This window comes from Rhinatrema bivittatum, chromosome 5, assembly GCF_901001135.1.
Source record: "Rhinatrema bivittatum chromosome 5, aRhiBiv1.1, whole genome shotgun sequence".
Lineage (NCBI taxonomy): Eukaryota > Metazoa > Chordata > Amphibia > Gymnophiona > Rhinatrematidae > Rhinatrema > Rhinatrema bivittatum.
The window spans coordinates 261,760,498-262,048,855 of NC_042619.1; the positions used below are offsets into that span (position 1 = coordinate 261,760,498).

General features: G+C 45.4%; 2 protein-coding genes across 10 annotated transcripts in view; one reads left to right on the plus strand and one right to left on the minus strand.

Annotated features, from left to right (window-relative positions):
* Positions 1–22,432: 22,432 nt before the first annotated feature.
* DDHD2 (DDHD domain containing 2) lies at positions 22,433–164,026 on the plus strand. Of its 6 annotated transcripts, XR_003857057.1 has the most exons (19): positions 22,862–23,280; positions 23,839–24,025; positions 26,097–26,275; positions 26,733–26,822; positions 56,913–57,033; positions 68,584–68,673; positions 69,375–69,516; positions 70,230–70,438; positions 85,944–86,014; positions 93,021–93,137; positions 100,077–100,169; positions 101,437–101,565; positions 102,323–102,478; positions 131,870–131,972; positions 145,686–145,850; positions 153,715–153,877; positions 161,331–161,424; positions 162,192–162,300; positions 163,262–164,026. XR_003857057.1 is itself a non-coding variant. In XM_029603926.1 (18 exons), the coding sequence occupies exons 1-17, from the start codon at positions 22,459–22,461 to the stop codon at positions 161,404–161,406; spliced, it is 2,145 nt and encodes a 714-aa protein (XP_029459786.1). In that variant the 5' UTR covers positions 22,433–22,458; the 3' UTR covers positions 161,407–161,424; positions 162,192–163,212. The 6 variants fall into 6 exon arrangements, 5 of the variants coding, with proteins under 5 accessions (XP_029459786.1, XP_029459789.1, XP_029459787.1 ...); XM_029603926.1 differs by lacking the exons at positions 22,862–23,280; positions 163,262–164,026 and adding an exon at positions 22,433–22,512 and having other exon boundaries at positions 162,192–163,212; XM_029603927.1 differs by lacking the exon at positions 163,262–164,026 and having other exon boundaries at positions 22,851–23,280; positions 70,314–70,438; positions 162,192–163,212.
* A 51,476-nt stretch (positions 164,027–215,502) lies between these two features.
* The window catches only part of NSD3 (nuclear receptor binding SET domain protein 3), a 502,906-nt gene continuing 430,050 nt past the window's right edge, over positions 215,503–288,358 (minus strand). For all 4 annotated transcript variants that reach the window (XM_029603933.1, XM_029603930.1, XM_029603931.1 and 1 more), the window contains 8 exons: positions 274,186–274,388; positions 271,982–272,094; positions 271,311–271,580; positions 264,760–264,876; positions 262,535–262,676; positions 242,578–242,684; positions 240,743–240,947; positions 215,503–216,940 (listed from right to left, as the gene is read on the minus strand). In XM_029603933.1, the coding sequence (XP_029459793.1) occupies positions 216,699–216,940; positions 240,743–240,947; positions 242,578–242,684; positions 262,535–262,676; positions 264,760–264,876; positions 271,311–271,580; positions 271,982–272,094; positions 274,186–274,388 (1,399 nt within the window). In that variant the 3' untranslated portion in view covers positions 215,503–216,698. The remainder of the gene's footprint in view (positions 216,941–240,742; positions 240,948–242,577; positions 242,685–262,534; positions 262,677–264,759; positions 264,877–271,310; positions 271,581–271,981; positions 272,095–274,185; positions 274,389–288,358) is intronic.

Here is a 288,358-nt window from a genome sequence, read left to right on the forward strand (position 1 = left end):
GCAAGAGAGAGGGCTCTGTATGAGGGGATGTGTGTGTGTGTGTGCGAGAGAGTGAGGGAACCTGTATGAGGGTGTGTGTATGTGTACTAGAGAGAGGGAGCATGTGTGTGAGAGAGGGAGGGACAGAGGGAGCCTGTGTGCGGGGCAGTACTGTGAATGGGGTCAAACTCTGGGACTGGCGATAGAGTGGAAGGGGTTGAGCCTAGAGGTGGAGGGGAGCGATACTGGCAGGTGGAGGAGTTGGGGCCTGAGAGGGCAAAGTGGCCAGGGGAGTAGGGAGAGCGAGTGGAAGGGACACTCTTACAGTGAATTTCTAGGGAAATTCTGCTCAGAATATTTAACATTCTGCATCTTTAAGTCATAACTTTTTTCTGTAATAATTTAAAATGTAATTACTTAAAGACTGTCATGTAAATTGTGTTATTTTGACCAATATAAAGTTTGCAGAATTATGCATAATTTTAAATTTTTTTGCACAGAATTCCCCCAGGAGTAAACAGTGGAACATATAGATAATAACTTTAAAATAAACTAAAATATTACCTAACCAAGAACTCTAAACCCTATGCTTATGCAGGACTCGCTGCCGAGGAGATTTCTTATATTATTAATATTTTTTCTTTGTCATCATCAAGTCACACCATGCAAGATGCTCAGGGAAGGGGACAGTTGCACCATCCTGTTTCTACCTTTATTTTCATTATTTCACCACATGCCCAGGCCAGCCAGATCCTGGCCTGAGTTATTTATTGTTTTATGTTGTATTTATGTACTTGGGGGGGGGGCTGTTCAAAATAATTGTATTAACATTTATACCCACCACCAGCCCAGGTGCCCCCTATCTAATGGCAATGGGACTTCCCCATTTTTTGTCTTCCGTTTTGGCTGGTGAGCTGCCACAACACGAGAGACCAGTAACCATGTTACTATGGCCTGATGCCCCCTCCCCTTTCTAGGATTCCATTCAACTTCAGTAGCTACCTGAATATCTACACTGAAAATGTCCAAACCTGTGTCTGTCAAGTGGACCCCATCCTGCCTAAATAAGCCTTTCGGTTATGTTGTTATTTCTGCATTCTGTATTTTGCACACCACCCAGTTCTCTCACATACTTGCCTACATCTCTGTTCACTTTTTTCCTGACGTTTATCCCTTTTTTTGCTCTTGGCTCCTTTCCACACTAATCTAGGGGTGATATGGGATCATCTGATTATCACACCCTGCCATTGCGCTCTAATCAGCGTCATGTCTCTTTTTATTGCTACTCTCAAATTAATTCCCTTTTTGTGACACTAAATTGTTACCCCCAAAGTGTATGACGATTATATCAGGCTTAGGGTGGTCCCTGGCTTTCTGCTATAGCCAGTAAATCAGCCGGGCCCATTTCATTCCCCTCTGCCCTATCCATTTTACGATTGCCTTTTCCCAAGGTTTGCCCAAGGTTTCTACAACTGATCTCGTTGCCGCTCTTTTTCTGGCCCAGGGTACAAATGGGGATGGAGGGTAAGCAGATACAGCAAATTGGATGATGGAAATCAGACTGAGCCAAAGGTTATGTGAAAGATGAAAATATGTTATTTCGTATTATCATGTCAGGACAAAGAACAGCGGCTGAAAATGGTATGGATTGTGGGTTATTAATTTTTATACTTTTGCACATCAGACAGGCCTTTACAAAAAAAACAAAAATAAACCTCCAAAAAAAAAAAAAAAGCCATTTACAAATAATCTGTGGACTGCAATTTCCACAGAATTCTTCTCTTTTTATTTTTAATATACCCCATAATTAGGTCATTTAAAACTGGTCCCATCCTCTTCTTCGCCAGCACCAGGAAATCTAGAAAGTGAGCCTCAGACGAACACATTATCTATATAAAAGCCTGTCTGATGTGCAAAAGTGTACACACCGTATACCTTTTATTGTTTTACCATTTTTTTTTCTCAATTCACTTCTTCCTGAATGTTTCGTAGTTCTAGCTGCTGATAAGTACTGGACTTTGGCCAGATTTTTGCTCTCTGCCCATCAGCTTTCCTGCACACAGTTTTCTCTTAAACTTATATTTTCTTTGCTTTCACCTTCTTAGGCTAGAAACATTTATTGTTTGAATGTGCTCTCCCTTGAAATTTTCCACAGATGAATGTAATGACATGCCTCTGCTTAAAGGCCATGGGAAATATCCTCGCTAATAGTCACCAGTTACTTTCCCTGATGAAATTGCTTGCATCATGCACCAAATATCAAGCCCTACTACTTAAGACTCTTTCAACTCCTCCACTCCTTGCAAGATCCTAGCCACAGCGATGACGTGGCCAACCAAACACACCCTTCTGGAAGAGGAGACAGTACTGTGACTACAGAAAAAGAAAAGGCAGTGGTGAGGAAAGCAGCACTGTGTATTGTGCTGCTGTGCGTTTTGTTTTTGTCTTGCGTGCAGTTATTCCAAGGAGTTGGGGTGGTGTTTATTGAACTAACGATATTACATTATCATATTCTGTTTGGAGAGCGTCATGAACATTGTAGCAACGGGCTTTCTCCAAAAAATTTATTCTACAAATAATAGAATAATTTTCAGGTTATAGTTTGTCTTACTCTAGATGTCAGTACTAAACTTTTTCCCTAACAAAAGTTGATGTGTCCTTTTTCCTTTCCTTTTAGTCCATTGCTTTGGAATATTATCTTCTCCATCAGTGCACTTTTAACCTCATCTCCCAGCTTAACCCTCCTACTCAAACGCACTTTATCAAAGACAGAATTTCTATTATTAAATACTTATCTAAATGACTCTGCTCTTCCTTCTTTACTCTGTGCCTGACTGTGACACAACCCATCTTCTCATTCACTCACCTGAAAATACTGATCCCATTTTCCCATTTTGTCCTTCTTTTGGTGCCTTACATTTCACATTCGCATAAACTAATTTAAGCATATTCTTTTAACATCTCTGAAATGTTTTAAGTAACATCACACATTATTTAAAATAATAGCATAATCATTGATCACATAAAATTATGTGCATTCATACGCATTCCTTTATGTATTGAAAGGTAATTTGATTTTAAGTGTTTTGGTAAGCTGAGGAACCAGGCCATTGAAGCCTTTACTTGTTACTGTTGCGCCCGTCAGTCGCAGACGACTGCGCCCTCTATTGCTCACCTTTTTTCTGCCTGATTCAGTTCCTTTTGAGAAGATAGCTGCCTCTGTTTCTCCACGCCGACCCCTCCGGCGTCCCCAGTCCGGCATGGGCGATTGCGTTCGCCATCTTTCTCCCGGAATCACCTAGGGCACGCACGCGCAGCCCCGTCCTTTACGTGCGTCATGGCAGGAACCTCGGGGGCGTCCCCACTGCATGACATCACAAGCTCTGGCATTTATTCTCCATTCACAATTCCAAATACGTGTTAGCAAGTAATCCTTCACGCTGATCTCTCTACGGTACCAGATGTTCCTGCTCTGTGTACTCTCGCTCCAGGACGACTTAGGTACCCCATTACACGGGGGCATTGCCTCGTTCCTCTACACCCAATTTAGAGAGCAGCTCTGTATCTGCATCCAAGTGACATCCAGCTCAATTAGGGGTAGCGACCGCTGTAACAAGCAGGCCACCCCCTTGCCCCATACTCTTACCCACCCCTGTTTTTATTTTTTTGTTTTTGTTTTTTTTTGGAAATAGCAGCCCTCCATCCTTCCGCTCCGTGAAGGTGGAACACCAACTACTGGCCACTGGCATCCCGCTCCGTGAATGCCTCTGTGGCTACTGCCGCTCCGTGCAGTGTTTGAATGCCGCTGTGGCTACTGCCGCTCCATGCAGTGTTTGAATGCCGCTGTGGCTACTGCTGCTCCGTGCAGTGTTTGAATGCCTCCACTTTATTCACGCCCTCTAGACTTGATGGATCCACAGTGTTTATCCCACGTCCCTTTGAAGTCGTTCACAGTTTTAGACTTCACCACTTCCTCCGGAAGGGCATTCCAGGCATCCACCACCCTTTCCGTGAAGAAATACTTCCTGACATTGGTTCTTAGTCTTCCTCCCTGGAGCCTCAGCTCGTGACCTCTGGATTTACCCAAGGGAAGTCTTGCCTCACAAATCTCCTACATTTTTTTGAAGGGTGAATAAACATGTGGACAAAGGTGAACCGGTAGATGTGGTGTGTTTGGATTTTCAGAAGGCGTTCGACAAAGTCCTACATGAGAGGCTTCTAAGAAAACTAAAAAGTCATGGGATAGGAGGCGATGTCCTTTCGTGGATTGCAAGTTGGTTAAAAGACAGAAAACAGAGAGTAGGATTAAATGGTCAGTTTTCACAGTGGAAAAAGATAAACAGTGGAGTGCCTCAGGGATCTGTACTTGGACCAGTGATTTTTAATATATTTATAAATGAGATGGAAAGGGGTACGATGAGTGAGGTGATCAAATTTGCAGATGATACAAAATTATGCAGAGTAGTTAAATCTCAAGTGAATTGTGATGAATTGCAGGAGGACCTTGCAAGACTGGAAGATTGGACTTCCAAATGGCAGATTAAATTTAATGTGGACAAGTGCAAAGTTATGCATGTAGGGAAAAATAACCCTTTGTTATGTTCAGGCTTGTGGACCCTTGGCCGGCGAGAGGATGGTATACCTTTCGGGGGGTCCGTAGGTTCTCTCGTCAGGTGGCAAGGCAGAACAGGAGGCAGGACCAGCTGACTCTTGGCACTGGAGACTGAGGCAAAAAGGAGACGATGAAGAGACGAGATAGGGCGCTGTGTCTTCACCACTGGTGGTCTGCGGTCCCCCCAGGAGGAGCCCGTAGGGACCCGACCGCTGGGACTTAGGTGGACCTAGGGAGGTCAGAGCAACGGTGCAAAGGCCAGCTGGAGCTTTGCCCTGGAAGCCCGCGGTCCCCCCAGGAGGAGCCCTTAGGGACCTGGGCCGCTGGGACTTAGGTGGGCCCTTGGAGACAGAGTCTTGAAGGAGTCCTAGGTCGAGTGCCAGAGGGTCATCGCTTACCAGTCCAAAGTCGTACACCAGAGAATCACCGCTTGCCAATCCAAAGTCAGGAACCAGAGAATCACCATAAGCCAATCCAAAGTCAGGAACCAGAGAATCACCATAAGCCAATCCAAAGTCAGGAACCAGAGAATCACCGTAAGCCAATCCGAAGTCAGGAACCAGAGAATCACCGAAACCAAGCCGAAGTCAGGAACCAGGAACACCAAGACGGAACAGGAACCGGAGTCCAAGTGCAGGGAACTCACCGAAGCAAGCAGACTAGACAGCGAGGAAGGACGTTGCCAAGTCAAGGAATGAGCAGAGGAAGCCTTCCTTTATACTTCCCTTGCTCAGGCTGATTAGACACAGGTGCAGCTGGTTAAAGGGATCAGGTCCCTTTAAGCCTCGGAAGGGGGCATGGCCTCGCCCCTAAAGATGGCGGCGGCCATCTTGGATTTTCTTCGGGGGAAACACTGCAGGACGCCGCAAGGGAGGAGCAGGGACGGCTCCTCCTGCGGCGGTCGGCATGGGGAACCCGTGCCAGAATGAGGACCTAGTGTCGGGGTCCTCCCCCGGGATTCCCATGGCGGGTCGCCGTCGCGGGTGCGGTAAGGGGTCCGCGGCTGTGGCTCCCATGGCCACGGAGCACAACACCCTTGCTGTAGTGAAACAATGTTATGTTCTATCTTAGGAGTTACCACCCAGGAAAGAGATCTAGGCATCATAGTGGATAATACATTGAAATCAGCCCAGTGTGCTGTGGTGATCAATCCAGTTCTCCAGTCACCCCATCAAAGAAATAAATTAAATTCCTGTCAGACAAATCTACTTGATTTCTTTGATTGGGTGACTAGAGAACTGGATCAGGGAAGAGCGCTCGATGTAATTTACTTGGATTTTAGTAAAACTTTTGATACTGTCCCACACAGAAGACTCATCAACAAAATGAGAAGCTTGGGAGTCAGCTCCATGGTGTTGGCGTGGATTACAAACTGGTTGATAGAAGAAGGTAAATGGAACCTACTCTGAAGAGTGAATGGTGTTATGTGGAGTGCCACAGGGATCGGTGTTGGGACAGATTCTGTTCAACCTCTTTGTGAGCGACATTGCGGAAGGGATAAAAGGTAAAGTTTGTCTATTTTTTGGATGATACTAAGATCTACAACAGAGTGGACACTCCGGAAGGAGTACAGAGAATGAGATGGGATTTAAGGAAGCTGGAAGAGTGGTCGAAGATATGGCAGCTGGGATTCAATGCCAAGAAATGCAGAGTAATGCATCTGGGGTGTGGTAATCTGAAAGAACTATATGTGTTGGGGGGTGAAGGGCTGATGTGCACGGAGCAGGAGAGAGACCTTGGGGTGATAGTGTCTAACAACCTGAAGTAAACGAAGCAGTGTGACACGGCGATAGCCAAAGCCAAAAGAATGCTGGGCTGCATAGAGAGAGGAATATCTAGTAAGAAAAGGGAAGTGATAATCCCCTTGTACAGGTCCTTGGTGAGGCCTCACCTGGACTACTGTGTTCAGTTCTGGAGACCATATCTCAAAGGAGACAGAGACAGGATGGAGGCGGTCCAGAGAAGGGCGACCAAAATCGTGGGTGATCTCCATTGAATGACTTAATAGGAGAGGTTGAAGAACCTGAATATGTATACCCTGGAGGAGAGGAGGAGCAGGGGTGATATGATACAGACCTTCAGATACTTGAAAGGTTTTAATAATCCATGGTCATCAATAAACCTTTTCCATTGGAAACATTTAGTAGAACTAGGGGTCACGATTTGAAACTCCAGGGAGGAAGACTTAGAACCAATATCAGGAAATATTTCTTCACTGAGAGGGTGGTGGATGCCTGGAATGCCCTTCCGGAGGAAGTGGTGAAGACTAAAACTGTGAAGGATTTCAAAGGGGCATGAGATAAACACTGGATCCCTAAAAGGCTAGAAGATGGGAATAAATAAAAAAGCTTAACCGGCACGGAGCAGCAGTTACTACCCTTAAGAGAAACATAGGGGTAACTTGCATGAAGTGGCAGTTGCTACCCTTAAGAGAAACATGGAGGTAACCTGCATGGAGCAGCAGTTACTACCTTGGGAAGCTTGCTGGGCAGACTAGATGGACCATTTTGGTCTTTTTCTGCCATCATTACTAGGGATGTGAATCGGGCTTCGGACGATTGAAAATATCGTATGATATTTTCAAAATCGTCAGAAATCGGGGGCTCCCCCAAAACGATAGGAAAACCCCACGAAATTGTTTGTGGGGGTTCTCTTATCGTTTTGGGGGAGGGCGGGAAAAACGGCACACAAAAATAACCCCTAAACCCACCCCGACCCTTTAAAACTAATCCCTTAGTTACATGGAGGGAGCACTGGATGGCCGGCGCCATCTTTAAAAATGGTGCGGGCGATCCAGTGCTCCTACCTTGTGACAGGGGCTGGCCAATGGCACGGCTACCCTGTCACATGGTAAGGGCAAAGGCCATCGGCGCCATTTTTATTAGTGGCAGCCGACGGCCCGAGAGCGGGAGATCGCTCCTGGGACCCCCACTGGACACCAGGTACCTGTAAAAAGTTTTTGGGGAGTCGGGAGGGTGGGGGAAGCTAAGAGATTAGTTTTAAAGGGTCGAGGTGGGTTTTTTGTTTATCGGCTCGGGCGCAGCCGATAAAACCGCGATCGGGCCGGACGAAAAAAACACCACGATGTGAATTGGAACCGGAATCAGAACCGATTCCGGTTCCGATTCACATCTCTAATCATTACTATGTTACTATGTTAATAAGCAAACAATGTTAGGAATTATTAGGAAGGGAATGGAAAATAAAATGGAGGATGTCATAATGCTTCTGTATCACTCCATGATGAGTCCGCATCTTGAATACTGTGTGCAATTCTGGTCATCGCATCTCAAAAGTATATAGCTGCACTGGAGAAAGTGCAAAGTGTTGGATTCGTGGACCCTTGGACTGATCAGAACCAGAGGGTGAGCCGCTGAGCGAGGTGACAGCGGATGTCCCGATCGGAAGGCGGCAAGGACAGAGTTGTGGGTGGCTGGAGGACGATCCTGGGAAGCCCTATGCGACCAAGGGCCGAGGCAAGGAAGGATGAAACGGTGGAGCTGGTACAATGGTGAGAAGATCTTCGCCCTGGAAGCCGACCCTCCCCCGAGAGGAGCTCGTAGGAGTTCGGCCGCTGGGACTTAGGAGATTCACCCTGGAAGCCGGCGTCCCCCCAGGAGGAGCCCGTAGGGACCCGGCCGCTGGGACTTAGGAGAGCCCGCGGGGGCTGAGTCAGACGGAGTCCAAGGTCGTTGCTCACCAGTCCAGAGACGTGTACCAGAGAATCGTTGCTTGCCAGTCCGGGATCAGAAGCCAAAGGATCGCCGTAAGCCAAACCGGGGTCTGAAACCAGGGAGTCGTCGTAAGCCAGTCCGGGGTCAAGAGCCAGAGGAATCACCGTAAGCCGCACTGGGGTCAGAAGCCAAGAATCGTCGAAAGCCAGTCCAGAGTCAGGAGCCGAGAATCACCGTAAGCCAGTCCAGTATCAGGAACCACAGGAAATCAGAAGGGTGCAGGAACGCAGCAACTGGAGACAGGGTAAACCTGGGAACCTCGTTGCAAGGCGATATCTTGGTCAAGCTGCAGGGTTTAAATACCCTGCAGCGTCTGATGTCATCCGGAGGCGTCCCCTAGCTTTTCCCGCGCTGGCCCCTTTAATCCTGGCCTAAGACGTGCGCGCGCGTCTAGGGGGCGGGGCCAGCCGCTGAGGGACGCCGGCTGCTGCGTCGCAGCGAAGAGGACACGGCAGGAGGGACTGCAGGCCCGGGCGAGGTAGAGGGACGCCGAGCCCGCAGCGGCCGAGGTCCCCGGAGGTCCGGGGAACGCGGGCCCAACGCGGAACCCCGAAGGAGTGAGTAGCGATTCCGGGGCCGACCAGGAATCGCAACACAAAGAAGGGCAACCAAAATGATAAGAGGCATGGAACGGCTGTCCTATGAGGGAAGGCTAAAGAAGTCAGGGCTGTTCAATTTGGAGAAGAGACGACTGAGGGGGGATATGATAGAATCATGAAAGGACTTGACAAGCTAATTTAAAACGGTTATTTACTCTCTCAGATAATAGGACCAGGGGTTAGCAAGTAGCTCATTTAAAACAAATCAAAGAAAATTCTTTTTCACTCAGCGCATAGTTAAGCTCTGGAATTAATTGCCAGAGGATGTGGTTACAGCAGATAGTGTAACTGGGTTTAAAAAAAGTTTGGATAAGTTCCTTGAGGATAAATCCATAAACCGCTATTACGGTAATCAATAATCAATAGTAGCTTGTGATTTATTTATTTATTTTATTTTATTAGTTTTTTTATACCGTTGTTGGTGCATACCTTCACACCGGTTAACAATGTTTCTTAAAATAGTAAGAACATAAAATACATAAAAAGGAATAAAAAGTACATAATGCATAAAAAGGAATAAAAAGTACATAAATGTCATTAAAAAAACAAGAAAAGCAATCATAAAAATACTAATACATAAATAAATTAAAAAAGGTGCTTAAATCTAAAACTAAAATTATAAAAAAGAACTAAACTAAAATGATGCTTCAAACTAGCTACTGCTTGAAAGGCTTGAACAAATAAACAGGTTTTCAAAGCTTTCTTAAACTCTTTTAAGTTACCCTGAAGCCTTAATTCAACAGCAAGTACCCAAACATTAGATTGGCCACTGTTGAAAACAGGGCTTGATGGACCCTTGATCTGACTCAGTATGGCATTTCTTGTGTTCTTGTGTGCCACTTGTAAAGTCTAGGAGTCTTTTGGATGAGATAAACCGTGTCTCCAATATTTAAAAAAGGCTCCAGGGGTGATCTGGGTAACTATAGACCAGTGAGCCTGACTTCAGTGCCGGGAAAAATAGTGGAAACTATTCTCAAGATGAAAATCGTAGAGCATATAGAAAGACATGGTTTAATGGAACACAGTCAACATGGATTTACCCAAAGGAAGTCTTGCCTAACAAATCTGCTTCATTTTTTGAAGGGGTTAATAAACATGTGGATAAAGGTGAACCAGTAGATGTAGTGTATTTGGATTTTCAGAAGGCGTTTGACAAAGTCCCTCATGAGAGGCTTCTACGAAAACTAAAAAGTCATGGGATAGGAGGTGATGTCCTTTCGTGGATTACAAACAGGTTAAAAGACAGGAAACAGAGAGTAGGATTAAATGGTCAATTTTCTCAGTGGAAAAGGGTAAACAGTGGAGTGCCTCAGGGATCTGTACTTGGACCGGTGCTTTTCAATATATAAATGATTTGGAAAGGAATGCGACGAGTGAGGTTATTAAATTTGCAGATGAATCAAAATTATTCAGAGTAGTTAAATCACAAGCGGTCTGTGATACATTACAGGAGGATCTTGCAAGACTGGAAGATTGGGCATCCAAATGGCAGATGAAATTTAATGTGGACAAGTGCAAGGTGTTGCATATAGGGAATAATAACCCTTGCTGTAGTTACACAATGTTAGGTTCCATATTAGGAGCTACCACCCAGGAAAAAGATCTAGGCATCATAGTGGATAATACTTTAAAATTGTCAGCTCAGTGTGCTGCAGCAGTCAAAAAAGCAAACAGAATGTTAGGAATTATTAGGAAGGGAATGGTTAATAAAATGGAAAATGTAATAATGCCTCTCTATCGCTCCATGGTGAGACTGCACCTTGAATACTGTGTACAATTCTGGTCGCCGCATCTCAAAAAAGATATAGTTACGATGGAGAAGGTACAGAGAAGGGCAACCAAAATGATAAAGGGGATGGAACAGCTCCTCTATGAGGAAAGGCCCAAGAGGTTAGGGCTGTTCAGCTTGGAGAAGAGACGGCTGAGGGGGGATATGATAGAGGTCTTTAAGATCATGAAAGGTCTTGAACGAGTAGATGTGACTCGGTTATTTACACTTTCAAATAATAGAAGGACTAGGGGGCATTTCATGAAGTTAGCAAGTAGCACATTTAAGACTAATCGGAGAAAATTATTTTTCACTCAACGCACAATAAAGCTCTGGAATTTGTTGCCAGCGGATGTGGTTAGTTCAGTTAGAGTAGCTGGGTTCAAAAAAGGTTTGGATAAGTTCTTGGAGAAGAAGTCCATTTACGGCTATTAATCAAGTTTACTTAGGGAATAGCCACTGCTATTAATTGCATCAGTAGCATGGGATCTTCTTAGTGTTTGGGTAATTGCCAGGTTCTTGTGGTCTGGTTTGGCCTCTGTTGGAAACAGGATGCTGGGCTTGATGGACCCTTGTCTGACCCAGCATGGCAATTTCTTACATTCTTATGTTCTTATATCCATCTTCCTTTGAAAGAAACCATAAAGAGGAGGTTCTCCCACATCCTCATCTGCCCTTCCTGAAGGATCTCATGAACTGGGACTGCTACAATTACCTTAGAAGGCTCCACAAACTGGAGGATGTCCAGCATCTTGGTTCTGGACTCTTTCTCTGTCTATAATGTAAAAGGAATGGCTTCTGCCATTTTTCTCACAAAACCTGTGAAGGAGATGTTCTCAGGAGGAGACTTCCTTCTCACTGGTAGAGGAGCGAGGTTGGAGGGGAGACCCATAGACACCTCCTCTTCAGAGGATATTGAAAGTCAAACTCATTCTGGTCATCCATGAGTACTCTCTCAGTGCTCTGTTCTCGGCCAATGGGTCTTTGACTGGTGCAGTTAGCTGTTTTTGCCGGGAACCCGAGGAACTTTGGCATCTCAGGCAAGCTTCCTCTCCCAAGAAGCTGGAGATCAGCCATGGGCTGGCCATCACCAACCCCGATGCCCTTCTGGGCATTGTGTCAGATCAAGCAATGGCACTAGTGTCGGCGCCGATGCATCACCAACAAGTACCCTTTGGGATTTGAGCAGAGGCTCGAGGGTTAACGGTGCCAGACTCAGTGTCCTTGATGCCCCAACACTGCAGCACTTTCTCCAAGGCCTGCTGTATCTTTTTAGCCAATTCCTCCTCAAAGATTGCAGAAGCCAACACTGACTGGAAGGAAGGAGGAATGACCAAATCCTCTTCAGAACCAAGAGGTGGATTGGTGGTAGACACCAGGACCAGTGGAGACTTTCACAAGTCCCTGGAAAAGGGAGCATGATCTCTCCTTATAGCTGGACCAGTTAGGGAGGGTTCTTGGTGAGCACTGGATTGTCCCTACTCCCAGCATTGCACATTGATGGAGATCGATGCAGATGCTTCTTAGGCTGCCCTCTATGTTCAGCAAGACATTTTCTCAACGGCAGAGTTGAAGATGTGGAAACCAATGCCTTTTTTGAGCAAGAAAATTAGATGATGGCCTGTTTCCAGATTCTCTATTGTCCAGCAGCATCAGGGGAACTGAGAATCCCCCTGATGCTGATGATATTCCTTCTATCAGTGCAGATCCAAGGTCCCTCAATGTCAGTGATTCCAGTGCCAATCATTACTAATGTTGCAGTACTCTGAAATATCATGCCAATAAAATTTTATGCAATTCACCAAATGGTCTTCCAAACAATCCCCCAAAGCTTTGATTTTTCCACACGTTAAGAAATTTCCATGTGAACTGTTTCCAAGCATTTCAACAAGAGTATTCAGCCCGATGTAATTTTACAGTCCCCAGAAGAAACCTCCGTACATCATTAGTAATGATTTTTTAATTTAGAGATATGATATTTTCTATTAGATGTTGGAAATATGGTAAAAAGAATGTTTTATTTAGATATTATTGTATATTTTCAATAATATGTGGTGTGTGTGTGAATTTTGGTATGGATGTGGGTGCTTGGTTTTTAGGATTGTTGGTGTTTAAAATGCATCATGTTATATATATGTACCAGTGTTAAAAATGTATGATTAAGAGAAATAAAAACTTTGATTATAATAGTTATTTTAGTAGGGTTTAATGATTAATGTATTATATATATTTAAAGTTAAATTACCAAAAACACTTTCCTAAATCAAAGAAGGTAAAATAAAAAATAATGGCTTCCAAAAATGTTATCTCCTTAGTTATTATTACGCCCATCGGTCGCAGATGGCTGCGACCACTAATGCTCACCTCTTTTTGTTCTGCCCTATCATTTCCTGGAAGAGTGGCGGCCTCCGCCAACCACCGCCGACCAGCCTAGCGTTCCCCGGATGGCATGGGCGCTGCGACCGCCATCTTGAATCAGGAGTTACTTAGGCGCACGTGCATGGGCCACCTATGTACACTTCATGGCGGGAACCTCGGGGGCGTCCCTTCCGGATGATGTCATCTATCTGCTGTACTTAAGCTGACTGGCCCTACACTCCAACGAGTTAGCAAGGAGTTCCCTCGTTGCTGAATTCCGCTCCGTTCTTGGACTTCCTGTTCCAGATTCTTCACTTGGCGTGAGATGCTCCGGGTACCCGCTCCTCAGGGGCCCTTCTCGTCTCTGGCTATCCGCTCCTAGGAGGGCCTTCTGCCTTGGACTGCTTTGATCCTGCTCCCCGGGATCTCTCCTGGAATTGTCCACTGTGAGTACCTTTCTGCTACAAACATCTTCTATGCCTAAACCTCCTTGTTGGATCCTCTTCGGTGTACCCCGTACCTCGGGCCACTGCCGCTTCATCCCAAGTAAGAGCCGCTCTGGTATACCCTGCGCTGCAGGTCTTACCCTACCATCACTACAGGATCCTCCGGGGGTTCCTGCACCTCAGACTACTATCTCTACAACACCACTGAGACACCTCTTCGGCATATCCTGCTCTGCGGGCCGACTACCAGATCTACACATCTGAGCTTCAGCGTCACTACAGTGAGACTTCCTGGCGTACCCCATTCTGCGGGCCACTACCAGATCTTCTCTTCGGAGGTATCATCACTGGGATATTCCCCTCTACTCTGAACTGTACTTCTGCACCTCCTACTCTGCGGGCTGTGCCTTTCTTCTTTCTTAATAAAGACTCTGTTCCACAGCTGTGTCTGATACCACTGAGATCACGCCTACCGGCGGTGAGGCTCACAGGGCTCCTCCCTGTGGGCGGAGATACTCTCACCTCGGCCCAGGGTTCACATCCTTACAAAGTTATAACAGTTATATGTAACTGGCCTGTGCTCTTAATACTGGGCTGCTTCTTATATCCACAGATGTGAACAAACAAAAGCAAGACCGATGCCTTGGAAAGAGAATTTATTAAATAGAATAACGCCCGACTCCGTTTGAGTTTCCCTTTTCGGCTGCATCAGGGGTTTATAATTACATACTCTACAAATGTGACACCATTCATATTTGTATAAAGGTGTTAAGTATTGGCTGTTTATAATGATTACAATGTTAATTTGACAAACACCAAAAACCGTTTCCTGTTGATTAATCAAGATTCTTTGTCAAAAACAGCACAACTTAATTCCCAACCAATGGGCCGATACAGTAAAAGTCGTGGGAGAGCGGACGAACACCCGCTATCCCGGCGCGCGCACAGGCCACTCTCCTGTGTGCGTGATTCACTAAATTAATTAATTTAAATTAGGACCCCGCGGTAAAAAGAGGCGCTAGAGAAACTAGTGCGTCCCTAGCGCCTCTTTTTGGACAGGAGCGGCAGCTGTCAGCGAGTTTGACAGCCGACGCTCAATTTTGCCGGCGTCGGTTCTCGAGCCCGCTGACAGCCATGGGTTCTGAAACTGGACGCTGGCTTAATATCGCCATGATATTAAGTCGGAGGGTGCACAGAAAAGCAGTTTTTACTGCTTTTCTGTGCACTTCCCCGGTGCCAGCAGAAATTAACGCCTACCTCTGGGTAGGCGCTAATTTCTTAAAGTAAAATGTGCGGCTTGGCTGCACATTTTACTTACTGTATCGCGCAGGAATACCTAATAGGGCCATCAACATGCATTTGTATGTTGCGGACGCTATTAGGTTCGGGGGGGGGGGGGGTTGGACGCGCGTTTTCAACGTGCTATTACCCCTTACTGAATAAGGGGTAAAGCTAGCGCGTCGAAAACGAGTGTCCAATCGCGGGTTAACAGTGCACTCCGTCAGAGCGCACTGTACTGTATTGGCCTGCAAGTGGGGTGACAGATTTTATAGAGTATGCAATTATAAGCCCCTGATGCAGCCGAAAAGACAAAACTCGTCCGGATTCAGGCATTATTGTATTTAATAAATTCTCTTTCCAAGGCATCGGTCTTGCTTTTGTTTTTTCACATCTGTGACTACCCTAGACCGACTTCCGTTTTGTTTTTTGGCTGCTTCTTGTATCTAAAGGTTGTGGCATGGTGTGTGGAGAGGGGAGAAGTGTGGGCCTGGCAGAAGCTGTCACATTTCATCCAGCTTCAAAACAAAATGCTCCCTTTGGCTGAATCCTTGCCTCTGTTTGAGCTGGATCCCCTGTTCCCCTAAAGCATAAGTTTCTTAAGCCAGTTCTGGAGTAATCCCTGCACCCCCACCCTCCTCCTTCCATCCATTCTGGTTTTCATCATAATCACAATGAATACACATGATATTGGTTTGCATGAAATGAAGGCACTGCAGGCAAACCTTTCTAATGTGTATTCATTGTGGGTGTCCTATAAACCAGACTAGCTATGGGCTCTTCTAGGACTGGGTTGGGTACCATAGACTTAAATAAAAGATGGAGCTTCTCTGTGCTGTGCATTGCTTCAGAAACACAGGCGATAAGCAGTAATACTCACACTGGATCAATTCAAATTTTTACCTGGGTTATTTCATTTTTAGATTCTTAAAGCAGCTCCCTACAATTCCCGTGAACCGATAGAAGTTTCTATGTTACCTCACACTTTACTGGCTCTGATGGGTTTGTACTGGCTGTGATGTCACGCATGGCATGACATGAATATAGAACCAATATGATACTCTTTCATGGGCCAGGGAGCTTATACATTTTGTCTCTATGGAAAGAATTGCTTAGTACATCTGTCTCCATGAGAAGAATTCTGTGATGATCTCCAAGGGACATGAATAATTCCCAAAGCTTGTCTTCTAACAAAAGGCTATCGCACTACCCAACTACTTTGTTAGTTTACTTTTAACAGATTTTATTTTTGTCATTCTAGCTTGATGCTCCCTTTCTATCTCCAAAAAAAAATAGCTTGGCAGTAATTGATACTAGGCATGATGACATGCATAGTTTTGAAAAAGAGGATTTGATACCACAGGTACCACTTTGGTTTCATGACAAGTAAAGGGTTGACTCAGGAGCAATTTAATAATAAGCCAAGCTATCCATTTTGTAACTTCCTGCCCTCCAATTTACTGCTGGGAGGCTCCAGCTATATTTTGCTAGTGAGAGTTGATGAGTGTCACTAGAGTGGTGGGAAGGAGCTCGGGTAATTCGCCAGCAGTTAATTCATTCACCTCCTGACCTGTCCCACACTACGGTGAATTATAGCCCATTACAATGAAAACTCATGCCCGTGTATCACAGACAGGGCTACCCTAGGGGTGTGTGACTTGTGCTTTTGCAGAGGGGGCCACTATGCTGAAAGGGCTCCACCACACTTAAGGGTGCCAGCTTGCAAGTTTGGATAGGAGCCCCACTCACCCACCCTGCAAGTCCGGCTCCCGCACACAGAGCCACTCAATCTAGGAGAAAGGATGGCAGAAAAATCCTTGATGTCCATCTACACACTATTTTACCCTTTGGTTTTGATTTCGTGTTACAGAAAGTTTATGGCTGCATGTCTGCTAGTCAATACACAGCGGACTCCAATGAAAGAATTGTTCATCTGGCATTATAATTTGCAGTCCTACAACATCTTTCATCCAAACAATATACCAAAGACATTTACAACTATAATATTTTTCGAGGCATACAGACACCCACTTCTGGGGCGAAGCCATTACTAGTTTTAGTGCTGGAGCTGCAAGGCACCTTCCAAAGAAAAGAACTGGTGAGAGATTCTTGTGGATAATCAGTTGTAGCTGAGTACAGTAAGGCTTAGGGAAAGAGACTGCCCACAGTTGGATGGAAGTCTGTGGGAGAACAGGATGTGACTTTAAATCCCAGGAGTGAGTCTTACCCTGTGTTCCCTGCTCTAATCACTAGATACCCATCCTACTGGTCCCATTAGTCACATGACTCAGTACTATAAGACAATATTTGTTTTAAAATACTTCATACAACATTCAAATACTTATTCTTTCTCCATGTAGATGCAGTATATAAGAAAGTACAGACAGCACTTCATATATTTCCAAATAAAAACTGAGTTGTTCGGATTATTCAAGAATACAAGAATAAAACTGATTCATGATTACAAGACAGGGCAGTAAAACTATTTTATGAGTTCTTCATTTATGAGGGTGGTACTGGGTGTCTTCAGCAACTGATAACATCACATGGTAGGGTCAAAGCAGAAATTACTCAATGCTTTGACCTTTGTCCCTTATTTTTCACTAGATTAGGCGTTGGCAGATTTATATGTAGTCCCACTGTTGATGTTTCTGTCATTGGCTCACAAGAATGAGCTGAAAATTGACACATGTAGGGGCTCTCCTTTTTCCTGTTAAGTGCTCCAAACTGGTTCCTCAAACTAACTGGCCCTGCACATAAAGCCTTCATCCTTTCCAATCCAATTACACAATGCAGAGCAGATTATTCTGGGAATCCAGAGCAGACAGCTTTTGCTATTGTCAGCTGCCAGACCCTGAAAGATTAAAGTTGAAAGATTTGCAAACCAGACATTAACTGGTCATGTGACATGGGGTCGTGGAGTCTTAAGTTTTCTCAAGAGAGCTACATAAGAACGGCTAAAATGAGTCAGACCAATGGTTTATCTAGCTCAGCATTCTGTCTTCAGCAATGAACCCAGATGAAAACCAAAGGTCATCTATGTGCTCCATATAGATTTATAAAAGTTTGAAGCCACTTGGCTTCCACCTAGCTGATGGAGGCTCCTGCTTTAGCCAGGCATCACAGCAACAATGCTCTTATCTCCCAAAAATAGTCTAGGTCAAGCTCATTTGTAAGCAATAGTCAAAATGGAGTGTACTTTAAATCAGTTTGTTATATAGCTAGGCATAAAGCACACTCTGAATTTCTTCAGGTTCAGAGGAATCCTTTAACTGCCCATACTGGAGTATGTCTGCGGATCAGACCCACGACTGCCGCCCTTACCTTCCTCACTGAGCCCGTCCGGAGGTGTCCTGACACGGGGAAGGCCCTGAGGCAACATGCGGCAAGTTGCCGTGCTCAGCTGTGCTTCCGATGCTGATCCTTGTGAGCAGCACCATCCCTAGCATGCATGTGCAACATTTCTGAGAATTTAAAAGGACCGTGGCGGGAAAACCTCTGTGGCCCCTGTTGATGACATCATCCAGGCTACCCTATTTAAGGGCAGCCCTCTGTGTGCCAGACGTCTTGGCAATAGGTCCATTACCATTGAGTAGAGCAAGTTGCTTCAGAGTCTGTTCCTGTGGTCCCGCATCTGTTCCTGTGTTCCAGCGTTCCTGTATTCCTGGTCCTTATCTTGGCAGTCCCTGATGTTTGTTTCTGAGTCGCTGGTCTTCACCTTCATCTTTGTCCTGTGGTCAGTCTTCAGTTCTTTGGTGTCTTCTATGTCTCCTGCCCACCTGTGCTATTCCATGCCTTTCTGCCTGCCTTCCTGTCCTATCTTTCCTCAAGACAGATCTCTGGTTTTGACTTTGGCTTGCTTGTCTCGACTATGCCCAAACTCTGCCTGCTATGGACCACAGCTGACCTATGACTAAGCCTGAACTCCACCTGCCACTGACCACAGCCTGTTTAACGACCACACCTGAACTCAGCCCTCCTCGACCTCTGCTTGACACATGACCTTGTCTGAACATTGCCTGCCTTGACCACAGCCTGTCTCCAACTATGCCAGAACCTAGCCTACCCCAGATCCTGGTCTGTGACTCGAGTGTCTCCACAGACTTCCACTTCATCAACAGAGGCCCGCCCCTAAGCCCTGCTGGGCCCGGCACCTCAGGGCTCAATCTAAGGGGAACAAGGACTGGTATGGGTGAAGCTCCAGTTGGGCCTCTGCTACAGCCAGCTCCGCCAGCCGACGGTGGGGATATGCAGGACTCCTCCCTACAGGTTGCGCCAGCTCCACTTCGGTCCAAGGATCCATGTCCGCAACAGTTACACTTCACGCACACAGAAATCCAGTTCTTGAAAACCATCAACAGGTTTGGTTTTCAATGTCATCAAAATATACAAATGGAACATAGAAACATGACAGCAAAAAAAAAAGACCATACATCCTATTTACTCTGCCCATCCACGCAACTGCTCGACTCTACAGTCCTTACCATAGGCCTTGGCCAAATACATGCAAATATCTCATGAATATTCATTGTAGATAGCCTGAAAAAAACAGACCTGTTGCAGATGCTCAGTGACCAGATTTGAAAATCACTGTTATATATAAACAACACATTAAAAAGTTAACTATTTAAAAAAACAGAACATAAATTTGTGCAAGAGACTATTCATGATAGCTAAAACAGAAAGAAATAAGAGAATCTTTTTTTTTTAAAGTCCCAGTGATGAATCTCTGGAATAGTCTCTGGATTTAATCCAACCATCTTCCACAGAGGTATTCGATAGCCAATAATAATACTACAGAAATAAGTAAAGACACAAACCAACAAATTGTGAATACCACCTTGGGCAGGTTTCACTGAAAAGGCAGTTAAGAAATCAACAAGTTAAATAAAAAAGGGGCCATGGAAAACTGTGAAATGTAGAATCCTTTATTTTGGGGCATTTTATTACCCGTTCAGGTGCTGTGTTATTATCAAACATTGTCAAAGATGCCCTGAAATTTTTCTTCCAAAAAACCCCCCAAGCCCTAAACCAAATCAAAATAAGATGCTGAATCATAAAACCAGGGATGAACAATGTCTTGAGGGTCAAAAAGTGGCCTCATAAAGGGCATAGCACAACCCTCCCTTGATTTATGACATGGATCTTTCACCGGTTTGTCAGCAGTGCAGTCCCAGTTCTGCAGCTGATCAACTGATGTGTGGGTGTGGACTTTCTTCTGTGTACAGGCTGCTTGCTGCACACCAGTGGGACGCTCACCACTTCAGCTGGCTAGGGAGGACTGTTATGGGCATTTGTCAAGGATTGGAAAAGGCCGACTCCTGAGCGAGGTAAGCTGCTTTTTCCAATCTTCTCCAGCATATGTTGTGTGCCAGGATACATAGTGCTCTCTAGGGTTGCCAACTGGCTCCAGATTTTCAGGACACATTGATCCAGTCCTGGGTTTACCCTACAGTATGCATGAACTTACTTTTCTTAGTAGGCGGTGTACCGCTGGGGCATGAGAGGGCGCCATTTTCAAAATGTGAAAAAAAAAGAAACGACAGCAGTCACAGAGCACTCGCTACGTTTGGAGAGAAAGAGAGAACTATAAGAGGGTGACCATAACTCTATATATCTACCACTGTCAGAATGCACATTCAGGTCAGGGTGATGGGGGGGGGGGGGGGCGGTGTTACGTTGGCCTGCCTAGGGCACTAAAGGACCCTTGCACCAGCCCTGAATGCTCTCCAACTTAAACTGGACATAGCTGACAACATCTCTAGCTTCGCTCTAGGGCCAGGATTAATCCCTAGTCCAGTAACAGGAGCCAGCCCTGCCTGCAGACTTTTCATCTAGCAGCGGAGGCACCTCAAATCTTAGAACGCCCACGGGTGAGCTCTCTACTGTTTGGCAGAGGAGCCTTACCTGGGACTGAGTGATGCATTCATTGTATCTATTTCGAAGTCCTCAGTTATGCTTTTAGTGAGCATTTTACTTTTTTCTAAGGACAAGCTTTAGCTTCGGGAAAATCTCCATGTCAGCCCCCCCCCCCCCCCCCAATCCATCTTGGTACACAAAAGCTGTCAAGTATCAAATGAAACATTTTACAGCTCAGGTGTTTTCAAATTCTTTAAGTACTGCCTCCCCCCCCCCCCCCAAAAAAAAAAACCCCAAGCTTTTCTCCTGAGTTTCTGGGAGCATTGTTGATCAGGTTACAAATGATCTCACGTTTTGTTCCTGCTATGTGGGCACTGGTGATTCTCTTGCTAAGATCAGAATTTGAAGATATCTGAGCAGCAAAATGTTTCATTTGATACCTGATGGCTGACACTACTGTATGCACTGCTAGCATATCATTTGGTGTACAGGGTTGAGTTGGAGAGGGGGTTGATTTGGAGATTTTCCCGAGGCTAATGCATAAAGCTTGTCCTTAGAAAAAGGTAAAATGCTCACTAAAGGCATCACTGGGGAACCTAGGAATAGATACAATGAATGCATCAGTCTATTCCAGGTGAGGCTTCTCTGCCAAACAGAGATCACACGTGGATGGTCTAAGATTGAAGGTGCCTGCCTGGCCAGATGAAAACGAAGGCAGGGCTGACTACTGCTAGAGATGTTTTCAGCTATGTCCAGTTTAAATTGGAGAGTATTTATTCCTATCGTTTCATGCCCTGTTCACAAGAAAAGACTTTTGAGAAGGGTTGCCAACTTTTCCACAGACTGGACATTCAAAGACTGAGGGGAAGGAGCCCCTCCCCCTCATTTGTATACATTTGCATAAAATAAAATCAAGAAATATAAATCATAAGAATAAAACCATACTAATAAAAAGGATAACTATTTCAACACAGCTGATGAATAGAATATACAATTGGTAAATTTAAAAAAATGTTTTTAAACAGCAATAACATAGTTCAAAACAGCATACATATCAATTAACACCCAATAATTAAAACTAATGATTAAAAATCCCCCATTCTCCTTAACTGGGAACTAGATTCCAGTGATCCTGAAATTATCATGGATAGACAGTGTGCATGGACTTCTTTCTCATACACACTGTAAAACAGGGGTCTCCAAACTCAGCCATCAAGAGCCTCAACCCAGTCAGGTTTTTAGGATTGCTACAATGCATAGGCATGAAATCTGCATGTACCTCTCCCATTGTATGATACAGATCTCATGCCGATTCATTGTAGAAAACCTAAAAACCTGATTGGGTTGCAGTTCTTGAGGATCAAGTTTGGAGACCTCTACACTATAGCACTCATTCATTCTCACACACATGATTAATTAGGACTAGATTAAAGGATGGGAATACACACATACTTACTGAGACTCACATACACATATACATATATGCTGACTCACACACATGCATGTAGACTGACAGGCTGGGGAGGGATGACTTGCTCCAGATGGAGAGGGTGAGGGATAGGTTGCATTCCGAGTGGGGTTTAGAATTTCTCTAGTGTGCATGCCTTTAAATTGCAACCTGGGGAGAGAGAGATGGGGGGAGGGGCATGTGTGTTGCTTGAGATGGGGAATTTTTCTGGAATAACTGGGTTGTGGTACTGGCCCTTGGCAAAATGAGGTGGCAAAGTAAATGCTACGAGTAGGGAGGTGTAGGGCATAAAGGCGACCAGAGAGAGGCTGAGAAGGGAGGAGTGGAAAGAGGAACCAGGGAAGGCAATCATCCAGAATGCAACATGCCAGGCCCGGGGTGGTACCATCAATGTGCCTCATTGGGGCAAAGGTAAGGGGATGGTGGAAATAGTTGGAGAGAAAGGGCTGAAAGGTGAAGAGGGGGAAGGGTGAGAGTGTGAGTTTTGCTAGAAGGGGGAAATGGCAGGCGGCAAGGTGAGTAGGGGTTTGAGGGAAAAAGACAAGGAGGGGTCTAGAGCAAGAGGCAGTGAGGATAGGCGGAAATAAAAGAGGGTGGGGAGAGAGGAGAAGGCTGGGGAAGAATCCCTCTCCCCACCTGCCAACAGCTTATTCCTCCTTTAGTAAAACCCTCTGCTCCTATAAGGTGCTACTCGACTCCTGTCATTTTTGCTTTAAAAGCGTTAACCTATGGCTGGTAGAAGGTAGAGGGGCATTAAAGATCTGTACAAGCCCAAACCAAAGAAATATTGCGATGGTTTTATTCAATTTGGATATGAAGATCAGCAAACAAGCTACAGGCGAGATTTTTTATTCATTTAACAATACATTGATGCCGAGCTGTTCCGCTCCAGTCCTCTGATCTAACCAGCTCATCTCTTCCCCCCTTGACGTCTACATTTCCGAGTGCACGTACACAAGGCAGGCGCCGCCGCAGAGTTCAGGCATAATGAGTGCGCCTAACTCCACCTAACGCTGAACGCTGCCGAGATAAACTCCGCCTCCTCACGTGACCCTCCTCCGGCCCGTGATGCAGTCTGCCGAAATCGCCCCCGGGCGGAAGGAGGTCTCGCGAGGCTTCGCATTCCTAAATCTGTACGCGGTAAACAGATGGTATCGTCGGGGCGAGCGTATTGTAGAGGTACAGTGAGGTATGGACTTGTCATCTTGTATGCGCGACTGAGCCGTGTTGGGGCAATACAGAGCTACGAGCCTCCCCTTTCCCCAATTCCTCCCTGTCACTCAGTTGTGCCGTGCAGGCTTCCCTGGGATGTTGAACGCTGTGGGGTACTCCCTCTCCCCCACCAGCTCTCTTGGTTCATTGAGTCATGCTGCGGGTGGTATAATGAGATATAATACTACCCCCCCCCCCCCCCCCATGGAGGGAATGTCACTGAAGCCGACTGGCCGCAGATTGTGGTTTTTTTGTGAGCTCCTCATTAGGGGTCACAGAAGCCAAGGTCCGCCTCCTACCCCACTGTAGCATGGTACTGAAGGGGGGAGGGTGACTCACTCTAGGTCATGCGCCTCACTCCAGTCCTGCCCGTGTCCCATTGGGCTGAAATGCGGCTCTGGGCTCCCTTCAGAGGTTGGGATGTGGCAGCTGGAGAAGCAGTAAAAAGATCGCAGCCCGTTGCTATTTCCTAATTCTTTGTGCAGATTTCTGGATTTATTTGACCTTTTTGTTTTGTGGCTTTAGGTAGCTGCGATGTCTGCAGTAGTAAAGCAGAACCAATTCCCAGAAGCAGGTTCATGCAGCTCGTTGGAAGCGTTGGATACAGAACATGTCTATGAGCCAGTGGCAGCGCACTGGTTTTACTGCAAGGATTCCTGGGCTCCTTTCAGTAAAGAGGATTCCCAGAAGCTGGAGGCTGCATTGGCCTCAGGTAAATGGAAAGTTTGTGCTATCGCTGGAATACTTTTAACAGGGCCTTAAGTAGGGGTGGGTGAGAGGGGCAGCCCCCTGGCATGCAAAACCTGAGGAGAGAGAGAATGAATGAACTGAAAGCAGAGGCCAGATTAGATGACAGAATCAAAGTGGAGAGAGAAGGGAATGGGATAGCTGCCTTATGCACTAAAATGCTTACTTATGTCTTTGTGATCTGATAACTTGCTTAGGGGCTGATAAAATAACTATGCTAAACTGAGTTCACTTTTTTGTGTGTGTAACTTTACCCATGATTTAATAATGATTTTGGTGCATGATCAATGTGTTCACAAATTAACACATCTCCATTCAAATCCCATGTTAATGAATGCATTAGCTGATACTCCCCAAAGTAGGGAGCTGTGTTAAAGCCTTGAAGGTACAAATTATGATTTTTATTTTTAAACACTGGCATTGTAACTCCTGGGTCAGTAGTGCAGTAAATCTAATTCACATTTCTGGGCTAGTATTTAGTCTGTGGTGCTGTATTAGCATGGTCCTGAACTTAGGTCTCCTGGGTCCAGTGTGGACCAATGTGTCCGGAACCAGCCTGGCACAGCACTATAGACTAACACTAGCTCCAGAAATGTGAACTAACTTCAGAGTTAGAGATGTAATAAAAATTACATTTTTAAGCATAAAGAACTAGGCTAAACACTGGGGTACCTGAAGTCAAACATCCTCTGTCTTAGGACCCCCACCCTACAGGTGTCCCTTATTCTTAATTTTCTGGCTTATCCTGTCTTTCATGCTGTCTGTTTAAAAATGGCAGGGGTTCAGCTGAAGTCATTTTATATCTGTCTAGTGCACTTTTTCAATTTTATGTACACAAATCGTTGTATGTGTGCTACTCAATGTAAAAAGGTGTGCAAGGCTGACCGCACATTTTTACTTGCTTGTGCAAAACCTAGGAGATTGGATGGGCCATATGGTTCTTATCTGCTGTCATGTTCTGTGCATTTTATATTTGCACACGTTATTGTGCTAACATGCTTCCCCACCCACCCCCCCATACATTTGCATACTATTAGCTTAGTACATTGGGGAAAAATGCAAAAGCAAAGAAAACATGATAAACTTTAGTTTACACTTTTTATTCACATTATACTACACAAGCTACTTAGTCTTATTTGCTTTGTAACAAGCCTGAATATCCTTCTGCTTTCCAGTAGGCCCAGAACTGGCCATAGCCATGGTGGTTCCTATTCAGCTGGGAGGGGAAATTCCCCTTGGAATGCTGGGGCAGTATCCTATGCAGTTGCACTGGTTGCTTGGCCCTAAGGCCAGCCCGGACTGTGCCCTGTGTGACCTCCCTGATGTGAAGCATTTTTTGTTAAAGAAAGAAACCAATAACAAAGGTAGCAAACTGATGCACTATATATTTACAAGTATTGTATTCAGAATCAGGTGTTAAAACATCTGCTTTGTGTTAAAAAAAAAAAAATATATATTTTGTGCAGTTTTTGCTCACTGCCTGAAAACATTACTCCATTTTTGGTGTCATATGCATCAGGTTTACCTTAAAAACTGTTGGTCTTGGAATTTATACCTCCTTTGTATTTCTGTTATATCTTAATGTTTTCTTGTGGCTGTTGTAATCTGATTATGGTGGATCTTATCCTCACAGAAGATGTAAGGATTAATGTCACTTTACTGTACAGCATTCAGTCTACCTGCAAGAAGAAACAGTCCTTAATGGGATAAATTAATTGGATAATAATCCTGCTTACCTGATCTCTGAAGTGCCAGAAGGCAGTTTTCCCTGTGCAAATGTTCTAGACCCTTTTCTGCATAATTATTTTCCATTTCAGAACATAAAAGGAAAATGACCACGTTCTTAAACATTAGGGTAATTAATGTTTGTCATAACAGCTTAATTGCTGGTGAGCGTATGCACATTACAGATGATGACAAAAAAGACTGGAGAACGGGGGGGGGGGGGGGAGGTATACATGAACTTCAGGTCTTGTAACTGCCACAGCATCTCTCATGCTAGCCTTTGTTTCAGCAGTAATAATTCTCTCTTGCAGAGGACGATCCAGTTATTGCTACTGACGGGGGCCGTTATGACGTGCTGCTGGGACAGAGGATGCGTTATGCCGTATATTGGGATGAGCAAGTCTCAGAAGTGAGACGCTGCACCTGGTTCTACAAGGGAGAGGACAATAAATATGTTCCTTACTCTGAGGATTTCAGTATGGTGTTAGAGGTGAGGTAGTACCTGTGAATGCAGTGTTAAGTTCTAACCCCTTCTGTGAAGCCTGCCCTGGACCAAGTCCCTTTAATTCTTCTTGTGCTCAGATGTAAGCTCTCTGGGACAGGGACTCTAAATGTATTTATTTATTTATTTATCTTGCACACTTCTGTTTGAAACATTTTATGTATAATTTTGTCAATATTCATGCTTTGTTGTTCTAGCCATTTAAAATGTCCAAAAACTATTCAGGAACAATGGCAATTAAACTGCTTCAAAACAGGCATGTATTCTGTACAGTACTCTATCCCAGTGTTTTTCAGTCCAGTCCTCAGGATACACCTAACCAGGTTTTCAGGATATCAACATAGACTTGCATGAGAGAGATTTGCATGCTCTGCCTCCATTGTATGCAAATCCATCTCAGGCATGGCCTTTACTTAATGTTTCAGCCTGTCCCCTTTTCTTGCAGGAGGCTTATATGTTGGCTGTTATGCAAGATGAGTGGAAAAAGAAGCTGGAATCTCCTTCTAGGGATCTGATTGTATTACACAACCCAAAGGTAAAAATACTTCTACAGATGTACCTGAAGACTGGAGGGTGGCTAATGTAACCCCAATATTTAAAAAGGACTCCAGGGGTGATCTGGGAAACTACAGACTGGCTAGCCTTACTTCAGTGCCAGGAAAAATAGTGGAAAGTGTTCTAAATATCAAAATCACAGAACATATAGAAAGACATGGTTTAATGGAACAAAGTCAGCATGGCTTTACCCAAGGCAAGTCTTGCCTCACAAATCTGCTTCACTTTTTTGAAGGAATTAATAAACATGTAGATAAAGGTGAACCGGTAGATGTAGTATATTTGGATTTTTGGAAGGCGTTTGACAAAGTTCCTCATGAGAGGCTTCTAGGAAAAGTAAAAAGTCATGGGATAGGTGGCGATGTCCTTTCGTGGATTACAAACCTGGTTAAAAGATAGGAAACAGAGTAGGATTAAATGGACAATTTTCTCAGTGGGAGGGAGTGGGCAGTAGAGTGCCTCAGAGATCTGAATTGGGACCCTTACTTTTCAATATATTTATAAATGATCTGGAAAGAAATACGAGTGAGGTAATCAAATTTGCAGATGATACAAAATTGTTCAGAGTAGTTAAATCACAAGCAGATTGTAATAAATTGCAGGAAGACCTTGTGAGTCTGGAAAATTGGGCATCCAAATGGCAGATGAAATTTAATGTGGATAAGTGCAAGGTGATGCATATAGGGAAAAGTAACCTATGCTATAGTTACAGAATGTTAGGTTCCATATTAGGTGCTACCACCCAAGAAAGAGATCTAGGTGTCAGTGGATAACACATTGAAATAGTCGGTTCAGTGTGCTGCGGCAGTCAAAAAAGCAAACAGAATGTTGGGAATTATTAGAAAGGGAATGGTGAATAAAACGGAAAATGTCATAATGCCTCTGTATTGCTCCATGGTGAGAACGCACCTTGAATACTGTGTACAATTCTGGTCGCCTCATCTCAAAAAAATATAGTTGCGATGGAGAAGGGCGACCAGAATGATAAAGAGAATGGAACAGCTCCCATATGAGGAAAGACAAGAGGTTAGGACTTTTCAGCTTGGAGAAGAGACTGCTGAGGGGGGGATATGATAGAGGTGTTTAAAATCATGGGAGGTCTAGAACGGGTTAATGTGAATCAGTTATTTACTCTTTCGGATAATAGACTAGGGGCACTTCTTGAAGTTAGCATGTGGCACATTTTAAAACTAATCAGAGAAAGTTCTTTTTCACTCAATGCACAATTAAACTCTGGAATTTGTTGTCAGAAGATGTGGTTAGTATAGCTGGTTTAAAAGGAATTGGATAAGTTCTTGGATGAGAAGTCCATTACATGCTATTAATTAAGTTGACTTAGAGAATAGCCACTGCTATTATTAGCAAGAGTAGCATGGGATAGGCTTAGTTTTTGGGTACTTGCCAGATTCTTATGGCCTGGATTGGCCACTGTTGGAAACAGGATGCTGGGCTTGATGGCCCCTTGGTCTGACTCAGTATGGCATGTTCTTATGGCAGGACTGCACAGGTGAAAGCAGAGTTGCTTATCTGTAAAAGGTGTTTTCTGAGGACAACAGGATGTTAGTCCTCACACATGGGTGACATCATCAAATGGAACCTAGACATGGAAACCTTATGTCAAAGTTTCTAGAACTTTGACTTGGCACACTGAACGAGCCCAGTATTCCTTATACCATGCATCCATGCAGGGTCCTTCTCTGGTCTTATAACATAGAATTATATATAATGAAAAATTAGGAGAAACCCAACTCCATGAGTTGGTGAGTAGGTTTCCTGAGGATTAACATCCTGCTTGGAGAACACCACCTGTTACAGGTAGAAACTCTGCTTTCTTCAAGGACAAGCAGGATGGTAGCCCTCACACATGGGTGAATTTCTAGCTACAGACTGCTCTCCATCACAAAAGAGGACCAAGACACCCAACCAGGAGCCAACGGGCACAACAATAATAGAGGTGAGGAGACAGCCTGAACACAAACAACGGGCTCTAGGCATGGAGAGTTGGGGTCTACACCTCAAACAGATTCCGAAGGACAGATTGGCTGAACCTACTATTGCATCGGTCATCCCTATCCAGACCAATAGTGAGATGTGAATATGTGGAGAGAACTCCACATCACAGCCTTGCAGATCTTCTCCATGGGAACTGATAGCAAGTGGGCCACCAATGCTGCCATGGCCCTGACAGAATGAGCCTTGACATGACCTCCATGATGCAGTCCCGCCTAGGCATAACAGAGATGCAGTCTACTAGCCAATTGGATAGTGTCTGTTTGTTTGGCAATGGCAATGCCCAACCTATTACTATCAAAAGAAATAAAAAATTGGGTGGACTGTCTATGGGCTTCTGTTCACTCCAGATACAAGGCTAGGGCTCGCTTGTAGTCCAAACTTTGCAGTGCTTGTTCACCTTGGTGCGAATGGGGCCTGGGAAAGAATGTTGGCAGGTTGATGGACTGTTTAAGATGGAAGTCCATCACCACCTACGCAGGAGCTTTAGTTGCATACGCAAGAGTACCTTGTCATGAGAAAACTAAGTGTATGGTGGATAAATCACTAAGGCCTGGAGTTCGCTGAACCTGTGCATGAGGTGACACCACCAAAAATATGACCTTCCAGCTCAGGTACTTTGGTCACAGATGCGCAGCAGCTAAAAAGGAGCTTTCATCAGCTGAGCTAACACCACGTTGAGGTCCTAAGACACAGCAGGAGTTCTTAGGGGAGGCTTTAATTGAAGCAGGTTCTGCATAAAATGTACAACTGTAGGCTGTACAGAGATGGGCGTACCATCTACACCATGCTGGCATGCGCCAGTTGCACAGAGATGAACTCTTAATGAAGTTGGATTTTAAACCGGCTTCCTATAAGTGTAGAAGGTAATCAAGTAGTTTTTTTATGCATGGGTAGAACAGATCTAGGGCCTTCTGCTCACACCACATGGAAAAATTCCTCCACTTCAGTCCATAGGGCTTTCTAGAAGCCACCAGGACCTGAGACACATCCTCTGAGAGAGTGAGTGATTTCAGAATTAACCTCTGAGCATCCAGGTTGTGAGCGACAGGGCCTGGAGATTGGGATGTCGTAAGCTGCCTTGTTCTTGTGTGATGAGATCTGGGGAAGCCCCCAGCTGATTGATCTCCAGATAGACACTCCCGTAAGAGTGGAAACCAGATCTGTCATGGCCAATGAGGGACTATGAGGATCACAGTCCCCTTGTCCTCACGAAGCTTCAAGACAGCCTTTTCCACTAAGGGAATCAGAGGATACTCATACAGAAGATCCTTGCCCCAATGACGGGCAAGGGCATCTGAGGCTGGTATGCTGTCTTGACATGTATAGGGAGCAGAATTGAGTCACCTTCCTGTTGTAAGGGGACATGAATAGATCTCTGTCCGTGCTCCCCCAGAGGCAGAATATTCAATTCGCCACCACCTGGTCTAGGGACCACTTGGGTCTGAAGGCACAACTCAGTCTGTTTACTACCACGTTCTCCATCCCGACCAGGTACATGGCCCTGAGCACCACCCTGTAGGACAGGGCCCATGACCAGATCTGGACTGCTTCCTGATAAAGGAGGTACGATCCCGTGCCTCCCTGCTTGTTGACATACTACATAGCTACGTGGTTATCGGTTTGGATCAGGACAGCTTTGTTAGAAGCCGATCTCTGAAAGCCCACAGCGCGTACTTGATCGCCCGAAGCTCCAGGAAGTTGAATTGACAACAGCTTTCCTGAGCAGACCAGAGACCCTGGGTGCTGAGCCCATCTACATGAGCTCCCTAGCCCAGGGTGGATGCATCCATGCTTAGGGCAGTTTAGGTAGGAGGACTTTGAAAAGAGATCCCCTGTTCCAGATTTGAAAGTATCCGCCACCAGGACAACGAGTCCCGGAGAGACTGGGTGACTTGGATGCAGTTCTTGAGGTTCTGTGTGGCCTGGTGCCACTGCTACCTCAGGTTTCATTGGGTTCTGCGCATATGTAATCATGCCAAGGGAGTACATGGATGGTTGAGGCCATATGGCCCAACAGCCTAAACATGTACCAGGCTGTCACCTGCTGGCTCTATTGAATTTCTGCCACGATGGTTATAAAAGCGGCTTCCCTTTGACAAGGCAGGAAGGCCTTGGCTTAAGCCGTTTCTAGCGAGGCTCCTTTTGAAGTCCAATTGAGGTGATAGGCTGAGATGGGACTTCGGGTAGATGGTCAAGGGCAAGGACCTGTTGGCCCCTGCCTGAGATGTGTTCTTCCAGCCAATTTCTAGATAGGGGAAAAGTGTACCTCCAGCCTGTGGAGGTGTGTCGCCACCAGGGCCAGGCATTTTGTGAAGACTCCATGGGGTTGATGTTAGCCTGACTGGCAACACCTGTTCCCTGTACGTACCCAGATCAGTTCAGACAGTGGGTTATGTCCCCCCTTCCAGCAGATGGAGTCGGAGCAAAAACTGTAAGGACGGCCCTTAATAGGTTGGAGCGCCCTCTGCATCCCTTTAGTATTTCTCTGACTCCAGCAGATGAAGTTGGCATCTGTGGTTCCCCAGTCATCTTTGATAGAATTTTCTACTATCTTCTTTCTTTGGATGGATCAATTTAAAAAAAAGAGGATCAGTGAAAGATCTTTGCCTTTTTGGTACTTAGTATTCAATTTTCATGAAACTTGCAGACAGAACTTTTGGTAGTGTCAGAATTGATAATTTTATCTGTTTGTTCACTTGTGGGGTAAGTTCTGTCATTTCTTTCTCATAGGAGTCCTCTTAACTAACTGCTGTCTGGGGGTGCACGTTGTTGGTCCAACCTCTTTCCTCCTCCCCCCCCCCCCCCCCCTTACGACAGGCTGCCCTGAGACACAGTTTTCCTCAGGGTAGTTTTCACAGAGAAGTGCCATTCCTCTGTTTGTATGTACTTTTTCACAGCATGGACGTTGTTTTACCTTGCAAGTAAAGTTTTACTGCTGACAGCCTCCGGGGAGTGATTTCTGTGCCGGCTCTGTTTTCTCCCCGATGCTGCGTCCGACGCAATGTTGTGCCTTTGGAGGACCCGGATCTCGGCTCTCCTGAGACGGCCTATGTGCGAGGTGCCTCCCTGGTGGGGAGGTTCCCTCAAGGCCAGCGGGGACGTTCTGTGGGAATGGCGGCCATCTTAGATTCTGAATTGCCTGCTCCGATGCAGCCAGATTCGGCTGCAGATTTCGGTTCTTTCCCCTCACCGCCGATTCTCACTCCTGCTTTCCTCCCCGATGCAGATTTGCCCTCGGGGCAATTTTCTGCTGTTCCTCCCACTGCTCCTCCTCCTGAGCCTTTTTCTACAGAGTTTATCCAGTTACTACATAATGCTTACTTAGCAAAGCAGCAGCAGGACCCAGCCTCAGCCAGCCCCCCCCCCCCCCCCCCCCCAAGGTGATCAGGCTTGATGAGACTGGGAACTCCATGGCGCGCTCTCAAGGGCTAGGAGTCTCTCAGGGGTCAGGTCCAGGAGTCCCAGCAGCAGGGGTTCCCCAGGGGAGCCCTACACCAGGGGTTCCGCAAGGCTCCTCCTGTGACCGGGTGGTTGCCCAAACCCTCACGCCGCCTCCTCGGGATCCTACTATCGATCCAGACCTGGATGACCCCACACCATTTGTGCAAATGGAAGGGGAGGATCCCCGGGTCTTGCACGCTTTCAGAGGGATGAATTGGATCCTCTTATCCCCCGCCGAATTGGATATTGAGGCCCCACAAGATGCGGCAGAGTCCACTAGTCGCCCACCAGCGAAGACCTTTCCCTTCCATCCCATGGTCCTCCAGTTTTTGTCCAGGGAGTGGGATGCTCCGGAAGCTTCTCTGAGGGTTAGCAGAGCGATGGATAAGTTATATCCGCTCCCTGAAGAATCCTTGGATTTTCTCAAGGTCCCCAAAGTTGATGTGTTGGTGTCGGCAGTTACGAAGAGAACTACCATTCCAGTCACTGGGGGCACTGCTCTGCGGGACATGCAGGACCGTAAACGTGAAGTCTACTTGAAGAGAGTCTTTGAGGTTTCAGCTTTGGGCATCAGAGCAGCGGTCTGTAGCTCTCGCATGCAAAGAGCAGGTCTTAGATGGGTACATCAGCTGCTCAGTACCCAAGAGCTACCTCCAGAGGAGGCGCAGCAGGCGGAACACTTGGAAGCAGTAATAGCTTATGGAGCTGATGCTCTGTATGACCTCCTCCGTGTGCTGGCCAGATCCATGGTTTCTGCAGTCTCTGATAGATGCCTGCTCTGGCTCAGCAACTGGTCGGCGGATTCTTCTTCCAAGTCTCAACTGGGCTCCTTACCTTTCAAAGGAAAGTTACTATTTGGCGAGGAGTTGGACCAGCTCATCAAGTCTCTGGGGGAGAATAAGGTACACAAGTTACCCGAAGATCATCCTCGGAGCTCCAGGACATTCAGCTCTACTCGTACCCGTTTTTGGGGCCAGCGTCGTTTTCGTCAGTAAGGACCAGTTTCACAAAGGCCATCCTCCTCCAGGTCGCAGTCCTGGTCCCATTCCTTTCGGGGCCAAAGACCAAACAGGGGCAACTCCTCTCAAGGGGCATCCTCCAAATCCTCCCACTGAAGTATTGCCAGCCCACTGTTCAACCCCCAGGATAGGGGGACGGCTGGCCCTCTACCAAGAGGAGTGGGTCAAAATTACCTCGGGCCAATGGGTCCTGGATATTCTACAACACAGCTATGCTTTAGAATTTGCTTGGCCCCTAAGAGACAGGTTTGTCTTCTCCCCGTGTGGACCAGTGAAGAAACAATGCATAGTTCGCCAGACGCTTGATCGTCTCCTGAATTTCGGGGCCATTCTCCTGGTGCCCTTGGTGGAACAAGGGTTAGGCCATTATTCCATCTACTTCGTAGTCCCCAAAAAGGAAGGGTCCTTTCGTCCAATCCTCGATCTCAAAATGGTCAACAGGGCCCTCAAAATTCCATATTTCAGGATGGAAACATTCCGCTCTATTTATTTTAGCAGCAGTACACCAAGGGGAGTTTTTAGGCTTCCGTCAAATCCAAGGAAGCTATCTCCACATCCCTATACTGCAAGACCATCAGCGCTTCCTTCGCTTCAAGATCTCTGCCAGCATTTTCAATTTCAGACCCTGCCCTTCGGGCTGGTGACCATGCAACGCACATTCACCAAGGTGATGGTTGTCGTAATGGTGGCACTATGGAAGGAGGGGATCCTAGTGCACCCCTACCTGGACGACTGGCTTGTCTGAGCGAAGTCCAGGGATCTGTGCCAGCGAGCAGTCTACAGAGTTCTACATTTTCTCCGCTCTCTTGGATGGGTCGTCAATCTTGCCAAGAGTAGTCTTACTCCCTCGCAGACCGTCGACTTCCTAGGATAACACTTCAATACCACGCTGGGCAAAGTCTTCCTTCGGGACCGGGCGCAATCTCTACTCACTCATGTGCAGTGCTTCAGCTGTCTTCCGCTTCCCACGGCATGGGACTACCTCCAAGTGCTGGGCTCTATGGCTTCAACTATAGATTTAGTTCCTTGGGCCTTTGCACATATGCGTCCTCTACAGAGTGCGTTACTCTCTTGCTGGAAGGCAGTGTCCAGGAGTTTCAAGCACCCCTCCCGCTGCCGAACTCAGCCAGGGAGAGTTTGCTCTGGTGGCTCAGTCTGGATCACTCGTTGAGGGGAATGGACTTAGAGGTCCCACAGTGGGTGATCGTCACCATGGATGCCAGCCTCTCGGCTGGGGGGCGGTGTGCAAGATGCAGTCGACTCAAGGTCAATGGACGTCCTTGCAGGTGTCATGACCAATCAGTCGTCCGGAGACCAGAGTGGTGCGTCTCGCGTTGAAGCGATTCCTCCCCCTAGTTGAGGGGCGAGTGGTGCAAATACTCTCGGACAACGCGACGACAGTAGTGTACGTCAACCGCCAAGGAGGAACAAGGAGCCGTCATGTATCCCGGGAGATGGGCAAGTTGATGGCGTGGCAGAGCTCCACCTCTCCAGGCTAGTGGCATCCCACATAGCTGGAGTGGACAATATTCAAGCAGACTTCCTAAGCCATCAACGCTTAGACCCAGGGGAGTGGGAATTGTTCGAAGATGCGGTGAAGCTTCTCTTCTGCCGATGGGGGACCCTCCATCTTGACCTAATGGCCATTTAACAGAATGCAAAAGCTCCACGCTTCTTCAGTTGCAGAAGAGAGCATGGCGCGGAAGGAGTGAATGCTCTGGTCCTCCTGTTGCTGCGGAACCTGCTACTCTACGTGTTCCCCCCCCCCCCCCCCCCCTCAGCCCCTGGTGGGAAAGGTACTTTGGAGAATAGAAATCCACCAAGGGCCAGTAATCCTCATGGCACCGGAATGGCCCCAAAGGCCATGGTTTGCGCACTTGGTCAACATGGCAGTGGAAGGTCCTTTTTATCTGGGACATCTGCCGAACCTCCTACGTCAGGGGCCGGTATTTTTCGACTGGGCAGATCGCTTCTGTCTTGCAGCCTGGCTTTTGAAAGGGGCAGGCTGAGAAGACGAGGTTATCCAGAGGATATTATTTCCACCCTCCTCAAGGTCAGGAAATCGTCTATGTCCATCGCATATGTCTGCGTCTGGAAAGTATTTGAGGCCTGGTGTGACTCCATGCATATTTCTCCACGTCATGCTTCGTCAAGCCAACGTTCTTTCCTTCTTACAATGAAGTCTCGAGAGAGGTTTGGCCTACAATTCCCTGAGAGTTCAGGTGGCGGCCCTTGGTTCCCTCATGCATCACCTGGAAGGAGCTTCTCTTTCTTCTCATCCTGATATAGTATGGTTTTTGCATGGAGCAAAGCACATAAAACCACCAGTTCACAGTTTTGTGTCCATCTTGGAGCCTAAATTTGGTCCTCAGGAGCCTGAGCCACCCACCTTTCGAGCCACTGGCAAGAGCTACCCTCAAGGATCTCACTCTCAAGACTGTTTTCTTGGTGTCTATCTGTTCGACTCGAAGGATCTCAGAAATCCAAGCTTTGTCGTGTGGAGAGTCCTACCTCTGTTTCACAGACTCTGTATCCTTGACCACGGTACCATCATTTCTGCCTAAGGTGGTCTCCGCTTTTCATTTGAATCAGTCGGTGAAGCTTCCATCTTTTCTGGCTGAAGAGTCCAGCGAACTTCGGCTCGATGTCAAGTGCATCCTCATTTGATATTTGGAGGTTACTAATGATTTCCGTTTATCGGACCACCTCTTTGTACTCTGGAGCGGTCCCAACAGAGGAAACAAGGCTTATAAAACCACTATTGCTCCTTGGCTAAAGGAAGCAATCTCTTCAGCGTACATTGGGGCTGGTCGCTCACCTTCAGAGGGCATCAAAGCTCATTTGCTTCATGGTCAAGTAGCTTCCTGGGCAGAAAGCCAGGCTGTCTCTCCACAGGAGATCTGCAGAGCAGCTACCTGGAAATCGCTGCACACGTTTGCAGGGCACTATTGTCTGAATGTCCAACCACTGGTGTTTGGCTCTTTTGGTGCACAAGTCATTCGAGCTGGTCTATCTGAGGCCCACTCTACGTAGGAAGCTTTGGTACATCCCACTGTCTGGATTGATCTGGGTACATACAGGGAAAAGAAAATTATTCCTTACCTGCTAATTTTCATTCCTGTAGTACCACGGATCAGTCCAGATACCCTCCCTAAGGATTTATAGGATAGGGATTATTCTCAGCTCGACTGCTTAATTCACTTGTGATGTTTTTGTGACTGACTAATGGTTCATTTTTGCAAGTTTTACACATTTACGGTTCAAAGTTCGATGTTTCGTGATCCATCCAATGTTGTTTTTACTTGCTTTGATATTCTTTATACTGAAGGGACACAGAGGGCGCTCCAACCTATTAGGGGCTAGCCTTACAGTTTTTGCTCTGACTCCATCTGCTAGAAGGGAGACATAACCCACTGTCTGGACTAATCTGTGGTACTACAGGAACAAAAATTAGCAGGTAAGGAATAATTTTCTTGTACTGGAAGTGCTGTTTTCCCACCACAAATCGGAGATAATTCCTGTGAGTGGCGAAGACCTCAATGTGAGTTTGTGTCCTCTGGATCAAGGAGGCATAGCCAATCCCCCCCCCCCCCTTTTTTTTTTTTTTTTTTTTTTTACAAAAGGGGGATTTATTTATTTGTTTTTTTTTTTTTGTTTAAACATTTTATATACCATCGTTCCATGTAAAGATCACAACAATTCACAAAAATAAATCATAGCTATAAATCAGTCAATAATGATGGGTGACAGAGGTAGTATTCATAAACAGGCATTTACATCTAGCAAATGAAATGTTCCAATACATATTAAATAAAGATCTAGGACATAAGGCGTGAAGTACAGAAAATAAAATAACAAATCACATATTAGTACGTTGTACTGAACTTCTTACAATCTCTCGTTAACTTTGTTCCTCATAGATCAATTACTATCGCTTGTCCTTCTTGTTAATGTAGATCTCTACATTCTGATGTTTTTAAGTTGTGTTAATGCATTTTTGAATAGCCATGTTCTTAGCTTGCATTTAAATCTTTCTATCTGGTATCAAATGTAACATCTCAGGTAGGGAATTCCAAAGTTTTGGACCCGCTGTGGAAAACACATGATCTCTTACATAAGTCAGGTGTGTGCTCCATAATGTGGGGAGCAAGGTGCCCTCTTGAAAACCATCTCAATTTTCTTTTTTTTTTTTTTTTTTAGAAATTTGTTCAAGGCTCTTAGGTCTAGGATGGGATGTCTTGTTCTCTTTGGAATCAGGAAGTACCTGGAGTAGAATCTCTGTCCTCTTTGCCCTGGTGGGACAGCCTCGACCGATCTAGCCATTAAGATGGAGGAGAGCTCCACTAGCAGTACCTCCTGTTGCACTACTGGCCCCCAAAATGGGCTCAGAGGGCTATTTGTCGAGCCCACCCAATAGATTCAATTGGTACCCTTGATGGATGATGGAAAGAACTGGTCCGAAGTTATACTGGACCACTGGTTTGCAAAGAACCACAGCCTGCCCCCGATGGGAGGGTTCAACGTCCCGGGTATGCGGAACTGGCCTATGCACCCTACGACCCAGTCAAAACCCATCCCTGGAGTTGACTGAGGCGCTAGCTGAGGCTTTGGGGCTCTCTGCTGCCTGGAATGGCTGCAGGAGCCCTGATGGGTTTGATGGGAACAAGGGGGCGGACGCTAGTACTTTGGCGAAAGACTTCCTCTCTCCCATTCTCATTGACCACCTAGAAGAGGAGGATAGGTCAGGAGTGCTGGCAGAGAGTTGTTGGAGGATTTCATGGTAGTCCCAGATCTGGGTCACCATGTCCCTCGCCTTATCTCAGAAAAGATTCTCCCCAGTGCCCGGCACGTCAGCGAGTCTTTCCTGTATCTCCAGTTGGAATTCCGAGCCCATAGCTGTGCCATTCTGTGGGTGCAGATTCTTGCTGCAGAGAACCTTGATACTAATCTTGAAAACATCGTAGGTCGCTTGGACTTAGTGTTTTTACACCCCAGGCCCTTATACACCAGTGACATGAAGGTGTCCTGCTGTTCAGACAGCTGCTCGACGGCCACCTTCACCTGCTTCCAGATGTCCTACAAGTACTGGCTCATGTAGAGCTGATAGGAAGCAATGTGGGTAATGAGCATGGCCCCGTGAAACACTTTCCTCCCAAGAGTGACCATTGCTCTGTAGTCCTTCCCCAGGGGTGCTAAGGAATGGGTCAGAGAACACTTGGTCGAATCCACTCTCAAGAGAGCCATCACAGACTGGTGAGGAAGCTATCTACCTTGTCCAGCAGCTTTCTGGACAAGGTAGACCCTGTCAGCCTTCTTGTTAATGGAAGGCACTGTGAGTGGGGGGGGGGGGGTGGTGTTCCCATATCTTCTGAAGCAGCTCCTGAAGAATCTCATGTACTGGGACTGCCACAATCTTCTTAAGAGGCTCCATGAACTGGAGGATCTCAAGCATTTTGTGCCTGGCATCCTCCGTCAGTAACTGAAATGGGATGGCTTCTGCCATTACCCTCACAAATCCTGTGAAGATTAAGTCCCAAGGCACAAACATCCTTCGCTTTTCTAGAGGAGAAGGGTCTGAGGGGAAACAGAGCCCCCTGAGGAGGACTCCGAGGTATCATTCTCCCTGGGGTCATAGGGACCCTTATCTCTGTAAGGCATAGGGGGTGGGGCCCTGGGCACTCGGCCTTCATTCAGCTGGATGGGGGCTACAGATCTCAGCATCTGTTAGCCTAGGTGGAGCCTCCTCCTTGGAGGAACCGGCAACGACTACCATATCGATAGAAGGAAGAATCTGTGCCCCACCAGGCACGGACACCAGCTGGGCCAGTAATGCACTGATGAGCACATTGAGCTTCTCCAGCAGTGGTTCCAGATTGGATGGTATCAGCTGTGGTGCCGTCGGTGCCACAGGACCAGTGCCGTGCAGCATCTATTCCACCGCTAGCTGGACTCTCTGCTCCAGCTCTTTTTCGACCATTGCTGATGCCCACACCGACTGGGAGAAAGGAGGGGTGACCAGATCCTTTTCAGACCCATGAGGCAGATGGGTGACTGGAATCAGGGCCAGTGGAGGCCATCGCGGACCCCCAGCATCGATGGAAGACTGATGGTCCTTGCTGCGGGGTCACTATTGGGGCATTGCGGCATGAGCCAGTGCATCCCTGTGCCTGGCACCATATATCGATGGAGACCAGTCACGATGTTTGTTTGGCTTCTCTTGATGCTCAGCCCAGTCCTTCCCTGGTGCTGAGGCTTATTAATAAGGAACCTGACAGCTTCGGTCTGGAGGAGATCTATGGTGGTTGGTCTCCAGCACCCCGTCCACTGATGGTCTTGCCGATATTGATGGCGCGGCTACAAGGTCCAGCGATGCCAATGGCTCGATCTTCTTTGGGCCAAAGAGTTGCTCCATCTTGTCAAGCCGAAGACGACATCCTTTCTAGGTCATTTGTGCATTGATCCTGGATGTCATGTGATGCCCCCAGACAAAGGACACATATCTCAAGGAGGTCTGTAATGGACATGTTCCTCGGGCACTGGGTGCATCTCTGAAAACTGGATGGGGCCATGATAGGGCAAAATAAAAGGGCCGCAAAATCATAATCAATGGTAGGTGGGCACCGAAGCACCGCCACCATGGGGGAATCGATAGCAAAAGGAAACTTACCAGAAGCGTCGAAAACCCTGACTAGGAACACTACAGAGAAGCACTGAGAGGGACCCGGCGTCAAACACCACGAAGAAAAAAACCCATGGAAAGTGAGAAAGTTTTCCAAAAAGCCAAAGTTGGCTCGCTTACAGCTCTGCGGAAAAAGAAAGATTGGAGAGGGCCCCCATGTGGATGCGTGGTATAGGGCATGCTGGGCATGCTTTGTGGGCCAAGTCAAATGTCTAGAAACTTTAACATAAGTTTTATGGGTTGGGGCTCCATCTAATGATGTCACCCATGTGTGAGAACTACCATCCTGCTTGTCCTCTGAGAAAGGGGTTGACATATGGAGGGGCTCCTTGTGTTAATGTTAGTCTGTCCAAAGAACTGATGGGACCAGAATTGGGTACAGCATCTGTTGCATTTAATCCAGGGTTTGTCCTTTTAGATGTGAAAAGCAATGGTTTGTGACTACTTCAGATATGCTTTGATCACAACACTCCTCATACCTTCACTGGATGAGGTATGGCCTGTTAACTCTCACTCCACTCTTTTCCCTTTTGCACAAAACTTCTTGAATATGCTGTTCTTCTTTGCAGTCTCAATGTTTTTTTTTATCTCATACTATTCTAGACTTTATTTTTAAAATATATTACCCACACACCTCCAATAGCAGGGGGTGGTGGGGGAGACCAAGCAAACAAGCATAATAGTGAAAACATAAACAATAATTAATGAAATAGTGTCATCTGAATCACACAATATATGCTATGATTGCTACGATAGGGCCTAGGTGCAGATTACTAGTTACTACTGGAAACATTAAGGATGTAGCTCAAACGATTCCTTGAACAGAGAGGTTTTCAGAGGTGGGTTTTTTTTTTTTTTTAATGCCTTTATCATGGTCAAGCTACGTATATACAGGCAGTGTGTTCCAATGTAATGGACCTGCAATGGAAAAGGCTTTCACCTTCTACATTCCACAGAAACTGCTCTTCTCAAAGTCTCCAGTGATCTCCTTATAGTCAAGATCATGGGCCTTTAATCAGACCTTCTTCTCCTTAACGTATCCCCCTGCTTTTGCCACCGCTGGTCACCATCTTCTTCTTGACTCATTGTACTCAATTGGATTTCAGAACTCTGCTCTACCTTGGGTTTTTAACTTAATCTTTCTCCACCACTATTCTGGTGTGCCTCAAGGCTCTGCCCTGAGCCACCTTCTCTCTACACTTTTTTGTTTTCTTTGTGCTCTGATATTGATAACTCCCATATCTAAATCTGTACACCAGAATCAAATCCCAAATTGTCTGCTGTCACTGCCAGGATGTTCCAATGCCACCTTTAATCACAACAAGTTCTGTCTTGGTTATGTTTTCCCCCACCCCTTCCCTTTTTTCTGTCTCTGTGGATAGTACTCTCCTCCCTACCAGTTCCCTCTGCCTGTAACTATGGGGTCATCTTTGCCTCTCTCTCCTTTTCTACACACATCCAAACAGCTGCTAAAAGATGCTCTCTTCGTCCTGCCAGACCAGTGGACCTATGGGATTCTCTCTCTTAACAGCAGTTGGGGTAGAGTGTCCCCCATCTCTGTCTCCAGCAGATGGTGAGGCATCATGGAAGGGTGCTGGTCCAGCAGGAGAGAAGGGGCTCCAGGGCAACAGCCTTCCCTAAGGTTTGATTTCCCTGGGATCCAGGGCCAAATGAAGAACACCTGCAGAATGACAGCCTTTGTAGGACTGTTCTTCCCTCCCCAGGGCAGCCAGTCATTTAGGTCTTCTGGCATTCCCCTGCAGAGCCATGAGTATAAAAAAAAAATAAGAGAAACAACCCAGTCCAAAGCGCATACACTTTTCTCTGATGGAGAAAGGCAGGACCTTTTTACAGTTTGAAGTCGGACGCATACCAAGCGTTGCTGGCTCCTTCTGCAGCATCTTCAATGGTGAGAAGCAGACTGTGGAGGAGGAGGGAGGCGAGGCCAGCAGTACCGATCAGCGCACCATGACTAGTGCGTCCTTACTGGCATTGGAGCAGGTGTCATGATGCTTATGGCACTCCTCTGCGCTGTCAGAGGTGGGGACAGGCCTGGAAAAAAACAGCAACGGAGGTCAGCTTCCCCACAGCAGCAGCAGGAGGAGATGAAATTTTCCACCGACTTCATTTTGGCAATGTATCATGCATATTTCCAGATAAAGGGCAGGCAAGGAGTTACAGGCCTTCCCCCGGGAGAGTCTGTGAAAGCCCAGATCTCATGGGAAGGGTAGAAACCTGGTAATGAGGCTTCAGCAGGGGTGGAGGAGGAAGAGGCCTCATTCCAGGAAGAAGTCGTGTGGCAGGAGGAAAGGGAGTTGAAGGATTCAGCTGTTTAGACCGGAGGCACTGGGGTCAGATCTCTAGAATTTTACATGTACTAAGCCTGAAGGAGGAGCAAGCCAAGGATCCCAGAATGAAGGGAAACCCTATCCTTAAAGGGATAAAGCAGCCAGCCAGGGCTTTCCCATTCCAGTCAGTGATCCAGGATATATTAACTGCAGAGTAGGAGGACCCAGAGTCTAGGTTCAGGAGCTGTAAGACAATGCAGAAGCATTAACTGGTGGAACAATAAGACAGGGACAGGTTTTTGAACTTCCCTAAAGTTAAATGCATATCAGCAGTAGCCAAGAAGACCACAATCCCAGTTCAGGGTGGAGCAGCTTTAAAAGATCCCCCAGGATAGGAGGGTAGAAACTGTCTCCTTAAGAAAAGTCTTTCAGCTTTCATTACTAGCATTGCAGGCAGCGATTTTCTGGGGGTATGTGGCAAGAGGGTCCTGGGAGGTTATCTGGGCCCAGCAAGACTCCCAGGTGCCAGAGGGAGCAGACTTCTTGAGAAGTATGGCAGATTTTAGCCTGGTTGAGTCAGAAGCAGTCTTTGTGGCAGACACCACGTGTGACCTCATAAGGGTTTTAGCTAAGCAAGTTGCAACAAAGGCAGTGGGAAGGTGTTCCCTGTACATACCCAGATCAGTCCAGTCTCCTGGGTTTTGCCTCCTTTCCAGCAGATGGAGACACAGAAAGTTTTGAAGGCACTTCCTCTTACCCGGTGTGCCACCTGCATCTCCTCAGTATTTCTCTGTCTCTAGCAGATAGAGGTGGTGCAAAACCTGAAGTTCTGTACCTGAATAGACTAGGTTAAAAAAGAAAAATTATTTATTTCAGGATTAGTTTTTTACATTATCATCTTCCCTCCCAGGGGGTTGGCAGGTTATGGTGGGACCCCCCCCCCCCCCCCGGTAGTAGGGTTCAGACGAGCAGGAGTTGGGGACCCCAAAATTGCTCATTTGGAAGCACCAGGGGTGATAGCTGGTGTACCCTGTACATACCCGGATCAGATCAGTCCAGACAGTGGGTTGAGCCTCCTGTCCAGCAGATGGAGACAGAGAAAAACTGAAAGGGTATCCTATATCAGGGCAGAGCCCACTCTGTGTCCCTTCAGTATTTCTCTGTCTCCAGCAGATTCAGACAGTTGAACCTGTGGTTCCCTAGATTTGTCTCCTTTTCTGCTCCTTGGGGATTTTTCTTCTTTTCTTCCCTCAGGGTTCATTCTGGATCAAGCAAGTATTATTAATTCCAATTTATAAAAAAAAAAAAAAAAAAGGTAAAGTTACAAAGGGAGACTAGCTTGTCTCCTAGCTCTTACTGGATCCCAGGGGGGACTTATCGCCTTGAATGATCAGCCTGGGACCCACTTTCCCGGTGACTTCTAGCTTGGCTGCATGGGGTGATACTGGTGGTCCAGTCACTCCCCCCTTCTCTGCCTAGTCTGCACCCGTTGAGGTAATATATATATATATATATATATATATATATATATATATATATATATATATATATATATATATATATATATATATATATGTGTGTGTGTGTGTATAACCGGGGAAGGAGCGAAGCAGGGTTCATCCCCTTGCTTCAGCTCGTGGTCAGCCAGGCACTGCAGTTTCTTTTTGCGGCTCCAGCGTGGTGCGCCCCCCCCCCCCACGGAGTCAGGCCGCGTTCTTCTGCCTGTCTTGCCTGCGGGGAGCCTGCCTTGCGGCTCTCCCGCGACGGGCTTTGCTCTGTATGCCTCCCTGGAGGGGAGGGTCCCTCCAGGACAGTGACTAATTCTCCAGCTTGGGGTTGGGCTGCGAGACGTGCTCCCAGGCTGGTTCCCGTGCGAAAAACCGCGGGAACAGCCATTTTGTCTCCAGAGCTGCCTACTCGCACAAGCCCTGTTGATATGCCGGAGCCAATTTTCAACCTTTTGCCACCTGATCTCAGCCCTGTGGATTCCCCGGGTCCAGTTTCTGGCACCCCCCACCCCCCCGCGCGGTTCTTCCCCTCCCACCTTGCCTGGTAAGGTTCAGCATAGTTTTTCTCCTGAATTTGTTTTATTTCATGTCCTTTCTGGCTAGTCTGGAGGAAGAGAGTGGTCCCTCGGGTGGACGCAGGCCAGGGTCCTAGGGCTCCAGACTCACAGGCCTCTACTAGGGTCAGGACCGTACCGGGCATTCCGGATCCCCCAGACCCCCCTCAGCCGTCTCCTATGCGGGATGCGGATCCTGATTCACATCCCGATCCGGCACGAACACCAAAAGTTCTTCTGCTTCAACATTCTGGACAGCCACTATCTGTTTCGGGCACTTCCGTTCGTCCTAGCCACCGCACCCTGCACATTTACTAAGGTAATGGTGGTAGTGGCAGCCTTCCTCTGGTGGGAGGGAGTCCTAGTCCATCCGTACCTGGACGACTGGCTCATTCGGGCAAAGTCGGAGGACCTGTGCGTGATGGCGGTCAACCAAGTATTTTCGGTCCTCTCCTCACTCGGGTGGTGGATAGTCCAACTTCTCCAAGAGCTGCCTCAAGCCCTCCTAGGATCTCTAATTCCTGGGAGCCCTCTTCAACGCCTGTGTGGGCAAAGTGTTGTTACCCAAGGCTTGGGTGCTCAAGCTCATGGATAAAGTGCAATATCTGATATCCCTCTCGGTCCCCATGGCTTGGGTCTATCTCCAGGTTCTGGGCTCCATGGCTTCAACTATAGATTTGGTTCCTTGGGCTTTTGCGCATATGCGTCCATTACAGAAAGCTTTGCTGTCCTGCTGGAAGCCGGTCTCGGATGAGTTTCAAATGCCCCTGCCGCTCTCCGATGCTACCATAGCTGACATACAGTGGTGGCTCTCTCTCGCCCACCTACTGAAGGGGATACCGCTGGAAACTCCTCGATGGATCATTGTAACGACGGACGCCAGCCTCTCCAGCTGGGGAGTGATGTGTCAGACTCAGTCTATGCAGGGATGCTGGTCCCCAGTTCAATCCCACTGGCACATCAATCGTCTGGAGGCTCGGGTGGTCCGTCTGGCACTCAAGGTCTTTCTACCTCTGATCCGTCGCCAGGTGCCCTGGAAGCCAGCAAGTTGCTAGCCTGAGTGGAACGTCACCTGGATCGATTGGCAGCCTCCCACATAGTAGGGAAGGAGAATGTTCAAGCCGACTTCCTCAGCCGGCAGCGTCTAGACCCCGGAGAGTGGGAGCTGTTTGGGGCAATGGATCTTATTGTGCGCAGGTGGGGAGTCCTTCACTTAGACCTGATGGCCACTCTGAACAACGCAAAGGCTTCCCAGTTCTTCAGCCACAGAAGGGAGCACTTCTCCGAAGGGGTAGATGCCCTGGTTGTTCCTTGGCCCCACGACATTCTCCTGTACGTGTTCCCACCTTGGCCTCTGGTGGGAAAGGTTCTCATCATAGGGGGCCTATCATTCTTGTAGCACCGGAGTGGCCTCGAAGGCCGTGGTTCACGGATCTGGTGAACCTTGCGACGGACGATCCTCTTCGTCTTGGGCACCTCCCAAATCTGCTCTGTCAGAGTCCAGTATTTTTCGATCAGGCAGATCACTTTTGTCTAGCAGCCTGGTTTTGAGCGGTGGCGTCTGAGGAGGAAGGGCTATAAGGAAGAAGTTATATCTACTCTGTTGTGGGCCCGTAAGCCCTCCACCTCCCTTGCTTATGTCCGGGTCTGGAGAGTGTTCGAGAAGGTCTGTGATGAGTCAGGAGTACCGGCACGCAAGGCTTCGGTATCCCAGGTCCTCTCTTTCTTTCCTACAGAATGGCCTTTCCAAGGGTTTGTCTTTCAATTCTTTGAGAGTGCAGGTTTCGGCCCTCAGGTCTCTCTTAGGTACTATCGAGGGTTATGCGATGGCAGCCCACCTGGATGTCATTCGATTCCTCAAAGGGGCCAAGCACTTAAATCCGCCTGTACGGGCTACTTGTCCTTCCTGGGTCTTAACTTGGTGCTTCGAGTCCTCTGTAAGGTGCCCTTTGAACCTCTCCGGCGGGCTACGCTTAAGGATTTAACAAGACAGTGTTTCTCGTTTCTATTTGCTCCGTAAGGAGGGTGTCCGAGATCCAGGCATTATCTTGTAGGAAGCCTTTTCTTCGCTTTTCTGATTCAGGTGTCTTCCTCAAGACGGTCCCATCTTTTTTTACCAAAGGTCGTGTCTTCCTTCCATGTCAATCAGTCGGTGGAACTCCCTGCTTTTTCCGCTGAGGATGTTGCTAGCACCTCTGGTGGTGACCTACGGTGCTTTGACGTAAAGAGAGTACTACTGCAATATTTACAGGTCACAAATGGTTTTAGAGTCTCTGATCATCTTTGTCTTATGGAGTGGCCCAAATAAGGGAAACAAGGCTTCTAAAGCTACAATTGCTCGTTGGCTACAAGAGGCGATTGCGTGGGCATATATCTGTCAGGGTCAGTCGGTCCTGCAGGGCTTGAAGGCTCATTCTTTGCGTTCACAGGCTACATCTTGGGCGGAGAATCAGTCTGTGTCTCCTCCAAGAAATTTGCAGAGCAGCTACTTGGAAGTCTGTGCATACCTTTGCTCGTCATTACCACCTTGATGTCCAGGCGGCAGTGTTTGGCTCCTTCGGTAGGCAAGTGCTTCGAGCAGAACTGTCTCGGTCCCAACCTATTTAGGGAAGCTTTGGTATATCCCACTGTCTGTACTGATCCGGGTACGTACAGGGAAAAGAAAACTGGTTCATACCTGCTAATTTTCGTTCCTGTAGTACCATGGATCAGTCCAGACTCCCGCCCTTTCTACATCTGGTCATGTTTTTCCGCTCAAAGGTTTCTTTTCACAGAATCCTGGATTGGCTACTTCCTACCTGAACTACAAGGCACCAGAGGTACTCATTATATTGTTTTTCCATGTAAGAGCCACTACTTACCTGTTGAACCTATCTGTTCCAATTGACTGTTAAACTTTATTACTTGCTTTATCTTATTCTGGTTCATCTTTCAATAGTTCTTTGTCTGCTTTGATAACGTTTATACTGAAGGGACGCAGGGTGGGCTCTGTCCTGATGTAGGATACCCTTTCAGTTTTTCTCTGTCTCCATCTGCTGGACAGGAGGCTCAACCCACTGTCTGGACTGATCCATGGTACTACAGGAACGAAAATTAGCAGGTGAGAACCAATCTTCCTGTCTGGCTCCCTCCCCCTCAGTGAGGACCTGAGAAAGCTGCTGCCATCCTTCTGCAGGGAAGTAGACTTATATTGTGTTAAAGTTAAAAAAAAAAAAAAAGCAAGAGCAGTGAAAGAGTGAGCGTTTCGTGCAGTTATCTTTCTCTCCCAGTCTCTGGTAGCAGTGGCGTCAGGCACACGACACTGTCATTTCGGCTTCTTGTCCCACAGAGATACTCTTCAGACTCTGCCATACCGACTGGGAAGCCTTGTGCAGTATGTGGAGAGCGCTTGGCACGGCTCTCCAAAGGAAGGTTGCTGCTCCCTGGAGAGGAGGGCTCATCGTGGTCTGCCATGCCGACATTTCTGAAGCAGCGTGGTCCTGGCAGAATGCCAGGTGCTCAGAGTGCTGAGGCTAACCCATTCCCACTGAGCGCGGGAATGGCGATCATTTTGAAAACTTTTCGCGTGGCTGAGCAGAGAGGGGGAGGGGATCTCCCACCAGTGCTGTTGCCATCAGAGCTCAGCCCCCCAGGAGGTCTGGGAGGACATAGAGAGGGGATTTGAAGAGGATTCTGGTCCCCTGGAGGGGGACTAAGAAGCCCCAATCCATTTTTTCGCCAGAATTTGTCCTTTTGCTGCATAAAGCTTTTCTGGCCAGCAAAGGCAAAAGGCGTCGCTCTCCTGGTCGCAGGTCCCTATAGGGACTGCCCTATATTTTTCGATCAAACACATCACTTTTGCCTAGCCGCTTGGCTTTTGAAAGGAGGTGATTGAGGCAGGAAGGCTATCCGGAGGAGGTTATTTCTATTCCTGTTAAGGGCTCGTAAAACCTCCTACTTCCTTGGCGTATGTCAGTGTCTGGAGAGTTTTTGAATCTTGGTGTAGAGAACAGGAACTTAATCCTCACTGAGCATCCATTGCAGAGATTTTGACTTTTTTTTTTTACAGAGAGGTCTGGTGATAGGTTTAGTTCTCTGAGGGTGCAGGTGTCTGCCTTGGGCTGCTTGTGGGGCAAGTCTCACGGTTCATCTCTGGCGGTGCATCTGGATGTAGTGTGACTTCCCCCCCCCCCCCCCCTCTGAGGAGTGAAGCACTTCGCGCGCCCCCCCCTTACGCCAGGTCTGTCTTTCCCGGAGTCTTAACTTGGTCCTCGGGCATGTGTGAAGCACTGTTTTGAGCCTTTTAAGAGGGCCACCATAAAAGATTTGATTTTGAAGGTGGTTTTTCTGGTTGTAATTTGTTCAGCCGGAAGAGTGTCTGAACTTCAAGCGCTGTCATGTGGGGAACCCTTTTTGATGATTTCGGATTCCGAGATCTCTCGGAGGTTGGTTCTGTCCTTTCTGCCAAAAGGAGTTTGTGTTCCACTTAAGTTAGTCAGTGGAACTCCCAGCCTTTACACACACACAGTGTCATGCGCCTCATGCGAAGGAATTGAGACATCTAGAATAACTTTGTTGTGGTATCTTGAGGTCACCAATAGTTTCAGGGTTAGAGACCACCTTTTTGTAATATGGGGTGGTACAAAAAAAAGGAGTAAAAAAGCATCAAAGGCCACGATAGCGCGTTGGTTGAAAGAGGCCATTGGTTCCGCATATATCTGTCGCAGTCACCCGGTACTGGTGGGTTTAAGGGCGCCTTCTATGCATTCGCAGGTAGCATCCTGGGCTGAATGCCAGCTAGTTTCACTGCAAGAGATTTGTAGAGCAGCTACTTGGAAGTCTTTGCATAACTTTGCATGGCACTACCGATTGGACATCCAGGCTCCAGACATCAGCAGCTTTGCTAGAGGTGCTCTAAGAGCAGGGCTCTCACAGTCCCACCCCCATTTTAGGGAAGCTTTGGTACATCCTGGGAATCTAGACTGATCGTACGTACAGGGTAAGGAAAATTGATTCTTACCTGCAAATTTTCGTTCCTGTAGTACCATAGATCAATCCAGACGCCTGTCCGCTGGGGGTTCAGGAGCCTGGAGAGTCTGCTCGATCTGATTCCTTATTTGCAAATTTTTCTGAAGATTGGCACAGGTTTTGTTTTCGATTTTTTTTTCCTTGTCCTCTGCTTGTTCTGGAGGGGAATAGTGGAATTGATTGGTTACAAGTTTTTTTGATTGTTTTTTTTTTTCTGCTTGGTTACTGAGGAGATGCAGGTAGCACACCGTGTTAAGAGGCGGTGCCTTCGAAACTTTCTCCGTCTCCATCTGCTGGAAGGGAGGCAAAACCCAGGAGTCTGAATTGATCTGTGGTACTACACGAATGAAAATTAGCAGGTAAGAAACAATTTTCCTCTTGCTATGGTTTAAAAATTTGGGCAGCAAGCTTGGCCTCTTAATATCAAACTGGGGAAGCTACCCTTTAAAGGAAAGCTATTATTTTGCGAGGAATTAGAAAAATTAGTGAAGGGCCTGGGGGGAACTAAAGCCCAGAGGTTACCAGATGAGAAACCCAGAATGTTTCCCAGAGGAGGACCATGGAGATAGTGGCCAAGAGACTATAGACAGCCCAGGTCTGCTAGAGGGCCAGGGAGCTGCACATCTGGGTCTCAGTGGAGAGTACAGCCTTTTCCGGGGGCGGGGGGACAGGCGATTTACAAGGGAAGATAGTGCCCGAAGCCATTTCAGGGCAAGGCTAGTCAATGTCATGGGCTGGGCCCACATTTCTCTACCTACGGTAGAGAGCAGGTTACAGGAATTTTATCATCAGTGGGCCAAAGTTATGAAAGACCAGTGAATTTTAGATATCATCCAAGGAGGTTACTAGCCAGAGTTGGTTTCCCATAAAGTAATCCTTTATTGCCTCACCATGCAAGGCAAATAGAGCGGCAGTGAAGCAAATATTGGACATGTTAATCCATTTATGGGCAACAACAACACTGTTGTTGTTGTTGCCCATAAATGGATTGTTGTTGTTGCCCTATTAAAACTGTAATAACCCCTCATCCCTCCAGTTCTTTCAGTTGACACATTACATCTCCCCTTATTTAAGTTGCTCCCAAGTTATCTCCTCCATTGTTCTATGTAAGACAACTTTTGTTACTGTCTGTTTTTTGGTTGTAATGTAAACCGGATTGATAATTTACTCTGTTATTTGAACTTCGGTATAAAAAAAGTTATAAATAAAATAAATAAATAAATAACACTGGTATTTGAGGAAGAGAACAAGAATATTCTCCATATACTTTGTAGTTCTGAAGAAGGAAGGAAGCTACAGGTCAGTTGTAAACCTCAAAGGAAAAAACAGAGCTTTCGTTATCCTGCATTTCTGGATGGAGTTGCTGGAGGTGGTGAAGGTGGCAGTTTAGAAAGGAGTATTTCTTTCATTACTAGACCTGGCAGAAGCATACCTTCATATTCTTATCAAGAGAGAATTTCAATGCTACTTGAGATTTGTAATCACAGAGGAGCACTTCCAGTTCAGGTCTCTGCCTTTTGGGTTAGCAACAGTGCCTGGGACCTTCACAAAGGTTATGGACACTGTTGGTAGTTGTGGCAGCCTTCCTGCACAAGGTGGGGATCAAGGTACACCCATATCTAGATGACGGCTGATAAGAGCAGTCTTAGTCCAATGGGGTTACCTGGCAACTGAAAGAATTGTACAGGTCCTAGAAGGTTTAGGATGAGTGGTGCAAAGAGCAAGATGCACCCGACTCAGTCGCTTATCTGCTTAGGAGTACACTTCAATACAAAAAGAGGAAGAGTATATCTTGCTGAGAACAGGATAAGGAAGATCCAAGAACAGAGAGAGGCCCTGTTGGAGTTGTATACCCCTTTGCCTGTAGTTGGGCTCAGTGGCTGCACCGATCGGAATAGTATCTTGGGCATGAGACTGCTGCAGGCTTTATTACTAGAGAAATGGTCCCTGCAAAGTCAGGAATACAGCAGGAGGGTCCTGTTGAGATACCATGTCAAAAGGAGTTACATTGGTAGCTGACCTCGAGCTATTTGCCAGAGGAACTAGTCTGTAGGCACCATCATGGACAATAGTGACAATGGATGCGCATTGGCAGGGACAGATAGCACAGGGAATTTGATCTTAGCAGGAAACGGCATACTCCATAAATCAGTTGGAATTAAGGGCTGTCAGACTAACACTGAACCACTTTCGGACATAACTGCATGGCAAAGCAGTGCAGGTGCACTCGGACAATGCCACAGCAGTGGCGTACATAAATAAGGAAGGAGAAATGAACAGCAAAGCCTTGGCAAAGGAGACAACCCTAGTAATGGCAATAGCTGAGGTGGAGTTCAGTCCATATAGCAGGAAAAGACATGTAGGTAGACTTTTTCAGACATCCAGGGGAATGGGAGCTAGTGGAAGAAGTATTCCGCTTAGTGGTAAGGTCCTGGGTGGGGGGGGGGGGGTTCCCCAGTGGGACCTGATGGCAACAAGAAGAAATGCCAAGGCCGTGACTTTCTTCAGTCGCAGGAAGGAATTAGACTCCAGGGGCATAGATGTGTTTGCACAGCAGTGGCCAGAAGATAAGTTGCAGTACGTGTTCCCACGCTCGCCAATGTTAGGCAAGTGATCAGAAGAATATCATGACACCCAGGCTTAGTGATTTTAGTAGCCCCAGACTGGTATACAGACCTCGTAAGAAGGAAGGTGGTGGTCCCAGCACAACTCAGGCAGTGAGCAGTGGTCATGGGGAACCCACGCAAGTTCTCACTTATGACCTGGCTATTTAAGAGAAGATTAATGCAAGTAATTGTGATGCTGCTAAGGCCAGAAAGAGAACCACATCACTAATATATGGGCAAATCCAAAACCCTGGTATACGGCTGACCTAAAACGCTTGAAAAACGATCTCAGACAAAAGGAAAGAGCCTGGCGTAAAGACCCATCGCCCCATAAGACATCCTCATTCAAATCAGCTTTGCATTACTGCAGAACCTCCACCCTCAATGCCAAACGCGACTTCTACGCCAAGAAAATTCACGATTACATATACAACCCTAAAGCCCTCTTCTCCTATGTCACTGAACTTACAAAGTCAGCCCCGCCAGTCATCCCTGACAAAGAGGCAGGCAGCAAATGCGAAGAACTGGTACTATACTTTCATAACAAAATAGCAAACATCCTTCTCAGATTTACCCCAAACTCTCAACCCCTTTCCCTAGGCCCATGCCTATCTACTGCTTCCCTCAACTCCCTTGACCTCACATCCTCCATCAAAATAGCCTCAATCCTCAAAAAGATCAGGCCAGCCACTCGCCCCTCTGACACTGTCCCCACCAAAGCTCTCCTTACTATACCTGACACCATAGCCAAACCTTTGGCTGACAACTGCTCCCTATCCTCTGGCATAGTCCCTGACTCCCTCAAGCATGCTGCAGTCAAACCCTTGCTAAAAAAAAACCCCTTCCTTAGACCCGAAAGACTCAGCCAACTTTCGTCCCATTTCCAATCTCCCCTTCATATCAAAGATTATGGAAAAAGTAGTCAACACCCAACTAACTGGCTATCTGGAAGAGAACAAGATCTTGCACCCCTCTCAATTCGGCTTCCGTAAGCACCTCAACACAGAAACTCTCCTATCCCTCACCGACTTCCTTCTCAGAGGCATGGACCAAGGATGTTGCTACATACTAGCCCTCTTGGACATCTCCGCTGCCTTTGACACTATAAGCCATAAGCTCCTCCTCACCCGCCTTGCCTACATTGGCCTCTCTGGCACTACTCTCCTTTGGTTCACCTCATATCTCACCAATAGAAAATTCTCAGTTAAAATAGGCAACTCTGAATCCGCCTACTACGCTCTCTCCCAAGGAGTCCCCTGGGCTCCTCCCTCTCCTCCATCCTTTTCAGCTTATACTTTACCCCCTCTGCCAACTCCTGTCTGACCTCGGCCTAAAATTCTTTCTATACGCTGACTATGTGCAAATCATCATACCCATCCAGGATATTTTGATAAAAACTGGATCTCTGGAAAAATTGTCTTGAATCCATCAATGCTCTCCTCTCTGGCCTTCACTTAGCTTTAAACACATCCAAAACAGAACTGCTCCTCATTTCACAACACTCGCCCCCGAAACCTGCCATCGCAAATGATCCCGCCTATGACATTTTCATTAGGCAGCCCTGTGCACGAAACCTCGGGGTTCAGATTGATATGTTTTTTATAGATTCAGTTGTTGGTCAATCTAATCCTTAAGGAAGGTTTCTTCAAACTCAACGTCATGAAAAAACTAAAACCCTTACTTCATGCCTGTGATTTTCGCACCGTCATTCAAGCCACCCTTTCAGCAAAAATGGACTATTGCAATGCCCTCTTCCTAGGCCTCCCCTACTCATCAATAAAACCCCTCCAAATGCTGCAGAATGCAGAGCGAGAACTATTTCTAACGCCCGTAAATATGACCATATCACGCCCTTCCTCAAAAACTTGCACTGGCTCCCGATCCCCTCTCGCATTTTATATAAAACCCTAACACTGATCCACAAAGCCATACACACAACTCAAACTGGCTCGTCGAGCCATTCTGCCCCATATAATCCAACAAATCCACCAGAGCCTCCAATAATGGTACCCTCCATGTGCCCTCACTATAAAAGGCACACCTTACCACTTCAAGGGACTGAGCCCTCTCTATCGCCGGTCCCACACTCTGGAATTCTCTACCCCCCAACCCCCGGCTCGAGCCTGCACCTCTAAATTTTGAGCCAACTTAAAAACCTGGCTTTTCAAACAAGTCTCTCAGCAATAATATTCCCCCCCCCCCCCCCCCCCCCCCCCCCCCCCCCTGGCTACCACTCCCTGAACCCTCTGTACAAAGTTCTGTTTCACATATGTTATCCTTTTATGTTAACTGTTACTGGCACTCAGTTGTTCTCGAATAGCCTCACTCTTATCTCTTAGTTCCTATATGTTCCCGCTCCATTACCCTGTCTTTCCACTCTTTTGTTTGTTGTAAACAGATATGATGTCCCCACTAATATCGGTATAGAAAAATTAATAAATAAAATAAATACATTTGGAAGGTGTTTGAAGGTTGGTGGGAATGAGAAAGCTTAGCTCTGAGAAAGGTGGAAGTACTGGAGATCCTGCAGTTCCTACAGGAGGGCTTATACAAGGACTTGGTAGTAAATACACTAAGAGTCCAAGTTGCAGCAATATCGTACTTTTAACTGAAACCTCAGAGGCAAGTCTGTGGCAGCCCACCCAGACGTGGTACGTTTCCTAAGGGGAGAAAAGTAGGTTCTTGCAATCTGAACCTATTCCTGAGGATCCTAGCCAGGCCACCATTTGAACCACTCGGAGAAAGTTCCCTGAAGGACCTGACACTCAAAACAGTGACACTTGTAGCAGTGGGCTCAGCAAGAAAGATATCAGAGTTGCAGGCTCTGGCATGCAGAGACCATACTTGTCTTTTTTCCAAGGAAAAGGTGACAGGCCAGTCCTGGCTTTCATACTGAAGGTTATGCCGTAATTTCATATTAACCAGGCCGTTACATTGCCAGGGTTTAGGAAGGCAGTATGTGTAGGGAAACTGAGACCTGAGATTCTTGATGTTCACAGTGCCCTTCTAAGATAGGTGGAAGTGACCAATGAATTCAGAAGGGCAGACAGATTGTTTTTGCTGTTCTCGGGTCAGAAGAAGGGAGAGGCAGCAGCCAAGGCAAAGAAATAATTGTGACTTTGAAAATTTACTTTAAAGGCACACTGGTTTGCAGTAAACATACTGTCTGGAACAATCTGTGTAAATGTCATTTGTAATCCATACAAATCTACTGACTTTTTAGGGGGTTGAATACTTTTGCAAGCCACTGTATATATGGCAGTCAGACGCGCCCGCAGGACAGTAAGCAGGAAAGGGGAGCTCTGTGAAGTGCGAATGGGAGGGGTGGCTCTCCTTTTCTTTTCTGATGCCAGCAGACAACCTTTTGGTTGGGTAACTTTTTCACCTAGGTGCCGGAGGCAAATAGGCGCTCCTTCTAGACAGGGGGAAGGAATTCAGGACAAGGAGCCAGAAGGAAGTGTACCCTGGGGAAGGAAGCCAAAGAGAGGCTATAAGAGAAAATAGGTTCTTGCCTTTAAGCTATATTGTAAGATTTGTATTGGAAATTAAAAAAAAAAAAAAAAAAAGAATGAAAGGAAGAATATCCACATACAGTGAAGAAGCAAGGTTTGGTAAGACTACTGATGGTCTACCTGCTGGGCAAGCCTATATACAGCTGACTTCACAAGAAGAAGTCATGCACTCTGCCCCATCTGCTGGTAGGAAGGAGAATCTCATAGATCTACTGGTCTGTCAGTTCTTAAGCAGGCCGATACAGAAAAATGTGGGAGAGCGGGCGAGCGCACAGGCCAGTGTCCTGGGCGCGCGATCCAGTAAATAGAAATGCTAATTAGGGCCCATGGTAAAAGGAGGCGCTAGGGACACTAGCGCGTCCCTAGCGCCTCCTTTTTGACAGGAGCGGCGGCTGTCAGCGGGTTTGACAGCCGACGCTCAATTTTGCCGGCGTCTGTTCTCGAGCCCGCTGACAGCCACGGGTTCGGAAACCAGACGCTGGCAAAATTGAGCGTCCGGTTTTCAACCCGCGAGCCGTGGGCTGATTTTAAATGTATTTACTTTTTTAAATTATTTTTTACTTTTGGGACCTTCGACAATATCGCCATGATATTAAGTCAGAGGGTGTACAGATAATCAGTTTTTACTGCTTATGGATTGGGGTGATGCTGGTGTGCTAGGCATGGAGGGAAGAGAGGAGAAAGCTGGGCAGGGGGGAGAGAGTGAATGTAGTGGGTGAAGGAAAATATTGAGGGGAGATGTTGTGCCAGTGGCAGTATCGCCAAAGAAGCTAGAAATATGCTGGAGCTGCCACATGTAGTCAAGTCTGGGGATTTACCTAGGGCACCTAATAGCCTTGCACTGGCCCTGATATAGCACCTTTTCTCAGGTTGCTACATTGGCTCCTTATCTGTTTCCATATAGTTTCTCTTGCTCAGCTACAAACACATTCACTTTCAGTTCCTCATATCTTCTCTTCGGTCTTCCTACACCTTTCCCTGTGGATGCTGTTCATCAAGCAAGTCTCTTATCTGTGCTCTTCACCACCATTACTGTGATTTGCACCTTCCTGCGCCAAATGCCTGGAATAAACTTCGTGAGTCGGTGTGTCATGCTCCCTCTGGCCATATTCAAATCTAATCTAAAAAAACAAAACACATTTTTTGATTACTACTTTTAGGTCTTAACCACTTCTTTATAATAAATACATTTCACTGTAGAATCTTATTATTGTGTGTCTTGACCTGATTATAAGCTCTATGGCACAGAGATTGTCTCTTAGGCGGATCTGTATAGCATGGCATATATCTAGTAGTGCTTTATAAATGATTAGTAGTAAGAGTGTGTTTATTTGGGACATAAAAGCATTCCAGAGTATTTTATCTGTTTGATGGACACTTTAAACTTCAGGTGTCAAGATGTGCTAAGGGTTGCTGCAACATCATATTTGTGTCTTACTCTAGCTAATGGTGCACTACCAGGCAGCTTCTGTATCTGATGAATGGGACACACCACCTACAGAGCAAGGTCGTCCAAGGACTGTGAAACGAGGGGTGGAGAGCATCTCTGTGACCATTCCTCCTGGTAATTCTGTACCCTGTTTATACATCACAGCTGCTGGGGAGGGTGTTAGCCAAACTAAAGCACAGGGTTTTATGTAATGTGTGGCTGTGTATTTATTTCCTTATGCCTGATACCACATGGCCTGTGATGATAAAATTTGTGTGTCTGTGTGTATCATCCTCTGCGCTCCTGTTGCAGTTGTTCCCTGTACGTACCCAGATCAGTCCAGACCGTGGTTTGAGCCTCCTGTTCAGCAGGTGGAGACAGACCAAATCTGTGAGGGTATCCTATATTAGGACAGAGCCTACCCTACCTACACCCCTTCAGTATTCGTCTGTCTCCAGCAGGTGCAGGCAGCTGAACCTTCGGTTCCCCTTCGGTTCCCCTTCTTCTTCCCTTAGTTTTCCTGAGGGGATTTACTTTACTTTTGGTCTGGATCAAGCAAGTATTAAATTCTGGGTTCAAAAAAGGTTTGGATAAGTTCTTGGAGGAGAAGTCCATTAACTGCTATTAATCAAGTTGACTTAGGGAATAGCCACTGCTATTAATTGCATCAGTAGCATGGGATCTTCTTAGTGTTTGGGTAATTGCCAGGTTCTTGTGGCCTGGTTTGGCCTCTGTTGGAAATAGGATGCTGGTCTTGATGGACCCTTGGTCTGACCCAGCTTGACAATTTCTTATGTTCTTATGATTTGATGGAGGCCTACTTACACATCCTGATTCGCTGCAATCACCAGCGGTATCTTTGGTTCGAGATACTGGGCCAACATTTTCAGTTTCGAGCCCTCCCCTTCGGTCTTGCCACGGCACAGCACACTTTCACCATGGTAATGATGGTGGTAGTGGCGGCCACCCTGCGTCGAGGCGGAGTCCTAGTCCATCATTATCTGGACGATTGGCTCATCTGGGCCAAATCAAAGTCTCTTTGCCAGCTGGCGGTCAGCAAGGTCCTGTCATATCTGACCTCTCTGGGGTGGGTCATCAACTTTCTCAAAAGCAAGCTTCAACCCTCCCAGACATTGGAATTCCTGGGGGCGCGATTCGACACTCGAGTAGGCAGGGTGTTTCTTCCGGAGGACCAGTCGCTCAAACTCAGGGGCCAAATGCGCAATTTTCTCTCTTGCCCTGCCAATGGCCAGAGAATATCTCCAGGTTCTGGGGTCCATGGCCTCCACTATAGATCTGGTTCCCTGGGCTTTTGCGCATATGCATCCGTTACAGAAAGCCTTGCTATCCCGCTGGAAACCGGTATCAGAACAGTTTCAGATGCCCCTGCTGCTCTCCGAGTCTACTGTCGCAGAACTGCAGTGGTGGCTATCACCTGTCCATCTTCAGAAGGGGATGGCCCTTCTGACACCGCAGTGGATCGTGGTAACAACGGATGCCAGCCTCTCCAGCTGGGGAGCTGTATGCCAGACCCAGTCTGCTCAGGAGTATTGATCTCCAACCCAATCTCGCTGGCACATCAATCGACTGGAAGCTCGAGTGGTCCGACTGGCTCTCAAGGCCTTCCTTCCCCTACTCCTCCACAAGGTGGTGTGGGTCCTGTCAGACAATTCCACCACTGTAGCCTACATCAATCGACAAGGGGGCACCAGGAGTCGCCTAGTCGCTCTGGAAGCCAGCAGGATCTTCGCATGGGCGGAACGTCACCTAGAGCGCTTAGCGGCATCCCATATTGTGGGGAAGGAGAACGTTCAAGCGGATTTCTTCAGTCGCCAGAGGTTAATCCCAGGTGAATGGGAATTGTCAGATGCAGCGATGAACCTGATCATCCGCAGGTAGGGTCCTCCTCACTTGGATCTGATGGCCACCATGACCAATGCAAAAGCTCCTCGGTTCTTCAGCCGCAGATGGGAACATTGCACGGAAGGGGTGGATGCCCTGGTTCTTCCCTGGCCCCCGCGACATTCCCTCCCTGGCCGTTTAGTGGGCAAAGTACTCCAAAGAATCGAGCTTCATCGCGGGCCTGTCATTCTAGTGGCTCCAGAATGGCCTCACAGACCGTGGTTTGCGGACCTCGTGAATCTAGCCACAGACGGTCATCTTTCCCATCTTCTTCAGCAGGATCCCGTATTTTTCGATCAGGCGGATTTCTTCTGTCTAGCGGCCTGGCTTTTGAATGGCGGAGATTGAGAAAGAAGGGATATAAGGAAGAAGTTATATCCACTCTGTTGCGGGTCCGCATATGGAAGATTTTTGAAAATGCGTGTGTCTCCTCGGGTATCTCAGCTCGTAAGGCTCCGGTTTCCCAGGTCCTTTCTTTCCTCCAGAATGGTCTCGCCAAGGGGTTGTCGTTCAGTTCCTTGCGAGTGCAAGTCTCCGCTCTTGGTTCTCCGGGTTCTCTGCGAAGCTTCTTTTGAATCTTTAAGGAGGGCTACGCTTAAGGATTTGACTCTCAAAACCATCTTTTTGGTGTCCATTTGTTCAGCCAGAAGAATCTCAGAGCTCCAAGCATTGTCGTGCAGAGAGCCTTTTCTACGGTTCTCTGATTCAGGGGTATCCCTTAAGACTGTACCCTCTTTCTTGCCAAAGGTCGTGTCTTCTTTTCATGTCAATCAGTCCATGGAACTTCCGGCTTTTTCTTCGTCAGAAGTAGCAAATACAGTTGGGGGTGATCTGCGGCGCCTCGATGTGAAACAGGTCTTGCTGCGTTACCTTCAGGTTACAAATGTTCTGGGTTTCTGACCACTTGTTTGTTTTGTGGAGTGGGCCAAATAAAGGTAATAAGGCTTCCAAGGCCACTATTGCGCATTGGCTAAAGGAGGCCATTGCATCGGCTTACATCTGTAAGGGTCGGCCCGTACCGGAAGGCTTAAAAGCTCATTCCTTACGGTCTGAGGCTACTTCTTGGGTGGAGAGTCAATTGGTCTCTTGGCAGGAAATATGTAGGGCAGCTACTTGGAAATCCCTGCATACTTTTGCTCGTCATTACCGTCTGGATATACAGGCTCCAGTTTTTGGCTCTTTCGGGTGGCAGGTTCTTTGAGCAGAACTGTCTCGGTCCCACCCTGTTTAGGGAAGCTTTGGTATATCCCACGGTCTGGACTGATCCGGATACGTACAGGGAAAGGAAAATTGGTTCTTAACTTCTAATTTTCGTTCCTGTAGTACCTCTGATCAGTCGAGACACCCGCCCATACTAGATCTGCTACGTCCGCTCGAATGTTCTGTCTTTTTTTTTTCTACAGGTTTTTTCAATTATCTGATTCGTTGTCTACTATTACTAAAGGCACCGGAAGCATCTACCAGATGAAAATAAAATTGTATGCAAGAGTGTTTTTATTCATACAGAATCCTTTCAATTGTTCACTTGTTCAGTTTGTTAGTTTTTTCTTATTGCTTGCTTGATCTTTGGGAAGTTATATCTGCTTTGAAGGTACTTTATACTGGTGTAGGGTAGGCTCTGTCCTGATATAGGATACCCTCATAGTTTTGCTCTGTCTCCACCTGCTGGACAGGAGGCTCAACCCACGGTCTGGACTGATCCGTGGTACTACAGGAACGAAAATTAGCAGGTAAGAACCAATTTTCCTTTGTCACCTCCAATAGCTCCTCTATGACATTACTTGTCCAGTATGCTGCTGTATCACTGATGAAGAATTGAACCGCATGGGAGTGACAGTGTTTCTGATTATTCTGTGTGTTAGAGAAATGAAACCAGGAAATGTACCAGGGATTCTGAGGAATGGAAATTCCCTAAAACATATGAAGGTTTATATTCAGATACAGTCCGGATAGCAAAGTTAGCCAGTTGAATATACCTCCAAAGTTAGCCAGGTAAGTTTAATAGTGCAGCCATACTTTTGAACGTAGGCGGCTAACTTTAGGACAGCTCTTTGACTCGATCAGACTTAGCCGGCTAAGTCCACCAGATAACTGAATATTGGAGTTAGTCAGTTAACGTAACTGGCTAGCTCAACTCCTTCCAGTTATGCCTTTGGACTGCCCCTAACTTATCTGGCTAAATCCTAGCCTCCTAACTTATTAGCTGGCTAGAATGTAGCCTGTTAAAGGCTGAATATAGCCGGGTATACCATTGTAGATGGATAACTATTATGTTATCTGTCTAAATTGCTTTTGAATATGGACCTCATGGTTTCTACCTCTCTGATTTAAATACTGGAGTTAATAAAAGTACTGAAACGTCTTGTGTGTCTGCTCTATGCTGATGAACATTCAGTCTCTTGTGTTAAACATGACAGATCATTGTGCATTGAAGGATACATACTCCTTCAGGACTTCTCTGTCATACATTAAAAAAAAAAAAAAAAAGAATTCCTCTGCACTCAGGCAGGCCAATCCAAACCAGTGGGTTATGCACTCTCTAACAGCAGAGAGAGACATAGGCAATTCACAAATACTAATAAATGTAAATGTACTAACACAAATGGCCTAGGCGATGAACAGAATAACAGTGTATATTAAGTTGCTTTTTGGGTATCTCTGCTGTTGTGTTCAAGATTTAAAAACAAAAAAAAATAATTACAGCTTTTTTTATCTGTTAGACTCTATCTCTTATTTAGATTTAGTGTCAATAACAATCTCTGTTTAGATAAGAATATTGGGGCATAAAGAGCTGGGTAAACAAATTAAAACAAAGGACTTCTAGAAGGGGTCTGGTTGTACCTAGCTTGACCAAGGGTTAACTGTTTAACTTCCACCTACCCCTAGGTTTGTTTTTCTAATATAGTCTGGCTAAATTCATAATTGGCAACAAGATAAATTAGTAAATTAGTATTTCCATAAGTGTTAGCCATCAAATAAATTACCAAAATGAGGACAATCCAATGTAACTATTGTGGAGCCTTTATTCTGAGGGAAATCATCTGGAAACGTAGGGCTTGCCCCATTTGTTCAGAACTCTCTTCCTTTGAAAAGGAGCTGGCTGAAGTTAAAGCTGAATTAGCTTCATTGAAGAAAGTTTCACCCACTTTACAATATTCAGGAATTAATTTCCCATTACCAAAAAAAAAAAACCAAAAGTCAAGGAAAAAGATTTACAGTGGGCTCAGGTAGGATAAGACCTGTGACCCACAGGCACCCGTTCTTGACAGCTGTTCAGCTCACAAGTCTACCCCCCCCCCCACTCACACAGGGCCCGAAGGAACTCAATAAACAGGAATACAGTGGGCTCTGGTAGAATTAGACCTGTGATGCAGAGACATACACTGCATCAAGTGTAACAAGCACAAAAAGCCTTCTCTGTATTTCTCAAGTTCTTGAGAAAAAGATTAAAGTGTTAACTGAAAAGGAAGAAGAAACCTAATGCATACAGAAATTCCAGATCAATAACCAAAGGAAAAAGCTCATTGTGCTGAATGAATCTGTCATCAGAGGCACTAATCCTTTCCTTTGCACAAATGGAAAGGGAGAAGTGGATAACAAAACTCAACTAAAGAGGTCACAAAAGGAGTCCAGGAACAGCAGTAACCTGAACAAGGAAAGCTGGAAAGCTATGAGCACAAATGCTTGTAGTTTTGGGCAATAAAATCCCAGATCTGCAAGCCGTAATGGTGGAGGGGGACGTGGACGTTGTTGCTGTCACAGAGACATGGTTCATGCAATCTCATGATTGGGATACGGCAATACCGGGCTATAACTTGTTAAAGGACAGAGAGGATAGGAAAGGGGGAGGAGTGGCTCTTTATATCAGAAACAATATTCAAGCATCTGAGCTGCAAGGAAGATGGGGCATCCATTTTTATTGGAGTGGTCTACAGGCCTCCAAACCAAAAGGAAGAGCTTGACAGAGATCTGGTTGAAGACATCCAAAAGAAGGGAGAAGTGGTGATCGTTGGAGACTTTAATTTGCCGGATGTAGACTGGAGAATCCCATCTGCAGAATCTAACAGAGAAATAGTGGGTGCCCTGCAAGGAGCTTTGCTCAAACAAATGGTAATGGAACCCACGAGAGAGGGACCTATACTAGATTTAATGCTCACTAATGGAGATAATGTCTCTGTCCAGGTGGGCGCCCACCTCAGCACCAGTGATCATCAAACGGTATGGTTTAATATCACAAAAAGGATATGGAGAAGAAGCACACGGACCCAAGTTTTGCAGTTCAAAAACACAGACTTTGATGAAATGGGGAAATACCTGGAGGAAAAACTAGTAGGCTTGGAGAACGAGAGAGAAGTGGAGCAACAGTGGACCAAACTTAAAGGAACACTTACCATGGCAACTAATCTATATGTTAGGTTTCATTCTTTTGCTTTTCTATCTGGTTCTCAAAGGAGGTGGCTGACAAAATAAAGGTTAAAAGAACAGCGTTCAAGAAATATAAAGGATCTCAAAGGGAGGAACACAAAGAAGAATATCTGGTGGAACTGAAGGAGACAAAGTAATCAAGACGGCAAAAAGTCAAGCGGAAGAAAGGATTGCCAAAGAGGTAAAGAGAGGTGACAAAACATTTTTCAGATACATCAGTGAAAGGAGAAAAGTTCAAAGTGGTATAGTGAAATTGAAAGGTGAAAAGGATCAATGTGTGGAGAGAGACAAAGAAATGGCAGAAATATTAAACGAATACTTCAGTTCTGTGTTCACTAAAGAGGACCCCGAAGAAGAAACGTCGCTAGTTAACAAGAAATTGGAGGGAAATGGAGTAGATGAAACTCCATTTACAGTAGAGAATGTATGGAAAGATCTGGGGAAACTGAAAGTTGACAAAGCCATGGGGCCTGATGAGGTTCATCCCAGGATACTGAGGGAGCTCAGAGATGTGCTGGCGGGTCCGCTGTGTGACCTGTTCAATAGATCCCTAGAAATGGGAGTGGTGCCGAGTGATTGGAGAAGAGCAGTTGTGGTCCCGCTTCACAAGAGTGGGAACAGAGAAGAGGGTGGTAACTACAGACCGGTTAGCCTCACCCCTGTGTTGGGAAAAGTAATGGAGTTGCTGTTGAAAGAAAGAATAGTGAACTATCTACAGTCATGAGAATTGCTGGACCAGAGGCAGCATGGATTCACCAGGGGAAGATCCTGTCAGACAAATCTGACTTTTTCGACTGGGTAACCAAGGAATTGAATCGAGGAAGAGCGCTCGATGTCATCTACTTGGACTTCAGCAAAGCTTTCGACACGGTCCCACATAGGAGACTAGTGAATAAAATGAGGAACTTAGAAGTGAGTGCCAAGGTGGTGGCCTGGATTACAAACTGGTTGACAGACAGAAGACAATGTGTAGTGGTGAATGGAACTTGCTCTGAAGAGAGAGCTGTGTTGAGCGGAGTGCCGCAGGGATCGGTGTTGGGACCGGTCCTGTTCAATATCTTTGTGAGCGACATTGCGGGTGACACTAAGATCTGCAACAGAGTGGACACGCCGGAAAGAGTGGAGAGAATGAGACTGGATTTAAGGAAACTGGAAGAGTGGTCGAAGATATGGCAGCTGAAATTCAACGCCAAGAAGTGCAGAGTCATGCATATGGGGTGTGGAAATCTGAAAGAACTGTATTCGATGGGGGGAGAAGGGCTGATGTGCATGAGCAGGAGAGAGACCTGGGGGTGATAGTGTCTAATGATCTGAAGTCGGCGAAACAGTGTGACAAGGCGATAGTTAAAGCCAGAACAATGCTGGGCTGCATGGAGAGAGGAATATCGGGTAAGAAAAGGCATGTGATTATCTCCTAATACAGCTCCTTGGTGAGGCCTCACCTGGAGTACTGTGTGTTCTGGAGACCGTATCTCCGTAGGGACAGAGACCGGATGGAGGCGGTACAGAGAAGGGTGACCAAAAAGGTGGAGGGTCTTCATCAAATGACTTATGAGGGGAGATTGAAGAATCTAAATACACCCTGGAGGAAAGGAGGAGCAGAGGTGAGATGATACAGACTTTCAGATACTTGAAAGGTTTTAATGATCCAAAGACAACGACAAACCTTTTCTGTTGCAAACAAATCAGCAGAACCAGGGGTCACAATTTAAAACTCCAGGGAGGAAGACTCAGAACCAATATCAGAAAGTATTTCTTCACAGAGAAGGGTGGTGGATGCCTGGAACGCCCTTCCTGAGGAAGTGGTGAAGACCAAAACTGTGAAGGATTTCAAAGAGGCGTGGGATAAACACTGTGGATCCATAAAGTCTAGAGGATGTGAATGAAGTGAAGAAGCATGGGGGCAGCTTACGGAAATGATGGCTACTACCTGGAGATTAATATCCTAATTCAATAAACATACACACGGTTAATGCGACTCCAACATTGCTCTATGCTTCAACGGCAAGAGGAAATGTGGGAAAAAAAAAGGATTTGCATCCACAAAAAAGCAGGGGAGTAGCTTGCTTGATACAGCGGTTACTACCCCAAACCAAATAAGCCTGATACTTCACTTTCAGTAATATCCAGCATAGTTCTCTGCTTCAATGGCAGGGGGAATGTTGAAAAGATGATTTATATTCGGACAACAACCAACAAGGACTGAGTTGCACAGGCTGGATAAACATGTGTGGGAGTAGCTTGCTATGACGGCGGTTACTACCACTAACCAATTAGCTAGATACTTCACTTAGATGCTGCTCCAGCACTGCTAACTACATTGATGGCGGGGGTGGAAGGGAAATAGATCGATGGCGGGGGTGGAAGGGAAATAGAACCAAAAAGTCACTTACAAGGGACAAGAGTAACAGATAATATGGAGGGGAGAGGGGGGAGTGAAAGCTTGCTGGGCAGACTGGATGGACCGTTTGATCTTCTTCTGCTGTCATTTCTATGTTTCTATACATAGTAATAAGCAAACACCAAAGCATACAGACTTAAAATGACTATTGAACATAAAATTTGGCTCAAATAATTAAAAGTAAATACTTTTATTTTATCTTAAATTTTAACACATCCCAGCCTAAAATAACAAATAAAAATAGAGCAGCCACGTTGGACGTTCTCTCCTGGGCGAGGGTGCACGTTGCTTTCCTGGTGGAATCCGCAGTCATAGGAGCACACAGGGAGACTCCACTTTCCATTGCAGGTGAGCATCCAGTTACGGTGGTGGTTACAAGCAGACCATCTCAGGAAGGGGGTTTCCTTGGAGACACCAGACTGGTTAGTGCTCATGACAGAAATGTGCCTTCTGGGTTGGGTAGCGCAAAGGCACTGGAGTGCTGAGTAGTGGAGTGGAGTGGAGTGGACCATCAGTCAGAAGTGCATGCAATTTGTCTGGCATCCTTGCGGTTCACCGAGCAGCTGGAAACTCAAGCCATAATTGTGGCCTATATCCATTATCAAGGCAGAACCAGAAACCAATAGGTGTCGGTGGAGGTAGATATGCTCATGGTGTGAGCAAAGCAATATCTCCAGGACATATTCACCTCTCACATTTCCATGAAGGACAATGTACGGGCTGACTTCCTCAGCAGGCAGGATTTGTACCCAGGAAAGTGGGAGTTGGCAGACGAAGCCTTTCAACTGATAGTGGTGAGCTGGGGTCTCCCGTATCTGGATTTGCTGGCAACCTTGGCAACATGAAGGTACTATGGTTCTTCAGTTGTAGAAGGTATCAGAGAGCACTAGAAATCAATGCTGTCGTTCAGATCTGGCCGCGAAATGGGGTATTGTATGCCTTCCCGCCATGGCTGATCATAGGCAGGGTCATTCACAAAATTATAAGTCGGACCAAAACTGTACTTCTGGTGGCTCTGGATATTCCCGGAGGCCATGGCATGCTGATTTTCAGAGACTACTGGTGGACAGTCCTCTCAGACTACCACTCAGTAGGTGGGTCCTACTTTTCGGCCACTGAGTGGTCTCTCTTTAAAGCTGCTAATCTTGAACGGGGTTTTTTGTTTTTTGTTGTTGTTGTTGATCTATTGCATCAGGTGCCCATACTGCAGGATGATCCTGGTCGGTTTTGTCTTTGAGAGGGCTCTGTTTTTGAAGCATGGTTATTCTTCTGCAGTGATTTCCACTTTGCTCCAAGCCAGGAAATATTCTACATCTCTAGCCTGTGTTAGAGTTTGGAGAGTTTTTGAGAGCTGGTGTGAGGAGCGAGGTTCTCATCCTCTCAAAGTTGAAATTCCACTGTTTGGAATTTTTATAGTAAGGGTTGGCCCTTGACACTCTGAAGGTTCAGGTAGCAGCTCTTGCTTGTTATAAGGGGCGTGGCAGTGGTGGAACATTGTCTTACCATTCATGTGTGCAGGTTTTTGAAGGGAGTTAAGTATCTATGTCCTCCCTTGTGGCTACCTGTGCCTCTTTGGGACCTGAATCTGGTCTTGAGTTTTTTGGTGGGTCCTACTTTTCGGCCACTGAGTGGTCTCTCTTTAAAGCTGCTCATCTTGAATGGGGTTTTTTTTTTTGTTGCAATCTGTTCAGCATGCCGAAGCTGCAAGCTCTTGCTGTGAGCTATTTCTACGAATGACTCCAGTGTTGATACAACTAAGGACAGTACTTTCCTTTTTGCTGAAAGTGGTTTTGGAGTTTCATTTGAATCAGACTATTTTCTTGCCCACACTGGATAGTGATAGAGATAAACATGATTATCGTATGTTTGCATGCCTTGGATGTCAAGCGGCAACTGATACATTACTTGGCGATTACTAAATCTTTCAGAAAATCTGATCAACTGTTTGTGCTCCATGGTGGAAGTACACAAGGTGAACTGGTGACACTGGCAATTATAGCCCCTTAGGCAGCTGTGATGACTTCCTTTACCTATGTGGTTGCCAATGTCCCATTGCCTAGACAGATTAGGGGACATCCCACTAGGGCTCAGGTGATTATAGTGGGTGGAGCTTCAGTTATTGACTCCTGTTGAGATTTGGCAAGTAGCAACATGGTCCTCCTGACACACTTTCTCTAAACATGATCACTTGGATGTTTGGGCCCAGGAAGACGCAGCCTTCGTATGTGTGGTGTTGACAGGACCACAGGCAGCCTCCTGCCCCTTTTGGGCGTAGCTTTGGTACATCCACTGGTGTGGACTGGCCTACCTGAGTGCAGAGGAAAGAGAAACTGCTACTTACCTGATTTCCTTTCCTCTAAAGAAGGCAGACCAGTCCACAACCTGCCCTGGGTTGCCTACTTGCTTTTAGTTTGTCTCTTATAAGCAGACGACGAAGAGTGTTGTTTCAGTTAATTTGTTTGAAGGGATTGGTAAGTGACATAACCAGCCCTTAAGATTAGTGTATGTTAATTGTTTTGGCTGAGCTCAGTGTTCCCAATTGGTTGGAAGCATGAGTGACTGCTGTTAAGTCACAATCAAGTATAATCAGTTTGTCCACAGTTTGGCTTTTCCAGAAAATACTGGCGTGCTGATGTCAGGGCAGGATTATCTGTCTGTGACGTCAGCGAGTCAGCTTTACTCCATCTGCTGGTAGGAGTGTGTATAACCCACTGGTGTGGATTGCCCTGCCTTAATTTCCTTTCCTCTATCAGGTAAGAAGCAGTTTCTCGATTCCCAAGCAGGGTTTCAGATCCAAATCTGATGTGCTTGATTGACAGTTTTAGGTAGTGAAGGGGGGTCTATTCTTTTTGCATTTGGGGTAAACTCTGACTTCCTCTTTGATTATGGCACCATTTGTATGGGGTAAAACTGTTTTGTTTTGTTTTTTTGTCCTTGCTGCTTTTTTATTTTTTAAGGGGAGCCTTTGAAAATCGATCATTTGGTGTTTATGATTCATGGAATTGGGCCGGTCTGTGACCTCTGGCTCCGGAGCATCGTTCAGTGCGGTGAGTATTGGAATGCAGCTGAAGTAGAGCTCAGGGTGGTGAGGTGCTCCCTGCAGATCTCTTGGGCAAGCTTTTTATCACGGAGGCATGGGGATGTAATGGTAAGAGCATTGGAGTAGGAGTTGGGAGGATCTCTGGGTTCAAGATTCCCCTCTACCACTGACTCTTGTGACCTTTGAGTGAATCATTTTCTTTCTCCTCTGTCTCCTTGGAATTAAGGTATTCATCTAAATTTGGCTTTCCTGGTCAACAGGTTCCAAAAAAGTGTCTGCAGGTCACATTCTGCTATAAAACTGGATTCTTTGATGGCTGTAATACCTTTCACTGGACCAACCTGAGAATTCTCTAAAGTTCTGTAGCACCTGAGCTTCTAAACCCACATAGGCCTCCTTTTCCAGGTGACAGAATATTCTCCCAATATCCTTACCCATTCAACCTGGGATTGTACTACTGCTAAGCAAGTAAAAGGGGAACAAACACAAACTGAATTTTGGAATTGGTGTTAATTGTTTAACTGTTCCATTCTGTTCCATTCCTGACAGCTGTTTGTAGCCCATGAAAAGACTGGAGACATTGTAAGTAGTCTCCTAGCAGCCACACATGAATTAGTACATTATCGCTTACTTCTGAGAACATAGCTGCGGACTATGGTAGGATCTGAGTTCTGGGTCTTGATGCTGAGCTGAAAATTCTCTTTCCAGTGAACGATTTTCGTGACATTTCCCTGAGCCTGCTCCACACTCACTTCAAGAAAGCCCTGGAACAAGACAAGATTGGCCGAGTGGAGTTTCTGCCCGTGAATTGGTACAGCGCTTTGCACGCAGATGCGACGGGCGTAGACAAGTATGTTACTGTTTGCTTCCATTGGGGAAAATGGACGAAAGAAAGTGGTCCCTTTTTAAGGGCATGATCTCCTTTTGAAGAGTAATATACTTCAGTGTCAGAGACATGCTTTAAGTGGAGCGTATTTGGGGAGAAGGAAAATCTTTCAGCTGCATATTCTTGTGGGCTGCAGCGATGGTTTAAAGAGGCATTTCTCAGCATATTTAGCCACAAAATTAATCAGAACTGAAATCTAAAAATGTTGGCAATGGGTGACTAGAACTAACTCAGATATTTACTCCTTTCTAGAAAGACAAGCCTATAGAACATTTCCTTCTGGCTCTATGATGGTGCTTCATCTAGATCCCTAACCCGACTTCTGCTCTTTAGGGTCATAGTAAATCTGATTGCTCAGGAAGGTCACTCTGTCCAGCATGATCTGCCCACTCATCTGTATATCAGTAGAGCTGTTTACAGGAGCAGGATAGTACATAATCTTACTTCTTGTAGGATTAACCTGGGCTGTGTGACTATATTTTGAAAAAAAAAAAATACAGACATGGGAAATGTTATGTTTGCAGAGATGTACTTAAAAGTCAATACTCTTCGAAACAAAAAAAACCCCTCACTTTTAAGAATTGCTAATTTGCCTTTGTAGGACTCAGTTTGGGAATCTTCACATATGCATAAATGTGTTTTTGTGTTTATTTTCTAAAAATTTCTCTATGATTTAGTGACATACAGCGAATCACATTGCCAAGTATCTGCCGCCTGCGCCATTTCACCAATGAGACGCTGTTGGATCTCTTCTTCTATAGCAGCCCCACTTACTGTCAGACCATCGTGGATACCGTGGCGAGAGAAATGAGCCGATTATACAGGCTCTTCCTGCATAGGAATCCAGACTATCGAGGGGCCGTTTCTGTAACAGGTCATAGTTTAGGTGAGGGACCAGCCCTGCATATCACATCTGAGCACGAACATCCTTTATGACCTCTTATATAACCAGATAACTTGAATCTTATAAACCTCCAAGGGAGCAACTTTCAAACTGTTTGTAGACTTCTTTACCATCAGACTTTATTCCTGTTTTAAAAGGAGAAAAAGTTCCCTTTTGAAAATTTGACTCAGAAAAAGTATGTGCACAGATTTTCATCTGCTATTTCAGGGCTCCTCAAACGTTTTTCAAGAGAAGAACACAAGAAGAAGGGGGGGACAGGAAGGGAGAGATCCTCCACAGAGTTTTCTGAGCTACAGGGTGCAAGGAGAGCGAGGGAGAGAGCCCTTAGAGCTGTTTGCTGAGAGAGGGTGTAATTCTTTTTTTTTTTTGGGGGGGTGGGGAGACACACATGTCTGCCCCTTTCAGTGATTTTTCTTTAAATCTGGGGAAGGTGGGAAGCGGGGACAGAATTCCCAAGGGTGTAAGGGTGTGGTAAATAGCAACAGTAATCATATGTCTAGATTTCTTTAATCTAGACATATGATTACTGTCATAGGACAAGATTACTGTCTTCAATCCCGCCACACTCTCAGTAATCTTGTCCTCTGCCTCCCCCTTCCTCGATATCTATCTGTTCACCTAGGAAAATAGATGGATGGGATGGCAAGGTGGAATATTTGTGCATGCTGCACTCTTGCTGCCTCTCACCCTGCTCCCCGCATGCAATCTTGCTCCCTTTCTACTTCCTTATTTTCTCTGTTATCTATTTTCTCCTCCTCTCAATCCCCTCTGTTTTTGTTTATTTTAAAGGAGTTATTACCTGCACCCTCCGATGTTTGGGGTGGGTTACAAATAGTACAATCATAATCAAACTATAAAAAATAAAAAAAACATAATTAAAACAAAGCCACGGGCCTGGGTGTTAAAGCCTGGCTGAAATAAGGATAAGAGGGTAGAATGGAAATGGAAAAATAGGATTAAGGGTTTATGGTTCACATAGGTCTTTAAGTGCTAGCTTGAATAGATGGCACTTTAAGGCCTCTTTGAACTCCTTAATATTAGATAAAGATCTTAAGGATAAAGGAATAGAGTTCCATATAATTGGACCTGTGATTGGAAAAAGCCTGTTCACGGGTCAATGCGAGCTTGGTGGCTCTAGGAGAGGGAATTTGTAGAAGGAATTGATTTTTGGATCTGAGATTACGCGAGGGAAAACAGAAGTGTAGGGTGGCTGAGAACCATAGACTTTTACTGTTGTGTATGAGACGATGTAATGTGGACAGTGTTTTATATAGAATTCTCCAGGGTATAGGTAACCAGTGCAGAGTAAACTGGGTCGGTGTGATATATTCATGTAGTGTTTTTTGTTTTTGTTTTCTTTTTGCTAATTATTAAACAAGCAGCTGCGTTTTGTACTAATTGGAGGGGTCTGATGGTCGATTGGGTGGACTAATATAAAGAGCTACAATAATCAATTCCTGTGAGTGTTAGTGATTGGAGAACAGTTCTAAAAGCGATTTGGTTTGAGTAAATGCTTGATACATTTGAGAAGACGCAACTTGTAGAAAGAGGCAATCATGGTATAAGCAAAACAACCTCCTCTTGAGATGCTAATCCAGGGGGAGATACCTTGCGGTACTTGGGTTATAATAATAAGTATTGCAGCACTCTGCGTCTTCATAGTCTGCTTCCTGCTCCGCAGCTTCAAAGAGATGGTGGTACATTTGGGAGTTCCCAGACCTCTAGCCGTACCTGGTTTTCCTTGGCAGTACCATCGGTGCCTTCGTCTGTGCCCTGCATCATTCTCCACAGCACCCATAAATTCCTTATGGCTTTGTTGCAGCCTCTCTTCCTGTCTTTGGCCCAAGTGGCTCTATGTGCACAAGCAGGACTAATGCCAGTGTATGGTTCTGAGGAATGTATCTTTGAAGGATACTAATGAAACAGGAGAGTTATGGCATCCCAGCAGAGAGGTTCCAATAAAAGCAAAATCACCTGAGCTAAAGAATTCCAAATTAATCCAGATCAGTTGAAGAAAAGGTTGTTAATACAAACAAAAGATGCTCTTTGAAATGTCTGTGTGCCAATGCCAGAAGTCTAAGACGTAAGATGGGAGAGTTAGAATGTATAGCAGTGAATGATGAGAGAGATATAATTGGCATCTCAGAGACCTGGTAGAAGGAGGATAACCAATGGGACAGTGCTATATCAGGGTATCAATTATACCGTGATGATAGGGAGGATCAGCTTCTTGGGGGGTGTAGCACTTTGTCCTGGAGGGTATAGAGTGCAACAGGACAAAGACCATACAAAAAAACTAAATGCCCAGTAGAATCTATATGGGTAGAAATTCCATGCGTGTTGGGTAAGAGTATACTCCTCTCACTATACTATCATCCACCTGGCCAAAATGATCAGATAGATGATGAAATGCCAAGAGAAATCAGGGAAGTTAACCAATTTGGCAATGCAGTAATAGTGAGAGATTTCAATTAGCCCAATATTGACTGGGTAAATGTAACATCAGGACATGCTAGAGACAAATTCCTAGATGGAATAAACGACTGCTTCATGAAGCAGTTGGTTCAGGAACCAATGAGAGAGGGAGCTATTTTAGATTTAATTCTTAGTGGAATGCAGGATTTGGTGAGAGAGATAACTGTTGTGTGGCCACTTGGCAATAGTGATAATAACTTGATCAAATTTTTTTAAAAATTTTTTATTTATCAGTTTTTTACATTGCAAATTGGAAACATAAACTTTTTAAAAATTTGATCATCATTCTTTACAATATCTCACATGACTAGTTATTAAATTTAGCTAAACATAGAATTTGTTCAATTTGTATTTCAAAGCAAATAAGGAAAAACAGCCTGTTGGGGACAAGCGAAAATTTCAAAGGAGATAGAAGGATAAAAAACGTAACCATCACAATACGGCAGTTACATAGATTTTATTCCGGTACATTATGTATTTAAAGGCCTCTCCCCATTATGAGGACCTGGGAAAGAGGTGGTAGGTTGCTTTGCTTCAATAAACTGTCGTAATTTATCAGACTGAAAAAATATATAGGTCTCTTCACCCCTTTTTAATATACTTTTGCAAGGATTTTGTAGGATAAATGAGAAACCTAATGCAATTACTTTTTGCCTCATGGAAAAAAATTATTTTCTCCTAATCTGGGTAACTTGTGCCAGATCAGGATAAATCTTTAAAGGCTGACCATAAAAGGTTACTGGAAAATTTCTGAAATAAGCTCTCATCACATTATTGATGTCTTGGGTGGTAATGAAAGAAACCAACAAAGTGTTTCTTTCCAATACATCTGTACTAGAATCTTCCAGAAAACTAGTTAAGTTTACGGGGATAGTTGCAGGAATAGTTCCTACAGCCGAAGCTCTTTTATTCAAAAAGTAACAAGTATTCACAGAGAGAAAATTATCTGAAGGAAAAGCAAGTACTTCGGTAAGGACCTTTTTCAGAGTGGTATAAACAATTTCCCCTGCAACCTTTGGAAAATTCAAAATCCTTATATTAAGATGTTTGTTATTATTTTCCATTGCCTCCAAGCGTCTTAAACAGGCAAACTGATCTTTAACTATAACCCCATTAAGAGCTTGATTAGATTTAATCATATTCTCAGCTTCACCAACCCTATTTTCAATAATATCTGTCCGTTCTTGTATGTCCACAATTTTTTGTTGGAAATTTGGGCGACAGTCCAATTTATTTTCAAGCCTGTTTAGAGAGGCTCCAAACTCTGCCACCAAGTCCTAGATTGCCTCCAGGGTTACCACCTCCAGCCTGACTGGTAACTGTGCGGACTCACCCCGAATGCTTGGTGTCGTCTGTTCCTGGTTATTCTGCAGAGGGACCTCAGATCTTTCTCTCCTCTGTAGGTCTCCCGATGTAATATCACTCCTTCCTCCTTCGTCGAGGTTAGTTTCTTCCCAGTGTTTAAGGAGTTCTCCACAACAAGCACCGCGCTCAAAACAACCCCCTCCTGCCCAGTACCATTTGCCACGTCATCAGCAAGCGACTGAGAGGCATCTCTGCTGGGGTCCCGCTGAGCCGGAGGCTGGCGCAGGTCAGGGCTTAGGGACGTCTCCTCCAAGGGAGTCCCCGCTCTCCTTTGCGGGGACTCCCAGCGGTTTCACAGACTCCCTGTTGATCTGGTTGGGACAAAAAATGCTCGATATCCAGCTGCATCAGGGGAGGTAAGGTATCTGTAGGGTAGATTCTTACCTTCCCTTTCCTCTTTGCCAACATAGCGAAAACAATGTTCCAAGAAGAAAAACTCAGCAGCTCGAGCGTTCCGTGTACCTTCTATGCCGCCATCTTGTCCCCCCTTTTCTGCCTCTACATGATCAAATTTAAACTGACTGGAAGGAGGACAATATGAAAATCTACAGCTCTAGAACTAAATTTTCAAAAGGGAAACTTTGATAAAATGAGGAATATAGTTAGAAAAAACTGAAAGGTGCAGCTGCAAAGGTTAAAAGTACACAACAGGCGTGGACATTGTATTTTTAAACAATCATAGAAGCGCAATCCAGATGTATTCCATGCATTAAGAAAGGTGGGAGGAAGGCAAAATGATTATTGGCATGGTTAAAAGGTGAGGTGAAAGAGGCTATTTTAGCCAAAAGAAATCCTTCAAAAATTGGAAGAAGGATCCATCTGAAGAAAATAGGAAAAAGCATAAGCATTATCAAGTTAAATGTAAAACATTGATAAGGCAGGCTAAGAGAGACTTTGAAATGAAGTTTGCTGTAGAGGCAAAATCTCATAATAAAAACTTTAAAAAATATATCCGAAGCAAGAAACCTGTGAGGGTGTCTGTTGGACTGTTAGATGACCAAGGGGTTAAAGGGGCTCTTAGGGAAGATAAGGCCACTGCAGAAAGACTAAATTAATTCTTTGCTTCTGTGTTTACTAATGAGGATGTTGGGGAGATACCTGTTCCAGAGATGGTTTTCAAGGGTGAATATTCAGATGATCTGAACCAAATCACTGTGAACCTGGAAGATGTAGTAGGCCAGATTGACAAGCTAAAAAGTAGCAAATCACCTGGACCGGATGGTATATACCCCAAGGTTCTGAAGGAACTAAAAAATGAAATTTCAGATCTATTAGTTAAAAATTGTAACCTATCATTAAAATCATCCATTGTACCTGAAGTGACCAATGTAATTCCAATATTTAAAAAAAGCTCCAGGGGCAATCCAGGAAACCATAGACCAGTGAGCCTGACTTCAGTGCTGGGAAAAATAGTGGAAACTATTCTAAAGATCAAAATCACAGAGCATATAGAAAGACATGGTTTACTGGAACACAGCATGGATTTACCCAAGGCAAGTCTTGCCTCACAAATATGCTTCATTTTTTTTTTGAAGAGGTTAATAAACATGTGGATAAAAGTGAGCCAGTAGATGTAGTGTATTTGGATTTTCAAAAGGTGTTTGACAAAGTCCCACAAGAGATACTTCTAAGGAAACTAAAATGTCATGGGTTAGGAGGCGGTGTCCTTTCGTGGATTACAAACTGGTTGAAAGACAGGAAACAGAGTAGGATTAAATGGTCAAGTTTCTCAGTAGAAAAGGATAAACAGTGGAGTGCCTCAGGGATCTGTACTGGGACCCGTGCTTTTCAATATATTTATAAATGATCTGGAACGGAATACGATGAGTGAGGTAATCAAATTTGCAGATGATACAAAATTATTCAGAGTAGTTAAATCACAAGCGGATTGTGATAAATTGCAGGAGGACCTTGCAAGACTGGAAGATTGGGCATCCAAATGGCAGATGAAATTTAATGTGGACAAATGCAAGGTGATGCATATAGGAAAAAATAACCCTTGCTGTAGTTACACGATGTTAGGTTCCATATTAGGAGCTACCACCTAGGAAAAAGATCTAGGCATCATAGTGGATAATACTTTAAAATCGTCAGCTCAGTGAGCTGCAGCAGTCAAAAAAGCAAACAGAATGTTAGGAATTATTAGGAAGGGAATGGTGAATAAAATGGAAAATATCATTTCCCTGTACGTACCCGGATCAATCCAGACCATGGGTTGAGCCTCCTGTCCAGCAGATGGAGACAGACCAAAACTGAAAGGGTATCCTATATGAGAACAGAGCCTTCCCTGTAGCCCTTCAGTATTTGTCTGTCTCCAGCAGGTGGAACAGCTCACCCTGTGGTTCCCTTTTTGTCTTATTCTTTGTCCCTTTTGGGAATTTTTCTGCCTTTGCTTCTAATGCTGTTTGGATCAAGCAAGTATTTATTCTTTATTGGGGGGAAAAAAAAAAAAAAAAGTTTGCTTGAACTCTGTGGATCTCCTTCACAGGAGACAGTCCCTGTCTCCTTACTCTTGCGGGGCCCTTTTTTATATAGCCTTGGCTCCCTATTCCCGGTGGTCCTCTGCTGCAGGGGTGGAAATTGGTGGTACCAGTCACTCCCCCTGTTCAGCCTCTCTCTCTCTCCCTCCATACTAGTCTCCCTTCACTGGGATGACCTGTTTCTGAGGCTGCCTGCAGGGACGTCTTTCTCCCTGTTTTGTTAACTTTTTTTTTTTTTTTGTCTTTCCTTACTTGAGAAGTACTGCAGCCTTTGAGAGAGTTTAGAAGCGTGCAGAGTTCAGTCTCTGCCTCCACTCCTTCAGCCCCGGTAGCCCAGCTGATTTTAATTGCTGCTCCTCCTCCACATCGGGGCCATGCCGCGATCCCCACTGTGTTTTGGCTTGCGGGGATTCCTCTCTTCGTCTCTCTTGGGAGGGACTTTGTTCTTGCTGTTTGCCGGGGGGGGGGGGGGGGGGGGGGGAGGTTCCTCAGCATACCAGATGCCCTCAGGCACCCGAACCAGGCCTACTAAGCACTTGGCTGCGCCATTCCCGGGCCGTCAAACTGCGGGAACGGCGGCCATTTTAGGTTTTTCGGCGACTTCTTTTTCAGAGCAACCTGAGCCACAGGACCCGATTTTTTTTTTTTTTTTTTTTTTTTTTTTTTTTTTTTGGAGCCCCGCTCACTCGCCTGAGGCAGGTCTTGATTCCCCCCCCCCCCAGGTGCCAGACCCCATTTTTAAGCTGAATTTGTTCTTTTATTGCACAAATCCTATTTGGCAAGTTTGCAAGAAGAATCTGACCCCCTCCCTGGTCCCCCCTCCCCCCCGGCTAAGGTTCCTAGGCTTCCTGTTCCTCCCTCCCCAGCGGCTCCGGATGGGCAGGGATCGATTTGGGTTTGAGTGGTCCTGGGGGCCCCCTCCCCGGATCCTCCCACTCCTCTGCCTGCCCAGGAGCCGGATCAGGACCCGGATTCTGTTAATGCCTCTCCCCCTCTGGAGGGGGAAGACCCCCGGATCCTCTGTCTCTTCCGAAGGGAGGAATTGGAACCTCTTATCCCCTTCATCTCTCAAGAATTGGGGATTGAGTGTCCTCCAGTGGACGAGTTTTCGGCGATGATGCCAGCTTCCTCTGATCCGGTTCTGGTGGGCCTCAGGGCTCTGCCGTGCTCTTTTCCCTTCCAGCCTATGCACAAACTAATGCTCCTCAGGGAATGGCAGGCCCCCAAGTCGGGTCTTCGGGTCGGGAGAGCCATGGAAAAGCTTTATCCTCTCCCGGAGGAGTGTTTAGATTTATTGAAAATGCCTAAGGTGGACTCTTCTGTGACGGTGGTCAGTAAGCACACCACCATCCCGGTGGTGGGGGCCACGGCCTTGAAGGATGTCCAAGATCGCAAGCTGGAATTCCATCTCAAGTGCATTTTTGAAATCCTGGCCTTTGGTGTTCGAGCGTCGATCTGCAGCAGTCTCATGCAGCAGGCAAGCCTTAGATGGGTCCAACAATTACTCAGCACCCAAGACCTCCCGTCTGCAGAGGCAGAGCAGGCTGAAAGGTTGGATGGCGCTATAGCTTATGGGGCGGATGCCCTCTACGACTTGTTTAGGGTGCAGGCGAAGGCGATGGCTTCGGCAGTTTCGGCCAGATGACTTCTCTGGCTCCGATACTGGGTGGCTGATTCGTCTTCCAAGGCATAGCTGGGAACTCTTCCTTTCAAAGGTAAGTTGCTTTTTGGCAAGGACCTGTGCAGCTTATTAAATCCTTGGGGGAAAACAAGGTTCATAAGTTGCCTGAGGACCGCCCAAAACAAGCAAGATCTTTCTTCCTACTCGTACCCATTTCCGGGGTTAACGAAGATATCACCCGAGAGCAAGGGGTGCCTTCTCTAGGGGAAATTCCTCCAGGTTCCAGTCCTGGCCTCAGTACTTTCGAGGCCGTTGGGCCTTCCGAGATGCTACTCCCCATTGTCCCGCACCCAAGCCCGCCTCCCAATGAGAATCCGCCGGCCCATCCCTCCGTTCCCAACTTAGGTGGTCGTCTGCCCCTGTTCGTGGAGGAATGGGCCAAAATTATGTCGGACCAGTGGGTCCTCGGAACAATCGAAAGAGGCTACGCCTTAGAATTTTCTCGCGACATTCCGGACCTGTACATAGTCTCTCCGTGCGGCCACCAAAAGAGGGCCGCTGTGACACACTCTCATCAGACTCCAGAGACTGGGGGCGATCCTCCCGGTGGCGGAACACGGCGCTGACCAGTATTCTATCTACTTCGTGGTCCCAAAGAAGGACGACTCCTTTCGTCCCATCTTGGATCTCAAGAGGGTCAACCGTGCCCTCAAAGTGCCCCATTTCCGAATGGAAACCCTGCGGGCGGTGATGGCAGCGGTCCATCCTGGAGAATTTCTGGCTTCACTCGACCTGAAGGAAGCCTACCTGCACATACCGATCCGTGCCGAACATCGGAGGTATCTCAGGTTCCACATCTTGGGCCAACACTTTCAGTTTCGGGCCCTGCTCTTCGGCCTCGCCACGGCTCCACACATGTTTACCAAGATGATGGTGGTGGTGGCGGCAGCCCTCTGGAAGGACGGGGTGCTGGTCCACCTGTACTTGGATGATTGGTTGGTCCGAGCCAAGTCTGAGACCCTATGCAGTCAAGCGGTGGACCGTGTCCTTGCTCTTCTCTCGTCCCTGGGATGGATCTTCAAGTTTTCCAAGAGCAATCTCTGACCGATCCAGGTCTTGGAATTCCTGGGGGCTCTCTTCGATACCCGCGTCAGCAAGGTCTTTCTGCCGGACTCGAGAGCGTTCAAGCTGATGGATCAGGTTCAGAGCTTCTTTTCCATGCCTCTCCCCATGGTGTGGGATCATGGCTTCCACGATCGACTTGGTCCCCTGGGCATTTGCGCATATGCGTCCCTTACAGAGAGCTTTGCTGTCCCATTGGCAGCCTGTTTCGGAACAGTTTCAGACACTGCTCCCGCTCTCAGACTCTACCATCAGCGACTTACAATGCTGGCTATCGCACAAGCACCTTCTTTGTGGAATGTCCCTTCGGACGCCAGTCTCTCCGGTTGGGGAGTGGTTTGCCAGTCTCAGGCCTCGCAGGGATACTGGTCCTCGGCCCAATCTCGCTGGCACATCAACCGCCTGGACACTTGTGTGGTTCCTCTGGCACTCAAGGCTTTTCTCCCAATGCTTCGACGATGTCCAGGTGCTCTCGGACAACTCTACCACTGTGGCATATATCAATCGCCAGGGGGGCACCAGGAGTCGCCTGGTGGCCCTCGAAGCAAGTCAGCTCCTCGCATGGGCAGAGCGACACCTGGAGTGCCTCGCGGCCTCTCACATCGCGGGCAATGAGAATGTTCAAGCCGACTTTTTGAGTCGTCAGCGTTTGGATCCCAGCGAGTGGGTGTTGTCCTCTGGCGCCATGGCCCTGATCATCAGCAGGTGGGGTCCTCCGCACCTGGATTTGATGGCAACCATGAACAACGCCAAAGCTCCCAGGTTTTTCAGCTGCTGGAGGGAACACTGCTTGGAAGGGGTAGATGCTCTAGTCCTTCCTTGGCCGCATGATGTCCTTCTGTATGTGTTTCCTCCTTGGCCCCTCATAGGGAAAGTGCTCAGATGGATAGAGCTTCACAGAGATCTGGTCATTCTCGTAGCTCCCGAGTGGCCTCACAGACCGTGGTTCGCGATCTAGTCAACCTCGCGTCGGACGGTCCTCTTCGTCTTGGCCATTTTCCATGCCTCCTCCGACAAGGTCCCGTATTTTTTGACTAGGTGGCTCGCTTTTGTCTTGTGGCATGACTTTTGAACGGCGGAGGCTGAGGCGGAGGGGATATGCTGAGGACGTCATCTCCACTATTTTGCGGGCTCGCAAAACTTCTACTTCCCTCGCCTATGTCCAGGTTTGGAAGGTTTTCGAGCTTGTCTGCGAGGAAGCGGGTGTTATGGCACTTTTGGCTCCAGTCTCGCTAGTCCTCTCGTTCCTCCAGTGTGGTCTCTCTAAGGGTCTCTCCTTCAGCTCGCTCCGTGTACAGGTGTCTGCCCGCTGTTCTCTCTTGGGAAGCCTTGAAGGCTACATGGTTGTGTCTCATCCGGATGTTGTCCGTTTTCTCAAAGGGGTCAAACATTTGAAGCCGCCGTTGCGTCCCACTTGTCCCTAGTGGAGTCTGAATCTGGTCCTCCGGGCTCTCTGTCAGGCTCCCTTTGAGCCCCTTCGCTGTTCTACCCTCAAGGATTTGACACTTAAGACGGTGTTTTTGGTCTCTATTTGCTCCGCCAGACGGGTGTCTGAGATCCAAGCGTTGTCTTATCGTGAACCCTTCTTACGTTTCTCGGACTCCGGGGTCTCTCTTAAGACAGTCCCGTCGTTCTTACCGAAGATTGTGTCTTCCTTTCATGTTAATCAGTTGGTGGAGCTTCCCGCGTTCTCTCCTGCGGACGTTGCAAGCCCTGGCGGGGATGATCTACGCCGTCTGGATGTGAAACACGTTTTCATGCGTTATCTTGAGGTAACTAATGACTTTCGAGTGTCGGACCATCCTTTTGTCTTATGGAGTGGCCCCAACCGGGGCAAACAGGCCTCTAAGACTACAATATCTCACTGGTTAAAAGAGGCTATCTCGTCTGCTTACATCTGTCAGGGACGTCCGGTCCTGGAGGGCCTTAAGCCCATTCCTTGCGCGCTCAGGCTGCTTCTTGGGTGGAGAGCCAGTCTGTCTATCTGCAGGAGATATGCAGGGCAGCTACTTGGAAGTCTCTGCATACTTTTGCTCGACATTACCACCTTGATGTTCAGGTGCCAGTTTTTGGTTCCATTGGGCGTCAGGTGTTTTGAGCGGGGCTGTCAAGGTCCCACCCTGTTTAGGGAAGCTTTGATATATCCCATGGTCTGGACTGTTCCGAGTATGTACAGGGAAAGGAAAATTAGTTCTTACCTGTTAATTTTTGTACCTGTAGTACCACGGATCAGTCCAGACGCCCTTCCCTTTCCTGTCTTTTTGTCCGCTCAAAGCTCCTTACACCATTCCTCACATGCTGTATTCTACCTGATTCTTTTCTTTTCTATGTGTTCTTTAATAAGAGGCACCGGAAGCATCTATGTGATGATTGTGGGCATTCATGCAAGAATGTCCATACACAGAGTTCATTCACTGTTTTTACTTGTTCAATGTTTTCAGAGTTCTCTTGTTGATTTCTCAAGTTCTGTTGCTTGCTTGTTTCCATGGTGTTTATCTTCATGCTTTCTCTGCTTTGACAATGGTTATACTGAAGAGCTACAAGGTAGGCTCTGTCCTCATATAGGATACCCTTTCAGTTTTGGTCTGTCTCCATCTGCTGGACAGGAGGCTCAACCCATGGTCTGGACTGATCCATGGTACTACAGGAACGAAAATTAACAGGTAAGAACTAATTTTCCTAAGGCCTCTATCGCTCCATGGTGAGACCACACCTTAAGTACTGTGTACAATTCTGGTCACCGCATCTCAAAAAAGATATAGTTGCAATGGAGAAGGTACAGAGAAGGGTAACCAAAATGATAAAGGGGATGGAACAGCTCCCCTATGAGGAGAGGCTAAAGAGGTTAGGGCTGTTCAGCTTGGAGAAGAGATGGCTGAGGGGGGATATGATAGAGGTCTTTAAAATCATGAGAGGTCTAGAGCAGCTAAATGTGAATCTGTTATTTACTCTTTCGGCTAATAGAAGGACTAGGGGGCACTCCATGAAGTTAGCAAGTAGCACATTTAAAACTGATCGGAGAAAATTCTTTCACTCAACTCATAATTAAGCTCTGGAATTAGTTTCCAGACATGTGGTTAGTGCAGTTAGTGTAGCTGGGTTTAAAAATGGTTTGGAGAAGTCCATTAACTGCTATTAATCAAGTTGTCTTAGAGAATAGCCACTGCTATTACTGGCATCAGAAGCATGGGATCTACTTGGTGTTTGGGTACTTGCAAGGTTCTTGTGGCCTGGATTGGCCATTGTTGGAAACAGGATGCTGGGCTTGATGGATCCTTGGTCTGACCCAGTATGGCAATTTCTTATGTTCTTATGATCCATGCCACTCTGATATGCTACTTGCATTTGTGACCAAGTATCTGAGCTGGTGGTAGTGGTAGAATGCATTTCCTTTGCGCTGGATCAAGCGCCTTCTGCTTTTGATGCTGGGGGGCCAGGTGAAATTAAATCCCAGGATGCATCTGGTCCTTGGGCCATAGTTTAGAGCCCTCTGTGCTATTTGTTTATGTACTTTTTTTTTTTCTGTAAAAATGTGTGCATGCTTTTGACACTTCAAAAATATGCATGCAGGTGCTAACTTATTCCTAGCCCCTCTGTTCTGGGTCAGGCAGACATCCGAGTTTACCATCCAGGCAGCTAAACTTTCTTTCCAATCAGTCCTCAAGACAAAGATTCTTTAAGTTTGAAATTATTTATTGTACAGGTAAATTCTACTTACAATTGTTGCATTTCAAACGTGAGCTTCTAGGCAAAGATCTTTGGTAACTGGAGACAGGGTAGCAGGAGGGAGAAGGAGGTCTCTTGTGTTGTAGGAGTTGGTTTATGGTAGAGGGAGGAAGCATGAAGGATATGAGGCTGATTTAGTCTTTAGAAGAAGGCAGTAAGAAAGAAGGTAAAAAAACCCGATCATTTCACAGGGTTTACACAACACTGCTGGCTCAGAAGCAAGCATGGGCAAGACTGAGCTCTCCAGAGCTGCTAAAGGAAACTCCTCCACAAGCTGGGGGCAGGGAGGCAAGGTCCAATGGCAGTGAGCCTAAGAACCATGTGACACAGGGTGAGCATGAAGGGCAGTCCCTTGAGCCTATAAGGCACCTAGGAAGACTCAAGTTAGATTGAGGGGCATTCAAGCTCTTTCGATAGTGAGAGAAAGTGGAGGGGGAGGGAACTTCTCTTAAGGGCAAAGACTCCTCTTAAAGGCAAAGGCTCACAGACTTTTATCATGGGTTACGAATAATGTTTCAGTATCAAGAATCCTCAGAAGGGAGGACTGCACTAAACACAGTTAAACTACAGTATATACAGATCTGCTGGGGATAGAACACCTCCCCTGGGAATATGTCTCCTATTTGCAGGTAATGTTATATGTATTGAGGCAGTACTTGTGTAACTTTACACACATCTGGGTGAGCAATTTTTAAAAACCTCATTTTCACAATTAAAACACTGATTTATGCACAGAAATGGCTTTGAAAATTGCCCTCCCTGTCTGTTTCTGGCCTATTGCTAAAGAAATGCTCCTCTCTCAATTCAGAGGAAAAATCTGGAGTGCATACATTGGAAGGGGTTCGAAATTTAAAGCAGTTTGTCCAGCTAAATTGTGGACGTAGCCAGATATAAACCACAAGATTTAAAATCCAGTTGGCCTGAGCATCCCAGCTGTCTTTTATCTGGCTAAAAAGGTAGCTAGGTAAGGCAGGGGCTTTCTGGGATGGAGCATATGTAGCCAGCTACATTGCGCAGTGCCGCTTAATATCCCATATAAGTTTATCTGGCTAACTGCTGAAAACTGACCCCTAGTGACGTGGAACAGTTTTTAAAGCCATTCATGGGTGCTAATTGGCTGTTTGAAAATTGGATAAAAGTTTGTGCTTTTGTTCTACAGCTTGAGTATTTTTAGCTGCATTTCAAGGAGGTGTTCCTGGGGTATGCTTTAGGTCAAGGAGGAAAATAACATTTTATGGAAAACTGCAATTTCCATACAAGCATTTGCCAGGGTTCGCAGGCATTTTGTAGCTGGCGCAGGTTTGAATGTGAAAGGACATGTATATTTTTAATTTAAGCACTGCTGCAAGGTGGTCCACGGATAAGAGCTACCCTTGGAGTTGTTCCTAAAGTGAATAGTTTGACAGTTGGCCCCTATTTATTTGAATGAATAGGTAAATCAGCATCAGGGCATGTCCTGTAAAAACACAATTTGTTCAATGTATCCTTTAAGGTTGGTAATCTGTTTTTCTTCTATAATGTGTACAGAATTTTTAAAAATATTTCTAGCTACATACCCCCGACGAGGTTATTCATTTTCTAATCATATTTTAAAATACATTTTAATTTTGAAAATAATAAGCTGCATTTGCAGGCCCCATTAGTCCCTTGGAAATAAATAACTCTTGTCTCATAATGATATCTGTGGTGTGAATAAAAGCATTATACCTCCTTTTCCATTTGGAGATGGGATTGAAACTTGGAGTTGTTTGTTCAGCTCGGGGAAAGATTTGTTTGTGGGGTTGAAAACTTGATTTTTTTTCTTCCTTTTGCTGCTGTGCTCTCCTTTATTATAAATATACAATATGGTGTCCTGGTCTGTTCCTTTACTGGTTTTGTCATTTTAGTGATATTTCAGAAGGGCTGTCTAGAAAGGTTTGCCCTTTTGAAGATGATATCAAAATCTGCAATAGAGTAGACACCTTGAAGCTGTGGAAAACATGAGGAGGGATTTGGTGAAGTTTGAGGAATGGTCTAGAGTCTGGTGGCTAACAAATACAGGATCATGCATTTGGATTGCAAAACCCCAAGGGAGCAATACATTATAGGGAGTGATTTTAAAAAATGGCCAAACAGATAAGCAAAAACCAGAAGGCCAAACAGATGGCAAAAGCCAGAAGGATGCTTTGGGTGCATAGGATCAGCAGAAAAAAGGTGATATTGTCTCAGTATAAGCCTCTAGTGACTCCTCATTTGGAGTACTCTGTCCAGTTCTGGAGATCACACCTTCAAAAGGATGTAAACTGAAAATTCTGTCCAGAAGGCAGCTACTAAAATGGTCAATGGTTTTCATCATAAAGCAATGGGGACAGACTTAAAGACCTAAATATGTATGTATACTGGAGGACAAGAGGGAAAGGGAACATATGATAGAAACATTTTAAATAATGCCAAGGAATAAAAACGTAGGAGGTGAGTCCTTCAATGGAAAGGAGGCTACAGAATGAGGGGTCATGGGATGAAGGTGAAAGGGTGGTGGATATATGCAACAGACCCCTCCCCTGTCTGTGGAGGTGCTAGAGACTAGAACTGTGTAAGAATTCAAGAAAACTTGATTATAAGCACAGAGGATCTCTGAGGGAGAGGAAGGGATGATAAAGCTGATGTGGATGGGCTGGGTGGTCTTTTTATCTGCTGCCCTGTTCTGTGTTTCCAACAGGATCTCTCATTCTGTTTGATCTCCTGACTAACCAGCAAGAACCAATGAAGAGCAGTGATGCTCCAAAAATGGTAATTTGTTCAGATGCTAATTATATCCCTGGTTTGGTTACCTAGAAGTCTGCTTACTTTGCACAACAGCATTAACAAAGATAAGGGATTTTCAAGCTGAACTTTAGGAACAGGTTTCCATACTTTCATTGCAGCCTGGTATTTGTCTAAACATAGAAAGTGATAAGTTCCATGGAAAACACCTTCCAAGCTAATTGTAGCCAACTGTCAAGAGATTTATCCTGTAACTTCAGTGCAGAAGTACTCTTTTTGTCTAGACACAAGTAGATATACCTTTTTAAAAGAGTATACCTTTCCTTTAAAGAAGAACACGTGGCATAGCCAATCTTAACAAAATTGTTTTTCCCTGTACGTACCCGGATCAGTCCAGACTCCTGGGTTTTGCCCCCCCCCCCCCCCCCCCCAGCAGATGGAGACAGAAGTTTACAAACCAAAACTCCGCCTTATCTAGGCTGGTGCCACCTACAATCTGGCAGTATTCTTCTGTCTCCTAGCAGGTGGAGGGGGTGCAAAACCTACAGTCTGAGCTGAGATCTAAGCTTTAGGTGGTAGTTAGTTGAAAAAAAAAAAAAAGATAGAGATAGTGATTCAGGGTGGTCTTAAGGACCGCAGAAGCTTGCCTGCTGGTCCAGGATTACGCCTCCCAGGGGGTTGCGAGGTCCTGAGGGGACCATCCCCCCTGGTGCCAGAGGCCCATATGTTGGCGATCTAGCTGTACTGGGGGTGACACCAGGGTGCCTGGCTCACTCCCCCCAGTTGGACTTGAACCTGAAGTGACCGGTAACGTGGGGGGAAAAAAAACATGGAAATTAAGGTTGTGTTTTACATATCCTATTGCTACTCTTGGGGTCCCTTTCTTCCGGTGGGGGGAGGCCAGGCTCCCTATCGTTCGCGGAAAGTTTTATTGTGTGGTTTTTTTTTTTCCTTTTTTTTTTTTTTTTTTTCCCCTCCCTCGCCGAGGCAGGACATGCCGCAGCATTCAGCCTGTCGGGCCTTCGGGTCCGCGCAGGCGCGACTGTCCAGAGACAGTCTTTGCTCCTCCTGTGTCTCAGGGGGAGAGGGAGGGTCTTCGGCCCTGATCGGGACGCAGGACGGTAAGGCTTTGCGCGCCGGGTCCTCCGGGGACAAGTCGGCAGCGGTCTGGTCTCGCAGCCGCCATTGTGAGTCGTCCTAGCGCGATTTCGGCGGGAACGGCAGCCATTTTTGCGCCTCGGGGAGCCGAGGCGCCCGCGATTCCGGCGGATTGGGGGGAGGACAACCCTCCTCCACGGTTATCCCCCCAGCACGAGGTCCCAGGGAGGGCCGATCTCCGAGGCTGGGGGATAGCAGCATATCGGAGGGGGATGATGACGGGGCATCCTCTGATTCTTCGTTTGGTTCGAAGTTTTTTTTATTGATGCACAAGGCCTTTAAGGCCCGTAGGCTGGCCAGAAAAGGCCCGTGGATAATCCCGCTCCGGACACTAGACATGGGAAGCGGGCAAAGGCCATTCCAGGTACAGGGGGCCCGGACAGGGTCCAGCCTCTCCGGCCCCAGACAGCCAGGGGAGATCCGGATACCTCCACGGATACCGATGAGCCAGACCTCCCGTCCCAGCCCCCGAGGGGGGTTGATGGGGACGGAGATCAGGGGACCGCGGGTACCCGAGGTTCCCAGACGGAAGGGGATGACCCGAAGGTCATCCGGCTATTCCGGAAGGACGAGTTGGGGCCTCTTATCCCTGAAATTCTGGGGGAATTAGGGATTCAGGTGCCTCAGGAAGAGTCATGTCTCGGTGCGATGGACCCGGTCGTCTTAGGACCGGGGTCCTCCTTCCGCTTTTCCCTTACATTTTTCTGCCTCCGATTTGCTTTTTAAGGAGTGGGACACTCCTGACTTGGGTCTGAAGGTGGCAAAGGCCATGGATAAACTATATCCCTTACCAGAGGAGGCCTTGGAAATGTTGCGCATGCCAAAGCTAGATTCCGCAGTGGCTGCGGTCACGAAAAAGACCACCATCCCGGTGACCGGGGGTACTGTGCTGAAGGATTTACAGGATAGGAAGCTGGAAATACAGCTTAAGAGGATTTTTGAAGTCTCGGCTTTAGGAATTCGGGTGGCTATTTGCAGTAATTTTTCATTACGGGCTGGCCTTCGCTGGGCACAACAATTGTTGGCTAACGAATCTCTCTCGCCTGAGGAGGCTCGCCAAGCAGGGCGCTTGGAGGCAGTGATTGCATATAGTGCAGAAGCCTTTTATGATTTACTGCGCACATCGGCCAGAACTATGGTGTCCGCGGTATCCGCAAGGCGTCTATTGTGGCTCCGTCATTGGTCGGCGGATGTGACATCTAAGGCCCGGTTGGGTTCATTGCCCTTTAAGGGCAAGCTCTTGTTTGGCAAAGAATTAGAGGATCTGATTGAGTCTTTAGGTGAGAATAAGGTGCATCGGTTACCAGAGGACAGACCGAGGACCAGGGGGGTTCCGGCTTCTCGCTCTAGTTTTCGCGGTGGTCGTGGGCCTCGGGTCTCTCGGGGTTTGGTTTCCTCTTTTCGCCACGGTGCAAGTCGACAACAGTCTTATTCGCAGTCCTTTCGTGGGCACCGTTTCGGTCGTCCGGGAACCAGTCAGAATGTGCAGGGAGGCAAACCTACACAATGATGTGCGGACGGTCCATTCCTCCGTACCGAGAGTCAGGGCCAGATTAGATCGGTTTTTCAAGGAATGGACCAGAATCATGTCAGATCAATGGGCTCTGGATGTGATAAGACAGGGTTTCGCGTTAGATTTTTTTTTGCCGGCCACGCTAGTGTTTCCTAGTATCGCCCTGCGGGTTTTCAGACAAATGCCGTGCAGTGCATGCAACTCTGGGTCGTCTCCGAGATCTAGGAGCGATTGTCCCAGTACCGGCCGACGAGCTGCGCCGGGGCTGTTACTCCATTTACTTCGTGGTACCGAAGAAGGAAGGAACCTTTCGGCCTATCCTCGACCTGAAAAGGGTCAACAGATGTCTGCGGATTCCTCGGTTTCGCATGGAGATCTTGCGATCAGTAATCGCGTCAGTAAGAAAGGGGGAGTTCTTAGCCTCTTTGGACCTCACAGAGGCGTATCTGCACATCGGTATTCGGAAAGAGCACCAGCAGTTTCTCCGGTTCGCAGTGCTGGGGCAACATTTTCAGTTTCAGGCACTCCCATTCGGACTCGCGACTGCGCCTCGCACCTTTACCAAGATTATGGTGGTAGTGGCGGCGCAGCTCCGCAGGGAAGGTCTGCTGGTTCACCCGTATTTGTACGATTGGCTGATTCGCGCCAAGTCGGAAGCACTCTGTCGAACGGCATTTCAGAGGGTGCTTTGGTTATTGCACACCTTGGGGTGGATAGTCAATGTCACCAAGAGTCGTCTAGTTCCCTCTCAGTCGCTGGAGTTTTTGAGAGCCTTGTTAGACACCCGTCGGGGAACGGTGTCCTTAACTCAGGAGCGAATGGTCAAGTTGCAGGGGCAAATTCGAAGATTGTTATCCAAGCCGGTACCAATCGTCTGGGACTATTTACAAGTGTTGGGGTCCATGACCTCCACGCTGGAATTGGTCCCCTGGGCCTTCGCTCATATGCGGCCTTTACAGTCAGAGTTGCTTTCCCGGTGGAACCCGGTATCGGAAGAATTTCGTCTACCGTTGCCACTGACCCAGGCAGCCTGGGACTGCATGGATTGGTGGTTGTCTCCGAACAACTTGAGGCGCGGAGTGTCCCTGGAGATTCCAGCCTGGACGGTAATCACGACGGATGCCAGCCTGTATGGCTGGGGAGCAGTCTGTCTACGGAAGCCTGTGCAGGGTCAGTGGTCCCCGAGGGAGGCGTCTTGGTCCATCAATCGACTGGAGACCAGAGCGGGTCCGGCTGGCTTTGCAAGAGTTCCTCCCAATGATTTGTGGTCAGGCCGTTAGAGTACTTTTGGACAACGCGGCCACGATGGCTTACATCAATCGACAACGGGGAACCAAGAGCCAAGCCGTTGCGACCGAAGCCCGGCTATTGATAGCATGGGCAGAGAAGCATCCGAACAGCATAGCGGCCTCTCACATTGCCGGGGTGGAGAATATTCATGCGGATTTTCTCATTCGCAATTGAAAATCCACCTATCAACTCATTTGTGCACGGTGGGGAAATCCCGTGGTCGACTTGATGGCAACCTTCAAGAATGCGAAGCTCCTCGGTTCTTCGCTCGACGCCGGGAGACGCGGCAGAGGGAGTAGATGCTCTTGTGCTGCCGTGGCCGACAGATGTGTTACTCTGTGTTCCCTCCATGGCCACTCATAGGCAGGGTGTTGCGGCGGATCGAGGTATACCCGGTGGAAGTGGTCATAGTCGCTCCGGAGTGGCCAAGGCGCCCGTGGTTCACGGATCTGCTGAATCTAGCGGTGGAGGAACCCATTCGCTTCCCGTATGTGCCGGATCTCCTGCATCAAGGTCCTGTTTGTTTCGTCCAGGTCGATCGCTTTTGTCTAGCGGCATGGCTTTTGAGAGGCAAAGATTGAAGTCCAAGGGATATTCGGATACGGTGGTAACTACTCTTCTATGTTCCCGAAAAGCCCCTACATCGTTGTCTTATGTGCGGGTCTGGAAGGTGTTCGAATCATGGTGCCTCACTTGGGACGTGTTTCCTACTCGAGTGGCCGTGTCTGATATCCTACTTTTCCTACAGGACGGTTTGACTAAGGGACTTTCGTGTAGTTTGTTGCAGGTGCAGGTAGCGGCACTGGGTTCCTTGCGCGGTCAGATTCAAGGGGCGTCGGCGGCTCATCCGGATGTGGTGCACTTCCTTAGGGGGGCGAAGCATTTACGGCCTCTGGTTCGACAGCCCTGTCCGTCTTGGAATTTGAATATAGTCCTTAAGGCGTTGTGTGGCGCTCCTTTTGAGCCTATTCGGGGAGTCACCTTAAAAGATCTAACTCTGAAGGTGGTGTTTCTGGTGGCTATTGTCTCGGCACGAAGGATTTCTGAGTTGCAGGCGTTGTCGTGCCGGGAGCTCTTCTTGCATATTTCCGAGTCGGGAGTGTTGTTGCGTACAGTTTCATCCTTTCTACCCAAGGTGGTTTCTTCTTTTCGTGTGAATCAGACGGTCGAGCTGCCGTCGTTTTTGCAGCTAGACAGTTCGGATCCATTGTCTAGGGATCTCCGTAAGTTGGATGTGCGGCGAACGTTGCTGCGCTACTTGGAGGTGACCAATGCATTTCGGGTCTCTGACCATCTCTTCGTTCTCTGGAGTGGTCCTAGACGGGGCAATGTGGCTTCTAAGACTACCATTGCTCGTTGGTTGAAAGAGACCATTAGTTCGGCGTATATGGTCCAGGGTCGGTCTCTACCGTTGGGTCTTCGGGCTCATTCTACTCGTTCGCAGGCCACGTCCTGGGCAGAATGTCACCGTATTTCTACGGAGGAGATTTGTAGGGCAGCTACCTGGAAATCGTTGCATACGTTTGCCAGGCACTATCGTCTGGATGTCAAGGCTCCAGGACCAACGGGATTTGGGGAAGGAGTGCTCAGAGTGGGCCTCTCCGGATCCCATCCCAAGTAAGATGAGCTCTGGTACATCCCAGGAGTCTGGACTGATCCGGGTATGTACAGGGAAAAGAAAATTAGGTCTTACCTTTTGATAATTTTCGTTCCTGTAGTACCACGGATCATTCCAGAGTCCTGCCCGGAGGTATTGCTGATGCCGAGAGAGATAGTACGGTATGTGTTTGGGCATTTTCAGTCAGAATGTGTTGCTGTCTTTATCCGTTATCGGTGACACGGGTTCTGTTCCCAGTTGGGGGGTTGTGAACCAGTATCGATGTTGTTGTTGTTTATTTATTTATTTATTATTTTTATATACCGACATTTGATCTCAATTGAGATATCACACCGGTTTACATCCAGGTACTGTAGGTATTTCTCTATCCCCAGAGGGCTTACAATCTAAGTTTTTGTACCTGAGGCAATGGAGGGTAAAGTGACTTGCCCAAGGTCACAAGGAGTGATAGCAGGACTCGAACCCTGGTCTTCTGGTTCATAGTCCACTGCTCTAACCACTAGGCTATTCCTCCTCCTTAGTTATATAGTTAGTTGGAGATGATTGAATTATTCTGCTTTCACATTAAGTAATACTGCCAGACTGTAGGTGGCACCAGCCTAGATATAGGCAGAGTTTTGGTTTGTAAACTTCTGTCTCCATCTGCTAGAGGGGGGGGGGGGGGGGCAAAACCCAGGAGTCTGGACTGATCCGTGGTACAACAGGAACGAAAACTATCAAAGGTAAGACCTAATTTTCTTTTAGTCCATAGGATAAAATAAAATCCATACATTATGTATCCAGGATGTTGCATCCTTCCAGTACATCAGGGGTGGCCAACTCTGGTCCTCAAGAACCACAAATGGATGTAGTTTTCAGGATACCCACAATGAACATACGAGAGAGAATTGCATGCACTGCCTTCAGTGTTTGCAAATCAGTCTCATGTACAGTATATTCACTGTGAATGTCTTGAAAACCAGACCCAGCTATGGCTCTTGAGGACCAGGATTGGGTCACCCCTGCAATACATTATCAATGAGCAACTCCACTACATATGTTAAAGACCTCACCCTTTCAAACCCCCTCCAGCACGCACCAGATGATCTTAACCCTTTTTCTGGAATCTAACTGGTATAAAATTCCAGTGGTATGTAATTTTGTATCCATTTCCTTATGTTATACATATAGAATTTTCATGACAGGTTTTTTTGGGTTTTTTTTATTATTTGGTCCCAATCCTTCTCTGATATTTTTCTAGCCAGTGTCATTTATCCCTTGCTTGTTTGAACTTCATAGATTTCCCTTCCTCCTTCATTGCTTGATACAGTTTTGAAATAAGGTGATGTGGCATGAGGGGATTATCTTTTTTTAAAACCACAGAGGCAGTGTGAAGCACCATGTGAAAATGTGTGGGTGCAGCGGGGACACAAGTGAAAGAGAGACCTTGTTTTTCTTTTTTCATGTGTTCTTAGGACCTGAACAAAGATGCCGGGGGAGATGCTGAGACTCTGCAGGATATCCTTCAGAAGCTGGAGCTCTCAGAATACTGCATAGCCTTTGAGAAGGAAAAGATTGATAAGGAAGCACTGGTAAAAAAAAAAAAAAAAAACCCAAACAAAAAAACCACCTACTCCCCATTGTCTGTGCAGAAACCTCCCTTTCAGGCCGATACAGTACAGTGCGCTCAGGTGGAGCGCACTGTTAACCGGCATTTGGACACGCGTTTGACCTGCTAGCTTTACTCCTTATTCAGTAAGAGGTAATAGCGCGTCGAAAACGCGCGTCCAACCCCCCCCCCCCGAGACTAATAGCGCCCGCAACATGCAAATGCATGTTGATGGCCCTATTAGTCATTCCCGCGCGATACAGTAAGTAAAATGTGCAGCCAAGCCGCACATTTTACTTTAAGAAATTAGCGCCTACCCAAAGGTAGGCATTAATTTCTGCTGGTGCCGGGGAAGTGCACAGAAAAGCAGTAAAAACTGCTTTTCTGTGCAACCTCTGACTTAATATCATGGTGATATTAAGTCGGAGGCCCCAAAAGTTAAAAAAAAAAAAAATTAAAATGGGCTCGAGGGTTGAAAACCGGATGCTCAATTTTTCCAGCGTCCGGATTCCGAACCCGTGGCTGTCAGCGGGTTTGAGAACCGACGCTGTTAAAATTGAGTGTCTGCTGTCAAACTCGCTGACAGCCGCCGCTTCTGTCAAAAAAGAGGCGCTAGGGACGTGCTATTGTCCGTAGCGCCTCTTTTTACCATGGGCCCTAATTTAAATAAATTAAGTTACTGAATCGTGCGCACAGGAGAGTGGCCTGTGCACATGCTGGGAGAGCGGGTGCTCACCCGCTCTCTCGCGTGGTTTACTGTATCGGCCCGTTTATGTGTTAAGTGCACTCTCTACTTCCTACCTTTTTTCTCGCGCACACATTCTTTACATCAGGGTCCACCTTCTTCTTGGCTATACAGTGAATCATATGGAAAAATAATTGTGGTAATGGATATTTTTTTATTGTATGGAAGAAAGGAGCATCTCTGATCTGCGAAAAAGGGCTATGTATATAGGCACTGTGAATGCTGATCTTTTCAAAAACTGTTTCAAAACTTTCAATAAACTTCAACAAAAGTAAAAATATAAAATTGGATTTACTTAGAGTTCCTGTCCATACCCAGATCAGTCCAGGCAAGTGTGTTTTGCATCCCTACCAGCAGATGGAGGCAGAGAACAAAACTTTGAGGCACTGCTATATAACCAAGAGTGCCACCTGCACTCCTCAGTAATTCTCTGTCTCCAGCAGATGGTAGAGGTGCAAACCTGCAGTCTGACAAAAAGAAAAAGAAATTGTTAGAAGTTTCTAAGACTCCCTGAAGTGTTAGGCTCCTTCGTGGACCATCCCTCAGGTGGAGCAGGGCGACCGGGGAGTTGGAAACCCCTGGCTGGTGTTTGTCCTCATCTGGCCAGAGCTCCTGATAGCCAGGGGACTGGCTCCCTCAGGGTCTCTGATGTCTCCCGAGTCTTCGCTGGCCTGTCAGGGAAGTATCCTGTTTGCCTTTTAAGCTGTTTAAAAAAATTTAAAAAAAAAGAGAGAGAGCACTCCTTTTAAAATTTTTTTTTATTGCAGTGCCTAAAAGGAACAGTCTGAGGCAGTGAGTGCACCTGGGACAGTGGGAGCTGTCTGTGCTTTTGGGGGGGGGGGGGGAAGGTTGAGGGAGTTTTCCCTGGGGGTTTGAGGAAGGGAGCGGCCAAGGTGGTTGGGAGCCATGAGTGTGGCTTAAATTTGCTTTGTGCACCATTCGGACCAGCCCTGTCACCGGGCTCCATTGTCTGAACAGACTGCCCTCGTGCCTTTTTTCCCCGTGCACTGCTCAGGCTGACTTCCTTTGATTTTGCAGCTTGTGGTGTTGCAGCCGTGTGTGTGGCCTGTGGTGCAGCATACCGAGTGCATAATAGTGCCAAAGCCACGTGTGACAGCCTGCGGGGTCTGGTCTGCCTAGCTCAGCAGTAGATCCCTGTGCTATGGGTTCAAGGCAGGAGATGAAGGAGAAGAGGGCCCTTCGTTCATTGGGGCTCATGGCTATTGTCCTGGGAGGGCCTCGGGGGCCAGCCATACCTGTGTGGGGGATCACGGGCAGGTGCCTGTGACCACCAGAGACTCCGGAGATTCCCCTCCCCCTCTGTGGGGCAGGAGGGTCAGGATGGGGAAGGGGATTCGGATGGCAGCCTTCCGGATCAAAGGGTGGAGGATCCCGAAGATTTCTCACTTGAGTTCATTCTGCTCCTCCATAAGGCCTTCCTGGTGAGGAAGGGGGTGAGGGGTCGAGCATCCGAAGGTGAGACCCTCCCTGTTGTGCTTCCAAGAGTTCTAAGGTGGTCTCTGCTAGTGGGTCCGGGAATCTGCAACAACGCCTGGGTTTGAGTCGAGCAGGTTCGTTGACTAATCCCAGGGATGGGGAAGACTCTGATGGTATGCTGGAGGATCCTTTGGATTTGCAGACACAACCCCCGAATGTGGACCCGGATATGAATAAGGATGATCCAGACCCGGATGAGTTTCCTGTGTCAGAAGGGGATGACCCTTCTGACACAGGGTGGTCTGCTTGTTTAAGAAGGAGGAATTGCATCCCCTTATTCCGCAGGTGTTGCAGGAATTGGGGGTTAAGTTGGCTCAGGAGGAGTCTGATAATGAGGGCATAAATCCTGTCCTGGATGGGCTGCAGGGTCTGCCTAGTGCTTTTCCCTTACCTAAGAAGATTCGCAAGTTGGTGAACTGGGAGAAGGACTTTCCAGATGCGGTTCTAAAGGTCCGTAGGGCCATGGCTAAACTGTACCCCTGATGGAGGAAACCTTGGAGCTCCTGCGGGTGCCAAAGGTGGATGCAGCGGTGTTGGCGATGACCAAGAAGACTACATTCCCAGTGGTGGGGGCTGCTGCCCTGAAGGATATTCATGACCACAAGTTGGAGATTGTTAAAGCGGATGTTTGAAGTTTCCGCTTTGAGTCTCCGAGCCGTGATTTGTGGCAGCAAGATGCAGAGGGCTTGTTTGTGCTGGGTGCAGAAGACACGAGAGCAAGTCTCATCAGGGGATGTCTGTTCTCTGCAGTCAGCGTGCTTGGAGGCTGGAATGGCTTATGTCGTAGATGCGCTTTGACTTGGAACACACTTCAGCCAGGAGCATGGTCTCGGCAGTAGTGGCTCGCAGACTTTTGTGGTTGCAAAATTGGTTGGTGGACATGTCCAAGGCACAGTTGTGTAATCTTCCCTTTAAGGGGAAACTCTATTTTTGGGGAGGATTTGGATCAGCTGATGAAGACTTTAGAAGAGTCCAAAGGGAACAGGTTGCCTGAGGATAGGAAAACCTGCAAGAAGATGTTTCTGCGTCTGTCCCAGTTTTGGGAATTACATGGGTTCTGGTTAGGCTAGCCCTTCTCGGGTGTGGGAGCAAAGCAGTCTGTGGGACGGCAGCAGTCCTTTCAAGGCACCCACAGATCTTCCAGGGATGGTGCAGGCCAAGGGGCTGGTGGTGGAAAGTAATCGCAATGAAGCCAGCATCACCCATTCCTCTGTAGAAGCAGTAGGGGGCAGATTGTCCAGCTTTTACGAGGAGTGGGCCAATATTACCTCTGACTGCTGGGTTTTAGAGGTGGTATGCGGCGGTTATGCACTAGAATGTTCTTGCCCTATCAGGGGAGCCTTTTTGGAGTCTCATTTCACATCTCGAAGCAAGCGAGAGGTGGTGTGGGGGATTCTGAGGAGGCTGTTAAGCTTAAACATGATCATTCCCGTCCCGAGGGAGGAGCAGGGATGGGGAAGGTTCTCCATGTATTTTGTAGTTCCCAAGAAGGAAGGAATGTTTCGGCCCATTCTCAACTTGCAGAAGAGGTCCACGTTTTTGGTTGGAGATAAGAACAATAATTGCGGTGGTCGGTAGAGGGGAGTTCTTGGCGTTGTTGGACCTAATGGAGGCATAGCTCCATATTCCCATTTGATGGGACCATCAGAAGTTTCTTCGGTTCATGGTGTTTGAGTAACACTTCCAGTTTTGTGCTCTTTCCTTCGGCCTGGCCATGGTGCCTTGAACCTTCACGAAGATGGTGATGGTAGTGGCAGCAGCCCTTTGAAGAGAAAGGGTGTTGGTTCATTTGTATCTGGACAATTGGCTTATTCGTGCGAAGACTGAGGAAGAGTGCTTGAGGTCTCTCCAGCGGGTCATAGGCACCTTGCAGTCACTGGGTTGGGTGATAAATGTGGTGAAGAGTCACCTAGTCCGTCTCAGTCTTTTGAATATCTGGTGGTGACAAAGTTACAGGCACAGGTGACACATCTGCTTCGCCTGTTGGTGTTAACAGTCTGGGACTACTTACAGGTTCTGGGGTCCAAGGCTTCCACATTTGATTTGGTACCATGGGCCTTCACGCACATGAAACTGTTGCAGAACATGTTCTTGTCCAGGTCTGAGTATCATCTGCCTCCACCTCTTCTACAAGAGTCCAGATCCAGTCTGTCGTGATGGCTGTTGCGTCACAACCTGGAAAAGGGAGTGGATCTGGAGACCCCAGACTGGGTGGTGGTGGTGACCATGGACGCCAGTCTCAAAGGTTGGGGAGCAGTGTGCCTGGGGGGGTCTGTCCAAGGGCTTTGGTCAGTGGAGGAGAGGGCCTGGTCCATCAATCACCTGGAAATAAAGAAGGTTCGTCAAGCACTTGGAGGCCTTCTTCCTTCCCTGGATCAGAGGCAGGATGGTTCGGATATTCTCAGACAATGTGACGACAGTGGCATACATCAACCGACAAGGAGGGATGAAGAGTCATGTGGTGGCCTGGAAGCTCGGGAGTTTGTTTGGGTGGAGCTGCATCTCAAGTGAATAGCGGAGTCTCATGTTGTGGGCGTGGACAATGTACAGGCAGATTTCCTCAGCAGCAGCAGTTGGATCCGGGGGAATGGGAGTTGTCCTCGGAAGCCTGGGATCACATCTGGAGTGCATAAGTTGGAAGGGGTTCGAAATTTAAAGCAGTTTGTCCAGCTAAATTGTGGGGCGTCTCCCAGTTGGATCTTATGGTGATGTGGGCCAACGCAAAGACTGTGAGACTTTTCAGTCGCAGAAGAGAGTTTGGCGCGGTAGGACTGGATATTCTAGTGTATTGTTGGTTGATGGGGACCCTGTTGTATGTGTTTCCCCTGTGGCCACTCGTCAGGTGAGTTCTGTTGTGCATAGTCACATCGGGGTCGGTGGTGCCAGAGTGGTCATGTTGCCCGTGGTTCACAGATCTCGTGAATCTTGCAGTAGAGGGACCCCTCAGGTTGGCCCATCTGCCCTGCTTGCTGTGACAGGAGACCATATTTTCGGATCGGGAGGATCACTTTTGTTTTGTGGCTTGGCTTTTGAGAGGTGGCAGTTGCATCTGTGTCTGAAAGCTATTCAAAACAGGTGTTTCTACCCTTCTCCAGGCTCGGAGACCCTCTTCCTCTATAGTGTATGTCAGGGTCTGGAAGGTCTTTGAGTTATGGTGCCTGCAGCACTGAATGGATCCCCTATCTGTGGGCGTTCCCCAGCTTTTAGCCTTTTTGCAGGAGGATTTTGTCTAAAGGCTTGGCCTATAACTTTCTCCACATGCAGGTATCCACCTTGGGTTCCCTTGGGCAAAGATGCTGGGAAGGTTGTTGGCCTCTCATCCTGATGTGGTTCGACTCCTGAAAGGGGTAAAGCATTTGCGGCCACTGGTTCGGAAGTTGTGTCCAAGTTGGAGCCTCAGTTTGGTTCTGCGAGTACTCTGTGATTTGCCCTTTGAGATTTTGGGAAGGGTGATGTTGAAGGACCTGACATTAGACAGTGTTTCTGGTGGCCATTTGTTCTGCCAGAAGGATTTCTGAGCTGCAGGCTCTGTTGGGCAGGGATCCTTTTCTGCATATTTCTAATGACGGGTCATGTTGCGAAAGGTCCCCTCTTTCTTGCCAAAGGTGATGTCCTTTCTTCATGTTAATCAGATGGTGGATCTTCTGGCCTTTCCAGAGTAGTCTAAGGATTCTCGAGAGAGAGAGAGCTGCATCTTTTGGATGTATGACTGATTCTGTTGTGCTATCTGGAGGTCAATAATTTGTTTCGGTGCTGAGATCATCTTTTTGTGGTGTTCGGTGGCCACGATTGCACGTTGGCTGAAGGAGGCCGTTTGCTTTGCTTATATTTTGTAAAGGTTGCAAGATTCCAGTAGGGCTTAAAGCACATACTGCAAGAGCGCAGGCAGCCTCTTGAGCAGAATGTTAGTTGTTATCTCCCCAGGAGATTTGTAGAGTGACAGTGTGGCCTTCGCTTCATTCTTTCCCCAGATATTACCATTTGGACGTGTGAGTGCAGGAGGACGCGTCCTTTAGTGAGAATGTGTTGCGTGTGGGTCTTTCAGGTTCCCGCCCAGTTTAGAAGTGCTTGCGTACATCCCACTTGTTTGGACTGATCTGGGTATGAACAGGAAAGGAAAATAGGTTCTTGCCTGCTAATTTTCATTCCTGTAATATACCACAGATCAGTCCAGAGACCCACCCTTTCGCTGCTGAAAGACTTTTTTCCTGATAATTGATGTAATATATTCTGAAGAGTGTTTTTTTGTACATATGTTTTTTGGGTTTCTGGAGGTGACAGAGGATCCAGTGCAGGGGATTTCAGCCTTGCTTTACCTGTTCGCCCTGGAGATGGTTTTAGGTTCTAATCTCTGGCTTGGGTACAGGTCAATACTGATGGGACTGCAGTTGGCACTCTCTGTTATTATAGCAGTGCCTCAGTTTTGTTCTCTGCCTTCATCTGCTGTTAGGGATGCAAAACCCACTTGTCTGGACTGATCTGTGGTATTACAGGAACAAAAATTAGCAGATAGGAACCAATTTTCCTGTGGCAGCTAAGAGCAGAAAGTAATGTATTCCTTTGTCGCTGCACCACCTGTGCTAGCCTTTTTTTTTTTTTTTTAATTGTAGAGGAATTTGATGTCTGTGTCTGTATTATATACAGTAACTTCTTTCCCTCCCTCCCACTCACCCAATCAAGGTTCTTTGTACAGAAAATGATCTGAAAGAATTGGGAATCCCTATGGGACCAAGAAAGAAAATATTGAGCTTCTTGAAGACGCAGAGAAGGCAGGTAACACATGGCAGGAGACTCGTAACTTTCCTATCACATGGTTAGCGGAAAACATTAATGAGCGCCCATGCAGCTGAAGGTTGTGCAATTAATTCCCTGGCATTACTTATTACTGTTATCAGTGCTTGATGTGAGAGACTAGAAAACACAGTACAGGCCCCCTCTCCCTAGGTATCGTCTAGTGCATTTCCAATATTTTAAAATATTTTTATGCATATGTGCTGTTTCTCGCTTGGAGTCTTGTTGATGAATAAGCAAGTAATAAATGGTAACTCTCAATGCATAAGTGAACATTTTAAGACCTAAAAACATCTGAATCTCCTCCTTGTTTCTTCCCCTATCTTAAACTCCTGTTTTACTTATCAGAAGGGAAGGAGCTTCTGAGTGCAGATTTTATTCTTGTAGAGGTAATTTTCAAAGCAATTTATGTGGGTAAAGTTTTACCTGTTTGAACACGCCCAGCCTCCATGTGGTTTCTAGCCATATTGGGAGAAGGTGTTCTGGGTTGGGGGGTGGGTGGGGGGGAAGTAGATTGCATTTTCAGATCTATGTGTGTACTTTGCTTTTCGTGTGGGTAGAATTTTCCTGGAAAACACAAGTTTCAAAGTGAGAGTTCTTGCAGGCAGTCTGAATGTTTTGATCTGGTGTTCCCAAGAATTATATGGCTTCAATAGGTATTAGAATAATGACAAGAAATGATTTTATTGTTGCTAAGTACATAGGACCAGATAGCTAATGGTAGCACAATGGAAGCATCTGTACCAAGTGTGTTTTAAGTAAAAACTTACCTATCTGGGCATGGCCTACAGTGTGGGTGCCAGCAGGAGACAAAGGGTGAGACAGACACATCCATATCTTTTGATAAAAGAAAAAATTAATCCATCCAAACAGTAAAACCTTCTTGGACTATCCCTGAGTTTATCCTGAGGATGGCAGAAATCCCTGCATATCAAATGTCATTTTATATTAAGTGGCTCCTTGAAGGGAGAGTTGACATGGTGAGCTGGCATCAGGTGTTATACCAGTCAGCTGCCCAGTAGCATGTGGAGGGCAGGGGCTGCGCGGTTACTGATGCTGTTGTACCCTGGGAGAGGGGGTGATTGTTGCTGCTAGCGCAGAAGCAGCTCTGTCTTAGAGGGGGTAGAAAATGTGAAAATCCTTTCAGACTCCCAAAAGGCAGCTTGAGTTACTCATGGGACCTGTACTCATCCCTCAGACGCTGCGCAGCCTCTGTTAGTCACCTGATCTTTCTGTTCTCTTCCCACAGGCCGGTGGCAATGTGACCCAGCCAGCCCCCAGAGGAGATGGCTTGAGCGAACCCTTCCAGCTGCCTGTTGCTGGCCCCGGCGCATGCAGTGCAGAGGACTCTGAGCATTTTGATATCCGAATTGGACAGGTGATGAGAAACACTGCAGTGACAAACCCTAAAATAACTTCTGTTGTGCAGCTAGATACAACATCCTCTCATACAGAGCTGAAACTCAGATATATGGAAAGATGAGTTCAAAAGAATGATTTTGATAAACATATCTGTTACTACAAAAATAAGGAAAATGAAATGCCTTTAGAAAGAGGTGACGTATTATTCAGTGACATTGCCAGCAATTCAGGACTGAGGTCCACCTCCGTTTTCTGTCAGTGAGAAGCATACCTGCAACTCACAGCTGTCCTATGTTTTTTTTTGTTTTTTTTTGTTTGTTTTTTTTTTTTAAAGGAAGAGAGAAACATTTTAACATGGATTTCATTTTTATAGTTTATTAAAAAAAAAAAAAAAACAAAACCCCTTTTATGTAGCTACTAGCAAGCCAAGAAGTGATGAAAGGGAAAAATACAGGTAAAAGAGGAAGAGAAAAAGAGTAGTACTGCTTACAGAAGAATTCATATTAAACCAACAGATATAAAGCAAGGCAGCATTAAAGGTGGTGATATTTAGAACTCCTTTAAATCTCTTCCATTTACATGAGCCACACAGATTTGTAACTGTGCTCCTTAGACACTTTTTCCTCTCACTTCGGTTTGGGAAGGCACAGTGTCCCCAAACTTTGCTGCACAAATTGAAGGGAATGTGTGCTACTGCTATTGCCATGATGAAATAGTGGCTGAGCATCTTTGCCCCAGGTCCTATTTTGTTCTTTTTATTTTGGTATTGCCAGGTCCCCATCACCTACCCACAGCTGACCTTCAAGCCACTAATCTTCTTTGCCTGGGGTTCTCCCATCGGGATGTTCCTCACTGTCCGAGGTCTGAAGAAGATTGACCCGAGCTACAGATTCCCCACATGTGGACGTTTCCTCAATATCTACCACCCAGTACGTGAGAATGATGCTAAGGGGGAGTGCTGGGAGCATGAAATTTCACACCCCTCTCACCTGCTAGATATCATGTGGGCAGGCTAAAAGGGAGCTGGTCCGATGACCTCAGTGACCATGCTTGACTCCTGTGCAGGAGGCCCAGATTTTATTCCTAGGTCTGGCCCTCTATAATACAGGCCAGCTGGGGCTGGAGCTGCCTCAGGGTTGTTCAGAGTGAGGTTTCTCCAACACAGAGAGATTCTACTTTCCTAGCATATAGCCAGATGGACTCAGGACCAATGGGTTTATGCTCCCCTGCCAGCAGATGGAGACTGAGTCAGGTTTCAAAGCTGACATAAGAACATAAGAAATTGCCATACTGGGTCAGACCAAGGGTCCATCAAGCCCAGCATCCTGTTTCCAACAGTGGCCAATCCAGGCCATAAGAACCTGGCAAGTACCCAAAAACTAAGTCTATTCCATGATACTATTGCTAGTAATAGCAGCGGCTATTTTAAGAACATAAGAACATGCCATACTGGGTCAGACCAAGGGTCCATCAAGCCCAGCATCCTGTTTCCAACAGTGACCAATCCAGGCCACAAGAACCTGGCAAGTACCCAAAATCCAAGTCTATTCCATGTTACCATTGCTAATGGCAGTGGCTATTCTCTAAGTGAACTTAATAGCAGGTAATGGACTTCTCCTCCAAGAACTTATCCAATCCTTTTTTAAACACAGTTATACTAACTGCACTAACCACATCCTCTGGCAACAAATTCCAGAGTTTAATTGTGTGTTGAGTAAAAAAGAACTTTCTCCGATTAGTTTTAAATGTACCCCATGCTAACTTCATGGAGTGCCCCCTAGTCTATTATCCGAAAGAGTAAATAACCGATTCACATCTACCCGTTCTAGACCTCTCATGATTTTAAACATCTCTATCATATCCCCCCTCAGCCGTCTCTTCTCCAAGCTGAAAAGTCCTAACCTCTTTAGTCTTTCCTCATAGGAGAGCTGTTCCATTCTCCTTATCATTTTGGTAGCCCTTCACTGTACTTTCTCCATCGCAATTATATCTTTTTTTGAGATGCGGCGACCAGAATTGCACACAGTATTCAAGGTGCGGTCTCACCATGGAGCGATACAGAGGCAGCATGATATTTTCCGTTTTATTCACCATTCCCTTTCTAATAATTCCCAACATTCTGTTTGCTTTTTTGACTGCCGCAGCACACTGAACTGACGATTTCAATGTGTTATCCACTATAATGCCCATATCTCTTTCTTGGGTTGTAGCACCTAGTATGGAACCCAACATTGTGTAATTATAGCATGGGTTATTTTTCCCCTATATGCATCACCTTGCACTTATCCACATTAAATTTCATCTGCCATTTGGATGCCCAATTTTCCAGTCTCACAAGGTCTTCCTGCAATTTATCACAATCTGCTTGTGATTTAACTACACTGAACAATTTTGTGTCATCTGCAAATTTGATTATCTCACTCGTATTTCTTTCCAGATCATTTATAAATATATTGAAAAGTAAGGGTCCCAATACAGATCCCTGAGGCACCCCACTGTCTACTCCCTTCCACTGAGAAAATTGTCCATTTAATCCTACTCTCTTGTTTCCTGTCTTTTAGCCAGTTTGAAATCCACGAAAGGACATCGCCACCTATCCCATGACTTTTTACTTTGCCTAGAAGCCTCTCATGAGGAACTTTGTCAAACGCCTTCCGAAAGTCCAAGTATACTACATCTACCGGTTCACCTTTATCCACATGTTTATTAACTCCTTCAAAGTGAAGCAGATTTGTGAGGCAAGACTTGCCTTGGGTAAAGCCATGCTGACTTTGTTCCATTAAACCATGCCTTTCTATATGTTCTGTGATTTTGATGTTTAGAACACTTTCCACTATTTTTCCTGGCACTGAAGTCAGGCTAACTGGCCTGTAGTTTCCCGGATCGCCCCTGGAGCCCTTTTTAAATATTGGGGTTACATTTGCTATCCTCCAGTCTTCAGGTACAATGGATGATTTTAATGATATTGCCCTTATATAGGTCCCTGGTGAGATGTCATCTAGAATACTCTGTACAATTCTGGAGACAGCATACTCAAAAGGATATTAAACAGTAGGTGGCTACCAAAATGATCAGTGGTCTTCATTCTAAAGCACATGAGGATAGACTTAAAGATCTAAACATGTATATCCTAGAGGAAAAGTGATATTGTGAGACATTTAAATATCTCAAAGGTTTCCATGCACAGGAAGCTAGCCTCTTTCACCAGAAAGGAAGCTCTAAAACAAGAGGTAATGAGATGGAAGGTGAAAAGAGGTAGACTCTGGATTAACTTTAGGAAATATTTCTTTACAGAGAGAGTAGTGGATGCATGGCATGGCCTCCCAGTGGGAGGTAGAGGAAACAAAAATATTATCTGAATAAATGGGATAATTACAGGGGATTTCTGAGTGAGTGATGGGAATTGCAAGGGCTACATAAATTGAACAGATGGGCAGACTAGATGTGCCATATTGTCCCTTTCTGCCATCATGTTTCTAGATTGAACCCCTGTCCCTGGAAATGAGAAATAATTTACCCAGAACTCTGACCCCTTTAAACCCCCCACTTCTTGCAGGGTGTCCCATTCTGTGACCACATTTCAGGGCATCTTTGGAGATCTCCTTATTTCCTGAAGGATGGGGTCTCCCTCTGTCAGATCTTTCAGGCTGGAGTCTGATATTCTTAGATCATTTGATATGCTAGTGATAAGGGCAGAGAGCTGCTCCTTCTGGAATAGCAAGATTACTGGTGACTCCTTCCCTTCTAATTAATAGCAGGTAAAGGACTTCTCCTCCAAGAACTTATCCAATCCTTTTTTAAACACAGCTATACTAACTGCACTAACCACATCCTCTGGCAACAAATTCCAGAGTTTGTGCATTGCGTGAAAAAGAACTTTCTCCGATTAGTTTTAAATGTGCCACATGCTAACTTCATGGAGTGCCCCCTAGTCTTTCTATTATCCAAAAGAGTAAATAACTGATTCACATTAACCCTTTCTAGTCCTCTTATGATTTTAAACACCTCTATCATATCCCCCCTCTCTTCTTCAATCTGAAAAGTCCTAACCTCTTTAGTCTTTCCTCATATGGGAGCTCTTCCATTCTCTTTATCATTTTGGTCGCCCTTCTCCATCTCAATTATAACTTTTTTGAGATGTGGCGACCAGAATTGTACACAGTATTCAAGGTGCGGTCTCACCATGGAGTGATACAGAGGCATTATGACATTTTCCGTTTTATTCACCATTCCCTTTCTAATAATTCCCAACATTCTGTTTGCTTTTTTGACTGCCGCAGCACACTGAACCGACGATTTCAATGTGTTATCCACTATGACACCTAGATCTCTTTCTTGGGTGGTAGCACCTAATATGGACCCTAACATTGTGTAACTATAGCATGGGTTATTTTTCCCTAACTGCATCACCTTGCACTTATCCACATTAAATTTCATCTGCCATTTTGATGCCCAATTTTCCAGTCTCAGAAGGTCTTACTGCAATTTATCACAGTCTGCTTGTGATTTAACTACTCTGAACAATTTTGTATCATCTGCAAATTTGATTACCTCACTTGTCGTATTTCTTTCCAGATCATTTTTACATCACCCTAGATATACCCCTGCAGTGACCTCAGCCCTCCATCTTCAGCAGATGCAAACATGCTTTCCCTTTGGGGATCACTGTACTTTTTGGAAGAAGAAATTCTACTTTTAAATTGGAGAAAAGATTGAGCCTCACTCTCCTGCTGTGATACCTAAAGGTCCCTCACCCAGTTGAGAATTCCTGAAGTGATTTCCAAGATCCCTCAGAGGTGTGCCTTGTTCTGGTAGCCAGTTCCTGGCATGGACTTTCCTGCTGAAGCAGCTGAAAGGCAGTGGGTGCAGGAAGCCAAGGGCGGTGATGATGGCCAAAGCCCTCTCCCCCCGCAGCCGGAGACAGTCTCTGTACTCAGCCAGTAAGAGAAGAGGATTTCCTCCCAAATCAGAGACGGAAGAGTTTTGGTAAGACTTCCTCTGGTCCCCTTGTTCGGCATGCCGTATTGATGTCGTTCCCGATCCCATTTGGGTAGGGGGAAGTGGTTTTCCGAGCAGGTTGAGTGCTTCCCCCCCCCACCCCCCTCCCCAGTGAGCTACGCCCCGCTTTAGCCTTCGTTGGCACACAGAGTCGTAGGCCACAGCAGCACCATCTTGCGCACGTTTTTGTGCCTGTATTCCCCACCATAGAGCCTTGGTATGCGCTCTATGGTGCACGTGCTGTGTGCATAACACGTGCAAGTACATATGCACACAACTTATTAGGCGCAGACTACAAGTAAAGCCAGGCACATGGGCTGTGTATGTGGCCCGCGTAAGCGCCCTAAATCTGTGCGCAAAAAATTTTAAGTATGAGCTGTCTGAACACACAGTTACTGTTGCCAATGGTTGCAGCAGCAAAGAAACATAAGCGCCTTTCTCTTTGTGCTGCTTGTCATAATAGAGCTGCACAGTCTGATCTGGATTCTTGCTTATGTCAGCACTGTGAGGAAGCCCAGGGAAAGTTGGCCTCCCTGGACTTTGCTAAGCGTGGCTCTTCCCATTCAGAGGATGGGTCAGCCACAGCGTTAACCGGAAGTACCCTGGATCTGAGTAAACCATGGAACTGGGTTATCCATGGGAGAGGGAAATTTAGCAGCACCTACCTCAGTACCTCCTGGACTAGGCATGGACCCAGCCGCCTTCTCTTGGGTGGAATTCTTTCAAGGCTTTCAAGCCTTTGTATAGGCGCAATCTGCTACCTCACTTGCCCCTGTCCAGATGGAACCTCAGCTGGTAAACTCTCCCTTTCCCAGTCCTATCGGCAGACCTCGAGACATGCCTCAACTCACCAAGGGTATCCCTGGCAGGGATCCAGACAGCACAGACGAAGAAGAGAATCCAGATTCCTTGGAAAATAGGGAAATCCCCCTGGTTTAGAACCGCATCAGACCATATTACAGTTTTTCCATAGAGATGAATTGCCGGCCCTAGTTTCCCAGACCCTGAAGACGCTGGGAGTTTCTGGGGCAGACTCTATGATGGAACCAAAGAAGAATCCCATTCTGATTTCCCTACAGAAAGCCTCTTGCTAATTTCCAGTACTGGGAATGGGACCTGGAATGGGTGCCCCAGAAGCAAGTTTTAAAGGTGGACGAGCATTAGAAGCTCTATACCCACTGGATCCGGCAGCGAGAGACGTTTGTTTTTCCCTAAAATAGATGCGCTGGTCTGTGCTGTCTCTAAGCGAACAACTATCCCAGTGGAGGGAGGAGCGGCCTCAAAGGATGCGCACGATAGGTGGATGGAGTCCATCCTTAAACAGGTCTTTGATGCAATAGCATTGACTTTACAGATTGCTTCTTCTTGTGGCCTGGTAGCTGGAGGTGGAAGACTTGGGGGCAAATTCCAGAGTGGTTATGGAACTTGCCGCTGCCTTTTTAGCTGATGTGGGCTCAGATTAGTCTGTACCTCAGCCAGAGGGAGAGGTCTCAGTGGTGGAGGCCAGAAGACAGCTATGGCTGAGGAATTGGTCAGCAGATGCATCCTCCAATGTAGATCTCGCAAAGATGCCCTTTAAAGGATATCTCCTCTTCGGAAGTGAATTGGAAAAGCTGGCCAGTAAATGGGGCGAATATCCAGTACTCTGGCTACCAGAAGATGAGCGAACAATTACAGTGCCCCTCGCCCATGAGGGGTCGATCCAGGGGCTCCCAACGCTTTCGCCCCTACAGAAACTCTGTCTTTTGGGAGGTCTCAGTCCTTTTGGAATCGGCATCCCAAGAGAGGGTCAGGCTCAGATTCAGGTTCATCCCGAACCCCCCAATGAAGGTTTTTCTAACCTACCTTTGTAAGGAGGAGATACGGGGGTCGACAGTCCCACTTCTACCAACGGTGTATCAATGTCACTTCGGACAAATGGCTGCTGGAGGTCATATGAGAAGGATATGTGCTAGAATTTCGCAGCACTCATTGGACATATTCATGATATCTCCTTGCCACTCCAGCAAAGAAGCAGGCAGTGGAGACTACCCTGTTAAGGATCCTCAGGATGAAAGCTATAATCCTAGTACATGTGCCCCAGGAAAATACAGGGGCCTTAGTCTATCTATTTCATCGTACCCAAGAAGGAAGGTTCCTTTTGCCCCATCCTAGACCTCAAGAGCGTCAGCCATCATCTACAAATTATTAATTTCCACATAGAAACCCTTTGCTCCATGATAATGGCCGTACAGCCAGAGTTCTTAACCTCCCTGGACCTATCGGAGGCCTATCTACCTATTCCAATCCGGCAGGAACATCATTTCCTATGCTTTGTGGTACTGGGTCACTAGTATCTGTTCCGGACACTACCCTTTTTTTCTGACCACCGCCCCTAGAACATTTCCCAAGATTACAGCAGTCATAGTGGCAGTGTTGAGGAAAGAGGGAATCCTGGTGCACATGTACTTGAATGACTGGTTGATCCGGGCAAAGTCTGTGGAAGACCTTGCTTCAGGAACTTGGTTGGGTCATAAACCTGGACAAAAGCAGTTTCAAACCCTCCCAGTCCTTGGAATATCTGGGAGTCTGGTTCGACACCAAGCAGGGCAAGGTCTTCCTACCAACCATATGGATAAGGAAGTTGATATCCCAAGTGCGTTTGTTGATGAACACTATATGCTCAACGATGTGGAGCTATTTTAAGTCCTTGGTTTGATGATTGCAACCCTGGAAGTAGTGCCGTGAGCGAGGGCACACATGCGACTACTTCAGTGCTCCCTGCTGTCATGTTGGAACCCACTGTCTCAAGACTACTCAATTCGCCTCCATTTACTGATGGAAGTATGCTCTCTGCTCCAGTGGTGACTGCAGGAAGCTCATCTGGGCAGTGGTGTACCACTTCCTCTCCGAACTGGCTGGTCCTCACAACAGATGTGAGGCTCCGGGGCTGGGGAGCTCACTGTCAGGAACTGACGGCCCAGGGGCATTGGATCAAGGAAGAAGCCCTGTGGAACATAAACAGCCTGGAAGCTCGGGCAGTCAGATTGGCGCGTCTACAATTCAGCCACATACTCCAGAGTCAAGCACTCCGTGTAATGTCGGACAATGCAATAACGGTAGCCTATATCAACCGCCAGGGTGGAACCAAAAGCCAGCAAGTATCAGAGGAGTTAGTTCAGTTAGTATAGCTGTGTTTAAAAAAGGATTGGATAAGTTCTTGGCGGAGAAGTCCATTACCTGCTATTAAGTTGACTTAGAAAATAGCCACTGCTATTACTAGTAACGATAACATGAAATAGTTTTTGGGTACTTGCCAGGTTCTTATGGCCTGGATTGGCCACTGTTGGAAACAGGATGCTGGGCTTGATGGACCCTTGGTCTGACCCAGTCTGGCATGTTCTTAATGGGCGGAAATATATCTACAGATGATCTCAGCCTTCCACATCACATGAAAAGACGTCAGAGCAGACTTTCTAAGCAGGGAGAGTCTGGATCCAGGAAAGTGTGCGTTGTTGGCCAAAGCCTTTCAGCTGGTGGTAGATTTCTGGGGTTTCCCCAGTTCTTCAGTTGCAGAAGAGATCACTTGACCATGGGGCTAGACGCTCTTGTTCAGACCTGGCCAGAAGAGGAGTTGCTATATGCCTTCCCTCCATGGCCTCTCCTGGGCAGGTTTTTTTTGTTTTGTTTTTGTTTTTTTTTGTAGAATCGAGCACAACAGGGGATTAATCATACTAGTAGCTCCAGATTGGCCCAGTTGTCCGTGGTATGCAGACCTGCGGAGACTCCTGGTGGAGACTCCTCCTGTGCCTCCCACCGCACAGAGACCTGCTACAGCAGGGACTGGTCCTTCACAAGGATCTGACTCTCTTCTGTCTTATGGTCTGGGCCTTGAGAGGCCTATCGGCAAGGATATTCAGTGGCACTAATTGCCATCTTACTCCGCGTGCAGAACTTCTCTACATCCCTAGTGTATGTGTGGGTCTGGAGAGTATTTGAGGCCTGGTGCGAAGAACGCAGTGTTTCCCTTCAGATGGTCAAAATCCCACTAATTCTGGAATTTTGCAGGACGGCTTGAATAAAGGTTTGACCTTTAACTTCTTGAAGGTCCAAGCAGCGGCTCTCTCCTGTTTCAGGGACGAGGTGAACGGAATCCGCCTATCAGCTCACCCGGACATGGCCCATTTTCTGAAAGGGGTGAAGCAACTCCGGCCACCCCTATGGTGGCTGGTTTCCTTGTGGAATCTTAATCTAGAATTGGCATTTTTGGCAGAGCCCTCCTGTCTGCCACTGCGCAATCTTTCCTTGTGTTTATTAACCCTGAAAACAGTGTTCCTGGTGGCTATATGCTTGGCACATCACATCTCTGAACTACAGGCATTGTCGTGTCTGGAACCGTTCCTCCGGAAGACTTCAAGAGCCTTTCAGCTTTGTACCGTTCCATCCTTCTTGCCCAATTTAGCTTCAGAGTTTAATTTGAATCAGTCCATTTCGTTGCCATCCCTAGATAAGCACAAGGACGCGGAAGAATAACGCCGCTTCTGCCATTTGAATGTCAGTAGGCTTTTGATGCGGTATCTGGAAGTTTCAGAACTGATCCGTAAGACGGACTGCCTGTTTGTCCTTCATGGCAGAAGGAAGCAGGGTGAACCAGCATTGCGGGCTACCATAGCTCGCTGGATTAAGGAGATGGTCATAGGAGCTTATGTGGAGGCAGGAAAGCAATTACCCCTTCAGGTTAAAGCTTATTCCACTAGGGCTAGGCAGTCTCATGGGCAGAAGCTAGACTGCTGTCTCTGTCAACATCTGCTGAGCGGCGATGTAGTCCTCCTTGCACACCTTCTCCAGGCTCTATCGCCTGAACGTGAAGGCCCGGGAGTACTTAACCTTTGTAAGGGCATTGTTGACCGGACGGCGGGCAGCCTCCTGCCCCGATCAGGAGCAGCTTTTGTACATCCCATGGTCCTGAGTCCACCTGGCTACACACTAGGAAATGGAAAAATTACTTACCTGATAATTTCATTTTCCTTAGTGTAGACAGATTGACTCAGCATCCCGCCCATGGCTGCCCAAGAACAATGCCAAGTATTCACCCGTGGCGTGAATATCTATTCCAAGAGATTATGGGTAAGCCGTTATCCAGTCCCTAGATCAGGGCATCTGTAATCTTACTGGGGTTCAATGTTTGGTTGAGTGCAGTTAGTTATCCGTTTTCTAATCAAGTTTTTTTTCGATAGTATGTCCACAGTTAGCGGCGGATTCCCCAGGACGACCAGCCCGGGTATTCGCTGCCCAGGCCAGCCCAGGACACATCACGTGGTCTGCCGAGCGCGGCTCTGTCACGGCCACGCACGGCAGACCATGTGACTGGAGCGACCAGCCCTGTCCACAGTGGCTTTTGAAGAGAATACTGAAGGGCTGAGGTCATTGCAGGGGTGTATCTAGAGTGTTGTCAGCTTTGAAACCTGACTCCATATCGATCTGTTGGCAATGGAGCATAACCCATTGGTCCTGAGTCCATCTATCTACATTAAGGAAAATAAAATTATCAGGTAAGTCTTTTCTCCATTGTCCTCAAAATTATAGGCCCATTTCACTATTAAATGTGGACTGTAAAATCTCTGCTAAAGTATTAGCATATAGGGTGGCAGGGTTAATGAGGACAATAATGCATAGCAGTTGATCAGATTTTATCAAGGGATGTCATTCAACATATAATGCACTACTTTTGCCATATAAAGCAGAAAAAAGTGGCAGAACTTATTATCCAAGACAACTGTAGGAATGTGAAAAATCCTACCAAATACTTAATTATCCAGCTTCTTTAAAGCATTTCCTTTCACAGGCTAACCAATTACAAATTTAGATTCTTGGGAAAGGTAATGTTTTGAAGAAGCTTCAGTGTATCACAATGAACAATCACTGTACACCTTGATTAATTGGGGGGGGGGGGGGGGGGGGGTTGTATTTTTGACTAATTATGCACAATGTGTGAATATTCATACTGGGTCATATGAAGTTGTTTTCCTTCTTTTCATCACTCATGTTGGGGTAATTAAGTATACGGTAGGGTTTTTCACATTCATATAGTTCCAATTGCTGCCTGCTTGGTGGATGTTGAGAGAGCTCTTGACAGGGTGGAGTGAAGCTTTCTGTTTTAGACTTTGAAGCAGGTTAAAATTGGTGATCACAGACTGGACCATTTTGGACTTTATCTGCTGACATTTACTATGTTACTATGGGGCCGATGCAATAAATGTGCGTAGAAAGCGGGCGCTGAACAGTCGGTGCCCGCTTTCTTAACGTGCCCTAGGCGCCCCCAAGGGGGGGTGCCATGCAATATTTAAATTAGGGGGTCATGTTAGCAAGGAGGTGCTAGGGGTCGTTTGTGCGCCCTTAGTCCATCAGTATTTCTCTGTCTCCAGCAGATGGTGGAGGTGCAAAATCCTACAGTCTGTAGATTAAAAAAAAAAAGTCTGGATAGTTTAGGGACATATGATTAGTTTCCTTTCAAAAAAAAAATAATTGAATCCTCAAGAGCGGACAGCAGTTGCTGGAGCCTCCCAGGAAGTTGGCAGGTCCTGAGGGGACCATCCTCCCTGGTATCAGAGGCTGTTGGTGGCAGAGGTCGAGGCTCTGAGGACCAGTTCTACCCTTAGTGCTAGGGGTTGAAACCAGGGAATTTGGCTCAATCACCCCAGGAAGCAGGACCCACTGTGACAGGTTTGAAAAAACAAACAGAGTCTTTTGTCATTAGTAGTGGTTTTAACCACTACTAATGACAAAAGACTTCCGATTAGTACTACAAGCATTACATTTTTTGAGCACTGACTACTGTAATGCCCTTCTCCTAGGATTGGTCCAAAAAAGCAAACCGGGAACCGGTCCAATATTACAGTAGCAACCAAGAAAAAAGAACCGGTGAACACCAAGGATTCTTAATTCTTTATTCAGCACTAAGCATCAGAAAAGCCCTACTCAGGCCGAGTTTCGCTCAAAAGAGCTGCTTCAGGGGCTAATAAAAACACATATGAAAACATGTATAAACAAATAAATACATGTAAATACATTGAACATTTCAGACATAAAGCCATGTATACCAACATATAATAAATAATAAAATGATAAATAAAAAATGATAAAAACATACAGAAATGTCAAAATATACTTAACACAAAAGACAACTATCATTCAGCTGAAACATTAAAATGTATGGTTTAAAATATGGAAATGTGTGAATAAATCATATTGATAGTATGGGGATGAATTAAAATTAGACAGTGTGCATCTAAAAATGTAAATAAATACCTATAGCATGAGATGCCAAGGCAGCCTGCATCCAGCAAGTCAGCTTCACTGTATGTACTAAAAATAAAAAAAAAAAAACCCATCAATATTGCTGGAAAACTATATTAAATGTTCCTAGGCAATCTGAATAATCTAAAAAAAAAACAACAAAAAGGGACTTAGGAAAAGATCCCAAAATCTTGTAGGCAGAGCAGACTTGAAATGCCAAAAGTACACTTACCATCATTAAAAGCACTTAAATCTCATCTTAAGTGTTAAAAATAGCCAAAAGATGCAGGACAAAAACACGCAGCAGCAGTCTATCAATGCCAAACAGGAAATGTCTCTCGCAACTCACTACAGACATTTGAAAACCAAAAAATGAAAACACAGATATTGAAACCAGGAGAGTCATGAAAAACATATTTTGACAATTGAACAATTAACCATATCGTGCCGGTAAATTGTAAAGGGCACTGGTTATCGAAAATAAAAAGACTAAAAAAACCGGAAAAGACCAAAGGTAACACATAATTGATGGCAAAGACAAAAGGTACAAATTATATTGAGAAGGCACCAAAACCACCCAAACAAACTACAATGCCAGTCAGTGCTGTAAAAATCAGACTTAGCAGCTCTGAAATCTCTTTATTACAAAGCTCAAACAGTGCCAGCACTAGCGAAACCTGATAACCCCGCAGCGATTAGTGCAGCGCCAAACCGGAAGTGACTCAACTCACTACCGGCATTTTAATGCCGTTTTTGGCGCCAAAAAATGTGTATTTTAAAGATTAGAATTCAAAATGAAATAGATGAAGTCATAACTTTATGATTTAGAGGGCATGTTTTCATAATTTATGAGTTCAGAAAATATAACGCATACTGAGGAAATACAAGTAAAGTGAAAAAACCACATAAAATAAAAAATTGTGATTTCAGAAAACGGTAATTATATAGGAAGGCACTGATAAAAAAAACAAACCTCTGATTATTAAAAAAGATAATTGAAAATATTTAATACATGGGCAGTCGACTAGTGCTGAAAAGCATGAGGAGCGGTCTAAAAACCAAAACTGACTAAAAGAAGAAAGGGGGCACATAAAGCAAATAGATGTATCTAGATATAATAAAACAGCTCCTAAACCAAATGGAATTAGTTATTAATATAGAGAAAACAGAATTCCTACATCTAGAACGAAAAAACATCACAATCATTCAAAACCCAATCACAATCAATAACAACCAAAAAATACAACTAGCTGGGAAAGTACGAAACCTTGGAGTGATTATAGATACAGAACTAAGTATGAAACAACATATATCTCTAAAAGTAAGGGAAGGTTACGCCAAACATATGACTCTCAGAAGACTTAAACCACTACTAACGAGAAAAGACTTCCGATTAGTACTACAAGCATTAATTTTTTCGAGCACTGACTACTGTAATGCCCTTCTCCTAGGATTACCCTACACCACGATAATACCACTACAGGTATAACAAAACACAGCTGCAAGAATTCTAACTGGTAAAAGTAAAAGAGACCATATCACCGAAACCCTAATTGAACTACACTGGCTACCCATTGAACGAAGAATTCAATACAAGACTCTATGCACCATTCATAAATTAATAACGACGAAAAGGCAGAATGGCTGAACACAGCCCTTCGCATACATGTCCCTAATAGACATTTGAGATCAGCAAAGCCCTACTAACTGTTCCCTCAGTAAAAACAGCCAGACTAACTCAAGTAAGGGATAGGGCCCTATCCCAAGAAGGACCTATAATATGGAGCACCATGCCTTTAGAAATCAGAATGCAAAAAGACATCTAAACATTCGAAAAAGTTTAAAAACATGGCTATTTAAGTAAGCATACCACAAAGAGAATGGAGAGTAGAAACCAGGGAAATGTAGGATGTAGTCAGAAGAACTCCCACACACACACATCAGCTTACTCGAATTGTGTGTATGTATTTTATTTTATTTTTATTAGATTGCAACAACAGAGGACGAGATTTAAGTATTAATTTATCTTATAGCTGATATGATAGGATTGCAAACTGGCTAAAAGACAGGAAACAGAGAGTAGGATTAAATGGACAATTTTCTCAGTGGAAGGGAGTGGACAGTGGAGTGCCTCCGGGATCTGTATTGGGACCCTTACTTTTCAATATATTTATAAATGATCTGGAAAGAAATATGATGAGTGAGATAATCAAATTTGCAGATGACACAAAATTGTTCAGAGTAGTTAAATCACAAGAAGATTGTGATAAATTGCAGGAAGACCTTGTGAGACTGGAAAATTGGGCATCCAAATGGCAGATGAAATTTAATGTGGATAAGTGCAAGGTGATGCATATAGGGAAAAATAACCCATGCTATAATTACACAATGTTGGGTTCCATATTAGGTGCTACAACCCAAGAAAGAGATCTAGGTGTCATAGTGGATAACACATTGAAATTGTCGGTTCAGTGTGCTGCGGCAGTCAAAAAAGCAAACAGAATGTTGGGAATTATTAGAAAGGGAATGGTGAATAAAATGGAAAATGTCATAATGCCTCTGTATCACTCCATGGTGAGACCGCACCTTGAATACTATGTACAATTCTGGTCACCGCATCTCAAAAAAGATATAATTGCGATGGAGAAGGTACAGAGAAGGGCTACCAAAATAAGGGGAATGGAACAACTTCCCTACGAGGAAAGACTAAAGAGGATAGGACTTTTCAGCTTGGAGAAGAGACGACTGAGGGGGGATATGATAGAGGTGTTTAAAATCTTGAGTATTCTAGAACGGGTAGATGTGAATTGGTTATTTACTCTTTCGGATAGTAGAAAGACTAGGGGGCAGTCCATGAAGTTAGCATGGGGCACATTTAAAACTAATCGGAGAAAGTTCTTTTTACTCAACGCACAATTAAACTCTGGAATTTGTTGCCAGAGGATGTGGTAAGTGCAGTTAGTATAGCTGTGTTTAAAAAAGGATTGGATAAGTTCTTGGAGGAGAAGTCCATTACCTGCTATTAAGTTCACTTAGAGAATAGCCACTGCCATTAGCAATGGTAACATGGAATAGACTTAGTTTTTGGGTACTTGCCAGGTTCTTATGGCCTGGATTGGCCACTGTTGGAAACAGGATGCTGGGCTTGATGGACCCTTGGTCTGACCCAGTATGGCATTTTCTTATAGTTAAAAGTAGACATGACTTATCACAACCACTAAGTAATATTTAATATGAAACTGTTACAGTATTTGATGGCATCTGTTTAGTTAATATAATTTAACACATTTAAGCAACATGAAATTATGTGCCTTATTGTGAACCGTTGTGATGGCAGCTAGCTTAACGATGGTATAGAAAAGATTTTAAATAAAATAAACAGAGGCCAATCACGTTTGTCTAATGGCATGGCTTTTGAGAGCCAATGTCTAAAGAACAAAGGCTATTCAGATGCAGTGGTGGCTACCCTTTAGCGGTCTAGGAAAACCTCTACTTCTCTGGCGTATGTCGGGGTGTGGCGGATTTTTGAGTCTTGGTGTGTGGAACACAAGGTGAACCCTACTCGGGCGTTGGTGTCTGATATATTGTCCTTCTTGCAGGCTGGCCTAGCTAAAGGCTTATCATGTAGCTCTTTAGGGGTACAGGTAGCGGCCCTCTGTTTCTATGGTAAAAATGCGGGGTGTGCCATTAGCCGCGCATCTGGACGTGGCGCGGTTTCTCTGAGGGGGCGAAACACTTACATCCTCCAGTCAGGAATCCTTGTCCTTCGTGGAGCTTAAATTTGGTTCTCAAAGCTCTGTGCGACGCCATTTGAACCTCTGAAGAGGGCGACGCTCAAAGATCGTACGTTAAAGGTGAGTTATCTCGTGGCTATTTCCTTAGCTCGCCGGGTGTCTGAGCTTCAGGCGTTATTCTGCAGGGAGCCCTTTTTAAGGATAACGGATGCGGGAGTTTCCTTGCGAACGGTTCCTTCTTTTCATTTGAATCAGTCTGTATTGAACCGTTCTGATCCCCAGTCTAGAGATCTGAGGAAGCTTGATGTATGTCGGGTGCTGTTGCGTTATCTGGTGGGTACAAATAGCTTCCGTATGTCGGACCATCTTTTTGCGCTGTGGAGTGGCCCCAAAAGAGGGCATAAGACATCTAGAGCAATGATTGCTCGTTGGTTGAAAGAAGCTATTGGTTCAGCGTACCTGCTTCATGGCCGGCCGCTTCTGGTTGGTCTTCGAGTGCATTCTACCCGTTCACAGGCAGCTTCGTGGGCAGTGTGTCATCAAACATCTTAGCAAGAGATTTGTAGGGCGACCACTTGGAAGTCTTTGCACAACTTTGCTAGACATTACCGATTGGATATTCAGGCCCCAGGTTCGGGGGGGGGGGGGTTGGTTAAGGTGTGGAGCACACCTTAACCAAGGGCTTCAACGGCAGGGGAGCAAGACTGATACTTCACTTTCAATGCATAGCCAGCATGGCTCTCTGCTTCAATGGCAGGGGGGAATGTAGAAAGGTGGATCTATATACAGGCAACAACCAACAAGGACTGAATTACATAGTCTGGGTAAACAGATAAGCATGGGTGTAGCTTGCTTATTGCAGTGGTTAATACCCCTAACTAATTAAGCTATTTCACTTAGATGCAGTTCCAACACTGCTCTCTACATTAATGGTGGGGATGGAAAGGAAATAGAACCAAATAGGTTACTAAGGGCCAAGAGTAACAGAAGTATGAGGGGAAAAGTGCAAAAGCTTGCTGGGCAGATTGGATGGGCCATTTGGTCTTCTTCTGCCATCATTTCTATGTTTCTGTATATGTGTGATTCAAGCAGGACTCTCAGGTTCCCACCCCGTGTACTGGACCTCTGGTACATCCCAGGAATCTGGACTCATCTGGGTACGTACAAGGAAAGGAAAATTGGTTCTTACTTGCTAATTTTCGTTCCTGTAGTACCACGGATCAGTCCAGAGTCCCGCCCATTTCAGTATGAGATAACGGGGAGTCCACTCGTTCAGTACTTCTTTATCTTTCTGCAGACTATTTTAAAAGTTCTCAAAGTGTTCAAAGTTTTCAAAATTTCACGGGTTCTGCTCCTTCTGGGTGTTAGTAACCATGTAGCGTGTGCGAATTAAGGTAGTTATTATTATTTATGGTGGTTTTAAAAATGTTCTGCTTGGATACAGTGTAATACTGACGGATTATAGGTGGCACCTGAGGATATAGGGCAGAGTCAGTCAAAACCTATCTGTCTTCATCTCCTGGAGGGGAGGCAAAACTCAGGAGTCTGGACTGATCCGTGGTACTACAGGAACGAAAATTAGCAGGTAAGAACAAATTTTCTTTTTCCTCCTACTAATACCTGCTTTTCTGTACTTGTTTTAAATGCACTCAGGCAGGCATTAATAGCTGATTGCTAAATGTGCGTCTGAGACACACTTTTTTTTTTGCATCAGAGTAAATGCCTAATAGCCTCATTCACATGCGTTTGCATGTGATGAGCGCTATTAGGTTCACTCCGCGTTGAATAGGCGCTAATCCCCTTATTGCATTAAGGGATTGATTAGCGCTTATTCAACCCACGTCCGACTGCAGGTTACACAGTGCGCTTGGTCCCCATGTTTGTTTTATGTTACTGTGTTTTACAGATACAGTTAAAATGTTATACACCTATTTGGGAGCATGACTGTGTGTTAACAATTTGTCAACCATGTTCGAACTTGTTAGGGAACACAGCAAGGGTGCCCATGATCTCCACAGCTCTGATTATAGTTCTGGAATCCTTGGCATGTGCCCTCGATAAGCAAAGGAATTACAGGGTATAAAAGTCAGGAATTGTGAAAGTATAGTGTCACTTTATGTCAACAACAGCAGTGGACCAATCTAAAAGGAGCAATCACCAAGGCAACTGCTCTATACGTTAGAAAAGCAAAAGAAAATTGAAACCTATCTGGTTCTCAAAGGAGGTGGCTGACAAAATTAAAGCTAAAAGAACAGCATTCAAGATATATAAAAGATCCCAAAGGGAGGAACACAAAGAAGAATATCTGATTCAACTGAGGGAGACAAAGAAATTAATCAAGTTGGCAAAAAGTCAAGCGGAAGAGAGGATTGCCAAGGAGATAAAAAATGGAGACAAAACATTTTTCAGATACATCAGCGAAAAGAGAAAGATCCAAAGTGGTATAGTGAAATTGAAAGGTGGTAATGATCAATGTGTAGAGGGAGACGAAGAAATGGCAGAAATATTAAACGAATACTTCAGCTCTGTGTTCACTAAAGAAGACCCTGGAGAAGGACCATCTCTACACAACAAAAAACTGGTGGGAAGTGGAATAGATGAAAATCCTTTTACAGTAGAAAATGTGTGGGAAGAGCTAAAGAACCTGAAAGTGGACAAAGCCATGGGGCCTGATGGGATTCATCCAAGGATATTGAGGGAGCTCAGAGATGTTCTGGCAGCTCCGCTGTGTGACCTGTTCAATAGATCCCTAGAAACGGGAGTGGTGCCGAGTGATTGGAGAAGAGCGGTGGTGGTCCCGCTTCACAAGAGTGGGAACAGGGAGGAGGCTGGCAACTACAGACCGGTCAGCCTCACTTCGGTGGTGGGAAAAGTAATGGAGTCACTGCTGAAAGAGAGAATAGTGAACTATCTACAGTCCGGAGAATTGATGGACCAGAGGCAACATGGATTCACCAGGGGAAGATCCTGTCAGACAAATCTGATTGACTTTTTTGACTGGGTAACCAAGGAATTGGATCGAGGAAGAGCGCTCGATATCATATACTTGGATTTCAGCAAAGCTTTTGACACGGTTCCGCACAGGAGACTGGTGAATAAAACGAGAAGCTTGGGAGTGAGTGCTGAGGTGGTGACCTGGATTGCAAATTGGTTGACGGACAGAAGACAATGTGTGATGGTAAATGGAACCTTCTCTGAAGAGAGAGCGGGTTTAAGTGGTGTACCGCAAGGATCGGTGTTGGGACCGGTCCTGTTCAATATCTTTGTGAGCGACATTGCGGACGGGATAGAAGGCAAGGTTTGTCTTTTCGCGGATGACACTAAGATCTGCAACAGAGTGGACACGCCGGAAGGAGTGGAGAGAATGAGACGGGATCTAAGGAAACTGGAAGAGTGGTCGAAGATATGGCAGCTGAGATTCAATGCCAAGAAGTGCAAAGTCATGCATATGGGGAGTGGAAACCCGAATGAACTGTATTCGATGGGGGGGGGGAAAGGCTGATGTGCACGGAGCAGGAGAGGGACCTTGGGGTGATAGTGTCTAATGATATGAAGTCTGCGAAACAATGCGACAAGGCTATAGCAAAAGCCAGAAGAATGCTGGGCTGCATAGAGAGAGGAATATCGAGTAAGAAAAGGGAAGTGATTATTCCCTTGTACAGGTCCTTGGTGAGGCCTCACCTGGAGTACTGTGCTCAGTTCTGGAGACCGTATCTACAAAAAGACAAAGACAAGATGGAAGCGGTACAGAGAAGGGCGACCAGGAAGGTGGAGGATCTTCATCGGATGACGTACGAGGAGAGATTGAAGAATCTAAATATGTACACCCTGGAGGAAAGGAGGAGCAGAGGCGATATGATACAGACTTTCAGATACTTGAAAGGTTTTAATGATCCAAAGACAACGACAAACCTTTTCCGTAGGAAAAAAATCAGCAGAACCAGGGGTCACGATTTGAAGCTCCAGGGAGGAAGATTCAGAACCAATGTTAGGAAGTATTTCTTCACGGAGAGGGTGGTGGATGCCTGGAATGCCCTTCCGGAGGATGTGGTGAAGACCAGAACTGTGAAGGACTTCAAAGGGGCGTGGGATAAACACTGTGGATCCATAAAGTCAAGAGGCCGCCAATGAAGAGTGGGTGACTCACCAGAATGATGGCTACTGCCTGGAGACAATACCCTTATTCAATAAACATACACATGCTTACTGTGACTCCAACATCGTTCTAGCTTCAACAGCAAGAGGAAATGTGAAATAAAGGATCTGCACTCACAAAGGGGGGAGTAGCTGGCTTGTTACGGCGGCTACTACCCCAAACCAAATAAGCCTGTTACTTCTATTTCTATGCATATACAGCATAGTTCTCTGCTTCAACGGCAGGGGAGAAGAAAAAACTGATACTTCACGCATATCCAGCATAGCTCCCTGCTTCAACGGCAGGGGAGAAGAAAAAAGGGTTCACACTCACAAAGCGGGGAGTAGCTGGCTTGTTACGGCGGTTACTACCCCAAACCAAATGTGCCTGATACTTCACTTTCGATGCATATCCAGCATGGCTCTCTGCTTCAACAGCATGGGAGAAGAATAAACTGATACCTCAAGCATATCCAGCATAGCTCCCTGCTTCAACGGCAGGGGAGAAGATAAACAACCAATAAGGGCTGTATAACATAGTCTGAGTAGAACAAATAAGCATGGGTGTAGCTTGCTTATTGCGGCGGTTACTACCCCTACTACCCCTAACTTATCAGCTAGATATTCACTTGGATGCAGCTCCATCACTGCTTTCTACATTAATGGTGGGGGTGGAAAGGAAATAGAACCAAGAGCTAAGAGAAACAGATAAGTATGAGAGAAAAAAGTGTGTGAAGCTTGCTGGGCAGACTGGATGGGCCATTTGGTCTTCTTCTGCCGTCATTTCTATGTTTCTATGTTTCTATGTTTCAACTTGGTAACCATTAGATCTGTGTTCATTTGTTTTTTTTCAAATGACATCTACTTTGTGGCTTAAAGCCTCTGCTTGATGCTAGTGATTTTCGCTCAGTTGTTGAGGCCCTGATTCTACCTTCAATTGATTATTGCAGTGTGTTTACTTGGGTCTTCCAGCTGTTGCTTTGAAACCTCTTCAGTCTAGCAGCCGCATTTTGTAAAAGTTGATCTCTGGTACACGCATGCGTGAGCACATCTCACCAGTTCTTTTTGATGTGCATTGGCTTCCCCTTCAGTGGAAAATGAAGTATAAGGTGTCTGTGATGGGTTAATGCCTTGTTGAAGGTTTATATTCCAACTCCTAATATAAGATGTCAGAATAGAGGTCTGCTTGAAGTCCCATCCCATAAACAAGCACGGCTTCATGAGACAAGGGAGAGAGAGCCCTCTCCGTTGCTGCTCCACGGTTCTGGAATTCCTTACCTGTGGAGCTTAGGCTTGAGACAGACACTAAGACCTTCAGAGCAGGACTCAAGACTTACCTGTTTAATTTGGCTTATGCCTGATCTGGGTGCTCCTTATGAAAATTTTAGAGCTGGTAGAATGAACAATTTTATTGTATGTTTTTATTTATGCTGTTTTTTTTTTTTGTGGTTGTAATTATGTATGTGTTTTTATTGTACATCGCCTAGAGTCTTGCACAGCTGGCAATTAAGAAATTTTAATAAACAGAGATCGAGATTTAATAAACAGAGATCGAGATTTGGCAATACTCAAATGTATTAGATTATAAAGTCAGTTGATTTCTGGAGTCATTTTGTTCAGTTTTCCATTTTAGTGGTCCCCAGAGGGTATTCCAATACCTTTTATGCTGATTATAGATGACACGATGTCTACCAATAGGAAAAAGATTGAGGGCAAAGTTCAAAAATTGACTTCCAGAGAGTTTCCACTTTCTATTTCATGATGGGGGAGAATAGAAATAATAAAAGTTTATATTACTGAGATTCTCATGCTCTCTCAGTATGCTTCCAATTCTCTTTCCAGTCACTTTTTATAAATATTTGGGTGATTTCCCCCCCCCCCCCCCAACAGTTTTTATGGGAAGGTAAAATGGTGAGAATTGTGCTGGACAAATTTGAAATTGCCAAAGGACAAGGAAGGAATGAATTTTTCCAGTTTATTAGATTATCATCAGGTTTATATTTTGCACCAGGGATGTTTTTGGCTGATTTGAGGAGGAGGAACCGACAGACCTAGGTGGTTATTGTTAGAAGGTAAAACTGCCTAGTCAGCTGAGATCATCCAGTAATGGGTTTGACTGTGTATTTTGGGGGGGTTTTCATGCTTTGGAGAAAGCTATCAAAATTAAGTGGAATAATACCTGAGTAATGCCATTATAGTTTAAATCCATTATTAAACCCACAACAGTTGTGGCATGATGAACAAACACACTAATATGAAAGCAATCCAACAGGTATAAATTGCAAAGGTCCATGTAAAACAAACCAGAAAAAAAATGTAAACAGGAAAAGTTCAAGAATTCCAAAATGCCAAATCTTTTTTTTTTTTTTTTTTTTGTAGTACATATATTGCATTAAACATAGCATTAAGTACATAAAAATTATGGTAACACATGATGAAAGTTTCAGATATTGTAACAAACCTGCTAATGGCAACAATTAGAGTAAATATAGAACTAGTACAGCAAGCCCCAAATGCTGAAAATACGATAAGTCCAGAAATTAATGCTATGTACAATTTGAGTATAGTGCTTTAACATCTAAATATGTACAATTTTTCCATATAGTAGTTTGTATAGAATTCCCCATCCCCCTCCCTTCTGCTCCATACACACAAACAGTTAAAAGAAAGAATGTAATATAATTTTAGAAATTAAAATATAGTCTACAACATCCTCAGTCTCTGCATTCCTTGTGTTTAGCTGATGCTAATGATAATAATAATAATCTGGTATGTCCATATTGTACTGAATAGAAGCCATAATCCAAGGGTGAACTCTATGTCCCGAGAAAGGAATCTTCCTGGGCTTGTAACCACATGATCATAGGCTCCTAAGTAATCTTAAATGCCTTCATAGTGTCATGTTTCACTGCCGTGAGGCGAGCCATTCAAAAATGACTATGTAAACTATGAAGAACTACTGCCAGAGAGGGAAGATCAGGTGACTTCCAAGCCCTGGCTAGTTCCCCTCTAGCTGCCAGAAAAACCTGGGTGCAGAACTTATTTGCTTGTTTGGTGGGTCCTTCCAAAGGTACATTAAGACACATTTAGGGTCTATATCACCTATTCCCGTAATCACACTGGCTAACCAGTCATAAACTCCTTTCCAAAACAAAGCCGCCTTTGGGCACTGCCACCACACATGAAAATAGGTAGCGATATATGTCCACAATCCCTCCAACACACATTGGGAATCGCAGGGATCATTCTGTGTAATTTGTCTGGAGTCAAATGCCACCTATACAAAATTTTATAACATTGCTCTTGTTATGGGCAGTAATCGACACTTTGGATATCTGGAAGAATATTAAGTCCCAAATTTCATGGTCTATCTCCTCTCCCAGTTCCCTTTGTCATGCTTTTATATGAGCTGCAGAATATGGAGTGTGGTTGTTCAACAATTTGTATATTTTGGAAAGAATACCCTTCATTTTACCTGAGTGCTCGCAATAATTCTTGAAAAGTGTTTTCACTGGATGTACTGTGTTAGCTTGTATGAGCATTAGCAAGAAATATCGAACCTGGGCAAAAGCAAGTACCTGTCCGAGCCCATATGACCCCGGTATATTCATAGTCTCATATTTGCGGATAGTGGTACCCATGAGGACATACCCAAAGGTGAAAATCCCCTGCTCCTCCCAAGTGGTAAATTGGGGATTACCTATGCCCCCCTGAAAGGTAATGTTGTGAAATAATCGAGATAGGTGGTGGTAGGCAGAATTCCCCACTAATTTAGCTTTCCAGTACTTCCACAATCGTAAGGTAGTTCATAAGGCTGACGTCAAATATGTTAATGGTCTCCAAGTAGATTTGGGTTGCCACGGAAGTGCCTGGAGAGGCATGGTACCCACCTGCGCCTGTTCCAATTGAACCCATTGTTTAATATCAACCTTATGATATAAATCTACCAGAAAGCGCAATTGCGCTACAGCGTAGTACCAAATGATATTTGGTGCTCCCAAGCCCCCTGCTAGTTTGGGTAAAAATAAAGTAGTTCTGGCCACCCTAGGTGGTCTTTCACCATATAAAACCATAAATCTTTGTTTGCCATTGTTTTAATATGGCAGAAGATATAAAAATTGGTATAGTAGAGAAGAAGTAAAGCAAGCGAGGTAATAATCGCTAATCTCCCCATACATGAAAAATACTCCCTAGTCCAATTGTGCAGGTCTTTATCGATTTTTTTTTTTTTTTTTTTTTTTTTTTTTTTCCCCCATAGCGGATTGTAATTAAGGGTATACAGTTGAGAAGTATGAGAGCCAATTTGAACCCCCAAGTATTTAATAGAGGTTCTTTCCCATCTAAAGGGAAAGGTTTTTGTGATGCTCCCAACAATCGGACTAGGCAAATTAAGATTTAATAGTTCCGACTTTTCTAGGTTCACTTTAAAGCCAGACACCCGATGGAAATTCTCCAAAGCAGTCATAACCCCCTGTAATGATACCTCAGGATCAAGTCAGTGTGAAAAGGATGTCGTCCGCAAATAAGGAAAATTTAAAATGCAAGCGCTCGAGTTGCACTCCAGTAATGGTTTCTGTCCGCCTAACAGTCATTGCAAAAGGTTCTAAAAAAAGTGCAAATAGTATGGGCAAAAGGGGGCAGCCCTGACAAGTGCCCCGTTGTATATCAAGCAGCGGGCCATATCCCCCATTTACTTTCACTCTAGCCTGGGGCCGCTCATATCATTTTTGAATCCAGTTTTGAAAAGGTCAACCAAAGTTCATTTTATTTAGTACCTGAAACAGAAAAGGCCAGTGCACAAGGTCAAAGGCCTTCTCTGCGTCAATGGCAAGGAGTGCAGCAGGTATCTGTCTGATGATGGACCCAATCTATCAGATTTACTACTTTTCTGATTTATTATCGCTGGCCATTCAGGCGGGTATAAATCCTACGTGATCATTATACATTAATGAGGGGATAATGCCTTTCAACCGCTCAGCCAATATGCGCGCTAAGATCCAAGTTGATGAGCGATATCGGATGAAAAGACCCACAGTGAATTGGATCCCTGCCCGGTTTAGCCAGAACTTAATATCTACTACATTAGCATGGTTAGTTAGGGAATCCACGCCCCTAAGGGGATTAAGCATCTCAGTAAGCCACAATATGAGAGAACTTTTTGTAGTAGCTTCCGGTCAGGCCATCTAATCCCGGAGATTTGCCCGGTTTTAGGGCTTTAATCGCCTGTTGTACCTCGAATAATAGAATAGGGCCATCTAAAAACGCCTGCTGGTCTTCCGTAATGGTCTGAAGGGCAAGTCCCTTAGATAGTCATCTATCTCGCTCCCTATAATGTCAGCATCTCTACTATATAAATGACCATAAAAATTGGTGAAACACTTTCTAATCCCTTCAGATGAAGTAATAAGATTTTCCCCGCTCTTTTATTTTAGTAATATTATTTTGGGCAAGGACCGCTTTTAAACGTCTGGCTAACAAACGGCCGGCCTTGTTGCCCCCTTCATAATATTGTTGCTTAGTCAATTCCAATTGAAAAGCGAGTGCATAATCATCCAGCGTTTTAAGTGCATCCCTAACTCTATTTATTTTCTGTAATAACGTAGGGCCCAGTGTTTGCATGTGCTGCAATGTTAGCTGCGAAAGTTCCGAGGTGAGTACTTTCCTTTGCAAAAGGATGCATGCGAAATAAGGATACCCCGAGTGACTGCTTTTGAGCATTCTCATACTGTCGACGCTGGGGTTGAATCAGTAACGTTATTTTGAAAATAGTCAATTTTGGACCCAGGGATTGGACAAATCGGAGTCTTTGAGGAGACCTTTGTTTAGCCGTCAGAACTTTTGGCCCTGATCCTGGGTGTTAAGGTGCAACTGAGCCCATACGGGAGAATGATCGGACCACTCAATGGGTTCAATTCCAGCATCAGTCACCCGGTTTTGAGTTTGTGTGTCTATTAAAAAATAGTCCAGCCTAGAATATAATTAGTGGGCGTGAGAAAAATATGTATAACTTCTGGAATGCGGATTCCTTTGCCTCCAGCCATCCCCCAATTGCCAATGCGAGATCAGGGGTAGACAGGCTCTTCCGAACTAGTCTCAGGGTGGTTGATATCTGAGTGGAATTATCCATGGTGGGGCTATGGGTCACATTAAAATCCCCTCCGATAATTAGGGAACCTTCAGCATGCTTAAGTAATATTTCATCCAACGATTTAAAAAAAACTTCTTGTCCGATATTGGGTGCATAGAGGCTGACTAAAGTGGCTACCGTTTTCCCCACTCTGATTTTTAGTAGCACATAGCACCCTAAGGGGTCTCGCCCAAGCTCCAGAACTTCATGTACAAAATCCTTAGTAATCAGTATGACCACCCCTGCATATTTGGAATTCTTTGTGCTAGCGGCCAGATACATAGATGGGTAGTGACATAGCGAGAGTACCCTCTCAAGCCTTTTCTGTAGGTGTGCTCTTGTAGCATTGCTATGGCTATATTATGTGTTTGAAGTTCTTGATTTAGCAAAAACATTTTGCGGAAGTGGTTAAGGCCTTTCACATTCAAAGACATGATATGCTCACCTGTATGTGGGCTTCTAACAGTTGAACTTAACCTGGACATGAGGAAAATTTATTTCTAAAATGACAGCTAGCTAAGCAGAGAATACAGTAGTGAGTACTAGTGGCCCCTGAAGAGAACAACCCAAGAAAACCCTTACGTTTGGAATCACCCCATCGTGACTCCCAGGTGATAACTCCTCTCCTGGGAGTGACTCCTTACCGGCATGGAACACCCCCTCTCACCCCCCTCCCGAGACATCTACAACTTATTAAACCCTTAAACTATAACATTCAAACATTCAATCCTAACATGCTTACTACTCAAGTTACTTCATCAGCCCCATATCCTGCGTAGCCTGAGATGGCATGTTGCAGAGAAATTAGAGATTGTAATGGTCCACACTATTAACCATGATAGAAATTGCAGGCAAGGGCTATACCAGCAGTGTCATAGACTGGTGTGCTAAACCGGTGGCATCATCCTTGATCTGACAATGCCGAACGGGAATCCTCAGAATGGCGGTGCAGCCGGCTCCCTCCTTTTCCCACCCTTCGTCATTTTGGATGGTCATCCATCTTCGGGTTCTTGGTGTCTTTCTTGGGAGCTGTGATGTTTGGTTGGTGACCAGCTTTGTTAAGGGCACCTATCGCCTCCGCTAATGTTTTGACTCGGCTGGCAACCCAATTTACTGTGAATTGAAGTCCAAATAGAAAAGTCCAGCGATATCGTATATTTTCTGCACGCAGATAGGCTATTTCCTTCAATTCAAATCTTTTGCGGAGTGTAGTTGGAGCTAAGTCTTGGTATATATTCAATGTATGGCCTTCCCATATCCAAGAAGGTTTCTTGCGAGCTGTGTCCATTATCTTAGATTTTTGAAGAAAGTTGTGGCAGCAGATAATGTCTCTGGGCTTAGAGTCCGATCTAAGGCCAAGGCCCCTGTGCATCCTTTCTATCGTAACATTCTCAGCGGAAGGCCCCTCAGCTGCTTCTCCTTGCTCATGACTTGGTTGAAGGATTGATTTGCAGATTAATCCTGCCACTTCCAGGGCATTGTTATATTCTGGGGCCTCAGGGACTCTCCGAATCCTGATATTACACCGCCGAGAGCGATTCTCCAGGTCTTCAAGCTTTTCCTGGATAAGCATTATTTCACCATCCTGAGCATCCTGCTGAGCTGCAACTTTATTTAAAGCCATCCCGTGTGCATCACTTCTCCCCTCAAGCTCATCAACTCTGTTACCCAGGCTTGCTATGTTGTCTCAGATATCTGACATAGAAGCCAGAAGCTCCTGCTTATGCGCTTTTAAATCAGCCCTGAACTCAATAAACCAGCCACGTATGTCGTTTTTGAGCTGGGCAGAGGCCTCCGCCCACTCAGGGCTTCACCCTGCGCTGGCTTCAGCTCCCTATAGCTGCGGTACGCCCTCGATGTCCACGGCCTGCTCAGGCCCTGCCTCGTGATCGCAGCCTATATCCGGCAGCAGTTTACTAAATTGAAACTGCTTTAGATCAAGCATTTTCTTCTTTGCTGCCATAGCTATATGTGCCTGGCTGCGCAGAATCGCCGTTTTTTGTGCGGTTTCGCTTACTTTTAAGGGTTTAGTCCTGCTTTGAATGCTGTCCCAGGAGCAGAGCGTTTCCTCTATGCGGCCATCTTCCTTGCCGGCGAAAGAGTGCCCCCCCCCCAAAATGCCAAATCTTTATTGAAATGTCAGTCCCGTCCCGTCCCCCCCCCCCCCGTGTTTCGCAAGGGCTGCATCAGGAGGGACCAGTTTATACGGGTTAAAATAAAGCAATATCAGTAGCATTACATTCTTGAGAAATGAATCCCATTAAATACATCAAAGGGAATTACCAGAAGTTAATTTGGGGGGGGGGGGTTGAACCAATTACAGTTGGAAGAGCACCGTTCTAATGTGTGAAGAAGGATGTTAAATCGTAGAAAACAGTGGCAGTAAGAAGCAGGTTGGTAAAATCACTGCATCTCATGTATGTAAACAAAGTGCCTTTCAAATATGCATTGGTGAGGTGTTAACCCTGAGTGACCTTTCATTTGTTTGGTCTGTGACATTCCATCAAGATTCAGAAATTATCCCTCAGTATAAGGAGAACTTTGTATTTAAACGATCAAGGTGCAGCCAAAACTTGTACAAAGTTGAGCAAGAACTGTCCAGATGTATTAAGACAGTAATAAATTGTCTATTTTGGCACATTAGACAAATTTAGGTAATACTTGGGCTTCCTCAGACCTGAAGGATAATCTCCCTTCCCATCTGTTTAAATGAGTCCAACTGAGGAACTTTGTGATCTGTAGTAGGATTTTGTTATTAGATTTACAAGAGACTATAAATTCTGGAAGTATGAGAGTCAACTGTGGAATCTTCAAAAATAGTCTCAGGCTTTTATAGACAATTGGATGAGAGGGGTAGGATGGAATTGAAAGGGGGTGAGACACAGGTTTTACAGTGGTAATAAGTAAATAATGGGAGAGGTTCTGGAAGTGGTCTATTCAAATTTCCTCCTCAGTGTCCTTGTGTGTTTTTTCACTGTGCGTATCTGATGCCAACTTAAATTTAAGACTGAGGATGGAACCTACTAGTTAATGAACCCTTTTCCTTATTACATGACCAATATGTTGTGGGACTGTAGATGGTTCATTCCTTTTGGCAGTCTGGACTAAAATTAAGAGGAATCTTGTTTTTTTTCTTATATCTGAGATTGGCCTTTTATTTGATGATGAATTTCCAAAATCAAAGAAAAATAAAGGATCTGTTGTAAAGCTTATTTTATCTAACTAGAAGGATTTCTTTCATGTTACTTAAAATGCTTGGTGGAATGTAGTTTTCATTACGAATAAATATGAAATGATAATGGCAGGAAAATTAAACTGAAAAAATAAAATATAAACTTTAAACTAAAAAAAAAAATTGTGTTCACATCCCCTGGGAAGTGGAGGAGGCCCAGCTTTATAAGCTGGCTCAAGGTTGCATTACTGCCTGGTTCTGATGAGCACGGTGCTCCATGCTTCTCGGCCAGAGGACTGTCGCTATGATGACTGGGCTAGACTTGAATGGTTTAAAAAATAAAATGGGCATAAAGCTGGGGGCATCCTTAGGTGATTGTGAAGACTCATGGGGCTTGTTCAGTTGAGCTGAAAGCTCACAGGAAAAGGAGGAAATTGCATGACTGAAAAAAAAGAAAAAGCTGGGGAAATAAGATGGATTTACTGGCCGTAATATTCCCAAGCACAGATATAAGAGCTAGGGGACTGGTTGTGATCAGATAGCTGCAAATTAGGAATATATACTTTAAAAAATTAAGGTAACTTGATGCCAGATGTAACATTTATTGCATCATTAGTGACCAAGACTTGGAGATGAAAACGCAGAGTATGGCAATGTATTAGTTGGATAGGGGCAGATAAGGATCATGGTGTAAAGTTAGCCTGTTGGATGAATTTCTGTTCTGCTCTTGTTGAAACTTGGAGGTGGTGGTTTATAAACTTGTTTATTGCAGCAAGATTTATCCCGTTCTAATGCACGTTATGACTCCAGAGCTAGCTGCCAATCATGTCTATCATGGGTAAGTTCTGTTCACCCTCCTTTTTACTTATGTCTCCTGCAGTTTGATCCAGTGGCTTACAGGATTGAGCCCATGGTGGCTGTGGATGTGGAATTTGAGCCAATGCTCATCCCTCACCACAAGGGCAGGAAGCGGATGCATCTAGGTAAGTCCATGGCAGATATGCTCCTTCATATGGCAGAGTCCGATGTGCATGCCCTTGCATAGTACACTGAGGTTGAGCATCTGCATTAGCCATCTGGAGATGCTTGGAAATCCAAGAGGAGTTTCACTGTTGGGAGAAGTAAAAATTTAGCAGTATTTTGGATTTGTGTAATGTCTCCCCTTGGAACAGGTTCCTGTTGACATTTTAATCTGTTATGGATAAACTGGTGAGATTGAGCAACTTGCCCTAGTTCATGCAATCAGTAGTACAGCTAGGGATTAGGACTAGTAGCCCATTACTCTTAACAGCTAGTCTGCAACTCCCCATTTGGCGGTATTTCTTGACACTTCAACAAGAAAATACATTTTTCTGAGTTTCTAGTTGCTGCTGTTGGCAGGCTGCCGTTGTGGGTGCTTATAATCAGTTATCAATGATAAATAATTTTTGCTCTTGAGTTAGTTTCCACCAAGCTGATAAGCTGCTGGGTCTCTTTTGTATATTCTCCTTCCACCCTTCTTCAGATTCATTGTTAAAGCCCAATGATTTTAAACAGTTATGCAGGCTTTTATTTTACCATTACATAATTATTGTAACTCTGTTTCTCACAGGTCAAGCAGGATGGTAGTCCTCACATATGGGTGACATCATAGGATGGAGCCTAATCACGAACACTTTTGTCAAAGTTTCTAGAACTTTGACTGGCCCCTACTGGGCATGCCCAGCATGGCACCAACCCTGCAGGCAGCAGGGGTTCCCCTTCAGTCTTCTTTTTTCCGCGCAGCAGTTGCCACGCGGTTAAGGAGCTCCACAGAGATTCCTCAAAGGAATTTTCCTCACGGAATTACTACAACTTTTCTTACCCCACAGAGGTCCCTCCTTCAATTTTTTCAAGCCGTGGTACTCCGGTAAGTTTTCTACCCGTTTTTGGTCGATTCCCGTTGAGTTTGGCCCTTGCGGCCTACTGGCCGTCGACCGGCTCAAATTTTTCATGGCCATGGCATCGGGATTCCGTCGGTGCCCGGACTGCAATCGCACCATGTGCATAACAGATCCTTATAAGGTCTGTGTAATGTGTCTCGGATATGAGCATGATGTCCTGACCTGCACCAAATGTGCCCTAATGACACCAAAAGGTCACAAGGCCAGAATGGAGAAGATGGAAATTCTCTTCCGTGCTCAAACCCCATACGCCATCTATTGCATCGACATCGTCAGAACCGGCACGGTCAACTTCGCACCAGTACCGACCAGTGACCGTCTGGCATAGACGACTTCTCGGCCTTCAACCACCTCTACTCCCCCTCAGGACCGAGGGGATCGCAGAGAGAAACATCGCCACAGACATCGGAAGTCTCAGACCATTGAGGGAGCGAAATCATCGACCTTGCCATCGTCCGAGCCACCGTCGAACAAACCCTGTCCAGAAAAGGCACCGACCTTTTCGGCGACTGGGTCACCAAAGCAACCCTCACCCGAAAGGGGATCGGAAGCCGCGACTCCGCCTTTAACTGTGGTCTCTTCGCCTCCTCCTGTTCCGGGGTTGCTTGCTCCAGGTCTCCGAGAAGAACTGGACCGACTGATTCAGGAGGCCATCGACAAGGCGATGCATCGACTCCAAGTTCCTCTGACACCGGTACCGATCATGGAACCAACACTGACCCGATTCCGGCAGCATTGGCACTGCTGCTCTCGAGGATGGAAGCGCTCATGGCCGCTTTTCCACCGATGGATCCCGGGTCACAGATGGTTCCGGTGCCCTCTCCGCTTACCTTGTCATCGGGAGGAGAAACACCGTTCCACATCCCTCCATCGGGAGTCCTGCCGATGTGTCCGCGCCACCGATCCATTCATCGATGCCCTCAATGCCTGCTCTGGTGGCTTAGATGCCTTCATCGGTGCCTCCAATTATTCCTTCGATTCCTTCGGAGCCTAGACCAGGACCTTCAGGGATTCCACCGTCCCGTCCCGCCCTGGCTCCTAGAGGGGCAGGTGCTGATCCCTACGGTACCTGGACTGTTGATTCTTCACAAGACACAGATGACCTTCCTTCACCACTTTCTCCTACTGAAAGCAGAAAGCATTCTCCTCCAGAGGACCTTTCCTTCATAAATTTTGTGAAGGAGATGTCTGAATTGATTCCCTTCCAATTACAGACTGAACAAGATGACAGGCATCAAATGATGGAGCTGTTGCAATTCCTGGATGCTCCCAAGGAAATAACCTCCATCCCTATTCACCAAGTTCTTCTGGATCTCCTCAAAAAGAACTGGGAACACCCTGGCTCTGTTGCTCCAGTCAACAGGAAGACTGACACCACTTATTTGGTACAGTCAACCCCAAGTTTTCAAAAACCTCAACTGGATCACCAGTCTGTGGTTGTAGAATCTGTCCAAAAGAGGGCAAAGATCAAAAACCCACACTTCCTTTCCCCCAGGCAAGGAGCAAAAATTTCTAGATGCCATTGGTCGCCGGGTTTTCCAGGGCTCAATACTCATCTCCCAAATCGCCTCTTATGAGCTCTATATGACCCAATATAACAGGGTCTTATTTAAGCAGATACAAGACTTGACAGACTCCCTGCCTCAGCAATTTCAAGATCAGCTCCAAGCCCTAGTCAACAAGGGTTTTGAGGCGGTCAAGCATGAGATACGGTCATCTTACGATATCTTTGACACTGCTACCAAGGTATCTGCAGCTGCTATCTCGGCAAGAAGATGGGCCTGGCTCAAGTCTTCGGACCTTCGCCATGAAGTGCAAGACAGATATTCGACCTGCCCTGTGTAGGAGACAATCTGTTCGGCAAGCAGATTCAACGAACGGTGGCGGAACTCCAGGACCATCATGAGACCCTGAGACAGCTGTCTCTGATGCCTTCTGAGTACTCCTCAAAACAGCCTTTCCGAAAAGACACTAAAGTCCTTCTTCCATCCGAAAAAATCCTACCCGCCACCGGCTAGAACTCGCTCTACAAGACCATTTCAAAAAACCCAGTCTCGTCAGATACGAAAACAAAAGCCACAAGCAGCTTCTCAGCCGGGCCCTGCTTCCGGTTTTTGACTCCTGCAGCAGCAGCCAGCTTCCACTGCCTCACATACCAGTGGGAGGTCGATTGAGTGCCACCTGTTGTTGAAATGGCACATTCACCTCAGACCAGTGGGTCCTAGCGATAATCGCTCAAGGTTATCATCTCAACGTTCTCTCCATCCCACTGGACTCCCCACCTCTACCAACATGGAGAACATCCGATCACGCCATCTTTCTGGAACAGGAGGTCTCCCTCCTTCTCCAGTCCAAGGCAATAGAACCAGTACCCTACTCTCAGCATGGCCTAGGGTTCTTTCCCAGTACGTTCTAATCCCCAAAAAATCAGGAGGCGTTCGTCCAATTCTGGATCTACATGCCCTCAACAAGTACCTCCATCGAGAAAGTTCAAAATGGTAGCCTTGGGTTCTCTTCTTCCTCTTCTACAAAGAGGAGACTGGCTCTGCTCTCTAGACCTCCAGGACGCATACGCTCATATTGCGATAACTCCATCTCATCGCAAATACCTGGGATTTCTGGTAGGCCCCAAGCACTATCAGTACCGAGTGCTTCCATTCGGCCTCGCATCTGCACCACGAGTCTTCACAAAATGTCTCGTAGTAGTTGCAGCCTTCCTCAGGACTCAAGGTGTTCACATCTACCCCTATCTAGATGATTGGTTAATCAGGGCTCCCACTCAGCAAACTGCTCTGTCGTCCCTACATCTTACCTTACACACTCTGATTTCCCTAGGATTTCTCATCAACTACGACAAATCCTACTTAGTCCCATCTCAAGCCTTATCATTCATAGGGGCAGACTTGGACACCTTGCAGGCAAAAGCTTTTCTGCCTGAACAGCGAGCTCTCACTCTTGTCTCTTCTCTCTCGCATATCAGCTACAGTCTCAGCACCGCACGACTGCACGCCGCTTTCTCATCCTACTGGGACACATGGCGTCCTCAGTTCAGGTCACCCCAATGGGGCCCGCCTAGCCATGAGTCATGCAGTGGACTCTAAGGTCACAATGGACTCTATGCATTCAGCCCCTGTCGACCATTGTCCACGTCACCGACTCACTCCGTCAGTCTCTAGCCTGGTGGAAAAAATCAGATCAATCTCCTCCAAGGCTTGCCCTTCCAGGCTCCAGACCCTCAAATAACTCTCACCACCGATGCTTCCAACCTCGGCTGGGGAGCCTATGTGGCCAATCTGCAGACACAAGGAACTTCTCCAGAGGAAGCCAAACACTAAATCAATTTCCTGGAGCTTTGAGCAATTAGATATGCTCTGAGTATTTCAGGATCGCCTCTCCAACCAAGTCATCCTGATTCAGACGGACAACCAGGTGGCCATGTGGTACATCAACAAACAGGGAGGCACAGGCTCCTACCTCCTGTGTCAGGAAGCTGTGCAGATATGGGGGGAGGCCCTCTCCCACTCGATGTACCTCAGGGCCATCTACTTGCCGGGAGTGGACAATGTGTTGGTAGACAAGCTAAGTCGCACCTTTCAACCGCATGAGCGGTCTCTCGACCCCTCAATAGCAGACTCGATCTTCCAACGTTGGGGTTACCCTCAAATAGACCTCTTTGTGTCACCTCAAAACCGCAAAGTGGAGAACTTCTGCTCTCTCACTTGCAGCCAACACTATCAGCCAAGAGATGCGTTCTCGCTCTCATGGGCAACCTGTCTCCTATATGCATTCCCTCCACTTCCACTTCTCTCAAAGACTCTTGTGAAGTTACGTCAAGGCAAGGGAATCATGATCCTGATAGCACCTTACTGGCCACACCAAGTGTGGTTTCCAGTACTTCAGGATCTCTCCATTCGCAGACATATTCCCTTGGGAAAGGACCCGCTTCTGATTATGCAAAACAACGGGTGCCTGCGCCATCCCAATCTTCAAGCCTTGTCCCTGACAGCATGGTTGTTGAAAGGTTAAGTCTTCAGCCACTTAACCTTTCTGAATCAGTTTCCTGTGTCCTGATTGCTTCACGGAAGCCTTCCACGAGACAAATAGAACAGGTTTCAGTCATGGTGCTCTTCTCAATCCCTTGACCCCTTTACCTGTCCAATCACGAAGTTTCTGGACTATCTCTGGCACTTGTCGGAGTCAGGTCTAAAAACTTGCTCCATCAGAATGCATGTTAGTGCGGTGGCCGCCTTCCATAAAGGTGTCAGGGATGTTCCCATATCAGTACAACCCCTTGTGTCACGTTTTCTGAAGGGCTTGCTTCACCTCAAGCCTCCACTACGACCTCCAGCCCCTTCTTGGGACCTCAACCTGGTTTTGGGTCGGCTCATGAAACCACCATTCGAGCCTCTCCAATCCTGTGAACTTCGCTATCTCACCTGGAAAGTGATTGTCCTTTTGGCAATCACTTCGGCTCGCAGAGTTAGTGAGTTACAGGCCCTAGTTACCTATCCGCCTTACACTAAACTTCTGCAGGATCGGGCAGTACTCCGCACTCGCCCTAAGTTCTTGCCTAAGGTAGTATCAGAGTTTTATCTCAATCAATCCATTATACTGCCTACCTTCTTTCCCAGGCCCCACTCCAATCCAGGAGAGCAGGCTCTGCATACCCTTGACTGTAAACGGGCTCTAGCGTTCTACCTAGATGGACAGCTGCCCACAGGAAAAACACTCAATTGTTTGTCTCTTTCCATCAAATTGGAGCAGCCTGTGGTTAAGCAGACTCTCTCTCCTCCTGGTTAGCGGACTGCATATCCTTTTGCTATCAGCAAGCAGGCATTCCACTTCAAGACCGTGTTAAAGCACACTCTGTGAGGGCCATGGCGACTTCAGTAGCACACCTATGTTCGGTGCTGCTTCCTGACATTTGCAGGGCTGCCACCTGGAGTTCTCTCCATACCTTTACAACCCACTATTGCTTGGACAAGGCCGGAAGACAAGATTCCATCTTCGGCCAATCTGTCCTGTGTAACCTATTCACAACTTGACGTACCAACACCCTTCTGCTTGCCCAGTAGGGTTCAGGATGCCCTCAGACAAATTTCACACCAGTCCTAGTGCCTTGCACACCTGGGTACATTTGGTGCATACTCGGACATCCTCAGCTCGGTACTCACCCATATGTGAGGACACCATACTGCTTGTCCTGTGAGAAAGCAAATGTTGCTTACCTGTAACAGGTGTTCTCACAGGACAGCAGGATGTTAGTCCTCACGAAACCTGCCCACCGCCCTGCGGTGTTAGGTTCGTTACGTTTCTTATTTTATTTTTCAGCACTTCCTGTAGCTTTTTAAACAAGACTGAAGGGGGACCCTTGCTGGCTGCAGGGTTGGTGCCATGCTAGGCTTGCCCAGTAGGGGCCAGTCAAAGTTCTAGAAACTTTGACAAAAGTGTTCCGTGATTGGGCTCCATCCTATGATGTCACCCATATGTGAGGACTAACATCCTGCTGTCCTGTGAGAACACCTGTTACAGGTAAGCAACGTTTGCTTTACATTGGTTTACCTGATTATTCTTTAAAGGCCTCACAGGTTCTTCAAAATATGCTGCTGCAAGATTGATGTCAGGAAGAGGTATTTTCAATCATATTTCTCCAGTTCAAGCTGATCTTGATTGGTTTCCAGTAGCATTCCAAGTTAATATGAAATAGCAAATCTGATGCACAAGTTCATAAGAATAGATTCCTTACCATGCTCAAATGCAATGCTGCATTTCCTGGCGTGTAGCCAGATGGACTCAGAACGAATGGGATAGTATCCGCGTGCTAGCAGTTGGAGACGGATCTGACATCAGCACGGGGTATATATATCCCCACAGGAAGTGTAGCAACTCAGTAATTTCCATCTCCAAAGCAGTTTGGAGAGCCTGCAAGCTTGCTGAGCGTGTTTTCCAAATCTACTCTTTCTTTTCTTTTTCTACTTACTAAAACTTCTACAGCATCGAGCCCCGCACTCCTGCGGTGATACCCTAAGGTCCCTCCCCCAGTAGAGTTTCCCGGGGTGATTTCCGTGATCCCCCCGGAGATGTAAGTCCTCGGTCCGGTGGCCGAATCACGGCAGGGACACAGCCTCCGGGCGAGATTCGGGTGAGGCTTTCGAGGCGCCTCGGTCCCGGCGTGGACGAGGCAGCGGGTGCATATCCTCAAACGCGGCGGTGAAGGTACTTGCCCTCTCCCCCCGCAGCCGGAGACCGCCCGGGTTCCAGCCGGGAAGCGCCGAGGATCAGGTAAGGCGTACATCTCTTATTTCTGGTCTGCGAGGGACAGAGGATCGGCGGTGTGGCACGCCGTGGAGGGTTCCATTTTGTGGGCCTTGTTCAGGTATTGAGCGCCCGTAATAGGCGCGGCTCTATTTCTCATTGTGCGTATATTGCCTTATTGCTAAGAGCATATTGGCTAAGAGCATATTGTATGCCACTGAGCGTGTATTGCTGACCGCCTATTGCTGAGAGCCTATTGAATGCCATTGAGCGTATATTGCTAACCGCATATTGCTGAGAGCCTACTGAATGCCATTGAGCGTATATTGCTAACCGCATCTTGCTGAGAGCCTATCGAATGCCATTGAGCGTATATTGCTAACCGCATGTTGCTGAGAGCCTATTGAATGCCATTGAGCATATCTTGCTAAACGCTTCTTGCTGAAAGCCTATTGAATGCCATTGAGCGTGTATTGATAACCGCATATTGCTGGGAGCCTATTGAATACCATTGAGCGTGTATTGCTCATCGCTTATTGCTGAGCGCTTATTGAAAGCCTTTTAAGCGTGTATTGTTGGCTGCATATTGCTGAGAGCATATTGCATACAATTGAGCTGTTTTCATGACCGCCTAGTGCTGAGAACATAGTATTCTTATTGTGCGCCTGTTGTATTAAGCGCCTATTGCTGCCGCATATTATTATTATTGTGCGCCTGTTGTATTAAGCGCCTGTTGCTGCCGCATATTATTATTATTGCGCGCCTGTTGTATTAAGTGCCTATTGCTGCCGCATATTGTTATTCGTGTGCGCCTGTTGTATTAAGCGCCTATTGCTGCCGCATATTATTATTATTGCGCGCCTGTTATATTAAGCATATATTATTGCCGCTTCTCTTTCAATGGAACAGAACGCATCAGCGTCTTCAGCGGCGGCGCCGCCTGCCTCAGGCATTAAAGCCCTTGGCCTCTGCTCTGCATGCCAGCTTAGAGCCACGCACAGTGAAGAGCCAGACTCCCTATGTGCCCAATGTGAGGAGGCCGTGGGACCCTCGGGCCAGGCCCAGTCTCAGCCACGATTTGCTGACAGTTCCCCAGGGGCTACCCCGGATTTAGCGGGCAGTCTCGACCAATCGGGAATCCCGGGGGATCTCGTACCCCGGCGATTAGAGGCTGCTTCAATTTCCTGGGTGGATCTCTTTAAGGGGATTCATGCCTTTGTACAGATGCAAACGGCTTCCCGTCCAGGCCCTGCGGTTCCTACTGTTCCTGCTGTTTCTGCAGTTCCCGCGGTGACTGCGACTGCGGCGGCTGCCGCTGAGGTGGCGGCTCCTGTGGATCCTGTTCCTGGACCCTCACGCCCTTATCGTGAGCGGGACCTCCCGCTGCTGGACAGTCCAGATCAATCGGACCAGGAGGTTTCACCGGACGAGTCCGAACTCCCGGACGAGGGGGACCTTCCCCCAGGGATTGAGCCCTATAGAACCATGAGGCGGTTCTTCCCTAAGGAGGATCTCTCCAACCTGGTGTCTCAGTGTCTGGCGGAGTTGGATATTACAGGTCCCAGCACTACGGTACCCTCTGCGCAGAACCCCCTGCTGGAAGGTCTTCGTCCTACAGCCCGCCATTTTCCATTCTTGCAAGCAGTACAACAACTGATAGATTTAGAATGGGCGGCACCAGCGGCTTCCTTTAAAGGGGGCCGGGCCCTGACGGGCATGTACCCATTGGCACCGGCTATCCAGGAACTGCTGGCGTGCCCTCAGGTGGACGCCTTGATTAGCGCTGTGGTCAAGCGCACTACCATCCCAGTTGAAGGGGGGATGGCCCTCAAGGAGCCTCATGACCGGCGACTGGACGCCATTCTGAAACAGACCTTTGAGGTGGCAGCTCTATCTTTGCGAATCGCGACCTGCTGCACAGTGGTGATGCGTGCCTGTTTGTCACAGGTTAGGAACAACGCTCCGGCAGCAGACATGGAGTCAGCTCTTTCATTCCTCACGGATGCTGCATCAGACCTGATCCGGACAACAGCTAAGGGGATTTCATCCTCCGTAGCCGCCAGGAGGCAGCTCTGGATCCGGAGATGGTCAGCTGATGCGCTTTCAAAGACACGCCTCACCAGATTGCCCTTTAAGGGCTCTTTCCTATTTGGCAGCGACCTTGATAAACTGGCCAGTACATGGGGTGCCTCTCCAGTGCCTAGACTGCCGGAAGATCGGTTCAGAAGGGGCCAGCGCGCCTTTCCAAGGCCCTCCAGGGGCAGGAGTTCACAGCGCTTTGTGCCTTACAGGGGTCGCTACCAGGCACCACGTCCTCAGGCCAGGAATCGGTCCTTTCGGACCAAGCAGCGCAAGAGGGGAGCAGGCCCGGGCTCTGGTCCCGGCCACGCCTCTCAATGAGAATCTGCCGATTCATCTGGGGAACGGAGCCATTGGGGGCAGGTTAACCCTCTTCTACCCCAGATGGGTCGAGATCACGTCGGACCAGTGGGTCCTCGCCATTATCCGGGAGGGATATTATCTGGACTTTCATCATCTCCCTCCGGACAAGTTTGTGGAATCTTCATGTCTCATACACAAGAAGGCAGCATTGGAAGCTACCCTGGCGAGGCTCCTGTCCTTGAAAGCCATCATCCCAGTACCTGCCTGGGAAGTGAATTCTGGACACTATTCCATTTATTTCATGGTACCCAAGAAAGGGGGCACCTTTCGGCCTGTGCTGGACCTCAAGTCAGTCAATCGATACTTCGGGTACCGAGGTTTCGCATGGAGACTCTGCGCTCCGTCAAGGCTGCAGTAAGGCCAGGAGAATTTCTCACGGCATTAGACCTGTCAGAGGCATACCTGCATATCCCGATCCATCCGGATCATCAGCGCTACCTACGCTTCAAGGTTCTAGGACGCCACTTCCAGTTTCGGGCTCTGCTGTTCGGGTTGGCCACGTCACCATGGACATTCACCAAGGTGGTCATAGTGGTTGCAGCGGCACTCAGGCGGGAAGGAATTCTGGTCCATCCCTACCTAGACGACTGGCTGATCAGGGCGAAATCTCGAGAGGAGAGCCTTCGGACAACCGACAGAGTAATCGCCCTTCTGGAAAGCTTGGGCTGGGTAATCAACCTCAGCAAGAGCTGCCTACAGCCTTCCCAGTCACTGGAATACCTGGGAGTACAGTTCGACACCCGGGCAGACACAGTCAGTCTCACTTCCAAGAGAAAGTTGAAACTTCAGCAGCGTATCCAGTATTTGATGGGAGCCAGTCGGCCCATAGCCTGGGATTATCTGCAGGTTCTTGGTCTCATGGCATCCACCCTGGAAGTGGTACCTTGGGCGAGGGCCCATATGAGACCTCTACAACACTCCCTGCTCTCTCGCTGGAGCCCCCGCCTACGGAACTATTCCACGCACCTGCATCTGCCAGCCAGAGTGCGGACCCAGTTGCGGTGGTGGTTGCAGTCCAACCACATGAGCAGGGGGTCGAAGATGTCTTCACCCACGTGGACTTTGCTCACCACAGATGCCAGCCTGAGCGGCTGGGGAGCACACTGCAAAGAACTCACCGCACAAGGGCGGTGGAACAGAGAAGAGTCAGCGTGGAACATCAACCGTCTAGAGGCCCGGGCAGTCCGATTGGCATGCCTTCGATTTGCTCACAGACTGAAGAACAGAGCAGTCAGAGTGATGTCTGACAACGCCACCACGGTGGCATACATCAACCATCAGGGCGGAACCAGAAGCCGACAAGTATCTCTGGAGATCGCCCCACTGATGGCTTGGGCAGAGGCGAATCTTCAGGACATCTCCGCTGTCCACATTGCCGGGAAGGACAATACCACAGCAGACTGCCTCAGCTGAGAGAGCCTAAATCCGGGAGAGTGGCAGCTGTCACCCACAGCCTTCCAGATGATTGTGGATCACTGGGGGATTCCGGACATGGATTTACTGGCGGACAAGTCCAATGCTCAAGTACCCAGATACTTCAGCTGCAAGCGCGACCCGTTCTCACACGGAATCGATGCCGTAGTCCAGCCGTGGCCTTCAGGGACTCTGCTATACGCCTTTCCTCCGTGGCCTCTGCTGGGTGCCATCATCTACAAGATTCAGAAACACCAGGGCCTAGTTCTTCTAGTGGCACCAGACTGGCCAAGAAGACCCTGGTACGCGGACATGAGAAGACTACTGGCAGGGGAGCCTCTTCCCCTGCCTCCTCTCCGGGACCTTCTACGTCAAGGTCCCATCCTCCACGAGGATCCAGCTCAATTCTCTCTTACGGTCTGGCCATTGAGAGGGCTAGACTGAAGAAAAGAGGTTACTCGGAGCCCGTGATAGATACACTCCTCCGAGCTCGTAAGTTTTCCACGTCCCTCACCTACGTCAGGATCTGGAGAGTATTTGAGGCATGGTGCGACACTCACGGCACCAATCCACATGCGACCACAATCCCTATTGTGTTGGATTTCCTGCAGGATGGACTTCAGAAGGGTCTCTCCCTCAGCTCCAACAAAGTTCAGGTGGCTGCGCTGTCTTGCTATGGTCCCAGGAGGGATGGCAAGACCATCGCCAAGCACCCAGATGTTTCTCGCTTCCTGCAAGGAGTCAAGCATATTCGTCTGCCCCCTAAAGTGGCCTGTGCCCTTATGGAACCTCAATCTTGTTTTGGATTTCCTCGCAGGATCCACCTTCAGACCCCTTCGGGGACTGTCTCTCCGTTCTCTAACCTTGAAGATGGTGTTCCTATTGGTGGTATGTTCGGCACGCCGCATCTCAGAGCTACAAGCACTGTCCTGCTGTGATCCCTTTCTCAGAATCACTCCTGAGGCTATCCATCTTCGTACGGTTCCCTGCTTTCTACCTAAAGTGGTTTCACAGTTTCATCTTAACCAAACCATATCCTTGCCTACCACGGCGGGTTTGAAGAAATCTGAAGAAGGGCGTTTATTACGCCATCTCGACATTGACAGATTGCTGCCCAGATATCTGGAAGTGACACAAGAACTACGAAAGACGGACCATCTGTTCGTCCTGCACAGCAGGAGGAAGCAAGGTGAAGCGGCCTCGCGGCCCACCATCGCCCGCTGGATTAAAGAAGTTATCAGAGCAGCTTATGTAGAGGCTGGGAAGTCTCCGCCTCTACAGGTCAAGGCTCATTCTACCAGAGAACAAGCGGCATCCTGGGCGGAATCCAGGATGCTGTCGCCTGCAGAAATATGTAAAGCGGCGACATGGTCCTCCCTCCATACCTTTTCCAGGTTCTACCGTCTGGATGTCCAGGCTAGGGAGGACTCAGCATTTGCGAGGGCGGTACTACATGGTCCTCAGGCAGCCTCCCGCCCAGGCTGGGAGTAAAGCTTTTGTACATCCCATTCGTTCTGAGTCCATCTGGCTACACGCCAGGAAATGTTGAGATTACTACCTGATAATCTCCTTTTCCTTAGTGTAGACAGATGGACTCAGCATCCCGCCCAGCTGCCTGTGTACATGGGTTTCACCTATACAAGGTAAGCCATGTCATCTATTTCCATAAGAGCGTACACTCTACCAGGTGTCAACGCCTTCCGGTTTTGAATGCTGGCGGTCTCCAGCCACTGTCAATCGGTCAGGGGAATCCTGTTTCACTTTTCACTGAGCGTAGGTACACACATCCATAACAGCTTTTGCAAGGAAGATTACTGAGTTGCTACGCTTCCTGTGGGGCTATATATACCCCGTGCTGACGTCAGATCCGTCTCCAACTGCTAGCACGCGGATACTATCCCATTCGTTCTGAGTCCATCTGTCTACACTAAGGAAAAGGAGATTATCAGGTAGTAATCTCGACATTTGTTCAATCCTTTTGCAGCACTGTGGTCTTATCAAAGAGGTCTCCTCGATGTGTCTTCAGTGCGCATGGCGCACCTTGTTGAAACTCGTGACGGAGCCTTCTCGATTGCTGCACCAATATATTGGAATTCTCTGCCGGATGAATTGCGTCTTATGAATTGTGTTAAAACATTTTAAGACCATGTTAGAGACACCTCTTTCAGCAGGCTTTTTAGTGAATGATAAGTGTTTGATCTTATCTCCTTATTGGTTGCAGATTTTCAGAGTTGGAGTGGAGTAGTAGCCTAGTGGTTAGAGCAATGGGCCCTGAACTAGAAAGCCAGGGTTCAGTTCCCACTCAGGAACTGCTAAAGGCAAATTACCTCTCCCTCTAGAAGAAATAAATGCGGGGGTGACCTTTTAGTCAGGTACTTATGACCTAGATTGGCCACTTTTGGAAATGGGATACTGGGCTTGATGGACCTTTGGCCTGACCCAGGATGGCAAATCTTATGAAGGTATTTAACTGTAGTTCTTTATTATGTATTATTTTATGCTTCTTGTGGTGTTTTACTTTGTTTTGAATATGATGTGTTTATGATTTTAAGTTACCAATAATGTCCGTTTTTATGATATTTTTGTTTGTATTTCCTGTAAGTCGCCTAGAGCCTGGCACCCGACAGCAAATAAATAATCCTAAGGGGTTTTTTTGTTTTTAAGAGTTGAAGGAGGGTCTAACAGATATCAAGAAAAACCTGCTTGGATCTCTGAGGATTGCCTGGGAGTCCTTCACCAGGCCATCTGTTGCAGCAGGAGCATTGCAGGCTATTGAGACGACACCAGGCAAGGCATTGCAGTCCCAACCAAGCCCGGGCAAAGAAACTGGTGAGTATGGAATGGACAAGGGTCACGGAGCAGGCCAGCAGATCTCTCCGTCATGGATTGTTTTCTCTCTCCATTTGTGGCATTGACTTATGAATGTTTTTGAAATTGTACCCCAGTATTCCCCCCCACTCCCCCCTCCAAAAAGAAAAAGCTGTGTGTAGATATTGTGGGAGGAATACCAGAATCAAACCTAATTTCTACATTTATCCAAACTATTTATTTACTGTTCCCTCCACCACCTTCCTCCCTCCTTACAACACACTTCCTTGGGTATTTGGAGAATGGGGTTGACCATCAGATTTTGATGATTCATATTTTTATTGGATTATATTTGTGCAGTCTTGTGCATTGAATCATGTCCCCCTCTCTCCTTCCTGTACAAACTCAGATCATTGCAGACCAGTGGGTTGTGTATCCCTACCAGCAGATGGAGTCTGAGAACAAAAACTTTGGACACTGCTACATGAGAGAGAGTGCCACCTGCAGTCCCTCAGTATCTCTCTGACTCCTGCAGATGGTAGAGATGCAAACCTGCAGTCTAGGGTTTAGTTGGAAAAAAAAAATGTGTTAGGTTAGATTAGCTGAACTGAGATTTTGCTCCCTGAGGTGTTAGGCGCCGTTGCGGGCCATCCCTCCAGTGGAGCCGGGTGTCCGGGGGGTTAGATACCCCTGACTGTGTTTTGCTTGCACACTGTCGGAGGGCCTGATAACCAGAGGCTTCTGGTTCCTGGTTTCCTGTGGTCCTGCTGAGGTTGGCTAAAGTTTTTATTAAAAAAAAAAAAAGTGATTTCATCAGAACCTAAGACATTCCTCAGGTAGGCCTCTGGTCTTAGTCGGGGTCTGGCCAGGACAGTGGGTACTGTGGCCTGAGGAGGAGACTGGTCAGTGTCTGAGGCGTGAGGGGTCGGCAGCCTGGGGCTCTGGGCAGATGCGACATCAGACGCGATCACTTTCTGAAAGGAGGGGGCTCCCTCTGCCCTTTCGGGGCACGTGCTGCTTCTTTCTCACGTCCCGCGGTGTGAGTGACGCTTTCGGGGCAGGCAGCTGCAGGCCCTGGAGCCTTGATCTACAGGCGCTTTGGTCCACCAGCAGGTGGCTGAGTGTGGCTCCTTTTCGGTGGGTGGCTTTTCGTCAGAACTCTCCTGCGGTTTGCTGTATGGCGCCAAAATCCAAGATGGCCGCCTGCCACGCGTGTGGTGCGGCAGGGGGCAGGTTGGATTCGTGCTCCCTCTGTGTTAACTGCAGGTGGGGAGGGGGCCGCTCTGTTAGGCTAGGCCTATCATTGAAATCATTATTAAAACCATCCATTGTACCTGAAGACTGGAAGGTGGCTAATGTAACTCCAATATTTAAAAAGGGCTCCAGGGACGATCTGGGAAACTACAGAACAGTTAGCCTGACTTCAGTGCAAGGAAAAATAGTGTAAAGTGTTCTAAATATCAAACTCAAAGAACATATAGAAAGACATGGTTTAATGGAACAAAGTCAGCATGGCTTTACCCAAGGCAAGTCTTTCCTCACAAATCTGCTTCACTTTTTTGAAGGGGTTAATAAACATGTAGATAAAGGTGAACCGGTAGATGTAGTATACTTGGATTTTCAGAAGGCATTTGACAAAGTTCCTTATGAGAGGCTTCTAGGAAAAGTAAAAAATCATAGGATAGGTGGCGATGTCTTTTCGTGGATTACAAACTGGCTAAAAGACAGGAAACAGAGAGTAGGATTAAATGGACAATTTTCTCAGTGGAAGGGAGTGGGCAGTGGAGTGCCTCAGGGATCTGTACTGGGACCCATGCTTTTCAATATATTTATAAATGATCTGGAAAGGAATACGACAAGTGAGGTAATCAAATTTGCAGATGATACAAAATTATTCAGAGTAGTTAAATCACAAGCGGATTGTGATAAATTGCAGGAAGACCTTGTGAGACTGGAAAATTGGGTATCCAGATGGTAGATGAAATTTAATGTGGATAAGTGCAAGGTGATGCATGTAGGGAAAAATAACCCATGTTATAGTTACACAATGAAAGGTTCCATATTAGGAGCTACCACACAAAGATCTAGGCATCATAGTGGATAACACATTGAAATCGTCGGTTCAGTGTGCTGCGGCAGTCAAAAAAGCAAACAGAATGTTGGGAATTAATAGAAAGGAATGATGAATAAAATGTAAAATATCATAATGTCTCTGTATCGTTCTATGGTGAGACCACATCTTGAATACTATGTACAATTCTGGTTGCTGCATCTCAAAAAAGATATAATTGTGATGGAGAAGGTACAGAGAAGGGCGACCAAAATGATAAAGTGGATGGAACAACTCCCCTATGAGGAAAGACCAAAGAGGATAGGACTGTTCAGCTTGGAGAAGAGACGGCAGATGGGGGAATATGATAGAGGTGTTTAAAATAATGAGAGGTCTAGAACGGGTAAATGTGAATCCGTTATTTACTCTTTCGGATAATAGAAGGACTAGGGGGCACTCCATGAAGTTAGCATGTGGCACATTTAAAACTAATCGGAGAAAGTTCTTTTTCACTCAACGCACAATTAAACTCTGGAATTTGTTGCCAGGGGATGTGATTAGTGCAGTTAGTGTAGCTGGGTTTAAAAAAGGATTGGATAAGTTCTTGGAGGAGAAGTCCATTACCTGCTATTAAGTTGACTTAGAAAATAGCCACTGCTATTACTAGCAACAGTAACATGGAATAGACTTAGTTTTTGGGTACTTGCCAGGTTCTTATGGCCTGGATTGGCCACTGTTGGAAACAGGATGCTGGGCTTCATGGACCCTTGGTCTGACCCAGTATGGCATGTTCTTATGTTAGGCCTCCATTCAGCTGGGCCTCCTGCCTCTGCCTCAGAAGTCGAGGCTTCTGACCTCGTGGTGCCAGGGGGGGGGGGGATTCCCCTCCCCTCCCCTCCTTTCCCCTATGGAGCTGGTTTGTGTGCCTGTGGACGACGCTGTACAGACCGAGGCCCCGGAGGGAGTGGGGGAGAGCAGCCTGTGGACTTTTCGCCTGAATTTGTGCTGCTTCTTCATCAGGCCTTTTTGGCCAATCAAAGATCCGAAATTAAAAGGGCAACGGAGTGGTCGGCGGACCCATCCAGCAGGGGATCCAAATGTTCTTCTCGGGTTCCCTTGGGGCTCTGTCAGGCTCAGGGTGACCTGGCCTCCAGCGGGGATGCTGTGGGGGCGCTGCAAGGTGGCCCCCCCAGACATGCAGGGGACGTATCTGGGATTGGATCCCTCCTCAGACCTGGGAGATCCCAACACGGATGACCTGGCCTTGGATGGATTTCCAATCCTGGAGGGGGATGACCCTCGAGTTGTGCAGCTGTTCAAGCTGGAGGAGCTGTGCCCATTGATTCCCCAAGTTTAGAAGAGTTGGGGCTTAAGCTCTCCCAGGAAGAGTCGGATAGTGAGGGAGTCAATCCGGTGCTCGATGGTCTGCGTGGACCGACAGCCGCCTTTCCCTTTCCCTTGCCCAAGAAGATCAGGAAGTTGGTGACAAGGGAGTGGGACGAGCGATGGTAAATATTTACCCCCCTCTCTCCGGAGACCTTGGATCTTCTGAAAGTGCCGTGGGTGGATGCGGCTGTTTCAGCAGTCACCAAGAAGAGAACAACCCCAGTGGCTGGAGCGGCTGCTTTGAAAGACATGCAGGACAGCAAACTGGAATTTCAGCTGAAGTGTTTGAGGTCTCCACGCCTGGCCTGAGCGCGGCGGTGTGTGCCAGCATGATGCAGTGTGTCTGTCTGTGTTGGGTCCAGAAGGTTGCGGAGGTGATAGCAGCAGGAGACTCTTGGCCCTTGCAAGCGGGAGTGGCTTATGTGGCTGATGCTCTCTATGATTTGGTTCGCACCTCTGCACGTAGTATGGTTTCCTCTGTGGGCTCGCAGGCTTTTATGGTTACGGAACTGGTCGGGGGACTTGTCCTCTAAAGTACAGCTCTGTAATCTCCCCTTCAAGGGAAAACTCCTGTTTGGGGAGGATTTGGACCAGTTGGTGAAACTGATGGGGAGACTAAGAGCAATAGGTTGCCGGAAGATAGGAAACAGAGTAAGAAGGTTTTTCCTTCATGAAATCGTTTTAGGGATTCTCGGCGTTTTGTTCTGGTAAACCTGTTCTTCCCTCCCCCTGGGTCCAGGCAAAGCACTGGTCATCTTCAGTCCTTTCGTGGAGTTCATCGGACTCCCAGAGATGGTACAGGTTTCCCCAATGACGCCAGGGACCCCACTCCCACGTAGAAGCTTCTACAAGGAGTGGGAGAAGATTACCTCAGACAGGTGGGTCTTGGAGGTAGTCCTGCACAGTTATGCTCTAGATTTCTTGTTTCCAGTTCAGGACGCCTTTGTAGAGTCTCAGGTAATTTCTTGCTGCAGGCGAGAAGCCATGTGGGAGACTCTCCCAGAGGTTACTCGATCTCAATGTCATTTGTCCAGTCCCTCCTGAGGAGCAGGGCCAAGGTTGGTACTCTGTGTACTTCTTCGTGGTTCCCAAGAAGGAAGGGTCCTTTCATCCTATTCTCGACTTGCAGAAGGTGAACTGGTGCCAAGTTCTGCATGGAAACGCTCTGAACAGTGCTTGCAAAGGGGAGTTTCTCACGTCCTTAGATCTAACGGATGCTTATCTGCACATTCCAATCCAGCAGAACCATCAAAGATTCCTGAGGTTCAAGGAGCTGGGTCAGCATTTTCAGTTTCAGGCTCTTCCCTTTGGACTGGCCACGGCTCCTCACACGTTCACCAAGGTGATGGTGGTGGAAGTAGTAGTAGTAGTAGTAGCAGTAGCAGTAGCAGCTCTGCACAAAGAAGGGATATTGGTGCATCCATATTTAGACAATTGGCTCATCCATTTGAAGTCTCGGGAGGACTGCAAGAGATCTCTCCATAGAGTGATGACCACCCTACAGGCTCTTGGTTGGGTCATCAATCTGCAGAAGAGCCAGATGGTACCCACCCAATGCCTGGTGTACCTAAGAGCGCGGTTCGACACGCTAAAGGGCAAGGTCTTCCTGGCGACAGACAGAGTGTGGAAGTTACAGACTCAGGTGAAAGGCCTTCTTTGCTGACGGTGCCAACAGCCTGGGATTATCTCCCAAGTCCTGGACTCCATGGCGTCCACATTAGAGCTGATGCCTTGGGCTTTTGCGCACTTGAGACCTTTTACAGCGTGCGCTGTTGTCCAGGTGGAGTCCTGTGTCGCAGCAGTTCCATATTCGGTTGCTGCTTCTTCAGGAACCTAGACGCAATCTCTCTTGGTGGCTGTTGCATCGCAACCTGGAGAAAAGGGGTGGAGTTGGACCCCCCCCCCCCCCCCTGGCTTGGTGGTCGTTTCTACAGATGCCAGCCTCCCCGGATGGGGAGCAGTGTGTCAAGACAAGACCACTCATGGCCTGTGGTGAATGAGAAATCTTGGTCCATCAACAAACTCGAAACCTGGGCGGTTCGCCGGACCCTTCAAGTGTTCCTGCCCATAGTCAGGGGTTGGATGGTGCGCATCTAGTCAGGTAACGTGACCATAGTGGCGTATGTCAACAGGCAAGGGGGAACCAGGAAGCCCTGCAGTGGTACTGGAAGCTCGATATTTGTTCACCTGGGCAGAGATTCATCTCAGGGGCATTGCCATGTCGCGGGAGTAGAAAACATGCAAGCAGACTTCCTCAGTCGACAGCGCTTGGACCCCGGAGAATGGGAGTGGTCCTCCGAGGCATGGAACCACATTTACGCCAGATGAGGCGCTCCGCAGTTGGACCTGATGGCAACTCGAGCCAACTTGAAAACGGTTCGGTTTTTCAGTTGACTGAGGGAACGCAGATCAGTGGGGCTCTAGGATTTCTTCTGTCTTCTTCTTCTCCCCCCCCCCCCCCCCCCCCCCCGGCCTCTCATAGGCTGCATTCTCAGGCGGATAGAGTCACATCGCGGGTCAGTGGTGCTTGTGGCTCCGGAGTGGCCCAGGCATCCCTGGTTCGCGGATCTAGTACGACTGGCAGAGGACGGACCTCTTCGTCTGGCTCATCTTCCGCACCTTCTGCGTCAGGGGCCTATATTCTCGGATTGGGTCACTCACTTCTGTCTCACGGCTTGTCTTTTGAGAGGCGATGGTTACGTCTGAAAGGGTATTCTGAGTCTGTAATTTTCTAATAATTCCCAACATTCTGTTTGCTTTTTTGGGCTAGGAGACCTGCTATGTCTATGGCGTCTGCTAAGGTTTGACAGAGGAACCTGAGCCCCGTGGCTGTGGGGGTGTCCCAGATTTTGGATTTAATTCGCTTCGAGTTCAGGTAGCCGCTTTGGGAGCCTTCCGAGATGTTGCTCAGGGTCAGAAGCTGATGATTTATCCGGATATCATCAGGTTTCTTAGAGGAGCGAAGCATTTGCGTCCGCCAGTGCGCAACGTATGCACAGAGTGGAGCTTAAATTTGGTACTCCGCGCTCTATGCAAAGCACCGTTTGAACCGTTGAAGAGGGCGTCATTGAAGGATTTGACTCTGAAGACGGTGTTCCTGGTGGCTATCTGTTCGGCACAGAGGATTTCAGAGCTGCAAGCCTTATCCTGAAGAGACCCTTTCCGGAGAATTTACTGGCACAGGGTATCCTTGCAAACAGTTTCTTCCTTTGTGCCCAAGGTGGTCTCTTCTTTCCATGTCAATTAGACCGTGGAATTTCCAGCTTTTCCAGACTGGACCCATGATTCCTCCCGGGAGAAGGAGCTGCATTTGTTGGACGTATGGTGCGTCCTTCTCCGCTATTTGGAAGTTTCTAATGCTTTTCAATGGTCAGACCATCCTTTTGTCTTATTTGCCAGGGCCAAGAAGGGAGACAAAAGCATCGAAAGCTACTATTTCTAGATAGATTTGGGAAGTTATCGCTTCCGCGTACATTTCTAAAGGAAAGCAGGCTCCTGTGGGGTTGAGAGCCCTCTCCACAAGGGCACAGGCGGCCTCCTGGACAGTGTGTCAACTTTTCTCCACAGGAGATTTGTAGGATGGCTGTCTGGTCTTCCATTCACACTTTCACCAAGTTTTATTGTTTGGATGTCAGGGTGCAGGAGGAGGCGTCCTTCGGTGAGAGTGTTCTGCGAGCAGGTCTTTCGGAGCCCCGCCCAGTATAAGGTGACTTGGGAACATCCCACTGGTCTGGAATGATCTGGGTATGTACAGGAAAGGAAAATTGGTTCTTACCTGCTAATTTTCGTTCCTGTAATACAGCAGATCATTCCAGAGGCCCACCCCATTCTGACTCCGAAAGACAGTCTGGAGCTTTTAGTATTCTGAAGAAATGCTTGGATTTCTATTATACAGCAGAGCCGGTGGCTTACCGGTGTATGTTTTGTTGGTTTCGGGTGACTTAGACCTCTGGTTAGTTGGGCGGGATCGGTCGCCCTTGGTTGAAGTTTAGTTTCAAGGGCTTGGGTACAGGCCGATACTGAGGGACTGCAGGTGGCATTCTGTTATGTAGCGGTGTCCAAAGTTTTTGTTCTCTGACTCCATCTGCTGCTAGGGATACACAACCCACTGGTCTAGAATGATCTGCTGTATTACAGGAACAAATATTAGCAAGTAAGAACCAATTTTCCTTTCCTCAGACTCCCAAAAATAAAATCCCTTTCAAAGTTTTCATACTTCACACACGTGCAATTTACTATTTAGGTGTACTGAAAATTTGTGGTCTTATATCTTCTCCCATCCCTTTAAAATAGTGTAGAATGTAGCTTATAATTGCATGCCTTATGGTGCAGAGGATGCAGGTCCAGCACTCTTCATGCCGGTCTCTGCTGTGTGGAATGCAGCGCTTTGTCACTTGCCTATGTGGTACCAATTATGTTACTACCCTATGTTGTCTTGCTTAAGTTCAGGTGTGAAGCCAGAGGAAATCCCTGGTCCAGCAAGTGAGGAGGAATCTCCACTTAATATCGGGATGTTAAATGGAGGTCAGAGGTTCGACTATGTGCTGCAGGAGAAGCCTATCGAAAGTTTTAATGAGTATTTGTTTGCACTACAGAGTCATCTCTGTTACTGGTAAGACCCTCCAGTAGCCTCCTGCCCATGATAACCTCTCTACTACTGGCAAGATTGCCTGCTGTGCCTTCTTGTTGGCAAGATCCTGCTCCTCCTCATCCCACAATGATCTTTTTGTTCCTGGTAAAAATTCAGTCCCCTTGTACTGCCATTTCTCTTACTAATAAGACCCAAGACCCCTGCCAAACCTCTTTTTGGTACTGGTTCTTGTTGGTATTCTAGGGCCTTGTGATCTTTTGACAGCAGAAATGTTTAGCAGTATTAAATTATAAGTTCCAGATGAGACTTAATTTTGGTTGGTGATCAGACTTGGGTGAACGTGATAGGATAGACTTTTGCATATAGGGATTATGAAGTTATTAGTAGCGCATTTAAAACAACTCAGAAAATTATTTCATTCAATACCAATTAAGCTCTAGAATTATTGCCACAGGATGTGGTAAAGGCAGTTAGCATAACTGAGTTTAACAAAAGGTTTGAACAAGTTCCTGCAGGAGAATTCCATAAATTATTGACAAGATAGACTCAGAGAAAGCCACTGCTTATCACTGGGTGTTAGCAACATAGGATCTGTCTACTGTTTGGGATACTGGATTGGCTACTGTGGAAATAGGATACTGGTCTTGATGAACCCTTAGTCTAACCCAGTATGGCAATTCTTATGTTCTAATAACATAGCATGCATATACAAGTTCCCTGTACGTACCAGGATCAGTCCAGACTGCTGAGTTGTGTCTCCCTTCCAGCAGGTGGAGTCAGAGAAAAAAGTTCAAGGCACCTCCTGATATCCCAGTGTGCCTCCTGCGATCCTCCAGTATTTCTCTGACTCCAGCAGATGAAGGAAGACATCTCCTGCGGTCCTGATCCTCTCAGCTGAGTGGTTTTTATTTATGTTTCAGTCAAGGGATCCTTATTCCTGGCTGATCTTAGACTAGATCAACTTTGTGTGTTTAAAAAAAAAAAAAAAAAAAAGGAAATTTATCAGAATCGGATTCCTGTCCGCAAGCCTTGTCACCCGGAGGACTCCTCTAATTCCCAGGTAAGGGGGATTTACCGGTGGGCCAGTCCCTCCCCCCTCTAATTCCAGAGAAGTTATATTCCTCTGAAGGGAGCTAATTTTCCTAAGTCATTCCAGGGAGGCTTTATTCCCCTGAAGAACAGGCTCCATTGTCTATGTAAAAAAAAAAAAAAAAATTAATAAAAGGGAGAAGAAAAGTTTAAGATATTAAGCTGCAAGGCATTTTTGTTGCATTAGCGGCACAAGGAATTATATTTTTTTTTCAGAGTTTCTTTAGACCTTTCATTTCTTTCTCTTTTTCCTCTGTCATGCCGCGGGGCTCCCGGTTCTCAGCGTGTGGAGAGCCGGCAGAGCGGCTCTCCAGGGACAGCCTTTGCCTTCGGTGCCTCCCCGGGGGCGAGGGAATGTTGGAATTGCCTGTTGCAGGCAGAAAGCGGGCATTACCGTGAGCGCGCGGCTCCGATAAGTCTGTCTGCCCCCCCCCTGCATCGGCCGGCCCCGTCCCCGATTCACGTGGGAACGGCGGCCATTTTGGATTTCTCCGATCAGATTACTCGGCCTTTGGGGGGAGGGGAGCTTCCACCGCCGTTATCCCCGCCTGAGTTGACCCAGAGCGCCCGATTTCACAAGAATCCGAGCCCCTTCCTCCTTTCTTATTCCCAGGGGGTGGGGGGGGGGGGGGGGTTTAAAGAAACAACATCTGTTTTCATCTCAATTAATTTTGATAATGCAGTAGGCATATTTGGAGGCAGAGGCAGATGCTGGGGGCCAGCAGCCACCACCAGCTAAAGTACCCAGGCCTTCAGAAGGGCCTCTCCCACATCTTCCGCCTATATTTCAGGATCCTGTCCTTCAGGACCCTCCCCTGTGGAACGCGGGGGATGCGGTGGCTGAGGTTGCGGATGCGGCTCTGGTGGAAGGGGATGATCCCCAAGTGCTTTGCTTATTTCGCAAAGAGGAGTTGGATCCTCTTATTCCTTTTGTTCTAGAAGAGCTTGCCATTCCAGCGCCGCAACCGGTGGTGGATTCCTCTCCCGGGGATCCGATTCTAGCAGGGCTTAGAGCTCCACCTAAAGCTTTTCCTTTTCATCTGAAGCTTCGGCAGCTACTTACTCGGGAATGGGACGTACCAGAGGCCAGCCTGAGGGTTACTAGGGCCATGGACAAGCTTTACCCACTCCCACAGGATTCCCTGGACTTGCTAAAGGTCATTCAGGTGGACTCTGCAGTTTCTGCAATCGCCAAGCACACCACCATTCCAGTGACGGGAGGTACTGCTTTGAAAGACCTCCAGGATAGGAAGCTCGAAGTTCTTCTCAAACTGATTTTTGAGGTTTCAGCCCCTAGGGGTTAGGGCAGCAGTGTGCAGTAGCCTAATGCAGAAGGATACCCTTCGGTGGGTTCAACAGTTACCACTCACGATCTGCCCTCGGCAGAGCTGGAACAGGCGAATTGTTTAGAGTCTGCGGTAGCCTATACGGCAGATGCCTTATATGATCTCTTACGTATCTATTCTCGCACGATGGCCTCCGCAGTTTCAGCTAGGAGGCTTCTTTGGCTCCGCCACTGGGTGACTGACGCCACTTCCAAGTCACGCTTGGGCTCTTTCCGTTTTAAAGGAAACTTGTTATTCGGGGAAGAGCTCGAACATCTCATTAAAGACATTGGAGATAATAAAGTTTATAAACTTCCAGAGGACAAACCTCATTCATCTCGCAATTTTGATTCCTTTCGCGGATGTTTTCGGGGCCAGCGACGTTTCCGGTCGGGTAGGACCCCGTCCTTTCCTCCACGTCAACAGCCTTCGCGGTTCCAGATTTGGGCCCATTCCTTTTGTGGGAGATGGCCTCTCCGTACTGGCAACTCCCAAACCTTCGCTTCCTCCAAATCTCCTCAATGAAGGTGCGCCAGCCCATTCCTCGGTGCCAGAGATCGGAGGACGTCTCTCTCGGTTTCGCGAGGAGTGGGTCAAAATCACCTCGGATCAATGGGTCCTCGATATCATAGAACACTGTTACGCTTTGGATTTTGCTCGCCCGTTGCATGACCTTTTCTTGGTATCCCCGAGCGGGTCCCTCCTAAAACAGCTGGTGCTCCAGACTTTAAACTGATTGAAGGATCTAGGGGCGATTGCTCCGGTCCCATGGTCCCAGTATTGGACCGGTAGATACTCCATATACTTCGTGGTTCCCAAGAAGGAAGGGTCCTTCCGTCCGATCCTAGACTTGTCAACAAGGCACTTCGGGTACCTCTGTTTCACATGGAGACATTGAGGTCCGTCATTGCGGCCGTCCACAAAGGCGAATTTTTGGCCTCTTATCTGCACATTCCGATCCAGGAGACCCACCAGAGGTATCTCCAGTTCATGGTCTTGGGCGAACATTACCAGTTTCGGGCTCTGACGTTCGGTCTAGCGACGGCACCTCTGGTGCTTACCAAGGTGATGGTGGTAGTAGCAGAGGCCCTCTGACAAGAAGGGATTTTAGTTCATCCCTATTTGGACGATTGGCTCATCTGAGCGAAGACACAAACTCTTTGCAAGCTGGTGGTCCAGAAGGTTTTACATCATCTTCATGCCCTCTGTTGGGTAGTCAACTTCGACAAGAGTCACTTGATACCATCCCAGGTCTTGCAGTTCCTGGGAGCGCGTTTCGACATGACTGTGGGAAAAGTTTTTCTCCCACAGGACAGGATGCTCAAGCTGATGTCTCAGGTATGCCGACTGTTAGATCTACCATTACCCACGGTATGGGATTATTTGCAAGTTCTTGGTTCTATGGCATCTACTCTGGAAATGGTCCCCTGGGCCTTTGCTCATCTGCGGCCTTTGCAGAGAGCATTGCTTTCCCGTTGGGACCCCAAGTCAGAGGAGTTCCATCTGCCTCTACCCCTCATGGAGCCGGCCTGGTCCAGTTTGGCTTGGTGGTTAGTACCAGACCATTTACAGAAGGGAGTGGATCTCGAAAATTCACAGTGGATAGTGGTGACGACAGACGCCAGTCTTTTTGGCTGGGGAGCGGTCTGCCAGTCTCAATCGGCTCAAGGACAGTGGACAACGCTGCAGGACAAGTGGTCCATCAATCGCTTGGAGACAAGAGCGGTTCGGCTAGTGTTACGCAATTTTCTCCCACTGATTCAGTATCGGTCGGTGAAGGTTCTCTCTGACAACGCCACGATGGTGGCGTACATCAACAGGCAAGGCGGAACGAGGAGTCGTTCAGTTGCCATAGAGGCAGACAAGCTAATGGCCTGGGCGGCATGTCATCTGCGCCGTCTAGCGGCATCTCACATAGCCAGAGTGGACAACGTTCAAGCAGACTCTGTCGCCAGTAACTCGACCCCAGAGAGTGGGAGCTATCCGAAGAGGTGATGAGGCTACTCGCTCGTCGGTGGAGAGCGCCCCGGCTAGACCTGGCTACGCACATAAATGCAAAGGCGGTTCATTTCTTCAGTTGAAGGAGGGAACACGGAGCGGAAGGAGTGGATGCCCTTGTCCTTCCATGGCCCTAGGACATCCTTCTCTATGTGTTTCCTCTGTGGCCATTAATGGGAAAAGTCTTGAGGCGGATAGAGTCCCCCAGGGGCCCCGTAATTCTCGTGGTTCCGGAATGGCCGCGGAGGCCGTGATATGCAGACCTCATCAACCTAGCGATCGACGGTAAATTGCACCTCGGCCATCTTTCCAATCTCCTTTGGCAAGGTCCAGTATTTTTCGACCAGGCGGCTCGCTTTTGTCTAGTGGCTTGGCTTATGAGAGGAGACAACTGAGAGAGAGAGGTTACACGGAAGCAGTTATTACCACCCTGCTCAGATCTAGGAAAACGTCTACCTCTCTTATGTATGTTCGCGTATGGAAAGTCTTCGATACTTGGTTGTAGCGCATTCAGCGTGTCTCCGCGCCAGGCCACGGTGGTTAACATTGTGGCATTTTTGCAGGAAGACTTGAAGAAGGGTCTTGCTTATAGTTCACTCTGCGTCCAAGTAGCGGCGCTGGGCTGTTTGCGTGGTAAGGTGGACGGTACGTCTCTTGCAACACATTCGGATGTAGTCCGTTTCTTGAAGGGGGCCAAGCATTTGAATCCTCCGATCCGGGCTCTCTGTCAATCGTGGAGTCTGAATTTGGTTCTTCACGGTCTTTGAGCCCCTCCTTTTTAACCTCTTAAGCGTGTCATCTTGAAGGATCTGACCCTCAAGGCGGTATTCCTCGTCTCGATCTGTTCTGCTAGATGCTTTTCAGAAATTCAGGCCTTGTCCTGCCGTGAGCCTTTTCTCCGCATATCTGATTCGGGAATTTCGCTGCGAACGGTCCCGTCCTTTCTACTGAAGATGGTTTCTGCGTTTCATGTCAACTAGTTTATTGAGTTGCCGGCGTTTCCGAATTTAGATAGATCTTCTCCTCAGTCTCGGGACTTAAGGAGGCTGGATGTGCGCCGTGTGTTACTGCGTTACTTGGAGGTGACTAATGCCTTTCGTTTTTCGGACCACTTTTTGTCTTATGGAGCGGCCCTAGGAAGGGCTATCGGGCTTCTAAAGCTACCATTGCGCGATGGCTGAAGGAAGCCATTGCTTCTACATACATTTGTGGGGGTAGACCAGTTCCTGATGGTCTGAAAGCGCATTCGCTACGCTCTCGGGCGGCGTCATGGGCTGAGAGCCAATGTGTTTCACCTCAAGAAATTTGCAGAGCGGCGACTTGGAAATCTTTACACACTTTTGCCAAGCATTATTGTTTGGATGTTCGCGCTCCAGACTTGGACTCCTTCGGCAGTAGTGTGCTGAGGGCGGGACTCTGCGGATCCCACCCCATTTAGGGCAGCTTGGGTACATCCCAGCAGTCTGGCCTGATCCTGGTACAATTATAGTCCAAGTGTAAGCTTTATTTGGATGGAGACATAAATTCATACAAATGCCCGACTCAGGCCGAGTTTCGCCCCGACTGGGGCTGCCTCAGGGGCTAGAAACAATAAATACATAAGATCACTAAAAAATTAAAAACCCAGTAGGACATACATAATTGAATTAAAAACAAATTAAAACAAGTTCCAACTTGAAAATAAAAGGTTCCACTAATAAAAAAACAGAAACAAATGAGCAAATGAAAAACACAGATAAAAAACATAAATGTGATGTAAAAAGTGGGTCAAGGTAAAATCAAAATACTGTCAAAACCATGTTTATACCTGTGAGAAATGAGTCTCTCTGTGTATATCAAAGAACTTTCTTGAAATAAATACACCAAATACATTGATATTCTGGTGGTCTGTAAATTAATAAACAAAGAAATAGTGACTCTAAAAACAAGCGATAGAGCCAAAATTATTGAAAACAAAGATCTGTCATATATACAGGATTTTACAATAAAAATACTGAAAAGGGCTCATAATTAAGTCAAGAACATCGTGTGTATGATTTACATTACCAGTTATTATATATCTCTCTCTACAATTCAATATCAGCATGTAATTATTAAATAACACAAACTTCAACAAATAACCCATAAAAATTATAGCCCCTGAGGCAGCCCCAGTGGGGGCGAAACTCGGCCTGAGTCGGGCATTTGTATGAATTTGTCTCCATCCAAATAAAGCTTACACTTGGACTATAATTGGCGTCTAACCTACATTGTTGCCCAAACAGCTTTTTTAGATAGCCTTCCCTCCTGCTTTATCAGTCTGATCCTGGTACATACAGGGAAAGGAAAATTGGTTCTTACCTGCTAATTTTCATTCCTGTAGTATCATGAATCAGTCCAGACGCCCGCCCAGATGTTTGTTTCCGGAGAGTCCGCTCGTGGTTGATTTGTTCTACTTTGTTGTACTCCTATGCAAGGTTTAGGAGACTCTGAAGAATATCCATTATCCGTGTCATTGTTCTTTTCAAGTATATAGTTTTGTTATAATAGTCTTGATCTAGTCATTGATTATCCTTGTTCATAAGGTCTGCGTTGTTATTCAAAATACTGGAGGATCGTAGGAGGCACACTGGGCTATAAGGAGGTGCCTTGAACTTTTTTCTCTGACTCCACCTGCTGGAAGGTAGACACAACCTAGCAGTCTGGACTGATCCATGGTACTACAGGAACAAAAATTAGCAGGTAAGAGCCAGTTTTCCTTTTCTATGAATCCAAATTTATAATTTATTACATGACACAACACTTGTAACATGCTGCAAGCACTTTTGGTCTAGTTTTCATGTTTTTGAATAATTAAAAATAAACAAAAACCATGACAAATTACAAATGTCCTATGCTAAGAGTATTCAGTCTGAGGGCAGGGTTTATTAGATCACTGTCAGAAGCTGCAGTAAGGAAGGAATGTGGGGGCAGATGCTGGGTAATACTGACCTGAGTCTTTATTTTACTTCCTGGTTAGGATAGTGAGGAAGGGAGGGGAAAAGTAGGTGCAGAGTTGATTGCATTCCTCTATTCTCTGGCAGGCAGTCAGAGGACACAGCATTGCTGGTTTTGAAAGAGATCTACGAGAGCCTAGAAATTGCCCTCGATCAGCCGTGACTTCCTGTACTTCACCTGGTAAGTCATCTACTTTAATATACTTCAGAAGCTGGTTGAGGAAAAATCTAGCATTGTAATTGGTGGAACAACCAGAGTCGTCAGGAGCCAGAGCTGGTGCAAGAGTATTTGGCCTAGATGAACCTTTGGTTACGCACCACCCTCTCCCAATGTACCTCCAGCACAGCACAGCACTCCCTCTTACTAGCAGCAGTGATTCCAGCACAGCTTTCCCTTCTTTGATGGTATTGGCTCTGGCACAGCAGCCCTCTGGGCCTCATGCTGATGGGATTTTGCCACCCCCAAAATGTTGGCAGTCTAGGCAACTGCTTAGTTTGCCCATTGGTAGCAGCAGCCCTGACTGCTGTGCTAGAGCTCTTTTCCCCTGCCAGGCAGCGCCACCCCCATTCTCTTACCCGTAATGACAGTGACAGAAGTAAACTTTAGTATAGTCTTTTCCCTGTGGCTGTTTCAGCTGAGGTCCTGGCACCCTCCCCTCCTCTCCACCTGACTGTGACATTAGGAGCGGTATGGGGTGTGTTTGTTTATATATACACACACGCACGCCTCTATTCTGGGCCTCATCTGCTTTTCAAGTTTACCTATGTTCCCTAACTTTAGCCTTCTTAGACTAACTATATTTAAATGCAATACACAATCATTGTGGATCTTCTGCAAAGCAGAGCTATTGTAACCATTGATGAAGGGAGCTAAGAATCTGTTTAATGCTCTCGCCTTCTAATTTCCCATTTTCCTTTTTTTTTTTTTTTCCTTTGCCTCCCGTGTAGATGCAGAAGTCCATGCAACCTCTGACCGAAACATCTTTCATTCATTTCTTGTCATCCCAAATGCCTTCTAGAGTCAAGTTACTAGAGATTCCAGCTGGAATTTAAGGCAGTAAGAGGTTCTATTTTTGTGCAGTGAAATCTTACCAAGATGCCAGTGCCCGATGTGCAAGATCTCCTCCTAATGAAGAGTTAGGCACAGGGGCCCACCTTTTTACTCCAAGGGTTTCTCCCATTTTTGTTTCCTTGTAGGATGAAAGGCTTATTAAGGTGGGCCCCCTCATCAACAGTGTCATGTTGCTGATGCCTTCATTATTGGGCTTTATCCAGATGCTTGGGGTAGTGCAAATAAGAAGCTTGCATTTTATTTACAAAAAATGAAAGTCAAGGTTGGGGAGCAGGTCTAGAGGTGTGTGTATGGACCAAATAGAGGGAAAGATGTTTGAGAGGGTAGGGGAAGTGGGGAGGAATGATTAGCCCCTTCAACAACTTAAATAACTGTCTTACACCTCGTGGGATTATGCAAAACAATTTGTAGCTGAATGCACAAAGTGGAGCACTGTCCTTGGGCTTCTAGAAATGGTTCTAGGATGAGGGCAGTTCCAGCTGTTTCATGGGAGGAGCTGGGGGAGGGATGAAGTAAACACTAGGCTGCAGCCTGCTCCTTCCCGCCTAATGTTTGTCATTGCCTCTTACTGATTGAAACTCAAGTGTTGGGTAGACCTTCCAAGGATCTAAATCCAGACTGTGCACAGCCCTGAGCGACGATATCATGCAGTTTTCAGTTTAAGTTCTGTGCAGCATGGGCACCACATGGAGTCTGGCAATTAGCAGTATGTCTTAACCAAAGAAGTACAGTAGGTGCTGCAGCACTGTGAATGCCTGAGCTAATAAACCATAGTGTGGAATAGAGGGCACCAGGCTGGAGCTCATGGTTTACTGCCACATTCTTAGCAGCTGAGGAGCATTTAGGGGTCTTGATTATAATTGTAAATCTAACCATAAAGGTTTCTTGTCATTTGTATAACTTTACTGGATTTTGTATGCATCGCTCAAATGTATTCTTATTTTAGTCCAGGAACATTTGCTGAAAGGGGTACAAAAGCTTGGCTGATACCACGCAAGCCTTTAGAGGAAATCTGGCTGCTGAGAGACAAAGTAAATGAAGGAACAGGAGCAAAACTAGAGTGCACCCAGCCATCTTGGTGAAAATATCTGTATTTCTGTTACAGCCCCCTACAACTGCAGCATTAGTACCTGATTCAGAACTACAGCTACTGTCTACTACAGCAGGTGTTATCAATGCTGTCCTTGGCCCATACCAAGCCAGTTGGTTTTTCAGGCTATCTGCAATTAATATGTATGAGATAGATTGTATACAATGGAGGCACTGCATGCAAATCTTCCTCATGCATATTAAATGTTGATATCCTGCAAACCCAACTGGCTAGGTGTATGCTGAGGACTGGGTTGAGAACCCCATGCACTACTGTATACAATGGACTGACCAACTCACCTACCATTTTCAGTGTTTGGTTGCCAAAATAAACCTACCTGTAAAGAAATGTCTAGGGTCTGGTTATAAGAACATAAGAATTGCCATACTGGATCAGGCTGTGGGTCCCTCATGGCCAGTATCCTTTTTCCAACAGTGGCCAATCCTGGTCACAAATACCTGGTAAGATCACAAACAGTAAACAGATAGCATACTGCTATCACATACGGCCGATTCAGTAAAGTCCGTAGGACAGCGGACGAACGCCCGCGCTCCTGGCGCACGCGCACAGGCCACTCACCTGTGTGTGCGATTCTGTATTTAAATTAAGTGGTGTGGTAGAAAGGGGCAAAAGGAGGCGCTAGGGACACTAGCGCGTCCCTAGCGCCTCCTTTTGACCCAGAGCGGTGGCTGTCATCAGGTTTGACAGCCGACGCTCAATTTTGCCGGCTTTGGTTCTTCAGCCTGCTGACAGCCATGGGCTCGGAAACCGGACGCTGGCAAAATTGAGCGTCCGGTTTTCGGCCTGACAAGTGCTGGCCCATTTAAACATTTTTTTTTTTTTTTTACCCTTCGGGACCTCTGACTTAATATAGCCATGATATTAAGTCGGAGGGTGCACAGAAAAACAGTTTTTACTGCTTTTCTGTGCACTTTCCCAGTGCTGGCAGAAACTAGCACCTACCTTTGGGTAGGTGCTAATTTCTTAAAGTAAAATGTGCAGTTTGGCTGCACATTTTACTTTCTGTATCGTGCGGGCATACCTATGAGGGCCATCAACATGTTGAGGGTGCTGTTAGGTGCTGCAGGTTGGACGTGCGTTTTCTGTCCCTTACTGAATAAGGGGTAAGGGAAAACATGTGTCCAAGGGCAGGTTAATAGTGCGCTCTGTACTGTATCGGCCTGAATGTGATATGTAGTGGCTAGTCCCTGTGTCTACTTGGTTAATAACAAGTTCCTGGAGAAGAAGTCCATAAACTGTCTAAACCCTTTTTAAACCCAGCTCTAATTGCCTTAATTCCCACCTCTAGCAATGAATGCCAGAGCTTAATTGAGTTGTATGAAAAAGAATGTTCTCTAATTTGTTTTGAGTGTTCTATTTATAAACTTCATGGCATATCTCCAGTGATATTAAGCTTAGTCTGACAAGGTAAACTGGTGCCTATTGAAGGCTTCTTTAAAAAGGGAGGAAGGTGCCTTAATCCCTAGCTCTTTATGTATGAGATATATTTGCATTCATTTCCTCCATCGTAGTAAAAAAAAAAAGTAGAGCTGTCGCTATACTCATTGTGGATGTCTTGAAAACCAGACCTGTGAGGTGGCACTCTAGGACTGGATTTGCCAATTGTAGTATAGCATTGATCTGACTACTCAAACTCTTGCAGCTTTCAGTAGTAACAAATTTTAGGAGAGCAAAGGTTTTAGAGCAACATCTAGACTGTCCAATTTTCTGGTTCAACAAGTGTATACTATGCTTACCTTTTGATAAAACAGAAGCAATATACAGTATAACCAGGACAGAAAATCTCCTCTCCACTACAGATCCTGAAACAGGTGAGCACATACAGCTTTTCAAAGTCCAGCAGGAGGCCTTGGGGTGTAGTTGGGTGTAAACTATCACAATTAGGAGGTCTTTGTATAGCAGCTTCCGTAGTAGGAAGAAAGTCTCTTATTGCATAAGAAAGTGAAGCAAGGGGAGGGGAAGGGAAAGTAGAGCACTTCGAGCTACTTAAACCATATGCAATGATTTTTCGGTCAAGAAGGCTTAATTAGTCATAGGTGGAGTGATGTCAGCTGGTGGCACTAAATTGACAACTTCTTGCTAGTAGAGCATTGAGCTCTACTGCCCATAAGGCAGGAATTCCCACACATTCCTTGCCTTATTTGCCTTCCCTGTCTTTTTTTTTTGTCTGAGCACAAGCACAGATGTGTACTCTGTCTCTCCAGATAATTTTCTAAATCTTTAAAAAAAATTCAATATTTTTCTTCAACTTGTTTATTATAGTAATTACAGCAGCAATTTTTATTGCTATGAAAAGAATCCAAAACTGTGCTTCCTCATAACTCTGAGAAGAGCTGCATCTGCCATAAGATTAGGCCCTGAGCTTTTCTCTCGATGCCTCGAGCAGGAAGATTTCTATGCCTACACATGGCTAACCCCAAGTTCTCAGTGCTCCAGGGCAAACAAGCTTGAGGAACTCCTTAAAACTCTTTGAAGTGGCAATAGATCCTCTTCCCACAGTATAGTGTTGTGTGTCTCGCTGGGAATAGAGTTGAGCAGAAACTCCCCTGTCTGCTCATTTGAAGCCATGAGGTTGAGTACTGTGAGCCGCTCTGCTTCAAAGAAAAAACAGCATTAATCGCTGGTGGCGACTGTACTGAAAAAGTAAAACACTGGGGAAGCAGGGTGTACCTACACACTCCCAATGCAGGATACTTCATGACTCATGGTAGATGGGACCCATACTTCTATGCATCTTGAAGCATTCATGCACTTTTCTGCTTGATCCATCAATGCACAGTGCCAGAATGTGCGGCCTCATGATTTCTTCTAAGATAACACTGATGTAATTCATGCATGCAACATCAAAGTAATTGACTCTTCGAGCATGGATCATAATAATCAGCCTGCACTGGACTACACCGCTTTATGCAGGCCCCCCTAAGTCAGCGGGGCAAGGGGCAGGGCAGAGGACATGTCAGTCACTCAACCAAATTGTGGCAATGGTGTGAAATTTATTTACCTCTTTGCCTAAAGAGGCAGAAGAATCTAACCACTCCTCCCTACAATTGTTGGTAAATCCCCTGATTTGGTGTACCAGTTTCACCTGTAGAGCTGAAAATGGTATCAGAACCCTTGCCACAGGGGTCTTCATCTTCCTACTCAGTTGCAGCAACATCAACTCAGTCAGAGGTGGTTGACCAAGATATATCTTCTCAGGACCAACCAGGCAATCCTCCAGATTTGCCTTTGGGTTCAGAAGAAGGATCTACAGGTATACCTTCTCACCTACTTTTAGTGCCTCCCAGCTGGCAACAGAGTCTGAGTTTGTGATAAAATTATGAACAGCACTAGGTGCCTATGTATATAATTATGGAGATCCCCAGCATGAGGTCTTCAAGCTGCTCATCATACAGGACATCCCACTAGAAGCAGGGGGCTCTTCCATTACACAACTTTATAAATCTAATACAGTTAAGAATGCAGGAAACACCTATCTTTGGCATTTTTCCAACCAGGAAACTGAATCTGAAATACAAAATTCAGACAGCTCCAGGGAGTTGGAGTTGTGCTGTTGCATCTTTACCTTAAAGAAGGCACCAAAAGAGAAATAAAGAATTCATTCCAGTTCACCTCCAGAGAAAGACCATATGACTATTGAACAATTTTGATAGGAAGAACTTCTAAGGCTCCATGTTTTCCACTTGTATCGCTACTCACCACTTCTATATGGTGCCAATCTTCATAATTGTATGCAAAAGCTAAAAGTTTTTTTCTCTATCTTATGCTTCCCATAATCTCTTTTAGAAGTAGAAGAGTGTTTGTCACTGTCTTTGACCTGTTTGACTCCATTTTTCATACCATGGAAGGTGGGTGAACCTTCCTTGTGTGGGAGATATCCCCTTCAGAGAGAAACTTGGATAAACTGTTTATTCCAATAAAAGTAAAATGTAGCACTCCATTCACTCTAGATGGGTCCCAAGCAAAACCCCTAAATTTGAGACACACCTTCTACACTTCCAAAAGACCATGTTTTTGACTGTCATCCTAAAGCTATGCAGGAGGCCCAGCTAAGTCATGGCCCAAAATGTGATCCTTTTCCAAAAGGATATACACAAGAAATCCCCAGAATACCTTAAGGGACTAGGTCCAGAGATCTGGCCGGGTCCACCTTAAGCCCAGAAAACAGAATCCTGGTCCAGGAGGCAGCCCCTGGAAAGGTGCATATCTAGCCGGGAACAGGAGGCCCCAAGGAAACAGAAGGAACCTTTGGTAAGGCCCAGACTGTTAAACTGCTTCTTTGTTTATAAGCAGCAAAGATAGGCAGAGTTGGTTTTCTGTTATGAATTAATAAAAGTTTCTGAATATTCAGCCATAGCCTAGCCTGCATCTATTCTCTGACAATTCTGACTGCACACAGTGCCACAAATGGTGTCAGTTGGGGATCTCTGTGCTAAAACTTGCACAGCCAGAAACCTACACTAATCAGAAGGAAATTTTTTTTTTCTTGCTTCTTGGGGCCCCAGAGAGCGTGGCAGCCCAAGAGAGGGTTTTATACAGGCTAAGGAGAATGGTACTACCTGCAGGAAGGGAATTAATAGCCAATACCAAACAGGCCGGGTTTTTATTTTCAAGAAATAGGGAAGACATTTTGCACAGGTGCTTGGGAGCAGTGCAGAGCCTTTCACGGATTCACTGTACAACCAGGAACAATAAGATAATATGGAGTGGGCGATACAAGTCCTGGCAGAAGGCCAGCAGCAGCTCCAAAAACTCATTTAAAATCTACATGAATAGTTCACCCAGCAACAGAGGATGCTTACACAGTTTGCCCAAGCCATGCAAACTTCAATAACCTGAGTAAATCCACTAGCTCCCATCCTGTTTAAGATGAAGACGGGAAAACCTGGAAATCTTCCTGAGGAACTTTGAAAGGGTTAGCCAGAAGCAAACTGGAACAAGTACCTGGCAAGTTTGCTCACAGGCAAAAGCCAAGTGGCCTTTCAAATGGCCAATCCACATGGAAAGGCCACCTATACAGAACTCAAGGCCACCATTCTAGAAAGGGTAGGGTATACTTCAGAAACTTTCCAATAACAGTTTCAGCGGGGTGTTATGCAGCCCGGGGAAAGTTCCCAAAATGTATTTGACTGAAAGACGCCAGTTGGAAATGGCTGCAGCCCAAGGCAAACACCAGCCTCAAGGTGGCCAACCAAGTGCTTCTGGAACAGTTTGTAGACAAGGATGACTGGCCTATGCAGAATTGGGCCTGCTGGCACCCCAGGCTCACTTTGGAAAATGCACTAGAATTAGATGCCTGAAGTGGGGCAGGGTCTAGAAAAGCAGCCCACACAGGCTTTGTGGTGCAGTAATGAGAGCAGAGGACAATGACGTGGACAATTCAGGGTCTGGGCCCAGCACCCAGGCCACACCCTCTCCTGCTTGCTTCAACTGTGGAAGGATAGGTTACTTAGCCAGGGACTGCTGGTATGACTGAAGCAAAGCGATGGACGTCAACATGGTAACAGCTGGCACTAGAGACTAAAGTCCTCTTGAACAAAGGAAAGTCTCCTAAACTGAGTCAAGCCTCAAGATGAACAAAGGAGTCTCATAGGGACTGGTGCAACCTTGTAATATGGGTGTAGATACTTTCTCCTGCTGTGCCCTTTGGGTGGGGAGTGGACATGAGAAAGAATACTGTCCCTATGGAAAAGAAGAAAATGAGCCCTTGGGAGGAACAAGTAAAGTTAAAAAAGAACCCCCCTCTCAAAGGCATGCTCCTACTGTAAGGCAGAGGCCCACACGGTTGAAGAGTGCCCATGGCTGGAAGACATAGGGTAGAAGTTTAAGCTAGCATAACAGTACAAGAAGGAACAGGCTGTGGAGGGTGGCCCCCAGAACAAGAACAAAGAGTAGGAACAGGAATGGGTGAACACTTTCAAAAAATTCAAAACTAACTTAGTGGATATCCCACATTGAGAACTTAAAGAATTTATGATCCAGGTGGAACGGGATGAAGTTCCCACCCATGCCTAGGTAGACTCAATGTGGAGTAAGACTTGAGCAAGAGAGAGAATATAAATGAGGAAGAAGAAGGCAACACAAATAGATGGCAATGCCAGTAGGACAAACTTTTATGGAAGAGGAGTACTCCTCATGCTCCCTTATCCAGTGGTTTTATGGTGTGATTGTCCCTAGTTTAAAAACCTGTGGGGTCGTCTTAGCGATAGTCGAGCCCTATTGGAACAGTGGGTACTCTATGAACCCTAGAGCAGTTTCCCAAAAGACTCGGGGCAGGGAAGCCTTAAACAGGTTAAGCAGCACTAGCATAGGAAGGGGAATGAAGAGAGAAATGGGGGTCTTGTTAGGAGTATACCCTTAGTATTGGCAAGCGCTCAATCTAAGAAATTTAAACTGAGGAGGAGGAAATGTAAAAGAGTATACACAAAAAAATGCCAGAATACCTTAAGGGACCAGAGCCAGAGATCTGGCCCAATCCACCTTAGGCCCAGACAACAAGGAATGCTGGTCCGAGAGGAACCCCAGGAGGAACCTTAGGAAAGGCCCAGACAGACAATAAGTTGTTATACTACTTCTTGTTTATAAGCTGTGAAGATATCCAGGGTTGTTTTTCTCTTGTGAATAAATAAAAGTTCTTGAAGTTTCAGCCGAGCCTGGCCTGCATCTATTCTCTGGTCATTCTGAATGTACACTGTGCCATACCCTCCAAACAATAGTCATCTTTCTATGTAATTCTATGTAGTTCTATGTAATGCCTTTTGGCAATTTTCATGTTCTGTTTCAATGTAAACCGATGTGATCTTTATTTCATATAGGAACACCGGTATATAAAAATCTAAAAATAAATAAATAAATAAATCTTTCCATTCTGAGGGGGAGGGCAACAGAACAGAATCCAAGACACCTTGCATGCATGGCAGCAGATACCCAAGGACTTTTGTGCTCTTACTGTCATGGATTTTGCATACCATTTGCCATTTTTGCTTTCCCCCCCCTCCCCCACCAGCTGCCATCACTTCTACATTACTAGAATATTAATCCAGATGTATTTTAATTGACAAAGCTTAGGCTAGGAATGCAATCACTTTAGTGATAAGTAGTAGAGCCAGTCTCTGCATTTTTTACCATGGTCTAGGTTTCTACTCCTGATATTTTCCTCATCCCCAAATAAATTCAGGAGGATTGAGGCCACATTCTGGATTTAAGACACTTGAACAAACTTCTATGCAGAGAATTTCAAAATGAAGTCCCTTAGCTCTACTTCCACAAGGAGAAATGGATGTGTAAACTGTGGGATGAGCGGTGGCATCATAGAACACACAAAACAGATTTTTAAAAGCAAAGACTTTGTTTACTAAATATTGTAAAATGTAAAAATCATTAAACAAATGGTATTACAGTGAATAGTTTTAAAAACAAACAGCATTACAATAATAAAAGATAAAGATTTTGTACAAAGACTATAATGAGATACCTCCCTCATAGTCTCTCTGTTGTGAGTCAACTTATCTATGAAAATATAATTTGAGGGACATTCGGGACAAGAGCCTGCTCACCATCCAGCGATTAGGTGAGCCGTGCAGGCAAGACGGGAGGCAAAGGGAGGAAAAGAAAAAAAAACCTCACTCGAGAGAAGAACCAGGCCTCTAGGATGCAACGTGGTGAGTGATCCGCGCCCCCATAACAGGCATCAGGCCTATCAGAAGGCGGGTACTGCCCCCCTTTAAACTCCGGCACATCCCGGTGGTGTCGCGCACCCGAAGGAGCGCGACCTAAGGGGCCTGCCCCTTAGTGCGCCCTAGGAATCAGGACAGAGGCCCTCTTCCGATAGGCAGCCTCGCCTCAGTATTGCTACACGCGATTCACAGCCAGCATACTTTCACCTTCTCCTGCATTCACCCAGCCTCCTCCAGCATTCACCCAGCCTCCTTCAGCCTCCTGCATTCAACCAGCTCTCAAACCCATTCTTTACCGCACAACTAGATCATAATGCTACCGGGACTCCCAATCCCTATTCTTCACCACAGTTTCCACAACACAGGAAAAGCAACAATGCTATATCGTCCATGCTCATCCAAAACCCTCATTCCAATCTTGATTTCATCTCTCACCCAACTCCTAGGTTTCGCTTTATTCTCCCTGACACTATTCAACACACAATCCATCACTAAGAAAACTCTGATCCTCAATGACTATCTCCTAGATGCCAAACCGGACATCTGCGCCATAACACAAACTTGGCTTAAACCAACAGATATAGCCCTAATAAATCAACTCCCCACACAGATTTACGACTTCTTCTCCCTCCCCCGACTAAAGAAAAGGGGGCGGGGGCCTCCTTCTAGCAACCAAAAAAGAGTTGAGTCTCACAACTCCCAGTAAAATCAAATTCAAAATTAGAAATGGGCCTCTTCAAAACAGACCAACTCCAAATCCTCTTAGTTTACGCCCCACCTGGACTCCTCGACTCAGATGCCTCCCCCATCATAGAAATAATTGCAAAACACATAAACTTGGACTCCCCAGCCTTGATTCTAGGAGATTTCAACCTTCATGTCGACAACACTACACTCACAACCAACTGTGAAGCCTTACTCTCCACACTTACAGCCATGGGCTTCCAACAGATTATCAACAAGCCCACCCACAAAGCAGGCCACACCCTGGACCTTATTTTCATAAACTCTGGCATCACGCACTCATCCCCCCCCCCCTGTATGCACACTGGTCCCCTGGTCGGATCACTCACTAATCTCCGCTACTTTCTCAATAACTGAAACCTGTAACCCTCACCCCCCTCAATCCTCGTTTCCCTACAGAAGATCTTGTTCTTCCGCTGACCTCAGCATTCACCTGGCTAAAGAACTTCCACACTTAAACCTATCAGATCCCAACTCAGCCTTATCATCCTGGAGCAATATTACAGAGGAAATAGCAAATAAATTATGTCCACTATCAACAAAAAAACTCAACCCCCAACTCCCCAAAGAGACAACCATGGTTCACCAATGACCTACGGAAACTCAAACAAAACCTCAGAAAAATGGAAAACAAATAGCACAAAACCCCTTGTCCCAGCACACTTTCCGCCTACAAATTCGCCCTCCACCACTACAGGAACTCTACCCTAAAGGCAAAAAGGGATTTTCACGCTCACAAGATTCACGACCTTACCTTCGACGCAAAAGCCCTCTTCTCCTACGTATCTGAACTAACACAACCTAACACACCATCTATCCCTAACGAACAAGCACAATTGAAAGCCAATGAACTAGCCCTATTCTTCCAAAGCAAAATCACCAATCTGTTAACCCTCTTGCCCCCTAGCCCCACCTCTCTGATTAGCTCCTACCACCTCCTCAACAAAAGAATCACACTGGATTTGTTTGAACCTACCACTGCTTTAGAGATCCAATCTCTGTTAAAGAAAATGAAACCTTCCTCCCATCCGTTTGACCAAATACTGTCAAAGAAGCTTCTGCTAATACCTGACACCATCTCCAAACCACTAGCAGATATCATAAACTGTTCCTTAACACAGGGTATCTTCCCTGACACCCTAAAAATTGCTTCTCTTAAACCACTCCTAAAGAAACCAGATCTGGATCCCAAGAATCCAAACAACTTCCGCCCAATTTCTAACCTGCCATTTGTAGCAAAGATTATGGAAAAACTGGTCAATTCGCAACTCTCTGACTACCTCGAAGATCACGAAATACTGTACCCCACACAATATGGGTTCCGCAAGGCTTTAAGCACTGAAACCCTACTCTTATCGCTAACAGACCACCTCATCATGGGCTTGGACAAAAGACAATCTTTCCTACTAATTCTCCTGGACCTGTCGGCGGCTTTCGACACTGTAAACCATGACATCCTCCTCAATCACCTTTCAGACATTGGAATAACAGGCTCTGCACACACATGGTTCAAAACATTCCTCTGTAACAGAGGTTACAAAGTCAGAATCATTAATAAAGAATCCCCCCGCTACAACTCCTCACTAGGAGTTCCTCAAGGTTCCTCCCTGTCCCCAACTCTCTTCAACATATACCTTCTTCCTCTATGCCAACTGTTAACTAACCTTCAACTAAAACATTTCCTATACGCCGACGACGTGCAAATTCTGATCCCCATCAAAGAATCTATCACCAAAACACTCAAACACTGGGAAAACTGCCTCCAAGAGATCAACCGACTCCTCGCAAACCTAAACCTGATATTAAACTCAGCCAAAACAGAACTCCTCCTCATCACCCCGGAAAACAGCAATTCCCCACAAAGTGCTCCAGCCAACACCATTGTGTTGGCTGGAGCAAGAGACCTAGGAGTAGTAATAGATAACCACCTGAATCTAAAAACATTTATTAACAATACAACCAAGAACTGCTTCTTCAAGCTGCAGGTACTAAAACGAATGAAACCACTCCTTCACTTTCATGATTTCAGAACAGTCCTACAAGCCGTAATATTCTCCAAGATAGATTATTGCAACTCCATCTTGCTAGGTCTCCCGTCCTCATCCATCAAACCACTTCAAATGCTCCAGAATGCGGCAGCCAGAATCCTGACATTCCAGAAGAAGAGACCACATCTCTCCCATTCTAAAACATTTACACTGGCTACCAATACACTTCAGAATTCTACACAAGTCCATCACCATCATCCATAAAACCATCCATTCCCAAGCCCCTCTCAACCTCCAAATCCCCCTCAGACTACACACATCATCCAGACCCATCAGAGAAGCCTACAGAGGTTCCCTGCTTGTCCCACCAACTAAATCTACACACCATCTAGCACTCAGAGACCGGGTCTTTTCTACGGCGGGCCCCTCTCTTTGGAATACCTTACCACCTGATCTCAGACTGGAACCATGCTTATTAACATTCAGAAAAAGGCTTAAACAAGCCTTTCCCGAGCCTAACCGAGTCACTAATATCCATTAAGAGTCCTTACTGCACAATGTAAATATTTTACTTCTGTAAAGATACTGTACTGCACAATGTAAATAATTTATTTCTGTAAAGATACTGTACTGCACAATGTAAATAATTTACTTCTGTAAAGATTCTTTTATTCTTGTCTCCTTCCTCCCCCAGTTCCTGCAACCCTGTTATATTGTAAGTTTTTGTTTTCTTCTGCACTTGTTAAATGTATAAAGTCATCACACCCCCCTGTTATCTGTAAACTGGCATGATATGATTGTATCATGAATGCCGGTATAGAAAAGCTATAAATAAATAAATACACGAGCTCTGAGAAAGACCATAGTATGCCTAATGGTGCTCTCCCTCTGGTGATGGGTGGGACACTTTATTATAAGTCACTTATATACTTATTTTCTGGCTTTAATCCAGGTTTTGCAAAGCCAATTATTCTAATTAGAATTTACAATTTCAGCAGGATTTATACCCCAAGGAGTAGATTTTTAAAGAAGTGCGCGCAAGCACATAGGGGCACGGATTTTATAACATGCTCGTGCCGGCGCGTACATGTTATAAAATCGGCAGGCCGCGCACGCAAGGGGCGGTAGACTTAAGCAAATTTCGCGTGGCGACACATCACGGCTTTCCCCAAGTCCTTCCCAGTCCATTCCAATTAAGGAGCGGACTGGGAGGGAACTTCCCTACTCCCTACCCTAACCTCCCTTCCCCACCCTCCTAAACCCTTTGTCTTACCTTTTTTTAATTTTATTTCGTTGCTTACTGCTCTGTTAGAGCAGTAGCAACTTGCGTGCGTCGGCAGTCCCTTCCCCAGTACAGCGGCAAAAGGTTGCTGTACCGGCCGCCTCTGGACCGCCCCTTTATCTGGGCCCAGCACGTTGATGCATAACGGGGGTTATGCGCGCGGCCGGGGCCCTTTGAAGATGCATGCAAGGCCCGGCCACACCCGTAACCACCGGTATTTTTATGCGTGCAGGGGAATTAAAATTTGGCCGTAAGTAGGAGTCATCCTGTTACTACATGACTTTAGACAGTTCAAGCACTTGGCTTATATGGTAGGTAATAGTGCAAGCACTGAGCTCATCAGACACTTAACAGATGTTTTCCATATTTCAGTTTGTTACTACTAGACTAAGGAAAAGAGCATGCTATAGTACCTTGCCTATTGATGCTATACTAAGCTGTGCAATATATAGTGATCCACATTTATTTATTGGTGATTGCTTTGTTCCACTATCCCAACTGTGCAATCAAAATTCTTCCAGTCCATTTTAACTAACTCCCTATATAGCTTTCCATACAATGTGTGGGCTGTATTTTTCCCTCTGGCACTATCGTCTTTTCAAGAGGGGATCTTTCTCACTACTACTACAGGACACTTCCATTGGTCTTTCAGTAGCTCTGAAAGTCTTTACCCAATGCTTCAAAGTGGTAACGGCATACTTCAAATGTTAAGGGATTCAAGTTTCCCATACTTAGATAACTAGCTAATCCCAGCAAACTCGTGGAATGATTTGCCTGCTGCAACAGTTAGGCTTTTTGATCAGCTTCAAGAAGCCTAGAGCCAACCCAGATAATACGTTGCATGGGGAAGTGGATAGACTTATTTCAAGAGGGAGTGTTTCTACTGATAGTTATCAAACACACTGATAAGCTAACATTCACAAGCTTCTGGCCTTTCACTGCTCGCAACCAAAGTGATCCTTGTCATGTTAGGTCTTATTGCAGCAGCCATTCCCATAGTCCCACTAACCCATCTTTATATTCACTACTTGTAATGCAGTCTGTATTCTCAATAAAATCAACTGACTTCAAATGTAGTCAACTATACTATAGATTTCTGACAACATGAAGTGGGAGTTGCACTGGTGTTAAACTTCCTGCATGCTTCAAAACAAAGCTCCACTCCATTCACTCCCTCATCAAGCAACATTATCAATGGACCCCTCCATGAAGGGATGGGGTGTTCGTACAGGATTCTTCCATATCCAGGACATTTGGTCTTGGGAAGACAACTTTTCAGTTCACCCTTCTTGCAACTGAGGCTGACCAGATACGCCCTCTCAACATTCACACATCTCTTTTGGCAGACAATCTTGCTTTAAACCAACAACCAAGTTGCCATAATTTATGTCAACAGGTAACTGGAACAATTGACAATTGGGAACTGACAATCAGGGATTAGGCTGCCCTACAGGCCACCTACCTTACAGGAATCTCCAATTCACCAAGAGACCATCTCAATAGAGTATTCTACCCTCACAAGTGGTCTCCATGACATTCAACAGCAGACAGCCTATTCTACTTATGGAGTTTACTGTGAGTCGACCTGTTCCTATCCAAGCAAAACAAGAAGCTAGATCAATTCTGCTAAATTCTTCCCAGCGATTTCAGACTTGGTCAGGATGCTTTTATTCTTTATGGGGGAAGAAAGCCTTATGTATGCTTTTCCACCAATACCATTGCGCACCACAACAATGCACAAGCTGTTGCAAGATCACATATGCTTGATTGTCATAGCTCTAGCAAGGCCTAGACATATATAGTTTTTCATATACAACTGTTCAATAGCCCTGCACACCCCCCCCCCCCCCCCCCACCAATATATCTGGGGACCAAGTCTGTGTTCTACTACCTGAACCTGCCATCCCTTGATCTAATGCATTGAACTTCAAATGCTCAGTTATCATGGATCTCTTTCTACCTACAGCTCATGAAGACAATGGTTTTGACTAGAAAACCATCCACTAAGAAACAACTACACTTTTAAATAGGGCAAATATTCCACATGGTGTCAAATAGACAACTCTCCCAAGGAGAGTTGTCAAAATGTTCTAAAACCACTTTTTGTCATGCAAGCCCAAGCATTTACTATTGTACTTGCTTCTCCTGTCTAACTTGGACATCTTCGGTAAGAGTACATCTTGACACTATAGCAGTTCGCCATGTTCCACTGGATGCCAAACCTGTAGCTGTTCATCCACTGGTATCAAGATTTATGAAAAGGTTATTACATGTTAAACTATCGGTACAAAGACTTCTGGTTCCATGTGATTTGAATGAGGTCCTTTCTCAACTGATGAAGCCACCTTTTGAATCTCCAGAGATGGTTTCTCTAACATTCTTAAACACAATATAGGAGCAAGGAACTGCACTCCAAATATTCAATCCAGTCGACCAGGGGAATACAGTGGTATTAAATCAGTCCCACTCCTTGCGCTGAAATCACATCGAGACATTGATTCCTAAAGCATATGAATACCGCAAAAAATTAATTGTCCCTTCCGACACAGCCGCGTTTGGTGAAAACACGGGTCCGTGTTGGGGGACCCCTCTTGTTGAAATCTGTATCGCTCTAAGCAATGGAGAACGCCGCCATGATATAATAAAGATTTGACTCTATGGAATTTGAAGTATGGGATTGATTTAATACCACTGCATTCCCCTGGTGGACTGGTTCTCTAACATTCTTGACATAAAAAGTAGTATTCCTCATCACTGTTACCTCAGCTACAACAGTTGGTGAACTCCAAGTTCTCCTATGCTATTCACCTACCTTCTATTAAAAAAAAAACCTCTAGTGAGAAAAACAAATCAAATAACAAAAATATGTACTTATTTCTCACCGTACAAGGGACTTATAAAAATGCAATTACTGTATGAGTTAAGCAACCTTCATATAGCACTAGGTTCCTGGATAATGTACCAGGTAACCTGACAGAGCTGTGATTAAAAATGCTGCACACAGAAGCAATCATGGGTTGCTTTAGAATGTTTTGTCAAGCTAGCATAGGCTTAGCTAAATTAAAGTTAGTAAGGTACTTGACTTTGAAAACGATGACAGAGGAGAGTGCTCTGTGACAGTTGTTGCCAAATGCCGCGATGAACTGTGGATCAACTGATAAGGTCCTTTTCAGGTTCGCATTCATATTCCCCGGCCGGAGCTATGAATTAGACATCCTGTGAACAGGTTCTTTTCAAGTTCTCATCGCCGCTCGCTGTCGAAACACCCAACACTGAAGGGTTTTGGAATTTCTTCCTTCTTCAGGGGTGCAGCAAGCTGGAAATTCTGTAGACATGCTAAGAACCATATATATATTATACTACTGAATGCAGCTTCTATTGGGAAAAACAATATTATTATTCGTGACAAAAATCAATACAGTAAAAGCTTAAGTCCTATTATTAAAGGCTCTCACTTTTGGGTCAATATTTGTAAGAAAGCATTTTGCTTCTAGACTGCTTACCAACCAGATGTTTGCGATCAGCGTTGAATTTAGAAAAATCTTCCTGTGTGTGCAGGGATTACTGTAGCGTCTGACGTAGCATGGTGCATGCGCTGTCCTTTTAAACTTGAAAAAAGCCCGTGAAACAGCCGGACTTGTTTAAAGCATTTATGATAACAAATCAATGTGTCCTGAATAATTCACTTAAAAAATTGACAATGAAGTCTAAATCAAAGAGACAATAATTCTTGACTACAATCATTGATGTGTTGTCTTAGAAAGATAACATTTGCTGGGTGTAAAATAACAACGGTCAGTGGAAAAAAGGTCTGAAAAGGTATGTAAAATAACAACGGTCAGTGAAAAAATGTTTTGTTTATTTTGACATTGTGTACCATTCTATTTTGTCATTTAAGTCCAGCCGGCTCGACTGTTTGCCAAGTTCATAGATATTTTTTGTCAGCCACATGTGCAACAAGCTACATCATACATACAAGACACTGCGCATAAGTTAAGAAAATTGGCATCCATTGATCAGTTGCCCCCAGGAGCACTTTTAGTCTCCCTGGACGTTGAAGCTTTGTACACAAATATTCCTCAACAAGAAGCATTAGATATAGTCAGTGATCTTTTTGTAAGTCGTACAAGACCACAACATATCCCATCTGATTTTCTTAATGACAAAATAGAATGGTACACAATGTCAAAATAAACAAAACATTTTTTCACTGGCCGTTGTTATTTTACATACCTTTTCAGACCTTTTTTCCACTGACCGTTGTTATTTTACACCCAGCAAATGTTATCTTTCTAAGACAACACATCAATGATTGTAGTCAAGAATTATTGTCTCTTTGATTTAGGCTTCATTGTCAATTTTTTAAGTCAATTATTCAGGACACATTGATTTGTTATCATAAGTGCTTTAAACAAGTCCCGCTGTTTCGCGGGCTTTTTTCAAGTTTAAAAGGACAGCGCATGCACCGCACTATGTCAGACGCTACAGTAATCCCTGCACACACAGGAAGATTTTTCTAAATTCAGCGCTGATCGCAAACATCTGGTTGGTAAGCAGTCTAGAAGCAAAATGCTTTCTTACAAATATTGACCCAAAAGTGAGCGCCTTTAATAACAGGACTTAAGCTTTTACTGTATAGATTTTTGTCACGAATAATAATATTGTTTTTGCCAATAGAAGCTGCATTCAGTAGTATAATATATATATATATATATATGGTTCTTAGCATGTCTACAGAATTGGCCGCAATTTCCAGCTTGCTGCACCCCTGAAGAAGGAAGAAATTCCAAAACCCTTCAGTGTCGGGCGTTTCGACAGCGAGCGGCGATGAGAACTTGAAAGGAACCCGTTCACAGGATGTCTAATTCATAGCCCCGGCCGGGGAATATGAATGCGAACCTGAAAAGGACCTTATCAGTTGATCCACAGTTCATCGCGGCATTTGGCAACAACTGTCACAGAGCACTCTCCTCTGTCATCGTTTTCAAAGTTAAGTACCTTACTAAATTTAATTTAACTAAGCCTATGCTAGCTTGACAAAACATTCTAAAGCAACTCATGATTAAAAATACTGCACACAGAAGCAATCACAGCTCTTTCAGGTTACCTGGTACATTATCCAGGAACCTAGTGCTATATGAAGGCTGCTTAACTCATACAGTAATTGCTTTTTTTTATAAGTCCCTTGTATGTGCGAAATAAGTACATATTTTTGTTATCCACCTACCTTCTTTCCAAGTCCACATGTACATAAAGGAGTAAAACTCCATCATTTGAATTGTAAAAGGGTCTTGGCCTCATATAAGAACAGAACTCAACTACACCCCCAAGTTTTGTGGCTATTTGTGTCCTATGTCCTTTAACAGACTTGTTCTTGCCAAAACATACATTGTCTAACTGGATTGCATTCAATACTGCTACACCTTAGCAGGTTTACAGATCAATGACTGTTAAAGCTCCTCAACTGAGAGCTATGCAGCCTTCTGTTGCTCATCTTCTAGAGGTGCCTCTCGAAGACATCTGCAAAGCTGTCACCTGTTCATCAGTTCACACCTTTATGTCCCATTACTATCTGATTAGTCTTCCTAAGAGTGACAGTACATTTGGAGAGACAGTTTTTGTGTAACCTGTTCTTGCAGTAGTTTACTCTCCATAGGGGAGCAGGCTGCAGGTTGCATACTCATTAAACACTCCACTTCAACCTCAGCTTGGGACTTCCTATGTATAATAACTAATTCAGCCTGCTTATCAACAGAAAAAGCCAGTATTTTATAAATAGTAGGATAAATTAGCCATGGAATGCCCACCCATCTTCCTGGAGAGTAGACTTCCTAGCTAGATTTAGCTCTGATACGGACAGAGGAAGCTCGTGAGGCAATGGCCATGTGGGAACTCCTGCACATGCCCAGTAAAGCTCAAAGCTCTACTACCTAGGAGAAATGAATCCTTCCAGTGCTGCCAGATGACATCATTCCACATGCAATAGATAATTCATCCTGCTGTCTACAGAAAACACAGTTTACCGTAAGCAAACTTGCTTTATACTGGGAAAGGGCTTGAACAGCTTTAAACATTGAAAGAAAAACAAGAAAAGCAAGTTTGCTTACCGTAAACGATGTTTCCGTAGATAGCAGGATGAATTAGCCATGCTGTCATGGGATCTGTCAATCAGGCCCGGGAGGCGGAGCTTGTCAAAGCAGAGAACAGAGCTTTGCTCTCTGCGGCTGCGTGTGTGTTCCCGCGCAGGAAAGTAACGGAATCTCCTCAGTCTGTAATTAAGCTGTAGTGTAGTCGAAGACTAGGTGACTGCCAGGGAGGAGGGTGGGTCAGCATGGCTAATTCATCCTGCTATCTACGGAAACATCGTTTACGGTAAGCAAACTTGCTTTTTCCCGTCGATAGCAGGGCTGAATTAGCCATGCTGTCATGGGAGTCCAAAGCTCCCGATCACGTCATTTATGACATATATGGTTGGACGTGATCTTTGACAGTGTGGCAGTCACCGAGGACAGGAGGATAGAGATTGCAGTATTGCTTGCCCTATCTTCGCATCCGTGGCTGCTTGCTGGTCAAGGCAGTAATGAGATGTGAAGGTATGCAGTGATGACCATGTAGCTGCCTTGCAAATGTCTATGGATTGCACATTCTTTAGGTGTGCTAAGGATGTTGCTACTGCTCTGACTTGGTGAGCTTTAATAGTAGACTGTAAATGTAAATTCTGTTTGTCGTAGCAGAATTTGATGCACTGTGCTATCCAACTGGAGATGGTGTGTTTAGCCACTGGCATTCCAGGTGCCTTCGGGTCGTAGGAAACAAAGAGTTGAGAAACACGGGAGTCCGAGTTCGTCCTTTCTTTGTAGTGTGTTAAAGCTCTCTTACAATCCAGTGTGTGCAGTAGTTTTTCCCTATCGTTTGCATGAGGTTTAGGGAAAAATATTGGTAATTCCATTGTCTGATTGAGATGGAATGGGGTAACTACTTTCGGTAGGAAGGATGGGTGAGTTCGTAGAACTACCTTCTGTTGATGAAATTGCAAGTATGGAGGATAATGAACCAAAGCTTGTAACTCGCTAACTCTTCGTGCTGATGTTATCGCAACCAGGAAAACCACCTTCCAAGTGAGGTATTTAATGTGTGCTGAGTCCATAGGTTCAAATGGAGAAAGCATGAGCTGTTCCAGAACTATGTTGAGGTTCCATGGAAGAGGTTTGGATACCGGAGGACGAATGTGTGTTAAACCCTTTATGAAACGAATCAGTAATGGGTGATTGGATATAGGAATGTCATTGATTGGTCTATGATAGGCGCCTATGGCGCTGAGGTGAACTCTGATGGATGATGTTGCTAGACCAGCTACATAAAGTGTATGAAGATAATCAATGAGCAATTCCGGGGAACAGTCCAATGGTGGTACACCTTTGGAAGTGCACCAGGCAGAGTAGCATTTCCATTTATAGCTATAATTTCTCCTGGTCGAGAGTTTCCTTGATTGTAACAAAATGAATTGTGCTGAAGTGGAAACTCCTTGTTCTGTTAGAAGGAGCCTTTCAATCTCCAAGCTGTCAAGTGTAGAGATGAATGTAGTGGGTGTAGTAGTGTTCCTTGATCTTGGCTGAGAAGATCTTGACGATTCGGTAATAGAATTGGATCCTTGATGGATAGCTGAAGTAGGAAACTGTACCATGGTTGCCTCGGCCATGCTGGGGCTATGAGTATCAGTTGAGCTTTGTCCGCTATACACTTCTGAATTGTCCTTGTTATGAGAGGTATGGGAGGAAAGGCATAGAGAAGGCCTGTCGTCCACGGAATGAGGAAGGCATCTTGAGCAATCCTGAATTGGCTTGGTCTTATCGAGCAGAATTTGGGAACTTGAGAATTGATCTCTGTTGCAAAGAGATCTATGGAAGGTGTCCCCCACTGCAGAAATATGTTCTGGACTACTTCTGTATTGAGTGTCCATTCGTGGGGATGAAAGATGCGGCTTAGTCTGTCCGCTCTTGTGTTTGCAACTCCCGGAAGGTAAGTTGCCTGTAGATGTATGCAATGCTTGTGAGCGTGTTTGAAGATTGTCAGGGTCTCCTTGCAGAGGGACCATGAACCGGACCCTCCTTGTTTGTTGATGTAAAACATTGCTACTTGGTTGTCCGTGTAGATCATGACCCTGCGTCCCTTCAGGTGATCTTGGAAGATTCGCAATGCGTTGTGAATCGCTCTGAGTTCCAATAGATTTATTTGTAAATTTTGTTCTGAGAATGTCCATAACCCTTGGGTTTCGTAAATCTCGAGGTGAGCCCCCCATCCCTTGCGAGACGCATCTGTGGTTAGGACTGCATTGTGAGGAGGGGGGCTGAACAACGCTCCCTTGGACAAGGTGGAGTCTAGGAGCCACCATGCTATATCTTTTTTCATTTCTGCGGTTAGCAATACCTTCTGCGTCAATGGTTGTGAATGCTGTTTCCATTGTCATTTTAGACCCCATTGTAGGCGTCTCATGTGTAGCCTGGTGTTGGGAACCATGAAATTCGCCACTGCCATTTGGCCCAGAATTACCAGGACTTGTCTTGCTGACGGTTTCTGAGTATGTTTCAAGGTGTGCAGAAGTTGACGGAAATGTGATATTCTGTCATCTGGGAGGTATGCTCTGTTGCACGTCGTGTCCAGGCATGTGCCTATGAACTGTAACTGCTGTGTTGGTTGTAGATGTGATTTCTGAAAATTTATCACCAACCCTAGTTCTTGCAAGCAATGTATCACCCGATTGAGGTGATCCTGTAAGATGTTCGGAGTTGAGGCGATTATGAGCCAATCGTCCAGATATGGAAAGATGGTTATACCTTGTTTCCTGAGATGAGCCACCACCACTATCATGCATTTGGTGAAAACTCTGGGTGCCGCCGAAAGTCCAAAGGGAAGAACTTTGTACTGGTAGTGTTGATGTCTGTATCGAAAGCACAGGTAGCGCCACGATGAAGGATGGATTGGAATGTGCGTGTAAGCATCCTTCAGATCGATGGAGCACATCCAATCGTTGGTTTGAATGAGAGGAAGAATTGACTTCAACGATACCATCTTGAATTTCTCCTTGATGAGAAATTTGTTCAACTCCCTTAGGTCTAGTATTGGGCGAAGGCCCCCAGACTTCTTTGGTATGAGGAAGTACGGGGAATAAAATGCTGCTAAATTGGGATGTGGATGGATTTGTCGAATTGCTTGTTGTTTGCGAAGTGAAGCAATTTCCTCCCCCAGTTGTGGATGGGAATTGTAGATCTTGAGTGTGGATAGATGAGGCAAGATGGGTTTTGTTACAAATTGGAGTTGGTAGCCTTGACATACTATCTCCAGCACCCATTGATCTGATGTTATTGTTTCCCAGACATTCATGCAAGCACGAATTCTGCCTGGAGGAGCTTGATGTTGTGGTGGCGGCTGAGTAACTAAAAAGATGACGTTGGTTTTGCTGCAGTCGTCGGCTGTTGTGCCTGTTGCCTCTGGTTACGTGGTTTACCTCTTCGTTGATTTGAGGTAGTGTTCTGTGGCGCAGGATGCTGGTAGGCAGGGTATGGCTGCATACGAAAAGATTGATAAGATCTATAGGGTCTTCTGGCATATGTTTGCCTACGAGTGGATCCTATATAACGACGTGTAGTCGAGTAAATAGGATTCGATGTTAGAGATTGTACTGCTAGAGCTTCCTCTTTTAATTTAGTTACTGCGTCCTGGAACTTTCCTCCGAACAGGTTATCTCCTGTGCATCGGAGGTTTGTTAGTTTCACATGCAAGTCATCTCTTATGGAACTTGAACGTAACCATACCAGTCTGCGGGCTGCAATAGCTGCTGCAGATGCTCTGGATGATGTTTCATGTGCCTCATAGATTGATCTCAATAGGTGTCGAGAACATTCTTCCATGTCATGAAGAGGCTGAGGTATCTGTTCCGCTACTGAGGAATGTATACCTTTCATGGCTTGCATAAACTCATACAGATATTATACCATGTAGAACTGATGTTGCATAATTCTTGCGGTTAACATCGAGTTATGGTATATTTTCCTACCAAATTCATCCAAATATTTGTTGTCTTTCCCTGGTGGGAAAGTAGTGTGCAACTTTGTTTTCCTGAACCTTTGCATCGCCAACTCTACTACGATTGATGCGTGAGGCAATTGTGGTAGAGTGTATAGTGATGCTTTCTTCATACGAAATTTCATGTCTGTTTTCTTGGAAACAGCTGCAGTTGTATAAAGCGTTTCCCAGGATTTTTGTAAGACGGAGTGCAGGATTTCTTGTGGTGGAAGAGATGTTGGTTCCACCTGAGTATCAAATATCTTTAGAAGTCCAAGAGTTTCCGCTCTAGGGTCTGTTTCTTTTTGGACCTCTAGGTGTAGAATTGTACCCATTTTTTCTATGAATTTTGGGTATGTAGGTCTTCAGGAGGAGAATATGGCTCCTGTAGTTGGTCTTGTGTATCTGACAGACATCCCACCGATGATGATGGGGATGTTGGTATTGAAGGAGAATCAAAGAATGTATCCTGTATGTGATTAGGCGAGGTTGGTTGGTTTGTCCTGGGAGATGTCGGTGGTTCTGCCGACTGCTCTTCATTAGACTGTGCTTTATGTTTTATAGCATTGTCATCAGAAGTATTAGTTATTTTAAAAGATGATTGAAGCGTCTCGTAAAATCCTGCTAGAGACTGCGACAATTGAAAAAATGCTTCTCTTGTATGAGATGGCATTATCATATGATTGTCTTGTTGTTGTGGGATAATTGTTGGAGGTGAAGTTGTAGGAACTTCCCTATCTCTCCATGTCTTATTGACTGGGGTATTTCCTAAATCTTCCGAATCTGAAGAAGTGGTAGAGGAAAGAATTTGTACCCGTTTTCTCAATGAGCCGGTAGTAGACGGAACTTTATGAGATGATTTAGAAGTCGAAGGACTCATGTCCCATGTCACACTCCTCTTTTTTAATTTTTTAGAATGGGAGTGATGTGAGTACTTATGATAGTCCTCAGATGAAGACTCAGTATCTGTGACTTCAGCCTCGGAAGAAGAGCTGTGTGAAGGGTATCGTTTCCGCTTCAACTCTCTCTTTAATTTTTGAGGCGAGTAATTTTGGTTTCTACGCGCAGATCTTGATGTATACGCTGAGTTAGATTTATGCGCAGATATATATTTACGCGCAGATGTAGAGGTATGCGCGTATGCGCGAATGTTGACTCATGCGCACTTGAATGTCTGTGCGCGGAAGTAGAATTGTGCGCGGTTGTAGTTTTATGTGCATATTTCTTTGATCCCAAGCACACGGTTTTTCGGCACCATGCGCATAAGTTTCCTTACAGTCTGCGCCGTGCGCGCAAGTGTTTCTGGCGCCATGCGTGCAGGTGTTTCCGGCGCCATGCGCGTAAATGTTTCCGGCGCCATGCACATAGGTGTTTCCGGCGCCGTGCGCATAACTGGTCGGCGCGGTGGTCTCTTCTGCGCCATGCGCGTCGGAATCGTTTCGTTGTGCGCAGACTGTCTTCGGCGCCGGTATATGCGCATTTGGCGCCATAGGCGCAAAAGTCTTTGGCGCCAAGGTTTCCTCTTCCGATGAGGTACGTTGCGGCTCTATAGGCACTGGGGATTTATGAGAACCCACTGGCCTTTGATTTTTTGCTTTCCTCATACCTCCTATATTGGAGGACTTAGGATCAGACGGCAAAGATTTCTTTTTCGATGGAGCCGATGAAGTGAACGGGCCAGGCGATGAATGAGCCTCTGACGGATCGCGAGAGGCAAAAAGTTCCTGAAGCCTATAGGCCCTTTGTTTTAATGCTCTTGGTGACATTTTCGAGCAAAACTCACAATTCTCTGTATGGTGATGTGGTCCAAGACATTGATAACATCGGTCATGTCCGTCCGTGACCGACATCCGTTTTCCACAGAGACAGGGTTTAAACCCCGGTTTTGACATTTTATTTCTGTTTTTAAAACTGAGGAGAATAACAGCTCCGCGTGCGATCCCGCTTGCGGAAAAAACAGACTGAAGAGATTCCGTTACTTTCCTGCGCGGGAACACACGCGCAGCCGCAGAGAGCAAAGCTCTGTTCTCTGCTTTGACAAGCTCCACCTCCTGGGCCTGATTGACAGATCCCATGGCAGCATGGCTAATTCAGCCCTGCTATCGACGGGAAAAGATGATTTTTGAAGAATTGCTAGAATTCTATTTGTGATGTTTTATCCTGCTTTGCATTTTAAATGATGGGACATTCCTGCTTGTTGATAACTCTTTAAATAAAACCTAAGCTAGGTAAGTGAGACAAGCATAGGGGCCTTGATTTTCAGTTTTTATTTTATTTTTATTAACGTTTGGTTGGAAATAAACAGCAGAAAAGCAGTGGGAAAGACTTTTTCTCCAGTGATTTTCTCCTGTTTTTTGTTTAATTATAATACACTGATGAAATTCTTGAAAAAGAGGGGGGGTTATAGAAATGGAGGATAGTAGATACCGATAAAGTCTTGGGTGGAAAATAAACTAAAAACTGAAAAAAAAAAAGTCTCGCTATGAAGCAAGGTTTAAACTCAGCCTGGTCAGTGGTACCTGCAGGCTCTGAAAGGCCTAGAAGAGAATATAAGTATTACAAATTCAGGTATCCCAAAAATATATAGAAATAAAAATGCTCAGTGAAAGATAATTAATAAAACCTCCCTTCCACAATAGTTCTGATGCCTATATAATCTAATTGTAAAATCAAGTGCATGCTAATAAGAACATAAAGACATGCTATACTGGGTCAGACCAATAGTTCAACCCAGCATCCTGTTTCCAACAGTGGCCAATCCAAGTCTCTCATGGCTTCTATGCACTTCATGAGATATCAGAATACACAATGTAAAACATTGCAGGAATGTGTGGGATATGGTGACAAGCAGGACCAGGGCAGATCAATTGATACTTTCCGACATCTTTGGCACAGGAGATCCTTTATGGAACTAAAATATTTCATTTCCACAAACACAAACCTCTTTGGTTCCCCCAGACACACAATATATTCAGAACCACCTTCGAGTCTATTCCCACTCCCTTGCACTCACTGTGAGATCCTGAGGAAGACATTTAATTGCTCCCTGGTTTCCTTGATGGTTCTGGCCATATGGGTCCTGGGAAAAGTTGGATACTTAGTGGTTGTATAAGAATGTACACAGACATGTTAGTCCAATAATAAATACCACACCCTAAGCTGTTAAAGGCAGGGCTCTTTGCATCTGCAACTCCTGCCAGGCTTATGGTACTGGGTCAGGAACTTAATACTGATAGAAAGCCAATCACATCTCATGTAGACATGGATTCCTATACAAGATATCTTATTTGTAAGGACAATATGTATGGTCCCATAACTATCCTCACTACAGCAGCTGCTTTGATTTCAACATACTGTAATCCAATCACTGATGTATCCAGAATTCCCTTGCTTTCTCATCCTCCAGGAAACTGGATCTTTGACTAGCAGATGTCCCTTTCATAACATTAGCAGAGATGGCTTGTAAACAGAACTCCCCGTAGAGAGGCAGCAAGGCATTCATTTTAGACCTATTGCAGGCAAGTATACAAATGCATTACTCTAACATTGTCTTAGCCCCAGGGTAGGTGGGATGCCAACTCACAACATCCTTTCTCAGCGCTCCATCCAAGATGATTTTGAAATTTTAGTAGAAAAAGAGGAAGGGTGCTGGTAGGAATGAGACAGGTACTCTGAAGGTAAGGAACATGGATAATGAAGTGACAGTATTAAAGAGAAGAAAACCTGTCTCTTGGATCAGGTTGGAGATATACCAGAATCTCTCCTTCTACCCTTAACACTAGCAGCCAAAACACAGCCCACTGCCAGCAGGGGTATATACACAATGCTGTGTCTGGACTTCCAGCATCAGTAGGAACAAGGAAGGGAGATTACATCCAGAAGTGTTTTAACCTTTAACATTCCTTGTGGCATTCAACATCCTAAACAGGATGCCAGGTACCTTGGGGAGAGCAATTGTTTCTTTCCACAGATTTATGGTTCATTGAAAGAGGAAAGGGCAGCTGAGGACTAATTGTAAGTCTATCCTCAGCTTCTGGGGTGGACGGTTTTGTTGTCTCTCCACTGCTGGAGGTGGAATGAAGTCAAGAGACTTGCTGTTCTGTCCCTTGCACTCATGTACAGGAGTGATGGCAGAAGTAGGCCGGATCAGATTCAGTCATACATTGAAGTTGGCATTTCTCTCTTGTGCAGTTGGTAATTTGATCTTGCAGTGAAAGAGCGAGTGACACTCCATGTCTGTTAGCAAGGCATAATAGTAGCAGTAGCACAGGTAAGCAAAAGCCAGGCCACTTAGTGATCCTACCAACACATCCGCAAAACATCCACGCAATCCCATCATATCAAGCTCTTCTGCTACAACAGCTTCAGCTAATTCTTGGATTGGTATCAGAATCTACAATGATCCAATTTTCTTGGCCAATATAGTTAAAATAACTATTTTAACTCACTTGGAGCTCAATGTAATAGAATGTGTAAAACATGAGCTAAATTTTAGCTCATATTTTCTTAACTCTTTACTACGAGTAAACTCCTGATGAAGTAAACTAATGCATCAGGAGTTTAAAAAATGCACACTAACCCAAAAAAGTATGCAAAAAGACACATTTAGTGCACATAAAACAATTTATATGCAGAAATCATGGTTTAGCTGCAGAGAACATTATTTGCATATGGGGATGGTAACTTTCAAACAGCTGCATGGGCATACATGTACTCGTGATTGGTGGCTCGCACGATGGGTAAACTCCCTGGATGAACATTTATATGTTTCACTCACCAATTTAGTGAAATATGTGCCTCTTGACTATTCCCATTATGCACCACCCCTACCTGCGCAAAACCATCACTTCACAAACCCACCCTACTATATCCCGGAAATCATTAGTGCCCATCATGATCTCACCCCTCACCCAATTTCTAGGCCTAGCCACGTTAGCCATAACCTTAATCAATGTACAATCCATCCTCAAAAAAGCACCCATCCTCCATGACCTGCTCACAGATGATAATCCCGACATATGCGCCATTACTGAATCATGGCTAAAGGATTCAGATCACGTCTTCCTTAACCAGCTACCTCTGCATACCTATGACATCTTCTCTATCCCCAGATCCAAGAAAAGAGGTGGATGGTTACTCTTGGCTGCTAAAAAACACCTCAACCTTAAACTGCAACCCTCCTCCCCCCCTCCCAGACTGGAAATTGGGTTATTTAAATCTACCGCCCTTCAGGTCTGCCCCATCAACACCCCCCCTTGGCCTTCTCGAACTTGACCCTTCTCCCCTCATTGAATTTATTGTAGACAATCTTAAGACCGACATCCCTGCAGTTATTCTCAGAGATTTCAATCTCCATATGGATGCCAGCCCTGCAACGCCCGCCTGTGAAACCCTCCTGTCACCCTCAAAGCCTTGGGTTTTAAACAGCTTATTGCCACACCAACGCACAAAGCAGGTCACACCCTTGACCTCCTCTTTGTCAATTCCCATGTTTCAGTTCTCAATTCCCCCGTAGCCACTTCCATCCCCTGGTCCGACCACTTCATCATTAATGCCCTTATTACTCTCAACACCACCACTAGTGCCTCACAAACACAGAAAAAAACCGATCTCTTTTCGTAAACCCTGCTCCTCAGAGGCCATATCCCTAGCGCTTGAAAAAGCAGCTAAGAACCTGGACCTATCTAGTCCAGACGCAGCCCTGCACTCTTAGAAAAACATCACCAACACCATAGCCGAGGAACTCTGCCCCATGATCCACAAAGAAATCTCCCACTCGCAGACAGATAAGAAACCATGGTACACCAACGAACTAAAAAAGTTAAAGCAGGCCCTCAGATCGAAGGAACGCATTTGGCACTGGCAACCCTCCCCCACGCATAAGGCAGAATACAAACACGTACTGCACAACTACCGACAAGCTACCCTCAAAGTTAAACAGGACTTCTACTCATCCAGAATCCATGATTATCAATTCAACTCAAACGCTCTCTTTTCCTATGTCGCAGACCTTACAAAGCCCTCCCCATCCTACCTCCCACGAAATAAACACTGAGGAAAAATGTGAAGAGCTTGCAAAGTACTTCCACAACAAAATCTCAAATGTTCTCAAGCGTTTCCCCACTAAGCCCACTCCTACCCCTCCACTCCCAAACCATAATGGTATCAGTCTGCAGTCCCTGGACCTCACTTCTACCTTAGAGATAGAGACCATCTTAAAAAAGATGAAACCAGCCTCCCACATCGCAGACACAATCCCCGCGAAAACCCTCTTCTCCATACCCACCACCATTGCTAAATCCCTAGTTGACATAATAAATTGCTCACTAACATCTGGCAAAGTCCCAGACCCCTTCAAACTTGCTGTTGTCAAGTCTCTCCTCAAAAAACCTACCCTCCTCAAAAAAACCCACCCGCTGACCCAGCAAATTTTCAACCTATTTCTAACCTGCCTCTCCTCGCCAAAATCCTCGAGAAGGTAGTCAATACTCAACTCTCTGACTTCCTCGAGGACCACCATATCCTACATCCATCCCAATTTGGCTTCCGCAAAGGTCGTAATACTTGGCATGGACCAAGGGAAATCGTATCTACTCGCCATCCTAGATATCTCGGCAGCCTTTGATACGGTCAATCATCAAATCCTACTTTCCTGGCTGGCAGAGATAGGTATCGCAGACACAGCATTATCATGGTTCTCCTCTTACCTCGCCCACAGAGAATACCTAGTAAAAATCGACAAATCTGAATCAGCTCATATTCCTCTCACGCAAGGCGTTCTCCAGGGATCCTCCCTATCCTCCACCCTCTTCAATATTTATCTACTGCCCCTCTGCCACCTCCTCTCTGACCTAGGCCTGAACTTCTTTTTATATGCCGACGAAGTGCAAATTCTCATCTCCATCCAAAACACGCTTAAAGAAACCCTTCAATTCTGGGATTCTTGCCTAGCCTCTATCAACTCACTATTATCCAACCTCCAGCTTGCACTAAATGCAGCAAAAACTGAGATAATCATTATATCTAATCAATATGAACACACAGCTCTCACCTCCCTCCCTCTCCCTAACTCAACCCTATCCCCATCCCCCGCTGTGAGAGACCTGGGAATCGAACTGGACCAGCACCTCAACTTTAAACCACATATTAAGTCCTTGCTAAAGGGGGGCTTTTACAAACTCCACATTCTTAAAAAGCTTAAGCCACTGCTCCATACACAGGATTTCCGCCTAGTCTTGCAGACTACCATACTCTCTAAATTGGATTACTGCAACTCCCTGCTCCTAGGCCTCCCATACTCTACCATTAAACCCCTACAAATCCTACAGAACGCCATGGCGAGAATCTTGACTGACACCCGTAAAAGAGAGGACATCACCTCCATACTAAAGGATCTGCACTGGCTACCCATCCCTTTCCGCATCCAGTATAAAACCCTTACCATCCTTCACAATGTGCTTTATAAAAACAACTCCTGGCTCAAGGAAATGCCCCATTTCCGCTCAACTAATCGTCCAGCCAGGTCCTCCCTTGCAGGCACCCTGCACACCCCATCCCTCAAAATCGCTCACCTTACCACTATCAGAGAAAGGGCCTTCACCATCACGGGCCTTACCCTCTGGAATTCACTTCCCACCCGTCTCCGTCTTGAACCTTCCTTGCTTACCTTCAAAAAAGGCATCAAGACCTGGCTGTTCAGATGGGCCTACCCTGACGTTAACCAAACCTAGACACCCCCAACGCCACCCAGAAATATGCTGTAGAACTTAGAGCCTTACCTTCCCAATCTATCTTATTATCTCCCTAAGCTGATGTAATATAATGAAATGTTGTAAATAAGTTCCTTCTGCGGTTATGGTTTTGTTTCACATCTTCTCGTTCTTTCTGCACTTTTCTCCCTCTTCTCTTCTATCTCGCCCAATCCCATTCCCTTCTTGCCTGCTCCCGACCCCTGCTCCCTGTCCATTGTAATTCCTCCTTCTCTGAGTTAATTGTAAACTGGCGTGATGTGTCCTACGAACGTTGGTATATTAAAAAACTATTAAATAAATAAATAAATATATATCAATTGCATATTTGGATGTTTTAGTATCCATACAGAGACATCATTTGATTACTACTGTTAACAGGAAACAGACTGATAAAAATAATTTGTTACGTTATCACAGCCACCTCGCTCCCTCTTAAGAAAGGGCTCCCTGTTTCTCAATTTTTTCGGATTAGACGCATTTGTTCCTCTAATGAGGAATTTGAAAAACAAGCTATGTTGCTAGTTGATAGGATCAGGACCCGAGGGTATCCTTCCATGATTGTGAAACAAGCTTACAAAAGAGCGAAATATAGTGATCGGGAACAACTTTTGAAATAGGTTCGTAAAGATCAATCACACTTGGTTTGTGTGTTGCAGCAGAGCAATTCTACTTCTGTAATAACATCTTTTATTAAGAGACACTGGCATGTTCTTGCACTTCATGATACCTTTAATGAACTCCCGTTGTTTGCCACTACCCGGGGCACTAATACACGTGATAAGGTAGTGAGGACAAGCATGATGAGAACCAGTTTGATTCCTGCAGAGAAGGGAGGCCATTATAAATGTATTTGCAGTGTCTGTCACAATACTATGGAAGGAGAACATTGGGCAGATCCTGTCACTGGATACAATGTAAGGCGGATTTACCGGACTGATTGCACTACTACACAGGTAATATACATTTTGAAATGCCCTTGTCCCAAGGTGTATGTGGGTAGCACTAAGAGGGCAGTTAAATTAAGAATCATGGAACATCGGTTGAGGATTAACAACAGTACTCTTTCTGCACCTTTGGTGACTCATTGTATTGAACATGGGCATACCTTTGAACATCTAAAATGGACAGTGATTGACAAGGTTGTTAGCACTGCTCCTTTTGGGGATACCACCACTTTTTTCAACCATAGGGAGCAACTTTGGATTCACAAATTGAAAACTGAACACCGTGAGGGTTTAAATGATCAGCTAGACTGGTCAACTATTATGATTGAGATATTCCTTTATTGGTCACATTTCTGTCATTGACACCATTTTATGGTCACATGGTTTCTGTCCCTTTAAAAAAAAAAGGACGCCGTGAACGTGAACTGTTGTCCACCATGTTGAAGGAAGTTGAACGGAGCGTTTTATGAGAGAGCAGAGACCCGAGAAAGCTGAACACAGTGCTCCATGAGAGAACAGAGACATTGAGGTTATTTGCGGGCCGATACAGAAAATCGCATGGGAGAGCCAGCGAGTGACTGCTCTCCTGTCACGTGCAAAGGCCAGTCTCCTGGGCGCGCAATTCAGGAAGCCCAGGTATGCTAATTAGGGCCCGCGGTAAAAAGAGGTGCTAGGGACACTAGCGCATCCCTAGCACCTCCTTTTTTACAGAAGCGGTGGCTGTCAGCGGGTTTGACAGCCGACGCTCAATTTTACTGGCATTGGTTCTCGAACCCGCTGACAGCCACGGATTCAGAAAACGGATGCCGGCAAAATTGAGCATCCGTCTTCAACCCGCGGGCCGATTTTACATTTTTAAAATTTTTTTATTTAAAATTTTTTTTTACTTTTGGGGCCTCTGACTTAATATCGCTATGATATTAATTCGGAGGGTGACCAGAAAAGCAGTTTTTTCTGCTTTTCTTTACGCTTTCCCAGTTCCGGCTGAAATTAATGCCTGCCTTTGAGCAGGCGTTAATTTCTGAAAATAAAATGTGCGGCTTGGCTGCACATTTTACTTTCTGGATCGTGTGGGAATGACTAATAGGCCCATCAACATGCATTTGCATGTTGCGGGCACTATTAGTTTCGGGGAGGTGGGGGGGTTGGCCGCACATTTTTGACGCGCTATTACCCTTTACTGTATAAGGGGTAAAAATAGCACGTCGAAAACGCGCGGCCAAACGCGGGCTAACAGTGCGCTCCACCGGAGTGCACTTTACTGTATTGGCCCATTGGTGAGCTGTTACCCCTGATGAAGGATCCAATCCGAAACCTGGCCATTTTGGGAAATGGTGCTACCAAGTAATTTTAACAGCGTCCACAGATGAACATCTCTGCATAGCTAAGTATCATTTTAGAGATTTTGCGTGTATAACTGCGGGATAACTGTTGGGAAATGGTGCTATCAAACAATTCTAACAGCATTTATTGATAACATCTTTGCACGGTCAAGCATTATTTAAGAGAATTCACATGCAACACTGTGGGACAATTTCCTTTGAATTTTTCAGTTTAAATCTAGTATGATTAACACTTTTTTGAATTTTGATAATATTTTTAAAAAGGGGGTGGTGGTACGTTTATGATTATAAATAGAATGTAGGTAACCTGGAAGGTATCCTTTGATTCACTTTAAGAAACTACCACAGTTCTCATTCAAAAAGTTTTTCAAAAATTTTTTTGAACCTGGTGTTTGTCATATGATGGTTGAATATTCATATATATATATATATATATATATATATATATATATATATATATATATATAAACATTTTTGGGTATATTATAATTTCAGTGATTTGAGTTCTTTAAAAAGAATTTTGGTATTACCTACATGTGGTATTTTTTTGGTATTAAACTTTTTATAGAGGTAGAAAAAGATGCTGTGCCCCATACATCTCCCCAAACAGATCATTTATTACAATATATCAACTGCCTTTTTGAAGAGATTCACTCAAGGAGGCCTACAACAAATTAGCCTGACCATAAGTATACAGGGGCACCAGAGAATTGAACCCTATGGTCTTACTTTAGAGTAGAATCAGGTACAGCACACATATGAAATCCTTAACATTGAGGTGGGATCAGTAGGCTAGAATGGAAAAAGAACAAGTGTACCAAGTCACAATCATATAAAGTATAGATATCTGAACAAATAAAGCATATAACATACTCCTATTATAGTAATATACATAAATATGTAGATGCACATGGTGTGTACAAACTGCCTTGTGCCCTGTGTGCATAGTATTTGTACAGTGGAGCGAGGGATATGGGATGTGAAGTTGGGCTGGGCAGCTTCCTTACCAGTTTTTTTCACTCCTTGAATGCTTGGCAGAAGAGCCAGGCGTTTAGCAATTTTCTGAATTGAACTAGATCTGAATTAGGCGTATTTCTTCAAGAAGTTCCAGAAGTTAGGAGCTGCTGCTGTGAAGGCTACCTGTGGGCGTCAGACTGCTTGACTTCTTTTGAGTAATGGTGTGGTAAAAGAGGATCCTGTTGTTCAGGTAATCTGGGCCGTTTCCTCTTAAGGCCTTGATCATTAATGTCAGGATTATCAGTGTCCTGAGGGAGTTGCTATTGAAGCAAGAGTTGCTGAGAGCGGGACCTGGTACTGGCTAAAAACTGGGATCAGTTTAATTTACATAAATAAAACTATTACTTGCTGAATGGAGAGTGATTGTGTTTTGAAGTCTAATTTAATTTTCTGTTTGAGAGTTTGATATAGCTGTTTCCTTCTTTGTTTTCCCACCCACTCATGTCTCCAATCTACTTATAGAATATCGCCAAATTAGAATACAGGGAGAAAATTTACAAATTTTAATAGGAATCAACTAGTACTTTGAAAAAATTAGTGCAAAATAAGCCCTATTCAAAGTTGTTGGACAGAGTACTACCCATTATAGAGGATATGGAAAAATAATTGTGCATAATAGTAAACAATTAGTGGTTTCACACAAATAAATGCAAAATTAACTGACTAAAATTAAAGAAATAGTAGGTCTATTATAGATCATAGGAAAATAGGAAAATACTGTTTTATACCAGGATGTTTGTCATCTGCAAACAACAAAAAATCAAGTAAATTTTAAAGTGAGATTGATTGTTATCATCTTATTATATCTTTGAGGTAATGATTTTCTAGTTGCTTTGGTTTACTTTTGTATCCTAAGCAACAAGATTCTACAAAATGAACCACATTAAACTACACACCTCATAGATACATACATACATATAGACTGAAAAGATAAGATAAACCACTTCATGCTTAATGCAACAAGTAAGCAAGCAAACAGGACTACAAATGGGGATTCTGAGCATGGAAATGGAAACTAGATTCCACAGGGCAGTTCAGTTGACATGCAGGGCTTTGTTAGGTCTTTCTTATTTCTTTCAACAGGTAGTAGAAGCTCTTATGGATGGCTGGGAAACAACCTATTGGCAAAACAGTTACCACTGTTACTACTTCTGCTGCTGTCCATATGGATGCTATCCCTCAGGAATGGCTAAGGAGAGGAAAGTTTAAATATCAGAATGAGAGATTGATAATTGCAGTACAAGGTAGTGGATTATGGACAAGATAGTTCACAGCCAGTATAGGAAAAGATTGTAAACAGATAATGCAGATTCTGTAAAAAAAAAAAAAAGAACTAGAATTGTTTACATACTTCGTTGCTGGATGAGCATAAGATTTGCCATAATGTGTCAGTCCAAAGGTCCATCATGCCCAGTATGCTGCTTCCAACATTGGCCAATCCAGGACATAAGTACCTGGCAAAGTCCCAAAAAGTCAATAGATTCCATTTTGCACATCCCAGGGATAAGCAGTGGATTTTCCCATGTCCACCTTATTAATTGTTTATGGATATTTCTTCCAGGAACTTGTCCAAACCATTTTTAAACTGAGTTACATTAACAGCTTTTACCACATCCTCTAGCAATGAATTCCAGAGTACAATTATGCATTGAATAACAAAATATTTTCTCTTATTAGTTTTAAATGTATTACCCATTAATTTCATTGTGTGTCCCCCTCTGGTCTTTGTACAATCGATTAACGTTTACCCGTTCCACTCTACTCATTATTTTATAGACCTCTATCGTTTCTCCCCTCAGCTGTCTCTTCTCCTCTTTAGCCTTTCCTCATAGGGGAATCATTCTATTCCCTTTATCATTTTGTTTGCCCTTCTCTGTACCTTTTTTTTAAATTTAAAACATTTCTATTCCACGCTTTCCAAAAATCAATCTGTTCAATGTGGATTCCAAAATAACACACAATAAAATTTTAAACAGAGTTGATAAACACAAAATAAGAACATAAAATATTGCAATCTTCACTCTTATGCTCTTCTAAAATAATAGGCCTTTTCAACATTTCAGATAATTGCTTTCCCCCTGCAGTTCTTTCAGAAAAGAGTTCCACATTAATGGCCCAGTACAAGAAAAACTCCTTTCTCCTTTGGAGACTATAATTTTTAAAGTTTGGGATTGCAAGTAAGTTTGACTACACAAATTGTAACATGCGTGTTGAAGTGTAACACTGAATCATTGTATTTAGACCATAGGGCATGGTGCTATTTTTTTTTTTTTTAGTTTTGTGGTGACCAGGATTGCATACAGTACTCAAGGTGTGGTCACACTATGGAGCAATAAAGAGGCATTATGATATTCTCTGTTTTATTCTCCATTCCTTTTCTGGTAATTCCTAGCCTAGTTGGCAAGTACTGATGTCCGAAGGCCTGTATACAGACAGGCATGATAAGGTGGTAGGGCTCATCCACTGGAAATTATGTAAACACTATGAGGTCCATATTCAAAAGCCATTTAAATGGATAACACAATAGTTATCCATCTAAATAGCTTTCCCGGCTATATTCGTCCTTTATCTGACTAAATTCTAGCTGGCTAATAAGTTAGGGAGCTAGAATTTAACCAGATAAGTTAGGGGCAGTCCAGTGGCATACTTGGAGGAGTTGAATTATCCAGCTAGTAGTCTAATTCTGATATTCAGAATTAGCCAGATGACTAAACCAGCTTAGGGGGTCATTTATCAAAATGCGCTAAGGCTTTTTCAATTGCAGGGCTTAACGCATGCGAAAAGCCCCGTTAACGCATGCGAAAATGTGTTTAAAACATGCGATAGCACCATATCGTATGGTGCGATGCAAATATGGAAAATAGGAGGAGTTAGGGGAGAGGGCTGGGTTTGCCTGGCTGTGAAGAGCTATTGCACAGACTTAACGCCAATTTTAACAACACCTTTTTGAATTGCATTAGGCTGTGCGATAGCTGCCATGACCAGGCGGTAAGGTTCTCCCGCAAGGCCTATTTAGATGAATTGACGCTCCCAGAGCATCCAACTAGCCTTCGGGGGGGGAGGGGGAGAGAGAGATGGCCATAATGTCATCTCCCTAGATAGGTATTTGTATCCCTATGGTAGGCCCACCTAGTAACTCGAGGTGAGGGTTAGGTATCAGTGTAGGGGGTTAGGGGCCCCTTTGACATTCAATGTTAGATGTACGAACAGAACAGTGGTCTCTTGTGAACATTTGATGACCCTCGGAGTGAGGAAACTCCAAGATGAGATTTGGGCAATGTTCTCTCCACCTAGCTTGATGGACTCTCTACCTGGGTAACAAGCTAGGTGGAGAGAACATTATACAAATCTCATCTTAGAGTGAGTTTCCTCACTCCGAGGGTCACCAAATGTTCACAAGAGACCACTGTTCTGTTCGTACATCTAACATTGAATGTCAAAGGGGCCCCTAACCCCCTACACTGATACCTAACCCTCACCTCGAGTTACTAGGTGGGCCTACCATAGGGATACAAATACCTATCTAGGGAGATGACATTATGGCCAGTCTCTCTCTCTCTCCTCCCCCCCCCCCAGTAGTTAAACATGGTCCCCCCAGTGGTTATATGTGGGAAATGCAACAGGTCTTGATCCTATCGCAAAGTCTGATAATGTTATCGCAATTTGCACTAACTTAGCTCTTCGCATAGGTAATTAGTGCAAATTGCGATAAAATGAATATTTGCATAAACCACGCCCCTATTGCTATCGCATGCAATACTTACTGCATTTTGATAAATCCAGGCCTAAGTCTGGTCGAGTCAAAGAACTGTCCTAAAGTTAGCTGGCTAATTAAGATAGCCAGCTTTAGTGTGGCTGCACTGTTGCATATGCCTCCAAAGTTAGCTGGATAAGTTTATCCAGCTATCCAGACTGTCTGAATATAGACTTTTAACACATCATTGTACCAGAAAAGCACTGGGATCATAACCCTGAGAGAATTGTACGGCGTGAAGAAGTTATGATCATCTAGGGACATTCTTAGTATAACAAATAAAAAAAATTAATGAAAGAAAATAAGATATTGTGGTAAAAGAAAAGCACAAGGACAGCATTGCTGTTAGATGTGTCAATACAAAGCAACTATTCTAAGGATCGTATGGAGAGAGTGATCCACGAGTATCAAATGATGCAATCAGAGGTCAAGAAAATGTGAAAGACACAGATATTGTTCCAATTGTATTGGGTGCCATTTAGCCAATTAAAAAGGAACTTCTAGTCACATCCAGGCATATTGCCTGTGCATACAACACCTTATGAACTCCAGAAGGAAAATTTCTTTGGCACAATGCAAATATTAAGAAATGCATTAGCAGTAAAACTTAAGTGATTGAGATCAGACTCAACATACCCTGAGGGAATGCTGACAACAAAAGCTGCATCTGGGGGTAAATTGGACTTGCTGGGAAAAAGTGCTGAAGCCTCGAAAAAGAATTTTGTTGGAGGGACAAATTATTACTGTCCATGTGTATTTGTGTGCTAGTTGCAAGGTAAGCATCTATTTCGCAGTTTATTTTTGCGAGCTTGCAAAGGTCAGTTGCTTGATCTGAAGTGGTGAGGGAACTGGTTTATGATCAAATATCTCAGCAAAATTAGCTGGATAAGTTTATTCAGCTATCTTTGTTAGCCAGCTGAAAACTGACCTCAAAGTATAAAATACATAATGCCAATTCAAATCTATGTAATGAAAAGTGATGGAAAAGGAGCAGACCACTGAAAGTGGACATCATCATCTGCTGTGCCGCCATTTCCCTTCACAGTCTTTATTTGTTGAGTTTTATATACCGTCATTCAGTAGAGCTCTGAAAGTGTCTGTGCAACCATCAAGAAACTGCCACCCCCAGTGCCATCCCTCAGCAGAGGGGCTGCACAGCTCCCAAAAGCCAGTCAAGAAATGTGGTGTTAGCCCAATAAAAAAGCATCACCTTAAATCTTTTTATTGACCTTTATTTCCATGTCTATTAAGAAGTACCATTTGCTCATCATGAAATTTGACCACTACAAATTTAAAATTGCCAATGGCTTTACTTGGATCCACAGGGTCAGTGTTCCCACTTTACAAAGGGGTTGGGCATATTCCAAGGAGACCATTCTTTCTTTTCATTAACACTGGGTGGTTTTTTTTCCCAGCAGTCTCTTTTAGAAACAGGACAGAAAGGCCTTTTTTTAAACTGAACATTCTAGAAACTTATAATTTCCTGGAGCTTCGCAACATAGTGGTTGGTGGCACCTTATAGACTAACAGATTTATTCAGATATAAACTTTTGAGGACAAGAATCCAATTCCTCAGAGCTTACTGAGAGTCTGACTGGAACTGGGAGATGGCAGAAGGCAACCAAGATGGAAAAAGTAATTTTAGCAAAACCCACATTTTCTCTAATAACTATAAATTTTATTTGCGTCTAATTATAGTCAAAGTTTCAGATTTTTATTATAAAAAGGAGGTACCTTCACCCTAGGAAGCAAATTAAAAAATAATATAATACTTGCTCTAAATTTACATGTTTCATGTTACTTTCATTGCCACATATAGGGCCAGATTTTCAAAGGGTTACGTGTGCAGGGCCTATTTTAAAAAGGTCCGGCGACGCTCGTAAAGCCCCAGGACGCGTGTAAGTCCTGGGACTTTACAAAAGGGGCGGTCCAGGGGCGGGACCAGAGGCCTCTGACAGAGCGGCCATTGCCGCTGTGTTGGCAGGCTGCTGGCGCACGCAACTTGCACCTGCCTTCGAGTCAGGGGCGGTTAGAGTAGGGCTAGGGGGGGAAGGTTAGAGGAAGGGGGGAAGGTTAGGATAGGGGGAGGGAACGGAGGAAGGCAGCGTGGCTCGGCCCGCGCAAGGTGCACAATCGTGCACCCCTTGTGTGCGCCGACCCCGGACTTTATAACATGTGCACGCCTGCGTGCACGTTATAAAATCGGGCGTACATGTGCGCGTGCTGAGTAGCGCGTGCACATGTAGGCTGCGTGCGCTTCTTTTAAAATCTACCCCATAGTGATTATAGTTATATCATCTGACAATATTTTGTTGTTCTTACTTATTTGATTGTGTTATAAAACATGTGGCTTTTTATATGTAGCTAAAGTCACTACAATACACGCTGCAGTTTTGAATGCAGCTGTACAGCTCATTGACAATACTTGTAAATTTCAAGACGGATGCGTCCACAGAATTCATATAGAAAAGCACTGATAAGAATAACCAAAAAACCATTTGTATACCATGCATATCATTAACTGATGTCATATTTTCCAAAGGTTCACCTTAACAGTAGCCCCTGAGGCAGCTCCGAATGGGAGCGAAACTCGGCCAAGTTTCAATAAATTTTCTTCTTTTTTTACACACCGAACTCCTTCTTTGTCGCTATACAACATGTGGTGTCATGAAAAAAAAAAAATCTAATCCACATTCTTAACTTGGAACATTCAGAACATTTTTTTTATTGAAATCAACCGAAAGCAAAATTTGAAATCAGTGGAATGTCATTAAAAACTTGTTCAAATGAATCCTCACAGAAGCAAAAACAAAGAAAACACAAATTATCTGAATTCCAAAGTATTTGTAAAATAAAAAAGGCAACATTTCAGTAAATATAATGTACAAAAAATGATAGGTTCCTACTATCACACACATTCAGTAAGAAGCTAAAATATTACAGGCAATTTCTAAGTACACTAGAAGTAACTGACAATATGCAGTCTATATACAGGTTAAACAAGCTTGAATGTTTTACACTATGCAATAAAACATAGGCCAAAACAACCACCCTCCCATCCCCCCCCCCCAAAAAAAATATTATGGTATATCTTGAAGTCTATACGCAAACATCAAGTCATAATATAGCACTGTCCCAGTGGGACATCCCCCAGGGAAAGTAACACTACACTCTTAGTGTCTTCAGTTTCTAGCCCAAGTCAGAAAAATTCCTAAAATATGTGGAGTTTGCTGAATATTGATGCTTCCGCTGTTTAAAGACTCCAGTGATTTAAAGTTTAAAATAACATCCTCACAGAATCTACAAAGTTTTTGTTACAGGTAACAAAGTGTACAGAAGGACTGAGCCTACGAAAAGGTTACTGTGACAGGTAAAGGTTACATGGGCACAAAAACAAAATAGGCATCTGTACATCATCGTTCGTTAAAGTGGGTAAACCAAGGGATGGACAGCTCAGGCCACATCCCATAAACACTCACACGTACACGCCGTTCACATACAGACACTCAAAATAAGTCTTGTGTACTTCTCCAGGTACAATCGAAAATTATGGCAAAGGCGATGGGGGGAGGCGGGCATTGTACTTTAAATGGACAAAATGGTCCACCAGTTCATGAACAAAGAAGTAGAAGGAATAGCACGGAGGACAATAATGACCCAATGCATTTCTAAATCAACAGCAATTATAACAGTGAAGAGCAATTGCTTAAAATGGCAGAGGAAAGGATGTATTACCCATTGCTCTCCAGGGTACACCAAGCCTCTTTCCATTGGTCAACATAATTGTGAGCTTGCTTTTTTCATTCACATCAGGGGGGCGGTACCAGGACACAGTAATACAAGAGGCGGCACCTGCCACAGACTGAAAGGATGGGGCTGTTGGTATCATGTACAAAAAATGCAATCAATTGAAACCTATTGTAATGCCGTCTTTTACACCTAGGAAGGGTCATTGTCTAACTGTGCATTCAGGTCGAGCCTGCACATACCTTTCACACGCAGACTTTATCCCACATTTTCAGAGCGGACTTATGCACATAAGTGTGCTTTAAAAATTCATGGGTATTTGGCCCAGGACATGCGCAGTTTAAACTCACACAAAGTTACACCTCCTCTGCAGCGGGCGTAACTTGTGGGAGTTAACGTATGCGCATACTTTGTAAAATAAAAAAGTATGCATGTAAGTTCCAACTCTGCCCCCTAGAACGCCTCTCCCCAGTTTGCAAAAAAGTATCCTTTTAACTGGCTTTTGCACATGCTTTTGTGCACAGAGCCCCAGGCTATTTCCTAACAGCCATTTTCATGCATGAAAATGACTTTGAAAATTCAGCCCATAAAGTGCATGATTCCATGTTTTAATACGCTCTCCGCAGAGCCACAAGTTAACAAGCTGCTTCAGATGAGGTCTCTTGTAGTGTAAGAGATGCAACTCCCACTGATTCAAATGGATGCAAGGCAAAGCAGCCCAATGAATGAATTATACACCCATTTGAAGAGTCACTGTAGTAATAGTTATGTCCACATTAAAAGGTTGGTGAGGGAGGGGGAGGTGGCAAGGAGCAGCCCCTTCCCCTAAGGTTGCAATCTACCTCCAAACTCACCCCGTCCCTCCACCCCCATAAGCAGCTGGAATGCCTTTTAATACCATGCGAAGTGCTTGAAGCTTCCCCTCCCGGCTGGGACAAGCAGAAGGGAGGGGCAAAATGTATCTTGAAAGAGAAGAAAGATAAAAGTCTCTCATCAAATGAGAATCTCAGGAGTGTAAACAAAAGCATAAAAGAGTTTGCTGCAAAGAATAAAAGTGAACCACGTTAAACTCCATGTGCCTTCATTTCTGCATTCATTCGGTGTCCCTCCTCCTGTGTGGAAAGTCCATACCAAGGTAAAGGGCAAAATGCTTCACTATCTGCGCTATAGTATTGTATAAAAACCATGGTTTATCTATCACAGACAACATGATCAAAAGCTGAGAAAATACACCCAAGCATTAACTACAGAGGTTTCAGTGTTAAAGTGACTAAAGTGACTACTGTATGTCGTACCAGCGGGAACCCTTCCCACTTCTCTCCCCCTTGTACTAAAAACCCTGAATCCTCGGCCCAAACTAGAGCTGATTTTGCGATTTCCATTATAAATGAAACCCCCCCCCCCCCCCCGGTCTGGCTCAGAGCTGAGTGCTAGCGCTGTGCACTGCCCTCAAGAGGCACCCGGGTTCAGGTCCAAGCTCTGCAGCAGCTGGGGATCTCGTGCACAGCGCTTGGGGTGGGGGGAGGGTGGCCCAGTCATTATGCAGTGGTGAAACATAGTGGGGCTGCATACAGGTCTCACAACTGCAAGGCTTCTGAGAGGATTGGTGCTGATGGGACAGGGTTAAGTGAGTTGGAAAAGTGAAATGATGTGTGGTCTTCTCCCTCCCTAAGATCCCACTGAATTCTGCCACTGTTTTGGTTCCAGTGACCTCTGCTGGAAGTCTGTTCCAAGCATCCACCACCTTACATTCCCTTTCAGCTCCTCGCTCATTGCCTTCATGCAAGGATCCCTTCTTCTTGAGTTTTACGTTCTGTTTACCTCAGAAAACATGATGGTGGAAGCATGGCATGGGGGTTGAAACAAATGGTAACCAATATGGGACTTGTGGACCTCATCTGCCACCATTTGCTCTGTTCTATGGAAATGCACCTGACAGATAAGTGAATGCTTGCTTTGCATATCCTCTTTTCTCTTCCAGAGTGCACCTTTAGCTCCCTCAGTCTCCCTGTGTATGGCGGAGAGTGTGGGCCACGCACCATTTCGGTGACTCTCCTTTTAACTGTCTCCACCTTTCCAATGTCGCTTTGTAGATATGGAGAGCAATTTTGAAACCCCATGGATAGCCTGCAAGCAAATTTTCAAAGAGAAAGTGCCTGCATGATGCACACAAGGCAGATACTTTTGTATCTTTGCACCTGCATGGAAGCAGGTGGAAAAGAGCAGGGATTTAAAATGCAATCATCACATGTGTGTTCCTTCCCTTGAACTAACTCCACCCACTTTTTATGCAGATACTTTTATCCATATGAGGGAGAAGAGGGGGTCATTTTCAAACCATATTTGTCTACCAGTAAAAAAGTTTATCAGTATAAATCTTTCCAGTATTGCCCCCATGATCTCCAAAATTGCACAGTCAAGGTGGAGATCTCACCTGAGACCTGCAGACAGGTAATAATACTTCCCTCTTTCTACTAATGAGACTTTTCTTTATGCACCCAAGTGTACGATCAGCTTTCTCACACCGATTGGCGACCTTGCCATAAGCAGAGATGAGCCCAACTCTTTCTGGTTTGGGGACTGCTAGTTCTACACCTCCAAAAAGGTTTATGGCTCTTGGATTTCTGCACCCCAAATGCATGATTTTGCTTTTTGTTTTGGGGGTTAAAGCATAGATAGGAAACCTTTGATCATAACATCATGGAATTATGCTTCACAACTTCTGGATGGTTTTGTGGTGTCAGTTAGGGCCAGATGTACTAAGGTTTCCCCCCATAATCACAAAATAGAAAATAACTTTCAGTACTTCTGACCCTTGGTAACAAACAAAATAAACATATTTAATTTACAGATGTAAAGTATGTCTCCATTACATAAAAGTGTAATTATTTACCTGCAGTTGGTATTCCCTGCAAGTAGCATCTGCATAGTCAAGTGACCTGTCACATTCTGCCTCAGAAGGGCTACTTCCAAGCTATAGAACATTCTAGAAGTTCTGCTGACAATAATTCACAGCAGCCAATCCATGAAGAGCATGAGCAAAGGGGTGGGGATTAGGAGACATGCCTACATCTGAGATGTCAGATCTGCAATGGCCAAATCTATTGCAAGAGGGAACAAGACCTGCCAAGATCAAAAGATGATTGAATACTGGTTTCTGAAGAGTGTTGTGAGGGCTGACACCACTGGGAATGACAATAGGTGAAAAACTCCTATTGTTCCTGTGCCACAGTGAAGGATAAAGGCTTTTGTAGCCAAAGAACCTTCTCTTATTTTCTCCTGGAGGAATTTATACTACCATTCTATGATTATTATGAAATGAAATATCTCAAGGTGCATGCACTAGAGGGAGATCATTTGACACCTCCTGATCCATGGACTACATATAGGAGTTCAGCAGATGTTAATTCAGCTTATCTGGCAGGCCATTTTCATTAGTGTCTAGGTTGTCCCATGAGAGGAGGGTCCAACTCTACACCTCGAGAGCTTCTCAAGACCAGAGAGGCTGGCTCCTGTGTTTTCCCTACTTATCTTTTTTTTTTTTTTTAATTTTATTTATTTATGTTCTGCTTTTCAGCCACTTCAAAGTAGATTACATTTAGGTAACTGTAGGTATTTCCCTGTGTAGGGAATGCAGAACTACTTGGCTATTAATTTGATAAGGAAGTTTTAGTTACCCATCTGATTTCAGAAGGCCTTTACGGGATATTCAGGATAAACATCTTCAAAAACATATTGTAGCATCTGCTTTTTTTGAGGGAGTAGTAGCCCTGGGTGTAAAGTTCCTCTAGGTGAACTCCTAAATTCTGTTTGGATGCATCTGTAATCAGAACAATGAAGGTTCAAAATCTGGCAGGGCAAACCTGGGGCTGCCACCAAATCAGACTAACCCATAATTTGTGATTTATATAAAAGGTTTTATATTCTGCTTATATTGGATAAACTATGGTAAGCGGCTTACATCATAAATATAAACATAAATAAGACAGCACTAAAATATACCAAAACAAACAAGCATCAGTACATATTAAAAGGCAGTAGGAGTTCAACCAAAATTTAAAAAATGCCAGGTGAAATAAGTGAGCTTTTATCTTTTTCTGAAAATGTATAGCCGGTACATCATGAGCTCCTAAAGGAAGTCCATTCCATAAGGGCCAATTAGAGAAAAGGTATGATTCATGACCTGATTATTCTTCTAAAGGTCTTAAATAGCCAAAAATAATTGAAATATTAAAGTCCACATGGAGTCAAACCACTGGACTGACTTAAAACATGGCTGCCATCAGGCCTTGTATCTGTAACAAGGACCTGGCTGCTGTCGGCTGACTGAATTATCTTCTCTAAGAAGCTCATGGTGTCTTGGTTTCTTGAATCAAGAAAACAGGCTTTGATTGATGTCTTATTAAACTGACTGACATGGGAATTGACATACTTACTTAGAAATCTTAGATTCTATCACCTGGATGGCAATCTGCATTGATTGCTGGCCTCCAGCCTAAGGGGGTGTGTTCTTGACTAACCAGCCATATACATAGAGAAATACATGCAATCAGTCTGTGTCAATATATAACCACCACCACCACACGCAAGTGGACAGAGGAAAACTCCTTATCTAAGCAGCAAAAAAGACAACCACACAAAAATAACTTAAGTGGTTGATCTCTAATGGTTGAAATGCCAGCTAGTAGTCCAAGAAATTCTTGACAGTTCTAGAGTTTGACAGAGCTCCTCCAAATTGGCATGTGACAGATCATGTGGCTCACTGGTATAACATTATTCAAAATGCTCAGCTCTGAATATATACACTTTTCAAAGGCTGCACATGCTCCATCTAGTCAATCTCCAGCATACTTCATATACAAAAGATAAAAGTGAAGCTTCAAATGGTCATTGATATGTTATAATTTTACTGGTTCTGAACAACTAACCCATGGGCTATGGCTCTGCCAGTCAGGAATTACAGTCATTCAATTTCTGAAATTACAACATGCACTGTAACTTCTTCAGTGATGCAGTCAATCCACTGGAGTCAAATACAGACCTCTCAGGAGTGAATAGTGACTCAGAGAACTTGTATTTCCCATATACTAACATCAAGAGAAGAATCTGTGAGGGCCAGTATCCAATTTTTTGTAACCATAAAGTTTGATTGTGTTTTTTTTGTGTAGAAATAAGGGTCAACAACTTATGTTCTGAAATATATAAAAAATGCAAATAAAAGTTTGAGGATGTCAGTGCTTCAAACATTACCCTCACAGAGGGTGAAGGTTCATTCTATTCTACTCTGAATTCACCAAAGAGAAATCACTGCACATCTAAAAGTTTCATAAATATATTGGCAGACTCATATTTAGGTAACCAGTCAGCTTCAGGTTGTAAAAATACAGGCTGAGCCACTTCTGGTTTTGCTCCACTGCAAACAAGGTCTACTTATCCTACCTTTCTTATAGAAATTGGAATTACAAGTCTATAGATGCAATGGGGCAAAACCAAGACCGTCTCAGACTGATCCTTATATCATTGAGTCATCTAGAAAAACACACATACTATACAAGATAGTCATATTTACTGTTAATTACAACACCCATGGCACTATTTTAAAAGTAACTTGATACACAACTAAAAAAACTGTACAGCATTTGTAACACTAATTATTTGCACCTTTTTAGGTTACAATACTGAGGTGAGTAGCAGAGAGTGGTAATTTCATCAATTACTGGCAATGACGGTGGTAAGAAGACAAACTCAGGACCAACAAGCACAAATACCAATACTCTTACCACTGCCGTCAAATACCATGCAAGTCAATTCCAACAAGCCAATGTCACCGTCAATCAAGAAAATATTTTAACACCAGATTTTAGGCATGATAAAAATGTAAACTCACTAAAAGTTAATGAAATGATTTGGCCATTCAATGAGCTTTAGAATCTTATAAAGATAAGAAATGTCCTGGGGTTTTTACCCCAACACAAAGAATCAAAATACCTCCTCTCCAAGATTGTCTGAAGTGAAACCTATTGATCAGAAGCATCTGTGGAAAGAAATATATAGCCATCCTAGATTGTTGTGGCTTAGTGTGAACTGTAAAGATTGATTAGGCGGGATACAAATGTAAGAACATTCAGGGCGTTCTAAGACATGCTTCAAATTTAGTGTCCTTTTACTAAGGAAAGTTCATTGTTTTAACTGTTTACAGATAATAACAAAAAAAAATTAATTTGAGTCCACATCAACTGGGAGTTGGTCAACATTCAAAGTCATGCTATTTGGAGAATATTCTATGAGGGACTCTCTAGAAGTTTCCTAGATTCAGCCATCCCTTCTAAGGATTGATGCAAATGAAACAATTAATTTTAAACTGTTTTGCCGCTTTGGTTTTCACTCAGTGGTAGGATCTGGGAAGGGCCCTGGGTGCTAGATTACTTATGGGCTTTATAAGAACTAAACAAGATGATGACAAGGCCTAGAAGAGGTTACCAATGGAGGAGATGAAGGCCAGCACTGTAACAGAATTTAAACATGCTTGGCACATATAAAGAAAGCAGCAGTAGGAATAGGGTTGAGAGTCTGGGTGAAAGACTAGGGGAGCTGGTGTTAATGTATATGTTATTAGCTAAGTTTTAAAAAAATTCTAAACTTACCAATTAAGGCCAAGTGAAGAGTGGCTTTCAAGATACAGCACTGCGATATAGCCAGGTGACAAATGCGCCATACGTGCCCCACAGACAGGGGGCTGGAAAATTTATTCTCACTACTGAATGTGGAAGCTAATGTGGAGTCACTCCTTGATTTGCTTCCTTTCATGGAGCTCCCCACCAGAATGCACACAAGGACAACTCGTAAGACAAACAGCATTAACTTTATGGTACCCAAATGTTCTTACTTTGGCAACAACTATAGCAATCCTACCCATAGATTAATAATTCCCTTGCTCCTTTGAGCTGTGGCTCACAGAGGATCAAACCCATTTCCACTGGCTTATGTCTAGGTTGAGTCAATTAACTGTTTTCCTTGTTCTTGGCAGATGTGTGATCTAAGGTACCAGCAGAAACGTACTTTTATAAAATTCAAGTATAATCTAAATAAAGGCAAAAAAGAGGGTCAGGTTCAGCTACAGCTGATCTGTAGCAAGTGCTGTCCAGTAAGTGCCCCTATTGACTGGGCATTTTCTCCATTGACAAACATTAAAACTAAGTAATAATGTTCTTTAAATTAGGCGAGGGAGAGCATGAAATGTAATATTTTACTTCTTGCAATAAAATGAAAATCATGTCCATTTCCTAGGGAATGAAACAGCTCAGGAAATGGGGACACTGTCCAGGTTGCTGAGAAAGGAAAATTTGAAAAGATCTAAAATGTTCAGTTCTAGTTGTTCCAGCTGTGTGTGCTATCATCTGCTTAATTCAGGACTGGTATTTCATCAAGACTTAAATGAAAAATGGAAAGTTTTTGGGCCACAGGTTGCCACAACTGGCACTGATATTACAGCTGTAGTGTAGCAGCAAGAATAAGTAAACAGATGTAAGAAACTCAGCAGCCACAGACGAATCCCATCCACTGCCTTCCAGCTGCACAATTCAATGGCAGCCATTTTCAAATCGTACCGAAATTAACAGGGCCTTTAAATCTTTAACTAAGTAACCCCACTCCCACCTAAAAAAAAACCCCCAAACCTCACAGAGTGACACTAAATTGCACGAAACCCTTTTCCCATGTGACATGGAGAAAATTCAAGGCAGATGAGGAAACCAATACCCAAAGCTTTGAATTAAAACCATTTACTATATATTTTTTCTGAAATGCTTCCTACAAATGTATAAAACATATTCTTATATATATGTTAAAGGAAAGACTACTTTTATTAACAAGCAAAACAATCAATAACAAAAAATAACTGAACGAAGTCAGGACTGATGTACATGTTGTAGTGTTTGCACTTGGCCCTGCTCTATAGAGAGGAAGGGTGTATTGTTCATGGGGATACATCAGGCTCTTTGACTCTGTCCATCACAATCTAAGGAAGTACCGGCTAAGAGCTTTAGAAATATAACAATTTAAAAAAAAAAAAAGAAGGGAAAACGACAGTCCCCCTACAAACTGAGTTCATAATTCCTTCATTGATAAATCAGACAGAAAGAGAGTTTCAGGGACTTCAATTACTGTAGTGGTTTTTCCTTTTTAAACAATTGCACAACTAGAGAAAAAAAAGTTCTTTTTTAGTCCAGGAGCAAATTAAACTGAAATCATTACAACAATAATGAAAACAACCACTTTGGAAAGAGACAAGATCTGGTGTTTCCTCCCTCAAGCCTACCCTTTCCCACAAGAAAATTCACCATCCATTCCCATTACACATCTCTAGAACTGGATACCACCCTGTACCCACAGGTGACTGCAGCCAGACCTGCATGCAAAGAATACGATATCAGTCTTTCCAACAAGTGCCAAACCCATTATTAAAAAATACAGAACAAATAGCCATGTCATACATCTGTCCAGCCTTTTGCCTTCTCTTCTCTCTTCTAATTCAGCAGCACTGTAAACCTTAACACGTGCTGCAGCGCCAAGTCATCCAACTCAGCCAGACCTGGTTTTATCCCACGGCTTGCACAGGAAAGGAATGCCAACTTTTCTCAGGGATATCATCAGAACTATATCCCCACACTTGGCCTGTCCTAGCTGGTAAGGAGCCACAACAGTGCTGGGTCAAATGATCCCTTGAACTCTTTCATTTAATAATCATTTGGGAGGAGTCGGACAATCTAATACGGTACTGACTTAAAAAAAATAATTCTGGTTATCTGTGTGACAAATGTACCACCCCGAGGCCACGGGATAAATTACAGTCAATCATTTTTTCTGTTTTGTTAGTGTTTTCTCAAAAGTTACATTTTCAGAGATGACCAATTTTGTCCATCTGGATGGAGGTGTGTGTCAATTACATTTCTGTGACACTGAGCAGAGGTCTTAGCGTTCTAGGTAAGAAAAAATGTTCTTTGGCTGCAAAAAATAGAAATGGAGTGCAGAGTTGATACTGCTTGGTAATGCTGTCACCATCTCGCACATTCAACACTCAAACACAAAACGCCTTGTAATTAAGAAGTGCTTTTCATGACTCCTGTTATGGGGGACAAAAGTTATTAAAAGTAGGGTAAAACAATTAAGGTAAAGCCCATTGAAGCTGTTCTGTAAAAGAACCATGGGGTAGGGCTGGTGAAGGGGAGCCGACGGCTAGCAGAGTGAAGGAGGGGCTCAGAATCCTCATCAAGGAAGACCCTCTGCTGGATCATGTACTAAAGGGATTTTTCCTATTTTGTATTATGGGAAAAATGCTTAGTAGACAAGATGCTAAGTGCCTTAGACAGCGATGAGCTCCAAACACATATGACACTGAAATGCACATATAAATCTCATTCATTCGTGAAATGCTCCCCAGTTGACATGTCCCTTTGGACTGGGTAGTACGAATAAAAAAGGCAGCCAGAATTCCTGCTGCAAGGAAAACAAATAAAGGAAAGCCCTCGCTTTTCTACTATCGTTTTATTACTTTAGAACTAATGAGGCAATAGGGGTGTAACCATCATTATCTGATCTTAAATGTGAATGTCTTTCCTCCTGGTCTAAACTTAAGAAGAACAGAAAAATAACTGGTTAACATGTTTCAAAAAGCATAATGTGCTCCCACTATGTTAATTACAGAAATAAACAAAATCGGAGACAACCTATATAGCAGAGGTAGGCAACACCAGTCCTGGAATGCCACAAACAGATCTGGTTTTCAGGATATTCATGATGAATATACAGGAGGTATATTTGCATGTACTGTCTCCGTTGTATTCCATGTATCTCATTGCATGTTCATTGTGGTTTTGTGGTATTCCAGGAGGGGAGCTGCCTACCCCTGGAATGGGAAGTCATGCTGGCTGTAATGAGAAAGTGGAATGAGGTACCAAAGCAGGGGGTCTGTAAATCTTTCAAGATTTACAGACCCCTGTATCTGGGGGTGGAGGTAGGGGGAGGTCTTCCTCAGAGTTTGCTGAGCTGTTGAGTGGGGGTGGAAAGGGAGGGAGAATGCCCCTCAGTTGTTTACTGAGAAGGGATTTGGGGGGATGGGGGGGGGCATATCGATGATTTCAAATGCTAGTGAGAGGTTCCCAAGGGTGTAGGGGGTGTGGTGGATTTCTAGATTGCTCCAAAGTTAGCGAACCTGCCACACCCTCAGCCACCTGGCCCCCTGCTTCCACCCCTTTTCCTAATTTCAGAGCGGGTAGGGTAGAGGGTGGATGAATGGCGTGCATACGGTGCACTCTGTCTCACTCACAACCTCCCAACACTCTTACTCCTTTCTACTTCCTTCCTTCTTTCCCCCCTCTCTTGAAACAAGCCAACCCCTTCTGGAGAGGCTCTCAGTTTTGGGAAATGGTTTATAATACTGGGTATGTCTGCACTCTGCACCTCCATAGCCTGCATCATTAGGGGATGATGTCCATGCCCCCCCTCCCCCCCTGTAACTCCGAAGAGATGGCAGCGTGGCTGGGAGCTCCAGGAAACATCACTCTTTCCTGGCTTTCCTTGGCAGTCCTACAGAAATCATGGCTCACCACCACCTGTGCCTTCCTCCCTGCACCACCTTCCACAGCAGCCGAACACTCCTTATGGCCGTGCCACAGCCTCTGTTTCTGTCTTCGGTCCAAGTGGCTCCACATGCACAAGCAGCACTAACACCAGCAAGGCAGAATGAAGCCAATCAGCGGTGGCCTTGCACTTCCAGCTTCAAATATCTGGTGTGGTGGCGGCAGCAGCAGAATGTACTTCCACCAGAGTCACTACAGAACAGATCTCTCTCTCTCTTTCTGTCATTACTGCCGCAGGCCACAGCAAGCTCCTTCTGCCACTGCTGCATTGGGCTGGTGTTTGGGGATCCTGGTATTAAAGGATTAGGTACTCTCATAGCTGCAAGGAGATAGCAAACCTAGACCCTTCTCATACCTACAAATAGGGTGAAAACCAGTAAAATTTACCCTGCCTTTCAGCTTTGAGTCATTCCACATTATATGATATATAAATATATATATATATATGATATGATATATAGGTAACAGTTTTACACATACAAATATAGCTTAGGGCAGTGAACTAAGAGCCACCCCGCTCAGACAGAAAACGTCAGACTTCAATGGGCATCCAATTGTTTTTTGGTTAGGGGACTTTGGGGAGATTTTTCCATCAGGATGACAAACCTTGCCATACAGGTACTAGGGGGTATGAAATCATCCTAGATCTTTAAAGCACAATGTCTGGACGATCGGGGTGACTGAGCAGTACCTAAACCCTCCCCTCCCCCCGAAAGTACGTAGGGGGGAGTACATTATCCCCGACAGATGCGTAAAAAAGTGGCCTGCCTGGTGACAGAGCCTGCTACCAAAGCAGATTCCCATTATAGGAAAGTGGGAAGTAAATCTGGTAGATCTACAGGTTTGGTAACACCCCAACACCTTCCCCAAACAAGTATTCCTGTGGTGCTTGGTCTTTAACTGCAAAACAAGCCCTCTCCTCCCTCCCCAGACAGAGATACTGGAAGCTACCAAAGAAGACACAGGTCCTAAAATAAAAGCATAAGTGGGGTGCAGGCATCTCACTGGCTGATGCCTCCTCCATCCTAGTTTAGAAGAAAAGCCTCTGACAGAAAAGAAGAGCTTTCCCCCTCTAAAATTAAAATGGCTTTTTAAAAAAATCCATAAAATTAAGTAATCAAGCAATCGGGATTTGGTTCCTAGAGTGGTTAACAAAATCTTATTTTTCATCAACCAAATTTCTTCTGCATTTCTGTTTGTTTTTTTTTTTTTTAAGTGGGAAACAAAGATTAGGGAAGTGTCACATGACAAATGTTTTCATTGATCGGCTTTCACCAATTATTCTGCAACTTGTGATAAATTCCTTTGTTATACCACAGATCCAGGGACAGCTTAACTGATTTCTAGACAAAGTCGAAAGAAATATGTAGAGGTAGAGAAAGAGCTAAAGTTGTTTTTTTTTTTTTACACTGCTTTTAAATAATGAATTCTAACCTCTCTCCTCACTCCCCCCCCCCCCCAAAATAAGAGCTCACAAAAAGGGGAAAAAAGATTGGTTTTCGTCTAATACCTTAAACCAATTTTTCCAGAACGGACAAGTAAGATACAGCATAAGTAACTGTATTCTGGTGATCCCCAAATAACCTTTTAAAATATAAATACAAATAAATAAGAGCTTTCCTTTTGCATTCCCTACCCCACAAGGTTAGTTGGTTATAAGTATTCAATTTCACTGCCTCTTTTGGTAAGAATCACCCTGTAAAATAAGACCTGCTCCCTGCTTACTCCCCCCGCTCAGTTTACTGGTTTATCTGGTTTCAGAGGCCAAGTTATTGCATAGTAAAAGTGGAAATGTGTATTCTTTCCTGACCAATAAACAGTCTTATTTCTAGAGTCTCTCTTTAGCTCAGGAAAAAAAGAAAAAAACACAGCTCACTTCAAATAGTATTTTTTTCTGTGGATTAATGAAGTGCACGTATAAAAGAAATACGCACTAGTGATTTTTTTTTACCAGCAAATTGAGAGGGGGTTGGCAGCCACATGCAGAAATGACTTAATGATGTATTTTTACAGTGACTTCATCCAACAGGGTTGCTTTAAAAAGTTTTCTTTTCTTCTCGTGTTTTTTTAAAATTTTTTTTGCTCTTTCACCAAAGGTTGAGATTTCCTGTTTTTTTTTTCTTTCCAGCCATACCTGCTGGTGAAGCACATTCAAGGACACAACACAAGACACAAACCAACAAGGACTGCTGCTGCTGTTGCTTGTAAAGGTGAGGCAGTCTCTCTCCACGATCCAATAGCAAGGCTGATTGGACACAGCTAACAGACGCGGTTAGTCAGTCTACTGCAGCTTGTCTTCAAGTTCATTAACTCTGCCTACATTTCATTCATTCTTTTGCTTCTTCCCCAGGATCCTGAGGCTCCAATTTGCATTTGACCTTGTTCCAATAGTCCGGCTCCAGGGGGCATTTGGGGTCATGTTCAGAGCAGCAGAGACGACCTTCCAGTGCCGAAGGGGCCAGAGCACCCGCCTCGTGATCCTTACAGAACGAACTTGGGCAAAACTCGCAGAGTGCTGTGGCGCTGCTGCCGCAGACATCACACTGGTGCCAAGGGCAGTCCCATTTCCCTGATCCAGAGGGGAATGGTAAGGGAAGAGAAATGGAAAAATATGTTAGTGCATATCTGACATACCTGAGCTTTGAAGTCACAAATACATTAAGAAAGGCAGGTACTGATACTTCCACTTGAGCAAAAGAATGCAATGGGCTCAAAGATAAAAGTAATCGTGGACATCAGGACATCAAGTGCCTCACATTGACCCAAAAGGGGCAAAAACAATACAACACAGAGGTCTCCATTGTCTGTAAAGAGAAGAGGGAACATTATATAAAAAGAGAGACATAGAATATTAGGGCAGATGTGAAAGATAAGGCCCATTATTCAACACAAACACAATACTAGGCAATATGAGGCTAGCACAAACCATTACCATTTATTGAGATCTGATTGGTGTGTTGATGGACTAAACTCTCAGAACCAGCCAGTCTATAAAAGGGTAAAGAGCGACCAAGATACCGATCATATATTATTATGGGAAGAATCTAAGGATCTCCTGATACAGCTGTGAGAATTGGTGAAACAATGAATTAAAGGGAATATACAGTAGAATAGTACAAGTGAAATTGGTAAAAAGGAAAACGCGAAATCACGTGGCACCTTAGTTCTCCAAAGAATTAGTAGAATTTAGAACAATTCTGCAGACAGCAGAATAAAGATGGTGAAAAATGAAAACTATGGAAAATAAAGATCATTATAAAGTAACCTTGGGAGAAATCAGATTATTGGTAAGTCTGTGTAAGAAAGAATACTTTGCCCGTCACTGCAAGAATCATTTAATAGGCCTTTAAAACCTTTTTCTTTGGTGAAGGCAGCTGTGCCACGAAAAAGGTAAAAATAAAAAATGGAGGGACAATGCCAAATTGTTGGGTCTTGGCTAATTTGTTTCAAAGAATTCGTAAACAAGTTAAAAAGAATAAGGATGTGGATCCTTGTAGGATTCAATACTGGTCTGATGGTAATCAGTGTGACAGTTTTGTCAAGCTAAATTCTTCTACTTTAGAAGAAATCATAACATGCCATACTGGTCCATCAATGATGCTGGGTCCATCAATGTTTGTCCATCAAGCCCTGCATCCTGTTTCCAATAGTGGTCAATCCAGGCCATAAGAACCTGGTGAGTACCCAAACACTAAGTCTATCTCATTTCACAGCAAAAATGAACCCTTTAGACACATGCCCATTTTTATTAATAAAAAACAAATATACAAGCTTTTTAAGGCTGCCTAGCTGATTTATTAAATGTCTTCTTGGTTGAAGGATTCATACCTGATCACTTTAAGGAGGTGCTTATTACAACCGTTCCAAAAGATCATTCAGTACCAGCAGATGTAGTGTCCAGTTACAGGCCAATCTCTAACCTTTGTATGATGAGCAAGATTTTGGAGAAGTGGGTCTTAAAACAATTAGAGGATTATGTGGTAACCCAGGGTATTTACGACAAGAAGCAGTTTGGGTTTAGTACAGAGATCTTGATGGTTTCTCTTCTGAATGAAGTTTATTCTGCATTAGAACATTCAAAATCAGGTATATTGGTACAAGTGGACATTGCATCTGCTTTTCCACATGGAAGGATGGTATGTAGGCTGCGGGAATTTGGAACTAGGGGAACCGTATACAGTGCTTTTCCTCCTTTTTAGCTAATAGAAAGCAGAGGCTAGGTAAGACTGGATAAACTTTGGGCTGGTTTAATGTTTAGGTTGGGGTACCACAAGGGTTTGTTCTGTCCCCTATTTTATTTAATATATGTTAGAGTCTTTTAGGAAACTTGTCGTCTGCTTTAGGGTTAGTTTACAAATGTTATATAGATGGGGCCGGATTTTCAAAGGGTTACGCATGCTGGGCCTATTTTAAAAAGGCCCGGCGACACGCATAAAGCCCTGAGACGCGTGTAAGTTCCGGGGCTTTACTAAAGGGGCGGGGTCAGAGGCTCCAGGCACAGTGGCCATTTGCTGCTGTGCCAGGGATTGCGCATCGGCAGTCGGCAGGCGCGCGCAACTTACTTCAGCCCAAGAGCTGAAGTAAGTTGTGAAACAAAACAAAGAAGAGAAAAAAGGTAGGGGGGAAAGGCGGGGGAGGTAGGGGAAGGGAAGGTGGGGTTGGGGGTAGGGAACGGGGATGGCAGCGTGGCTCTGCGTGCGCAAGTTATAAAATCGGGCGTACATGTGTGTGCGCCGGGTACCGCGCGCACCCTTTTAAAATCTACCCATGGAGTGCAATTTTATTTAATATATGTTTGAATCCTTTAGGGAACTTGTCTGCTTTAGGGTTAGTTTACAAATGTTACGCAGATGATGTGCAATTTTATTTAATATATGTTTGAGTCCTTTAGGGAACTTGTCTGCTTTAGGGTTAGTTTACAAATGCTATGCAGATGATGTGCAATTTTTTATTCCCAGTACTAACTCAGGGAGTTGCCTTTGCAGCAGTTTCAGCAAAGTATGAAAGCCATTCAAGATTGGCTAATGGAGAATGAATTATTTTTAAACTACAGTAAAACAAATATATTATGGTTGGTGTCCTCTATTTTTGAGGCCAATGACAGTAAATTTTGTGAATTGTATATTGGCAGTAAAAACTGAATCCCATAACCTAGTGTTACATTGGATTCGGCACTGACATTAAAGGGCCAGGTAAAAGGAATAGCCAGACAGCATTTTTCAAACTAAAGGTTCTGAGACCATTAACGCATGTGTTGTCTTTGGAGGACTTTTGATTGATTGTCTAGGCACTAATTCTCAGCTATTTAAATCACTGTAATGCAATTTACGTGGGAATGCCAGCAAATTTGGAAAAGTGCTCCAGTGGAATCAAAATGCTGCTGTTACGGTGATTTTTAATTTACCTTGGAGGGTATCTGTAAAGCCTTTTTATTGAAGCTACATTGGCTCCCAGTTATATATCAAATTCAGTTTAAGATGTATACTATAATATATAAATCAATTAGGCAGGAATCATATGGACTGTTTGGAAAATTAGACAAATACGTAACTAATCGTATCTTAAAATCATCCTCTGAAGAACTGTTGAAAATACCATCAGTGCAAGATTATTGGATTATTAAAACAAGATCAAGGGCTTTTTCTATCATAGCTCTCATTATGTGGAATAAGCTGCACATGGTTACGTCAAGAGCAAAATTGTTTGTGGTTTAGAAAATTGTTAAAAGCAGAACTATTTAAAAAGGCATTTAATAATGTATAAGAGGGAGTGTTGATGTGAAATGTGGAAGTAAGATATACATTGTTAATTTTTAAATCATGTTTTTAATTATTGTTTTGTGTTATTTTGTAATTCGCATTGTACAAAATGGATCTATCAGAATAAAAGATGTAATAATAAATAAAATAAATAAAATATGGATTAGCTGGAGCTCTCTGCTGCCTTTCTACAAAAGGATATATGCTGAGGTCTGAGGAATGCTCAAAGTCTTCAGCTGCACTATTTCTAGTCTTCTTTCTCAAATCTTTTTTTTTTTTTTATTTTGACAGTTCCCATTTTCCCCACCAGGAAATCTCTCACTGGATGTTGAGTGTCTAACCTAAACTATCTGTGGATGCCAGCATTCATGGATATGATTTGCAACAGTTGCACCACCACTGCTCTTACTAACTGATGCTCCATGGGTTGTGATACCATTTACTGACTCAACAATGAATTATCCACAGATGAGGCACATATGAAGAAGGGACCTATATGTGATCTCTAAAGGTTCCTGTACAGCATTGCTGGATAAGTCTTATAAATGGTACAATTAGAAGTATCACAACCTAGTACTCCACTTTTTCTCTAGACTCCTTATATAGTCAAGTGTTAGTATTCATGAAAAAAGTTTACTGTAGAAAAGAATGAGAGAGCTGGATCTTTATTAATCTGCATCAGGCAAAACATAAAACAAAACACAGAAACATTAGATAATTTCTGCAAAAGACAAAGGAACACAGCTAATCTTGAAGTTATTCCAGATTATGATGCAAATGGAAAAATATGGGCTGGATTTTAAAAGCTCTACGCGCGCCGGGCCTATTTTATAAAACCCCGGGACACTAAGTCCCGGGCCTTGCAAAAAGGCGCAGTCTGGGGGCGGGGCCTCCGACACAGCGGCCACTTGCCGTTGGGAGGACTGTGTGCCGGCAGGCTGCCGGTGCGTGCAACCTGCGCCTGCCTCCAGGCAGGCACAAAAGGTTTGATAAGAATTTTGGGGCATTAGAGTAGGGCTACGGGTGGAAACGTTAGGGGAAGGGGTGGGAAGGTTAGGTTAAGGGGGAGGGAATGGGGGTAGCTCGCGCATAAGGTACACCCCCTTGTGTGCGCTGACCCCTGATTTTATAACTTGCGCGCGCAAGTTATAAAATCAGGCATACATGTGTGTGTGCCGGATACCGCGCACACACGTACGCCCACATGCAGGTCTTAAAATCTACCACAATACTCCCTACATAAGAAACTAAGAAATTCCACACTGGGTCAGATCAAAAGTCAATTGAGCCTGGCATCCAGACAGGATCCCAAAGAACAGAACCAATCTTTCTTGCTCAGAATCAAGGATAAGCTTTGGCTTTCCCAAGTCTACATGACTAAGGAGAAATTTCATTTTATCTGTTAATTTCCTTTCCTTGAATCCTGCTACATCAAGTCAGATATAGGAATTATCACCACCTACCAAAGATGAAGACAGAGGACAGCAAAACAAGTGGGGTGATGCCATCATACGGTGCTGATGCAGAATATGCTCTCAGAGTTCAGATAGGCCTAGAAGACTTTTGGCGTTTGCATGGGTGTTTTCATGCAGCCATGCTTGTTGTTTCTTCTGTAATTATTTCTAGAAATCTCCCTGAAGAAACTATCTTTTTTAGCAAAACAGGGACCTAGGTCGAGGTTACAGTGTATATTTATTTTGGGTTATGAATGATATATGGTTGGTATGTGTATGATTTGGTTTTGTGTGTGAATGAGAGATTTAGTGGTTTTAATTAATACATGGTTTGCACTGGTATGTCCTATAAATTATTGATATTTGATTTGTTGTGCTTTGAAATTTTGTACATTTATGATAAAATTGTGAAATTTAGTTATTCCCTCTTACTATTTCTTTTTTTTTTGTTTGTGATTGCCATTATTGTAGGGATCTTTTAGTAGTTTTGTACCTTCTGTTTCTTATATACCTTTGGTGGCAACAAACCATTTTCATATTTTATGTTGTTTGTTTTTTTTTAATTTTTATTTAAATTTACAACCAGCAGTAGGTAAACTCTTAAATATCGTCAGACATTAATAGGTTACAGATGTTACATCAAACTCCTTCCCCTACTCATCAGCAACCTTCCCATCCTCCCAACTCCTTACCCAAGTGTAAGAGGAAAAACAAAGGAAACAAAACAAAAATAGGATTAGCAAGCCAAAACAATTCTAACAAAATAACTATTTTTGGGGGACATTTTTTTAACCATAGGAGATGACGCTCCCAAGTGTTTCAAATTTCACCAAGATATAATGCTTAAGTTTAGTGAATTTCCCCAAAATTAAGTTGCTGGCAGTCCTGGAATAACAGGATTCTTCCAAAAGACTGCCAAGGAGCATCTTGCCACAAGAATAATCTGCAAGATGTAAAAATTTAACAGGACCTTAACATAGGGACAGGGAGGTACACAAGAAACAATTTGGGGTCCTTTGGAACCAAAACATGGCAATATCACCGATCAAATTAATAATCAAATCCCAGAATTTCTGAACAGAGGAACAATCCCACCAGATATGATATAGGGAACCAACACTTTCATACTGGCACCCGCATTCTTCTTAGCCTCCAGATATATTTTATGCAGGCACTCAGGAATAAGATACCACCTAAATAACTTGTACCCAATTCTCCACCAGTAGTGAAGAATAAGAATATATTTTATGTATTTTTAATAGAGGCAGCCTAGAATAAAAAAATTGGGCCCTAGGACGGATGGAGTTGGTATGGTAAAACAAGGGTTTTGCATTCTTTGTAGTTTATTTTTCTGCCCTGTGATATTTTTCCTAGAGAGCTCATTTCCTGTGTGCTGGCCTGCAGGTTGTGTTGGACCTCTGCACTGTAGTTCAATCAGAGGCTTTAGATGCTGGCCTGACTGAAGGTGGCTTGATCAGCATACACATCCCAGCAGCTCTGAGTATATATAACACTTAAACAGCCTGCAGTGCCATTGGCCAGAAAGCAGACTGTTAATATTGTGCTCCCTGATTGGCCCTGAAGACAGAGAACTTGCCCTGAGGGTTCTGGAACTCTCCAGTCTCAGCTGGGAGTGTAGAGGGAGCAGATCTCTGTGCTGAGATCCTGTTAGCTCCTGAGGACAGCCTTTTCCTGACCTTCTCAGGTATTAGCTAAATAGCGAAAAGTGTTCAGTTAATTTTGGCTGTATAACCATTGGAGTTTACCTGTTTCTGTTTGCAGTTTAAATCTTTTATATATTCACTGTTCCTACTTTTTCTTAATAAACTTATTAGTTTGTTAGCTCTGCCTGTCTTGAACTGCCTAAAATCCTGATATTGTGTATATTTGGTCTGTGGGCATATTTCTAGGAACTGTGTGACCCTTGGTTGTGAGGGGTCTCAGTGTCCCTAGAAACTACCAAGTGATAGCTTGCGGGTAGGGATCTTGCCCAGAGGCAAGCAGGTACACAGTTGGTGGGTGGGAGGTTGCCGGTATAGTAGAACCTGTGTAGTTGCAGGCGGGCTTGGGCAGTGCTTGGCAGGACCTTCCAAGTGACTACAGGGTTACCCTGAGTGGTAGTGCAGAATTACGTGACAGTTGGGTACTACAAGGAGACTCCTCAGGACAGACTGGCCAAATATACTATCAGGTCAGAAGTCCCTGTCTAAACAATAATGTGATATGAATGTGTGGACACAATTTCACATCACAGCCTTCCAGATGTCCTCCATGGAGACCCATCTCAGATAGGCTACGAACACTGCCATTTCTTGAACATGGTGAGGTCAATATTCAAAAGGTATTTATTTGGATATCTTTTGAGTTATTCACATAAATGCCTACTTCCAAACATCACAGGCAGTTATTCATCTACATTTTAGTCAGATAAGCCATTATCTGTCTAAAGTTTAGATGGTTAATGTAGGGATGTTCCAGAGTGGAGCTGAGAGAGCCAAATAACTTATTCAGCCTGGGAAAGAACGTTGGAAGGATGACTGACTGGTTAAAGAGGATGTCAGATACTACTTTAGGCAGGAACTTAAGCTGCATATACAGAACTATCATATTGTGAAAAAAACTTGGTATAAGGTGTATAAAGTCATTAGAGCTTGAAGCTCATTGACACTGTGTGCCAAAGTCACTGCCACCAAAAACATGACCTTCCAGGTCAGGTACTTCAAATCACAAGAAGCTTTAATCAGCTTGGTCAGTACCATACTGATATCCCAAGACAAAGCATAAGGCTTGATGGAGGCAAGTCCCACATGAATTGGAAAAATAAAGGCTATACAGAGATGGGTCTACCTTCCACATGGTGATGATATGCGCCAATTGCACGAAGATGAAATCTTACTGAGCTGGTCTTGAGATCTGACTCTGAAAACTGTAGAAGGTAATCAAGTAGTTTTAGTGTGAAGAAGGAGAAAAGATTTAGTGCCTGTCCCTCACACCAAAAGGCAAACCTCCTCATCAACCCATATGACTTCCTCATGGAGTTGTTCCTTGAAGCCAGACACATCCTCAGAAAGATCCATTGGTTGTAAGGCTACCCTCTCAACATCCAGGATGTGAGAGTCAGGGGACCTGAGGTTGGGATGGCATAACAGCCTCTGATCCTGACTGATGAGAGTTGGAGAATTCCCCAGCTTGAATGGATTCCTGATAGACATCTTCTTTAGGAGATGAAACCAATCTGTCAGGTAAAAGGGTGCTATAAAAGTCATAGTGCCTTGATCTCTTCTGAGTTTGAACAAGGTTTTCACAATGAGCGGAATTGGAGGATACACAAGTCCTGATCCCAAATGAGGGCAAAGACATCTGAGGCTAGTTTGCATCCCCTAAGAACAGACAGGTTATATTCTTCTGGTCCATGAAAGGAAATCGAGGCAAACAGATTCACCTCGTGTGTGCCTCTCTCATGGAATATCTGGTTCCCTACACTGTAGTCGGGGTTCTAGGATCTGACTCAATCTGTCAGTCAAGACAGTCTCCTCACCTTCCAGGTACATGGCCCTGAGAATCACTCCTTGAGAGGCCCAGTCCAACATATGGACAGACTCTTGACACAGGACGTAAAATCCCGTTCCTCCCTACTTGATTGTCCATCTAGACAAGGATTACATTGCTGGCAAACCAATCTCTAAAAGCCTTCAGAGCGTACCAAACTGCCCTTAGCTCCAGGAAGGTTAACTGATGAAGCTTCTCCTGAGCTGACCAAAGGCTTTGGGGGCAGAGCTCCGCTACATGGACTCCTCAACCCAAGCTTGATGCATCCATATCTGTTGTAAAATCCTCCTTTGCCAAATTAAGTTTACTATGTTATGTTAAAACAATTTTAGAAACTACTAATTTCTGCAGTGTAGGTCAATCAATACTCATAACTGTACTGATTATTGTAATTCTTTATATGTTGGATTCCCAGGAAACTTGACGCCCCAGCAGATCATTCAGAATTCATCAGCATGCATTCTGATAGACAGCAACCCCTGTGAGCATGGGACTTCAGTACTCCAGACACTACACTGGCTTCCTGTATGCTGGCATATACAGTATAAAATAGCAGTTGTTGTACATAACCTATTAATGAACAATAAAATGCCTTGGATTAATGCAACTCTCAGAATTTATACTCCTTCACAGGTCTTCACTGTGCTAGCCAGAACTTAGTAGAAGTTCCATCTCCTCAAGAGGAACATTTAATGGAGAAATGTAAAAGAACATTTTCCATCACAGGAAATGTCTTGCCTGCCCAGCTACAAAACATCAAATAAACTAAGGCATTTAGTTTCAACAGTTTTTATTATGCAGAAGAAAGACAGGTCGTGGGACGCATGGACACTTATGTGGCCCAGGGAGTAAATCAGGTACAACCATTTGTAGACACACTTTTATATCCCCTCCCCTATTCTCATGGCTCCCTTCCCTCCCTCTCCTCCCCTTTTTCCCCTCCCCCCCTTTGATATGATCCACATGCAAAAAAAGTCCTGGATCGTGTTGTGCCGCTAAGCCGCCCCATAAAACCAAGGATTTCAGAAGAAATGGTGTATTGCAATCAGTCATTTAACATCAAGCTCCTAGATTGGTGTGGTAGGGCCTGGACGTAAGCATCCCAAATCCGCAAGAATTTACGGCGATGGAGAGGAGAAGTCTTAGACGCCAAATTTTCCATCTGCATCATTTGGTGTAGGGCGTTCCTCCACATCTAAAAGGTAGGTGTGTCGTGGCTCTTCCAAAGAAGCAAGATGAGTCGTTTCCCCACTAAACAGGCTTTCTGAATAAACATACGAGCCTCCACCCCAAATCAATAAAGAAGAAATACAACCAAATAGGAATACCTTCGAAGAGAGAGGAATGGGGACATCAAGGAGGTCCGCCAGATAATTTGCAATACAAGCCCAATAACGCCGAATTAGGGGCCAGGCTCAAAATAAGTGGGAAAGAGTACTGTTAGACCCGTTGCATTTCTCACACAGTTCTGTTTCCCTTAAATTAGCTTTAAACATAAGATGGGGGAATATATATGCTCTCCGGGGGACTTTATATTGCATTTCTCTGTAATACATGTTACAGGTTACCTTCGAGATGTTTAAAGCAGGATTGAAGTATAAAAGGTGTAATGACAAACACACCATCTTTGTTCCACCTCTTGGCCAAAATAGAACTAGTATCTACATTCACAATTTTTTTAAGGCCTTATAAGCTGCAGACAAAGACAGCAGTTGTTGTTTTTCTAACAGTAACATTGTGTTCACAACTCTGAATGCAGCAAACTAAGGCATTTAAGAAGGCACTTAAAGACATTTTTTAAGGAAGCATTTGAAATTGTTTAATTTGACTGAACAAGAATGTGAACATCTTTCGCAGCATTAAGTATTTGTTTGTTATGTGTATAAATTGCTTTTAATTTATTATTTATGTTACATTGCGATCTGTCCCAAGCTTAGGAGGCAGGTAAGAAATACTTTAAATAAATAAAAAATAAATCCATTGTCAAGACAATCTGGATTGGAGGAATTTGTAAGAGTATACCCTTGGTCAAACTGGAATGAATCTGCTACCAGCACAGAGAATCTTTGAGCAGCTGAGTGATGTGGATACTATCTCAAAAATCTTGAGTGGCTTGTATCACTGCAATCTAAGCCTCTATTGGACTCTTTTCATATGAAGACGTGTCAAGGGATTAACATGCATTGTTAATGCCATGAAACCCACCAACCTCAACATGTCCCATGCTGATGCCCGCTGATACACTTGAATCATCTCCCCTTTGGATATCAATGTGATAGTCCTCTGCTGTGGAAGGAAGGCTCTTGCCCAAGTTCTATGCAGCAGCTCCTATTAACACCAGTTGTGATGATGGGCTCAACTGGGACTTGGGGTAGTTGATGACAAACCCTATTAACTCCAACTCCTAGATGGTTCTGCATACTGTTTCTGTGGCACCCATCTGAGATGTGCTCTTGACTAACCAATCATCCAGGTAGGGGAAAATGAATACTTCCAGTTTTCGTAGATGTGCTGCCACCACTGAGAGACATTTTGTGAAGACACATAGGGCTGATGTCAGGCCAAAAGGACACTGGAGGTGATGAAAGCCTATTACAAATCTGAGATATTTTCTGTGATTTGGAAATATCTCAATGTGAGTGTAAGCAGCATTTAGATCCGGAGAGCATAGCCAATCTTTCTTTTTGTGAAAGGGAATCAAGGTGCTCAGAGAAACCATCCTGAACTTTTCCTTCTTCAGGATTATTTTCAAGGCCCTTAGGTCTAGGATTGGATAGAGTCATCCTGCTTTCTTTGGGATCAAGAAATAGTTGGAATAAAATCCCCACCTTGTTTCTCTTGGTGCCTCAACCGCACTGGTCTTCAAGAGGGAGGAAGGTAACTTTTGCAGCAGTTCAGCAGTTCCTGATGCTGAGATATACCCTAAATGGCTTTTGGTGGATGATTTGGAGGGATGCCCATATGTGTAATTTGTACTCTTTTTGTATTATGCTGAGAACCCTAGTGTCCAAAGTTATACTAGGCCAATGCTTTACATAAAACCTCAGTCTGTCTTTGACAGATAAGTCCTCTGGCATGGGTACTAGAATCTGGGCTGTTCTCTCTACGATCCAGTCAAAACCTCATTCTAGTTTTGGTTGGGATGCTGGTTATGGCTTAGGGGCCCTGTGCTACTTAGGACAGGAAAAAGGCCCTGCTGTTTGCAAGACTGAAGGGATGGAGGAAAATGTCTCCTTGGTTGTTAGAGATGTGTCACTTTGGTACTCTGCTTCGGGTACCTCCTGGATGACAATGGTGGCTCTGGAGTGGCCATGGAGAGTTGCTGAAGCACTGAACAGTGTTCTTTTATTTGGGCCACCTCCTTAGCTTTATCTTCAATGAGATTCTTTCCACGTCAAGGTATTTTCCTGGACCCTGCTGTTTCTTGAATCCAGGACCCTTTTCAACACTATATATTGCATTTGCCTTCTTGTTCACGGGAACCATGGAGAGGGGGACTCTTCCACCTCCTCAAGTCTTCAATTCCTGAAGGATCTCATGTATTGGGACCATCACAATCTCCTTGGGAAGCTCCACAAACTAGGATGTTCAACATCTTGTTCATGAACTCCTCCTTCTGTAAAGCAAATGGAATGTCCTCTGCCATTTTCTGGCTGAAGCTGACAAAGGAAAGGTCCGCTGGTGGAGACTTTCTCCTTTCCTGAAGAGGAGAGGGGTCAGAGGAAAGCCTGTTGATTCCTCTTGATCAGAGAAATCTCTAAATCTATATATATAGACCATAGAAACATAGAAAGTGATGGCAGAAAAGGCCCCTATGGCTCAACCAGTCCTCCCAGCAAGCTCCCATACTTATCAGTTACTCAGACCACCAAGGTCAGGGCTCTTGTTGGTTACTGTTTGAGTCCAATTTCCTCCCCCGCTGTTAAATCAGAAAACAATGTGCAGTGTTGGAGTTGCATCAGAGGTGAATTATCAAGCTTTAGGTTAAGGGTAGTAACTGCTGCATCAAGCAAGTTTCCCCCATGCTTATGTGTTTCCTAGACCATACAGCTTAATGTCTTTGTTGGTTGTTGTCTGAATCCAATTCCTCTTTTCCCTCTGCCATTGAAGCAGTGAGCAATGATGGAGTTGCATCACATTTGAAGGCTATTTGCTATCTGCCACATCAGCAAGATACCCCCAAGCCTTACTTCATTCCCCTCCCCCTTGCCTTTAGGGATTCCTCATGCCTTACTTCATTCCCTTCCTCTTTGCCTTTAGGGATCCACAGTGTTTATCCCTCCCCTTTTTGAAATCTTGCACCATTTTTGTCTTTACCATCTCCTCCGGCAGGGCATTCCAGGCGCCCACCACCTTCTCCATAGCCATACCCTCAGGAGTATTCTAGTCTGAGCCAGAATAGTAGGCCAAAAGCATAGGTCTGGATGTTGCCTAGCTAGCAGACAAAGCCTCAGTGAGTGAACCATTTGTCTATTGTGGCCTAGATCCCAATAAACCTCTGCATCTCAGAGAAACTTTCCCCATCAGTGGGCTAGAAATCACAATTGGTGTGGTTGGTATCGATACAGATTCCCCTCTGGAAAACAACATTGATGCAGATCCTCCAGGCAGTTCAAGGGATTCCAGTATGGCTATGCATGCTTTGTCCAAGGCCTGCTGGATCTTCCTACCCAGCAACTTCTCAAAGATTGCCAATGCCAACATAGCTTGAGAGGCAGGAGGTGTGACTTCATCTTCCTGGGATACCCAAGGTGTATTGGTGGTTAACACCTAGACCCTTAGAAAATGTTGCAATTCCTGGGATAGAATCAAGGATGAGCTTTCATTACCACGGAAACATTTGGAGGGATTCAGGGCAACCAAAATCAGGTATCGATAGAAATCAATATTGATGCTTCTTGGCCTTCACACAATGCACATCATCAGTATTCTTCAATACTGGAATCAAAGAGGCTAAACTTTTACCTTCTTTGGGTAGGAGACAATGATCTGTTTCCCTGGTCCTTCCTGTTGCTAGATATCAATAGAAATATAGAAACATAGAAATGAAGGCAGAAAAGGACCAAAATGATCCACCCAGTTTGCCCAGCAAGTTTATGACAGTATCTGCTGCACTGTGCAGGTTACCCTCATGCTTATCAGTTTCCCAGACTGTAAAAGTCAGGGCCCCCAGATGCTGTTTGAATCCAATTTCCCTTAACCCTTACCGTGGAAGCAGATCAATGCCTTCTTGATGCTGATGCACCTCCAGTGGTGGATATAACTTCTGGGCCCATTAAATGTTGATGTCACCAATGCCGATGGACCAGACTTATGGATCTCAAAGTGCTTCTCTGTACTGTCAAGCTGGGATAGACACTCACTAGGGATCACTGTCTCACAAAGGGGACACCCCTGGACATCTTGAAAGTGCCCAGACAGAGAACAAATCCATCACTTTAAGGTGGGAGGACTGGACTGTTCTGGACTTTCGGGCATACTCCTTGCCTCTCAATGACTCAGCCAATGCTTTCCGGGCACCTGCAAGCCTTGGATGGCTCTGCTCACAACTGATGACATCATCAGGAAGTGCTGACACTGCCCCTACAAGAAAGGCAGCCCATAGGCAGGCCTGTGTCGAAGGGTGTGCCTACTGTGCACACCTTCGTGAGCTCTTTGGGCCCCTTTCTGGATATTTTGAGAGATTAGTTGATTATCATTTTCAGGCTCTGTTTCTGTATAGTGAAAATTTTTCAGGTTAGTCTGTATCATTTGGCCCTTTTCTGCCATCATTTCTATGTTTTTATTATTATGGCCCCTTTTGCTAGACACCTTATTTCCTCTTATTGGTGTAAATTGTAAATTTAATCATGTCTCCAGGAATAAATCCTGATTAACAAATTCCACTTTCTATTGCTCTCTACTTTTTTCTAAAAATTCTGTCAATGCTCCACTTACCTGGAATAGGTAACTTCTAAAATTTTGGTTGGCTGAATGAGCTGTCTTTAAAAAAAAAAAAAAAGGTGCTGATACATGATCTAATTTTAGAGCATCACCTACAGCTCTTTTGTATTACTGAAATATGGGCAGTGGATGGTTTAGTAGTATCTTACAGAGGCTTGTCATTTGGTTACTCCTTTCTCTATCAAAGGTCAGAAAAAGTGGGAAGGGTAACTATTTCTTTATGTTACACTTCATGGTACATTGTTAGATCTGATTCAAGTTCTATAAGTTGATACATTGCTAGTCAAATTTAATACTATGTTTAGTTGCTCCTCCCTAACCAGGGTCTTGGGACTACATTAAGAATCACAGACTGGTGGCAGAAATTTCTACTGTTTATTCCAACCTGTCAGTTCTTGGAAATGTATAAATTCATGTTAATAATTTGATAAATCTTGCTGATGAAGAATTTTTGCTATCTATAGCCTGATCCACAGATTTAGCATCCAACATATAAAGCTAGGCATATTCTTGATTAATTTTCACTAGTGAAAACCATCCCATCCAGCAAAATTTAATCTATATAATTCCTTTTATCTGGTCACATGATTATCTAACAGCCTTTGTTTGTGTAAAAGGATCCTCCCTCTTATTACCAATCAGACTTTACAAAAAAGGAATATTGATGATATAAATACTGAAGATTTAGCTGCAGACGGGTACATTTCCCTTTAAATTTTCCTGATCTAGCAATAGACTCTCAGATTTCAATATGGAACAATGTTATGCAAACTGCTGTGGATACAGTAGCTCCATTACATACATTTGTAGCCTCTAGCTGGGAAAAGGCACCATGGTGCCACTCAAGTTTGGGGTTTATTAAAACGGCAAAACTGACAATTAGAAAGACACTGGCATAAGGCCAGAACTCATGAAAATGCTCATTTATACAAATCTACTATTGAATCAATGTGTGTGCTGTGAAACAAGCAAAAAAAGTCTACCTGGCTAGGAAATTAAGATAAGCTGATAACCATCCTTGCCAATTACTCAAATGTATCTCCTAGCCTTTAGGTAGGACTACTTAAAGTCCTACCTAAAAGCTACCGGAGAGTTCTTACTGCTGTAAAACTTAAAGATTAATTTTGTCCAAAGAATTTATAGAAAATCATGAACCCCCCAAGTTTAATATAGAGAACTGTTATTTTTTGGACAGTATTCTAATTCATCAAGGAGAAATTACTACTTACCTGATAATTTTGTTTTCCTTAGTATAGATGGACTCAGGACCAGTAGGTTATGCTCCCCTGCCAGCAGATGGAGACGGAGCAAGCTGACATCACAGTATTTATACTCCTGCAGTGACACCAGCCTGCCAGTATTCTCTTCAAAAGCAACTGTGGACAGACTAGCAAAAAATTCTCATTAAAAACAGTCAACCATTACTGTACTCAACCAACAAGAAACATTGAACTCAAGCAAGGAATGTATGTATCCCAATCTAGGGACTGAATGAACACTTACCAGTAATCCCCTGGAACACGTAGCCCCACAAGAGGACCATTGACAATCATTCAGCAGCTGAGGGTGGGAAACTGAGTCCATCTGTCTACACTAAGGAAAATGAAATTACCAGGTAAGTAGTAATTTCTCCTTTCCTAGCATGTAGGCAAATGGACTCAGGACCAGAGGGATATACCAAAGCTACTCCTGAACAGTGTGGGAGGCTGCATGCGGTCCAGTCAACACCGCAAGTGCAAAGGCTGCGTCCTCCTGGGCCTGCACATCCAGACGATAAAACCTGGAAAAAGAGTGTAAGGAGAACCATGTTGATAGGAGACAACAATGTCTAACCTCCGTCCATGACACTACCTGAGCCTTAGTGGAATGAGCCTTAACCTGAGTAGACAATGGCTTTTCAGTATCCACATACGCGGCTGTGACTACCTCCTTAATCCAGTGAACTATTGTAACTCGCGAAGCTGGTTTGTCCTGCTTCCTTCCACCATGAAGGACAAACAGGTGATCCATCTTTCGGAAAGGTTCAGAAACCTCCAGATACCGCACATGTCTCTTGACATCCAAGGGTCACCAGAGGGAATACTCCTCTGCATCCCTAATCTTATCCAAGGACAGCAAGGAAATGGACTGATTTAAATGAAAATCCGAGACCACCTTAGGCAAGAAGGATGGAACAGTATGCAGCTGTAACACCCATGGAGCCACCTGAAGGAACGGCTCCCAGCAAGACAAGGCCTGCAGCTCAGAAATTAAATGCGCAGAATATATAGCCACCAGGAAAACTGTTGTCAAGGTCATTAACTGCAAGGAAAGGCTATGCAGCAGTCATAACTTAAGGCCCGCCAAGAATTCCAATACCAAATTAAGACTCCACAATGGAACCGGTAATCTCATAGAAGGTCTAAGATGCTTCACTCCTTTCAAAAAACAGGCCACATCAGGATGAGACGATAAGGAATCATCATTCACTGGGCTCCTGAAACAGGCAAGAGCCGCAATTCTGTATCTTCAAGGAATTAAGGGCCAAATCTTTATTTAACTCATCCTGCAAAAATTCCAAAATGAGCAGATCTTAACCGAATGAGGAAGAATTCCTCAATCCTCACACCAGGCCTCAAAATCTCTCCAAACCCGCACATATGCCAAGGAAGTGGAGAACGTCCGAGTGCGGAGCAAGGCAGCAATCACTGCAGAAGAATATCCATGCTTCAACAAGCGAGCCCTTTCAAGGGCCAAACTGTAAGACAAATCAGAGTCGGATCTTTGTGAAGGACAGGTCCCTGCTGCAACAGATTCTTGTGCAGCAGAAGACGAAGGGAGGTCTCCACCAGGAGTCTTCGCAGATATACGTACCATGGTTGTCTGGGCCAATCCAGTGCCACCAGAAGTACCATCTCCCTGTGGCCTTCAATCCTGTGAACTATCCTGCCCAACAAGGGCCACGAGGAAAGGTATAAAGTAACTTTTCTTCTGGCCAGACCTATACAAGAGCATCTATGCTCAGGGAACACGGATCTCTCCTGCGACTGAAGAATCAAGGAACCTTCGCATTGCGAGAAGTTGCCAGCAGGTCTAAAACAGAAGGCCTCAGCGACCCACTACCAGCTGAAATGCCTCGTCCGACAACACCCATTCTCCTGGGTCCAGACTCTCTCTGCTGAGAAAGTCTGCTCTACATTGTCTTTTCCTGCAATATGAGAGGCCAAGATAATCTGTACATGTCCTTCTGCCCATTCCATAAGTTGGTCTATTTCTTGTAACACTTGCTGGCTCTTGATTCCTCCCTGTCGATTGATGTAGGCCTCAGTCATTGCATTGTCCGGCATCATTCGGACTACTTGATCCTGTAGTCTGTGGCTGAACTGCAAGCATGCCAACCGGAGTGCCCAGGCTTCCAGGTGACTAATGTTCCAGAGGGACTCTTTGGCATTCCAGAGTCCTTGGGCCGTCAGCTCCTGATAGTGAGCTCCCCAACCCTGGACACTTGCATCTGTCGTGAGTATTAACCAGTTCATGGAGGTCAAGGAAACACCCTTTTCTCAGATGATCCTCCTGCAACCAACACGGGAAACGAGAACAGATTTCCATCAGCAAGTGGAGCCGAACCGAATAGTCCTGAGACTGCTGGTTACAACCAGACAGCAGGAAGCATTGAAGAGGATGCATATGTGCCCTCGCCAACGGTATCACTTCCAGGGTTGCTGCCATTAAACAGAGCATCTGTAGATAGAACCATACTGTCGGGCGTATAGTGCTCACCGACGCACCTGTGACATCAATTTCTGAATCCATATTTCTGGTAGGAAAACTCTGGCCTGCCTCGTGTCAAACCGAACACCCAGATACTCCAAGGACTGAGATGACTAATGACTGCTCTTGGCCAGGTTCACTACCCTGCCCAACCAGGCAGCTCTCTTCCAGAGACTTGGCTCGAATCAGCCAGTTGTCCAAATACAGGTGTACCAGGATTCCATCTCTTCTCAATGCCATCGCTACTACCACCATAACCTTGCAAAATGTTCTGGGAGCGGTGGCTGGACCAAAAGGCAGCGCCCAAAACTAATGGCGCTCCAATACCGCAAAACGCATGTGTTGGTGCTCCAAATGGATGGGAATATGAAGGTAGGCCTTGGACAGATCCAGGGAGGTCAGAAATTCCCCAGACTTCATGGCCATTATCACTGAGCATAAGGTTTCCTTGCGAAAATGAGTCACCCGCAAATGACAGTTGACTCCCTTGAGATCCAGGATGGGACGAAAGGATCCCTCCTTCTTGGGCACAACAAAATAAATGTAATATTGCCCCATACTTTCTTGAGACGTAGGCACTGGAACTATAGCCCACAACCGGAGGAGCCTTAGAAGTGTGGATTCCACTGTCTGCTTCTTCTGCGGGGAGTGGCAAGGAGACACCATGAACATGTCCTGAGGAATACTGCAAAATTCTAGCGCATATCCTTCTCCTATCACCTCCAGGACCTACTGATCTATGTGATCTCAACCCACTTCTGATAAAAGAGAGAGAAGTGTCCCCCTATCTCGTTCCCAAAGGTGGGTCGGCAAACCTTCATTGGGAAACTTGGGAGGACCTACTATCCAAGCCTGCCCCTCTCTCAGGCTGTCTGGGATGAAAGGACTGAGACCCTCCGAAAGACTGAGTCCTCTGAAAGGTTGACCCTCTGTTGGGATGAAAATGCACGGAATCCCAGAGTCAACCCCTCATACCAGAGGGGCACTGCAACCGCTTCTTATCCTCCAGCAACTGAGGGACCAGATCCCACTTACTACCCAATTTCTTCAACTCACTCCCAAACAAGAGCAAGCCTTTAAAAAGGCATTTTTGTAAGATTAGCTTTGGAGGTCACGTCAGCTGACCAATTTCGCAGCCATAGTTGATGCCTGACTGTATCACCAAAGCCACTCCTCTAGCAGAGGTACGGACTAAATTGTAGTCCGCATCTGCTAAAAAGGTGGCAATGGGTACCATAACTGCTCTGGAATTCACTCCAGAATCATCAACTTCCTGAGAGAGAAGTAGACAAGAATGTGCCACTAGGGCGCAACAGGAAGCTATCTGTAAAATCATTGCCATCGCTTCAAAGGCTTGCTTAAGGATGGCCTCAATCCTCCTGTTATGCACATCCTTCAAGGCCACTCCTCCCTCCATGGGAATAATCGTCCACTTAAAAGACGGCACAGATCAGCGCATCCACTTTCGGAAAACGCAAACGCTCCCTCACTGCTGGATCCAAGGGGGAACTGGCCTTCCAATGTCCTACTTCCTGTGAAATTGGCCCCCGGAGCACCCCATTCAAGATCAATCAATTCTTGAATGGCATCCATAACAGGGAAAAAGCAAGAGGCTTTACGCAAGGAAACCAAAATGGGATTCTTCTTTGGCTCAGACATGGAAACTACACCAGGAATACCCAGCATCTTCAAGGTCTGAAAAATCAGGGCTGGCAGTTCATCTCTATGAAAGAACTGCAACATGGTCTGCTACAATTCCTGTCCCGGAGGAATTTCCCCATCTTCTAGGGAGTCGGGATCAGCCTCATCATCAGTGCCATCTGGGTTCCAGTCAGGAATACCCGCAGAGAACAGAGGCGTGCTTCGGCACATAAACAAAGGACTGGAAAAGGGAGGGGCCACCGGCTGAGGATCCAACCCGACAGGATTGGTTGAAGCTGAGGTCTGTGCCTGAAGAAAGGATTGCAAGCCTTGAAAAATCTCTATCCAAGAAAAGGCAGCAGGATCTAGGCCAAACCCAGAAGGAACTGGAGCAGGGCCTACTGAGCTGCCAATTCCTGCGGAGGAGCCAGTCAAGGAAATTCCAAGATCCGGCGAACCTCCAAACAAATCCTTAACCAGACCATCATTAGGCTGGGAGAACCCAGGCTTAGCGAAATCAGAGGAAGATAATTCATCCTGAGCCTCTGAACAGTGCTGATACATGATAGAGGACATGTCAGGTTGAGATGCCCGAACATGACAGGGAACACAGAGAGAAGGCATTTAGGTTTCTTGCTCACCAGCACCATCAGTGCACAACCGATGGATAATGTGCGTCTAGCTGGCTTGTGCTGAAAAATTTATGCACAGAAAAATTAGGCACCCCAAGAGTAAGCTCCACAAAACCACACACAAAAACTGTGTGCCAAAACTTGGGTGCACCACCAATACTTAAAAATTTGTGCACCCAAATCTGAGCGCACAACCTGTGCTCAGAGCCAGATGTACTGTGCACACAGACTTTACTGTAGAGGGCAGTCGCACATGCACAAAAGCACGCAAAAATGCTGCGGCGGCCTACCACGTGGCGCGCAGGGAAAAAGCCTAACTGTGGGGCCTAGCCCACCCAGCCCACCAGGTTCCCCAAACCCCAGCGGAAGCAGGAACAAACATCGGAATGACGCACCGAGCACGGAGACTGGAGGAAGTCCTGCAAAACCTACACTGTCTCTGCCTTTTTCCTTTTTTTTATTTTTTAAAACTTACTTGAGCTCAGCTTACTGGCTGAGTACAGAGACAGTCTCTGGCTGACGGGGAAGGGGGCATGTGCCATTACCGCTGAGCTTGGCCTCCTGTATCTGCTGTCTTTAAGCTGTACAATCAGCTAAGACCCCGCTGAGAAAATCAGTTACTGGACCAAGGCACACATCTGAGGGACCACAGCAATCACCTCAGGAATTCTCAACTGGGGGACGGACCATCTGGTATCACCACAGGAGAGTGGGGCTTTTATTATTATCTTTAAATTCTCCTTCCAAAATCTGAAGCAATCCCTATAGGGAGATGCATGTCCATCATCTGCTGGAGATGGAAAATACTGGCAGGCTGATGTTACTGCAGGAGTATATATACTGTGACGTCAGCTTGCTCTGTCTCCATCTGCTAGCAAGGGAGCATAACCCACTGGTCCCGAGTCCATCTTTCTACACGCTAGGAAATAGTAAATTTCTCAAACAAAATTTCTCAGGTACAAATAGAAAAGATTCTGGAATCAACGAGAGCAACTAATTGGCTCTTGATCTTATCTCAACAAAGCTTGTTAAGAAAATAGAATTGGGTCTGATTCAATATTTTATTGTGAATGGGAATTCCAGTCGTGTCCAAGGCATAGTGCCCTCTATACTGAAACAGGCACTAATTTGGTCTATAATAAAGCGCACTAATCTTGACCAAACCAGCCCACAAATTACAATTTCTAATTTACCTTTACTTTCCTAAATTTTGTAAAAATTATAATCGGTTCTTTAAGTTTTTGAATAAGGTTAATGCCCTTCACCTAAGGGAATCAGGGTTTAAGCCAGGTTTTAGTACCAACATGGTTTTGATGGCATTAAACAAAATTAGGGTTAAAGCAGACTCAGGGAAAGATTCTCTTCAGATCCTATTTGATAGGAGTACCGCTTTTGATTCAATAAACCACATTACTTCTGCAGCATCTTCAAGAGTTGGGGCTGGATGGTTTTGTTTTAAAATGATTTTATTCTTATTTAATAAACCAGACTTTTAGAGTTACTTGGCAACACAATTTTTCTACCTTTCACTTGTTATTATATGGGGCTCTCTAGAGCTCAGTTTTAGCTCCAATTTAATTTAATCTTTATCTGGCTCTGATAGCAACTTTAATTCAATGGCTATTTTAGTACTTTTTAGTGGCAATTTTTATGCTGATGTTATTCAGCTTGTGGCCTTTACAGAATCACAAGAAACTTATGATTGATCTGTATTAAATTCTTGTCTGACCACAACTGTATCCTGGCTAAAGGAACATAAATTTAAATTAAATCCTTCTGGATTAGCAAATTGTTCTCAGAGTACTTTTCTGAAACTAATGAGCACTAATAACTACCCTAAAAATGTGGTTACAGCATTGGGAGATTGGTCTTAAATTAGCAAATGAATGACCACATTTTTGCTGTAGTGAAAAGATGTTTCTACTACTTGCGTTTGTTGTGCCAGATACCATGCTTCTTCAATAGGAAGTATTTAGAAACATTAGTTCCTTCTATAATTCTCACTAGATTAGACTATTGAGTGACTGCAACTATTTCAAAATACTGCAGCCAAACTTCTGCTTGTGCTAAGAAATATGATTCCATTTCACTATTGTTATTGGTGATTTCAACTGTGCCACACCTGGGGGGGAGGGGGTGCCATTGTATCCCTTGCCTCAGGTAGCCCCTGCCTGCGAAGGACACAGAACGTTACATGCTGGCAGCCCCCACTCATGAGATGGCCAAACTCCTCCTTTCCCTGCAAAATGCCCATATCTCCTATGCTGAGCTATCTCAGCTGCCTCTGGCTGAAAGTAAGTGCCTCTGCCTGGCTCCTTGTTTAACTTTAACAGGCAGAAAATAAAGATAGAGCAACCGAATGGAGGAAAAAGGTGGAAAGGGGTGGGAGCTGCAGAGAAAAGCCCTGGCTCAGAGGATCTTCTAGAGCTAGCCTTCTATCTCTGCCCCCACCCACAGGATTCACCAAGCCCCCACAGGGACCTGGGAGCAGACTACCCAGAAGCCTGGCCTACAGTTTGCTTGACTTCAGAGAGTTTCTAATAATTGTCTTAGAAATCCAGAAGACAGTGCAAAGGGGCCTAAGCACAGAACTGCCAAAGACACTCCAGCAGATAGGACCAAAGACTGTAACCTGGGAGCTGGAATCCTGCTGTACCTTTCTAGTACATTCCACCATCTGCTGGAGGCAGAGAATACTGGCCTTTGAAGGCACTGTACCATCCTACATACTGGTGATGCCATCACAGGATAAGGTGTATCCTTCTGTCTTCATTTATTAGTAAGGAGTGATAACCTGTGTGTCTGGACTGGAATAGCAAGATAATGGACTTTTGCTCCAGGAACTCATCTAAACTATCATTAAACTCAGCTATACTGTTGTCACCATATTGCCTGACAAATTCCACAGTTCAATTATGTGCAAAATGAAAAAATACTTTCTCTGATTTGTTTTAAACGCGCTATTACCTTCATCTCCTCCTTTCAATCATTGTATATGCCCCCTTTCCCCCCCTCCCATTGCTTTGTATAGTCTTATATAATCTACAGCACTTTGCCTAAATCAAGTTCTCTGTACACTGTTATATTACCCCCTCCAAGTTTCTGCCCCCTGTTCTTTGTACAATGTTTCAAGTTCCTTGTGAATCGATATGATGTACCCATGAATACCGGCATAAAAAAACTTTAAATAAATAAATAAAATCTGTCGACCCCTTAAGTCCTAGTACTATTTGAATGGGTAAATAACCATTCCTTAACTTAAGACACAAACAGAAAAAATTTGTCAAAAGCCAGGTTTGAATGAAAAGTGTCAGTGCTGTTCATTACACTAGTTTTTCACAATTCTCTCCTGGAGGCACACCCAGCCAGTCAGGTTTTCATGAGTGCCATAATGAATATGCATGTAAAAGATTTGCATACTCTGTGTCACCAATGTATGCAAATCTATCTCATGCATATTTACTAAGGTTATCCTGAAAACTATGCTGGTTAGGTGTGCCTCCAGGAGAGGGAAATACTGCATTATACTATACAGGCCTTTTCACTTTCGTCAAAGAGTTTTACTACATTACACTGAAAGAAAAGTAAGAGATACCTGAGAAAAGGTGCTATTTTATGGGAGAGTTTCAGCAGCTGGTCTTACCATAGGGTGGTTGGGTCAGGTTAAGGCATAGCAAGTGGTATGCTTTCGGACAATCCTTTTTGTCACACATGACCAGCTCTCCTCCGTCCCCACATCGGAAGCAGAAGTCCTCGTGCACCTGTTTCTGCTCTGTCTTTACTTTTCGCTTCTTCTGCCGCAGCCGTGCATTCTTTGCCTTCTCTTCAGTGGCTGTAGCACATGCCGTCTGTCAGTTCAAGGGTAGCAGAAAGCCTCGTTAAAAATATATAATCTATTTCAAATGTTTTATAGCCCGCCTATAATGAACCTTCCGAGCTAAGTGGGTTACAACATATACAAATTCATAAACGTCATATAAAACAGCATTAAACATTAAACATTTCCCATTATTGCCTGTTAAATAAAAACTCTGCCTAGAGGCTAAACAAACTGCCAGCATCTTACCTAATTTTGTTATCAACACCTCCATAGCTTCTTTAAAAACAAGGCCTTCTCCTGATTTCTAAAAATCTTTATTTTGTTAATAGCTTGAATTGAAGCAGGTAATGCATTCCACATCACAGGGCCTATGACAGAAAAAGCCCGACTTCTAGAGTCTTTGAAACGTAATACTCTAACAGAAGGGATTTCTATGAGTCCTTTTTCTTGGGAACGTAAAGTCCTAAAAGGAATATAATGCCTCAATAATTGCCTCAAATAAAGGGGACCATCCATTTTATTGCCTTAAAGGCCACTAATAGTAGTTTAAATTGGATACGTTGATAAGGAGGGAGCCAAATCAATTTCCGCAAAATTGGGCTGATGTGATTCCACGGTCGGGTGTGCATAATTAAGCAAGCTGCTACATTCTGCAACACATGCAAAGCTTGAGAGGTTGGAAGGCCAATGAATATTGCTTTGCAATAACCAACTGTCGAAAGTACAAATGACTGTACTAGAATGAGGATGTCATTTTTATCCAAAATGTATCTTACATGGCGCAACATCCGTAATTAAAAAAAAAGTCTGACTTGAGAGTTGCTCGCAGGTGAGGTAAGAAGGTCAAGTATGGGTCAAAAAGGACCTCTGAGTTCTGAATCAATGTCCCCTTTATTATAAAATGGAGGAGTGACCTAGTGGATAGAGCAATGGGGCTGAGAGCAGGAAAGCCAGGGTTCAAATCGTGCTTCTCCCACAGACACTCCCCTATGACCTTTGTACCTGAGACAATAAAGGGATGAAGTGATTTGCCAATCTTATATTGTAAGCCTCCTAGGGCAGGGATCTACCAACTGTACCTGAATTTCTAATTAAAACTAAAATCTAAATCCATTGGTAGGTTCCTTCTAGTACAGGGCAGTGACCCTGAGACAGCCAGAAAGTTGATTAGGTTTTGGGGGAAAGGGAGTTTATAACTATTCTTTTTAAAAGGGGGTTCCCCTCCATTTTACACCCCATTCTACTACAGTTCAGTCATTACAGCAACCTTCCTTTGGTCAGGGGCACGACTACAGCTCGCTTTGAAAGCCGGTGAACATACAGTCCCAAGCCTGGCCATTTATATGGTGCTGTCATTCAATGGCTGGGAATCCTTGCTCCCTGAGGATGTGATCAGAGCTCTGTAACAGTCCCAGCCCCTGCTATTCTGATTAAGAGGGCACAAATCTAAGAGAAATATGGACAGTTTTGATATGGAAGGGATGGAGACAGAGTATCAAGTCATACCTTATAGACCAGAGGACCATACTCATGGGCACTGAGCACTAAAATTTGCATATACATTTTCTTATAATATTAAGATATTAGTTTCTAGACTTTAATCCTTTTTTTTAAAATCTTATTCTTGGTCTCTCATTATGAAGGTACTTGCCACTGACCTTGGGCCGGACTCCCAGAAACCCACTGCAGTTTTCAGCTCCACAGTGGCATTCAGTCCTCCCATTCCCCAAGCAATCCAGATTGTAATTAAACGTTAATTCAGTCCCTTTAAAAAGAAAGCATTTTTCACTAGAGATACGTAGTACACAGCTGCAGCTTACTCAGGTAACAGAATACAGTCTAACCTGCCCAGGGCACATCATTATAATGACAAACACAGGATATGACACTTTATTAATCGCTTGCTAAGATAAAGTAAAATAGCTAATTTCTGTTTTAAAAAAAACGTAATTTACTATTTTCACAAATAACCTTTTTTAACATTGAAAATGTTTAACGCAAGTCATTAAAATTTGGTTTGTGTGTAGCATCGAATAGTCTGAATCACTTCACTGCCACTGACGCACACTGTAATATATAGAACATATAGAAACCTGATGGCAGAAAAAGGAAAATTGGTTCTTACCTGCTAATTTTTGTTCCTGAAATACCACGGATCAGTCCAGACAAGTGGGGTTTATGCATCCCTATCAGCAGATGGAGGCAGAGAACAAAACTCTGAGGCACTGCTATTTAAACGAGATTGCCACCTGCAGTCCCTCAGTATTGTCCTGAACCCAAGCCAAGACAAACCCCAATTAACACATAAAACATGTACCAAACTATGTACACTACTTAACAATCTGAGTATTTTAAATGCCAGCTCCACCATATCCAGAAGTGAGGAAGTCTTTCGACAGATGGGGACAAAAATTATTAGGTAAGAACCAATTTTCCTTTCCTGTTTGTAACCCAGATCAGTCCAGATAAGCGGGATGTACCCAGACCCCTCTATTCTGGGTGGGAACCCAAAAGACCCACACGCAAAACACTCTCCCCAAGCGTTGCCTCCTCTGGGGCCTGCACATCTAAGCGGTAGTTTAGTAAAAGTGTGAAGAGAAGACCACGTCACCGCACGACAAATGTGTGGAGAAAGCAGTTGACACTGGAATGTGCTCTCAACCCCTTTGGCACGACTGGCCCTTACAGATGTAAGCTGAAGCTATCGTCTCTTTTAACCATCGAGCTATAGTGCCCTTGGAAGCCTTATTCCCTTCTTTGCTCCACTGAAAAGGACAAACAGATGATCAGATCTCCGAAAGGCATATGTCACCTTGAGATATCGCAAAAGAATAAGACTCACATCCAATAAGTGAAGATCCCTAGCCATCGGAGTATCGGCTGTCAAATTTGGAAAAGCCGGAAGCTCGACCACCTGATTAAGGTGAAAAGAGGACACTACCTTCGGCAAAAAGGAAGGAACCGTGCGTAAAGAGTCCCATCCTCCCAAAAAGCGCAGGAAAGGGTCCCTACACGACGCTTGCAGCTCAGATATACGCCGAGCAGATAGCCACCAGGAAAACAGTCTTCAGGGTTAAATCCTTCAACGATGGCCCTCCACATTGGCTCAAATGGAGGGCCACACAGTACCCGAAGAACCAAATTCAGATTCCAAGGAGGAAAGATCTTCCGCAGGGGAGGATGCAGATGCTTTGTCCCTTTTACGAAACTAGCCACTTCCGGACGAGATACTAGCAGTCTTCCCTGAATCCAAAGCTGCTACTTGGACCGAAGGGATTTATAGGCCAACCCCTTAGCCAAACCATTCTACAAGAAGGCTAAAATCTGCAGAATGTCCACCTTTAAAGTCTGTACCCTGTTCTGCAAACACCAAGATTCAAAAACTCTCCACACCTGGATATAAGCCATTGAAGTGAAAGGTCTCCTCGCCTGAAGCAAAGTCGCGATCGCAGGCTCCGAATATCTCTTCAAATGGAGTCGTTGCCCTCTCAAAAAACCAAGCTGCTAGATGGAAGTGATCCTTCCGGTCTGAAAATACAGGCCTCTGCTGCAGCAACCCTGAGAGATGAGCCAAGCAAATAAGGCCATCCACTGCCAGATGCAGAAGGTCCACAAACCACGGTGGCCACTCAGATGCCACTAGAATCACTCTGCCCGGATGAAGCTCGATGCACCACAGCACTCGAACTACGAGTGGCCATGGAGGAAACACGTACAGCAACAGATGTGTTGGCCACTATTGAACGAGAGTGTTGATGCCCTCTGATCCGACCTCCCATCTGTGACTGAAAAACCGTTCCATTTTTGCTTTTGCTGGAGTCGCCATGAGGTATATCACTAGTCTGCCCCACCTTGTCTGTAGCAAGGCAAAGGCTTCCACTGACAACTCCCTCTCCCCTGGCTCCAGGCGCTGTCTGCTGAGGAAGTCTGCCTGCACATTGTCCACTCCGGCCACATGAGAAGCAGCTAGTCTCACCAAATGTTTCTCCGCCCACACAAACAGCTCTTCACCTCCAGTGTCACTAGATCAGTGGTTCTCAACCTTTTTTCTATTGGGACACACTTGGCAGATAATGCTTACAGGCATGACACACTGAACACGTGACCACTTTGGGGCTAAATGTAAACGTATACTCTACATCTACAGGAACCCACACCGGCCCCCACCCCCATCCCCAAACAGTGGATGCAGAGCAGAACTAGGATATTTCAAATACAACTTGCAATATAAAAAAGATATTCTGATTCTAGTGCTATCTCAGTAACAGAACGACAAGCTCCCTTACTACCAGGCACATTGTAAAATAGAAAACCTGAAAAAAAAAGCACTCAGCACATGTATAGCAAACCTTTCATACCACTGCAACACTAATTCCAAGAACTCAATAGCAATAGCCCTTCCTATGAAAAGGCAGCGGTGCAGCACCAATGCATGGCCTATTGAGAATGAGAAAACGCAACAAAGAAGACCGATACAAATCCCTACCTACTAGTAAAATACCTCACCTCAGTCACACATGCAGATCTGACCTTCACCAAATACAGAATAAAAGACCATAAATTACAAATGTGGAGACAAAAACTGGAATGGAAACCTCAAAAAGCCACTCTGCATGAAGTCCAAACTGGAAAGCTAGAAACAGAAATTCATAACCTCCTACACTAAGCAAAGTAAAGATAGAAGAAATGCACATTCCCAAAACTGAATATTACGGCTCTTGCACCCCGACACTCCCCTTCCATGCCTGCTTCATCCTTCACTTTTCCAATTATTCTCTTTCAATCATCTGCTTACACTCATATCCCTACCTAGCATTCCTGATTCCCCCCATATCCTCTTCCCTGTGCTGCTTCTCCCTACTGCTTGACTCTCCCTACCTGCCCAGCTACCCCGACCCCCTGTTTCTCACCGCTTCCTGCTCAGCAGCACCCACACTCACCCTCCATGCATGGGTAGAGGGTGGGGGAAAAGAGGTTGGGAATGCTGGGAAGATGAAAGTGGAACGGAGAGGAAGTGTGGGGGGTGCTGAGCAGGAAGTGGTCAGAAACAAGGGATCCAGGTAGCTGATCCTCAGCATCACTCCCAGACTCTGCAAGGGCCTGATGGGACTCTGTCCCATCAGGCCTAGAACAGCAGGAACTGGCAATGTCTCGCTCTGATCTGGGTGAAGGAGGAAACAGTCTTTCATTGGGCCAGAAAGAAGAGAAGGAAGTGAGAGTAGTCTCCCATCAGGCCCAATGTAAGAAGTCAACCAACTCCCACCCGGGCTGATAAGGAGGCAGCCATCTGCTGGCCCTGCGACACACCTCCAGGACCTCGCGACACATCAGTGTGTCCCGACACACCTGTTGAGAACCACTGCACTAGATAACTCTTTGTACTGCCTTGACGATTGATATATGCTACTGTCGTTGCATTGTCCGAGAAAACTCGCATAGACTTGTCCTGAACGAGCGGAAGAAACGCTACCAAGGCCTTGTGCACTGCTCTAGTTTCCAACCAATTGATAGACCAAGTCGCCTTTCTCCAGCGACCACTGGCCCTGGGCTGATTTTCCTTGACAAATTGCTCCCCCCATCCAGAGAGGCTGGCATCCATGGTCACCAGTACCCAGTTGGGTATTTCCACATCCATTCCCTTCTAAAGATTGCGCCGTGACAGCCACCATGAAAGACTGGACTGGCATCCTCTAGCAAAGGAAAGGAAACTGAAATTCCAATAGGATAACAGAGACTCCTGCAGAGGATGCATGTGAGCAAAGGCCCACGGCACCAATTCCAGCTTAGAAGCCTTGGAACCCAGTACCTGCAGGTATTCCCAGACCTTGGGCTCTGACAGGCTCAGTAACTGAAGAACCTGAGTCTGCAGCTTGAGGACTCTCTCCGAAGTCAGAAACACCTAATCCAACCGGGTATCGAAGTGTGCCCCCAGATACTCCAAAGATTGGGTCAGTCTCAGATGACTCTTTGCGAGGTTGGTCACCTAGCCTAATGCCTCTAGAAACTGAAGTACCCGCTGGACTGAGCGACCACACTCCACTTCCGATTTCGCCCGTATCAGCCAATCATCCAGGTACGGGTGCACCAGGATACCTTCCTTCCTGAGTGCTGCCATTACTACCACCATCACCCTTGTGAATGTGCGTGCGCCATTGCCAACCCAAAGGGAAAAGCCTGAAATTGAAAATGTTCTCCCAGAACCATGAACCTCAGAAACATCTGGTGTTCCAATCGAATGGGGATATGAAGATAGGTTTCTGACAAGTCCAATGACGCTAGAAACTCTCCTTTGTGCACCGCTGCTATCACTATGCACAGTGTCTCCATTCGAAAACAAGGCACCTGGAGGGCAGCCATGATCTTCTGCAGATCGAGAATGGACTGAAAGGTCCCCTCTTTCTTTGGCACCACAAAGTACATAAAATACCTGCCCCCTCTCCTGAGGGTAGCACCAGAACAATGATGCGCAGAAGTTATAACCGCTGTAGCATGTCCTCTTCCTTGCACCGGGAGACGCAGCAAGAGACTACAAAGGCATCTGTGAGCAGCCGAGAAAATTCTAAGGTATAACTCTCTCTTATCACCTCCAGGACCCACCGGTCCAACGTTATCCTGGTCCACTCCTCGTAAAACAGAGAGAGCCTCCCTCCAATAGCTTCCAGGGAGGAGCGGATCAACACATCTTCACTGCCCAATTTTGCTTCTGCTCCCTCTTCGAGACACACTGACCCTTAGGGAACTGCACTGATTCCGAAAGGGCTGCTGTCTGCCCGAATTCTGTTTCTGCGATGCCAGTGCAGAGGTCCTGCCTGCCTGAAATCTCCTAGCCTCTCGAAAACGGCTTGTGGCGGAAAGGACTTCCTAGGACCCTTCCTGTCCTCAGGTAATTTAATGCCCTTGAACTCTCCCAACTGCTTCACGAGCTGCTCTAAGTCCTCCCCAAAAAAAAACTTCCCCCCAAAAAAGGGAGGTTTGACAGCTAGGCTTTAGACTATACGTCCGCTGGCACAGGAGCCTTCACCCGCTACTGCCAAGACCATACTCCTGGCGAAAGTCCAAACCATGTCATACAGAGCATCGGTCACATAGGCTACCCCGCCTCTAAATGGGCTGCCTGTACTGCATCAGACGCCGCTCTTGAACATTTTTCATGCGCCTTTTGCACCCAGGACAAACAGGCTCTCTGCATCAGACTTCTGCAGAACGCTGCATGAAGGATCAAAGCAGAAACTTCAAACAGCCACTTGAGCAGAATCTCCAGCTTCCTATCCTGGACATCTTTTATGGCCACTGCTACTGCTACCAGGATGGTCTTCTTTTTGGTAACCGCAGACACGTCTGCATCCACCTTGGGAATTCTCCAGAGCTCCAAGGTCTGTTCCAGCAAGGGATATAGCTTCCCCATAGCCCTCGCAACCTTCAGGCCCACATCGGAAGATTCCCACTACCAACCCACCAACTTCTTTATTTGTTTTGGCAACAGGAAAGCTGTAGGGGGTCCCCATAAACCCTCCAGGAGTGGGTTTACCCCTTCCTTGTCTGAATCTTCCTGGGCAGCCTTAATCCCGAGCTCCTCCAGCATCTGGGGAATCAACAGACCCAGTTCCTCCCTCCGGAACAGCTGGACCACTCGCGGGTCATCCCCTTCCATGATCAGAACCACATCTGGATCCTGAGTGTATGGATCCTGCATTGGGTCCCCCAAAGTATCCAGTGGATTCTGGTCCGGGTCCTGCCTCAGATCTCCTAGGGTACCAACAGGGTTCTTGTCCAGTCCCACCGAACCCCCTTGTAGCTGATCAGGGACATCCATACCATCTGAAGAATCGTCCTCCTCCGGGGCTCGTCAGAGTCCCACCATACGCAGGATCCCTCCTGATTCCACTGGCCCCCTAGTCTTTTTGGCTGTCCAGGACCTCTTTGCCCCTAACTCATTCCTGGCTAAATAAGCCAAATGAAGGAGAAATATAAAACTAGTGGAAAATGACTCCAGGTCCGAGGAGGAAGAGTCCTGATCCACTTCCTCTAGAGCCCGTCCCCTGCCACCAGCAGGGTCCTTTCCCACCGGAAAAAGTGTGGGAGGAGAGTCCCGGGGCTCAGAAATGGCAGCCTGCACATCAGCATGTACTGCCAAAATGGCCACTGGCTCCTCTGACACCCCTCCCCCCCCTCCGGGGCCTCCAGAGCAATCCCAGTTGCTTGCACCTTCTTGCCACCCTCCGGGGGTCTCGCAGAGGCACTGGCCCTCCCCACCCCCCAAGGCACATTCGCGATAAAACACGGCTGCATCAAGGCAAGCTTGTCTCAGATTGAAGCTGCGACAGTTTGCCATGCTGCGTGGGAGCCAGCAAGCCGGAGTGGCTGGGTCTGCACACCCGGTCAGGCCTAAAAATAAACTGTACCGCCGTGATTGCTCCCGCCACTGTCCGGTGCTGAAATTCAGCACTCACCCGGCCCTGACAAAAGCAGGCAATTCGGCCAGCTCCCTTTCGCATGCCTCCCAGCGGGAAATCAAGACTTACCCACTCCTCACTGCTTTTGCCGCTCTCCCTGCTTCAATTCTCTCTTTTTTTTTTTTTTTTTTTTTTTTAAATTAACTTAAAGCGACAGGCCAAAAATAAAAGGGGGAAAGAATTTACTCCCCTGCTTCTAAAGAGCAGATGCTGAGGAGCCAAGCTCACCGAGGAGTGAAGGGCCCAGAGGGGGAAAGGGAATCAGGATCCCTGGCAGAGTCTGAACAGGGATCACTAACCCACCCCGCTCCACCCGAGGGATGGCTCATGATGGAACCTAACACCTCAGGGAGCCGCCTCCTCTTCTTATCCTAAATATATTTTTTCTAAGAACTCCAGACTGCAGGTTTGCACCTCTAACATCTGCTGGAGACAGCGAAATACTGAGAGACTGCAGGTGGCACACTCGGTTAAGTAGCAGTGCCTCAAAGTTTTGTTCTCTGCCTCCATCTGCTGGTAGGGATGCATAAACCCCACTTGTCTGGACTGATCTGGGGTTCGAACAGGAAAGACCATGTGGCCCATCCAGTTTGCTCATCTGTCTAATTAATTTAGCATTATAATTCTCATCACTTCCTTAGATATCCCCTGTATTAATCCCATGCTTTCTTGAATTCAGATACTGTTTTTGTCGCCACCATTTCCAATAGGAGGCTGTACTACTCATCCACTACCCTCTCTGTAAAGAAATATTTCAAGATTACTCCTGAGTCTATCCACTTTCATAAAAACAGAAATGATGGCAGAAAGGGACCAAATGGTCCATTCAATCTGCCCAGCAAGCTTCTTAAGGTAGTAATTGCTAGGGATGTGTATTAGTTTAGAACGAAATTGCCTAATTCGTCCTGGTTCGGGAGACCTGAATCCCGAAACGGATTTTCCCCGAAATTCGGGAAAAATTCATTTTTCGGGTTAGAAAATGGCACGGGTCATCCATTGCTCCTTCCATGCAACAGGGGTCGGCCAATGGTATCGGTGGCCCCTGTCACATGGTAAGGGCAAAGGGCCACCAGCGCCATTTTGATTAGTGGCAGCTGATGGCCCGAGAGGGAGAGATCGCTCCCGGGACCCCGCTGGACCACCAGGGCTTTTAGTAAGTCTTGGGGGGGATCAGGATGGTGGTGGGGGGGGGGGGGGGGATTGTAATTAAGTAAATTTGAAGGGTTGGGATGAGGGGGGGGGGGGTTCGGTTCGAAGAATCTGCCAAAAAAAAAAACCCCGACCCGTAGGAAAACAAATTTTACGACGAAGTGCCCGACTTGAAAGCTTAAAACGAAGCACATCTCTAGTAACTGCCACTCTGTGCAGGTTACTCCCATGTTTCTCTTAAGGATAGTAACTGCCACTCTATGCAGTTATCCTCAAGCCTTATAATAACCCATAAAAATTGCAGTTAGCAACATTTTTTACTGGGCGATGAGCTTTCAACCTCATCACATGATCCCTCGTTCAAGAGCTTCCTTTCCATTGAAAAAGACTCTACACGGGGTGGACTGCAGGAAAATATCAGCCCATGGGGTATTTGATGCCCTCATGCATGTACCCTGTAGTACATGTGTCAACAGCTCCCAAAAACATGCCAAGTTAACTCTAGAACCTGGCAGAATTGAGCCAAAAAAATCTCCAAAATAAATTTCATCCTTCCTAAATAACTAAGAAGTTGAGCACATTCTACAGCAGGGGTCAGCAGAGCTGCAGCCCCTGTTCCATCCATGCAAATTGGTTGGGCCCCCTACACATCTGCTTTTATCTCTTATAGAGATATATCCTGGATTCCCAGTCTGGCTCTTGAACCAATTGCAAGTGATGACACTGCCAGCCATTGTCAGACACACACTCAATCACAATCAGATTTTTAAATTGCAGAAACTCTTGGCACATACACACTGACATAAACAAAGACACATACTCTTTCTCAGACACAAAGACAGCCCCGCACACAGAGTGTGTCTCTGTGTCAGAGAGAAAGATACCCACACACACACTCTCTCTCTCTCACACAGACAAAGTGTGTATGGGTGTGGATCTCTCTCTTAATCTCTCTAACACAGTCACACAAACACGATCTCTGACAAACTACTGTTGTGCTGCTGCTTATGTACTCACACAGTGTTTGCCCCTAGTCCAGCACTGCTGCATCATGGTATAAAATTCTTGCTTGCTGCGGGCCCTTCTCCATTCTGCAGCAGCCCCCCTCCCTTTCCCAATTTCATTCTCTAGGACAGTGGTCCCCAACCCTGTCCTGAGAGCTCACCAGCCAATCGGGTTTTCAGGATATCCACAATGAATTTGCATGAGAGAAAATTTGCATGCAGTGCTTCCATAACATGCAAATTTTCTCTCATGCATATTCATTGTGGATATCCTGAAAACCCGACTGGCTGGTGGACCCCCAGGACAGGGTTGAGGACCACTGCTCTAGGAGACTTGCTGGTTCCACAGCCAACTGCTTCCCTCAGAGCTCAGTACAGTCACCTCAGACAGAAGCCTCCCCAACATTACATAGGCACTTCTTCCTGGCTTGCCCCCTTCCTTCCTGTATCTGTAGCTTGCCTTCACTTCTCCGCAACCCTCCCACCACTCTAGTGTATTCCTATTGATTGCAGGCTACACAGTTTGCTGTTTTCATTGTTCCCTAGGTTTTGTTATGCCTACTGACTCCAGAGGAGGGGGGGGGGGGACGGACCAGAGGTGACCCATAGTTTTTCTTGGGCTTATAAAAAGAGAAAATTAAGCCCTGGCCAAGACTGGGGAGAGCCACTAACACAAAGTAGCACAATTCCCGATGGAATCCTGCTTTTCCTTGTGAAGTCACGGCTAGTGCAAGGGTATTAGGTATCATAAGTGAGCCTTACAGCCTTGCACACACTCCTGACCCCACCCTTCCCACAAATAATTAAAAAAATATGCATTTATAGTAACAGATTTTACATATTCAGTGTTCTAAGGTAAAAATATCACTTACAACATGTATATTATTTACTGCACTGCTATGGTACCAATCAGAAAACTTTGCAAAAAAGACACCTGCAATCATATGGTATTAGGACTATTGTAAAGCATTTCAGCCTTCAGAAAGCTTTAAGTAAACTGAATTATAATACAGTAAATCTTTCATATGAAAACAGCACTAACTGCCAGCACTCAAACAGTAACAACCCTCCCTATGGAAAGGCAACACTGCAAATATTACACCAGGCCCTAAAACACCAATATACCTGATATTAGGAAAACAGAACAGAATAAGTCAAGCTGTAATAGATCCCTACAAGAAACTACTTGCTAGCAGAATACCTCACTTGAGTCACACATGCAGAATACATAGACCCTCACCAAATACAGAATAAAGAGAAAAATTATATCTAGAAACATGCAGAAAGAAACTGAATATGAAACCATAAGACAGATTCTAAATGCAGATCAACAAATGGAAAGCAGAGTTGCTTACCTGTAACAGGTGTTCTCCCAGGACAGCAGGATGTAGTCCTCACATGTGGGTGACGTCACTGGATGGAGCCCTGTCACGGAAAACTTTTATGTCAAAGTTTCTAGAACTTTTGACTGGCACTCTGAGCATGCCCAGCATGACATAATCCCTGAGGCCACAGGGGTCTCCCTTCAGTCTCGTTTGTAGCAAAAGATGCGAGCGAAAAATAAAATAATAAAATGTTTTCAAACTCAACTCCATGGGGTGGCGAGTGGGTTTCGTGAGGACTACATCCTGCTGTCCTGGGAGAATACCTGAAACAGGTAAACAACTCTACTTTCTCTCAGGACAAGCAAGATGGAAGTCCTCAAATGTGGGTGATTAGCAAGCTACAGGCTGACTCGTATTTAAATTGGACCAACAGCTTACAACTTGTGCAACAGACACAACAACTTGTGTACTGTTGGGGAAAATGAGGCAGCCTGAAAATCACAGCAGACAGAAGTGGAAAGAGTTGGGATTATACTGGAAATAAGTTCTTTAAGATGGATTGTCCAAAGGCATAGTCTTGACATCCTTCCTTGTCCAGGCAGTAATGTGCTGTAAATGTGTGAAGAGAGCTCCATGTTGCAGCTTTACAGATCTCAGCAATCTGTACTGAACGATAGGGTGCTACTGAGGTTGCCATGGCTCTTACTGAGTGCGTCTTCACTCGTCCCTGGAGAGGAAGGCCTGCTTTTTCATAGCAGAATTCGATACAGTCTGCTAGCCAGTTGGAGAGAGTATGTTTGCACACTGCAACTCCTGGTTTGTTTTTATCGAAAGAAACAAAGAGTTTGGTGGATTTCCTATGGACTGCAGTGCGGTCTAGGTAAAATGCAAGTGCACGTTTACAGTCCAAGGTGTGCAAAACTCTCTCGCCCTGGTGAGAGTGAGGCCTTGGGAAAAAGGTTGGCAAGTCTACAGATTGATTCAGGTGAAAGTCAGTGACCACCTTGGGAAGGAATTTAGGGTGAGTACAGAGAACCATTCGGTCATGTAGGAACCTTGTACAGGGTGAGTATGTGACAAGTGCTTGTAACTCACTAACCCTTCGAGCAGATGTGATGGCTACTAGGAACAGAACTTTCCATGTAAGAAATTTAACATCGCAGGAGTGCAAAGGCTCAAACTGGGAGCGCATGAGCCTTGTAAGTACTACATTTAGGTCCCATTCAGTGACTGGTCATAGAGGGGGCTTAAGCTGTAGTAGGCCCCTCATGAACCAACTCACAAGGGGTTGTGCTGTTACTGGGGCATCCCCCACTCCCTTGTGGTATGCTGAGATGGCACTCAGGTGTACCCTCACCGAAGAAGTCTGGAGACCAGACTCTGAAAGATGCCAGAGATAGTCTAATAGAGATGGCATGGGGCAGGAAAAAGGGTCTATACCTTTTTGCATGCACCATATGGTAAATCTATTCCACCTAGAACGTTAGGATTTTCGTGTGGAAGGCTTTTGTGAAGCTACAAGCACTTGAGAAACATCGGTTGTAAGATTGAGCAGTTGTAAGATTGAGCGGTTGTAGGATTGAGCGGTTGTAGGATCAAGCTTTCAACATCTAGGCTGTGAAGGATAGGGTCTGAAGGTTTGGATGGCGTAACATGCCTTGGTTCTGAGTTATGAGAGTGGGTGCTGTGCCCAGGCGAATGGGCTCTCTGATCGAGAGGTCGAAAAGCATGGGAAACCACACTTGTCGAGGCCAGTATGAGGCTATGAGCATCATTGACCCTTTGTCCTGTTTTAGTTTCACAAGGGTTTTGGCTATCAGCAGTATCGGGGAATACACGTACAGGAAGCCTGTGTTCCAGGGGCGAGCGAAGGCGTCCATGGCTAACGTGTTTTGTTGCCTGTGCAGGGAGCAGAATCTGTCCATTTTGTGATTCAGTTCGGATGCAAAGAGGTCGATTTTTGGTTGACCCAGCGCTGGAAGAGTTTGCTCGTCACGTCGGGATCTAGAGACCACTTGTGGGGATGGAACTGTCGACTGAGGCGATCTGCTGGTACGTTCTGTACGCCTACTAGATAGGTGGCCCAGAGGTGCATGGAGTGTGTAAGGGCCCAGCCCCGGATCTGCGCGGCTTCTTGGCAGAGGAGATAAGAGCCCGTTCCTCCCTGTTTGTTCAAGTACCACATTGCAACTGTGTTGTCTGTTTGTATGAGAACAGTCTTGTGTGAAAGGCAGTCCTTGAATGCATAAAGAGCATAACGTACGGCTCAAAGCTCCAGGAAGTTGATTTGATATTTTGCTTCGAGTTGTGTCCAAGTACCTTGAGTTTGAAGGTTGTTCACATGAGCTCCCCAACCCAAGTTGGATGCGTCTGTGGTTAAGGTTACTTGTAGAATTGGCTGCTGGAAGGGTATGCCTGTCAGTCGGTTGGCTTTGTTTGTCCACCAGAGAAGTGACAGATGCAGCTGGTGGGTTACATGAATCTGGGATGAAAGAGGCTGAGTGATTTCAAAGTCCATTGAGTTATTCTCATGGCCAGCCTGGCCATTGGAGTGGCATGGACCGTGGAAGCCATGTGGCCCAGCAATGTTAGGAATTGATGGACTAAGACTGTTCTCTTTGTGCACAGAGATGTAGCCAGTTTGGAGAGTGTGTCTGTTGGGTAAGAAGGCCTTTGCGACTGAGGTGTCCAAATTTGCTCCGATGAAAGTAAGGAGGTGAGATGGAGTCATGTGGGATTTTTGGTAATTGATGAGAAATCCCAAGGAGTGTAGCAGAGTTATGGTGAGGTCAAGCGCTTCGAGAGCTCCTTGTTTGGAGTGGTGCTTGATTAGCCAGTTGTCGAGGTAAGGGAACACGTGAACGGTGTTCTTGCGCAGGTGGGCAGCCGCCACTGCTAAGCATTTCGTAAAAACCTGTGGTGCTGAGGCAATGCCAAATGGTAGAACTCAGTATTGAAAATGTCTGTGACCCACTTTAAAGTGCAAGTATTTGCGATGATGGGGGTTTATGGCTATATGTGCGTACGCATCCTGAAGATCCAGAGAACAGAGCCAATCTCCTTGTTGTTGAAGGGGAAGTAAGGTTCCAAGAGACATCATTCTGAATTTTTCTTTTTGGAGAAATCTGTTGAGATTGCGAAGGTCTAAGATTGGGTGGAGCCCTCCTAATTTTTTTTTTGGAATTAGAAAATAGTGGGAGTAGAACCCTCTGCTGGTTTGTGTCGAGGGAACGGGTTCTATAGACCTGGCTTGAAGAAGGGCGGAGAGCTCTGACTCCAGCATCAGTGTGTGGTCTTTTCGGGCCCACAGTGGATTTGGTGGAGAGTTTGGGGGTACCATGAAGATGTTTAGATGGTATCCCTTGGTTATGATTGAAATTATCCATTGGTCTGTTGTTATGAGGTGCCACTGATGTTGGAAGTGGAGCAATCAGCCTCTGACAGGTATATCTGGATTTGGATTTATTGAAGACTGGCAACCATTCTCTGGAAACATATCAAAATCCAGATGCTGGACCAGACTGTGGGACTGGTTGAGCTCTGGGTGCTTTGGGCTGGCGTGTATATCCTCTGTGAGGGGCTTTAGCAGGCTTCGCTCTAGATGCAGGAGGATAATACTTGCGAGAGCTGTAGAACTATTTCTTGGGGTCCCTTCTCGTGCTTCTGCAAAATGAGGAGGGAGCATCAGTGGTCACTGTAGACAATTGGTGCAGTGTCTCATGATGGTCTTTTAACTGAGTCACTGCGTCTTGAATTTTATCCCCAAAGAGATTATTCCCAGTGCACGGGAGGTCAGCGAGTTTTTGTCCTGGACCTCAGGCCGTAAATCAGAAGCCTTTAGCCAAGCCTATCGTCGAGCACTGATTCCTGTTGCTGATAAGCAGGAGGCAGTTTCAAAGGAGTCATATGCTGCCCGAACTTCATGCTTTCCTGCCTCAAGGCCCTTGTAGAGAATAGCAGTTAGACTCTCTTGATATTGCTGAGGCAATGAGTCTGCAAGGTCCTGAACCTGCTTCCACAGGTTTCTCTGGTATTGTGTCATGTAGAGCTGGTAAGTGGCAATACGAGACACCAACATGGTGCCTTGGAACATTTTCCTACCTAGACCATCTAAGAATTTTTGCTCTTTTCCTGGAGGGGCTGAGGAATGAGGCCGCAAGCGCTTTGCTTTTTTCTGTGCAGATTCAACCACAACTGAATGATGAGGCAGTTGTAGTTTTTGGAAGCCTGGAGCATGTTGGACGAGATATGTGGCATCTGTTTTTCTGTTGACAGGTGGAACAGTGCCAGGATGCTCCCATACATGGTGTTGAAGGTCTAATAAGACTTCATATACAGGAATGGCCATGATTTCTTTAGGCACGTCAACAAATTGCAGAACCTCCAATGTCTTGTAATGCGTGTCCTCCTCTGTTACCAAGTTGAAAGGGATGGTTTCTGACATTTCCTTAATGAAATTGGAGAAAGAGAGGTCCTCAGGGGGAGACTGCCATCTTTCCTCTGGAGGAGAAGGCTCTGAAAGTAATTCCTCTGATGTAGAGAAATCAGTATCCACGTCTTCCCATGGATCATAAGGAGTGCTTTGTCGAGATCCGGAAGGAGGGTGAATAGGCATCAACAAAAATGTCGATGGCTTCGATGGCGGGTGTATTGGCATCGATGGAGGCTTTGAAGGAATCGATGGCATTAGGGGAATCGATGGATGTTTAGGTTCAGAGAGTCTCGATGGTCCTGGAAGTGGTTCCAGCTGCGATGGACCTGGAGCCGGACTGGACATGGCGTTGTTATCCTCCACGGATCCCTGGATGGGTATCGGGAACCTCGGAGGTCTTGATGGCTGACTCGGCACCGATGGAACAGGCTGAGTTGGAAAGGCACCAATGAGGGCATCGAGTCGATGTAACAGCGGTGCAAACATCGATGGTTCAAGTAGTCGGTGCCGGTATGGGGGCCGGCTTCGGTGGAGGCTGGAGGTTTTGGACAGCATTGGGCACTGCCTGGTGGATGAGGACATTCAGTTCCTCCCTGAAAGCTGGTGTAGACAGAGCAGCTACAGGGGGAGGCAGGCTAGGCGTTACTGGCCTTTCCACAATAATTTCTGAAGGCTCAGTACCTGGCACCAGTATGGAACGCCTTGGGGCATCAGGTACAGAGGAGGATGGAGGCTCCTCTGACCGGGCCCTCTTCGATGGTGGCTTGGTGGCCTTTGATGCCGATGGGTCATCAGTGCTGGCACTGGGCATGGGATCGAGTTGATGCCGTGCCGATGCTTTATCGGTGCTAGGTGCGGTCTTTCCCCGACACCGAGGATGATGCAATAGATGTCCTGGATGGTGTCAGTGATGGACGGTCACCGGCTCCATGTTGTTCCCAGCGAGGTTTGTTGGTAGATGGAGTTTTAGACGCTGGTGATGACTGGGCAGAAGTTGATGGAGCAGATTTTAACTGGAAAAAAGACTCCATTTTATCCAGATGTGCTCGTCTGCCCTTGGGAGTCATTTGGGCACATTCAGGACACCGACGGATGTCGTGAGACGAGCCCAGGCATAGCATACACACAGTGTGGGGGTCCGTGATGCACATTGTTCGCGGACAGTCTGGGCATTTTCGAAACCCGGTCGCCATGTCGGTGGAAAGGGCTGAAAACAGTCTGTGGCCTGTGGGAACCGAGTGGCAGGCAGGAACCAGCTGGAGATGCGAGAGAGTACTCACCGAGCGACCGAGGTATACAGGGCGAGATGGGAGACCCCTGATAGGTAGTTTCTAAGAAGTAAACTTCAAAACTTTTCCATGAGGAACAAAGGAGTGAGAAAATCTCACAGAGCTCCTAAACCACGAGGCAACTGCAGTGTGGAAAAAAGAGACTGAAGGGAGACCCTGTGGCTACAGGGATTATGGCATGCTGGGTATGCTCAGTGTGCCAGTCAAAAGTTCTAGAAACTTTGACAGAAAAGTATTCCGTGATAGGGCTCCGTCCAGTGACGTCACCCACATGTAAGGACTACCATCCTGCTTGTCCTGGGAGAAAAAACAGAAACATCACTATTCCTCATTAAACATACAACAATAAAATCAAGATATATAAACCATCAATCATAATAGTAAAACCATACTCATAAAAAGAATACATATTTTAAAGAAACTGATGAATAGAACATCCAGTGATTAAAAACATACAATATTGTTTTTTAAAATTTTCCAAACATCAATAAAATATTTCAAAACAGCAAACATATCAAATAACACCAAATAATTAAAACTAAAGCTAAAAAATTATCTCCTTCTTTCCATACCTGGGAACTCTAGACTCCAGTCACCCTGAGATTGTCATGCATTAGTCAGGGATAGGAGGTATGCACAAACTTTCTCCTCTTTCTCATATACTTTATACACAGATTCTAACATACATGTTCATTCTTAAACAAACTCCTTTATATTCTCTCTCACACACATGCTGACTGGCTCACAACATGTTCACTGACTCGCTCTTGCTCATACACATGCTCACTGGTTTAAATGGTCCTCTTGCTCATACATATGCTGATTGGCACACTCGCTCTTTCTCATTCACTCTCGCTCACATACACGCTCTGGAAACCACAGCAAACCTGACTGTACTTTGCAGTGCAACCATGGAAAAACAAACAGTATCGTTCCTCATGAAACATTAAGCAATAAAGTCAAGAGCTATAAAACATCATTCATATTAAAACCATACTAAGAAAAAGAATAAATATGTCAAGCAGGCAACAGCCAGTGAACATCCAATAATTAAAATGACTCAAAATCTTTCTAATATTTACCAAACACCAAATATTTCAAACAGAAGACACATGAAATAACATCCCAAAATTAAAAATAATAGCATTAAAAATCTCCAGCTCTCTATACCTGGGATTTTTTGATTTCCAGTCACCCACAGATTGTTGTGGTTTGGGGGATGGGGGCCTCACAATCTTTAACCTCTTTCCACCCTCACACACACAGGCTCTCTCTCACTCACATATATACTATCACATACACATGCTCACTCGCTCTCACAGACATATGCAGGCTCTCTCACTCTCTCAAATACGCAGTCGCTCATACATACGCATATTCTCTCGCTCTCATACACAACCAGGTTCTCACACACACATACAGGTTCTGTTGCTCTCATACACATGCAGGGTCCGACACACACACACACACACATATGCAGGCTCTCTCTCACACATACACATACACCCTTTCAAGCCTCCCTCTTTTTTATGGGCCTTCTCTTTGCTAGTTTTGAATCACAGCGCTGCTCCTCATTCCACGAAGGAAGGTGGAAGGAGAACACGCTGCTTCTGCAACATTGGGGGGGGGGGGGCACTTGCAGGCCTCTCTTCATGCCATGGCAGGATGGGCTCGGCTGTGGCCCACAGATCTCTCTTCTCGCCATGGCCCGCAGATCTCTCTTCATGCCGCAGCAGAATGGGCTCTGCCGCGGTCCCGCAGGCCTCACTTCCAGCCATGGCAGGATGGGCTCTGCCACAGCCCACAGGTCCTTTTCAACGGCCCTGCAGATCACTCTTCAGGCGCAGCAGAATGAGTTCTGCCGCAGCCCACAGGCCTCACTTCCAGTGTGGCTTCATCGGCTCTGCTGCGACCTTGTAGACCTCTCTTCGGGCCACAGCAGCCCATCTCATTTTCTTTGTCGGGAAGCTTTATTAAAAAAAACCCCCAAAAACCCAAAACAAAAAAAAACACACATGATGGGAGCAACTAGCCCACCGAAGGAAGTCCGATCCCCTGATAAGGCCAATCCACCCCTGGCTCTACCTCTTATACATGGAAACCTTTGAGATATTTGAATATCTATCATATCTCCCCTATCTCACCATTTCTCTAGAGCATACAAGTTTAGATCTTTAAGTCTATCCCCATATGCTTTAGACCGAAGACCAGTGACCATTTTAGTAGCCGCCCTCTGGACCGACTCCATCCTGTTTATATCCTTTTGAAGGTACAGTCTTCAGAATTGTACACAGTATTCTAAGTGAAGTCTCACCAGTGACCTAATCAGGGGCAATATCACCTCCCTTTTTCTGCTGACCATTCCTCTCCCTATGCAGCCAAGCATCTTTCTGGGTTTCACTGTTACTTTATCCATCTGTTTGGCCACCTTAAGATCATCAGATACAATTACCCCCAGATCCTGCACTTCCTTTGTGCTTAGAATAATTTCACCTCCAATACTGTACCCTTCCCTTGTTTTTTTGCATCCTAAATGCATTACACTGCATTTTTTAGCATTAAATCTTAGCTGCCAGACATTAGACCATTCTCAAGCTTCACTAGATCCCTCCTCATGTTTTCCACATCTTTCTGGCTATCTACCCTGTTACAGATTTTGGTATCATCAGCAAAAAGACAAACCTTTCCAGATAAGCCTTCTTTTATGTCACTCACATAAATGTTGAAAAGAACTGTCCAAGGACCGATTCCTGAGGCACACTACTAGTAACAACCCCCTCCTCAGAGAAAACTCCATTTACCACTACCTTTGTTACATCCCACTCAGCCAGTTTCTAACCCAGGCAGTCATGCTAGGATGCCAAGGGCGCTCAATTTATTTGTGTCTTCTGTGCAGAACCGTGTCAAAAACCTTGCTGAATTCCAAGTACACTATGTCTAGCACTCTCCCCTGATCCAACGCTCTGGTCACCTAATCACAAGAAATTGATCAGATTCATCTGACAAGATTTACCTCTGGTAAAAACATGCTGCTTTGAATCTTGCAATCCACTAGATTCCAAAAATTGCACTATCCTCTGTTTTAGCAGCAATCACCACAGAAGTTAGACTAACTGGCCTGTAGTTGCCAGCCTCCTCCTTACTTCCACTTTTCTAGTTCTTCAGGACTACTCCAGACTCTAAAGAAACATTGAAAAGGTCAGCCTGCAGAGCTGCCATGACATTTTAAGTTTCCTTAGTACCTTCGAATGTATCCCATCCAGCCTCATCGCTTTATCTACAGTAAGTTTAGTTAGCTCCTCATGAACACAAGGTTCTAAAAATCAATTCAGGTTTACTTCATTTCCAATCTTATTTGTATTTGTTTTATGTGGTCCTGCTCCAGGCCCTTCAACAGCGAACACATTTTTCTTTTTCCTGATCAGCCTCTTCATATTCCTTCCTTCACTTTTGAGTCTCACAATGCCACTTTTGCACTTCCTTCTTTCACTAACGTATCTTAAAAAAAAACAAAAGTCTCCGCTCCCCCCCACCCCCCCCCCCCCCCCCCCCCCCCCCCCCACCAACCCCCCCCCCCCCCCCCCCCCCGTTTTACCATATTTGCTATTTTTTCTTCTATTTGAATTTTTGTTTTCCTGACTACTTTCCTAGCTTTTCTTAATTGTGCCAGATATTGTAGTCTGTCTTCCTCCTTCTGCGATGTCTTGCAGTTTATGAATCCTAGCCGTTTCTCCTTTACCTTTTCAGCTACTTCTTTAGAAAACCATAACGTAATGTTCAGCAAGTCAATTGGTCTCTCCAGCTGAAAATTAACAATATAGATCTTCTCTAAAGTGTCAGATATGTACTGGCACAACATTAACTTCAGATGCATTTCTTAAGTACTGAACTGGAAAATGTTCACTGGGATGAAAATCTCTTTCAAATATGTACAATTAACGCAGCCCCAGGACTGGCTCTCACCTTGGGGGATATCACAAAGGGCAAAGAGTCCAACTCGAATATCCCCGTTCACTGTCCACTTCTGAGTTTCACAATTAGGATTACAGCTGTGGTTCATAAAACGAGAAAAATTCCCTTTTGGGCCCGCATCAATGATCCGATCCTTTAAGGAAGAAATACAAGATCACGTAAGAAACAGTACATGACTTCCTATGATCAATTACAAGATCCTAAATACCAGATTTATAATCAAATTCAAAATTACAATGCAATCATTCCATCTTCTCTGAACTTTGCAAAGACATGCCAACTTTGGAAATGCTCTTTAAATGAAAAAAAAGAATGAATGAATGAACATTTGACTGCCTTAAGTTTTGTATGGGCAGGTGCTGTAATAATTATGCTTTTAATGACATGAAAGTGCCAAACTCAATTGCTCAGCAACATTGTTGAGTGCTCTGATGTGAGATATCTGGGTTTAATTCACAGGTCGGGGATGTTGCACAGATAATATTCACAACTTGGGACGAGATGAGGAGAGGGGTCAGCCATTGCACAGCAGCAACTCTTACTGGTCAAGCTCTGGGTTCACGCAGAGGGTGTCATGGTCTGTGGCTCTTGGCTGAGGACTGTCACTGCAAAGGCTGGATTAGATGGTGATGGCATTAAAAATGGGGAACCCCCGTCCCCTCACTCTTATGTAATTGTGAATGAAGGCTTCTTAAAAGTCCTAGCCTTAGTAAAGTCCAGCTCCGATTAGGCTGGAAACCCAAAGGAGATGGAGGATAATACATTGAGATCACTGGCTGAATGTACTGTGGCGATCAAAAAAGCAAACAGAATGTTAGGAATTATTAGGAAGGGAATGGCAAATAAAAGGGAGGATGCCATAATGCCTCTGTATCGCTCCATGGTGAGACCGCACCTTGAATACTGTGTGCAATTCTGGTCACTGCATCTCAAAAAGTTTATAGCTGCACTGGAGAAAGTGCAGAGAATGGCAACCAAAATAAGAGGCATGGAACAGCTGCCCTACGAGAAAAGGTTTAAAGAAGTTAGGGTGTTCAGTTGGAGAAGAGATGACTGAGGGGAGGGAAATGATAGAGGTCTACAAAATCATGAAAGGACATGAACAAGTTAATGTAAAGCTGTTATTTACATGCAAATAATAGAAGGAACAGGGGGCACTCCATGAAGTTAGCAAGTAGCTCATTTAAAACAAACTGAAGAAAAGTCTTTTTCACTCAGCGATAGTTAAGCTCTGGAATTCATTACCAGAGGATGTGGTTACAGCAGTTAGTGTAGCTGAGTTTAAAAAAGGTTTGGATAAGTTCCTAGAGGAAAAATCTATAAACTACTATGACGGTAATTAATAAGCAATAGTAGCTTGTGATTTATCTAATGTTTGGGTACTTGCCAGCTATTTGTGACTTGGTTTGGTTACTGTTGGAAACAGGTTATTTGGCTTGATGGACCCTTGGTCTGCCCCAGTATGGCATATCTTATTTTCTTAGGGAAAAAACAACTGACATTCCTTATCTAAAAAAATTAAAAGCTGTGGAGTGACCCCACAAGTTTCAGGCAGTTGTAAATCTGTCTACTCTGGCTTTCATTGCCAGCTGCCCAAGATTACTGGGCTCTTAAGATCCTGTACAGCAGACCATCTAAAACATGCATCAGCAAATTTAGGGATTATTATTGTGTAGCACTTGGCTATGTAATAATATTTTCTAAAATAGGCAGCAAACAAATATTTTTATTTTATTTTACAGTTGCATGTCTTTAACTAAGATATTTTAAAATTTTCGTCTCACGATGAGTGCCTACTATACATTCAAGTTACTGCCTTTGCCAATGACAACAGTTAGGTAATCAACCCTTCCACTGTATCTGATACTGTTTGCTTTGGTAACATTTTATATTATCCACACATTTTTAAAAAAAAATAAAATAAAAATCTTGGCCTCTTTCTGGCTACATTCTAATTGTAGGTTCTGAGTTATGAGCTCAGGATGGTCCCGCCTTGGCCTTTTGGCTGAGACTGGGAATTAGCATATGGGCGGATATGAAACAGATTGAATCCTGACCATATCAAAAGGATTAACTCTCTCCCATTAAAACAAAACAAAAAAAAAAAATCTCATGAGCAGAGTTGATATTTTTAATTCTGTAGTATTTACAGCATCAATCCAAATTTCTAGGGCAAGATCTTCAGAGAGCAGGGAGAGAGATATAAGGAACAATACCTTGGTCACTGTTAACATGTAGAAATTGGTGACGTCATTTTCATGGGCACGTTTAATTCGCAGTCTGCATTCTTCCTCATCAATTAACTCCCCTACATACTCATTCACAAATTCACCCTGAGGAAATAAAGCAAAACAAAGCAAAAATTCAGGGCTTCCCAGCTGTGATCCACCTTAATCTTGGAAATCCCACTGAAAGATGGAGCTTGTAAGGAAGCAGATAGCAAAATGTTGCTTACCTGTAACAGGTGTTCTCACAGGTCAGCAGGATGTTAGTCCTCACATATGGGTGACATGACAGGATGGAGCCCAATTCCGGAACACTTTTGTCAAAGTTTCTAGAACTTTGACTGGCACCTACTGGGCATGCCCAGGATGTCACTAACCCTGCAACCAGCAGGGGTTCCCCTTCAGTCTTGTTTGAAAGCTAAAGTAAGTGCCAAAAATAAAAATAAGAAAACGTAATGAACCCAACACTGTGGGGTGGCGGACGGGTTTCGTGAGGACTAATATCCTGCTGACCTGTGAGAACACCTGTTACAGGTAAGCAACATTTTGCTTTCTCACAGGTCAAGCAGGATGGTAGTCCTCACATATGGGTGAGTACCGAGCTGAGGATGTCCGAATATGCACCAAATGTACCCAAAGACGTGCAACAGGCACAACAACTGGGGTGGAATTTGGTAGAGGGCATCTTGATCCCTAAAGGGCAGGCAGAAGTGTGTTGATACATCAAGTTGCAAAAAGGTTGCGCAAGACAGATTTGGCCAAAGATGGAATCTTGTCTTTCAGCCTTGTCTAGACAATAATGGGCTGTAAAGGTATGGAGAGAACTCCAGGTAGCAGCCCTACAAATATTAGGAAGCGGTACCGAGCGAAGGTGCGCTACAGAAGTTGCCATGGCCCTGACCGAGTGTGCTTTAACACGGTCCTGAAGTGGAATGCTGCTTGCTGATAGCAAAAAGATATGCAGTCCTCTAGCCAGGAGGAGAGAGTCTGCTTACCCACAGGTTGACCCAATCTGATGGAAGCAAAGGAAACAAACAATTGAGTACTTTGCCTGTGGGCAGCTGTACGGTCTAGGTAGAATGCTAGAGCCCGTTTGCAGTCGAGGGTATGCAGAGCCTGCTCCCCTGGATTGGAATGGGGCCTGGGAAAGAAGGTGGGTAGTATAATGGATTGATTAATGTGAAACTCCAATACTACCTTAGGCAAGAACTTAGGGTGAGTGCGGAGTACCGCCTGGTCCTGCAGAAGTTTAGTGTAAGGCGGATAGGTAACTAGGGCCTGTAACTCACTAACTCTGCGAGATGTTATTGCCAAAAGGAATAACACTTTCCATGTGAGAAAGCGAAGATGACAGGATTGAAGAGGCTCGAAAGGTGGTTTCATGAGCCTTCCTAAAACCAGATTAAGGTCCCAAGAAGGGGCCGGAGGACGCAGTGGAGGCTTGAGGTGAAGCAAGCCTTTCAGAAAACGTATTACGAGGGGCTGTACCAAAATAGGAACGTCCCCGACACCTTTATGGACAGCGGCCACCGCACTGACATGCATTCTGATGGAGGAAGATTTTAGACCTGATTCTGACAAGTGCCAGAGATAGTCTAGAAACTTCGTGGTGGAACAGGTAAAGGGATCAAGGGACTGAGAAGAACACCATGATTTAAACCTGTTCCATTTGTAAAGATAAGATTTTCTCGTGGAAGGCTTCCGTGAAGCAATCAGGACACGGGAAACTGGCTCCGAAAGGTTAAGTGGCTGAAGAATTAACCTTTCAACATCCAGGCCGTCAGAGACAAGGCTTGAAGATTGGGGTGGCGTAGACACCCGTTGTTCTGCGTGATCAGAAGCGGGTCCTTCCCCGGGGAATGTGCCTGAAGAATCGGAAACCACACTTGACGTGGCCAGTGAGGTGCTATCAGGATCATGCTTCCCTTCTCCTGACATAGCTTCACGAGAGTCTTCGAGAGAAGTGGAAGTGGAGGGAATGCATATAGGAGACCGGTGTCCCATGAGAGGGAGAACGCATTTCTTGGCTGTGAGTGTTGACTGCGAATGAGAGAGCAATAGTTTTCTATTTTGTGGTTCTGAGGTGATGCAAAGAGGTCTATGTGAGGGTAACCCCAACGTTGGAATATCGAGTCCACAACTGTGGGGTTGAGAGACCACTCGTGTGGTCGACAGGTGCGACTGAGTGTGTCTGCCAACACATTGTCCACTCCCGGCAAGTAGGTGGCCCTGAGGTACATCGAGTGGGAGAGGGCCTCCGTTCATATCTGCGCAGCCTCCTGGCACAGGAGGCGGGAGCCTGTTCCTCCTAGTTTGTTGATGTACCACATGGCCACCTGGTTGTCCGTTTGAATCAGGACGACCTGGTTGGAGAGGCGATCCTGAAATACTCAGAGCTTATCTGATTGCTCGTAGCTCCAGGAAATTGATCTGGTGTTTGGCTTCCTCTGGAGACCAAGACCCTTGAGTTTGTAAATTGGCAACGTGTGCTCCCCAACCGATGTTGGAGGCATCTGTTGTAAGGGTTATTTGAGGGTCTGGAGCTTGAAAAGGCAGGCCTTGCAGGAGATTGGCTTGATTCCTCCACCAAGCTAGAGATAGACAAAGTGGGTTGGTTATGTGGACAACAGCTGATAGTGGTTGAGATGACAGAATCCACTGTAGGATCCTCAGGGTGAGACAAGCCATGGGAGTGACATATACTGAGGACGCCATGTGTCCTAGCAAGACCAGAAAGTGATGTGCAGTGGAGTGCTGTCGAGACTGCAGCTGATGGGCGAGAGAGGAGATGATAAGAGCTCATTCTCGAGGAAGAAATGCCTTTGCCTTGAGGGTTTCCAAGTCTGCTCCTTTGAACGACAGGGTTTGCGATGGGACCAAGCTGGACTTTGGATAATTGATGAGAAACCCAAGAGAGATCAGGGTGTGCAAGGTGAGACGTAGGGACGTCAAAACAGCTTGCTGTGTGGGAGCCCTGATCAACCAATCGTCGAGATAGGGGCAGACATGGACACCTTGAGTTCTGAGGAACACTGCTACTACAATGAGGCACTTGGTGAAGACTCGTGGAGCAGAGGCTAGGCCGAATGGCAGCACTCGATATTGGTAGTGCTTTGGGCCTACGAGAAATCACAGAAATCTGCGATGAGACGGAGTTATTGCGATACGTGTATAAGCGTCCTGGAGGTTTAGAGAGCAGAGCCAGTCTCCCCTTTGTAAAAGGGGAAGGAGGGAACCCAAGGTCACCATCTTGAACGTTTCTCTTTGGAGGAATTTGTTTAAGGCCCGAAGATCTAGTATCAGGCGTACGCCACCTGACTTTTTTGGGATTAGAAAATACCGAGAGTAGAATCTGAGGCCCTGTTGGGAGTAGGGCACTGGTTCTATCACTCTGGACTGGAGGAGGGGGGAAATCTCCTGTTCCAGGAGCGGTGAATGGTCTGATGTTCCCCAAGTCAGCCGAGGTGGGGAGTCCGGTGGAACGGCCAGAAAGTTGAGATGATAACCTTGAGTTATTATGGTGAGCACCCACTGGTCTGTGGTGACTGAGTGCCAGATATGGCTGAAGTGGCACAATTGGCCTCCCACTGGTACATACTTTAGTGGAGTCTGAATGCTGCACTCTAGAAAAAAGTCGAAAACAAGATGCTGGACCTGGTTGATGAGTTGTTTGCGGCTTTTGCCTGCGAGGTTGCCTGGACTGGCCTTTCTGATAAGGCTTAGGAGAGCGACCTTTAGACGGAGGAGGATAAGATTTCCTTTGGCGGTAAAAGGATTTCTTGGGCTTATTTCTGAATGTTTGCTTAGCAGGATATTCAGAAGGTAGCAAGGAAAGTTGGTGAAGAGTCTCATGGTGATCCTTGAGTTGCGCCACTGTCTTTTGTATTTGCTCACCAAAAAGATTATCTCCAGTGCAAGGCAAATCAGATAGTCTATCCTGGACCTCAGGCCGTAGGTCGGATGACTTTAGCCAGGACCATTGACTTGCAGAAATGGCTGTTGCTGAAACCCTGGAAGCGGTGTCAAGAACATCATAGGCAGATCTTATCTCATGCTTGCCCGCTTCTAAATCCGTTTGAGCTAGGGCATGTAATTGGTCTTGAGTCTGTTGAGGTAGGGACTCAGCAAAGTCCTGTATTTGTTTAAAGAGGACCCTGTTGTACTGGGTCATATAAAGTTGATAAGAGGCGATGCAGGATATAAGCATAGCCCCTTGAAAGATACGACGACCTATAGCATCCAGGAATTTTTGTTCCTTTCCTGGAGGATAGGAAGAATGAGCCTGCATCTTCGGGCTTTCTTTTGGGCTCACTCAACAACCACTGAATGGTGGTCCAATTGGGACTTCTGGAAACCAGGAGTTGACTGGACTAGGTATGTAGTGTCAGCTTTCCGATTGACTGGTGCCACAGAACTGTGATGTTCCCAATTTCTTTTGAAAAGATCCAGGAGGACATCATGGATGGGAATAGATGTTAGTTCTTTAGGAGCATCTAAAAATTGAAGAAGCTCCATCATCTGATGTCTATCATCTTGTTCTGTCTGAAGTTGAAATGGAATCACTTCAGCCATTTCCTTCACAAAATTAATGAAGGACAAGTCCTCTGGCGGAGAACGCTTCCCGCTTTCAGCAGGAGAGGGTGGCGATGGCAAGTCATCGGTATCCTGGGATGAATCGTCAGTCCAGGTATCGTAGGGATCATCTCCAGCCCCCCCCCCCCTGTGTCCTTGAAGGGACGAAAAATTGGTATACCTGAAGGTCCCGGGCGAGGCACCGAAGGCATCAATGGTGTCACCGGTGTCACCGATGGTGGCACCGAGGGCATCGATGGACGGGATGGTGGCACCGATGGAAACAAAGGTGCAATCGGTGAAACCGATGATCTAGGCATCGGAAGCACTCCCGATGGCGGAAGGAACGGTGTTTCTCCGTCTGCCAATGAAAGAGAATCGGAGAGGAAGGTACTGGGTCCATTGGAGTCGTCGGATCGCTCGGAGGGAAAGCAGCGATCAGCGCTTCCATTCTCGTGAGTAATGGTGCTAGCGCTACTGGAATGGGATCGGCTACCGGTTCAGGCGTCGATGGAACCTTGAAGCCTTGCATCGCTTTGCCGATGGCCTCCTGAATCATCTGATCCAGTTCCTCCCGGAAACCTGGAGCATGGAGCCCCGATGCCGGAGGAGGAGGAGGCATAGCCGGAGGGACCACCATTGGAGGTGGAATCGCGGTTCCTATCACCGGTCCCGGTGAAGGTTGCCTCGGTGACCCTGAACCAGATAGGGACGGTGCCTTTTCTGGACGGGCTTTCTTCGATGGCGGTTCAGACGATGACATCGAGGCCTTGCCTGCGTCGACGGTCTGAGACCTGCGATGTCGATGCTTTTCTCAACGGTCACCTCTGTCCTTTTCATGAGGGGGAACAGAGGGTGTCGATGGCCGTGGAGTCGTCGATGCTGGTTGGACACCGGCTGGTGCCCGATGATGGTGCGACGTAGACGGTGTCGGTTCAGACGACGTCGATGCTATGGACGGCGTCGGGGTTTTTGACTGAAAGAGAAGTTAAATTTTCTCCATTCTAGCCTTACGACCTTTAGGTGTCATAAGGGCACATTTGGTGCAAGTAAGGACATCATGCTCGCTACCAGGTACACATACCTGGTGCGGGTCAGTAATGGACATTGTGCGGGTGCAGTCCGGGCATTGACGGAACCCCGACGCCATGGCCTGTGAAAAATGTAGCCGCAGTGCGGTCGACAGCCAGTAGGCCGTGAAGGCCAAACTCGACGGGAATCGACCAGAATCGGGTAAAAAACTTACCGGACCACGGCGGACGTAAAAATGAAAGCGGGGGACCCCTGTGGAGTAGAAAGTTGTATAGTAATTCCGTGAGGGTAATTTTTGTCAGGAATCTCTGTGGAGCTCCTTAAGCTGCTTGGCTACTGCTGCGCGGAAAAAAGAAGACTGAAGGGTTAGTGCCATCCTGGGAATGCCCACTTGGTGCCAGTCAAAGTTCTAGAAACTTTGACAAAAGTGTTCTGTGATTGGGCTCCATCCTGTGATGTCACCCATATGTGAGGACTACCATCCTGCTTGACCTATGAGGAAATATACACCATTACAGGACTTCAAGGTCCTGTTTAAGCCTAACTTTGATCATGCAGCCCTGCTTTATACGGTATGTAATCTGGAATTCACAAATAGTTTGGCTGAAAACACCTAGGTAAATTAATATGATAGCCAAAAAATTAATTTTTTTCTCTTTTCAAGACTGTGTTTCACAAAGTTTCACATATTTATCACAACACCTGAAGAAGTGTTCATCACAGAGGATATCAAATTCCAACCAATATGTAAACTAACCATCAACTAGAGTCACTGTATAAATGTCATGGACATTAATTGCTGATATATTAAAATCCAGGTTTGCTGGTGGCCCACTAGCTTTCATCTTGAAGCATCCAAAACAAAATAAATATTTTCAATAATACACAGGAAAAGCTGCTCTGGGGTCATGTATAGACTCTGGATGATATGTTCCTACCTTCCTAATATTCCTTGTGGTCCTGAGGCCCCAACCACGCCTCTCAGTTTTGAACATTTCTGTTTCTGGATAGAGGCGCTGGGTGAAGCACTGATTCTGGCAGCGCTCCCCAGCAGGACAGACCTGGGGGTGACACTCATACTGCAGCATTCTGTTCAGACACTCTGAATCCAGCCCACAGGGGTGTTCATCGCTGGGCTTGCAGTTACATCGAGGGATCTCGGACAAGTCAGCCACTTGGATCTGAACTTTCCCAACAACCTTGTTAGTCTGTGGCACAAAAGGCAGAAAGCATGTGTAAACATAGTGTCTTAGGTAAAATGTGTGAATCTTTCAGGATCCATGCAAAGAGAAAGTCTAGATCTCCTTCATGTTGTTAGCGAGTCTTGCTACCTTTAACATTTTGAAGTGGCTTAATACTAAAACAGTTTAGTTTTTGCTTTGGAAAGGTTTTGTCTTAATTGGTTTTAGCTTCAGTGATCTGAAATCATACTGGGTACATAAGAACGAATTTCTCATTAAAGGTCAGACAGGACCAGGAACTTCCATAGTAAATATGGAAGGACTCATGTTTCCCTCCTACTTCCTAAGTTGAGGCACAGAAGAGGAAAAGCATTCTAGATATACACTTATTATTTGACAGCCTGGGCACTGGGAGAAATAGAACTCACTTTTATGTGTTTATATGGTGGGGGCTTCCTTGAAGTCCTTTCAATCTCCAGTGCTTCTTTGCTTTCTCTTTGTGCTTTAAGTTCCTGGAAGCGCTTTGCAGCTTCATCAAGTGCTAAGCAAAAAAAAATAAAAAAATAAACCAAACAAAAACCAAAACAAATAAAACCAAAAACAAGAAAGGTGTAATAAAAAGATTGTGGGGAGGGAAGAGAAGGTAAGCATGGCCGGGTTGGAAAGAGAAAAAGAGAGGAGAAAATGATCATTTGCTATTTTCTAGAGCTCTTAAGATATTTGGCTGTGATATCTTAAATTATGAAGAAAGAAATGCAAGACCATAAGGTCATTTGCTTTTGTTGGATACAATAATCATTAACATTCCTGGCATTAAGCTGATGCAAGTTAGTGAGGGCATATGATCAATCACCAACACATGAGAACTCTGGCTGAGGAGGACCCTCACCCAGGACTCTATGGGCTTTAACCTCACCTGTCCTCTACGTAGTCCACAAGAGACTATAGAATTCCATTCATCAGTTTCTTCCCTATATTCTGAACAATTTTATAAATTTATCCTTCAATACCCAGTGCTATCTCCCCAAGGCTGCTGCTGTGCCCAGAACGTTCAATAAACAGGTTTGCGAATTGAACATCAAAGTGCACAGTGGAGGTATTTTGAAGCGTGATCCTTATGAGTGCTGAACTGCAAGTAACTAATCTATAAAAAAATTATTTTAGTTATTTAAATCATGAGAATACCTCTAAATATGGAATTATTTAAATATTCAACAGAGCCCCCGGCTCTATGCATATAATGGCTATTACTGCAGAACAAAAGCTCCCAGTTTAGTCTGCCATAGTATTATTCTAATGCCTGGTCTAGCTGCTGAATTATTTTTAGTTCTCAGTCAAAGATCTGTAGTGGTCCATAAATTAATGCTATGTGTATCTAAGACAACTGATGGATCTGAAGAATCCCATAAGCAAAATATGCAGTGATCCATATGGCCACCTTCCTAAAGTGAGATATCATTGATTCTCATTCCATATCATCTTGCATTTTTTAAGATGAAAACTTAAAAACACAAAAATTGACAGAAGATTAAGATCAATTTGTCCACCCAATCTACCACCTACTATGCTGTTACAGATCCTACTTGATCCTTGGTCTTCTCTCTCACCACACATTCCTTACCACCTTTTGTGTCTATCGCATGGGTGCTTGAATTCTGCCACAGTTTGGTTCCTATAACCTCTGTTGTGAGTCTGTTCCAAGTATGCACCAATCTCACAGTGAAAAAGTATCATTGAGCTATGAATTTACTAGAAAATTCTTCCTTCTGGTACTTTGACACGTTAGATATTGTAATGCTTGTATCTTCCATATTTCTTCTGAAGAGCATATTTTTAGCTTTCAGTCTATAGCTTAGAGTATACACCCATGCACAATTATGGAAGTCCTCTTAACTGCCTCCAGCTTGTCAACATCCTTGTGTAGATGAGGCCTCCAGAAATGGGCACAATATTCAAGGTGGGATCTCACCAGAGACCTGTAGAATGGTAATATTACATCCTTTTTTCTCTTTATGCACCCAAGTATACTATTAGCTTTCTCACTGCTTTGGCTTCCTTGAGGTCAGAGAAGACAACCTATTAGGTCTTTTTCTTGTTTGGTGACTGCTATATTTCTTCTCCAAAAGGGAATTTGGCCTTCAATTTCTGCTTCCCAAATGCGCAACTTTGCATTTTTCGGGATTAAAGAGCATTTGCTAAACCTTTGCCCATTCTTCCAATGTTTCTTATCCCCTTGCCTTCAAGCATGTCTATTTTTTTGCAGATTTTCCTGGCTGCAAACAGGTACAAGTTCAGGTCTAATCCTTCCCCAATGTCACTTATAAAGCCACTGAAGAGGACTGGGCCTTGCACAGATTCCTAATGCCACCCCTTTGGTTACTTTCTCTTCATCAGAATGGACCCCCATTGACCACCACCCTCATGTAGCGTGACCAACTTCTCACACAGTTTATAAGTTTAATTTTCCCCCAATTGCAAAGTTGGCTAGCATGCTCAGTATTCTATATGAAACAGTGTCAAAATGCCTTACTGAACTTCATCCCACTACCTACTACTGAGGCATTTCAGATTGGACAAACATATACTTCTGAAATCTTGGTTTGCATAATTGATAATGTGGTTAAATAGTTACCTTTTTTGAAGGTCTTGTTAATGCTAGTTTGCCCCTCGGCAAAGCTTTTATCTCCTTCCACGTAAGGGAACACTCTGCCCTGGTGTACCCAGTAGTAGTCATGAGAACCAAAGAAGAACACTGGGAAGTCCCCGATGTCATGTTTCAGGCCCTGTATGTTGAGTGGCACTGACCTGGGACTACAGATCTCAGCTGGCCACCACCTGAAAGGCAGAACATGTAAATTCACATGGTATTCATGCTGAAGAGAAGGCCCCATGAGTCTGTACTTGCTCCTTCTCTTGAAAGAACATGAAAGTAGACATGGTAAAAAGAAGGCAAGTCCTATTATGGGAGTTTCAGTTCAACCTCTCATGTTGTCTGTCTCTTTGCCTGCAAGGTCACAAAAGTAGATCTTACAAGTGGTATAAACTGAGAAGACTCCTTTTCATCTTACAACAGCAATCCCAGAAGACTCTTCAAAATCTGACTACTGCAAACATACTTCATGCACCACCAAGATAATGCTGCCAGATCAGAAGAAAAGCCAAAAGGACTGATAAAAATGTAATAAATATCCCATAATCATAAAAATTACAAAATGGATTTAATCCATAGAGGGAAAATTTCAAAAGCTGCTTTCATGTGGACTTGGAAGTCTTTGAAAATTGCCTACCCTATCTGCAGATAAAGATGCACAAAATGCTACTTTGCACATAACTTGCTCTGCAATGAGAAGAGGCATTCCCAGGGTTGGGGTTGGGGTTGGGGAGGAGTTTTCACTTAAATATATATATATTTCCAAACATACAGCACATAAATCTACCTTGGAAAAAGCACCCACCTAATTACAAAGTACAAAGTTGTGCAAACTTTGTTTTAAGCAGTTTTCTAAGGGAAAGCTTTCCTTTTGAAAACTGGTGTAAAGTCTGTGCCGACTTTGCTCTTATGTGTCCAATCTGAAAACTGCACTCTGAGAAATTATACTAGAGGGGCATTACTTATTATCTTGTCACGGGGAGGACAATTTTCAAAGTGATTTCTGCGGGTAAAAACGTTCTTCCCGCATTAATTGGCTGTTTGTAAATTGCTTTGCCATTTTTTCACCATGTGCATACTTTTAGCTGCAATGCGAGGTGGCATTTCCATGGGCGCGTTTAGGTTGGAGAGGACAAGGGTGCATGTAGATGGCATTTTCAACCCTATGCATGTACTTTTGCAGCAAAGTTTTATCCCCAGAAAAAGCTGGTGCAAGTGACCGCACATATTTTGTGCCCATGGCAAATTTCAAAGTGAAACTCGCAATACTTTCACGCTGAGAATTGGTGCAAAGCCTGCATGCAAAAAAGTCTGTGTGGTTTTTGTCCTGATGCATATAGTTTGATAATTACCCTATAAATATTTATTGTTTGGTGGCCTAGATCAAGGTGCCATAAAAATTGAAACGGATAAAGATTTTTATGCACCCAACCAAGATACTCATTCTTCTTACATTTCCTCAGCATGCTTAATCTAGAAATGGGTAGAATGACACTGAGGGAAGCCTTGCCTCTAATCCACGTTTTCATCTGTAGGCAGGATTCATTGGATCATGAGCAGACTCACAAAACAGTATGAAAAAAAGATCTTCCTTTCTGCCTCTGTCCTCTGTACTCTTTTTTCAGCCCACTGTATTCTAGGCAGATGGGGCAGATCTATCTGCTGAGAGCTGCAATGATCATGTTAATGCGGTGCTGCTAGGCAAATCTCTTAAACAAAAAACATTACTCTGTGCTTACCATTTCTTCTGTGACGGGCAAGACAATTCATGTCATCTGAACACAAACACACTGATGCAATAATATGAGCATAGCAGAGTTGCTTACCTGTGACAGGTGTTCTCCCAGGACCGCAGGATGTTAGTCACAGATGGGTGACATTATCAGATGGAACCCAGCATGGAATACTTTCGTCAAAGTTTCTAGAAATTTTGACTGGCACACTGAGCATGCCCAGCATGCCACTATCCCCACAGCCACGCGGGGTCCCCCTTCAGTCTCACTACAAAGCATAAAAGACGAGCGAAAAATAAACTAACAAAACGCAGATGAATCCAGCTCCGCGGGGTGGCAGGTGGGTCTTATTGAGGACTAACATCCTGCTGTCCTGGGAGAACACCTGTTACAGGTAAGCAACTCTCCTTTCTCCCAGGACAAGCAGGATGGTAGTCCTCACAAATGGGTGAATATCAAGCCGCAGGCTGCCTCGAAACATATAGGGCTAACAGACACCCAATAACGTGTAACAGGCACAACAGGGGAGGCAGTCTAAACCACATACTGGGAACTAGGCAGGTAAGAGTTGAGTTCTCACCTTGGAACAGGTTACAGAGAACAGACTGGCCAAACACGCTGTCCTCTTGACTATCCTTGTCCAGACAGTAGTGGACTGCGAATGTGTGGAGGGAACTCCACGTCACGGCCTTGCAGATTTCAGCAATAGGGACTGCACGGAAGTGGGCTACTGACGCTGCCATGGCCCTAACAAAGTGCGCTTTCACTCGGTCTCCAAGCAGGAGGTCCGCTTGCTCATAGCAGAAAGCGATACAGTTCGCCAACCAATTGGACAAAGTCTGCTTGCCCACTGCAACCCCAAGCCTATTTTTGTCAAAGGAGACGAAGAGTTGGGTAAATTGCCTGTGGGCCGCAGTACGATCCAGATAAAAAGCGAGAGCATGCTTGCAGTCCAAGATGTGTAGACCCCGCTCACCTTGGTAAGAGTGTGGCCTCGTAAAAAAGGTGGGCAGTACAATGGACTCATTCAGGTGGAAGTCAGACACCACCTTAGGCAGGAACTTAGGGTGAGTGCGCACCACCACCCTGTCGTGAAAGAACCTCGTATAAGGCGAATAGGTTCACCAGGGGCTGCAGCTCACTGACCCTGCAAGTGGAGGTAATTGCCACCAGAAGATGACCTTCCAGGTGAGATGTTTCAACTCGCAGGAGTGCAGAGGCTCTAATGGAGACCTCATGAGCCGCGCTAACACTACGCTGAGGTCCCAGGCCACAAAAGGAGGATGCAGTGGAGGTTTTAATTGAAGTAAGCCTCTCATGAAGCGCCCCACTAAGGGCTGCATCGAGATCGGAGCGTCACCCACTCCGCGGTGGTAGGCGCTGATGGCACTCGGATGAACTCGGATCGAAGTAGTCTGCAACCCCAACTCTGAGAGATGCCAGAGCTAGTCCAGAAGCCGAGGTGTGGGCAAGTAAAGGGGTCAAGACCCTACTCTGCACACCAGACCGATAAGAACTTAAGAACATGCCATATTGGGTCAGACCAAGGGTCCATCAAGCCCAGCATCCTGTTTCCAACAGTGGCCAATCCAGGCCATAAGAACCTGGCAAGTACCCAAAAACTAAGTCTAATCCATGTTACCGTTGCTAGTAATAGCAGTGGCTATTTTCTAAGTCAACTTAATTAATAGCAGGTAATGGACTTCTCCTCCAAGAACTTATCCAATCCTTTTTTAAACACAGCTATATTAATTGCACTAACCACATTCTCTGGCAACAAATTCCAGAGTTTAATTGTGCGTTGAGTGAAAAAGAACTTTCTCCGATTAGTTTTAAATGTGCCACATGCTAACTTCATGGAGTGCCTCCTAGTCTTTCTATTATCCGAAAGAGTAAATAACCGATTCACATCTACCCGTTCTAGACCTCTCATGATTTTAAACACCTCTATCATATCCCCCCTCAGCCGTCTCTTCTCCAAGCTGAAAACTCCTAACCTCTTTAGTCTTTCCTCATTGGGGAGCTGTTCCATTCCCCTTATCATTTTGGTAGCCCTTCTCTGTACCTTCTCCATCGCAATTATATCTTTTTTGAGATGCGGCGACCAGAATTGTACACAGTATTCAAGGTGCGGTCTCACCATGGAGCGATACAGAGGCATTATGACATTTTCCGTTTTATTCGCCATTCCCTTTCTAATAATTCCCAACAGTCTGTTTGCTTTTTTCCCTGCCGCAGCACACTGAAATGATGATTTCAATGTGTTATCCACTATGACGCCTAGATCTCTTTCCTGGGTTGTAGCACCTAATATGGAACCTAACATTGTGTAACTATAGCATGGGTTATTTTTCCCTATATGCATCACCTTGCACTTATCCACATTAAATTTCATCTGCCATTTCGATGCCCAATTTTTCAGTCTTACAAGGTCTTCCTGCAATTTATCACAATCTGCTTGCGATTTAACTACTCTGAACAATTTTGTATCATCTGTAAATTTGATTATCTCACTTGTCGTATTTCTTTCCAGATCATTTATAAATATACTGAAAAGTAAGGGTCCCAATACAGATCCCTGAGGCACTCCACTGCCCACTCCCTTCCACTGAGAAAATTGTCCATTTAATCCTGCTCTCTGTTTCCTGTCTTTTAGCCAGTTTGCAATCCACGAAAGGACATCACCACCTATCCCATGACTTTTTACTTTTCCTAGAAGCCTCTCATGAGGAACTTTGTCAAATGCCTTCTGAAAATCCAAGTATACTACATCTACCGGTTCACCTTTATCCACATGTTTATTAACTCCTTCAAAACGTGAAGCAGATTTGTGAGGCAAGACTTGCCTTGGATAAAGCCATGCTGACTTTGTTCCATTAAACCATGTCTTTCTATATGTTCTGTGATTTTGATGTTTAGAACACTTTCCACTATTTTTCCTGGCACTGAAGTCAGGCTAACCGGTCTGTAGTTTCCCGGATCGCCCCTGGAGCCCTTTTTAAATATTGGGGTTACATTAGCTATCCTCCAGTCTTCACGTACAATGAATGATTTTAATGATAGGTTACAAATTTTTACTAATAGGTCTGAAATTTCATTTTTTAGTTCTTTCAGAACTTTGGGGTGTATACCATCCGGTCCAGGTGATTTACTACTCTTAAGTTTGTCAATCAGGTCTACCACATCTTCTAGGTTCACCGTGATTTGATTCAGTCCATCTGAATCATTGCCCATGAAAACCTTCTCCAGTAAGGGTACCTCCCCAACATCCTCTTCAGTAAACAGTAACCTCCTCCACTTTGACTGGTAGGACTTCCTTGTCAAAGTCCTTACGAGAAGCTACTAGGACCTGTGAGACATTGTCTGAAAGGTTGAGGGACTGTAATACTAGCCTTTCAACATCCAGGCCGTGAGGGCCAATGACCAGAGGTTTGAGTGGCGCAGCCTGCAATGATCCTATGTGATGAGGTCAGGCGAGGTTGCCCAGGTGGATGAGCTCCTGGACCGACAGGTCACAGTGGATTCCCAGACCTGTTGCAACCATTGCGGGGCTATGAGGATCATGGAGCCTCCATCCTGTTGGAGATTCGTGAGGGTCTTGCCTATGAGCAGAATTGGAGGGTATGTGTACAGGAGACCCACACTTCAGGATTTGGCGAAGGCATCCACGGCTGGTTCCCTGTCTGCCCTGCGCATGGAGAAGAAGCGACTCACTTTGTGGTTCCGAGGGGGCGCAAAGAGATCCACATCCGGTTGACTCCACCTGTGGAAGATCTTGTCCGCTACGGAGGGGTTGAGGGGCCACTTGTGAGAATGGAACGTCCGACTGAGAGGGTCCGCCACCACATTCTGCATTTCTGTCAGGTATACTGCTCGCAGGAGCATAGCTCGTGAGAGCCCAGGCCCCAAATCTGCACTGCTTCCTGACAGAGGAGATAGGAGCCCGTGCCCCCGTCTGTTCACGTACCACATGGCCGTTTGGTTGTTCGTCTGCATTAGGACAACCTTGTGGGCCAGGCGATCTTGGAATGCATAGTGGGCGTATCGCATCACCCGGAGTTCCAGGAAATGTATTTGGTATCTGGCCTTGGGCTTCGACCACACACCCTGTGTGCGGAGGCCATCGACATGGGCATCCCAGCCGATGTTGGAGGCATCTGTGGTAAAGATCACCTGAGCAGGAGGGGGCTGAAATGGGAGTTCCTTGCTCAGGTTGGCTTCTTATACCCACAGGTGAGATGGATCTGGAGCGGCTCTGTTATTCGGACCAGCGCAGAGAGGTCCTGAGAGACTTGGTGCCACTGGAAACGTAAGGTTCACTGCGTCATTCTCATGGCTAAACGAGCCATAAGAGTGACGTGCACAGATGCCACCATGTGGCCCAGCAGCTGCAGGAGCAGGCAAGCAGAGGCCGTCCATCGGCGACGAATGGACCAGGCCAGGCCCGCTAGTGTTGTTACCCGATCGCTGGGGAGGAATGACCTAGCCACTGTCTATGAAGCTGAGCTGCTGGGACAGAGTCAGCTGGGATTTTGGATAATTGATGAGAAAACCCAGTGACTGAGCACTCCGATCATGGAGCGCAGGGATGGAGGGCTCCCTCCCTTGAGGGACGCCTGATGAGCCAATCGTCCAAATATGGGAACACATGCACCCCCTGGTGCCGTAGATGTACTCCCACCATTGCCAGGCACTTGGTGAAGACCCGGGGTGCGGAGGCTAGGCCGAAGGGTAGAACCCTATATTAAGAACATAAGAAATTGCCATGCTGGGTCAGACCAAGGGTCCATCAAGCCTAGCATCCTGTTTCCAACCAGGCCACAAGATCCTGACAATTACCCAAACACCAAGAAGATCCCATGCTACTGATGCAATTAATAGCAGTGGCTATTCCCTAAGTAAACTTGATTAATAGCAGTTAATGGACTTCTCCTTCAAGAACTTATCCAAACCTTTTTTGAACCCAGCTACACTAACTGCACTAACCACATTCTCTGACAACAAATTCCAGAGTTTAATTGTACGTTGAGTGAAAAATAATTTTCTCCGATTAGTCTTAAATGTGCTACTTGCTAACTTCATGGAATGCCCCCTAGTCCTTCAATTATCCGAAAGTGTAAATAACTGATTCACATCTACTCATTCAAGACCTCTCATGATCTTAAAGACCTCTATCATATCCCCCCTCAGCCGTCTCTTCTCCAAGCTGAGCAGCCCTAACCTCTTCATGTTTCCTCATAGGTTATCATTTTGGTTGCCCTTCTCTGTACTTTCTCCATCGCAACTAAATCTTTTTTGAGATGCGGCGACCAGAATTGTACACAGTATTCAAGGTGCACCATGGAGCGAAAGTACCACTGGCCTATGACGAAGCACAGTAATCTCTGGTGGGGGGGGGGGGGGGGAAATATTGCGATATGAGCATAGGCGTCCTGCAAATTGAGAGAGCAGAGCCAAGCCCCTTGATGAAGCATCGGGATTAAGGTGGCCAATGAGACCATCTTGAACCACTCTCACCTCAGGAACTTGTTTAGGGCTCTAAGGCTGAGGATGGGATGGAGGCCGCCTGTTCTCTTTGGAATGAGAAAGTACTTGGAGTAGAAACCCCAGCCCTGCTGGGCACAGGGAACAGGTTTGACGGCTTTCAACCGCAACAGAGCCGAGAGTTCCAACTCGAGGGTAGTCGCATGGTCCACATGGCCCCATCCCTATGAGTGAGGGGAGTCTGGCGGGACGCTAAGCAGATTTAGGCGATAGCCTTGCTCCACGATGGTTAACACCCATTGGTCGGTGGTGATGGGGGTCCAACAGTTTGCAAATAGGCATAGCCAGCCCCCAAGCAGTGGGTCGGGACATGTGGGCACCAGGGTTAAGCTGCTGCTCTATCTGTGCCATTCAAAATCCTGCTGCATACCTGGGCTGGGGCACGGGCTGGGCCTGAGGCGTCCGTTGTCGGCGTGGATGGCCCTTTGGGGCAGCCTGAGCTGGACAGGCTCGCGAGGCAGGAGGATATCATCTCCGCTGCCTATAGAAGGGTTTCCTGGAGTCTTGACATGGCGCCCGACGGGTCACTGAGGAGGGGTCCGAAGTGCTGGCAGACAGTTGTCGCAGGGTCTCATGGTGGTCCTTTAGTTGGGCCACTGTGTCGCGAACCTTATCCCTGAACAGGTTTTCTCCTGTGCACAGGAGGTCGGCCAGCTTCTCTTGGACTTCAGGGCGGAGGTCGGAGGCCATAAGCCGGGCCCAGTGCCGGGCACTGATACCGGCTGCTGACACCCTGGTCGCCATCTCAAATATGTCGTAGGCCACTTGCACTTCATGCTTGCCAGCCTCAAACCCCTTCTGCACGATGGACTCCAAGCCCTCTTGGAACTGCTGTGGGAGACTTTCAGCAAGTTCCTGGTCCTACCTTCCAGAGGTTACGGTTGTACTGGTTCATGTACAACTGATACGGCGCTATTCGAGCAAGAAGCATTGCCTCCTGGAAGACTTTGCGGCCTAGGGCATCCATGGCCCTCTAATCCTTTCCTGGAGGGGCAGAGGAGTGAGTGCGGGCCCTTTTGGCCTTCTTGAGGGCCTGACTTCACAACAACAGATTGGTGTGGGAGCTGGCTCTTCTGGAAGCCCAGGGCTTGTTGCACTAAATAAATGGCGTTCGTCTTCCGGTTGACTGGGGCGATGGAACCTGTGTGCTCCCATAAACGGTAGAGGAACTCAAGGAGGGCCTCGTGTACTGGGACAGACACAAATTGGAGGACCTCCAACATTTTATGGTGGGCGCCCTCTTCAGTCAGCAGTTGAAAAGGTATGGACTCCACCATTGCCTGAACAAAACTGGTGAAGGGCAAGTCCTCCAGGGGCGAGCGGCGCTTCTCGTCCGGAGGTGAAGGCTCCGATGGGAGGTCATCCAAGGCCACAAAGGAAAACTCGGAGGAATCATCGCTCCATGGGTCATAAGGGGCCTCTCCTCCTCCCCACTGACTCATGTGGGTCGGGGAGGAAGGCCGAACCCTGGGTCCTAGGATACCGGCATCAAGGGCCTGTCAAGGGGCCTTGGGCACTGTCGGCGCTGCCTGTGATGGCCAGTGCACAGCCGCATCCTCTTCCTCTGAGGAACCTGGAATCAGGATAGTATCGGAGGGTGGCATCAGCGGAGGATGGGGCACCGGAGGACCTCTGGGCACTGACTGCATTGGCAAGGCAACCTCTCCAATAGGGGAGCCAACATCGATGGCACCGGCTCCAGTGCTGGTATGGGGGCCGGCACCGGTGGTTGCTCGAGGCCCCAAAGGGCATGGAGCACTACCTGCTGGACCATGCAGTCCAACTCCTCCCGAAATTATGGCTTGGTAAGAGCCGAGAGGAGGAGGAGATAAGATGGGGCTTAACCGGCACTTCTTTGGGGGTCCTTGAAGGCTCGGTACCCCCCACTGAGATTGGTGGGGAATGCCCTGGGCTCCGGGGCCTGGAGGAGGACAGGGCCTCTCGCCTTGGGGCTGCTTCGGAGGGGGTTCGGCTGAAGCCGGTGCTCCTCCGGTATCGGTTCCGGCACTGAGCGGTGATGACTGTTGGTGCCAGTGTTGGTGCTTCCCTTGGTGCTCGACCTGGTCCTTCTCCGGCACCAAGGAAGATGATCCCGAAGCCTTGGATTGGCCTGACGCCAGTGAGGGGCGATTCCCCATGCCCTTGTCATCATGAAGGGACATTGAGGGTGACCGACCAGAGTCAGAGGGATCCCCCTGGCTCAACGTCCCCAGTACCGGAGTCAATGGAGCCAAGAACCATTGGCTCCAGGAACCAAACAAGTGCTACTTCTTGTCCAAGAAGGCCTGCCGGCCTTTGGGGGTCATCTGAATGCAGCTAAGTCACCGACGAACATTGTGGGAAGGCCCCAGGCAGAGAACGCAAACGTGGTGTGGGTCTGTGATGGACATAGTCTGCGGACACTGGGGGCACTTCCATAAGCCGGTTGGCATCGAAAAAAGATGACGCACGGTCGGTGCCTGGCAGCCCCCACCAGTGGGTCGAGACATGTGGGCACCAGGGTTAAGCTGCTGCTCTCTCTGTGCCAGTCAAAAACCTGCCGCATATCTAGGCTGGGGCACGGGCTGGGCCTGAGGCGCCCGTTGAGGGTGTGGATGGCCCTTTGGGGCAGCCTGAGCTGGACAGGCTCGCAAGGTAAGAGGATAATATCTCCGCTGCCTTTAGAAGGGTTTCCTGGAGTCTCGACATAGCGTCTGACGGGTCACTGAGGAGGGGTCCGAAGTGCTGGCGGACAGTTGTCACAGGGTTTCATGGTGGTCCTTTAGTTGGGCCACTACGTCGCGGACCTTATCCCTGAAAAGGTTTTCTCCTGTGCAAGGGAGGTCGGCCAGCTTCTCTTGGACTTCAGGGTGGAGGTCGGAGGCCATAAGCCAGGCCCAGCGCCGGGCACTGATACCGGCTGCTGACACCCTGGTCGCCATCTCAAATATGTCGTAGGCCGCTTGCACTTCATGCTTGCCAGCCTCCAGCCCCTTCTGCACGATGGACTTCAAGCCCTCTTGGAACTGCTGTGGGAGACTTTCAGCAAGTTCCTGTACCTGCTTCCAGAGGTTATGGTTGTACTGGTTTCATGTACAACTGATATGCCACTATTCGGGCAAGAAGCATCATCTCCTGGAAGACTTTGTGGCCTAGGGCATCCATGGCCCTCTGATCCTTCCCTGGAGGGGCAGAGGAGTGAGTGCGGGCCCTTTTGACCTTCTTGAGGGCTGACTCCACAACGACAGACTGGTGTGGGAGCTGGCTCTTCTGGAAGCCCAGGGCTTGTTGCCTGTGAGGAAAAAAAGAAGTGAAGAGCTCCAAAAACCCGCGAGGCAACAACACCGCCGAAAAAAGGAGACTGAAGGGGGACTCCGTGTGGTTGCGGGAATAGTGGCATGCTGGGCATGCTAAGTGTGCCAATCAAAGTTTCTAGAAACTTCGGCAAAAGTATTTCGTGCCGGGCTCCATCTGATGACGTCACCCATCTGTGAGGACTACCATCCTGCTTGTCCTGGGAGAATAATAAATTGTGGACTGGTTTTCAGTGCACATTTTTAACGCTCAGATAAAAAATTTTTTAAACTCCTTACGTAGTAAGCTAATGATATGCACATGCATCAGGAGTTAAAAAAAAATGTGCTATAACTTAAAATGTGCATTTGGCATAGGCTGAATGCCCATTTTAACTTAGAAATGGAGGGGGAGGCATCCCTGTCAGGCAGATCACAACGGTAGTAGCTGCTGCCACAAAGCTGGATAAGTCAGTACTTAACTAGCTGTCTGGCAGCAGGCCACTGCAACTTAGCTGGAAAAGTACTTATCCACAGACTATTTGCAGTAGCACTGGAAACTTAACTCCAGCTCTGACCCAGGGGTTAAGTTTCCAGTGCTAAAGGTGCTCTAACCAAACACAGTTTCTCTGCATCAGGGAATACTGCTTATTGCCCTCATTTGCATGGGACTTGCATGCGAGGGCACTAAACAGTACTCCCATTTAGGGAGGCACATTTTCTATGCACAAAACTCCTTGCTGCTTCGGCAGTAAGTTTTGCACACAGAAAATGTGCGTTGAAGTGCAGGTAGAAAGGTGCATTCAGCTAAACGCACTTTTCTCTATCCGCCTGAAAGAGTTTTATTTGACTTTGCTTAAGCTGACTGGACCGAGGTCTCTGGTTTCCTTCCGAGTTCCAAGCTCCAACCTAAACTACACGACAGTGAGTAAACCATAAAAAAGTGAATTGAAAGTCTGCATGTTAGTGCTGATCAAAAACCAGAAAAATTCTTCACTAGAAAATTGACAAGCCAATGCTTGTAGCTGTACAAACAATCAGGACGATACAGTAAGGAGTGGCAGGAAGAGCTGCGTTAGTGCCGGGCGCACCTGCGGTTGCCGCACGCACAGTCCGGCTCACCTACCGCTTGATACTGTATTTAAATTGCTTGCAAATGCAAGCCGCGTCCAAGAAGCATCCGTGAAGCATTAGGCCCGCGCAACCCATTTTACTGTATAGAGCGCTATACAGTATCCTGGGTGCGCTGGCCTAACGTTTCACAGACACGCTGGTATCTGTCATTTCAAATGTCATTTCAAATGACATTTGAAATGACATTTGAAATGACAGGTACCAGGAAGTGGACGGTTCTCCTACGCTCGGGATTGCCAGTCCTCTCTCCCCTCCTCCCGAAGCAAAGCGCGTTAAGCAGCCTTGCTGCGGGAGGAGGGGAGAGAGGACTGGCAGTGTAAATCGAAAAAGCCAAAAAAAAAAAAGTAGCAACGAAGTGAACGGTTCTCCTATACTTGGGATTCTTCACTAGAAAAGGCTTTACGCGTCTTGCTTCGGGAGGAGGGGAGAGAGGACTGGCAGTGTAAAGCAACGACTTACTTTTTTCGCAGCCCTCCTCCGGAGACGGACATAAGCGGAGACGGATCGTGGCTCCCCTGCCTCCCAGAGAAGATGGATGCCTGCACGGGCGAAAGCGGCCCCTGGGCATGCAATTGGGCCGCTCAAGACGTGACGTCACATGTCGTGACGCCAAACATCGTGACGTCACGCCTTGAGCGGCCCAATTGCATGCCCAGGAGCCGCTTTTGCCCATGCAGGCATCCATCTTCGCCTCCGGGAGGCAGGGGAGCCGCGATCCATCTCCGCCGATGTCAGTCTCTGGAGGAGGGCTGCGAAAAAAGTAAGTCGTTGCTTTACACTGCCAGTCCTCTCTCCCCTCCTCCCGAAGCAAGGCTGCTTTACGCGCCTTGCTTCGGGAGGAGGGGAGAGAGGACTGGCAATCCCAAGCGTAGGAGAACTGTCCACTTCGTTGCTACTTTTTTTTTTTTTTGGCTTTTTCGATTTATACTGCCAGTTCTCTCTCCCCTCCTCCCGAAGCAAGGCTGCTTTTCGCGCCTTGCTTCGGGAGGAGGGGAGAGAGGACTGGCAATCTCGAGCGTGGGAGAACCGTCCACTTCGTTGCTACTTTTTTTTTTTTTTTTGGCTTTTTCGATTTTTTTCCGCTTTCGTTGCTTCGGGAGGAGGGAGGAGGGGGGAGAGGACTGGGGCTGCCCCGGAGACCAGCACCCATTGACGCGGCCAGGGCAGGTGAGCGGGGTCTGGGGGTAAGTTTGCTGCCTACCCTTACCCCTGCCTCTAACGCAGGGGTAAGGGTAGGCGGTAAGTTAGCAGGTTAAACGCGCGGCAAAACGGCAGGGTTAAAAAGCGATAGTCGGGGCGCACGTTACTGTATGGGAGGGAATAGCTAATTCGATCGTTTACATCTAATATACATGCCGCGGGCGGAAGGGGTTACCTGGTGATTTAAAGAGGCAGTAAGAATCGGTTAAAGGGGATTGTGTATCGCAGGAAGGGCTAACGCGGCCGGAAAGTGAGTAGAAAGCGGCTTAGGAGCGGGGTAACCGCGGCCGCACTTTACTGTATTGACCTGAATGTGTGTTATTGGGCAAAAACTGAGAAGTGCTTTGATGCCTACTTGTATAACATTAAACAGGTAAGCCATACACCATCGTGTGATCACAGGTCAAAAATCTCCAACAAGTTATCACTTTATTATAAGAAAACATTATTTGTATATCTATTTTATTTTCTATTTTTTTAAAATTTATATTGGAGAAGAACTTACCTTTTAGAAAAGGTCTTTTCTTTCACTTATTGCTCACTGTGCTGATATTTGTCAAAACAACCACAACTGACGATGGCCAGAGTTTAGCGTTAGCTGCTTCAGGGTGATGTTCCCCTCTGGCTCCAGGTGATATGGGGAGGGCGCATTGTGTTGGGGCTGCCTCCCAACATGGCACCCTGACACAATGTGCCATGCCCTCCCTATACCACTCGGAGCCAACGGGGTGAAGCAGCTAACATGAAATGCTCACCATCATTGGTTGTGGTTGTTTTGTCAAATGTCAGCACAGACAACAATCGGTGAAAGAAAAGACCTCTTGCTAAAAGTTAAGTACAGATAGATATATATACAAAAATGTTTTTTCTTATAATAAAGCGAGGACTGGTTGCAAGTTTTTGACCTGTGATTACACAATGGTGCCTTACCTGTTTAATGTTGTACAAGAAGGCATCAATGCACTTCTCAGGTTTTTCCTCCCAACACCACACATTGAGCCTGATTTTAAAAAGTATTTACATGGTAAAACTGGGGTTTACTTGAGTAATGTACTTTACTCAAGTAAGTGGGCTTTTGTAAATTGCTACAATACATGCCATTGAATTGTCCATAGGATTTGCTCACATAAGTGCACTTTACATGCGTAAATGGCTTTTGAAAATTGCTACAATAGTGGTTACATTTAAACGTGTAAATCTTTTTGAAAATTCACCTGATTGTTTGCACAGCTACAAGCATTGACTTGTCAATTTTCTAGTGAAGAGCTTTTC

Bases quoted from the DNA above. Each gene is read 5' to 3' on its own strand.
- DDHD2 (XM_029603924.1), top strand. From the start codon at position 23,170: ATGCAGTCTGCCGAAATCGCCCCCGGGCGGAAGGAGGTCTCGCGAGGC. The intron at 24,026-26,096 runs GTAAATGGAAAG...TCTCTCTTGCAG, and splicing joins GGAGGCTGCATTGGCCTCAG to AGGACGATCCAGTTATTGCT. The intron at 102,479-131,869 runs GTACGTGAGAAT...TGTCTCCTGCAG, and splicing joins TCCTCAATATCTACCACCCA to TTTGATCCAGTGGCTTACAG.